The sequence below is a fragment of the Salmo trutta genome, chromosome 14 (genome assembly GCF_901001165.1).
Source record: "Salmo trutta chromosome 14, fSalTru1.1, whole genome shotgun sequence".
Lineage (NCBI taxonomy): Eukaryota > Metazoa > Chordata > Actinopteri > Salmoniformes > Salmonidae > Salmo > Salmo trutta.
In genome coordinates, this window is record NC_042970.1 from 23,806,576 (window position 1) to 24,094,933 (window position 288,358).

At 44.8% G+C, this 288,358-nt stretch overlaps 1 protein-coding gene and 1 pseudogene across 8 annotated transcripts; one reads left to right on the top strand and one right to left on the bottom strand.

Moving 5' to 3' along the window:
* The first annotated feature begins 47,056 nt into the window (after window positions 1-47,056).
* Window positions 47,057-222,552, top strand: magi1b (membrane associated guanylate kinase, WW and PDZ domain containing 1b). Of its 8 annotated transcripts, XM_029774966.1 has the most exons (24): window positions 47,057-47,877; window positions 124,166-124,282; window positions 166,064-166,183; window positions 166,822-167,028; window positions 168,460-168,670; window positions 168,947-169,029; window positions 170,896-170,931; window positions 174,087-174,144; window positions 175,012-175,115; window positions 175,978-176,097; window positions 176,649-176,834; window positions 177,131-177,763; window positions 190,415-190,446; window positions 191,531-191,768; window positions 194,186-194,277; window positions 197,478-197,670; window positions 202,448-202,762; window positions 209,130-209,333; window positions 216,363-216,456; window positions 216,556-216,649; window positions 217,053-217,196; window positions 217,944-218,082; window positions 219,471-219,556; window positions 220,661-220,898. In XM_029774966.1, the coding sequence occupies exons 1-24, from the start codon at window positions 47,580-47,582 to the stop codon at window positions 220,715-220,717; spliced, it is 3,861 nt and encodes a 1,286-aa protein (XP_029630826.1). In that variant the 5' UTR covers window positions 47,057-47,579; the 3' UTR covers window positions 220,718-220,898. The 8 variants fall into 8 exon arrangements, with proteins under 8 accessions (XP_029630826.1, XP_029630820.1, XP_029630824.1 ...); XM_029774960.1 differs by lacking the exon at window positions 219,471-219,556 and having other exon boundaries at window positions 220,661-222,552; XM_029774964.1 differs by lacking the exon at window positions 219,471-219,556 and having other exon boundaries at window positions 209,166-209,333; window positions 220,661-222,552.
* A 7,050-nt stretch (window positions 222,553-229,602) lies between these two features.
* Window positions 229,603-231,051, bottom strand: LOC115207656 (rhodopsin-like; annotated as a pseudogene).
* Window positions 231,052-288,358: the final 57,307 nt, after the last annotated feature.

Below are 288,358 nucleotides of genomic sequence, written 5' to 3' on the forward strand. Positions count from 1 at the left end.
CTCTGGGCTGCAGGCCGCCGCTGAAAACTCTGGGCTGCAGACCGCCGCTGAAGACTCTGGGCTGCAGACCACCGCTGAAGACTCTGGGCTGCAGACTGCCGCTGAAGACTCTGGGCTGCAGACTGTCGCTGAAGACTCTGGGCTGCAGGTCATCTCAGGAGGCTCCGTACTGGGGAGCGTCGCTGGAGGCTCCGGACTGGGGAGCGTCGCTGGAGGCTCCGGACTGGGGAGCGTCGCTGGAGGCTCCGGACTGGGGAGCGTCACTGGAGGCTCCGGACTGGGGAGCGTCGCTGCAGGCTCCGTGCCATGGATCATCACTACAGGTTCTGCGCCATGGATCATCACTGGAGGCTTTGTGCCATGGATCATCACTGGAGGCTCCGGGCCATGGATTATCACTGGAGGCTTCATGCTATGGATCATCTCTACAGGCTCCGGCCCATGGATCATCCCTACAGGCTTCTTGCCATGGATTATCCCTTCAGGCTTCGTGCCATGGATCATCCCTACATGCTTCGGGCCATGGATCATCACTGGAGGCTTCGTGCCATGGATTATCACTGGAGGCTCCGGACCATGGATTATCACTGGAGGCTTCGTGCCATGGATCATCACTGGAGGCTTCCTATGTGGAGCTGGCACCTGTCTCACCGGTCTGGGGAGACGCACAGGAGACTGGATGTGCAGAGGAGGCACAGGGTATACTGGGCCGTGGAGGCGCACTGGAGGTCTGGAGCTTAAGGCTGGCACAACCCGTCCTGGCTGGATGTTTAATTTAACCCGACAAGGGCGGAGTGCTGGCACAGGACGAACTGGTTTGTGCTGGTGAACGGGGGGTACCGTGCGTAGAGCTGGCGAAGGATAACCTGGGCCGAAGAGACGCACTGGAGACCAGGAACGCTGAGCCGGCACACTTCTTCCTGGCTGACGGCCAACTCTAGCACGGCAACGGTGAGGAGCTTGCACCGAGCGCACCGGGCTGTGAGTGCGCACCGTCGACACAGTGCGCATCACCGCATAACACAGTCCTTGCTCGGTCACTCGCTCCCCACGGTAAGCACGGGGAGTTGGCTCAGGTCTCAACCCCGACTTCGCCAATCTCCCGTGTGCCCCCCAAAGAATGTTTGGTGCGCTGCATCTCGGGCTTCTGTTGTTGCCGTGCTTGTTCCTCCCAGTATTGCCGTTCCGCTTTCGCTGTCTCTATCTCCTCTTGCAGACGGCGATACTCCCCAGGCCTTGTCCAGGGTCCTGCCCCATCCAGGATTTCCTCCCAGGTCCAGTCATCCTGCCCACATCCTGCCCACGTTCTTTGGTGGTGGGTAGTTTTGTTACGGCCGTCGTAGAGAGGGGACCAAAGTGCAGCGTGGTAAGTGTTCATTATCTTTATTTAACAATGAAAACACTAGAACAAAGAAAACAAACCGAACGATAGACAGCTGCCTCTGATTAGGAACTATACTCGGCCCAACACAAAGAAATACAAAATATAGAATGCCCACCCCACACCCTGACCTAACAAAATAGAGAAATAAACCGTCTCTCTCAGGTCAGGGCATGACAGATGGGCTATGTACAGGTGCAGTGATATGTGAGCTGCTCTGACAGCTGGTGCTTAAAGCTAGTGAGGGACATATGAGTCTCCAGCTTCAGTGATTTTTGCAGTTCGTTCGAGTCATTGGCAGCAGAGAACTGGAAGGAAAGGTGGCCAAAGTAGGAATTGGCTTTTCGGGTGACTAGTGAGATATACCTGCTGGAGCGCGTGCTACGGGTGGGTGCTGCTATGGTAACCAATGAGCTGAGATAAGGCAGGGCTTTACCTAGCAGAGACTTGTAGATGACCTGGAGCCAGTGGGTTTGGCGACGAGTATGAAGCGAGTGCCAGCCAACAAGAGCATACAGGTCGCAGTGGTGGGTAGTATATGGGGCTTTGGTGACAAAACGGATGGCACTGTGATAGACTGCATCCAATTTGTTGAGTAGAATGTTGGAGGCTATTTTGTAAATGACATCGCCGAAGTCGAGGATCGGTAGGATGGTCAGTTTTATGAGGGTATGTTTGGCAGCATGAGTGAAGGATGCTTTGTTGCAAAATAGGAGGTCAATTCTAGATTGAATTTTGGATTGGAGATGCTTAATGTGAGTCTGGAAGGAGAGTTTACACTAGACACCTAGGTATTTGTAGTTGTCCACATATTCCAAGTCAGAACCGTCCAGAGTAGTGGTGCTGGACGGGCGGGCAGGTGCGGGCAGCGATCGGTTGAAGAGCATGCATTTAGTTTTATTTCCATTTAAGAGCAGTTGGAGGCAACGGAAGGAGAGTTGTATGGCATTGAAGCTCGTCTGGAGGTTAGTTAACACAGTGTCCAAAGAAGGGCCAGATGTATACAGAATGGTGTCATCTGCTTAGAGGTGGATCAGAGAATCACCAGCAGCAAGAGCGACATCATTGATGTATTCAGAGAAGAGAGTCGGCCCGAGAATTGAACCCTGTGGCACCCCCATAGAGAATGCCAGAGGTCCAGACAACAGGCCCTCCGATTTGACACACTGAACTCTATCAGAGAAGTAGTTGGTGAACCAGGCGAGGTAGTCATTTGAGAAAACAAGGCTGTTTAGTCTGCCGATAAGAATGTGGTGATTGACAGAGTCGAAAGCCTTGGCCAGGTCGATGAATACGGCACAGGGCTGGCAGAAGAGACGCACTGGAGACCAGGAACGCTGAGCCGGCACACTTCTTCCTGGCTGACGGCCAACTCTAGCACGGCAACGGTGAGGAGCTTGCACCGATGGCGGTTAAGATATCGTTTAGGACCTTGAGCGTGGCTGAGGTGCACCCATGACCAGCTTTGAAACCAGACTGCATAGCGGAGAAGGTACGGTGGAATTCGAAATGGTGAGTAATCTGTTTGTTAACTTGGCTTTCGAAGACCTTAGAAAGGCAGGGTAGGATAGATATAGGTCTGTAGCAGTTTGGATCAAGAGTGTCCCTCTCTTTAAAGAGGGGGATGACCGCAGCTGCTTTCCAATCTTTGGGAACCTCAGACGACACGAAAGAGAGGTTGAACAGGCTAGTAATAGGGGTTGCAACATTTTCGGCAGATACTTTTAGAAAGAGGGTCCAGATTGTCTAGCCCGGCTGATTTGTAGGGGTCCAGATTTTGCAGCTCTTTCAGAACATCATCAATCTGGATTTGGGTGAAGGAGAAATGAGGGAGGCTTGGGCGAGTTGCTGTGGGGGGTGCCGGGCAGTTGACCGGGGTAGGGATAGCCAGGTGGAAAGCATGGCCAGCCGTAGAAAAATGCTTATTGAAATTCTCAATTATAGTGAATTTATTGGTGGTGACAGTGTTTCCTAGCCTCAGTGCAGTGGGCAGCTGAGAGGAGGTGCTCTTATTCCCCATGTACTTTACAGTGTCCCAGAACTTTTTTGAGATTGTGCTACAGGATGCAAATTTCTGTTTGAAAAAGCTAACATTAGCTTTCCTAACTCAAATCAAATTAAATGAATTTATAAAGCCCTTCTTACATCAGCTGATATATCAAAGTGCTGTACAGAAACCCAGCCTAAAACCCCAAACAGCAAGCAATGCAGGTGTAGAACCATGGCTAGGAAAAATCAGGGTGCCGTGGTGGAGATCTTTGTGGGCTATACTCGACCTTGTCTCAGGATGGTAAGTTGGTGGTTAAAGATATCCCTCTAGTGGTGTGGGGGCTGTGCTTTGGCAAAGTGGGTGGGGTTATATCCTGCCTGTTTGGCTCTGTCCGGGGCTATCGTCGGATGGGGCCACAGTGTCTCCCGACCCCTCCTGTCTTAGCCTCCAGTATTTATGCAGTAGTTTATGTGTCGGGGGGCTAGGGTCAGTCCGTTATATCTGGACTGCCGCTGAAGACTCTGGGCTGCAGACTGTCGCTGAAGACTCTGGGCTGCAGGCCGTCTCAGGAGGCTCCGGACTGCGGGCCGTCTCGGCAGGCTTCGGACTCTGGGCCGTCTTTGCAGGCTCCGGACTGTGGGCCGTCTCGGCAGGCACCGGACTGTGGGCCGTCTCTGCAGGCTCCGAGGGGCACTGTCGCCGGAAACTCTGGACGGGGCACTGTCGCCGGAAGCTCTGGACGGGGCACTGTCGCCGGAGGCTCTGGATGGGGAACTGTCGCCGGAAGCTCTGGAAGGGGACTTTCCGTAGGCCTGGCTCTGGGCGCAGGCACATGACTCACCAGGCTGGGAAGACATGCAGGAGGCCTGGCTCTGGGAGCAGGCAAAGGACTCACCAGGCTAGGGAGACTTGCAGGAGGCCTGGCTCTGGGCGCAGGCACAGGACTCACCAGGCTGGGGAGACATGCAGGAGGCCTGGCTCTGGGAGCAGGCACAGGACGCACCAGGCAGGGGAGACTTGCAGGAGGCCTGGCTCTGGGCGCAGGCGCAGGACTCACCAGGCTGGGGAGACTTGCAGGAGGCCTGGCTCTGGGAGCAGTCACAGGACGCACCAGGCTGGGGAGACTTGCAGGAGGCCTGGCTCTGGGAGCAGGCACAGGATAGACCGGGTCTTGGAGACGCACTGGAGGTCTGGAACGCACGGCCTGCATAACATGTCCTGGCTCGATGCCCACTCTAGCATGGCACTTGCGGGGGGCTGGCCTATAGCGCACCGGGCTATGAGCGCGCCCTGGAGACACAGTGCGCTTCACAGCATAACAATGGTATGACTCTGCCACACTCCCCGTGTGCCCCGTGTGCCTCTCTGGCTTCCTTGCCAGCCGTGTTCCTCATACCATTGCCGTTGGTCCTTTTCTCCTGCTGCCTCCACTCTTCTGAGTGCCTCTACCTGTTCCCATGGGAGGCGATCCCTTCCGACCAGGATCTCTTCCCAAGTGTAGGATCCCTTGCCATCCAGGATGTCCTCCCATGTCCACTCCACGCTGCTTGGTCCACTTGTGGTGGGTGGTTCTGTAACGGCTGTCTGAAGAAGTAGACCAAGGCGCAGTGTGGTTAGTGCTCATCTTTGAAATTTAATGGAAAAAGAGAAGGGGAGCGTACAATGCTAGGGGAGCGTACAATCCCAAAAGTCAACCCCCAAAAATGGAGGGCGGGGGAGAGCTTTGTATGCACCTCTGTGTGTGGAGTAAAGGTGGTCTATGATTTTTTTTACTCAAGTTGCACATGTGACATGCTGGTAAAAATTTGGTAAAACTGTGATAAGTTTGCCTGCATTAAAGTCCCCGGTCACTAGGAGCATCGCTTCTGGGTGGGTATTTTTGTCTTTGCTTATGGCCTTATAGAGTTGGTTGAGAGCGGTCTTAGTGCCAGCTTCGTTCTGTGGTGGTAAATAGATGGCTACGAATAATATAGATGAGAACTCTCTTGGTAGATTGTGTGGTCTACAGCTTATCATAAGGTACACTACGTCAGGCGAGCAATACCTCGAGACTTCTTTAATATTAGACATCGCGCACCAGCTGTTATTGACAAATAGACACACACCCCCACCCCTCGTCTTACCAGAGGTAGCGTCTCTGTTCTGCCGGAGCATGGAAAATCCCACTGGCTCTATATTGTCCGTATCGTTATTCAGCCACGTCTCAGTGATACATAAGATGTTACAGTTTTTAATGCCCCGTTGGTAGGATAATCTTAATCGTAGGTCATCAATTTTATTTTCCAACGATTGCACATTAGCAAGAAGAATGAATTGAAGTGGAAGTTCACTTGCTAGCCTACGGATTCTCAGAAGGCTGCCCAATCCTCGGCCCCTTTTCCTGGTTCTTTTCTTCACACAAAAGGCGGGGATCTGGGCCTGTTCCAGTGAAGCAGGATATCCTTCTCATCGGACTCGTTATAGGAAAAAGTTTCTTCCAGTCCGTGATGAATAATCGCTGTTCTGATGTCCAGAAGTTATTTTCGGTCATAAGAGACGGTAGCAGCAACATTATGTACACAAGATAAAAAATAAGTTACACAAAACGCAGAAAAATTCACAAAGTAGCACAATTGGTTAGAAGAATATAAAACGGTAGCCATGTTCTTTGGCGCCATCTTTGAGATTTGTACATGTAGGTAGAGGTAAAGTGACTATGCATAGATAAAAACAGTGAGTAGCAGCAGTCTAAGGGGGGGTTATCTAAACATAGGTTATCTAAACATCTGCATAGGTTATCTTAACAAAGCTCTTTACCTGTTCAATTGTCATTATAATATTGATGCACATTGATTCATTGTCCCACTAGCGGGATGCCTAGCCCTAAGAAGATTTATTAAGGGCTAGGGGTCCCGCTAGCGGGACAACTTCCGGTGAAACTGGAGGGCACGCAATTCAAATAAATAATCATAAAAAATATGGATATTAAACATTTATGTACGTATAAGTGTCTTATATCGGCTGAAAGCTTAAATTCTTGTTAATCTAACTGCACTGTCTGATTTACAGTAGCTATTACAGCAAAAACATGCAATGCGATTGTTTGAGGACAGCGCCCCACATCAAAATATTTTTCCACCGGCACAGGTTTCATACATTCACAAATAACGATTAAATATTCACTTACTTTTTGAAAATCTTCCTCTGATTTGTCATCCAAAGGGTCCCAGCTATAACATGTAGTGTCGTTTTGTTAGATAAAATCCTTCTTTATATCCCAAAAACTCAGTTTAGTTGGCGCCATCGATTTGAGTAATCCACTCATTCAACATGTAGAGAAAGGAATCGGAAAATCTACCCCTAAACTTTGTTTCAACAAGTTAAAATACCTTTCTATTTAGTCCTCAGATACCCTAAAATGTAATCAAGCTATAATATTCCTTATGGAAAGAAGTATGTTCAATAGGAAACCGATTTTAGCAGGTGTGTTCTGTCTTCATTGCGCGTGCATACACAAATTTCCAAGACTGTGTCCCTGTACTAAAACTCAAATTTCTTATTCGTTCTGGAAGATACAAGCCTGAAACCTTGAACATAGAATGCTGACACCCTGTGGAAGCCATAGGAATTGCATTCTTAGAGCTAGAATTCAGTATGCCCCTATACTGGTTGGTTTTTCTTTGGATTTTCTCCTACCATATCTATTGTGTTATATTCTCCTACATAATTTTAACATTTCTACAAACTTCAAAGTGTTTTCTTTCCAATGGCACCAGTTATATGCATATCCTGGCTTCAGGGCCTGAGCTACAGGCAGTTTACTTTGGGCACGTCATTCAGACAGGAAGTGGAGAAAAAAGGGGCCTAGCCCTAACATCATTGCTCCCAATTAAGTTTTTAATGTGAGAATTGCCAGAACAATAGGAGATACCTAAAATATTTCCAGGCCATACTGGCATGGAATCGCCCGGTTCGGGAACTTCCTTAAGTCTTCCATCTTACATGTAAAGTTAAGATGGCCAACCTGGTCTCAAAGCATTTAATATTATTCTGTATGTAAATCCAAGACATTCCATTTAGTATGATATGTTACGCTTCATATAGTATGTGGTAATTTATGGATGTCCATCACACATTTCATATGATATGTTATGAATCACAATTCGTATTATATGTTACGAATTTGCAGTGGCAGCAGTGGAGGCTGCTGAGGGGAGAACGGCTCATAATAATGTCTGGAACGGAGCCATTGGAATGGCATCAAACCATGTGTTTGATGTTTTTGATGCCATTCCACCTGTTCCGCTCCAGCTATTACCACGTGCCTGTTCTCCCCAATTAAGGTGCCACCAACCTCCTGTCGTGGAGGATCTTGGATGGTTGGGGACCTGGCGGTTGGGAGCTTGGGCCGATGGCCGATAGGTCGCTGGTTTAGGTCCCGTTTTGACTTGGTGGGAGGTCTGTTGATGTGCCCTTGGGCGAGGGGTTTGACCCTAGTTGATGCTGTGGGTTGCTCTGGATGGGAGACGATTAGATGACTGAATGTAATGTAAATGTTGAGTGGCTTCACTGCAGCTAGATTGTCTGTTTTAATATTACATTTAAAAAAAAGATAATAAAAAAGGCCAACTTTTTTTGTTCAAGTAACATTGACTGATAAATTGAGTAAACAAAGAAAGGGTAAAAAATAAAATGAATTCTATCTAGGTGGAGTTAGGGTTAAGGTTAAGTTTACGAGAAAGGGTAGGGGAAGGGTTAGGGGAAGGGTAGGGGAAGGGTTAGCTAAAAGGGTTAAGATTAGAGTTAGGGGAAAGGTTAGCTAAAAGGGTTAAGATTAGAGTTAGGGGAAAGGTTAGCTAAAAGGGTTAAGATTAGAGTTAGGGGAAAGGTTAGCTAACATTCTAAGTAGTTGCAAAGTAGCTACAAAGTAGTAAGTAGTTGAAAAGTTGCTAATTAGCTAAAATGCTAAAGTTGTACTCGCAACCTTTGGGTTGATAGACATTCACGCTTTATGCCTACCCATCCACCCCTGACCAACCACCCAGCTTTCGTTTTTGCCTTAAGTAACCATCTGTCTTATGTACTGTAACCATGCCACACGTAGCATATCATACTAACTTAGTCTCCTGGATTTACACTTACTATGTTAGGTCTAGTCTATGAGACCAGGTTGCAACGGCAGATCCAGGGAAGCATCAGTTTCTATTGAAGTTCTCATGCTCAAAACATTGCTTCAAGTGACAATTTTTGTTTTATATTGTCCAGTAAATAAAAGTGCCAGTGAGGGAGAATATTACTTGCCAATGGGATTTGTTCCCTATCTGAAATGAATGTTACGCTGCATCAGCTCCTTCTCTGCTCTATACAATTAGTTTCTATTGATCTGAGATGAGATTGTTTACCCAGCAGCACTCTGAAAAGTGAAAACATGTTTCCCACTCAATCTACAGTATCTGAATATCCCAAGGGGATCTGGTGTCCCCTGGACCCTGGTGTTCCATCTCATTTGCATGATCCCAAGACTTTCTCATGCTCTGTTGGTATATGGTTCATCTCATTTCCTTAGTTTCAGACACACACACATAGACCCAGGAGGTGGCATGTTAAGTCTGCATCACTGGGCCATTAGCCATCCCTGAGAATGGGCAGGCCCAGCTTTACATCAAACCCAGCGAGGTACAATGCAGCTGATCTTATTGAACTAACTTCATAGTGTAAATGCAATGGCATCATTCCCTTGTCACATGTTGGTCTCCTTCACTGTCTTATGTGCAATGTTGTCTTAAAAAAGGTTTTTAAAGGCCAGCCAGGCACATATTAATTCTATGACAGAAAATATAACAGCAATGTTTATCAGGAGCCATTTTTCTAATCTACGGTTATGGAGACCCAGTATATCTGTATTATAGTCAGCAGATGGCAGCATTTTGATTGTATACTGGCATAGCTTCTGTATTATTCCTATATATGAGAAAATTAATTAATGCTTGCTATTTTGCAGCAAATTGTTCTCCCTTTAAGCCCCCCAGTAAATGGATACTTTGCTGATTGTTTGATGGACATTTTAAGATGCATCTATTGTGTGTGTGTGTGTGTGTGTGTGTGTGTGTGTGTGTGTGTGTGTGTGTGTGTGTGTGTGTGTGTGTGTGTGTGTGTGTGTGTGTGTGTGTGTGTGATGGGCACACTAATACTAGTTCTGTTTCTCTCAATGATAGGGATAATTAGAGTGTCAACCGTGTAAACATTTAAGGGGCTTTATTGGCATGGGAATCATATGTTAACATTGCCAAAGCATGTGAAGTAGATACTATACAAAAGTTAAATAAACAATACAAATTAACTGTAAACATTACACTAACAGAAGTCCCAATATAATAATGATATTACAAATGTGATATTATGTATATATACTGTGTTGTAACAATGTGCAAATGGTTAAAGTACAAAAGGGAAAATAAATAAATATAAATATGGGTTGTATTTACAATGGTGTTTGTTCTTCACTGGTTGCCCTTTTCTTCTGCCAACAGGTCGCAAATCTTGCTGCAGTGATGGCACACTGTGGTATTTCATCCAGTAGATATGGAAGTTTATCAAAATCGGGTTTGATTTCGAATTCTTTGTGCATCTGTGTAATCTGAGGGAAATATGTGTCTCTTATATGGTCATACATTTGGCAGGAGGTTTGGAAGTGCAGCTCAGTTTCCACCACATTTTGTGGTCAGTGTGCACATAGCCTGTCTTCTCTTGAGAGCCAGGTCTGTCTACGGCGGCCTTTCTCAATAGCAAGGCTATGCTCACTGTGTCTGTACATAGTCAAAGCTTTCCTTAAGTTTGGGTCAGTCACAGTGGTTAGGTATTCTGTACTCTCTGTTTAGGGCCAAATAGCATTCTAGTTTACTCAGTTTTTTTTGTTAATTCTTTCCAACGTGTCAAGTAATTATCTTTTTGTTTTCTAATGATTTGTTTGGGTCTAATTGTGTTGCTGTCCTGGGGCTCTGTGGGGTCTGTTTGTGTTTGTGAACAAAGCCCCAGGACCAGCTTGCTTAGGGGACTCTTCTCCAGATTTATTTCTCTGTAGGTGATGGCTTTGTTATGGAAGGTTTGGGAATTGCTTCCTTTTAGGTGGTGGTAGAATTTAACGTCTCTTTTCTGGATTTTGATAATTTGCGGGTATCGACCTAATTCTGCTCTGCATGCATTATTTGGTGTTTTACGTTGTACACAGAGGATATTTTCGCAGAATTATGCATGTAGAGTCTCAATTTGGTGTTTGTCTCATTTTGTGAATTCTTGGTTGGTGAGTGGACCCCAGACCTCACAACCATAAAGGGCAATGGGTTCTATAACTGATTCAAGAATTTTTAGCCAGATCCTAATTGGTATGTCAAATTTTATGTTCCTTTTTATGGCATAGAATGCCCTTCTTGCCTTGTCTCTCAGATCGTTGCTAGCTTTGTGAAAGTTACCTGTGGCGCTGATGTTTATGCCAAGGTATGTATCGTTTTTTGTGTGCTCTAGGGCAACGGTGTCTAGATGGAATTTGTATTTGTGGTCCTGGCGACTGGACCTTTTTTGGAACACCATTATTTTGGTCTTACTGAGATTTACTGTCAGGGCCCAGGTCTGGCAGAATCTGTGCAGAAGATCTTGGTGCTGATGTAGGCCCTCCTTGGTTGGTGACAGAAGCACCAGATCATCAGCAAACAGTAGACATTTGACTTCAGATTCTAGTAGGGTGAGGCCGGGTGCTGCAGACCTTTCTAGTGCCCTCGCCAATTCGTTGATATATATGTTGAAGAGGCTTAAGCTGTATCCCTGTCTCACCCCACGGCCCTGTGGGAAGAAATGTGTGTGTTTTTTGCCTATTTTAACCGCACACTTGTTGTTTGTGTACATGGATTTTATAATGTCGTGTGTTTTCCCTCAACACCACTTTACATCAATTTGTATAGCAGACTTGCACATCATCATCTGCTCATCTATCACTCCAGTGGTAATCTGCTAAATTGTAATTACTTCGTTACTATTACCTATTTATTGCCTTACCTCCTCACGCCATTTGCACACACTGTATATAGACTTTCTTTTTTTCTATTGTGTTATTGACTGTACGCTTGTTTATTCCATGTGTAACTCTGTGCTGTTGTTTGTGTCGCTTTGCTTTATCTTGGCCATGTCGCAGTTGTAAATGAGAACTTGTTCTCAACTAGCCTACCTGGTTAAATAAAGGTGAAATAAAATAAAAAATAAAAAAGACCCTCATACCAAATTGAGTGGAAGGCTTTTTTGAAATCAACAAAGCATGAGAAGACATTGCCTTTGTTTTGATTTGTTTGTCAATTAGAGTGTGCAGGGTGAATACGTGGTCTGTTGTAAGACAATTTGGTAAAAAGCCAATTTGACATATGCTCAGTACATTGTTTTCACTGAGGAAATGTACGAGTCTGCTGTTAATGATAAGGCAGAGGATTTTCCCAAGGTTGCTGTTTTCGCATTTCCCACGTTAGTTATTGGGGTCACATTTGTCTCCACTTTGTGGATTGGGGTGATAAGTCCTTGTTTCCAAATATTGGGGAAGATGCCAGAGCTAAGGATGATGTTAAAGAGTTTTAGTATAGCCAATTGGAATTTGTTGTCTGTATATTTTATCATTTCATTGAGGATACCATCAACACCACAGGCCTTTTTGGGTTGGAGGGTTTTTAATTTGCCCTGCATTTCATTCAAGGTAATTGGAGAATCCAGTGGGTTCTGGTCGTTTTTAATAGTTGATTCTAAGATTTGTATTTGATCATGTGCATGTTTTGCTGTTTGTTCTTTGTTATAGAGCCAAAAAGATTGGAGAAGTGGTTTACCCATACATCTCCATTTTGGATAGATAATTATTTGTGTTGTTGTTTGTTTAGTGTTTTCCAATTTTCCCAGAAGTGGTTAGAGTCTATGGAGTCCTCAATTACATTGAGCTGATTTCTGACGTGCTGTTCCTTCTTTTTCCGTAGTGTATTTCTGTATTGTTTTAGTGATTCACCATAGTGAAGGCGTAGACAGGTTTTCTGGGTCTCATGACAGACATGTGAATAATGTAATAATGTGTCTCTGAACAAAGGGGGATCAAAATCAAAAGTAACAGTCAGTATTTGGTGTGGCCACCAACTGCATTAAGTACTACAGTGCATCTCCTCCTCATGGACTGCACCAGATTTGCCATTTCTTGCTGTGAGATGTTACCCCACTCTTTCACCAAGACACCTGCAAGTTCCCGGGCATTTCTGGGAGGAATGACCCTAGCCCTCACCCTCCAATCCAACAGGTCCCAGATGTGCTCAATGGGATTGAGATCCGGGCTCTTCACTGGGCATGGCAGAACACTGACATTCCTGTCTTGCAGGAAATCACACACAGAACGAGCAGTATGGCTGGTGGCATTGTCATGCTGGAGGGTCATGTCAGGATGAGCCTGCAGGAGGGATACCACATGAGGGAGGAGGATGTCTTCCCTGTAACGCACAGCGTTGAGATTTCCTGCAATGACAATAAGCTCAGTCCGATGTTGCTGTGACACACCGCCCCAGACCATGACGGACCCTCCACCTCCAAATCGATCCCACTCCAGAGTACAGGCCTCGGTGTAACGCTCATTCCTTTGACGATAAACGCGAATCCTACCATCACCCCTGGTGAGACAAAACCATGACTCGTCAGTGAAGAACACATTTTGCCAGTCCTGTCTGGTCCAGCGACGATGGGTTTGTGCCCATAGGTGACGTTGTTGCCGGTGATGTCTGGTGAGGACCTGCCTTACAACAGGCCTACAAGCCCTCAGTTCAGCCTCTCTCAGCCTATTGTGGACAGTCTGAGCACTGATGGAGGGATTGTGCATTCCTGGTGTAACTCGGGCAGTTGTTGTTGCCATCCTGTCCCACAGGTGTGATGTTCGGATGTACCGATCCTGTGCAGGTGTTGTTACACGTGGTCTGCTACTGCGAGGACGATCAGCTGTCCGTCCTGTCTCCCTGTAGCACTGTCTTAGGCGTCTCACAGTACGGACATTGCAATTTATTGACCTGGCCACATCTGCAGTCCTCATGCCTCCTTGCAACATGCCTAAGGCATGTTCACGCAGATGAGCAGGGACCCTGGGCATCTTTCTTTTGGTGTTTTTCAGAGTCAGTAGAAAGGCCTCTTTAGTGTCCTAAGTTTTCATAACTGTGACATTAATACCTGTTATGGCTAGGGGTTCCGCTAGCGGAACGTTTCGACAACATCCGGTGAAATTGCAGAGCGGGAAATCTCCCAAAAAATGATTAGAAATGTTTAACTTTCATACAATCACAAGTGCAATACACCACATTAAAGCGTAACTTCTTGTTAATCCAGCCACCGTGTCAGATTTTAAAAAGGCTTTACAGCAAAAGCAAACCATGCAATTATCTGAGGACAGCACCCCATCATTCAAACACATGACAATCATATTTCAATCTGCCAGGCGCAACACAAAACTCAGAAATAATGATATAATTCATGCCTTACCTTTGAAGATCTTCTTCTGTTGGCACTCCAAAATGTTCCATAAACATCACAAATGGTCCTTTTGTTCGATAAATTCTGTCGTTATATCTCCAAAATGTCCATTTATTTGGCGCGTTTGATTCAGAAAACCACCGGTTCCAACTCGCCCAGCATGACTACAAAAAATCTAATAAGTTACCTGTAAACTTTGCCCAAACATTTCAAACAACTTTCCTAATTAAACTTGAGGTATTTTAAAACGTAAATAATCGATACAATTTAAGACGGGATAAACTGTGTTCAATAGCGGATAAAATGAAAGTGGAGCGAGCTCCAGGTCACGCGCCCCAAACAAAACAGTCCACTTTGCTATATACCCAGAAAGGAAAGGGCTACTTCTTCATTTCTCAAAGGAAAAACATCAACCAATTTCTAAAGACTGTTGACATCTAGTGGAAGCCCTAGGAACTGCAACCAGATGCCTCAGAAATCCAGATTCACATAGAAAACAGGTTTCACCTGCCAAATACGTTCTGTTATACTCATAGACATAATTCTAACAGTTTTAGAAACTTTAGAGTGTTTTCTATCTAAATCTACCAATTATATGCATACCCTAGCTTCTGGGCCTGAGTAGCAGGCAGTTTATTTTCGGCACGCTTTTCATCCGGACGTGAAAATACCGCCCTCTAGCCCGAAGAGGTTTTAATTGCCTACCGTCTGTAAGCTGTTAGTGTCTTAACGACCATTAATTGTTTATGGTTCATTGAACAAGCATGGGAAAGATGCATGTTTAAACCCTTCACAATGAAGATCTATGAAGTTCTTTGGATTTTTACGAATTATCTTTGAAAGACAGAGTCCTGAAAAAGGGACGTTTCTTTTTTTACTGAGTTTAGGTCCTCTCAGCGTGGGTCCTCTATGTGTAGGTCCGGGGGGTCCCGCAGGTCTGGGAGAGTGTCTCGCTGCTGGTCTTGGCGGGGTGTCTATTGATCTGTTGCTGTGTGTTGGGGCTGCGTTTGAGAGCGATGTCCTTTAGGGTCCGGGCGAAGATGGGCACTGCTGCCTTGTATAGGTGGACCTGGTCGTAAAGGCTGTTCACGTACAGGGTGGAGTGGTGGACCGGGTAAAGATTTATTTTTGAGGCACAGTCATGGGAAATACTTGCGTTTACCCGCTGTATGGTAGCAGGGTGGATATAACCACCTGTACACTTGTGCATTGGAGAAAGTAGAAGAAGCTTTTTCAATCACTCCCTTGTGCTGTTGCCACCCTTTCCTGTTGGGCTCTCAGGTCATTTGTGCCTGTGTGTATTATTATGTGGCTAGGTGAATCTAGTCAATCAACACTTATATATTCATAATAACACTCCACAATCACCAGTAACAAAAAACATACATATGCTTTGCACTTGTCTGCTTTCTTTGCCTCTGTTCTTGGCACGTGGTAATGAGGATGCTCCTTGTTATCAGTGGGTTCTCCTTATGAGCGGCTCTGCTGCAGGTCACCTTACCCTGCAGTGGTGATCAATGACCTCACAGTGTGTGTTAACAATCCCCCTGGCCAACATGGATACCATCTAAATGCTCTCAGTCTTCCACATAAAAGGCCCTTCCATTACTCATCCAGTGGCCAAGCTAAAGGTGATATCATCAACGCTAAGACACTCCACTCCCTGTACTCATGCTCTTGTTCTTCCACTGGCGAAGGGCAAAGGAAAATGATGGTGACAGAGAAAGTGTACCCATCCAACCAGGAGGCACTTTGTGTGTGATGGAGTGAGAGAGGGAGAGGGAAAGAGGAAAAGGGAGACAGTAAAAGTGTAAAGAGGCACTCTGAGAGTGGCTAATGACAGCTGAGGAAAGAGAGGGGAGGAAAAAAAGAGAGAGGGAGGAGGAGAGAATGAAAGAAAGAGGGAGCGAAAAATGTATTATCGAACAATCATGCCGAACAGTGTTAAAGTCAGTTTATGAGAACACTTAAGTGGAATGGTTCTCAGCTGTGGCGATGTGCAAGACTGAGGACAAAGACGTCATGGCGGTGTGCTGTTTGTTTAGAAAATACTTTCTGTAAAAAGTTATGTATAATTATCTATAATTCCATACTCAAAGATTCCGTGAAAGCATTGAAGTCAGAACTTCAATCTCTGCACACAGTGTAGTCTTCCTGCATCTTTGTATGACTGCCAGACAAAATTCCTGACTAGATGGCTTCCCAGAGAGTCTCAGTGAAAGTGATGTTTGGGGGGAAGATTAGGAAGCTGTCGGCATAAAAACATAAACTTAGTGTCCCTGCAGGATGTGGAAAAACAGTATTTCATATTGCCATGGTGACAAGCCCTGACCAAGTCATCGCTCAGACGTATCCCAGTGGGCTCAGCTTCTCAACTTTACTCTCCACTTTCCAACCAATCCACACACACACACACACACACACACACACACACACACACACACACACACACACACACACACACACACACACTTCATGAATAAGCCGGAGTCAGACGGAGCAAGTGTGCCATTGGCAATACAGTGTGAGCCAGACAGCATAACACAAAAGACCCCGGCACAGCATGACACATCATAGCTCAGAGTCAGCACAGTAGGGTACTGCATAGTGACAGAGACCTACTAGAACGGAGTATGCCACTCTTCAGAAAAATACAGAGATTTCCCAACCCACAGAGGCATAGCTCATTCGGCGTTCACGCTTTACTGACTGCTCACTGAGTTAGATCATTTTGTTTCTGGAGTTATGTAAAGGTGGAATGGCAGGAGTGTGTGTGTGTGTGTGTGTGTGTGTGTGTGTGTGTGTGTGTGTGTGTGTGTGTGTGTGTGTGTGTGTGTGTGTGTGTGTGTGTGTGTGTGTGTGTGCGTGTGTGTGTGTGTGTGTGTGCGTAGACTACAGTGTGTGCATGTACGTCTTTCTGGTGAGGAAGGTTGTCGGAGCACCATAAACTTTAATGTAAAAAAAATACTCCAGCATGAAATATTTATCCACAGCTTTGCCACAGTGGATTAACACTATTTTATGCCAAGACACTATGCCAAGACATTTCTCAAGTCATACAATAGCCTCTCTGACCCCAAGTTAACTTTTTACAAGGATGATGATGTACAACAGGGGTCTTCAACTTTTTCTTGCCCAGGGACCCCCTCCCATGAAAACCGGCAACCCAGGGACCCCCTCCCAGGAAAACCGGCAACCCAGGGACCCCCTCCCAGGAAAACCGGCAACCCAGGGACCCCATCGGATGTTAACAAAAAAAGAAATGTTCCCGTCTTGTCTCATCATCAGGTGAATAATAACGGCAAGGAGAAGTAATCAACATTTTAAATGAATCGATTTGGTAGATCGTTTTTCATTATTTTTGACCACCCCACATTATAATGGGAAGAGGAGTGTAAACTCTAACATAGCCTATTAGCTAGAAAGGTACCATCAAACACATTTTGGTTAAGAGCAGCTGTTTAGTTGATTAAACAAAGGACTGCCATGTGTTAGCAAAAAGTAATGTCCAAGTAAAGAAAGCTTACCAGAAGCCAGCGGAACTTGCTGGTAGCCCATTCACAGATGCTTTTTCAAAGCCTGTGTCAGATACTGCATTGAGAGTAATTTGCTCAATATTAGGAGTTGAGAAATAAAGTTGACATAATTAGAACAAAGATATTCTTCTCTTTTCTACTGTAGGTATGTCATTTAAAATGTGTTAATTCTGTTGTTGATAGCGATATTCATAAAGACATTAAGATCAAAAAAAAATTGTATATCCAATATTAAAAAGCGGACCTCCTGCAGTACCTCCGCAGACCCCCATATGAATACCCCTGATATATAACGTTACTGTATGCAGATGTACAATCTTAATTTGAGCCAGTTTGCTGCAGTGTCACGGCTGTCGAAAGGATCGGACCAAAGTGCGGCGTGGTTGTAGTTCCACATTTTATTAAATCCGTGAAACTTTTGCAATACACAAAATAACTGAATTTACAAAAAACAACAAACCGTGACACAGAGAGAAACAGACACTACTCAAAGATAATCACCCACAAAAACAGGTGGGACAAACATCAGCTTAAATATGACCTCCAATTAGAGACAACGACAACCAGCTGCCTCTAATTGGAGATCATACCAAGCAAAACCAACATAGAAATACAAAACTATAAACTGAACATAGAAATACAAAACATAGACAAACACCCCCTGTCACACCCTGACCTACTCTACCATAGAAAATAACAACTTACTATGGTCAGGACGTGACATGCAGCAGGAACATAATCCTGCAGCAACATGAAATGTGAATTATTATGTGGATTTCTATTTACTTGATTTGATTTTTTTTCACCTTTATTTAACCAGGTAGGCTAGTTGAGAACAAGTTCTCATTTACAACTGCGACCTGGCCAAGATAAATAAAATCCGTTCGACACATACAACAACACAGAGTTACACATGGAATAAACAAACATACAGTCAATAATACAGTAATAAAAAGTTGATATAAAGTATATATAGTGTGTGCAAATTAGATAAGATAAGGGAAGTTAGGCAATAAATAGGCCATGGTGGCGAAGAAATTACAATATAGCAATTAAACACCGGAGTGATAGATCTGCAGAAGATGAACGTGTAAGTAGAGATACTGGGGTGAAAAGGAGCGAGATAAATAAATACATACAGTATGGGGATGAGGTAGTTGGATGGGCTATTTACAGATGGGCTATGTACAGGTGCAGTGATCTGTGAGCTGCTCTGACAGCTGGTACTTAAAGTTAGTGAGGGAGATATGAGTCTCCAGCTTCAGTGATTTTTGCAGTTCATTCGAGTCATTGGCAGCAGAGAAATGGAAGGAAAGGTGACCAAAGGAGGAATTGGCTTTGGTGGTGACCAGTGAAATATACCTGCTGGAGCGCATGCTACGGGTGGGTGCTGCTATGGTGACCAGTGAGCTGAGATAAGGTGGGGCTTTACCTAGCAAAAACTTGTAGATGACCTGGAGCCAGTGAGTATGAAGCGAGGGCCAGCCAACGAGAGCATACAGGTCGCAGTGGTGGGTAGTATATGGTGACAAAATGGATGGCACTGTGATGGACTGCATCCAGTTTGTTGAGTAGAGTGTTGGAGGCTATTTTGTAAATGACATTGCCGAAATCGAGGATCGGTAGGATGGTCAGTTTTACGAGGATATGTTCGGCAGCATGAGTGAATGATGCTTTGCTGCGAAATAGGAAGCCGATTCTAGATTTAATTTTGGATTGGAGATGCTTAATGTGAGTCTGGAAGGAGAGTTTACAGTCTAACCAGACACCTTGGTATTTGTAGTTGTCCACATATTCTAGGTCAGAACCGTCCAGAGTAGTGATGCTGAACGGGCGGGCAGGTGCGGGCAGCGATCGGTTGAAGAGCATGCACTTAGTTTTACTTGCATTTAAGAACAGTTGGAGGCCACGGAAGGAGAGTTGTATGGCATTGAAGCTGGAGGTTAGTTAACACAGTGTCCAAAGAAGGGCCAGAAGTATACAGAATGGTGTTGTCTGCGTAGAGGTGGATCAGAGAATCACCAGCAGCAAGAGCGACATCATTGATGTATACAGAGAAGAGAGTCGGCCCGAGAATTGAACCCTGTGGCACCCCCATAGAAAATGCCAGAGGTCCGGACAACAGGCCCTCCGAACTGACACACTGAACTCTATCAGAGAAGTAGTTGGTGAACTAGGCGAGGCAGTCATTTGAGAAACCAAGACTGTTGAGTCTGCCGATATGAATGTGGTGATTGACAGAGTCGAAAGGATTATAGTTAATGGACATTTGTCTAGGGGTTGATACATTTTCCGCAATGAAAAATCTAGTCTAAATTTCAAAGTCAGCCTTTTTAAATTTAAAAGTCAGCCTTTTTAAACCTAAAATATGCCAAAAGTTTGAAATGTCCATAGGGTGATTAAATTATTCTGTAGTAAAGTAAATGTTTTATGGTATCATGGTTAGAGGGCACAAAAATTCCTGATTTTGGAGCATCATTGATCTATTAAAAGTAGCCAACAGTGATGACTGTTGGACATATAAACTCAGCAAACAAAGAAACGTCCTCTCACTGTCAACTGCATTTATTTTCAGCAAACTTAACATGTGTAAATATTTGTATGAACATAACAAGATTCAACAACTGAGACATAAACTGAACAAGTTCAACAGACATTTGACTAACAGAAATGGAATAATGTGTCCCTGAACAAAGGGTGGATCAAAATCAAAAGTAACAGTCAGTATCTGGTGTGGCCACCAGCTGCATTAAGTACTGCATTAAGTACTGCAGTGCATCTCCTCCTCATGGACTGCACCAGATTTGCCAGTTTTTGCTGTGAGATGTTACCCCACTCTTCCACCAAGGCACCTGCAAATTCCCGGACATTTCTGCGGGGAATAGCCCCAGCCCGCACCCTCCGATCCAACAGGTCCCAGACGTGCTCAATTGGATTGAGATCCAGGCTCTTCACTGGCCATGGCAGAACAGTGACATTCCTGTCTTGCAGGAAATCACGCACAGCACGAGCAGTATGGCTTTTTTTGCTGAGTTTATGTACTGTATAACACAAGTTTCAAGAGCAACTAAATCTTGTCTAGAGGCAGAGCCTGTAGCCATTCTATCATGATGAAGGGAGATGGATATTAGGTGGGGGGGGCGTAATTTATAGTTATTAAAAATGGTTATTATTTCATTTACTGTAAATTTCACTCCCTGTAATATGAAGAAGTGGGCATGTTAGCACATTTGCTGTCAAAATGTCACCCTTAGTCACTATTCGCATCAGCATTCTGTATTTGAACATCATTAAAACAGATATGCCGGGGGAGTGTAGTCGAGAATATTTACATTATACATATACTGTAGTGCACACTGCATGAAGATGCATAGTCACCACCAGCCATGCTCCTGCACATTTTACAAATAGAATAGAATCCGTAGTGGATATACAGTATGATACGTTCTAAAAGTCAAATCATTTGAAGGCCTTTTGTTAAGATCTGTTCTGAATTATTGTTCACTTCTTGACTCACCCTCTTGCTTAGGGCCTCTGCTCACTACACTAGGTCCTATGTGAAACTCTATCCAGTAACAGTAATTTGAGTAGTGGCCGGAGGGCACTGTCACGTCCTGACCATAGAGATCTCTTATATTCTATGGTAGAGTAGGTCAGGTCGTGACTGGGGGGGTTTATCTAGTTTATTTAGTTCTATGATGTTTGGATCTAGTTTCTGTTTTTCTATGTTGGATTTTTTGGATGATCCCCAATTAGAGGCAGCTGGTCATCGTTTCTACACGCCTTGGTCCGTTTCTACACACACACACGTGACAGAATCTCCCACCCCCAAAGGACCAAGCAGCGTGCCCAGGAGTGGACATGGGAGGACATCTTGGACGGCAAAGGATCCTGGACGTGGGAGGAGATCCAGGCCGGATGGGATCGCCTCCCATGGGAACAGGTGCTAGCAGCGAGGGGGGAACGGCGACGAGATCGGGAGTCAAGGGCAACGACGGAAGCCTGAGAGGCAGCTCCCCCCCCAAAAAATTTGGGGGGGCACATGTGGAGATTGGCAGAGTCAGGGTTTAGACCTGAGCCAACTCCCCGTGGGGAGCGTGTGAACAGTCTGGCACTGTGTTATGCGGTGATGCGCACTGTATCTCCAGTGCGCATTCACAGCCCAGTTCGTCCTGTGCCAGCGCCCCGCACTTGCCGGGCTAAAGTGAGCATTCAGCCAGGACGGGTTGTGCCAGCTCTACGCTCCAGACCTCCAGTGCGCTTCCACGGTCCAGTATATCCTGTTCCGGCTCCACGCACCGGGCCTCCAGTGCGCCTCCACAGCCCAGTACGTCCTGTGCCTGCTCCTCGCACTCTCCCTCCAGTGCGCCTCCACAGACCAGTACGTGCTGTGCCTGCTCCTCGCACTCGCCCTGAAGTGCGTGTCACCAGTCTGGTGCCACCTGTCCCGGCTCCACGCGCCAGGCCTCCAGTGCGCCTTCCCAGTCCAGAGCTCCCAGCGACAGTTCCCAGTCCAGAGCTTCCGGGCGACAGTTCCCAGTCCAGAGCTCCCAGCGACAGTTCCCAGTCCAGAGCTTCCGGCGACAGTTCCCAGTCCACAGCTTCCGGCGACAGTTCCCAGTGCAGAGCTTCCGGCGACAGTTCCCAGTCCGGAACCTCCTGAGACAGCCTACAGTCCAGAACCTGCTGAGACGGCCTACAGTCCGGGACCTCCTGAGACGGCCTACAGTCCGGGACCTCCTGAGACGGCCTACAGTCCGGGACCTTCTGAGACGGCCCACAGTCCGGGACCTCCTGAGACGGCCTACAGTCCGGGACCTCCTGAGACGGCCTACAGTCCGGGACCTCCTGAGACGGCCCACAGTCCGGGACCTCCTGAGACGGCCCACAGTCAGGGACTTCCTGAGACGGCCCACAGTCAGGGACTTCCTGAGACGGCCCACAGTCCGGAACCTCCTGAGACGACCCACAGTCCGGAACCTCCTGAGACGGCCCACAGTCCGGAACCTCCTGAGACAGCCCACAGCCCGGAACCTCCTGAGATGGCCCACAGCCTCCTGAGACGGCCCACGGCCCGGAGCCTCCAGCGACGGTCCGCGGTCCGGAGTCTCCAGCGACGGTCCGCGGTCCGGAGCCTCCAGCGACGGTCGGCAGTTCAGAGCCTCCACCGATGCTGACGGGTTCGCAGGATGAGAAGATTCTTCGTCCTGCACCAGAACCGCCACCAACACTAGACACCCCCCCTAACCCTCCCTTTTGGTTTCAGGTTTTGCGGCCGGAGTCCGCACCTTTGGGGGGGGGGTACTGTCACGTCCTGACCATAGAGAGCTCTTATTTTCTATGGTAGAGTAGGTCAGGGCGTGACTTGGGGGGTTTATCTAGTTTATTTAGTTCTATGTTGTTTTTTTTGGATGATCCCCAATTAGAGGCAGCTGGTCATTGTTGTCTCTAGTTGGGGATCATATTTAAGTAGTTGTTTTTCCCACCTGTGTTTGTGGGAGATTATTTTGAGTTAGTGCATGTTGCTCCTCTGTCGTCACGGTTTGTGTTTTGTTTATAGTTTATTGTTTGTTTTGCTAAGTTCAACATAAAAAATAAAGATGTGGAACGAGACGTACGCTGCGCCTTGGTCCGTTTCTACACACACACACGTGACAGGCACACATTTAATGTATTGTGAAATTGGTTGTAAAATGTATTTTAATGTTAAATTTTTTTATTATAATGTATATTAGTGCCTTAATTTTTACTGGACCCCAGGAAGAGTAGCTGCTGCCTTGGCAGGAACTAATGGGGATCCTTAATAAATACAAATACAAACAGACAGGCCATCCCTGGGCTGTGGCCTTCACCCTTCCTGCTGAGAGACCCTCACTCTCACTCTGGCCCTCCTGGAGCACAGCCAGAGGCCTCATTCAACACTACTCCAGAAAAGGGACCTGCCTTAGAGAATCTCGAAGACCACATTAACGCGAACAATATATATTAGCATAAATTAAAGTGCCAGTGTGTGTCATTTTAACTGTGTGTGAGGGTTGATGTAGATCTAAGATGGGCCTCAGACTGAGTTGATACTAGTGGAGATTATCGAAAATGACTGGTTTGCTGTATTATGAACTTAAAATGGAAATGGAATATGCTCCATTTCTCAAAATGGAATTGAGAATTATCACTGGGCTATCTTTACTTCTACTTGGATTCCGACATTATAAAATATATATATATATTTTTTGTACCTTTATTTATCCAGGCGAGTCAATTAAGAACAAATGATTCATTACAATAATGGCCTGGCCAAATTAAGGAACCCCTTATATGATTAGTTCTACATGCTTTAGTGAAACTACAACAACAACAACAAAAATGCCACACAACAACTGCCCAGACAGAGAGCGCATGACAAGCATTCCCTTTCGATGGCAACCAGATCTTCCTCTAATCAGTCCACATTGCAGAACACAATGAAAGCCTCTGTGCAGCGTTGCAGTCTTTGAATAACTGGAATGCCAAAGTGTTTAGTCAGATTAGTTGTTTTAGAGAGAATCTGGGTTCACGCCTGTTCTCTCCTTTTTCCTTTTTCCTTTTTCCTCTCCTCTCCTCTCCTCTTCTCTCCTCTCCTCTCCTCTCAGGTAGAAGCAGGTAGCCTAGCGGTAACAGCATCGGGACCAAAAGGTTGCTGGTTTGAATACCCGAGCCAGAAAGGTGAAAATCTGTTGGTTGTTCAGATGGGAAAAGCACTTAACTCTAGTTTGCTCCAAGGGAGCCGTACTACTATGGTTGACCTTGTAAAACAACACATTTCACTGCACCTATCATTTTTTCTCTCCTCCCCTCCCCTTTTGGGTGTGCCTTTTGAGGCATGACTGCTTTCACCATTATACACATTGTATACACCTAGTATGATATTGTAATTCACAGGTCATTATCAGTCTCTACCACATCAAGCCCACTAGCCCCTTGATTGCTATAAATCTATTGGGCTTTAGAATGGAGTGCAGAACAGATGTAGCACTGTATCGGTTTCACCAGCGTTGCAGCAATGCCCTTTGTTCTCCTCCATGACTGAAGGAATCCATTCTCACCAAAGCAGAGTGGGCTCTGAGAAACAGAGAGGAGAACCACCTGCACCTGGCCGAGAGAGAAAGGACCATATGCTGCATGTCCTGGACTGAGATTTATACATTGGGAAGTCTAGCATGTGCCAGACTGGAATAATGCAAGCTCAGGTTTCCATATAACAGGGCAAATGTGTTTCATTAGTGTTCCTCTCCTCCTCCCTCCGCACAGCCCACTCACACTCACTCTCTATGATCTAAGGACTTCCACTGCCCATGCCAGAGGCCCATACTCACAATTCCCTCGCTGGCTGGTATATTAATGGAAGGGTGGTGTAGGATTATGAAAACAGAATGATTTTAGTCATGTTGTCTTTTAGATGGATCATATTAGTGTTGGGATTTCATACGGGGATCACTTTAAACCCCCATCCAAGGCCCCGCGGTCTGACTCAGAGGAAACGGCCATTAGTGCCATATAAAGAAATATTGGGACCACTCTGTTTGGTGTGTTTTGGACCACGTCCAGACTCTGCTGGTTTCCTCATGCGGTCAAGGGGGAGGTGGAGGAGCAGTATGTGTGCCCTCTGCTTGACTGAACATGGAACAGGAGAGAGAGAGAGACATTTAGAATGGAGGAACAGGCCATTTTAGTAGAAACAGTAGTATACTTTTACCTAACATTTTAAGTGTTGCAGATCAAAACAAACACTAGCAACAAACACAGAGTGAATGTACAATGAGTTATGTGGCCCAGCAATCAACAGAATAGCCAACACTTACAATAAGTTGTGTTTCCCCCACCCCCATGCCTCTCCAAAATCAAATGATCCAAACAAACAAGAAAATGCTGGCACACTGCTGTGAATTGTAGACAAATCAGAACAGGGTCGTGGTGGGGTTCTGGGGGGTGAGGTCATGCTTGGTAGGGTAAAGAATGCACCAAGGTCACCGCGTCTCTACTCATTGTGTACTTTGGCAGTCGTCATGCCACTCCAACCAGCAAGGTCAAGCAAACAAAAGAGCACCTGGACAGAGTCAAACAATGGTTTCCTTTTCAAATCCACTGTGCATCAGGTCCTACTTGGCACAGACACCAATTCAATGTCTATTCCATAATTAGTTCAATGTAATTTCATTGAAATGATGTGGAAACAACATTGATTCAACCAGTGTGCCCTTGTGGGTTATTTCAAGGGAGGGAGAGAGAGGGAGAGAGAGGGAGAGAGAGGGAGAGAGACGCTTTGTAGACAACAGGTGTGGACTAATAGTGAAATGCTTACTTACAGGCCCTTCCCAACAATGCAGAGAGAAAGAAAAATAGAGTAATAATAGAAAAGTAAAACACGTCATAACTTGCCTATCTATATACAAGGGGTACCAGTACCGAGTTGATGTGCAGGGGTACGAGGTCATTGAGGTAGATATGTACATATATCTAGGAATAAAGTGACAGATAATAAACAGTAGCAGCAGCGTATGTGATGAGTCAAAAAAGTTAGTGAAAAAAGGGTCAATGCTGATAGATGAATAGTTAACCAAATAGCTACCTGGACTAACTATACTGCTAAAAAAATAAAGGGAACACTAAAATAACACATCCTAGATCTGAATGAATGAAATAATCTTATTAAATACTTTTTTCTTTACATAGTTGAATGTGCTGACAACAAAATCAGACAAAAATAATCAATGGAAATCCAATTTATCAACCCATGGAGGTCTGGATGGAGTCACACTCAAAATGAAAGTGGAAAACCACACTACAGGCTGATCCAACTTTGATGTAATGTCCTTAAAACAAGTCAAAATGAGACTCAGTAGTATGTGTGGCTTCCACGTGCCTGTATGACCTCCCTACAATGCCTGGGCATGCTCCTGATGAGGTGGCGGATGGTCTCCTGAGGGATCTCCTCCCAGACCTGGACTAAAGCATCTGCCAACTCCTGGACAGTCTGTGGTGCAACGTAGCGTTGGTGGATGGAGCGAGACATGATGTCCCAGATGTGCTCAATTGGATTCAGGTCTGGGGAACGGGCGGGCCAGTCCATAGCATCAACGCCTTCCTCTTGCAGGAACTGCTGACACACTCCAGCCACATGAGGTCTAGCATTGTCTTGCATTAGGAGGAACCCAGGGCCAACCGCACCAGCATATGGTCTCACAAGGGGTCTGAGGATCTCATCTCGGTACCTAATGGCAGTCAGGCTACCTCTGGCGAGCACATGGAGGGCTGTACGGCCCCCCAAAGAAATGCCACCCCACACCATGACTTACCCACCGCCAAACCGGTCATGCTGGAGGATGTTGCAGGCAGCAGAACGTTCTCCACGGCGTCTCCAGACTCTGTCACGTCTGTCACATGTGCTCAGTGTGAACTTGCTTCATCTGTGAAGAGCACAGGGCGCCAGTGGCGAATTTGCCAATCTTGGTGTTCTCTGGCAAATGCCAAACGTCCTGCACGGTGTTGGGCTGTAAGCACAACCCCCACCTGTGGACGTCGGGCCCTCATACCACCCTCATGGAGTCTGTTTCTGACCGTTTGAGCAGACACATGCACATTTGTGGCCTGCTGGAGGTCATTTTGCAGGGCTCTGGCAGTGCTCCTCCTGCTCCTCCTTGCACAAAGGCGGAGGTAGCGGTCCTGCTGCTGGGTTGTTGCCCTCCTACGGCCTCCTTCACGTCTCCTGATGTACTGGCCTGTCTCCTGGTAGCGCATCCATGCTCTGGACACTACGCTGACAGACACAGCAAACCTTCTTGCCACAGCTCGCATTGATGTGCCATCCTGGATGAGCTGCACTACCTGAGCCACTTGTGTGGGTTGTAGACTCTGTCTCATGCTACCACTAGAGTGAAAGCACCGCCAGCATTCAAAAGTGACCAAAACATCAGCCAGGAAGCAGAAGAACTGAGAAGTGTGTTGTTTAAGTGTTCCCTTTATTTTTTTGAGCAGTGTATTTAGCAGTCTTATCTAGTTAAGATGGCGTCGACAGAGGACGCCTCGCTTCGAGCTCTGATAAAACATTGCAGGTTTCTACTTGTTTTTGTGTGTTTTCTCAAATTTTCTTAATCAGTTTCTTTCATGCATTACTACATACACCCAGGTAGAACTATTGGAATACGAATCGCTGGGTACTCACTGTCCACCCGACCTCCCCAAATTCCCTGAGACTGAAAAACAATTGACTAGCTTCTTTGGCGAGGTGCCAAGATGCTTGGCAGACATGGCAGGGTCTTAGTGAGATTAAGACGCCGGGTGACCCGTCCTCCATTACCTGAGCATACTACTCTCCAATGTTCAGTTATTAAAGAACAAACTTGACCAACTCAGAGTGAGGATCTCATTCCAGAGGGACATCAGATCCTGCAACATACTATGTTTTTCTGAGACTTGGCTGTTTTTTCGACATCCAAACGAATTATATACAACAAGTTTTTAGAGCGGATAGGAAGCAAAATCTCTCTGGCAAGAGCAAAAGGTGGTGGGTTCTGCTTTATGACCAACAGCACATGGTGCGACGGAGGAAACGTGCAGGAACGTGGAATACTTGGTCATCAAATGTCACACTTTTTACCTTCCAAGAGAGTTCTCAGGGATTATCGTCATGGCTGTGTACATCCCGCCCCAAGCCGACACCAAAAAGGCTCTCAAAGACCTTTATTGGACCCTGAACAAACTGGAGACCACATTGTGGCGTTCATTGTTGCGGGGGACTTTAACAAAAGTAATTTGAAAACCGTGCTCCCAAATTATTCCCAACACAACGACTGTCTAACTCGCAGAAATTCTACTGCTGACCACTGCTACACGCATTTTCAACACGGGTATAAGGCCCTCCCCTTTCCTCCTTTCAGCAAATCCGACCATGACTCCATCTTGCTTCTCCCCGCTTACAAACAAAAACTCAAGAGGGAAGTTACGATGGTCAGGTCTGTACTGCATGTCACGACTCCTGCCGAGGGTGACTCCTCTCCCTGTTTGGGTGGCACTCGGCGGTCGTCGTCACCGGCCTACTAGCTGCCACTGATCGCTTTTTCCTTTTCTGTTGGTTTTGTCTTTATTATTTGCACCTGTGTTCTATTAGTGATTAGTTGGATATTTAAGCCCGTTTCCCCACCTGTTCTGTGTGCGGGCTTATTTTTGTTCTTTCACTGTGTGTTGTGTCGTGGAACGTGTTTTGGGTCGTTGTATTTTTATTACGCCCTGTTGTATTTTGGGTGTATACTCTTTTTGATGGTGCGTTTAATAAAAGCACTATAGTAAACGCTATTGTTTCCTGCGCCTGACTCCACACCCACAACGTCAAGCGTTACAGAAGCCCGCACCCAGAATATGGAGTCAGCAGGATCAGCCGCCACCCCTCTCCCCTCGATGGAAGAACGGGTACTCCACCACACCACCGTACTCCATCGAATTGGGTCAGCGATGGACCAAATGATGGAGAGGATGGACCGATGGGAGAGGAGTGGTCTCCTCTCTTCACCTCTGACTCACCCGATGAGTTCACCTACTCTGCCCCCTCCTATGTCTGGTTCTGGCGCACTTCGTCTTGTGCTCCCGAGGGAGTACGATGGAGCAGCAGCGGGGTGCCAGGGGTTTCTGCTTCAGATTGACTTATACCTGGCTACCGTGAGGCCGACTCCCTCGGGAGAGGAGAGTGTGAGCCTCCTCGTATCCTGCCTGACGGGCCGAGCATTGGAATGGGCCAACGCTGTCTGGAATAGCCCCAACTCAGCGAGGGAGAACTACCCTGAGTTCACCCGCCGTTTCCGGGCCGTATTCGATCACCCTCCAGAAGGCCGAGCGGCGGGTGAGCGACTGTTTCATCTTAGGCAGGAGATGAGGAGCGCGCAAGACTTCGCTCTGGAGTTCCGGACCTTGGCTGCGGGGACCGGGTGGAACGACAGGGCCCTAATGGATCATTACCGGTGCAGCCTCCGGGAGGACGTCCGCAGGGAGCTAGTGTGTCGGGACACTACACTCTCCCTGGATGAACTGATTAACATGTCCATCCGACTGGACAATCTGCTGGCTGCCCGTGGGCGTTCAGAAAGGGTCCTGTCAGTTCCACCTCCTAGCCCTCACGCACCCATTCCCATGGAGCTAGGAGGGGCCGCATCTAGGGGAACCGGAGGAGGGTGCTCCTCCTGCACCAATTGTGGTCGCCAAGGACACACGGTCAACCGGTGCTTGGGGGGTCCCTCTGGGAGTCGAGAGGGCAGGCAGAACACTCCTCGTTCACCCCAGGTGAGTCAGCACCAAACTCACCCAGAACCCTCTGTTGGTCACACGTTTGTTTTATTTTTTTTCCTTTTTTTCCCCCTGTTCCCAGCATAAGGCGCTAGTCGATTCAGGCGCAGCGGGGAACTTTATGGATCGCGGACTCGCCCTCAAGCTGGGAGTTACACTGGTGCCGTTAGATTCCCCTTCCCCGTGCACTCCTTAGATAGCCGGCCATTAGGGTCAGGGCTGGTCAGGGAGACCACGGTGCCACTGGACATGGTAACGCAGGGGAATCACAAGGAGCGAATTAGTTTCTTCCTTATCGATTCGCCTGCGTTTCCAGTGGTACTGGGGGTGCCTTGGCTGGCCAGTCAAAATCCCAAGATTTTGTGGAAACAGGGGGTTCTCCAGGGGTGGTCAGAGGAGTGTTCTGGTAGGTGTCTGGGAGTTTCCATCGGTGCTACGTCGGTGGAGAGTCCAGACCAGGTTTCCACTGTGCGCATTCCCTCTGAGTATGCCGATTTGGCTCTCGCCTTCTGTAAGAAGAAGGCGACTAAATTACCACTTCATCGACAGGGGGATTGTGCGATAAACCTTCAGGTAAACGCTGCGCTTCCCAAGAGTCACGAGTACCCATTGTCCCAGGAGGAAACGTTGGCTATGGAGACATATGTCACGGAATCTCTGAGACAGGGGTTCATTCGGCCCTCCATCTCACCCGTCTCCTCGAGTTTCTTTTTCGTGAAGAAAAAGGGGGGAGGTCTGCGTCCGTGCATTGATTATAGAGGTCTCAATTCCATTACAGTGGGGTTCAGTTACCAACTACCTTTCATCGCTACGGCGGTGGAATCATTTCACGGAGCGCGTTTTTTCACGAAACTGGATCTCAGGAGCGCGTATAATCTGGTGCGTATTCGGGGAGGAGACGAGTGGAAAACCGCATTTAGTACCACATCGGGCCACTATGAGTACCTCGTCATGCCGTATGGGTTGAAGAATGCTCCAGCCGTCTTTCAATCCTTTGTGGACGAGATTCTCAGGGACCTGCATGGGCAGGGCGTGATAGTGTATATCGATGATATCCTAATTTACTCCGTCACCCGCGCCGAGCATGTGTCCCTGGTGCGCAGGGTGCTTGGGAGATTGCTGGAGCATGACCTATACGTCAAGGCTGAGAAGTGTGAGTTCTCCAAACGACCTCGGGGGTGGTGATGGAGTGTGACCGCGTTAAGGCCGTGCGTAATTGGCCGACTCCAGTCACGGTGAAGGAAGTGCAGTGGTTCTTGGGATTTGCCAATTACTACCGGAGGTTTATCCGAGGTTTTGGCCAAGTAGCGGCTCCCATTACCTCACTGCTGAAGGAGGGGCCGGTGCGTTTGCGATGGACAGAGGCGGACAGAGCTTTCACCCAGTTGAAGGCACTGTTCACTGATGCGCCTGTGTGGGCGCACCCGGACCCCTCCTTACCATTCATAGTGGAGGTGGACGCGTCCGAGGCTGGGGTGGGGGCCGTGCTATCTCAGCGCTCGGGTACGCCACCGAAACTCCGCCCCTGTGCTTTCTTTTCTAGGAAGCTCAGTCCAGCGGAGCGCAACTATGATGTGGGGGACCGGGAGCTGTTGGCTGTGGTCAGGGCTCTGACCATGTGGAGACACTGGCTTGAGGGGGCTAGACACCCTTTTCTCATCTGGACTGACCACCGGAACCTGGAGTATATCCGGGCAGCTAGGAGACTGAACCCACGTCAGGCACGGTGGGCCATGTTCTTCACCCAGTTCCAGTTCACTATTTCATATAGACTAGGTTCCATGAACACTAAGGCCGACGCGCTGTCCCGTCTTTATGACACTTAGGATCGGCCCATCGATCCTACTCCCATCCTTCCAGCCTCTAAGCTGGTCGCTCCGGTGGTATGGGAGGTGGACGCGGACATCGAGCGGGCGCTACAGGTAGAGCCTGCACCTGCTAACTGTCCAGCAGGCCGTAAGTACGTCCCGCTTGGTGTTCGTGATCAATTGATTCGATGGGCTCATACGCTACCCTCGTCGGGTCATCCTGGGGTGGCGAGGACAGTGCTAGGCCTTAGGGGGAAGTACTGGTTGCCCACCTTGGCTAAGGACGTGAGGTTTTATGTCTCTTCCTGTTCGGTATGCGCTCAGAGTAAGGCTCCTAGGCACCTTCCTAGAGGGAAGTTACAACCCCTCCCCGTTCCACAAAGGCCGTGGTCTCACCTGTCGGTGGACTTTCTTATCGATCTTCCCTCATCTCAGGGGAATACCACGGTTCTGGTGGTGGTGGATCAGTTCTCTAAGTCCTGCCGTCTCCTCCCGTTGCCCGGTCTCCCTATGGCCCTACAGACTGCGGAAGCTCTATTCACCCATGTCTTCCGGCACTACGGGGTGCCGGAGGACATCGTTCTGATCGGGGTCCCCCAGTTCACGTCCCGTGTATGGAGGGCATTTATGGAGCGCCTGGGGGTCTCGGTCAGCTTGACCTCCGGTTATCACCTCGAGAGCAATGGGCAGGTGGAGAGAGTGAAGCAGGAGGTGGGTAGGTTTCTGCGGTCGTACTGCCAGGACCAGCCAGGGGAGTGGTCCAGGTACATACCTTGGGCCGAACTGGCACAAAACTCACTCCGCCACTCATTCACTAACATTTCGCCATTTCAGTGTGTGTTAGGCTACCAGCCGGTCCTGGCACCGTGGCATCAGAGCCAGACCGAGGCTCCTGCAGGGGAGGATTGGGTGCAGCGCTCCAAGGAGACCTGGAGGGCCGTCCAGGAGGCCCTTAAACAAGCAGGGGGACGGCAGAAGAGGAGTGCTGGCCGCCACCGCAGTGAGGCCCCCGTATTCCAACCAGGGGACAGGGTCTGGCTCTCGACCCGAAACCTGCCCCTTCGCCTGCCCTGCCGGAAGCTGGGTCCGCAGCATGTAGGGCCCTTCAAAGTCCTGAGGAGAATAAACAAGGTGTGTTACAGATTAAAACTCCCTTCTTATTATCGTATTAACCCCTCGTTTCATGTGTCTCTCCTCAGGCCGGTGGCTGCTGGTCCCTTACAAGACGGTGAGGTGCCGGAGGTCCCTTCGCCCCCTCTGGACATTGAGGGGTCCCCGGCGTATACAGTACGTTCCATTCTGGACTCTAGACGTCGGGTGAGGGGCCTGCAGTACCTTGTGGACTGGGAGGGGTACGGTCCGGAGGAGAGATGCTGGGTGCCGGTGGGGGACATACTGGATCCATCACTGTTGAGGGATTTCCATCGCCTCCACCCGGATCGCCCTGCGCCTCGCCCTCCGGGTCTTACCTGAGGCCGGTGTCGGCACGCTGCGGGAGCCGCGCATCGGGGGGGGGGTACTGTCACGACTCCTGCCGAGGGTGACTCCTCTCCCTTTTCGGGTGGCGCTTGGCGGTCGTCGTCACCGGCCTACTAGCTGCCACCGATCCCTTTTTCCTTTTCTGTTGGTTTTGTCTTTATTATTTGCACCTGTGTTCTATTAGTGATTAGTTGGGTATTTAAGCCCGTTTCCCCACCTGTTCTGTGTGCGGGCTTATTTTCGTTCTTTCACTGTGTGTTGTGTCGTGGAACGTGTTTTGGGTCGTTGTATTTTTATTACGCCCTGTTGTATTTTGGGTGTATACTCTTTTTGATGGTGCGTTTAATAAAAGCACTATAGTAAACGTTATTGTTTCCTGCGCCTGACTCCACACCCACAACGTCAAGCGTTACACTGCATTAGTCCAACCAATCAGAATTCACTCTCCAAGACTGTTTTGATTACATGGACTGGAATATGTTCCGGGTCGCCTCTGGAGATAACATCAATGAATACGCCGACTCAGTCACCCTATTCATAGAAAAATGCATAGATGACGTGATACTGATAGAGTCTTTCAAAACCTTCCAGAAGAAAAAAACATGGATTGATACCAGCCTTGTAGGGAAACTGAAAGAGAGAGATGCTGCTAATAAACAGGGCAAGGTGACCAGGGATAATAGTTTGGTCAAACAGTACAAATACGACCTACGCAGATGGATCAAGATGGCAAAACACAAGTATAGGGACAAAGTGGAGGAGCAAATCAGTCGGTTGGACACAAGATGTATTTGGCAGGGGCTCCTAACGATTACGGATTACAAAAAGAAAGACAGACACAGCTTCGTCACCAACGCCACCCTACTGGAGGACCTAAATAAACACCTTTTTCTTACGATTCAGGACAGGATCCCAAACCGTGCCCTCAGACCATGTGCAGACCAGCTGGCTGTTGTGTTCTCTGACATGTTCATATCTGTTCCTAGCTCAGGACGCTATACTCACCTGCTTCAAGATGTCTACCATCATCCCCGTGCCCAAGAAAGGGAAAGTAACTGAACTGAATGACTACCGACCAGGAGCACTCACTTCCATCATGATGTGCTTCCCGAAGCTAGTCAAAGACAATATTTCCTGTATACCCACGACAGGCGTGGTGCCAGGTAAACAACCTCTCCCTCAGCGTTAGCAAAACAAAGGGCTGAATGTGGACTTTAGGAGGAACCAGGCTGATCAATTTTTCATTTGGAAGAGTCAGCTTTTTAAACCAACATGGCTCAGTTTAAATAGTTTTTACATTGTAGTAAAACAAAATCTCATTTGGATTTGAAGATGATCAATAACTTCAAATTCCTCTGCGTACAAATCTCAGAGAAGTTTAAATGGTCTAACCACACGAACACCGTAGTGAAGAAGGCACACAGCAACTCTTCAACCTCAGGATGCTGAAGACATTTGGCCTGTCCCTGAGGGCCCTCACAGTGTTATACAGGAGCACCATCAAGAGCATACTGTTGGGCTTCATCACAGCCTGGTACAGCAACTCCACCGCCGCGGACCGCAAGGCTCTTCAGAGGGTGATACGTGCAGCCGAACGCACCATTGGGTGCACACTACCTGCCCTACAGGACACCTACAACACCAGGTGTCGCAGGAAGGCCAAGAAGATCATCAGGGACCCCAGCCACCAAAGCCATGCCCTGTTCTTCTTGCTTTAATCACTCAGACGTGGGCAGTACAGGAGCATAATGGCAAAAACTGAAAAACTGGCCAATAGTTTCTACCCTCAGACCATCAGGCTGCTGAATAGCCACCCTCTGTGAAAATGGTTTTACATAGAACCCAAAAGGGTTCTACCTGGAACCAAAAGGTTTCTACCTGGACCCAAAAGGTTTCTACGTGAAACCAACAAGTATCATTCGAAGGGTTATCCTATGGAGACAGCCTCTTACGTTCCTGATAACACATTTTTTTCTAAGAGTGTAGCTACATTAAGCATGTCTCTGACATCAAAATCAAATCAAATTTGTCACATGCGCCAAATACAACAGGTGTAGACCTTACTGTGAAATGCTGTTACAAGCCCTTAACCAACAATGCAATTCAAGAAATAGAGTTAAGAAAATATTTAATAAATAACCAAAAGTAAAAAAATAAAAATAACACAATAAAATAAGTAGGCTATATACAGGGGGTACCGGTACCGAGTCAATGTGGAGGGGTACAGGTTATTCGAGGTAATTTGTACATGTAGGTGTAAGGTTCTGTATCTATTTTCTTAGTCAACCTTGTGTTCTGTTTCGTTGTGTTCTTGAACGTAGCCCTGTTTCTTTGTGTTGTTAAACGTAGCCCTGTTTCTTTGTGTTCTTGAACGTAGCCCTGTCTTTCCTTTTTGTTCATTGATTTCACCTGTGTTAGTTACTCACCTGGTCTCATCAGCTCCTTATTTAGTTCAGTTCATTCGTGCCTTTGTGAGGTATTGTTCATTTTGACTCTACTAAGCCTTTTCCTAGCTCATTTGTGAGAACCAGTTACAGCCTTCAGTCCTAGTTTTGATTCACCTGCCTGTTTTCCTATATGTGTATTTATTTATTTTTACCTTTATTTAACAGGCAAGTCAGTTAAGATCAAATTCTTATTTTCAATGACAGCTTAGGAACAGTGGATTAACTGCCTTGTTCAGAATGACAGATTTTTACCTTGTCACCATGGGGATTTGATCTTGCAACCTTTTGGTTACTAGTCCAACACTCTTACCACTAGGCTATCTGCCGGTGTATGACCATTGCCTGGCTGTGACCAGGCCATGTTGACCTTCTGCGAAGGCAAAATAAACACCTGCCGCACTCTGCGCGTGAATCTACACCTTTTTTCCCCTGAGTATTCATTACAGTAGGTAGGTGTAAAGTGACTATGCATTGATGATAAACGAGTAGCAGCAATGTAAATAGTCCGGGTGACCATTTGATTAATTCTTCAGCAGTCTTATGGCGTGGGGGAAGCTGTTAAGCAGCCTTTTGGTCCTAGAACAGTCTATGACTTGGGTGACTGGAGTCTGACAATTTTTTGGGCCTTCCGTTGACACCGCCAAGTATAGAGGTCCTGGATGGCAGAAAGCTTGGCCCCAGTGATGTACTGGGCCGTAGGGACTAGCTTCTGTTGTGCCTTACGGTCAGATGCCGAGCAGTTGCCATACCAGGAGGGGACGCAACCGGTCAGGATGCTCTCGAATGCCAGTCTCCTGAGGGGGAAAGGGTGTTGTTGTGTCCTCTTCACAACTGTCTTGGTGTGTTTGGATCATGATAGTTCGTTGGTGATGTGGACACCAAGGAACTTAACTCTCAACCCTGCTCCGCTACAGACCCGTCGCTGTTAATGGGGGCCTGCTAGGCCCGCCTTTTCCTGTAGTCCAAAACAGCGTCACTTCCATACAGTAGGCCTATACATTTGGCATTCTACAGAATGAAACAATTACCATTCTACCATAATTTAATGGAACAATACTTGAATCATTAAATGTATACATTTTGCATGTCAGGCCACTCTCTATTCTCTGCCATTCTTCTGTAAGCTGTTTGGTGCAACTGTCCCACTGTCAGAGTTGGAAACTTGCTCAGAACCGGGACAGTGGCCTGTCTTCCATGTGGTCAGGGAAAGCATCTTTACATACTCAGATCAGAAACCTGAGGGAGATTGAAAACGGTCAGGTAGCGCAAGGCAATGCTGAGCAGGCTGTGACTGAGACTGAAACAACTCATATGGCCCAGAGTCTGACACAAACAATCAGTTTTAACACAATCTGCCCACTGTCTCACTCTTTGTGTTTTGCTTTGCATTGTCTTTATGTTTTGGAGTTTTTGGGGACCCAAAGCAACAGCAAATTAGGATTTTAATAAACACAGAAATATTCCCATCGACATGAGTGCATGATTTGCACAAAGGTTAAGGATAGCCGTATAAAAAATCTCATTAAGATTCCACCATTAGATGACTTCATCCCCGATCTTCGATACAATAAGTTGGCGGCAATGTGTCATAGTGTACTAAGGCTGGCTGAGTGGGTGAGTTGAGCACTCAGGATCATGTTCTGCTCTGTAGATCTGTTGTGTGTTGCATTGAATTATTCAGCTGTGCTTTAACATGGACCACATGACTAACCAGTCAGAACCAGCAAGTCATGTTCTCTATTCCCTATTTTCCTCCCCATTCTTCTTCTCTCTCTCTCAATTTCTTAATGAGAGGAACCACTCCTAATACCATCTCAACAAAAAACGGTTATTTGTTGAAATGATCATTTATGGTGCCAAAGCATTATTTCATCAATATGCATGACATACAACAATTTGGACAAAAAAAATATTTTCTACATTGTAGAATGATAATGGCGTGGCAGGGGGTGTTTGTTTAGGGTGTTTCGGGGTTGTTTGGGTTATGTTCTATGTTAGTGTATTTCTATGTTATTTCTAGTTGGTCTATTTCTATGTGGTGTTTATTGGGTTGACCTTCAATTGGAGGCAGCTGCTTCTCGTTGCCTCTGATTGAAGGTCCTTTTTATAGTGGTGTTTGTTCTATGGGGGTTTGTGGGTAGTTATTTCCTGGTTTAGTGTTTGTTGCATCTGACAGGACTGTTTGGAGTCGTTTGTTTTTGTATACGTATTTATTTTGTTTTTCCTTCTTCAAAATACAAAGAAGATGAGTATACATTTTCCTGCTGCGTTTTGGTCCACTCCCCAACCCTGTTTAGGTTAAAAAGCTGAGGGATGGGGCTGGAGAAATGTAAACAATCTCAAATTCATAGACAGAGCTATGGATGCAAAGACTGACCATCCATTATATACAATTATAGTTTTAATAACCATGTTTTGAGGCTATATAGTGTTTGTTCACATTTACTTTGTTTACACAAACAGAGTAAATCAAGCGTATGTTTTGGGTTCTGATGGGGTACGACAGTTGAACTAAGTTCATGAGGCATTTATAAGTTATATTCTTCAAGAATCAATTGGTACATTCTGTTTCATTAATTTATAATTTTAAGTCCAAAAATGTCCCTTTTAATGTGCGTTTTTATATAAAATATCTCACTATTACATTAAGATACTGTAGAGTGTCACGTCCTGACCATAGAAAGCTGTTATTTTCTATGGTAGAGTAGGTCAGGGCGGGACAGGTTTTTTTTTCAAGTTTAGATTTTCTATGTTATGTTCTAGTTTTGTATTTCTATGTTGGGCTTTGTTTGGGATGATCTCCAATTAGAGGCAGCGGGTCATCGTTGTTTCTAATTGGAGATCATACTTAAGTAGGTGTTTTTCCCACCTGGGTTTGTGGGAGATTGATTTTGAGTAAGTGTATGTTGCAACTCTTCGTCACGGTTTGTTGTTTTTGGTCATTCAGTTTATTTGTATGTATTGCGTAGTTTCACAGTTTAATAAAGAAAATGTGGAACGATACACACGCTGCGCTTTGGTCCGCTCCTTCATCCTACGACAACTGTGACATAGTTTGACAATGCTTTTGTAGAAATGTCAAGTTCTCTGAGAGCATTTACCAGCTAAATGACCCATGTGCCAAGAGAGAGAGGCTCTGCATAATCGGTTGTTCAACCTTATCACCGAATCACATCAAGCATTCTCAGAATCTGTAATTCTAGAGAAGGAATATATTGCTTTGGAGATGAGCCAGAATTGTGATGACATGATTTGAGATGGTTCAATATCCTGTGTAAGGCGTTTATTTTTCTGCGTTTCAAATCTAGACCTCTGGCACTGTTTTAACTTTGAGAGTGCTCATCACTCTGTTGCTCTGGATATTGTTTGATACAATTCAGACCAAAACATAACCTACATACTGAACTACAGAATGGTATTGGTAAGAAAAATTATGATTTACAAGCCACCAATGACATAGCCTCTCATTGCCGGTGGTATGACAGCAATCCTAAATAGTGTCAGATAATCTGATGGCCTTTTTGCGAGAACCACTCATCTGTAATCTGACAGGGTAACACTGGGCTTTGCTGCTCTGCTTTACATAAAAATAGGGATTTCTCTCCCCCTCCCTTCCTCTCTGTCTCTCTCTTTCTGTGGATATTATGATGAGTAAGTCTTTATTGGGTCATAGAGGAAAAGATTAAAAAGACATCTAAGCATAAAATTGACCTCTTTTACAGAACCCTCTTTTACAGAGTGTTTAACACAGAAACATGTTGGTTACAGTAGGTCAGTGAATATCTGGCAGACTTGTTGGGAGTGTGTTACAATACAGGGGGTTAATGGGTATAGTGACACTATTATACAGAATAACAGACAATCCGGCCGCAGAGGGAAACATTTTCTTATGGTTTTAAAGATTGTGTTTTTCAGACCCATCTCTCTGCTGTAGTGGCATATCACACATACTGTCACCATCCCCCAACGATAAACAGCTGCCTCTGATTGGGAACCATACTAGGCCAACAAAGAAATAGAAACATAGATATGCCCACCCAAGTCACACCCTGACCTAACCAAATAGAGAATAAAAAAGGCTCTCTAAGGTCAGGGCGTGACACTGAGAGAGAGATGGAGGAACAATGCACCTCTACTGTTTACACCCAGGTAAAGCCCTACGGTATGCTGTTGATAACTCACTAAAATTGTGCTGCAATGATAGTTGTCCCCACTGGGCACTTTGAAGACGAGCTGGTGGTGATTTAATTTACTGAGTATGATGTCTTAATGATGGATGGGGCTGTTACCGTCTACAGTGAATATCTAAATCCACTTGCTATTGATTGTGGATTCTTGCCAATACAGACATCTCAAGCACTCAAAAAAGTAAGTTGTCGCAATTGAAGCATAAAGTGTTTTGGATTGACCTGACGTTTAGTTACCATGGTGACCGGTGGTCATTTGTCTACGAAGCCACTCAGCATTAACTACAGTGTATGGAAACCAGTGCACATGGTCAATCAAACAGTTAGGTTTCCACTGGCATCACTGAATCATAAATGCAAGTGGTGCCTTGGATATGATGAGATATAAAAGACCATTGATTTGATACGTGTCTCAGGATGGGGTCCTGTCATTTCTATGATTAGACCCCTCCAGAACAGAAACAACATGTATGCATTCAGTAAGTGTTTTGACCGTTTGACTTTTTCCACATTTTGTTGTGACAGCCTTATTCTAAAATGGATTAAATAGGTTTTTTTCCTCATCAAACTACACAAAAACAGAGTTTCTCCCATTCTTCTCTGCAGATCTTCTCAAGCTCTGTCAGGTTGGATAGGGAGTGTTGCTGCTTTCATTGTCTCTCTAGAGATGTTCGATCGGGTTCAAGTCCGGGCTCTGGCTAGGCACTCAAGGACATTCAGTAACTTTTCATGAAGCAACTCCTGCATTGTCTTGGCTGTGTGCTTAGTGTCATTGTCCTGTTGGAAGGTGAACCTTCACTCCAGTCTGAGGTCCTGAGTGCTCTGGAGCAGGTTTTCATCAAGCATCTCTCTGTACTTTGCTCCGTTCATCATTCCCTCGATCCTGACTAGTCTCCCAGTCTCTGCCGCAGCAAAACATCCCCACAGCATGATGCTGCCACCACCATGCTTCACCGTAGAGATGGTGTCAGGTTTCCTCCAGACGTGACACTTGGCATACAGGCCAAAGAGTTCAGTCTTGGTTTCATCAGACCAGAGAATCTTGTTTCTCATTGTCCGAGTCCATTAGATGCCTTTTGGCAAACTGTATGCGGGCTGTCATGTGCCTTTTACTGACGAGTGGCTTCCGTCTGGCCGCTCTACCATAAAGGCCTGATTGGTGGAGTGCTCTAGGAAGAGTCTTGGGTGTTCCAAACTTCTTCCATTTAAGAATGATGGAGGCCACTGTGTTCTTGGAGACCTTCAATGCTGAAGACTTTGTTGGTACCCTTCCCCAGATCTGTGCCTCGACACAATCCTGTCTTGAAACTCCATGGGCAACTCTGTCACGTCCTGACCATAGCAAGATGTGCTTTTCTATGGTAGAGTAGGTCAGGGCGTGACAGGGTGTTTCGTGTGTTTCTATGTTTAAGTTCTAGTTTTCTATTTCTATGTTGGATTTTTTGGGGTTGATCTCCAATTGGAGGCAGCTGGTCCTCGTTACCTCTGATTGGAGATCATATTCAAGCAGGGGTTGTTCTTCCTGGGTTTTGTGGGTGATTATATTTTGAATAGTGTTTGTTTCTCTCTGCGTCATGGTTTGTTTTGTCATTTTCAGTTGTTTGTGTATTGCAAAGTTTCACGGATTTAATAAAATGTGGAACTACAACCACGCTGCACTTTGGTCCGCTCCTTTAGACACCCGTGACAAACTCCTTCGACCTCATGGCTTGGTTTTTGCTCTGACATGCACTGTCAACTCTGGGACCTTATATAGACAAGTATGTGCCTTTCCAAATCATGTCCAATCAATTGAATTCACCACAGGTGGACTCCAATCAACTTCTATAAACATCTCAAGGATGATCAATGGAAACAGGATGCACCTGAGCTCAATTTTGAGTCTCATAGCAAATGGTCTGAATACTTATGTACAGTGGTCTAAAGTACTTAAGTAAAAATACTTTAAATTATTACTTAAGTTGTTTTTTGGGGTATCTGTACTTTACTATTTATATTTTTGACTGCATTCCTTAAGAAAATATTGTAATTTTTACTCCATACATTTTCTTTGACACCCAAATGTACTCGTTACATTTCGAATGCTTAGCAGGACAGGAAAATAGTCAAATTCACACACTTATCAACCAAAAATCCCTGGTCATCCCTACTACCTCTGATTTTTTCGGACTCACTAAACACATGCTTCGTTTGTAAATGATGTTGGAGTATGCCTGTGGCTTTCCGTAAATAAATAAAAAACAAATGGTGCCATCTGGTTTGAATTTAAGGAATTTGAAATGATTTATACTTTTACTTTTGATACTTAACTATATTTTAAACCAAATGCTTTTATACTTTTACTCAAGTAGAATTTTACTGGGTGACTTACTTTTACTTGAGTCATTTTCTATTAAGGTATCTTTACTTTTACTCAAGTACTGTACGATAGTTGGGTGCTTTTTCCACCACTGCTTATGTAAATAAGGTATTTCTGTTTTTTATTTTTAGAATAAGGCTGTTACATAACATGTGGAAAAGGTCAAGGGTTCTGAATGCTTCCTGAATGCACTGTATATGTGCAGCTTATGTAGATCATTGTGTCCATGTATGAACATAAACTGATACATTATTGTCAGGAAAAATAACATCTTAGACCAAATTGCAAACATATTGCTGAGAAAGAGAGTTTGAGAGGGGGAGAGAGAGAGCGAAAAAGAGAGAGAGAGAGAGCAATAGAGAAAGAGAAGAGTCAGAGACATATAGAGGAGAAAGAAAAATTAGTGGCCATGGGAGAATGGCCTGGCTGTACGCGTCTGTCTGATTTGGCTGACACAGTGTGACAGGAAGCTGGCACTGGCTCTGCTCGACCCCCAATGAAGGTTAAAGTACATCTGACTAGCACTGGCACACCATGTCACTCTTTTAAAGGGCTCCCTCTCCCTAATGACCCTGGAACTGACAAGCACTAGAGAAGTGATAACAATATCACTTACAGCATATAATGATGACTCTCACCTATCCAGCTTCACCAGATCAGGGGTCCAAGGAGAGGCAGCGAGGACGATGTGTAATGGGACACTTACACAAGCGTTACAATGTATAATGGGACACTTATTATTATTCTGCTTACCTCTATGTGATCATCACTCTGAATGTATTGGTAGGCTATACAATCTGACTAGAGGTAAATTAAGCGATGCTGCATCTGACAACATCTGGTTGACACTATGGTTAACACTATTTACATACATTCAGAGTGGGAATGTATGATTTAACTCTATAGCCCTGGGCTTGATAAACTGTTCCTGTGTCTGATTAACTGATCTGAGAAAAAGCTACACAGTTTAGGCTTAAAAGCACTCACTACGTTTCCCGTCCCATCCAGGCCAATGGCTTCCCTCCCGTGGGATAGAGAGTACTTTGAATGTTATTTTTAGGTTTGGAAAAGCTCATCTGCTTTTCCCTAGGTGAGAGGCACAGCCCATCTGATTCCATCAAACAACATTTCCTGTTCCTGCGCCTCAGCCCAGCTGTCTAATGCCTGCTCTCTTTCTCTCTCTCTCTCTCTCTCTCTCTCTCTCTCTCTCTCTCTCTCTCTCTCTCTCTCTCTCAGTCTCTCTCACTCTCACACCCTCTCTCTCTCACTGTGTCTCTCTTTTGCTGTCTATCTCATGATGATGATGGTGTGCTGATGATAAAACTGATGAAGTTGACAGTTATCACAATTATGTTTAATATAGCCTATTGTAAAATTGTATACTTGTAGGTCCTATAATGGTGAACACTATTTTAAACCTGTTTTGTGTTTGACTCACATGAAAGAATACACATACCAGAGCTCCACATTAGTAGGGCACAGAGGGGTGTGTATGTCTGTCCATTGGTTTGAGGGGAAGTTCCAGTGAGAGATGTAAGAATGTACCACAAGAAGAACCTGAATTACTGGACTCCAAAGAGAAGAACACATTTATTTCACCTGGCCAAGTGATCTGCATTCCATTCCAAACCAGTAAAAGGCTGCGTTCACACAGGCAGCCCAATTCTGATCTTTATTTCATTAATTGGTATTTTGAGCAATCAGATCAGCTCTGAAAAAGAGCTGACGTGAAAAGATCTGATGTGATTAATGGAAGGCACTAACGCCGCCATGCTCGTTGGCGAAAGCCTATGGGGAATAAAAAAAATTTTTTGGGGGGGGGTTGGATAAATGCTAAAAATAAGGTCTGTCGTAAACACCTGCTTAGAAGATCTAATACATTTTGTTCAATGATATAATCTTCCTCAGCTTATGTCAATGTTTGTGAATTTTGAACCATTTATGTAATCTAAACAAGCACACAAAAGCTTCATAATTCATAAAGGTCATGTTAACTGACTGATGTTATCTCATACAACAAAATGTATAAGATATTCTAAGCCTCTGTTAATAACCTCAGACCTTATTTTCAGCGTTTATCGGATAAAACATCCTCCATTCAGGTTGCAAGGGTGTTGATTTCCCCCTTAACTAGCCTTAATGGTTAGCCCCCCCTCCCCCAGCCCCACCCCAAAAAAATGGAAAAATATGGGTACTATCTTAATAAAACACAATTTTCCTGACGTTGCACCCGCCGTTCAGCCAGGGTAAACACCAGACTGCTGAAACCTGATCGGTAGCATTAGCCACTCTAGCATGGTGGTGGGAAAATGTGTTTTATTAAGTAGGCCTATTCTTCATTTTATTGGGGGGGCGGCTCGTCATTAAGGCTAGTTAAGGAGAATATCGACGCCCTTGCAGCCTGAATGGAGGATGTTTTATGCATGAGCCGGACACGAGTGTATAGCTGGCTGCAAAGATTCCAGTTGGACGCAAACAATGCAAAAGGAATAATAGCGCCGGCTGGTTGGGCTAGTTAGTAGGATGGGGGGGTGGGTATTGTAGTAGGCTACAGTGCATTCGGAAAGTATTCAGAACCCTTGACTTCTTGCACGTTTTGTTACGTTACAGCCTTATTCTAAAATGGATTAAATCGTTCCCCCCTCATCAATCTACACATAATACACCTTAATGACAAAGCAAAAACAGGTTTTTAGCAAATTTATTTTAAAAAAAAGCAAAAATGAAATATGACATTTACATAATTATTCAGACCCTTTACTCTGTACTTTGTTGAAGCACCTTTGGCAGCGATTACAGTCTCTAGTCTTCTTGGGTATGGCACTACAAACTTGGCACACCTGTATATGGAGAGTTTCTCCCATTCTTCTCTGCAGATCCTCTCAAGCTCTGTCAGGCTGGATGGGGAGCGTCGCTACACAGCTATTTTCAGATCTCTGCAGAGATGTTCGATCGGGTTCAAGTCCGGGCTCTGGCTAGGCCACTCAAGGACATTCAGAGACTTTTTCTGAAGCCACTCCTACATTGTCTTAGCTGGTTGCTTAGGTTCATTGTCCTGTTGGAAGGTGAACCTTCGCCCCAGTCTGAGGTCTTGAGCACTCTGGAGCAGGTTTTCATCAAGGATCTATCTGTACTTTGCTCCGTTTATCTTTCCCTCGACCCTGCCATGTTTGATCCAGAAACGTGATGCTTGGCATTCAGGCCAAAGAGTTCAATCTTGGTTTCATCAGACAATATAATCTTGTTTCTCATGCTCAGAGTCCTTTAGGTGCCTTTTGGCAAATTCCAAGCGGGCTGTCATGTGCCTTTTACTGACGAGTGGCTTCCGTCTGGCCACTCTACCATAAAGGCCTGATTGGTGGAGTGCTGCAGAGATGGTTGTCCTTCTGGAATGTTCTCCCATCTCCACAGAGGAACTCTGGAGCTCTGTCAGAGTGACCATCGGGTTCTTGGTAACCTCCCTGACCAAGGCCCTTCACCCCCGATTGCTCAGTTTGGCTGGGCGGCCAGCTCTAGGAAGAGTCTTGTTGGTTCCAAACTATTTACATTTAAGAATGATGGAGGCCACTGTGTTCTTGGGGAACTTCAATGCTGCAGAAATGTTTTGGTACCCTTCCCCAGATCTGTGCCTCGACTCAATCCTGCCTCAGAGCTCTACAGACCATTCCTTCAACCTCATGGCTTGGTTTTTGCTCTGACATGCACTGTCAACTGTGGGACCTTATATAGACAGGTGTGTGCCTTTCCGAATCATGTCCAATCAAGTTGTAGAAACATCTCAAGGATGACCAATGGAAACAGGATGCACCTAAGCTAATGTCGAGTCTCATAGAAAAGTGTCTGAATACTTATGTAAATAAGGTATTTCTGTTTTACATTTCTAAAAACCTGTTTTTTCTTTGTCATTATGGGGTATTGTGTGTAGATTGATGCAGAAAAAATGTAACGTAAAAAATGTGGAAAAAAGGGAAGGGGTCTGAATACTTTCCGAGCATACACTGAACAAAAATAGAAACCGACATGTAAAGTGTTGGTTCCATGTTTCATGAGCTGAAATTAAAGATCACAGAAATTTTCCAAATGCACAAAAAGCTTATTTCTCTCAATTTTTGTAGACAAATTTGTTTACATTCCTGTTAGTGAGCATTTCTCCTTTGCCAAGACAATCCATCCACCTAACAGGAAGCTGATTAAACAGCATGATCATTACACAGGATCATTAACTTGTGCTGGGGACAATAAAAGGCCACTCTAAAATGTGCAGTTTTTTCACACAACACAATGCCACAGATGTCTCAAGTTTTGAGTGAGCACGCAATTGGTATGCTGACTGCAAGAATGTTCCAGAGAATTGAATGTTCATTTCTCTACCATAAGCTGCCTCCAACGTCGTTTTAGAGAATTTGTCAGTACATCCAACTGGCCTCACAACCACAGACCACATGTAACCACACAGCTCAGGACCTCGACATTCGACTTCTTCACCTGCGGGATCATCTGAGTGGGTGGGGGAGGCGTGCTGAGGAGTGTTTCTGTCTGCAATGAAGCCCTTTTGTGGGGAAAAACTCATTCTGATTGGTTGGCCCTGGCTGCCAAATGGGTGGGCCTTTTCCCTCAAAGGACCACCCATGGCTGCACCCCTGCCCAGTCATGTGAAAGCCATAGATTAGGGCCTAATAAATATATTTCAATTTACTAATTTCCTTATTTGAACTGTAACTAAGTAAAATCTTTGAAATTGTTGCATGTTGCGTTTACATTTTTGTTCAGTATATAAATAATTGGCCAAATAATATATGTCTATACAAATGCACGTATTAAAAATAAATACATTTACAAATGTATGTCAAGCATCAAAAATGCATTTAAAAATGCATAAATAATACATTACTTGGCCAAATTGTTATATTTAAAATACTGTATATCCTAAAATGCATCCACAATATATGTTTTCAATGTTGTTTTTTCGTTTGGGAGCATTAGGACCTTGTAATAGGTGTAGCCATGAGGTTATCCTCTGGACTCCGGAGGGAAACAGGACGCATGCGCTCATTTTACTATCAGCACATCCAGATCGCTACAGCTCGCAGAGTGGGACGAAATGTAACCAAACACACGACAACGTTGTACCTGTTTAAAGGAGCCGTTGTGGTGCCACCAACCAACTCACCTATTATTCAAAGTAAAACCTTCATCGCTTTGATCTTGAACGGGAAATATTTAAAGTGGTTTCATAAAAAAGGAACTGAGAAAGGGTTTGACAAGTGAAGACTGTACGTTTGTGGGACTCTGGCAGCGTTTACTCGGCAAAGATGCTATAAGAGGTTAACAAGATGAGAAAAACAATACCTGCAAATTAAGACCAGCTGCTCAAGACGTCTATAGAAGTGGTCCATCAGACGAGAATGGCTTGATTTTTTTGTGTGAACAATGGCCAGCTTTTGACAGCAGCACTCATGCTTCAGGGAAAGAAAAAGAAAGTTTGCTGCGTCTGATTTGGATATTGTATTCTGAGACTCGTTTTGTTGTCTATATTGTTATTAGTCGGCAAGACCACCTGTTTGGTTTGGCATATTCACCATGGCCAAAGTGATCCAAAAGAAGAATCACTGGACCACCAAAGTTAACGAGTGCGCGGTTCTCAAAGACGCTCTGGGTGACTTGAATGTGCCATTGCTGGGTGGTGCAGAGAACGGAGAGTTCGCCTACATCGGACAAGTTAACGAGGATATCGTTATTTACAAACATGGAAAATTAACAGAGGGGGAGTTGATATTGGAAGTAGAGAACCTATCGATCTCTGGATTGCCTCTGTATGATGTACAGACGGTGATAAATAATTGCAAGGGTCCCATCAGATTGAAAACAGTCAGACAAGGTAAGAGATGACACAGAAGCAGCAGCGTCTATAGCGCTTCATTCATCCATATGAAGTGATGTATTAAAAGTGGATGAGGCACACATAGGTTATCCAATAATTATGTCCTGATTCATTTTCAACTTTTCAGAATCCCATTTAAAGTTTTAGTTCTGTCAGATGTACATCCTCAAATGTATGACCCTGTTGTCCCCACCCACGAATGGACATGTAACAGATGTGTATATATTATTGTTATTTTTCACTGTACCCTGCGATTACATCTGCATCCCTGTGCATGTGACTAATAAACTCAATTATGTATCTATCATGTATGTATGTTGAAATGTCCCTTCCCCTGATAGCAACACCCACAAGCCTTGCTTTCAGCATTTTACTTTTATATGATTGGAGAGTTCAGATGTTGTGGGTCAAATAATATTTGGTTTGTAGACTACCCGTTAGGTCTGAGGCACTTACTGATCGTTGACTACATCCCAACCTCTCTGCTCATACCTCAGCAGTAAGATGACAACAGAATTCATTTGCATCATACTTCATTTGAAAGAGCTTTAACTTGATTGCTGACATGCAACACATTTTGAGACTATATCAACAATGGTCTAATGAAATTACTACCAAAATAGTTTTTGGGTGGAATTTTATAATATCAGCAGACAAACAGCAGCTCTGGCCAGTGGGAACCGTTCATGGCCAACTTGACTCAGCCTGGCCATGTAGTTTGACACTAAGCCAGTGTGACTGGAACCCAGTGTGTCTTGCAGGCTTGTAGGGATGCTCAGAGCCACAGAGATGGACTGCTACTCTGGGATCTGACTGATTTCAAAAGTTTGTCCAAAGAGAGAAAAAAAACACAGAAAGATAAATAAATAAAAAATAGCAAAACCATACTCTTTTTCCACTTCTATTTGCTCTATACATCCTGAGCACATATGCCTACTTTGTTGGAACAGATTAAGAGCCTGATGGGAAACCTGTACATTAGCATAGCAGTTTCATACCTCAAAATCCCAGTTCAACACATGGTTCTAGTTATGGTGAGTCTCCTCTGTCTATTCGGAAGACTTACAATCCTGCCATGTTCATAAATTACTTGAGACAATTATCAGGAATCTGGCCAATCAGCTCTCACTCCAGTCCCAGTGCTCCACCTGGCCCATTTCCAGATCCTGTCTGGAGGAAAGGAGGGGATGCCATGGCGTACACTCGCATGACCATATTCCGTTTCAGGTTTTAATAATTTACGTTGTCTGGGAATGTTCCTCCCTAATCAGGCTGAATTGGGAAAATATTTTTGTCAAAAGGGCCATCTAGCCCATATTCAGTTTGTTCAAAGCGTCTGTCATTTTCACACAGTTTACGGAATGAAAAGACAAAAGACTGCTGATCAGGCTATTGTCCAACAGGTCGTGAAGGTTTTTGCATCATCACTTGAGATCAGGGGACAGACCGGGCATAGCATGTTTGAGTGCTGATTGAGGCATTTTAGTAACAACCAGCAGTTTCTGTGTGCTACTGTTGTGGGAGTGATTACAGTACACACACATGACACTGAGCTGCCGCTGTGTACAACCTGCCATTATGTGGCCATGCTGCTGTATTGACACAGTCAGTAGTTCAGAGAAAATCATTAACTTGATTATGTAATTGGTCAACGTTTCGAAATGCATTCCCACACTCTATACAGTGTATATTTTACAGGACTCCCGCTGTATATCACAAAGAGAGATGTCTTTGATTGACTTTTCCTATGTAATAATTTGTCTGAGGCAGTGAGGTATCCAGTCTGAACACTAAACTGTATTTGAGGGAAATAGGTTGCCGATTAGATTATTATTATTATTATGTCCAAGGTTATGATAAAAATGAGTTGTATGTGCAGGTGGCTCTACTCTGGTCTACATATGACACAGTTATCAACATTTCCTGTACACCCCCCGACTTCCCATGAACACATACACGCACAGGCTAGCATGGGAGTGGATTACTGTGCCAAGGCTCCCAGAGTGAATGCATGCATGTGTTATTGAGCATGTCCTTGTGTGTGTTTGCTGTATGATCAGTGTGTGGCGCTCCATGGGGCTTGGGCTGGGCAGACCAGGCAAACATGACCATGCAGCATGAAAAACGGGCTCAGGGGTCAGGAAGGGGTCAGGAAGGAGGTATCTAGTGTCTGGATCATGTCAGAGCACAGCACAGTGCAGGGTAACTCCATGTGATGCTGTTTAATCACTACGCTGGGCTGGCTGACCCAGTCTCAGACACCCAGACTTAGCTTGCAGTCAGTCAGTCAGTCAGTGGGCTATACAGCCTGTGATCAGTCAGAAGGAAAGGCAAAGCTAAACTCAGTTAATTTACATTGAAGCTTTTTAAGCTTCATCAACATGATGGGTGGCTTGCCTGATGAACGAAGCTGGCTCAGCAGATTTGAACTCGGTTGTAAATCCAGAAGGCAGAAGTTTTCCTTTTTAAAATGTGATGTGAGTATAGCTAGCTGATCCTGTGGTTTAGATTTATAGCAGTGAATTAACTGTAGGTGGTAGGTGGAGAATGTCTTTGCATGTGGAAGCGTCTAGTAGTGGAGTGAATGGTCCGTGAAATGCTATTGTCTAGGGATGGGTATCGTTAAGATTTTAACGGTATTTCTACTCTTACCGATACTGCTTATCAATCCGGTACTTTAACGGTATTCTTATCGATTATTTTTGTTATTTTTTTACGAAAGAAAATGAAACAAATTAGAACAGAATTAACATTGCTTTATTTTCTGAAATGTAAAATAAATAAATAAACAATTATTTACAGCAAAAAAACAGCAATGTTTTGAACAAATCACTATTATAGACTATAATGTTGTGGTGATGGAAATGTAAAACAAATGAAATAAACTATTTTCCTGCAAAAGAATATACAGTGGTATAGAGCAACACAAGTGGGGCATGCAGGTATTTAACAGTTCTTAGCAGTTCTTCTGGATAAAGATCAACATTTTTAGTTTACCTTTATTTAATTAGGCAAGTCAGCGAAGAACAAATTCTTATTTTCAACGACGGCCTAGGAACAAATTCTTATTTTCAATGACGGCCTAGGAACAGTGGGCTAACTGCCTTGTTCAGGGGCAAAACAACAGATTTTACCTTGTCAGTTCAGGGATTCGATCTTGCAACCTTTCGGTTACAAGTCCAATGCTCTAACCACTAGGCTACCTGCCACCCCAGCATATTTGCCTTCTCTGGCAGAAGTCGGGACCTCTCCTGGCTTATTGTGTTCCCTGCAGTCGAAAATACCCTCTCGCTAGGGGTGGAGGCTTGAGCACAGAGGTAGCTTTTTGCAATGTTTGTGAGGAGGGGCAGAGTAGCTCTCTTCTCCCACCACCACATCACAGGATCTTCAGCCATGGGGATAGGAGGCAGGCCTTTGTAGAGCTCGACCTCTAGGTCAACACGCTCGCTGATGGTGAGGGATGAGGTGTCCTGTTGGATCGTCAACCTCAACTCCTGCTCTGAGAACATTTCCTCCAAGGCACTCCTTGTTTTGTTCAATGGAGGGACTGTCTCCTCCATTTCCTCTCCTTCAGACTCCTCCTCCTGTTGCTGGTGCTCTGTGTCTGTCTGCTCCGGCTCCTCTGACAGCCCTGGTGTTGCTCCTGTCACATTGGGCTCAACAGTTGCCTTCCTCAGCCTGTCCCAGGTGGTGTCACTCACCGGCCTCCCTTTAAATCTGGGGTCCATTGCTGTGGCCTCATGCAGGAAGGCTTGAATGTCCTCATCCTGATAACGCTCGGAGAGGTCCTCCCACTCCTTCTCTTTGATGGTTGCCACAAATGTTGTATCTTCATGCTTCACAGTGAAGTGCTCTTCCAGTTTGTGGAGGATGGGTATGATCTGTCCATAGGTGGCATTCTTTTCACATGACACACACAGTGTGGATGTATAGAGGATTCTCATGAGCTGGACAAACTCCTCAGCCTTATTGAAGTTCTCGTCCTTCAGATGGTCCAGGTTGCTTTTCGCAGTCGTGGGTCCAAGGCTGCTGCTTGGATCGCTGGATACTGCTCCATGAATCTCTATCATTAGATAGAGAGAGTTCCATCTGGTCTTCACATCAAGGATGAGTGAGTGTTGCGGAAGGCCTGAAACAAACAAAAAAAACATACATTTAATTACCGCACACTTGAATATTGAATTAAATTGTTAAATATGGGGATTTCAAAATAATATTTTAATAGATTGAACTGGCTTCTTACCAAGGAGCTGCTGCTTTTCCTTTAAGACTGTTTTGGACATCGAGGATCTCTTGAACCACACGACCACTGCTCTGATTCTGGCATTTGGTAGGTTTTCTGCTCTGCCAGATTCAATGTGTGTGCGAAGCATCCTATTTTTAGGATGTGCAGTCACTTGCAACATCCATATTGCCAGCATTATCAACAGTCACAGCTACAATCTTGCTCGGCTCTATCTCAAACTCTTCCAGAATGTCTGAGATCTCCTCTGCCACTACTTTGCCAGTTTGTGATTTGTACACTGCCCTGGTGTGGAGCATATTCTGTTTTGGCTTGTTTACTGCACTGTAACAGTGAGATGGTGGTCCTGACAGAGGCAGGTCCACCCGTCTGATGGGATGGCCAGCTTTGCCACGTCCTTTAGCTCAGTGATCACATTGGCCTTTTCTACACCATACCAGGTAGGAATGAATGTGTCATTGAGGTAACTCCTAGAGGGAGGGGTATATTTGGGGTTGAGTGCTTTGCTCATCTCCCTACAGTAAAAAAAGATAATTCAACACATGAAAACTGTCATTATTGAATTATTGTATTGTGGGGTGATGGGACTAACATACAACCCTTTTATACTACTATATCTTAAACATGAATACAACTCAATATATACTGACAGACTGTTACCTAAAGCCCTTGGACTTCACAGGTGCAAAGGGGTGTAGGCCTTTCACTATGAACTTGGTCATGACTAGGTGTCACTCATTCACTCTCTCCTCAGTCATCCTCCCACTAGCTGCCAGCGTGAAGGGGCTTTGGGCTGGTCTTTGGCTTGGACCAGCGGTATTAGAGGGAGGAGTGGGTTGGTTCATTGTAGCTGCAACTTCAACAAAAATTGTGCAAAATCTTTAAATGGGTGATTGCATTTCTGAACGCACCCACAGCTAAACAATCAGCTGGCTAATGGTTCCTTTTGATCATGAACCCATGTTCTCATAATTGAGTTAACTCTGTGTGTGGGCTCCAGGCTGCTAGCATGCATACCTAACGTAGACCAGACAACGACAAATGAACTACGAGCTAGGCAGTCGAAAACGGCATTTCTCTGCCTGTACATTATGCACTTTCCATAGATGTTTGGACAGATTGCTCGTGTTTCCGCCCTTACAAGCAAAAGTCTTGTTGCACTTGTGGCAATGAGCATTTTCAGCATCGACTCTGAAGTGTAACCACACTTTTGAATGTTTAGTTCTCTCCACCATCGTCACTAATTAAGAGGTGTGTGTGTGTGTCTCTTCTGCATTGGGAATAGTGAAAATGCATCATAGACGAATGTCTTCATCTTATTGCAAGTTAGAAACGGTTGGTGAGATAAAATGTGCAAGATAACGTTTATGTAGCAATAATAAATAGGAAATGTATTTTCTTAATTTCTCCAGTACCGAAAGCAGAACCGATAACATCGGAGCTTATCGATAGTACTGTCTTTCATAATTTAGCCCCAGGGCCTGTTTAATACCGGGTTTCGGTACCCACCCCTACTGTTGTCTCTACAAATGCACCACCGACCCTCATTAATCCACTAAATGGAACACACTCTTTCTCCTGTCTCTCTCAAGTTGCTGGTTGTCCTTTTCTCCTACTGATTAGCTCAACTGGAGCCTCTTATGTTGAATGTGAATGGCTACCCTGGAGGTTGTCCTCCTTACACACCCTGGCTGTCAGACTGAGAGAAGGGCTTGTTAATTTTCCCTGCAGACTGTAGTGGATGGCAGTGGGCTCCGGCCCTGGCCCTGTGGTTCTCAGGGCGCTGAGGAGGTTCCATTTATCCAGGTACTGCTGGCCTTGGCGGAATGCAGAAATGTCAATGATCAGGGCCAAGGAGTGTATTCAGCTCAGACTTGTATTCAGCTCAGTTTCTGTATGATTCATTGTGGGTGTATGAGTGTAGGCCTATAACAAAGTGTGCCGTAGTCAACATATACTTGGGTTTCTATGGCGATTGTTCTCATTCATCAATGATCCAGGTTAGTTACCAAGGAAGTGGGAAAACAGTGAATGGGCTCTCAGCTGTTCTCCAGACTCTTTCTGCCTGCCTGGATGGAACGTATTGTGAATGGGCTCTCAACTGTGCTCCAGACTCTCTTAGCCTGAGTGATGGAATGTATTGTGAATGGGCTCTCAGCGGTGCTTCAGACTCTTTCTGCCTGCCTGGATGGAACGTATTGTGAATGGGCTCTCAGCGGTGCTCCAGACTCTTTCTGCTTGCCTGGATGGAACGTATTGTGAATGGGCTCTCAGCGGTGCTCCAGACTCTGCCTGCCTGGATGGAACATATTGTGAATGGGCTCTCAGCGGTGCTCCAGACTCTTTCTGCTTGCCTGGATGGAACGTATTGTGCCCTTGAGAACCATTTAGATCCATTCTAATTCTGAACACATGATGTTGAGAACTCCTGTCAACAGCCTCTTTGTCACCATGGTCATTCCTTATGGAGGATACAGACGATGGCATTCCTCCTATCCTCATCCCCTTTCCTCTTTATTTCCTGTCTGAAGACAAAGTCACACACTTCTTGTTGAGCGGCTGAGATTTAGATTTTGAGCTCTGAGATATTATTCCCAGTTCTTCTTAGCTTCTCTTCTCTTCACCACATCCCAGGCATAGGATCACTTGACAAATCTACTCATAAGGCCTCTGCTTATTCCCACATTGTCAATGTGGCTGTCATATCAGCATAATCCTATATCTGGGAGGTATTTCACAGTCACAGTCGTTTGCAGTTCCACATTGTATATGGTGTCTAATGGCTGAGGAGTTTGGGTGTGAGCTTACTGTGAAGCCTTTGACCTCTATGGTATATTTGATTAAATCTGTCCACTGAGCAGTGACATCAGAAGGGACTTGTATTCCATAGTCATTCTACAATCGCACACAATGTTCGTCAGACAGTTCATTTGACCATACTAAAGTTGTGTTCTTCACATCCAACGCATGCAGAAATCTGATAATGTTCATGCCTAGAGCCGAGCGGAGCAGAGGGTGACGCATGCTGACATGGTAAAGACCTCTGTCAGTTCTGCTTTTGTTTACGCTTATGAGATGCAGCAACAGCATCTCTCCAACAGGCATACTGTTACCAGGAAGTCAACTGAGGTAGATGTTAATAGTCTTGACTAGAGAACGATATCCAGCCGTTATTGGCCTTGTGTAGTCTATCGGCTATTGGGCCTTCTCTCTACATAGCAAAGCTGCTCCTATGCCAGCCGCCACTCAGCCACCACTCATAACATGATGCTAAGATATTAGATAGGAGCTAATAACCGATGTAGCTAGCTAATGTTGTTTTTTTGAACATGCACCATTTTCGGCAACAAGCCATCTGAGGCTAAATAAAGGTTGGCAATAGGTTTAGCAACCTAAGAATCTTCCTGCAAGTTTATGGACCAAGAAAGCTGTAGATCAGGGCGGGCGGGCGTGCGTGCGTGTGCGTTCTCACTTCTCAAACTATGGGCAGATTTCAGTCATTCAGACAAAATGTGCATCATCGTTTAATCTTTTTTCCTACCCTCGCTCTCCTTGTTAGATATTATGCACATTTATGGCTTGGTAGCACATGTCATCGACATTGAGCTAGTTCTCATAGTAGCAGTAAACGGCTCCAAGTGACATGAGCGATGCAGAGAGATGTGAAAGGGAGCGAGTTACAGCCTCGCTCTATTCACTCGTAGTACTAGGATCAAGTTACAACCCGCCCATTTCTTGACAGATAGCTGAACTAGCCAATTGAGTTGTTTTGAATTTCATCCTGGCAGCTGAGTTGTTCAGAGATGAGTCCTGACAGCAGAAAAAAACTATGTTTACCCGATCACAGAAAAAATACTTGTTTCATAAGCATCCTTGATCACAAATAATTTTACTTTGGACCCAATTTGCATTGAATAGATATTATTTTATGATGACCTTCCATACAGGTGTGACATGCTGGAGTGATGCTTCTATGCAAATGTTGATCAGTAAGCTAATATAAGTCCCAAATGGAAGGAAAACAGATTGTTATCTGTAGCACCATAGATTCCACTGATCAGCCAAAATAAGCTCAATCACTCAATGCACACGCTCCTATTGAATGTGCATTCAACCATATTGTGAGTAGGCCTATGCCATCTTAATTTACAGTTTATCAAGAGATTTACCAATCAAATACAAGTATTACCATTATGTTATGTAGTTGTATTGTTTTTATTATTTAGATTGATGCATTAATCCATACATGGCTGTCTCTGGGAAATTTAGTCATCCAAATTTTCAAATGTAATGATATTGAATATCGGCCTAAAATGTCAGCCATCGGCCTCCTTTCCCTCCAAAAATCAGTATCGGCATCAGCCCTGCATTCAGTTGTGCAACTGACTAGGTATCCCCTTTCCTTAAAAAATCCATATCGGTCATTCTCTAGTCCTGGCAGCATGGACGTCAGCAATGAGTACGTTTACATGCACAGTAATAATTTGATATTAAACTGATTATGGCAGTAGGCAGATTATGCAATAGTCATATAAACACCTTAATCTGTTTATCTTAATCGGCGTAAAATCAATCATGCATTGGCACAAATCGCTGCGTAAACCATGCGTTTGATCATTTCAATGCAAGGTGTGAGATTTTTCAGTATGAAAGTTTGCTTGACAGTGTGGGTAAATGTACGCACAGCCATGACCATACGTGTGCACAGTGCCAAGTGGTGGAATAAGAGAACTGTTTTTTGCGCAAAGAATAGGGAAATTCACTTAATGTACAAAACACCTTTCTTTGACAGACTGACCAGGTGAAAGCTGTGATCCCTTATTGATGGCACCTGTTAAATCAACTTCAATCAGAGTAGATGAAGGGGGAGGAGACAGCTAAAATAATCATTTTGAAGGCTTTAAGAGACAGTTGAGACATGAATTGTGTACAGTGCTTTTGGAACGTATTCAGACCAAGACTTGTTCCACATTTTGTTAGCTTACAGACTTATTCTGAAATGGATTAAATCGTTTTTTTCCCTCAGCAGTCTACACACAGTAACCCATAATGACAAAGCAAAAACAGGTATTCAGTATTCAGACCCTTGACTCAGTACTTTGTCGAAGCAGCTTTGGCAGCGATTAAAGCCTTGAGTTTTCTTGGGTATGACGCTACAAGCTTGGCACACCTGTATTTGGGAAGTTTCTCCCATTCTTCTCAAGCTCTGTCAGGTTGGATGGGGAGCGTTGCTGCAGGTCTCTCCATAGATGTTAGATCGGTTTAAGTCCGGGCTCTGGCTGGGCCACTCAAGGACATTTAGAGACTTGTCCCGAAGCCACTCCAGCGTTGTCTTTGCTGTGTGGTTAGGGTCGTTGTCCTGTTGGAAGGTGAACCTTCGCCCCAGTCTGAGGTCATGAGCACTCTCACCTTTTTGTTTTCTTTACCTTTAATTACGCTTAGACCAGCCCAACGCTCTGGCGTCTGATTACACAAATCTCATTAGATTCCACTTGTCGCCCTCCCATCTCTCTCTCACACACACACACACACACACACACACACACACACACACACACGTTTCTTGGGGATTTGAGGACTGTCCTGATTTAAGAGGATTATATAGACATGGTTGTGTTTTCCACAATAGCCAGCAGTCTGCACACCCTCTGGGGTCCTGTGTTTGTGTGTTTGGTCTGGCATGGGACACACACCAGAGGAATCACCTGGGCACTGGACGGGACGGGGGTTGACAAAAGGAAACCGATCGAATGCAAACGTGTTTTACAGAAGAAGTGGAAGGTAATTCCACAATAACGGAATTACGCTGAGACTCCGATTTTTCACTTTAAAATGTATGCCAAACAAAAAACATTGATTCCGAAGTTTAACAAACCATACAACTCTATGCACAAGGACTACTTTTAACAAGTTCCACTGATAATTTTACAAAAAAACATTTACTGGAAAAACTATACAGATATAAAGTTTGATAACAGAATTATGGTGAAATCTCCATCAGTTTATTCTCTTACCAAACGTTATATCTGCACAGTTCTTCCTGTAAGTGTGTTTTGGAGAATGTTCAGTGTAAATTGTAAAAAGTAGTGTGTGCATAGAGTTGTATGGCTTGTTAAACTTTTAAATCAATGAATTGTATGTGGTATTCATTTTAAAGTGAAAAATCTGAGTCTCTGCATAATTCATTTGACTAGGAAATGTTTTGATCATTAATATGTTTATCAAAATCAAGTATTAGCACACTCTCAGAGCATATTTAACATTTACTCGCCACCCAAATGTAATTCAATAATAATCCTCAAGTATATTGATGCACACGTGCATCAATCTCCAAAATCCATCAGTTTAAGCTAGAGATCTTTTTTTGCGTTGGCAGCGTCTCAATCCGCTGCATCCGCCTATGTCGGCCTTCCGTATCTGCGGTGGAAGGTGGCCGAGCTACAGCGTGTTTGTCAGACCATGAGACATCCCGAAAATCTTCTCTCAAACGTCTGTGGTGTACAAACTATTATGACCACTCTATGGAAAGGGGGAAACTCTCATGAACACGATGGTGTTCTCCTTTTGCTCTACAACTCCCAGTGTCACAGGACTCTGTCTAAATTTAACCCATACTAACGATGGAGGTAGTTTTAGGCCCAAGAAACAAGGGGTTAAATATGTGCAAAAAAATAAATTTTGACTACACACACTGGTGTTGTACTGGTGGACCCCTGTAGACACACACTGGTCTGCTCTTTAACATAATCACCATGGTACCCTGTAGCTCATTGGCGCAATGCTCAGTTTGAGTGGGACTATGTTTCAAGCAGACCACCATAGTCCCTGTGCCCAAGAATGCCAATGTAACCTGTCTACATGACTATCACTCTGTAGCACTCACGTCTGTAGCCATGAAATGCTTTGAAAGGCTGGTCATGGCTCACATCAACACCATCATCCCAGAAACCCTAGACCCATTCCAGTTTGCATACCACCCCAACAGATCCACAGATGATGCAATCTCTATTGCACTCCACACTGCCCTTTCCCACCTGGACAAAAGGAACACCTATGTGAGAATGCTGTTCATTGAGTACACCTCAGTGTTCAACACCATAATGCCCTCCAAGTAATCACAAAGCTAAGGACACTGGGACTGAACACCTCCTTCTGCAACTGAATCATGGATTTCCTGACTGACAGGCCCCAGGTGGTGAGGGTAGGCAACGCAGGGGACCCCTCAGGGGTGCCTGCTTAATCCCATCCTGTATTCCCTGTTCACCCACGACTGCGTGGCCGCGTACGACTCCAACACCGTCATTAAGTTTGCCGACAACACAATGGTGGTAGGCCTGATCACCGACGACGATGAGAAAACCTATAGGGTGGAGGTCAGAGACCTGGCATCCAGGACCTCTATACCAGGCGGTGTCAGGTCCCTAAAAATCCAGCCACCTAAGTAATAAATTGTTCTCTCTGCTACCACACGGCAAGCGATACCGGAGCGCCAAGTCTGGGACCGAAAGGTTACTGAACAGCTTCTACCTCCAATCCATAAGATTGCTGAACAGTTAATCAAATGGTTACCCAGACTTTGCATTGACCCCGCTTTTTGTTTTGCACTGACTTTCATACGCTGTCTCTATGCACACTCACTGGACTCACACACACATACTACACTGAGACACACACACACACACACACACACACACTGCATACGCTCACACACTCAAAACACACACATGCATATTGATGTCACAGACACTCTAACACATAGACACACACTATCACACTATCTATCCTGATTGCCTAGTCACTTTTACCGCTAACTACATGTACATATTACCTCAACTGTCTCGCACTCCTGCACATTGACTCGGTACCGGTACTCCTTGTATATAGCCTCGTTACGGTGCTTTTGTTGTTACTATTTTTGTTTTTCTTTAGCAATTTTTTTCTTACTTTTTCACTCTGCATTGTTGGGAAAAGGCTTGTAAGTAAGCATTTCACGGGAAACCTGTTGTATTCGGTGCATGTGACCAATACAATTTGATTTGTGTGTGTCTGTCTGTGTGTGCATGCTGTTCACGGTCCTCCCAACGGCAGCAATCTGGGTCTACTTTTTAGAAAGCCGTGTTCTTCTGTCCTGTCTAGCATGGCCAGATAGTTAGCAGCAGCTCAGATAGTGCTGTGATCTGATTGGCAGTGATGATGGACGTCTGCTTCCGTGACGAATCCCGATAGGAGTGGAGGAACGGTGCAGATGCCATGGGTCAGGGCTGAAGGCGTCCCCGATGTGACATGTGCTGTTCACTCTGTCCCTTTCAATCAATTGCTCTTCTCCTCCCTCAGCCAGACACGCCAGGAAAACAGCTCCCCTGCCAGTGTCCCCACACACACCAGCCACCTCCTTTCTAAGGGAATATTTGGTGCCTTTGGCTATGAATGTTTTTCTCAAGGTTCTTTTCCCACTTCCTACAAAAACATATACAATTAGGTGAAACATTGCCTTACTTGTAGTCTCTCTGCTGTGCTCTCTAAGAGAGCAATAGCCCTCTCCCTCCCTCACAGTACAGAACCTCACCCTACACATACCCCTACGGACCCCTACACACACCCCTTTTAAAAGCCCTATGGAAACAATGATGTTATGACCATGACAGGAGTTCACATTCGCATGCATTTATTTGTGTTCTTAGTTTCTCCCTGACTAACCAGCAGAGAGACTGACAAGCTGAATTTAACAAACTGTGTGAAGCTGAGGCTTGTGACCAATCGCACGCTATTCTGAACGCTTTAATGTGGGGATTTGTTTTTAGCTATGTGTTAGTTAAAATGATCATGCACAGAGTGGCGATCTGTTGGCTTGCTCTGGAATTCCATCATCACTTAAACATTTGCCACACTGCCACTCCTATCGCAGGCCTCTCTTTGAGTGTTCAAATCCACTCACACGCGCGCACACAGACCCACACACATACGCACATACACACACAGCGCTACTCATTATCTCTATCACTCTGCAGTGGAAGGCTTTATTTGTGTATGGGAGGAGGAGATCTGGAGTTGCCTGCTCAGAACATGGCTGTATTTCTCTCCCTGCAGGTTTCAGCTGTCTGTTATCCAAAGGTTTTAACAGGGACTGTAAAATGTTGTCTTTAGTTTTGGTTTTGCTTCTCATAGTGTGGATTAGTGATGACACTACTACTATACTGTGTCTGCTAACAGTGATTGTGATGGAGAAGGCATCCCAAACTGATTCTCCACATCTTTGGGTTGTCCGTCTCAATTAACTTTCAGTTTGATAAACTCCCCAGCTGAGGCTTAAAAAAAAACCAGATTTTTTTAAAAAAGATTAACAAACCATACAACTCTATGCACAAGGACTACTTAAAAAAAAAAAGGATAATTTTACAAAATCACATTTACTGGAGGAACTGTCTAGGTGCAAAGTTAGTTAACAGAATTTTTGTTACCTCAGTTTGTGTCCATGTTTTCCAAGAACTCCCGTTGAATCTTAATTCAGAGTAGATATTTAACAATGTCTGCAGAAAGAATTGGGTGTCTATGACATGACGCATTGAAATAACCAAAATCTGTTTTGGTTATTTGCATACTACAGTAAGTGAAGTGGATTTACACCTGGTAACGCAGTTGTGGTAATGGAATTTCATCATGGGTCCTTGATCTGTACTACATAGAAATGCATAATTATGAATGTCATTCCCTTAATGGTGATGTATCCTAAATAGGTACACAGAGTACTGCGCGGTACAGAACAGTAGAGTTCAGTAGAGTATGGTACAGTAAAGCAGTGGTTCCCAAACTGTGGGGCCCGCAGGGGGTCTCCCTCGCCCCACCCAAAAAAACAAACACACACACATGCTGAGCAATTGTTGGCTGCTTTTCCTTCACGCTGCAGTCCAACTCATCCCAAATCATCTCAATTTAGTTGAGGTCGGGTGATTGTCGAGGTCAAGTCATCTGATGCAGCACTCCATCACTCTCCTTCTTGGTCAAATAGCCCTTATATGCTGTCCACACCGTTGCAAAATAAATTTAAACATGTTATTCGATTATTGCACCCACACTGCTCGCGTGCACCAACGAGTCTTCGTTGCCAAGCGCTAGCTAAAATAGAAGTCAGTTTCTTTTTGTGATGCTGAACGCGGTGCAAGTCCTGCCTCTCCCATCTCCTCATTGGTTTATAGAAGCAGAGATCCACTCACTCCATGTGGGTGATTGAAAGATGAACTGAATTTGGTCGGTCGTCATGGTAACTATGCACGTTAGATGCCAATCGCCATATAAAGTCCAAAGAAGAAAAAGCCTGGAAGGAGGAGAGATGACTAGAAACGATTCGGTTGACCGTTTTATGTGTGGATGAATTGCCGGAGTAGAGGACCTTGTGCATTTCAGGTAAAATAACAACTCCACGTTTATATCCCAGGACAAATTAGCTAGCAACAGCAAGCTAGCTAAATAGGACACATTAGCTAGCAACTGCAAGCTAGTTAGCTAAATTGCCATAAATGTTTAATGCTTTTCGACCTGTCCCCAAATGAATATAATTGGTTCAGAGTTTGTTTTGATATTTGAACCTACGTGTCATGATCGCGTTTGGTGTGGGGGAACAAAATCAATTTGCGCACGAAGGGGCACGCTCAAGGCCGGTTTGGGTATGGTGTTACAAAGCCTGGAGGTGTGTTGGGTCATTGTCCTGTTGAAAACAAATGATAGTCCCACTAAGCTCAAACCAGATGGGATGGTGTATCGCTGCAGAATGCTATGGTAGCCATGCTGGTTAAGTGTGCCTTGAATTCTAAATAAATCACTGACAGTGTCACCAGCAAAGCACCCCCACACCATTACACCTCCTCCTCCTTGCTTTATGGTGGGAACCACACATGCAGAGATCATCCATTAACCTACTCTGTGTCTCACAAAGACACGGCAGTTGGAACCAAAAATCTAAAATTTGGACTCATCAGACCAAAGGACAGATTTCCACCGGTCTAATGTCCATTGCTCGTGTTTCTTGGCCCAAGCAAGTCTTCTTCTTATTGGTGTTCTTTAGTAGTGGTTTCTTTGCAGCAATTCAACCACGAAGGCCTGATTCACGCAGTCTCCTCTGAACAGTTGATGTTGAGAAGTGTCTCTTATTTGAACTTTGTGAAGCATTTATTTAGGCTGCAATTTCTGAAGCTGGTAACTCTAATGAACTTATCCTCTGCAGCGGTCCTCATGAGAGCCAGTTTCATCATAGCGCTTGATGACTTTTGCGACTGCACTCGAAGAAACTTTCAAATTTCTTGAAATTTTCCAGATTGACTGATCTTCATGTCTTAAAGTAATGATGGAATGTCATTTCTCTTTGCTTATTTGCACTTTTCTTTCCATAATATGGACTTGGTATTTTCTCTATACCAAAGCTGTCATCAACGCAAAGGGTGGCTACTTTGAAGAATCCAAAAGCTCAAATATATTTTGATTTGTTTAACACTTTTTGGGTTACTACATGATTCTATGTGTTATTTCATAGTTTTGATGTCTTCACTATTATTCTACAATGTAGAAAATAGTAAAAATAAAGACAAACCCTTGAATGAGTAGGTATGTCCATTTTTGAGTGTTACTGTATTTCTAATACCTTTTTAAGCCTTTTTCTGTTTTCTAAGACCCATATTCCATCTGTTTGACCAGAAATAAAAGACTTTGCTTTTTCCAAATTTTTAGGATGGAAAATGTTTGAAAAATGTATACATGCCCTAATATAAAAAATAGACTCTTTTAGCTTTCATTTGACACTAAATTTGTAATGCTCCTATGAACTTCACATGTTTGTGCTCTTGGGTCCTTTTACATGGACATGCATTGAGTAGCCCACATTTTTACCCCCCCCCCCCGAAAATGTTAGTTGTTTTTTTCTTGACAAAACTTTCTTCCAATAGCTTACCAGCCCCTTCCCATCCCTAAGCTCTGAGCAGATACGGTGCAAGCGCTCTACATCTGTAAGGAGCGCTCTACATCTGTAAGGAGCGCTCTACATCTGTAAGGAGCGCTCTACATCTGTAAGGAGCGCTCTACATCTGTAAGGAGCGCTCTACATCTGTAAGGAGCGCTCTACATCTGTAAGGAGCGCTCTACATCTGTAAGGAGCGCTCTGCTAGTAGTTCCCACATTTGACATTTGTTTAGACTGATACTGAAGCGTTCACTGATTGTTAAACGTCATAGAATCTAGATGTCCGGGTCTAGAATTGGATCTCTTAGCCAAGCGCATCATCTGAGCAGCGATGTCTAGGATCAGCAAGCTTTTTCATATGGACCTCTCTCTCTCTCGAATGAAGTCCCCACAATGCACCTACGCAACAGGTGACCGCTCCTATACCTGTGATATATTGCCCCAATTTGTGTAATACTACATAGAAAATAGGCTCTCTGATATGCTGAAGAGTCATTGGTAATAAGAGGGAGATTGCTAGTGAATCCAGGCGGACGGTACTCCCTGTACGGTACTCCCTGTCCTCAGGCTGCAAACTGGCTTCTAATCAATAAAGGATGAAATCTCATTTCTGCCCCGGTCTCTTAGAGCTGTAGTGGTACTGGCAGTCTCTTATTCTTTTTATTTTTTACATAGAGGTTCCATGGAAATATTTTGGGTATCTCAGATTGTTCTTGCAATTCTCACATAGAAACTTCATTGAGTGAAGGATGTTTGATATGCTTTTTACATTTATAACACAAACAATGATCTGTGAACTGTACATACAGACACCAACTTGGTGTCAGTATGCTTCTAATGGTGTGCTCTAAAATATGGAGTATCGCAACATTCACAAATACAATTTTACCTATTCATTTATTCAACATTCAAACTATTAATATCTCAAAAGTACCTTATTTGATTTTGTAAACTTTGACATATCAGCTGATGTAAGAAGGGCAATATAAATACATTTGATTTGATATGAGCACCACCAACTCAGTGAATGGGAAAATTGATTCAAAGGGTACTCCCTCATCTGGTGATTTGCTGAATGTGCAATCCTACAGGAGGGCTGTGATTGGTTGATGACCTATAATTTCAATGTCTATGTATAAAATGTATTATTTCGTCAAAAGTAGCTGACAGCCCACTCTGAAAATGTGATGTGTTTGAAGAGTATGTTGTTCCAAACAATATGTAAAAAAAAAAGGGAAATCAAAAAGGTTACTTTTGAGATATTAATAATATGTTTTATGTTGAATATATTAATGTTATTTTTTTCCTTCTAAATATAGACATACTCCATATTTTAGAGCACACTCTAATGAGTATGACACCAAGATGTTGTCGGTATCATGTACGGTTCACGGATCATAAGGTTTTACAGGAGGCATATGGGTATAGGTCATGCTTTTCTCAGAAAGGGTTTGTTATACAAATGTAAAAAGCATGTTAAACATCCTTCCTCACAACTACGTTCTTATGTGAGAATTTCCAGAACAATCTGTGATACACCCAAAAAAATCAGGCCATACTGGTGTGGAATCGCGCTACAGCATTTGATAAGGAGAGATGTGGTGCGGTTTGGTCTCGTCTAAACCCCATTTTGCCTCTGTCCTACTTGTGTGCTGACTCACTGTAGACATACTGCACTGTCACTGCCACACTGACTCTGCAGTGATGGTGAAGGAGGACATATGCTGGGCTGTTTTGATGGAGGCATGTCTTTCTCTAGCTCCATTACTCACATACCAAGCATTGAGTTTTCAGATCTCCCCTTGGGGTGTGTTTAAAGTTACGCTGTAGGTCTTCAAGCTATGGCGAAACTGAAACCCCTCCTCTCCATATAATGTGACCTGAGTAAGATAAGGAAATAGATTTTCATTCTGTCTGTCTCTCACTGCTCTTCACAGACCCTCTCTCTCTTTCTCCTTCCTCTCATTGTCTACCCCCCCACCTCTGTCACTCAGGCCCTTTCAAGGTTGAGCACCACGTCCTGTGTGTCATTTCCTGAAGCCTTTGCGGTGCTCTCCAAGCAGAGTGTTTGAAAGAACCCGTCTTGCCAGTTTGTTTTGAAGAATGCTGTTGGTTGATTTCGAAGAATGTGGATCTGGATCATATAACAGCTTGTTTTTTATTTTTTTTAAATTTTTAAATAATATAGTAATTTTGGCTATTGCAGCATTCCTTTAGTCTTATTTCATATGTTCACCGTCTCCGCCTGTAGTGTGAAGGTCTGAGTGACAGTATGGAGTCTCCTGCCTGAATGGCTGACCTGTACTGGCGCCAGCATGGGAATGCCTGACATAGCGATGCTTCAACTGTCACCTCTGTGTTGTGTTTGTGTGTGTGCTGACACAGATGCACCTGTTCCCAGGTATAGCAGAGCCAGTCAGTCAGGTTAGGGCGAAACTGCCGCATACCATCGTTGCGTCTGTCAACAGGTGAAGGGATGTGGCTCTCAGCGGAGTGCCAGCTGACAGGTGGGCAGGGTTTGGAACTCTGAGGCACAGCGGTTGATGAAGTGTTACGACTCAGCCTACGTTTTTCTGCCTTTTGTAAATGTTGCCTCCCTTTTGAATGTACATTCGCCTTTCACCACTGTGTTTGTCATCAGTTATTTCTTATCCAGGATCAGCTCTCCCATCCCCACCCCTAACTATAAGCATCACAAACTAAACAATGAATAGAAGTCCCTAACTCTAATTTATTAAAGGCATGAAGTATCTACTTTACCTCAGCATGCTGTTTACTAGAGCCTTGTTAAATAGAGTACTGAGACATTCCCTCGAGTTGTTCCCTCTTTCTCCCTCCCCTCGTCTCCTTCCCTCCCTCCCTCCATCCCCTCCTCTCCTTCCCTCTACCCCCCTCCACTCTCCTCTCCGTGTAGAGTGTAAATGACTGGGAGTACAGATACACATCTGTTGGTCACAGATACCTTCAAAAAGTTAGGGGTGTGGATCAGAAAACCAGTCAGTATTTGGTGGGACCACATCTCCTTTGCATAGAGTTGACCAGGCTGTTGATTGTAGCCTGTGAAATGTTGTCCCACTTCTCTTCAATGGCTGTGCGAAGTTGCTGGATGTTGGTGAGAACTGGAACACGCTATCAAACACGTCAATCCAGAGCATCCCGAACATGCTCAATGGGTGACTTGTCTGGTGAGTATGCAGGCCATGGAAGAACTGGGACATTTTCAGAGATGATGGCGGCAGATGAATGGCACTACAATGGGCCTCAGGATCTCATCACGGGATCTCTGTACGTATAAATTGCCATCGATTAAAATGCAGTTGTGTTCATTGTCTGTAGCTTATGCCTGCCCGTACCATTAACCCACCGCCACCATGGGGCACTCTTTTCATAACGTTGACATCAGCAAACCGCTCGCCCACACTACACCATCTGGCCGGTACAGTTCAAACCGGGATTCATCTGTGAAGAGCACACTTCTCCAGCGTGCTAATGGCCATCGTACAGAAGGTGAGAATATGCACACTGAAGTCAATTACGAAGCCAAACTGCAATCAGGTCAAGACCCTGGTGAGGATGATGAGCACGCAGATGAGCTTCACTGAAACGGTTTCTGACAGTTTGTGAAGAAATTCTTTGATTGTGCAAACCCAGATTCAATTTTTGAATCCCTTTTCTTTTATATCCAATTGGTATTTACAATCTTGTCTCAACGCTGCAACTCCCCTACGGACTCGGGAGGGGCGAAAGTCGTGAGCCATGCGTCCTCCGCCCTGCTTCTTGACACACCGGACGATTCTGGGCCAATTGTGCATTGCCCTATGGGTCTCCCGGTCATGGCCTCGAACCCGAGGCTGTAGTGGCGCCTCAGCACTGCGATGCAGTGCCTGAGACCGCTGCGCCACTCGGGAGGCCCAAACACACAGTTTCATCAGCTGTTTGGGTGGATGGTCTCAGACGATACCGCAGGTGAAGAAGCCAGATGAGGACGTCCTGGGCTGGCGTGGTTACACATGGACTGCGGGCGGTTTTGAAGCCGGTTGGACATACTGCCAAATTCTCTAAAACGATGTTGGAGGCGGGTTATGGTAGAGAAATAAACATTAAATGATGTGGCAGCAGCTCTGGGGGACATTATTGCAATCAGCATGCCAATTGCAAGCACCCTCAAACTTGAGACATCTGTGGCATTGTGTTGTGTGTGAGAACTGCACATTTTAGAGTGGCATTTTATTGTCCCCAGCACAAGGTGCACCAGTGTAATGATTATGCTGTTTAATCAACTTCTTGATATGCCTTATTTGTCTGGTGGATGGATTATCTTGGGAAAGGAGAAATGCTAACTAACAGGGATGTAAACAAATTTGTGCACAAATGTGACAGAAATAAGCTTTTTGTGCATATGGAACATTTCGGGCATCTTTTATTCAGCTAGTAAAACATGGGACCAACACTACATGTTGCGTATTATACACTGCTCAAAAAAATTAAGGGAACACTTAAACAACACAATGTAACTCAAAGTCAATCACACTTCTTTGAAATCAAACTGTCCACTTAGGAAGCAACACTGATTGACAATAAATTTCACATGCTATTGTGCAAATGGAATAGACAACAGGTGGAAATTATAGGCAATTAGCAAGACACCCCCAATAAAGGAGTGGTTCTGCAGGTGGTGACCACAGACCACTTCTCAGTTCTTATGCTTCCTGGCTGATGTTTTGGTCACTTGAATGCTGGCGGATCTTTCACTCTAGTGGTAGCATGAGACGGAGTCTACAACCCACACAAGTGGCTCACGTAGTGCAGCTAATCCAGGATGGCACATCAATGCGAGCTGTGGCAAGAAGGGTTGCTGTGTCTGTCAGCGTAGTGTCCAGAGCATGGAGGCGCTACCAGGAGACAGGCCAGTACATCAGGAGACGTGGAGGAGGCCGTAGGAGAGCAACAACCCAGCAGCAGGACCGCTACCTCCGCCTTTGTGCAAGGAGGAGCAGGAGGAGCACTGCCAGAGCCCTGCAAAATGACCTCCAGCAGGCCACAAATGTGCATGTGTCTGCTCAAACGGTCAGAAACAGACTCCATGAGGGTGGTATGAGGGCCCGACGTCCACAGGTGGGGGTTGTGCTTACAGCCCAACACCGTGCAGGACGTTTGGCATTTGCCAGAGAACACCAAGATTGGCAAATTCGCCACTGGTGCCCTGTGCTCTTCACAGATGAAGCAGGTTCACACTAAGCACATGTGACAGACGTGACAGAGTCTGGAGACGCCGTGGAGAACGTTCTGCTGCCTGCAACATCCTCCAGCATGACCGGTTTGGCGGTGGGTCAGTCATGGTGTGGGGTGGCATTTCTTTGGGTGGCCGCACAGCCCTCCATGTGCTCGCCAGAGGTAGCCTGACTGCCATTAGGTACCGAGATGAGATCCTCAGACCCCTTGTGAGACCATATGCTGGTGCGGTTGGCCCTGGGTTCCTCCTAATGCAAGACAATGCTAGACCTCATGTGGCTGGAGTGTGTCAGCAGTTCCTGCAAGAGGAAGGCATTGATGCTATGGACTGGCCCGCCCGTTCCCCAGACCTGAATCCAATTGAGCACATCTGGGACATCATGTCTCGCTCCATCCACCAACGCCACGTTGCACCACAGACTGTCCAGGAGTTGGCGGATGCTTTAGTCCAGATCTGGGAGAAGATCCCTCAGGAGACCATCTGCCACCTCATCAGGAGCATGCCCAGGCATTGTAGGGAGGTCATACAGGCACGTGGAGGCCACACACACTACTGAGCCTAATTTTGACTTGTTTTAAGGACATTACATCAAAGTTGGATCAGCCTGTAGTGTGGTTTTCCACTTTAATTTTGAGTGTGACTCCAAATCCAGACCTCCATGGGTTGATAAATTGGATTTCCATTGATTATTTTTGTGTGATTTTGTTGTCAGCACATTCAACTATGTAAAGAAAAAAGTATTGAATAAGATTATTTCATTCATTTAGATCTAGGATGTGTTATTTTAGTGTTCCCTTTATTTTTTTGAGCAGTATATATATATATATACAGTGCATTAGGAAAGTATTCAGACCCCTTTGACATTTTCCACCATATTCAATTTTTTTTATATTTTATTATCCACCAAAATCTACACACAATACCCCATAAAGGCGGAGAAAAAAAAAACTAAAATAAACGAAATACCTAATTTACGTAAGTATTCAGACCCTTTGCTATGAGACTTGAAATTGAGCTCAGGTGCATCCTGTTTCCATTGATCATCCTTGAGATGTTTCTACAACTTGAGTGGAGTCCACCTGTGGTCCCGTGTGGCTCAGTTGGTAGAGCATGGTGTTTGCAACGCCAGGGTTGTGGGTTTGATTCTCACGGGGGACCATTATGGAGAAAAAATGTATGAAATGTTTGCATTCACTACTGTAAGTCGCTCTGGATAAGAGCGTCTGCTAAATGACTAAAATTTTAATTTTAATTAAATTGATTGTACATGATTTGGAAAGGCACACACCTGTTTATGTAAGGTCCCACAGTTGACAGTGCATGTCAGAGCAAAAACCAAACTGAGGTCGAAGGAATGTCCGTAAAGCTCCAAGACAGGATTGTGTCGAGGCACAAATCTGGGGAAGGGTACCAAAACATTTCTGCAGCATTGAAGTTCCCCAAGAACACAGTGGCCACCAGCATTCTTAAATGGAAGAAGTTTGAAACCACCAAGACTCTTCCTAGAGCTGGCCGCCCGGCCAAACTGAGCAATCGGATGTGAAGGTCCTTGGTCAGGGAGGTGACCAAGAACCCAATGGCCACTCTGACTTAGCTCCAGAGTTCCTCTTTGGAGACGCAAGAACCTTCCAGAAGGACAACCATCTCTGCAGCGCTCCACCAATCAGGTGGTAGAGTGGGCAGACGTAGAAGGCACATGACAGCCCACTTGGAATTTCCCAAAAGGCACCTAAAAGACTCTCAGACCATGAGAAACAAGATTTTCTGATCTGATGAAACCAAGATTGAACTCTTTGGCCTGAATGCCAAGCGTCACGTCTGGAGGACACCTGGCACTATCCCTAACACCATCCCTGAAGCATCTCTTGATGTTGCAGCTGTAGAACATTTTGAGGATCTCAGGACCCATGCCAAATCTTTTTAGTTTCCTGAGGGGGAATAGGCTTTGTCGTGCCCTCTTCACGACTGTGTTGGTGTGTTTGGACCGTTGTAGTTTGTTGTTAATGTGGACACCAAGGAACTTGAAGCTCTCAACCTGCTCCACTACAGCCCCGTCGATGAGAATGGGGGAGTGTTCGGTCCTCCTTTTCCTGTAGTCCAAACTGAGATTAGGAACACTCCCTTTAAGAGTGTGCTCCTAATCTCAGCTCGTTACCTGTATAAAAGACACCTGGGAGACAGAAATCTTTCTGATTGAGAGGGGGTCAAATACCTATTTCCCTCATTAAAATGCAAATCATTTTATAACATTTTTGACATGTGTTTTTCTGGATTTTTTGTTGTTATTCTGTCTCTCACTGTTCAAATAAACCTACCATTAAAATAATAGAATGATCATTTCTTTGTCAGTGGGCAAATGTACAAAATCAGCAGCGTAGCCTAGTGGTTAGAGTGTTGGACTAGTAACCAAAAGGTTGCAAGATCGAATCCCCGAGCTGACAAGGTACAAATCTGTCGTTCTGCTCCTGAACACGGCAGTTAACCCACTGTTCCTAGGCCGTCATTGAAGATAAGAATTTGTTCTTAACTGACTTGCCTAGTTAAATAAATGTAAAATAAAATAAAAAGATGACTGCAAGAGCACAGTGCAGAATGCTCAATGAGGTTAAGAAGAATCCTAGAGTGTCGGCTCAAGTCTACGTTACGTAAAACACTAAACAATAATGGTGTTCATGAAGAATAGCATCATGGTTTTGGGCTGCTTTGATGCCTCAGGGCCTGGATAACTTGCTATCATCGACGGGAAAATTAATTCCCAAGTTTATCAAAACATTTTGCAGGAGAATGTAAGGCAATCGGTCTGTGAATTGAAGCTCAACAGAAGATAATACGCCTTCTGGAGTGGTTCAGTCAGAGTCCTGACCTCAACCCGATTGAGATGCTGTGGCATGACCTCGAGTGGTTCACACCAGACATCCCAAGAATATTGCTGAACTGAAACAGATTTGTAAAGGAATGGTCCAAAATTGTGTAGGTCTGATTCGCAACTACAGAAAATGTTTGATTGAGGTTATTGCTGCCAAAGGATGGTCAACCAGTTATTAAATCCAAGGGTTCATATACTTTTTGCACCCTACACTGGGAATGTTTACACGGTGTGTTCAGTAAAGACATGAAAATGTAGAACTGTTTGAGTGTTATTAGTTTAAGCAGACTGTGTTTGTCTATTGTTGTGACTTTGATGAAGATAAGATCACATTATATGACCAATTTATGCAGAAATCCAGGTAATTTCAAAGGGTTCACATACTTTTTCTTGCCACTGTATATAATTGGTAGTGTTATCTTGCGCTAGTCTGCTGTACCTGTGCCTAAATTCTGTATATTTCATCCTATAGCTTGTCCTCCATCTTTTTAAATAGCGAGCCAACATGTATTCAGCACTTTTATTTCCATAACTGATCAAAACATTTTCATGTTCACTTTTTTCTGCTCACTTATTGTAAATTGCATACAGAGTTGCGTGAAATGGGATGGATATCCATCTCTTGCAATGCAATGCAACTAAATTGCAGGAAATTTTGGAGAGGTGACACAGGGAGCAATCCAGATGCAACTTTGTTTCAAGCAACATAATTTGCGTCCAGTTTGCTTCATGTGACATTGGCTTTAGCAACATGAGTATTTATTTAGAAGTTTCTTATTTGTAAAACTTCCAGCAAGTACATGTAAACCTATTTTGATATGGATTTAGTTAAATTCCCAGGTGCATGTATGCACTCGCCTTCTACAAATCGATTCAGAGAGGCGAAATAAAGACATCTCTGTAAATGGAGAAATACCTCCATCAGGGCTGTACCACATGAAATACAGAATATGATGTGAACTATACAGTAGGATTTACAGATTGATTAGTTCCTGCCTCTGCCTACTAAGTACCTCTGTACTTAGTAGGCAGAGATAAGCAGGCCAGGTTCATCTTAAACCAGAGATGGCAGCCCACATTCACTAATCTATGAACATGGATGAGGGAGGTGCATGAGATTTGCATGTTAACCAAAGGAGTGGAAGAAATGTACTGCTTTGTTCTTCCTGTCTCATGTCCAGACCACAGGCTGCCTGCTGTGTGTGTGTGTGGGCTAACTAAGTGGGCTTTGCATGCAAATCTTGTCCTGGCTGTGTGACTGGCTGCCCAAACAAGCCTACGGGCACAAACAAGGTCATAAAAACGTTCTGCTCTGTTTTCATGCGTTTCTATTTTACAATATATTATGTATTGTCAACTGGCAAGTGTTGTGCTTCGTCTGACTTTTCTGATGATTTGTATTTTTGCTTGTTTATTTCTAAGCTCTGCTAGCTGTTCTCCATTTCCCCCACCTCTGGATGTAGCTTCAGATGGTTCAGTCACAGAGCACCTTGGATGGAGTAGTCTAAAGAGAGTGGACATGAGCATCCTCATGACCCAGAAATGATCAGTCTATAATTTTAATGGTAGGTTTATTTGAACAGTGAGAGACAGAATAACAACAAAAGAATCCAGAAAAACGCATGTCAAAAATGTTATAAAAAGATTTGCATTATAATGAGGGAAATAAGTATTTGGCCCCCTCTCAATCAGAAATATTTCTGACTCCCAGGTGTCTTTTATACAGGTAACGAGCTGAGATTAGGAGCACACTCTTAAAGGGAGTGCTCCTAATCTCACTTTGTTACCTGTATAAAAGACACCTGTCCACAGAAGCAATCAATCAATCAGATTCCAAACTCTCCACCATGGCCAAGACCAAAGAGCTATCCAAGGATGTCAGGGACAAAATTGTAGACCTTCACAAAGCTGGAATGGGCTACAAGACCATCACCAAGCAGCTTGGTGAGAAGGTGACAACAGTTGGTGCGATTATTCGCAAATGGAAGAAACACAAAATAACTGTCAATCTCCCTCGGCCTGGGGCTCCATGCAATATCTCACCTTGTGGAGTTGCAATGATCATGAGAACGGTGAGGAATCAGCCCAGATCTACACAGGAGGATCTTGTCAATGATCTCAAGGCAGCTGGGACCATAGTCACCAAGAAAACAATTGGTAACACACTACACCGTGAAGGACTGAAATTCTGCAGTGCCCGCAAGGTCCCCCTGCTCAAGAAAGCACATATACATGCCCGTCTGAAGTTTGCCAATGATCATCTGAATGATTCAGATGATCATTGGCAAACTGGGTGGAAGTGTTGTGGTCAGATGAGCTCTTTGGCATCAACTCAACTCGCCGTGTTTAGAGGAGGAGGAATGCTGCCTATGACCCCAAGAACACCATCCCCACCGTCAAACATGGAGGTGGAAACATTATGTTTTGGGGGTGTTTTTCTGCTAAGGGGACAGGACAACTTCACCGCATCAAAGGGACGATGGATGGGGCTATGTACCATCAAATCTTGGGTGAGAACCTCCTTCCCTCAGCCAGGGCATTGAAAATGGGTCGTGGATGGGTATTCCAGCATGACAATGACCCAAAACACACGGCCAAGGCAACAAAGGAGTGGCTCAAGAAGAAGCACATTAAGGTCCTGGAGTGGCCTAGCCAGTCTCCAGACCTTAATCCCATAGAAAATCTGTGAAGGGAGCTGAAGGTTCGAGTTGCCAAACGTCAGCCTCGAAACCTTAATGACTTGGAGAAGATCTGCAAAGAGGAGTGGGACAAAATCCCTCCTGAGATGTTTGCAAATCTGGTGGCCAACTACAAGAAACATCTGACCTCTGATTGCCAACAAGGGTTTTTCCACCAAGTACTAAGTCATGTTTTGCAGAGGGGTCAAATACTTATTTCCCTCATTAAAATGCAAATCCTTTTATAACATTTTTGACATGCGTTTTTCTGGATTTTTTGTTGTTAAATAAATAAACCTACCATTAAAATTATAGACTGATCCTTTCTTTATCAGTGGGAAAACTTACAAAATCAGCATGGGGATTGCACAAAGGCGGAGGTAGCGGTCCTGCTGCTGGGTGGTTGCCCTCCTACGGCCTCCTCCATGTTTCCTGATGTACTGGCCTGTCTCCTGGTAGCGCCTCCATGCTCTGGACACTACGCTGACAGACACAGCAAACCTTCTTGCCACAGCTCGCATTGATGTGCCATCCTAGATGAGCTGCACTACCTGAGCCACTTGTGTGGGTTGTAGACTCCGTCTCATGCTACCACTAGAGTGAAAGCACCGCCAGCATTCAAAAGTGACCAAAACATTAGCCAGGAAGCATAAGAACTGAGAAATGGTCTGTGATCCCCACCTGCAGAACCACTTCTTTATTGGGGGTGTCTTGCTAATTGCCTACAATTTCCACCTGTTGTCTTCCATTTGCACAACAGCTTGTGAAATGTATTGTCAATCAGTGTTGCTTCCTAAGTGGACAGTTTGATTTCACAGAAGTGTGATTGACTTGGAGTTACATTGTGTTGTTTAAGTGTTCCCTTTATTTTTTTGAGCAGTGTGTGTGTATGTATATATATATATCTATCCCACTTTAGACACTCCTCCTTCTCTCCAATCCTTATATCTTATGGTTTAACAGGAAAAGAGTAACAAGATACCAAACCCTTATTACTCCTTTCATGTGACCTGTCCTCACCTCCTGACCTCAACCCCTCCATCTAATCCACAGATGTCCATCTGTCTTTCTTGTATCAACATGTTGCTCTGCTCCCGTCCCCAACACATTCCAACACATTCCACTGCTGTCTTTCTACAGATATTCTATGCTTCTTCTCTATAATTTATTTAATATCTCAATGTTCAAAATGTCGTATCCAACAATATGTATGTCCAACATATGTGTGTCAGGGCTGGAGTCAAATCAAATTGAAGGCAGTCAAGTCAGGAAGTGATAACTTTTTTTAAGGAAAGGATAAACTTTCTAATTCTCAGTTTATTATAGATGCCCTTTTTTCTTCAATTCGAATTGACCCCAGCACTGGTGCGCATGTGTGTGTGTTCGGTCCTGCTGGCTTGCTGTGCAGTGTGATTGATGCAGTGCATCCTCGGCTGCAGCACCTCATCTGCATAATTGTTCTCTCCCACCGTTTGGCAAGGAGCAGAAAAAGCACTGACATTATCGACAGAAGGCCACAGTACTCCTCCATCTCCCTCCTCTCTGCTCCTTACTTACAAGGGCGTCCACATGCTTCCCAGCCGGAACAGTTCGTGCATATATTATAACAACATTTTGTGGCGTTTTTGTACGTTTTGGACTTCGGCAAGACTTTTTTTCGGCTGTTCAGGCACACAAAATGTGAGGCACGCCTAAGTCTGTAGCCGATGTCTATGCCCCCTGCGTCGGCTATTGGTCAACAGTAGGGATTCTACAATTAGGTGCCTGTTGTCATTTAACAAGAGACGACACATCCTTCACATGAGAAATACTGCACCAAACATCCGAGTCAGATTTAAAAATTGCACAACTAAGATCTCCTTGGCAAAATCTGCAAATTAAGGGAGCATGTGAGCACACTCATTCGTTCAACTGAAGCATGCTGACGCCTTTACATATCGCTCTCCTTTAGAACCACCATACCCAACTCTTACTTTCCTCTGCATCCTAATAACTTTCAGGCTTTTTAAGTTCATCATGTCTGATCTGTTTTCCTTGTTGTAAAACCAGCGAGCAAATATTTTTGTACATCCTTTTTGTTTGGATAGAGCAGTGAGAGCTTTTTTAAAAATTATTTAACAGCAAAAGAGAATCAATAACTTAAAACCTCTCTGGGGTATGTGGGACGCCACCTGCGGGACACACTCGCCAACAGCCAGTGAAATAGCAGGGCGCCAAATTCAAAACAACAAAAATCTCATAATTCAAATTTCTCAAACATACAACTATTATATTACATTTTAAAGATGCACTTCTCGTTAATCCAACCACAGTGTCCGATTTCAAAAAGGCTTAACGGCGAAAGCATAACATTAGATTATGTTAGGACAGCGCCTAGACAAGAAAAACCACACAGCCATTTTCCAAGCAAGGAGAGGCGTCACAAAAACCAGAAATACAGCTAAAATTAATCACTAACCTTTGATGATCTTCATCAGTTGGCACTCATAGGACTTCATGTTACACAATACATGTATGTTTTGCTCGATAAAGTAAACATTTATATCCAAAAAACCCATTTTACATTGGCGTGTAATGTTCAGAAATGTTTTGCCTCCCAAACCTTCCGGGGAATGAGCACATCAATTTACAGAAATACTCATCATAAACGTTGATAAAATATACAACTGTTATTCAAAGAATTATAGATACACTTCTCCTTAATGCAACCGCTGTGTCAGATTTCAAAAAAGTTTTATGGCGAAAGCACACTTTGCAATAATCTGAGTACAGCGCTCAGACATAAAAAAAAAAAGCCATACAGATACCCGCCATTTTGGAGTCAACAGAAGTCACAAATAACATTATAAATATTCACTTACCTTTGATGATCTTCATCAGAATGCACTCCCAGGGATCCCAGTTCCACAATAAATGTTTGTTTTGTTTCGATAAAGTCCATATTTATGTCGAAATATCTCCTTTTTGTTCGCGCGTTCAGTCCAGCATTCCAAATGCACTGTGCTCGCGCAGTAAGTTCAGACGAAAAGTCAAAAAAGTTATATTACAGTTCGTAGAAACATGTCAAACGATAAATCTTCGATAATATTCCAACCGGACAATTCCATTGTCTTCAGAAATGAAAAGGAACACACCTAACTCTCACGGGCGCGTGCCTGTCTGAGCTCATGTCATTTTCTCAGTCATCTGATTCCAGTGGCTCTTATTCTCTCCCCATTCACAGTAGAAGCATGAAACAACGTTCTAAAGACTGTTGATATCTAGTGGAAGCCTTAGGAAGTGCAAAATAACCCCACAGACATTGTATACTGGATAGGCAATCACTTGAAAAACTGCAAACCTCAGATTTCCCACTTCTTGGTTGGATTTTTCTCAGGTTTTTGCCTGCCATATGAGTTATGTTATACTCACAGACATCATTCAAACAGTTTTAGAAACTTCCGAGTGTTTTCTATCAAAATCTACTAATAATATGCATATCCTACCTTCTGGGCCTGAGAAGCAGGCAGTTTACTACGGGCACGCTTTTCATCCGGACCTCAAAATACTGCCCCCTACCCCAATGAAGTTAACTTCTCTTGTTTGATAAAATAACGTTGAAATATGTTTCTACCCGCAGGCCAATGTCTAGAGCTGAACAGCAACATCAACAACTTGATGTTAGCAGTTCAGAACACTCTCATTTTCAGAGTTAGTGTTAATGCCCAGCTCTGAGACTGTTTATTAGGCCTGCATTGCAGAGAAACAGAGTGGGAGTGAGGTTTTACAGACAATCTAGTTTTCAGTGATGTTTCCATGGACAATTAATTTCTGCTGCCAGTTCAGGTTTAGCAGAGTAGTCATGAATAGTGAAGTCTTGGTGGTGATTGTTTGTTTTGGGGCAAAGCGATAGTGCCTGTTGTTGGGCAAAGTTTTGGGTGAGTGACTTCCATTTGTGGCGCTGTCTGTTTTTGGGTATATTTTTCATAGCTTAGTTCATACAGTTTACTTTCAGCTCCCATCTCAGACCTGGATGGATTCTTTACTGTAACTGGCATAGCAGCAGCTTCCTGGATCCCCTCAGCCTCACTAGCATGTTCATGTAAAAGCATGTTAATGAAAACGCTGTGCCCTCGCTGCCTTAATCACAACATGTGCTTTACATTTACATTCTTGCCCCTGGACCTAGACCTGCTCTGACTCTGCTTTCTTTGTGAAAGGTGTTGTTTGTGTGATGCACCACTGCGGAAGACCGTGGCTTGACAACGGGACAGTATGCAGTGTGTGAGGGAGCAGAGAAGTGGCCTGAGAAGTAGAGTTTTTCCCGCTCCACCTGGACCTGAACGGACAGATGACAGTCAGACCCGGGCCCGAATGGACCGGTCATTTAAAAAATAAAATGGGCACCCGGACCCAACAACAATCTCAGCCGAACCCGAATATACCCGAGGACAAGCCAACCTTGATCCGACCCGTACCCTAACAGGCCCGGGTCTAGACACAAGACCTGTTTTGAACAGGGTGACAAAAACGTTATGTTCATCAGCCAAGTTGCTCTTCTGGTTAACAAATAGGTATTTATATGTTGGCTAGGCTGTCTATAAGATAATAAATACATCTTATTACCGTAACATAAATATGTTCTAGGCTATAGCCATGGTCAGGTCCACTTGGGTCTATCAGCTGTAATTACATAGACCCGAGACCCAATGACAATCAAACAGGAGCTGACTGAGAGCTGAGGGACGGATTAGAATTCTGGATCCGGACCTGCTCAGGGATCGCGTCTCAGTTATTCGGGTTTGGCTGGGCCCGTGAAGACCTCTACTGAGGAGTATCTAGTGTAGGATCTGACTAGAAGGTCTGTGGCTAGTAACTCTCTCTCCTCCCTCCTCTCTCTCCTCCCTCCTCTCTCTCTCCTCCCTCCTCTCTCTCTCCTTCCTCCCTCTCGCTCTCCTACCTCTCCTCTCTCTCCTTCCTTCTCTCTCCTCTCGCTTTTCTCTCTCTCTCGCTCTCCTCTCTCTCCTTCCTCCCTCCCTCTCCTCTCTCCTTCCTCCCTCCCTTCCTTCTCTCTCCTCCCTTCTCTCTCTTCGTCTCTCATCTCTCTCTTTCTTTTTCTCTCTCTCTGTCTCTCTCTGATTACTGCTGACAATGCAAGACTGACATTTCTTTCTGCCATTTTCTTCTGGCTCTGACTTGACTAAAAGCTTTGCCTTCATTACAGATAATTGATTTTAGTCCCCATTCGAAGAATGCAAACTCTTGGTATTCAGGCTCCATAGAAAACTGTTCTGTAAGCTATGCTTTGTTTACGTCATGCTGTACTATACTCTGTCAATATTGGAAACGGCATCAAACAAACCATAACTGTATTTTGTCTATGAGACATGTCCAAGCCTAAATGGGAAGCAGGCTGTGAGGTCTGAGAATGATCTTTGATCTAGCCAATGAGAGAGGGGGAGAGAGAACAAATGTGCTTGAACCTGCTCTAGAGGAATGTGGGTGGTCTGATGTCATCATCCACCAATGCAGCCAGTTTCAGCCTCGTCTGGGCAGCCACACAGCTTTGGTTTCTGTTCAGCTGGGTGTGTGTTTATGTGCCCGCTCTTTCATAGTACTTTACAAATAGCTAGTCAAAAAACTCTGCATGACTTTTAAAGGATGTACTGACAGACAGGATAGAAAGTATCCTCTGTCACTAGCAATATTTATCAATTCTGCAGCAGTACATTTCATAGAGTTATTGACAAACTTAGATCAGTGAAAATGTTGAAAGAATTGTTCTCAGTTCTGCAATGGACCACCATGAAGTGTCAGAAATGTGTTGAATCGTGCAGCCAATGGGAGCTTTTTGCACTTTGTTGTGACTCTTTTAAGGAGGTGATAATATCATGCAAGCACCTGCCCTTCCCATTGTGACAGTGTCAGGTGTATTCATGTTCTCAGGCAGAAACTGAAGGAGTCACATACAGGTTCAGTCATGCTAGATTAGGAAGCCGAGAGGACGAGGGAATCACACCTCTCAATTCCCACCAACCCATACAACACACACAAACCAAAGAGCTCCTGAAGGTAAGCCTGAAGAATGGTCTCAACTGTAATGTGTATAAGGAGCTTTACTGCTACTCATATACCCTGGTTCATTCCATAGGCTAATTACTGTGTTTGAATTGGACTGGTAAAGGTATGCTCTCTACCTTCAGTTTCTAGGGGAGTTTGGAATCAGGTGTGGCTTCACCAGTTGTTTTTGTCACAGGAATATGAAAGATTGTGATGACGACTGCAGCTGGAGAGAGAAAATGAGAGCTTATACTTATATTTCTTCAGTATTCTCCTTCCTCTTTTCATCTAGCTGTTCCCTCCTGTCGTCTCCTCTCCTCTCCACCCCCTCTCTTCTCTCTGTCTTGCGTGAACCATCGTGGTGGTCCTAATAGAGTCCTGGACGGTGCTGTGCAGTCAGTGGAACAGGAGAATGTGATGCTGTGCAGGAGTATAAGTGGACAGCCAGCCAGATCTGGAGAGGAAGTATACAACTGATAAGAAAGGCTCTGTTTCTTCTTTGTATTCATTCAGGCCAGGAAGCTTTCTGAAACGGGTGGGGTGTATTAGAATCCTGTCAGGATTGTCTTTATTAATGCACAGGACGGGGGTTGTCCACCTCCAGAGTATAGTACATGTCATACGCAAACATGAGCACCAACAACATCTGTTATATGCCTTGGTTTGTGTGCTGGATTGTGTTTGTACAGTGATATCCGTGTCGGATAACCTCAGCATGATCAGCCGTTTGTATACACTCACTGTATTATCTCATTGGGGTCAGAGCGGGGTCAGTGGTGTAATCTTGAAATGTAGTGTGTCCTGCTGCAGTAATTGCATGTGTAATTGATCCCACTTTATGGAGACATATTATCAGACAGGGAGAAAAGGGGCCATTACACAGCAGAGGAGCCCAGCAGAGTGATGGACTGGAGGATAGAAAAGCTAAGATCATTATTTTCTTTAAGTGTGTCAAGATGTCTGTTCAAAGCAGTAACATGAGGGTTAGAATTAGCATTTAGTAATGGATATATCCAGCTGCATGTACACAATGGACAGTATGAAGTGTGCGTTTGTGTGTGAAAAAGAAGCTGGTTGGATGGGCTGTTTCTCAATACATCAGGGTCTCTCTGGAGGCCAGGAGACCCACCTACTGTCACTGCCCCCAGTGCAATGGTTGCTATGATACTCTTGAGAGAGGGGCATGATTGATGTTAACATTGTTAAAGGTGTCACGCGGCTTAATTGATGGCTGAGGAAAGCCAGCCACAAGTTTGGCAATGACGCTGTCACCACAGGATGTCACAGCACAAACATGAATCAATAGGCATCTCTCCAAGCTCTCTCCATCTCTCCAAGCTCTCTCCATCTCCCCAAGCTCTCTGCATCTCCCCAAGCTCTCTGCATCTCCCCAAGCTCTCTGCATCTCCCCAAGCTCTCTGCATCTCCCCAAGCTCTCTGCATCTCCCCAAGCTCTCTGCATCTCCCCAAGCTCTCTCCATCTATTCCAAGCTCTCTCCATCTATTCCAAGCTCTCTCCATCTATTCCAAGCTCTCTCATCTATTCCAAGCTCTCTCCATCTATTCCAAGCTCTCTCCGTCTCTCCAAGCTTTCTCCGTCTCTCCAAGCTCTCTCCGTCTCTCCAAGCTCTCTCCGTCTCTCCAAGCTCTCTCCGTCTCTCCAAGCTCTCTCCGTCTCTCCAAGCTCTCTCCGTCTCTCCAAGCTCTCTCCGTCTCTCCAAGCTCTCTCCGTCTCTCCAAGCTCTCTCCGTCTCTCCAAGCTCTCTCCGTCTCTCCAAGCTCTCTCCGTCTCTCCAAGCTCTCTCCGTCTCTCCAAGCTCTCTCCGTCTCTCCAAGCTCTCTCCGTCTCTCCAAGCTCTCTCCGTCTCTCCAAGCTCTCTCCGTCTCTCCAAGCTCTCTCCGTCTCTCCAAGCTCTCTCCGTCTCTCCAAGCTCTCTCCGTCTCTCCAAGCTCTCTCCGTCTCTCCAAGCTCTCTCCGTCTCTCCAAGCTCTCTCCGTCTCTCCAAGCTCTCTCCGTCTCTCCAAGCTCTCTCCGTCTCTCCAAGCTCTCTCCGTCTCTCCAAGCTCTCTCCGTCTCTCCAAGCTCTCTCCGTCTCTCCAAGCTCTCTCCGTCTCTCCAAGCTCTCTCCGTCTCTCCAAGCTCTCTCCGTCTCTCCAAGCTCTCTCCGTCTCCCCAAGCTCTCTCCGTCTCTCCAAGCTCTCTCCGTCTCTCCAAGCTCTCTCCGTCTCTCCAAGCTCTCTCCGTCTCTCCAAGCTCTCTCCGTCTCTCCAAGCTCTCTCCGTCTCTCCAAGCTCTCTCCGTCTCTCCAAGCTCTCTCCGTCTCTCCAAGCTCTCTCCGTCTCTCCAAGCTCTCTCCGTCTCTCCAAGCTCTCTCCGTCTCTCCAAGCTCTCTCCGTCTCTCCAAGCTCTCTCCGTCTCTCCAAGCTCTCTCCGTCTCTCCAAGCTCTCTCCGTCTCTCCAAGCTCTCTCCGTCTCTCCAAGCTCTCTCCGTCTCTCCAAGCTCTCTCCGTCTCTCCAAGCTCTCTCCGTCTCTCCAAGCTCTCTCCGTCTCTCCAAGCTCTCTCCGTCTATCCAAGCTCTCTCCGTCTATCCAAGCTCTCTCCGTCTCTCCAAGCTCTCTCCAAGCTCTCTCCAAGCTCTCTCCAAGCTCTCTCCAAGCTCTCTCCAAGCTCTCTCCAAGCTCTCTCAAGCTCTCTCAAGCTCTCTCAAGCTCTCTCAAGCTCTCTCAAGCTCTCTCAAGCTCTCTCAAGCTCTCTCAAGCTCTCTCAAGCTCTCTCAAGCTCTCTCAAGCTCTCTCAAGCTCTCTCCAAGCTCTCTCCGTCTCTCCAAGCTCTCTCCGTCTCTCCAAGCTCTCTCCGTCTCTCCAAGCTCTCTCCGTCTCTCCAAGCTCTCTCCGTCTCTCCAAGCTCTCTCCGTCTATCCAAGCTCTCTCCGTCTATCCAAGCTCTCTCCGTCTATCCAAGCTCTCTCCAAGCTCTCTCCAAGCTCTCTCCAAGCTCTCTCCAAGCTCTCTCCAAGCTCTCTCCAAGCTCTCTCAAGCTCTCTCAAGCTCTCTCAAGCTCTCTCAAGCTCTCTCCAAGCTCTCTCCAAGCTCTCTCCAAGCTCTCTCCAAGCTCTCTCCAAGCTCTCTCCAAGCTCTCTCCAAGCTCTCTCCAAGCTCTCTCCAAGCTCTCTCCAAGCTCTCTCCAAGCTCTCTCCAAGCTCTCTCCGTCTATTCCAAGCTCACTCCGTCTATTCCAAGCTCACTCCGTCTATTCCAAGCTCACTCTGTCTATTCCAAGCTCACTCTGTCTATTCCAAGCTCACTCTGTCTATTCCAAGCTCACTCTGTCTATTCCAAGCTCACTCTGTCTATTCCAAGCTCACTCTGTCTATTCCAAGCTCACTCTGTCTATTCCAAGCTCACTCTGTCTATTCCAAGCTCACTCTGTCTATTCCAAGCTCACTCTGTCTATTCCAAGCTCACTCCGTCTATTCCAAGCTCTCAATCTCTTTAAGCTCTGTCCATCTCTTTAAGCTCTGTCCATCTCTTTAAGCTCTCTCCATCTATTCCAAGCTCTCTCCATCTATTCCAAGCTCTCTCCATCTATTCCAAGCTCTCTCCAGGCTCTCTCCATATCTCCAGGCTCTCTCCATCTCTCCCCCGAGGTGCACAGAGGGGTATTTACACTAGAACAACATTGGACTGCATTGGACTGCTGTTCAACTGAACACACACCCTCTCCTCTCATCTCCCTGGTTGAAAGTAGAAGCCGGTTGAGAGTGCAAATGTCATGCTTATTGATCAGAGAGTTGGAGCAATCAGCCTACAGGCCAGTCCCCCTTGTTTAATGACTCATTAAAGAGGCTCATTAGAGGCATGGACAGTTGTCTTCAGGGTAGAGACAGAGAGTGCTCAGTACAGTCATCTCCTCTGCCCTGGCCTGACCTGCATGCGTTTACAGTCCTTTACAGATTGCTAATGAACAGCAGAGTGCGTTGCTCTCTCTTCGGGCTGCGGTTAACAGTAGGTTATGTTACTGTATGTGCAGTGTTCTGGAACTTCACTCGTCTCTACTGCTGGTGTGTCTGGAAGTCCTAAGGGAAATCAACATGTGTTTGAGGAAGGGTTATGGTTGTGAACCAAACTGAAATTGTGCATTCAAACCGGAACAATTTACACTGCTATTATTTAATAGCATATCTGTTTTTACTCACTGTAGGTTTCTAACTGACCCAATATTATTGAATTATCTGTTTAAGACTTGATGAACATTCTTCTTATTCCCAGCTGCTACCAGTCTGTTTGGTAGTCCTGCCCTGTTCTCTCCTGTCCTTTCCTGCAGTGCCCTCCTCCAATAGGATATTTAGGTTTCCTTGTTTATCTCTGCTGGGAATGGTCAGGAAGCCACTTCCTCCTTCATCTTTTGGGGCCATTAGTGTAATGACGTGTTTGTTAGGCCTCATCTACTGCTCACATAGCTGTATTAGACCGATCTATCAATCTATCTATCCATGTATCTATCTATCCATGTATCTATCTATCCATGTATGCATTTAGGTAGATGTTCTGTGTGTTTTCCTTTTTTCTACGCAATGATGTGAACTTTGATATCAGAGTTGCAACTTGATCCAAATGGTGTAGTGTTCCTTTTTATTGAGCTTTGTTCATTGGGTCAGATTAAAAACACCTTCAGTCTTCTGGGACGGGAGACAGTCTTGTTTGAGGGCCAGTAATAACACTGTGTTGGGCCGGTGGATAAAGTCTTGTTTGAGAGCCAGTAATAACACTGCGTTGGGCCGGTGGATAAAGTCTTGTTTGAGAGCCAGTAATAACACTGTGTTGGGCCGGTGGATAAAGTCTTGTTTGAGAGCCAGTAATAACACTGCGTTGGGCCGGTGGATAAAGTCTTGTTTGAGAGCCAGTAATAACACTGTGTTGGGCCGGTGGATAAAGTCTTGTTTGAGAGCCAGTAATAACACTGTGTTGGGCCGGTGGATAAAGTCTTGTTTGAGAGCCAGTAATAACACTGTGTTGGGCCGGTGGATAAAGTCTTGTTTGAGGGCCAGTAATAACACTGCGTTGGGCCGGTGGATAAAGTCTTGTTTGAGGGCCAGTAATAACACTGTGTTGGGCCGGTGGATAAAGTCTTGTTTGAGAGCCAGTAATAACACTGCGTTGGGCCGGTGGATAAAGTAATACTTTGTTTTAGATTTAATGCTTTACCAGAGGTCAGGAGAGCATGGTGGAAATCACTGGCCAGCCATGTTGTTGTGAGCTTGTGCCAAGTCCCGAGGTTGGTTGAAAGGCAGGCTGGCTGTCCTCACCAATGATGGTGTGTGAATCAACATCATGTGATGTTCATGTTGGTCAGTTTTTTTTTAACAGTGCTTTTTGTCATTCAGGAGATCCCTATATGCACAGAGAAAAACTCCCAGATAAACTAGGCTATATTGTCTGTAAACATCTTGATGGGTATTGTAAAATATGAGGATCACATGATGGTATGTTGACCACAATTTGAACAGTAGTATCGCTGTAGTCAATAGGGGCATTGTGAGCTCTATAAGGGCGTCTGAGGCAGGGGAGAATCAGTTCATCAACATAAAGCAGCACAGGGACAGACCTAGAGAGGGGTAGCGGGATTACTGAGCCAGAGGGCAGGGCGGACACAAACAGTGAGAAATCAATGCTCTAAAGAAACATTGCAGAACGCTGAATCTTTTATCTCCGCTCAATCAGCTATTTAAACTTCGTGCTCTGAGTTAAGAGCTCCCCCTCTATCGATTCTGAAATGTTCTTCTTCGCGCTTAAATCTCTCTCTCTGAGGCAGTCAATGTAACTCGGGCCCTACTGTACCTGTGGGCCACAACAATATTTTTTGCAGATAGTTACATTTTTTAATTACCTTCGATATCAACCCTAACACTTTTCTTGTCTCACTGAATCTTACAATTTTTCTTCTAAGTGCTCCATCAGTGCTGTATATAGGGTGTATTAGGACAGTGGAGACTAGTGTCTGTGGCTGGTAGGTTGTTTTATGAGGGAGTCAGTGAGGAGTGGAGAGGCAGCTGGGTGTTGTTATAAATAATAGCGTTTCAATCAGTGACGTCACTCGCTCTGAAACCTGAAGTGGTTGTTCCCCTTGCGTTTCAAGGGCCGCGGCTTTTGTGGCGCGATGGGTAACGATGCTTCGTGGGGTGTCAGTTGTTGATGTGTGCGAGGGTCCCTGGTTCGAGCCCAGGTTGGGGCGAAGAGAGGGACGGAACCTACACTGTTAAACAGGCAGGGACCTGATTCATCGAGCTTCTATGGGCTGGCAGAAACAGGTTTAATGCTTGCGTCAACAAACTGCTATAGGCCTCTGCTAGCAATATGCTGAGAGATTTTATATTGGCCTAGCATAAAACCACTTTCCCTAACTCTGGGCAGTGGGGTATGATGATGAGGAGAAAGAGAGCTATTTGTTATTGTCTACTACTGCATGTTGTTTTCCTTCTGCAGTATTTACAAACAGGCTGGCTCTGAGCAGACCACTGCAGACAGATACTAAGCACAGAAGGCAGACTGCGCTATGCTAGCAGAGCGAGCCCCAGGCAGAGTGAGACTTTGAAGCTAATAGCCTGTTCCCTTCCGTCCTTGTTCATAATGAGATTGGAACACAGACATTTGGTCCCTTGATTAAAGCTACCAATCACAGTGAGGTTATCTGGTGACAGATTCCTCTGGCCTCGCTGTAATGGAGAATGTTATCGCCAACACCGTTATTACTGTCGCCTTAATTGCAAATGATGCCGTTGTTCACACCGCCAGGTTTCCTGGTCTACCCAGAGACACTTTATGATAATAGACTTTGATAGAGATAGTATTGTGTTGCCATTGAGTCAGACATACTAATTAAAAGAACCATTCTACAGTACAATAGAGAGAACATGAACTACATTTGCGACAGTGAAGTTAGCCATATCATCATTTAGGTTTTCAGATGACCTTTACCCCAGTGCTGCCCCCAGGCAACATTGTTAGCATAGATCTGTTTGTGAGTAGTGCTGATGGGCCACTGCAGGCTGTGCTGAAACTGCATGGTAATGTTCTACTGGCCTGGGACTAGGCCTTATTCTCACTGCACTACATTAAGATGGGGAGGAGGGGGGAATCATTGGTCATTGTAGTTGTATTTTTGGAAAGCAGAGAACATGCCATTATTGCATTGGCAGGCATAGCTACGCTTTGCCTTTTGAATGTAGCCTGAAATTGAGGCCATATGTCTTGATGTGATGGCATTTATACCCATGCTCTCAGTCTCTGATGAAGAAAACTTAAACTAGAACACATTTTTATGTGAAATATTTTATTTACGTTTCTGAGAGTGGCCTTTTTCAGGGGCGCCGTTATGAGGAAATGTGAACTGTGGGGAAGGAGAATGGAGGTGTAGTGTGATTACATAGTTTATTTAGCTTCTGTTCTGTATGGACCACCTTCTGCAAAACTCCTCTGTGACGTTCTAGTGAAACTAGGCTTAGTTTTTATACCCAGGATATGACGACAAATCCCTTTTTGTTTTTGTAATCTGGAACATTTCAAAACATCTCTTTTTGTATTTATATTAAACCATTAAATGTTTCCATTCAGCAGTCTAAGTGGTCCAAGGTGCCTGAGTCATGGATCAATACACACCACATTAACAATAGCTCTTGTGCCAAAGTTTCCATGAAGTTGCCTGCATCTGGTCCGGATAAAAACCTGCTCGTCTTTATTATCAAAATCCAAAAGCCTGAAACATGCAAATGACAGCATCACATATTTCTGGCTTCAGTTGGTTCTGCAGGTCGTCAGTCACTCTGCAGTACAGTTTCAGGGCCTTGAGTACACGGGTCAGGATGGCGGCAGTTGTGGCAGTTGCAGAAGAGAAACCTGACTGACTACTTCCAACAGCCCTGCCAGTATTGTGTTCCATCTTAATGTTCAAGGTGTGGCTGCAGTGATGTCATCACCAGTAGCATGTGTACCATACAGATTACTGAAACTGTACAATTACTACAGTACATGTGTAACTACTTACCTACCTCCACTCTATCAGTCCCATAGTTTAGTGTCGTTAACCAGTCCCCTGAGGCCGGTCTGAGACCCACAGTAGTAGTTGAGTATTACTGCAGTGCTGTTCTGCGGGCTTAATGGGCTCTGTCCTCTGGGTCTCTGGGTTCTGTCTCAGGACTATGGGACGACTTCTACCTGCCTGCTCCATTTGTCACAGGGGTAATGTGCTCCACGGCCTGAGAGGAGTGGAGCAAGAATCTTCCTCTGGCTCGCCTAGTGCGGTTCTGCCTATCTATCTGGCCAGCTAAACTCCCCTGTACGCCCTCCCTCTCCTCTAACTTCTGCACAATCGCTCACTTTACTGTCTCTCATAATTGGATTGGATGCTCTGATAAAAAAAATGAAAATAAGTGACTGCTGTTTTGTAGAAGTCTGGAGTTTCCTCGGAAGAAACAGGAGAGGCAATATCCTGATGGTTAGCTAACTCGGCACCATAAATCAGCCAGAATAGCCACAACATTCACCTTGTCCATTGTGACTTGTTGACTAATTTATCTACTGTATGTTATTGTGCTGCAGGCTATTAGGCAGTTATGCAGCAGCTGAGCTGCCAGTTGAATAACATAGTCAGACCATTACTGGCACTTAACAGCATTATACCTCTGTGGCCATGACACCCTCAACACACAATCGGAATCAGGCATTTTATGCAGAGTGCCATTATCACTCCATAAACGATAAATAGGTACAATTAGAGAAGTGTCTTTGTGGGTGTGAAGGGCTAACTTTGATTTGAGTGGATTCCACAGTGGGAGGGACTGGATGGAAATCAACACGATGCGTTTTACATTGTTTTTCGCAAACACACACACACACACACACACACACACACACACACACACACACACACACACACACACACACACACACACACACACAGACACACACTGTATAACAATAGAGCCCTTAGATGTGCTTCTCCCATTCAGTACGTCTGTCTGTAATGATTTGTTTTATTATCACACCAACAGACAGACAGACTGACTGGTTCTTTTAGTTGGGACTGTTATTACATTTTCCTGAGCCAAGAAAGACACCCTGATTTTTCTTAAACCGCTCTGTTTCTAGGTACTTCAGGGAACAGCTCATGGAAACTTCCGTATACTGTTTTGAATTTAACCCCTTCATGTATGCACACTCAGCATAGTTCAAACGCCCAGCAATACTGTCAATGTATAGTAGAACATAGTTAATGTGATTGTCAGTTTGGTCTCAGCTATCTTGTTTTGCTTTGACTGCCGTGGCGTTAGATCTATGTGGATGTGTTCTGTGTTGGCAGTGTGTCAGCAGGTGAGGGGTTAAGGTGGTGGGCTTGCCAGTGGCTTGTTTGGAGAGCTGTTTCTAGTTCACTGGTTGTGTGTACAGATTACCATGGGGAGAGGAGGGGTTACACTACATGTAGTTAACTGATTACTGTAATGTGTGATAAAGTTCAGATATCTCACTCTGTCTGTTTACCTCCTCTCTCGCTCAAACACTTACAAGAAGACACAAAAACACTAACACACACATCGGTCACTGCCCAGTGAACTCTCATCTCAAGTTGATCCACTCCTTGTCCCTATTTGCCTGCCTTGCTGCTACCACCCAGGAGCACTATTTTAGACAGTAGGGTTCCCTATGGCGCTCTACCATAAAGCCATGTTTTATTGTCAGAAGCTCTGGGCTTGACCTGGTCAACCTCTAAAGAAATCATTACAGGAGCTCTACATTTGTACTTGACTGTGTGATTACTGGTCAGCTGTCATAAGATGAATGTTCAGACAAATCTCTCTTCAATGATTATGATCTCGATAGAATCACAAATTCCATTCTCCATATTTCATTTATTTCCGGATGATCTGACTGCCAGCGTATATATGCAGATGCACACTGACAGGGTAAAACACATGAGGATATGATTGATGCAGCCCTATTGTTGATCCTCTCTATCGATGCTGAGAACTGTGAGTATGGGATTAAAAGTGTTCCCTGCCTTTTTAATGCGGACAAAACATTTTAATTTGGGTTGGACAGGGAACAAGATTGGGGCTAATATCTAATGTTAGATTAATATAATTTAAAAAGCAGGGCTGCCATCTCAGCACTTAGTGGAAGTAGTGCTGCCATAAAAAGTCAATGAAAGTTTTAGTGTAAAAAAGACCAAAGTGATGTAAGCTTAATGGTTTTCTTACACTGCAGTCCAGAGTTCAGGCCAGAACGGTAGAATCCACAAGGGGAAAATGAACAAGAACAATTTTTTTTATTTCCCTAGTATTTTAAGAGGCATTTGGTGCAGTCATTTGCAAAGAAGATAAAAAAATGTAAACCAATGTCAAACCCACAGGGCTACAAACATAATTTGACTGTGGAACACATGAGTGCGCAATAGGACTTTTGTTTAGCGTTGAGATGATTTTGACACGAATGTGGAGCCACAAGACGGGCTTCAATGTTGTTCATGGTGTGTAGGAGGGTTAAAAATGGGTCTTAATTGTGTTGCCCCCAGAGGCACTGTCACAGGAATAGCTGAAGCACAAATGTCTTTGGTGTGTCTGTTTGTCACAGCCTCTAGGTCCTCTTCTGTTTTGAGTTGGGTTTAACACATATAAATGGCTCAGTCATTCTCTTCTTTTACTGCTTGGTTAAACAGCTTTGTCACTGAAGTTAAAAACAACAACCCAGTACTACGAAGCTGAAGGTACTTGAATTGCCCGACCTCAAATCCTCAAGCTTTAAGAATTGGATCTCCATTTGTGTCTAGTATTTGTACAAACCAAGGACTTTAAGAAATGCTTGTAGTCCCCCTTAAGGGCAGCTCATATCACATTGATATGAATGTGACCATTCGTCTGTTGTCCTCTCGGGCCTGGAGGGCAGAGTAGATCTCATCAGATCAGACAGAGATACTCTTCAGACTGGTCTCTCTCTAGTCCTCTTATCTCCTACAGCTATCAGTCAGGAGTCGAGTCAACAAGATAAACTGACATTTCCTCCACTCTCCTCCCATCCTATCCCTTCCCACTCTCATCTACTCTGCTCCAGCACGTTCCTCTTTCCTCCTCTCCTCTCCTTAGTGTGGTGAGATTAGAGGTTGGCACGTGAGGCATACATCTGTAAAGACTTGACTGCAGGGACTGAGGGATGAGGACGAGAGTCGAGGAGGAGGGGATGAGAGTCGAGGAAGGAGGGGATGAGAGTCGAGGAAGGAGGGGATGAGAGTCGAGGAAGGAGGGGATGAGAGTCGAGGAAGGAGGGGATGAGAGTCGAGGAAGGAGGGGATGAGAGTCGAGGAGGCAGGAGGGAGTCGAGGAGGCAGGGGAGAGTCGAGGAGGCAGGGGAGAGTCGAGGAGGAGGGGATGAGAGTCTCGAGGAGGAGGGGATGAGAGTCTCGAGGAGGAGGGGATGAGAGTCGAGGACGAGGGGATGAGAGTCGAGGACGAGGGGATGAGAGTCGAGGACGAGGGGCAGAGTGAGTGAGGTGGGGATGAGAGTCGAGGAGGAGGGGATGAGAGTCGAGGAAGGAGGGGATGAGAGTCGAGGAAGGAGGGGATGAGAGTCGAGGAAGGAGGGGATGAGAGTCGAGGAAGGAGGGGATGAGAGTCGAGGAGGCAGGAGGGAGTCGAGGAGGCAGGGGAGAGTCGAGGAGGAGGGGATGAGAGTCTCGAGGAGGATGGGATGAGAGTCGAGGAGGAGGGGAGGAGAGTCGAGGAAGAGGGGATGAGAGTCGAGGAGGAGGGGTAGAGTGAGTGAGGTGGGGATGAGAGGGGAGGAGGAGGGGTAGAGTGAGTGAGGAGGGGATGAGAGTCGAGGAGGAGGGGTAGAGTGAGTGAGGAGGGGATGAGAGGGGAGGAGGGGTAGAGTGAGTGAGGTGGGGATGAGAGTCGAGGAGGAGGGGTAGAGTGAGTGAGGAGGGGATGAGAGGGGAGGAGGAGGGGATGAGTGTGTGAGGTGGGGATGAGAGGGGAAGAAGAGGGGATGAGTGTGTGAGGTGGGGATGAGAGGGGAGGAGGAGGGGTAGAGTGTGTGAGGTGGGGTTACATAAACACACTCTGCCCACCCTCCGGAGCCCTGCCAGGTCCTCTCAGCTAGCAGAGAAATCTGAGATTATGACTACCGCCCATGCACACACACACACACACACACACACACACACACACACACACACACACAGCTGTGTTTTCATGAAATGTCAGGACGTTTTGAAGTGTACATTTTTTTGCCATTAACAATTTTATTTTCCCTAACCCTAAACCTAACTCTTAACCTTAAAATAACATTCAAACAAAAAAGAAATTCAGGACCTGAAAAAAAGGTTGGAAAACAAGTGCACACACACACACACACACCCACTACATCAGCAACTTTTTAAGATGAATCTGTCTGTTGTGCAAGGGATACCCTGTGGTGTGAAAGGTGAGAGGGTGATGTTGATCTACCTGACTGAGAGGGCTACACTAGACTGCTGAGTAGTGAAATTGATACTGTTGTCTAGCCGCTAGACAGGTTAATGTGAGGTCATATACTTTCCTTCACTCTGACATGACTCTCCCTGGACTGACCTGGTGCAACACTGCATCTCAGCTCAGACACCTTCAGTCTGGGTCTAGGACTGAGTCAACCTCTATCTTTCTGTCTCTCTCAATCTCCCTCTCTCTGCTTTTCATTGGCTCCCTGTCACTCTCCTTTAGTGTTTTCCTTATGTTAAACCACGTCTTTTTCTTCCTTCTCTTTGTACAGGGCCCTTGATATGGCCCCATATATCTTCCTCCTCTCCTCACGTCCTCCTCTCCTCTGTGTTACGGGGTATCAGTCTTGCTCTGTCTGATTTGGGAGTAGTGGAGTGCTGTCAGCTGTCCAGGCCCCCTCCAGATTTATGTGACAGGTTAATTTCCCTGTCTCCACCGAGACTTGCTGTCACCACGGTGATCTCCAGGCGCTCGCTCACGTCTCTATGATCCATCACCCTCTCGGAGAGCAGAACACACACTATGCACACACACAGCGCACACAGTCGGCACGGCAGGGGATCACTTAGGCAAAACTCTAAACGAAATTTGAATAAATCAATTTTGAGGAATTTTCTGAGTCAGAATATGTTGTGCTGTCACTGTAAGTAGCAGTAGAAGAGGACTTGAGTCGTGTGTATGTGTCAAAGAGAGAGAAAGACAGAGAGAGAGTGTGTGTGTGTGTGCAGGCCAGTGCAGGCTCTATGGGGGAAAGGGGGGATAGTCAGTTGTCCAACTGAATGTATTCAACTGAAATGTGTCTTCCGCATTTAACCCAACCTCTGAATCAGAGAGGTGCGGAGGGCTGCCTTTATCGACATCCACGTCTTCCGAGCCCGGGGAACAGTGGGTTAATTGCCTTGCTCATGGGCAGAATGACAGATTTTTATCTTGGCTTGATTTTGTTCACCTATTATATCTGCAAGAAGCCATCTTTACTGTTACTTACAGTACTGAACTGGATTATTGCTAAACCTTGTTTGAGCTGGAGAAAAAGCTATCAGCAAATACATGTAATGTCCATGTGTCCAATCACACTTTATCACTTTCCAACACTGCTTTTGCTCACAAAAAAGTTAGTGCTGAAATTGCAATTTTCATGAGCTTTCATGACCTCGAAATGCGAAACGAAGTAACACATTTTTTTTTCTCTTCCTTTCATGTTCTCAATTTCCTCCCTTCATGACAATGTGACTTGTCCTCTGCTCCTCCTCTCAGGTAAGATATATTTTCCACTTAACTGACTTGCCTAGTTAAGAACAAATTCTTATTTACAATGACGGCCTACCGGGGAACAGTGGGTTAACTGCCTTGTTCAGATGCAGAACGACAGATTTTTACCTTGTCAGCTCAGGGATTCGATCTAGCAACCTTTCGGCTACTGGCCCAACAATCTAACCACTAGGCTACCTACCGATGACATGATTGTGGTGGGCCTGATCACCAACAACGATGAGGCAGTGTGGTGCCAGGACAACAACCTCTCCCTCAACATGGGCAAGACAAATTAGCTTATTGTGGACTACAGGAAACTGAGGGCAGAACACGCCCCCATTCACACTGATGGGCTGTAGTGGAGTGGGTCGAAAGCGTCAAGTTCCTCGCTCTCCACATCGCTAAGGACCTATCATGTTCCAAACACACCAATACAGTCATGAAGAGGGCACGACAATGCCTCTTCCCCCCCAGGAGGCTGACAAGATTTGGTTCCTCAAAAAGTTATTCAGCTGCACCATTGCGAGCATCTTGACTGGCTGCATCTTGGTATGGCACCTGCTAGGCATCCAACAGCAAGGCGCTACAGAGGGTAGCGTGTACGGCCCAGTACATCACTAGGGTAGAACTCATTGCCATCCAGGACCTCTATACCAGGCTGTGTCAGAAGAAGGCATTACTCCAGCCACCCAAGTCAGACTGTACTCTCTGCTACCGCACGGCAAACGGTACCGGAGTGCTAAGTCTGGGACCAAAAGGCTCCTGAACAGCTTCATCCCCCCCAAGCCATAAAACTGTCAAATAGCTACCCGGACTATCTGCATTGACCCTTTTTGCACTAACTCTTTTTGACTTTATGCATGCATGTTCAAACATGTCAAACGTTGTTTAGCATCAATCTTTAGAGCCATTTTTAACGTGAAACATCAGTAATGTTTCAACCCGACCTCTCCTGTGTCTAGAAAAACGTTTTTGAAAAATGTCTCGCGTCACATGATTGCGCAGGTGCGGCCAATAATGAAGTGACGACATCCCAGGGAGGTCAACTTCTCTTCCTTGTCATCCGGTCTCTGTTCATCATAGACGCTTCAAACAACTTTATAAAGATCGCTGACATCTAGTGGAAGCCGTAGGAGTTGCGAAATGAATCCTTTCTCACTGTGTTATCTATTAAACAATGACTCAAAAGAAATAGTACAGCCACAAAATTCTTTTTTTTTCTCAGGTTTTTGCCTGCCATATGAGTTTTGTTATACTTACAGACACCATTCAAACAGTTTTAGAAAATTCAGTGTTTTCTATCCAAATCTGGTAATAATATGCATATCCTAGCTTCTGAGTTGGTGTAGGTGGCAGTTAAAAATGGGCACATATTTTTTTCAAAATTCTCAATACTGCCCCCTAGCCCCAACAGGTTAACCTCTCTGGGCTAGGTGGGACGTGACTGTCCCACTCTATTCAACAGCCAGTGGAACAGCGTGGCGCGAAATACAAAAACCTCAAAAATGCAATAATTTCAATTTTTCAAACATACGACTATTTTACACCATTTTAAAGATGACTCTCGTTAATCTAACCACATTGTCCGATTTCAAAAAGGCTTTACAGCTAAAGCAAAACATTAGATTATGTTAGGAGAGTACATAGCCAAAAATAATCACACAGCCATTTTCCAAGCAAGCATATATGTCACAAAAACCCAAAACACAGCTAAATGAAGCACTAACCTTTGATCTTCATCAGATGACACTCCTAGGACATTATGTTATACAATACATGTATGTTTTGTTCAATCAAGTTCATATTTATATCCAAAAACAGCTTTTTACATTGGTATGTGATGTTCAGAACATGCATTCCCACCAAAAACTTCCGGTGAATTTACTAAATTACTCATCATAAATGTTGACAAAATACATATCAATTATTTTAAGAATTATAGATACAGAACTTCTTTATGCAATCGCTATGTCAGATTTTAAAATAGCTTTTCCGCGAAAGCACATTTTTCAATATTCTGAGTACATAGCTCAGCCATCACGGCTAGCTATTTTGACTAAACTCAGAGTTAGTATTAAAAATATTGTATTACATTTGCTGATCTTCGTCAGAATGCACTCCCAGGACTGCTACTTCCACAAGAAATGTTGTTTTTGTTCCAAATAATCCATAGTTATGTCCAAATACCTCCGTTTTGTTCGTGCGTTCAGGTCACTATCCAAAGGGTAATGCGCGAGGGCATTTCGAGACAAAAAAATTCAAAATGTTCCATTACCGTACTTAGAAGCATGTCAAACGCTGTTTAAAATCAATTTTTATGGTTTTTTCTCGTAAAATAGCGATAATATTCCAACCGGACAATAGTGTATTCATTCAAAGAGGAAAAGAAAAAACAGCGTGCTCGCGTGAAGGCGCATATCCAATCCCTTTGTCACCAGGCAGACCACTGAGAAACTGAGCTACTATACACTGCCCAGAGACAGAAGACGCTTCAATCCGCTTTCTGAAGGCTTTAGAGAGCCAATGGAAGCCTTAGAAAGTGCAACATAACCCCACAGATACTGTAGTTTCGATAGAGAATCAAAAGAAGAACTACAAATTCTCAGACAGGCCACTTCCTGTGGAATTTTCTCAGGTTTTTCTCTGCCATATGAGTTCTGTTATACTCACAGACACCATTCAAACAGTTTTAGAAACGTCCGAGTGTTTTCTATCCAAATCTACTAATCCTATGCATATTCTCGTTTCTGAGCAAGAGTAGTAACCAGTTTACATCGGGTACGTTTTTTATCCGGCCGTGAAAATACTGCCCCCTAGCCCAGACAGGTTAAATAAAGGTTACACATTGACAAACTTGATGATGGTGTTGGAGTCGTGTGCGGCCATGCAGTCATGGGTGACTAAGCACGCACCCCTGAGGGGCCCCCGAGATGAGGTTAAGCATTGCAGATGTATTGTTACCTTCCCTCGCCACCTGGGGGCGGCCCATCAGGTAGTCCAAGATCCAGTTGCAGAGGGAGGTGCTCAGTCCCAGGATCCTTAGCTTAGTGATGAGCTTGGAGGGCACTATGGTGTTGAACGCTGAGCTGTAGTCTATGAACAGCATTCTCACGTAGGTGTTCTTTTTGTCCAGGTGGGAAAGTGCAGTGTGGAGTGCAATAGAGATTGCGTCATCTGTGGATCTTTTTGGGTGGTATGCGAATTTGAGTGATTCCAGGGTGTCTGGGATGGTGGTGTTGATGTGAACCATAACCAGCCTTTCAAACGTGCAATGGGGCAGTAGTCATATAGACAGGTTACCTTGGCATTCTTGGGCACAGGGATTATGGTGGTCTGCTTGAAACTTAGTAATTACAGACTGGGTCAGGGAGAGGTTGAAAATGTCAGTGAAGACACTTTCCAGTTGGTCAGCGCATGCGCTGAGTTCTCGTCCTGGTAATCCATCTGCCCCGCGGCCTTGTGAATGTGAAGTCTTACTCACATTGTCTATGGAGAGTGTGATCACCCAGTCGCCTGGAACAGCTGGTGCTCTCACACATGGTTCAGTGTTGCCTCGAAGCGAGCATTGCAGGCTTTTAGCTCATCTGGTAGGCTCACAATGCTGGGCAGCTATCGGCTGCATTTTCCTTTTGTAATCCGTGATCATTTGCAAGTCCTGCCACATTCGACGGGCATCAGAGCAGGTGTAGTAGGATTCAATCTTAGTATTGTATTCACGCTTTGCCTGTTTGATGGTTCGTCGGAGGGCATAGCGGGATTTCTTATAACATCCGGCTTAGTGTCCCAGTTCTTGAAAACGGCAGCTCTAGCCTTTAGCTCAGTGCGGATGTTGCACTGTCACTGTGGGGATGACGTCGTCGATGCCCTTATTAATGAAGCCGATGCCTGATGTGGTAAACTCCTCAATGCCATCGGATGAATCCTGGAACATATTCCAGTCTGTGCTAGCAAAACAGTCCTGTAGCTTAGCATTCACTTCATCGGACCACTTCCATATTGAGCGTGGCATTAGTACTTCCGGTTGAGTTTTTGCTTGTTAGCAGGAATCGGGACAGAGTTATGGTAAGGTTTGCCAAATGGAGGGAGAGCTTTGTAACCATCTCTGTGTGTGGAGTAAAGGTGATCTAGAGTTTTTTTCGCATCTAGTTGCGTAGTTGACATGCTGGTAAAAATGAGGTAAAAATTACAAATTTCCTACATTAAAATCACAGGCCACTAGGATAAGCATTTTCTTGTTTCCTTATGGCCTTATACAGCTCGTTGAGTCTGGACTTAGTGCCAGCAAAGGTGTGGGGGTATATTGTCATTGATGAAAACTCTCAGTAAATAGTATGGTCTACATCTTATCATGAGGTATTCTAACTCAGTTGAGCAGGACCTCGAGACCTCCTTCATATTCGAGATGGCGCACCAGTCTTTGTTGATAAAAAGACCCACCTCACGGATCTTACCGGACGCTGCTGTTTTGTCCTGCTGATGCATGGAAAACCCAGCTAACGGTATGTTATCCATGTCCTTGTTCAGCCATGACTCCGAAAGCATAGTACATTACAGTTCTTTACAAAAAAATGTGTTCACCTTTATTTAACCAGAGAAACACAAACTTTTGATAAAAATGGAGAGAGAGGAGAGGTATGACACATTGGAGAAGTTGACATGACACATTGGTCTTGGATGGACACACCCAACTCCCAGATAGTACATCTTAGCACCCAACTGCCAATAGAACTTTATCTAAAATATAGCAAGACACCAAGACCAAACTCATGGTTATGACACCCAGAGTAACTCACTAAATTACCCGTTTATTTATTTATTTCACCTTTATTTAACCAGGTAGGCTAGTTGAGAACAAGTTCTCATTTACAACTGCGACCTGGCCAAGATGGAGCAAAGCAGTGCGACACAAACAACGCAGAGTTACACATGGGATAAACAAACACACAGTCAATAACACAATAGAAAGTCTATATACAGTGTGTGCAAAAAAAAGATTAGGGAGGTAAGGCAATAAATAGGCCATAGTGGCAAAATAATTACAATTTAGCAATTAAACACTGGAATCATAGATGTGCAGAAGATGAATGTGCAAGTAGAGATACTGGCGTGCAAAGGAGCAAAATAAATAACAATATGGGGATGAGGTAGTTGGTTGGGCTATTTACAGATGGGCTACGTACAGGTGCAAAGATCGGTAAGCTTCTTAATGTCTCGTTGTGATAAGAGTCTCAAACGGAGCTCATCCAATTTGTTTTCCAGCGATTGCACATTCGCCAATAGGGCAGAGAATAGGGGCGGTTTATTCACTCATCACTGAAGTCTCTATAGCGACATTTTTTCCTCTTCCAAGTGTCTGGGATTAGGGCCTGGTCCAAGGTGAGCATTTTGTCCTGTGCCGAAGTCTTTGTCCAGATCGAGCTGAGTAATTGCTGTTCTGATGACCAGAATCTTTTATCGGTAATAGGAAACAATGGAGGAAACATTATGTACAAAAGTTCAGCGCAAAAAAACCACACAAAATAGCATAATTGGTCAGGAGACCATAAAACGGCAGCTATGCATCCCAGCGCCATCTTGATGTTAGCCCTCCATGTACTTTTAAGGGCCAGACATGCTGCTTTGTTCTGGGCCAACTGTAATTTGCTTTTGTCTTTTGCGGCACTTGACCATAGAACTGGGCAGGAGTCTAGGCGTGATTAAACAAAGGCCTGTTGGACTTGTTTGGTCGATTTGTGAAGAAAGCAGAGCAGCGCTTTACCATGGACAGACTTCTCCCCATCTTAGCAACAGTTGAATCGATGTGTTTTGACCTTGTGGCGCTGCGGTCTAAAGCACTGCATCTCAGTGCTAGAGGCGTCACCACAGACCCTGGTTCGATTCCAGGCTGTATCACTATCGGCCGTGATTGGGCTTCCTATAGGGTGGCGCACAATTGACCCAGCGTCGTCTGGGTTAGGGTTTGGCCAGGGTAGCCCGTCATTGTAAATAAGAATTGGTTGTGATTGTATATAAGGTGTGAAATTATTATGTTTTAGTCAAATTTTATTTATGTTTGGGCTTCTTGTGATCAATTTGCAGTCTACAAATTATTTGTAATTATGTCCCGGCTCCCATCCACTCAAGAGAAAATCGGCCCGCGCCTGAATCTAGTTGATGATCCCTGATCTAGGGTTACACCAAGTGTTTTAAATTCGCACATTATTCATTACTAGATTTAGATAAGGTTTAGAGTTTAGAAAATGATTTGTCCCAAATACAAGGCTTTTAGTTTTGATACACTATACACTTCTGTTGAAAAGTTTTAGAACACCTACTCATTCAAGGATTTTTCTTTATTTTTACTATTTTCTACATTGTAGAATAATATTGAAGACATCAAAACTATGAAATAACACATATGTAATCATGTAGTAACTAAAAAAGTGTTACACAAATCAAAATTTAGCCACCCTTTGCCTTGATGACAGCTTTGCACACTCTTGGCATTCTCTCAACCAGCTTCATGAGGTAGTCACTTAATACATGAGGTAGTCACAGAATACATTCAATTAACAGGTGTGCCTTGTTAAAACTTAATTTGTGGAATATCTTTCCTTCTTAATGCATTTGAGCCAATCAGTTGTGCTATGACAAGGCAGGAGGGTATACAGAAGATAGCCCTGTTTGGTAAAATACCAAGTCCATATTATGGCAAGAACAGCTCAAATAAGCAAAGAGAAATTACAGTCCATCAGTACTTTGAGACATGACGGTCAGTCAATACGGAACATTTCAATAACTTTGAAAGTTTCTTCAAGTGCAGTCACAAAAACCATCAAGCGTTATGATGAAACTGGCTCTCATGAGGACCGCCACAGGAATAGAAGACCCAGAATTACCTCTGCTGCAGAGGATAAAGACATTAGATTTTACCAGCCTCAGAAATTGTAAGCCAAATAAATGCTTCACAGAGTTCAAGTAACAGACACATCTCAACATCAACTGTTCAGAAGAGACTGTGTGCAAAGAAACCACTACTAAGGGACACCAATAAGAAGAAGAGACTTGCTTGGGATAAGAAACACGAGCAATGGACATTAGACTGGTGGAAATTTGTCCTTTGGTCTGAAGAGTCCAAATTTGAGATTTTTGGTTCCAACCGCCGTTTCTTTGTGAGATGCGTGAACAGATCAACTCCGCATGTGTATTTCCCACCGTTAAGCGAGGAGGTGAAGATGTTAGGGTGTGGGGGTGCTTTGCTGGTGACACTGTGATTTATTTAGAATTCAAGGCACACTTAACAAGCATGACTACCACAGCATTCTGCAGCGATAGTCCCACCAAGCCCAAACCAGATCGGATGTGGTATCATTTGTTTTTCAACAGGAAAATGACCCAACACCTCCAGGCTGTGCAAGGGCTATTTAACCAAGAAGGAGAGTCATGGAGTGCTGGCATCTACATTGTAGAAAATAGTCAAAATAAAGAAAAACCCATGAATGAGTAGGTGTTCTAAAACTTTTGACCGGTAGTATATATACAAAGGTAGGTGGACACAACTTCAAATTAGTGGATTTGGCTATTTCAGCCAGACCCGTTGCTGACAGGTGTGTAAAATCGAGCACATAGCCATGCAATCGCCATAGACAAAAGTTGGCAGTAGAATGGCCTTACTGAAGCGTTTAGTGACTTTCAATGTGGCACTATCATAGGATGCCACCTTTCAAACGACTCAGTTCGTCTAATTTCTGCCCTGCTTGAGCTGCCCCGGTCAACTGTAAGTGTTATTATTGTGAAGTGGGACAGTCTAGGAACAAAAATGGCTCAGCCGTGAAGTGCTAGGCCACACAAGCTCACAGAACGGGACCGCCAAGTATTGAAATGGGCAGCGCGTAAAAATCATCTGTCCTCAGGAGCAACACTCACTACTGAATTCCAAACTGCCTCTGGAAGCAACATTAGCATAATAACTGTTTGTCTGAAGCTTCATAAAATGGGTTTCCATGGCTGAGCAGCCGCACACAAGCCTAAGATCACCATGCACAATGCCAAGTGCCAGCTGGAGTGGTGTAAATCTCACCGCCATTGGACTCTGGAGCAGTGGAAACTCATTCTCTGGTGTGATCAATCATGGGTTTGGTGGATGCTAGGAGAATGCCACCTGTCCGAATGCATAGTGCCAACTGTAAAGTTTGGTGGAGCAGGAATAATGGTCTGGGGTTGTTTTTCATGGTTCAGGCTAGGCCCCTTAGTTCCAGCATACAACTCCACAGCATACAATCACATTCTAGATGATTCTGTGCTTCCAACTTTTTGGCAACAGTTTGGGGAAGGCCCTTTCCTGTTTCAGCATGACAATGCTCCCGTTACAGAAATGGTTTGTCGAGATTAGTGTGGAAGAACATGACTGGCCTGCACAGAGTCCTGACCTCAACCCTATCGAGATCCTTTGGGATGAATTGGAACGCAGACTGCGAGCCAGGCCTAATCACCCCACATCAGTGCCCAACCTCCCTAATGGTCTTGTGGCTGAATGGAAGCAAGTACCCGCAGCAACGTTCCAACATCTAGTGGAAAGCCTTCCTAGAAGAGTGGCGGCTGTTATAGCAGCAAAGGGGGGACCAACTCCATATTAATGCCCATGATTTTGGTATGAGATGTTCGACAAGCAGGTGTCCACATACTTTTGATCATGTGGTATATATTTAGGACTAGTTTATTACTAGCCACCCATTCTAAAACTGACTGCAACTCTTTGTTAAGAGTGATTTGACTTGCTGTGGTAGCTGGTGTGTTTAATGTTGAGTCATAGACACAGTCTTCAAGGCTAGTGGTAGGTCATTAGTAAAAACAGAAAACAGTAATGGGCCAAGACGGCTGCCTTGAGGTATATCCCACTCTACCTGGTTTACATTAGAGAGGCTTCCATTAGATAGGTGGGTCTCAGTCCACGATATGGCAGAGGATGTAAAGCCATAACACATTTGTTTTTGCATTTCTCATCCCCACCTGTCATGGCAAGATAATAAGACATTTCCATCATACCTCAAGTGGAAAATAAATGGAAGGAAGAATGTAAATCCCTGTAGAATATTATTTTAACAGAGGAAGAGTCTACTTGTGTCTGTCTGCATACCAGACCACTGACGGGGAGGAATGAGGAGAATGGAGGGATGACCGGAGGATGAGAGGAGTAATAGGAGAAAGGAAGAGAGAGAGAGAGGCAGTAGCTCCTTGAGCCGAAAACCAGCTGTGATGACGTCGTAAAGATGATGACATCTTTTCCAGTGAAGAAGACCTCATCCGTTTAACAGCCCTATCCCCCAGAGCAGCGCTTCACATGTCACACTGATGTTTACGTGTCGGATCAAGGTGCTTTCCCTTCCCTCGACGGGATCACCTAATCCACGTCTAGCAGACAACCACACTAATGGAGGAACTTACAGAAAATGACAGAATGCTAAGTTGTGGAGAGTGGCCTCTAAAAGCAAAGAGTTGGAGAGATGCAATTTTAATGAACCCCTGCTTTTAGCCCTGGTTAATAGACTGGCTGTGGGACTGGAGCAGTGGGACTGTAGCAGTGGTAATGAACCCCTGCTTTTAGCCCTGGTTAATAGACTGGCTGTGGGACTGGAGCAGTGGGACTGTAGCAGTGGTAATGAACCCCTGCTTTTAGTCCTGGTTAATAGACTGGCTGTGGGACTGGAGCAGTGGGACTGTAGCAGTGGTAATGAACCCCTGCTTTTAGCCCTGGTTAATAGACTGGCTGTGGGACTGGAGCAGTGGGACTGTAGCAGTGGTAATGAACCCCTGCTTTTAGCCCTGGTTAATGGACTGGCTGTGGGACTGGAGCAGTGGGACTGTAGAAGTGGTAAAGAACCCCTGCTTTTAGCCCTGGTTAATAGACTGGCTGTGGGACTGTGGTCTCAGCCCCCATCTACATCTTTTCAAGAGATACATTTCCTCAATTCATGGCCAATTGTTTTATGAGCAGTATTCAGTTCTGTGAGAGACAGACAGCCTACTGTATGATGACTGAGTCAGCCAGGCCAGGGGAAACTGGGTTGTTGTGGGAATTCCTGGCCACTCAGCACATTCTCCAGTGGGGGCAAATCGGTGGTACAGTCCCAGTGAGTCCCAGCCCCAGAGATCAGACCGGGAGCCCTGCCAGACAACTCTGCCTCCCCCTGCTCCCTTCTATTCCCCTCTGCTGTCATATCCTTCCCTCCCTTCCCCTCCCCTACTACCAGAAGCAGTGAATGGCTGTGATGCTAGTTTATGTGTGTGTACAGTATGTGGTTGTGCGTGTTCATGTGCTTGTGTGGCCATGTCTCTCCACCTCACCCAGGCCATCATCATTGCTCTCTCTCTCTCCCCTATCCTCTTCCTCTCCTTCTCCCTCATTTCAGCAAGACCAGTCGAGATCGAAGTGTTTACACAGCTCTCATTTCCAGTGCGTTTATCCCTCGTCTGGAATTTGCTCTGGACCGGTTTGTGTAAACTTCACATAGCTCAGTTGCAGAGCGGAGAGCAGAGAGGGGAGGCTGGTGTCTCTGCCTGGGCGAGAGCAGCCGTGTGGAGAGACCTCAGTAACTACCTTCCTGCTATATCTGGCTAGTGTTACTGGATACATGTGGTATGCAAACAACCACCTCATTTTGCTGAAGTGCTAAGGACAAATGGGATTTTTAGAGTCATATCTTAATGCAGTGTGTTGTTTCACCTGTGAACACTTCTGTTTAATGTTAACTGAGTCTGATGCCAGTGGGTGGTGAGAGGAAATATAGCAGAATAGACCTGAGGGCATAGTCCTACTAGGTCAGTGGGCTGGATCAAAGCCAGTTTGAGCAGTGGCATGATGGCAGTGTTATCTAGATGCATGAGTCTTACTTAAATTGTTCTTGTTATGATGATAAAGCCGTTATAAAACCACCCTATTTTCTTCTGCTACATTTGACTAAATTCAGTTGCTCTCGGTCGATGCGCTTTAGCGCGCTCATCATGCTAGCAGGATAATTCCTGATGTTTCACTGTTTTTATTTAGTGCTGTGTGCTCCCTAACACTGACACACACACACAGACAAATTGGAAGCTCTCGGCCCGGCTTGTGTGTATGTGTGTGATGCTTTTTGCAATCTAAAGATCATAAGTCACGTGATGGAGAAAATAGGACACATACTTTAAAGGCCCAATGCAGCTGTTTTTATATCAATATCAAATCATTTCTGCGTAACAACCTTACAGTAACAACCTTACTGTAAAAGTTTTCCTTTAAAATTTACAAACTATTTCTCAAACAAAAATGTTGCTAGGACTGTCTGGGAGTGGTCTGAGTGGGGAGGGGAAAACCTAAAATTAGCTGTTTTTATTTTACCTTTATTTAACTAGGCAAGTGAGTTAAGAACAAATTCGTATTTACAATGACGGCCTACCCCGGCCAAACCCTAAACCGGACAACACTGGGCCAATTGTGCGCCGCCCTGTGGGACTCCCAATCTCAGCTGGTTGTGATACAGCCTGGAATCGAACCAGGGTCTGTAGTGACGCCTCTAGCACTGAGATGCAGTGCCTTAGACCACTGCGCCACTCGGGAGAACCGCTGCGCCACTCAGGAGTTATTGGCAGAGAGGTCTGGAACTCTTTGTTATTGGTCTATTAACTGATTAACCTCCTGGTGATCTTAACAGGCAAGGAGAAACTCCAGCCCGAGCAAACAGGCTGCTATTTTCAACCAGCAACTATCAGGAAATAACACTGATACATTTTTTTTCACACTTTTACAGTGTTTCTTTCATCAGCTGTTGTACAATATGATACAAGACAACATGAATTTTGACTGCACTGGGCCTTTAAATTATTAATCCCATTTTTGTTTGTCCAGATATGCATTTTCTGGTAGAGAACCATCTACTTGTTCATCACTTGAGGGTTACAGTCTTGATCTCTGGTATGGAGGAGTAGAGAGAAAGCATTTAGTCACGGTGGGATAACATGGCTGTATGATGGAGATGAGGAAAGGACTCCTGCTATGTTATAAACTGCCTTGTGGAGGCTCACAGGATTTAAGTTTTAAAACACACAATACACCTTCAATTGCTGTGATGTCTTAGACTTCCCCTGATGGTCTGACATCAGTCCTACAGCAGGCTGTGTGAGAGTGGAGCCAGTTGTTGGCCATGCCGCACGGCTGATCTCTGGCACTGACCCAGAATCAGCCTGTAACTAACTAACTCTGACTCTTCCCCTACCCACAGCCATGTCACACAGACCTGGGTCTGACAGCTCCACATTCAACTGTGTGTGTGCGTGCATGCCGAGTCAGAGCAGTAAAGCTCAGTAAAGCAGCTCTAAAACAAGGCTTCTGGCTGTAACTCCACTATTCCATTCCTAACTGTCCTCTCTGTCTTGTCACTGTCTGTAAATCTGTCCCCCAGGACCCAGTTGGCAGGAGAAAACACTGCTCTGGGAGAGAGAGGGTAACAGACCGGACACACACACGCACACACACATGCATACATTCCCAGTTAGTGTCGTCAATGTGTCAACCTTACGCTTCGGCACCATCTTGATGAGTCTGATGAATAGCGGGGCTGAGCTGCATTGTGGCCCCAGCAGTCTGTGTGGTGATGGAGGACTTCTTGATGGAGCATCTGCAGTACTGTTCTGATAAGGATCATTGTTCCGTCTCCACGGGAGCAGGCCAAATGACTGCAGTAGCTTTGGGTTGATGGGGACGATGTGTTTTACACTATAGGTGTGGTGCAGGATCTCTCCCTCTCTGTCATTCCATGTGTCTTCTCATCGTGCCACAATTCCCTTAGCCTATGATGCTTTACAGCTTGGAAAGTGTGTGTGTGTGCTGTGTGTGTTACTAAAATTAGACTGTAGAGCAGATGTGTGTGCATGCATTCTGGCCGTCTGACTCAGCAGCAGCTTCGTAGGGGCAGGAAAGTGGGTCAGTTGTGCCTGCTCCAAGGGTCAGAGAGAGAGGGCAGGGAAGGGAGGGAAATTACCACGGAAGAGAAGTATGGTTGGAGGGATGGTTGATGTGAGGGGTATGCTTGAGGAAAGGGAAAGAGGAGGGATTTGGGATTAGTAAGGTATTGCGTAAGGAGGGGAGAAGTGGAGGGTTAGAAAGGATAGCAGGGAAAGAGAGGTAGGACCAGTATAAAGCTTGGGTAAGGTTCAAATGGGAAGAGGGAAAGGATGATTGTGAAATTATTGTAGAAGGTCCTTCATATTATCAACATGAACCGATGTCCTGTTTTGCTAAACCTTGAGATCAAGCCTGTAACGTAGCGGTCTCAGGACTGGTCATTCAATCTTTGTCTTCTGTGTTGTGCATTAGATCATGTTGAAAGCTGACCTCGCTATTTGATCTATGTGTCTGATGTGACCAACATAACCTCTCTGCTGATAATCATCATTAACTAAAGTAGCAGCCAACTGATTACTGCAGGGCTTTGATGTCTTTATCAGATTTTCCAGGTGACATTGAGTGACATCTGCCCCCTGGTGGCATTGCTAAAAACTGGTACTACTAACTCAACTCCAATGACTGCACACGACTTGGGAGACTGTAATTTGATTTGTCAAATAAGTCATCTCTACTGCCCAATGAGAAGTCTGTATGATGAAGCTCAGTTCAAAAAATACTTTTTTCCACTCGCCACTGGTACTAGCTGTGTAACTTTGTCTGTCTGTGTCTGTCTGTCTGTCTGTCTGTCTGTCTGTCTGTCTGTCTGTCTGTCTGTCTGTCTGTCTGTCCATGTGTGCCTCCTTTGTATGGACCACAGAGAGCAATATTAGGCCGTTTTTGCTCCAACATGATTACATCCTCTAATTCAACCTCAGTAGTCACCCATTTACCCCATAGAGAGAGATGGAACAGAGAGCGAGTGGGAGGGAGGGAGGGATTTCAGGAGTGGAAAAGGTTGAGAGGGAGGGAGAGACGTGGCAGGAGACAATACATAGTAGGTAATTGAATCCAGGGAGATGCTAAACAGGAGAAATCAAGGTATCACACCACACCTGTCATTAATCAAAAAGCACAAACAAGGCTATACACTGGTTTGTCTGCATTCAGTAAATTGTGTGAGTAAGTTAGTGTGATACGGTATCAAAGATAACTATCTCAAAGAATCCTATAGACATTAAAGTGGGATGGTGTTTGGTTGGTTGATTGGGTGGGTGGGTCGGTTGGTGGGTCGGTGGGTGGGTCGGTGGGTGGGTGGGTGGGTCGGTTGGTGGGTCGGTGGGTGGGTGGGTGGGTTGGTGGGTGGGTGGGTGGTGGGTCGGTGGGTGGGTGGGTGGGTCGGTTGGTGTGTGCTTGATGTGCATTAGGCTATGTATTACTTAGCAGTTATGGCTTATTTTTAAAATGTTTATTTCACCTTTATTTAACCAGGTAGGCTAGTTGAGAACAAGTTATCATTCAGCTGGTGCTTAAAGCTAGTGAGGGAGGTAAGAGTCTCCAGCTTCAGAGATTTATGTAGTTCGTTCCAGTCATTGGCAGCAGAGAACTAGAAGGAAAGGCGGCCAAATGAAGTGTTGGCTTTGGGGATGACCAATGAAATATACCTGCTGGAGCCCGCGGGTGGGTGTTACTATGGTGACCAGTGAGCTGAGATAAGGCGGGGCTTTATCTAGAAAAGATTTATAGATGACCTGGAGCCAATGGGTTTGGTGACGAATATGTAGTGAGGGCCAGCCAACGAGAGCATACAGGTCGCAGTGGTGGGTGGTATATGGGGCTTTGGTATCAAAACGGATGGCACTGTGATAGACTACGTTCAGTTTGTTGAGTAGAGTGTTGGAGGCTATTTTGTAAATGACATCGCCGAAATCAAGGATCGGTAGGATAGTCAGTTTTACGAGGGTGTGTTTGGCAGCATGAGTGAAGGAGGCTTTGTTTTCCGAAATAGGAAGCCGATTCTAGATTACATTTTGGATTGGAGATGCTTAATGTGAGTCTGAAACGAGAGTTGACAGTCTAACCAGACACCTAGGTATTTGTAGTTGTCCACATATTCTAAGTCAGAACCGTCCAGAGAAGTGATGGGTGGGAGGGTGCGGGCAGCAATCGGTTGAAGAGAATGCACTTAGTTTTACTAGCATTTAAAAGCAGTTGGAGGCCACGGAAGGAGTGTTGTATGGCATTGAAGCTCGTTTGGAGGTTTGTTAGCACAGTGTCCAATGAAAAGCCAGATGTATACAGAATGGTGTCGTCTGTGTAGAGGTGGATCAGAGAATCACCAGCAGCAAGAGCGACATCATTGATATATACAGAGAAAAGAGTCGGCCCGAGAATTGAACCCTGTGGTACCCCCATAGAGACTGCCAGAGGTCCTAACAACAGGCCCTCCGATTTGACACACGATTTGACACACTAAACTCTGTCTGAGAAGTAGTTGGTGAACCAGGTGAGGCGATTTGAGAAGCCAAGGCTTATGTGGCGATACCATTCCAGCATGTTCTGAAAATATTTTGGGTATATCAGGTTTTTTCTGTCAATTCTCACAAAACTTCATTGGGAGGAAGAAAGTTTGACATGCTTTTTACATTTGTGTCCCAAACCATTTTGGAGAAAATCATGATGAAAGTGGCCATTTTAGACATATACAGGCCTCCTGTAAAGACCCTATGATCCGTGAACTGTACTGTACATGATACAGACATCTTGTCATTATGTTTGTATTTTCACATTGATTTATTCAACATTTAAAATATGAATATCTCAAAAGTGTCCATTTTGATTGAGCTTGTTTTTAGACATAGTTTGGAACAATATACTCTTCAAACATGTCTAGTTCTCAGACTGTCTCTCTGCTACTTTTGAATGTATGACCCATTTTATATATAGAATTTGACATTATAGGTCATTAACCCATTAACCCAAAACTATTAAATAACACATATGTAATCATGTAGTAACCAAAAAAGTGTTAAACAAATCAAATTCAGATTCTTCAAAGTAGCCACCCTTTGCCTTGATGACAGCTTTGCACACTCTTGGCATTCTCTCAACCAGCTTCATGGGGTATGCTAATTTTAATGTTCATATTTTGAATGTTGAATATATTCATGTAAACAAATGATTTCAGAATCTAGACATACTCTATATTTTAGAGCATATTATAAGGACTATAATTACACCAAGATGTAGTCGGTGTCCTGTATGGTTCACAGATCATAGGGTCTTACATGAGGCATGTACAGTATATGTCTAAAATGGCCATTATCATTATGATGATTTGTTGTTGTGTAAAGCATATCAAACATCCTTACTCCCAATGAAGTTTCTGTGTGAGAATTGACAGAACTATCTGAGATACCCAAAATATTTTCAGGCCATGCTGGCATGGAATGGCTGCTACAGCTCTCTAGACAACTGATGACCAGGCTGGCCACAGTGCTGGGTGCTCTAGTACTACTAATCTATGCAATGTTGTGGGGGGATGAAATAGTTTTTCATTATAAATAATTTACTAAATGATTTAGAATCATGCAGATTAATTTATCTCTCTTCCACATACCCACAGAAAGCACAGATACATGCATAGACATACAAAGCAAATGAATCTGAGAAGCACACTTCAGCAAGTGCTGCTCTCTCCAGTTATGGATCAGAGCAGGAAATTGACACATCTGTGGGAGCAGCTTTGGCGTATAGCTGAAATGAGTCCTGGGAAACATATTTCTGTGTGGAGGACTGAGATCGATAAAGCAATCTGGACACACAGCCATGCACAGGCACACACTTCTATTTTCTGAGTGCTTGTGTTCGTTTTTCGTTCAGTTGGTTCGTTCTTCAATGGCCTAGTCTGTAATGTTTAACATTCCTCATCTGCCGACCCAAGGCTTGTGTTGTGTGCCAATATCCTCAGTTAAACAATAAGTAATCTAAACTAGAAACGATGGAAACGTTCTCTCTCCACCTCCACCCCAGGTCTTGGATTTGAGGTGAAATTCTATAACTACGTTTCCCCCAACAGAGTATACAAATCCTATCAATAATACAGCTGTGTATATATAGTCATTTGTTGTGTGTTTCAGTGTATACCATGACTTCTGGCTTCTGGGAGGACTGCTATTCTGTTTGCTATATATTTTGCCTTGAATACCTCAGTGGCAGGCCATTAGGTCTCTCTGGAAAAAAGAGATGGCTTATCTCAATGGTATTAAACAATTTGCAGATAAAATATAAAGTAGTATATAAAAATACATTGTTTCTGTAGCTGAATCCATTAGATCCTTATATAATGCATGAGTATAGGGCTATTTGATTTTGAATTTTAGGACCCCTTTAGGTATTAAAACAAATGTGGCCTTTACTACAATAGCCCATAGAAACACGTTGAAAAACACAGACTACTTTTTGGGATGTCTCTTGGTCTGACAAACATCACTCTAGCTCTGCCACACAAGTGCGTCAACCGACTGTAGTGGGTTAATGACCCTTGGTGGAAGGAGGTGTGTGGTTGTGAACACACATTTAGTGGAATAGACAATGATATTACACTGAGTGTACAAAACATTAGGAACACCTGCTATTTCCATGAGACTGACCAGGTGAATCCAGGAGAAAACTATAATCCATTATTGATGTCACTTGTTAAATCCACTTCAAGCAGTGTAGATGAAGGGGAGGAGACAAGTTAAATACGGATTTGTAAGCCTTTAGGCAATTGAAACATGAATTATGTGTGTGTGCCATTCAGAGGGTGAATAGGCAAGACAAATGATTGAAGTGCGTTTGAACGGGGTATGGTAGTAGGTGCCAAGCTCACCATTTTGATTGTGTCAAGAACTGCAACGCTGCTGGGTTATTCATGCTCAACAGTTTCCTGTGTGTATCAAGAATGATCCACTACCCAAAGGACATCCAACTAACTTGGCACAACTGTGGAAGGCATTTGAGTCAACATAGGCCAGCATCCCTGTGGAGTGCTTTCGACACCTCGTAGAGTCCATGCCCTGACGAATTGAGGCTGTTCTGAAGGCAAAAGGGTTGCAACTGTGGCTCAGTTGTGGCTCAGTTGGTAGAGCATGGTGTTTGCAACGTCAGGGTTGTGGGTTCGATTCCCACGGGGGGCCAGTACAAAGAAAAAATGTATGTATGAAATGTATGCATTCACTACTGTAAGTCACTCTGGATAAGAGCGTCTGCTAAAAATGACAACAACAAAAAAAAATAGGATGTTTTGTACACTCTGTATGTTATTGTCCATTCGTGTGTTGCTTTAGGTCAGCTATACAATTATTGATTTTCAGTGGTGGTAGCAGTGCGCAACTGAGAATTGTATCATAAACTCATTAGATGAACTGTTTGTGTCAGGAATGCTGCAGCAGTCCTGATGTGGCCTGAAGTGTTTGTGTAGTTCACCACTGGTCCAGTTGGGGGCAGCAGACCCGGCTCACTGTCTGTCACCACTGCAGTATCCATGCTAATACCACTGGTGTTGCCATGGTGACTGGCCCGGCAGTAACGCAAGTGAGGCCTAATGTAGAGGAACGCAGAGGGCAGTGTTGAGCCTGGAGGGAGGGAGACAGAGACAGGCAGAGAGGAAGGGGGAGAAAGAAAATAAGCAAGTAGTACACTTATTTACAATGTGTTTATCACTGTCAATAATTCAATAAGTCTGATGCATGTTTTGCCAGTCAGAGTTGAGACCATATGTTCTTTCTGTCAGAGACAGAGTGGTGACTGACAGGCAGATATGAGGTTAGTTAGTAGCAGGAGAGTGTTTATTGACTGGGAGCCCTGATGGCCATGCCTTTAAAGTAATGAGAACTCCTCTCTCTCATTAGATAGCAGTAAATACTTTGGGGTCCCAGCAGAGACTAACGCCGACGGGGGATTTCGGCTGCTGGTAATGAAGGCTGGGCTGGACAGTATTTAACATGCTGGCCCCCTAAGCACAGATCTAGGATCAGATTATCCTACCCCTTATCCTAACCGTAACAATCAATGGCAGTAAAAGATATCCGGTAGCTCCATCCCACTGCTCCTCCTGTTTATTAATAACCCTGCTTTAATAGGCTGTCCAGAGGACACCCTTAGCAGAACACATTCTGAGATCAACATGCTGAACAGTTCATGATATAGTTAGCCATTTTTGCTTTTAACAACAGTACATGGCTGCTCAGCCAGACGAGACAGAGGAATGTTCTGTCTTGGCTTTGTCAGTAACTCAATGTGTTAATGACAGAGTTTACTGGATGTCTAGTATATTTTCTAGACCCAATTCTGACTTGTGCTCTATCTGCTTCACTGATTTCTGCTCTCGTAAAAGCCTGGGTTTTATGCACTCTAGAAGCTTATTACCTAAAATTGATCAATTGAAAGTGTGGGTTCACAATTTGATTAGCTGGTTTTAAGCATTAAACTTTCAAATAGCTCTTTGTTGACTGTTGCTGGGTATTATCGTCCATCATCAGCACCGGCCTGTACCCTACCTGCCCTAACCTCTCTCCTGGCCCATTACACTAAGTCTGAATTTTAAACTGGGACATGCTTAAACCACCTGAACAAGTCATATAGCAATGGGACTCCCTCAGTCTTTCTCAGATTATTACCAATCCCACAAGGTATGACTCCAAACACCCAGAAAAGGCTACTCTCTTTTGATGTTATCCCCACAAATAGTCCTGATATCAATTTGGTGTTTTCTGTATTGACCTTAGTGATCACTGTTTTACAGCCTGTGTTCGTAATGGCTGCTTAGTGAAACGACCTGTCCTGATTTGTCATAGACGCTTGTTAAACATTTTTAATGAGCAAGCCTTCCTTCATGACCTGGCCTCTATAAATTGGTATAGAATCAGCTTGATCCCCTCTGTCGAAGATGCTTGGACCTTCTTTTTTTACATTTCCAGTGGTATTGTTAACAAACAAGCCCCCATTTTAAGAAAATGAGAATGAAAAACAGGTTCAGCCCCTGGTTTGACCGTGATCTGGCAGAGTTAATCCACCTCAAGAATTCCATTTGGTGAACGGCTCGGCACACGCATACTCAGACTGACTGGCTCTCGTTCAGGCAAATGAGAAATAAGTGCACTCAGGCTATCCAGAAGGCCAAAGTTAGTTACTTTAAGGAGCAGTTCTCGCTCTGTGGGTCTAACCCCCAAGAAGTTCTGGAAAATGGTTAAAGACCCAGAGAATTAACCCTCCTCCTTACAGCTGCCCATGTCCCTTAATGTTGATGATGTGGTTGTTACTGACAAGGAGCACATGGCTGAGCTCTTTAATCACCACTTCATTAAGTCAGGATTCCTATTTGACTCAGCCATGTTTCCTTGCCCATCCAACATTTCCTCATCTCCCACCCCTTTTAATGCGACTAGCCCCGATGGTCCTCCCTCTTTTTCCCCTGCCTCGTTACAAAGTTTCTCCCTGCAGGCGGTCACTGAGTCAGAGGTGCTAATGGAGCTGGGTCAGATGGTTTAGACCCCTTCTTCTTTAATGTTGCAGCCACTCTCATCGCCAAGCCTATCTCTGACCTTTTTAACCTGTCTCTCTTCTCTGGGGAGGTTCCCATTGCTTGGAAGGTAGCCACAGGGTGCGTCCTTTATCTAAAGGGGGAGATCAAGCTGATCCTAACTGTTATAGGCCAATTTCTATTTTGCCCTGTTTATCAAAAGTGTTGAAAAAACTTTCTTGATGTCTATAGTATTCTCTCTGGTGTGCAATCTGGTTTCCGCTCAGGTTATGGATGTGTCACTGCAACCTTAAAGGTCCTAAATTATGTCACCATTGCCCTTGATTCTAAGCAATGTTGTACTGCTATTTTTATTGACTTGGTCAAAGCTTTTGATGCGGTAGACCATTCCATTCTTGTGGGCCGGCTATGGAGTATTGGTGTCTCTGAGGGGTCTTTGGCCTGGTTTGCTAACTACCTCTCTCAAAGAGTGCAGTGTATGAAGTAAGAACACCTACTGTCTCAGCCACTGCCTGTCACCAATGGAGTACTCCAAGGCTCAATCCTAGGCCCCACGCTCTTCTCAATTTACATCAACAACATAGCTCAGGCAGTAGGAATCTCTCTCATCCATTTATATGCAGATCATAGTCTTATACTCAGCTGGCCCCTTCCCAGATTTTGTGTTAAACGCTCAACAACAAAGCTTTCTTAGTGTCAACAAGCATTCTCTGCCCTTAATCATGTTCTGAACACCTCCAAAACAAAGGGCATGTGGTTTGGTAAGAAGGATACCCCTCTCCCCACCGGTGTGAGTACTACTTCTGAGGGTTTAGAGCTTGAGGTAGTCACCTCATAAAAGTACTTGGGAGTATGGTTAGTCGGTACACTGTCCTTCTCTCAGCACATACCAAAGCTGCAGGCTAATGTTAAATCTAGACTTGGTTTCCCCTATCGTAATTGTTCCTCTTTCACCCCAGCTGCCAAACTAACCCTGATTCAGATGACCATCCTACCCATGCTAGATTACGGAGACGTAATTTATAGATCGGCAGGTAAGGGTGCTCTCGAGCGGCTACAGTGAGGGGAAAAAAGTATTTGATCCCCTGCTGATTTTGTACATTTGCCCACTGACAAAGAAATGATCAGTCTATAATTTTAATGGTAGGTTTATTTGAACAGTGAGAGACAGAATAACAACAAAGAAATCCAGAAAAACACATTTCAAAAATGTTATAAATTGATTTGCATTTTAACGAGGGAAATAAGTATTTGACCCCCTCTCAATCAGGAAGATTTCTGGCTCCCAGGAGTCTTTTATACAGGTAATGAGCTGAGATTAGGAGCACACTCTTAAAGGGAGTGCTACTAATCTCAGTTTGTTACCTGTATAAAAGACACCTGTCCACAGAAGCAATCAATCAATCAGATTCCAAACTCTCCACCATGGCCAAGACCAAAGAGCTATCCAAGGATGTCAGGGACAAAATTCTACACCTACACAAGGCTGGAATGGGCTACAAGACCTTCGCCAAGCAGCTTGGTGAGAAGGTGACAACAGTTGGTGCGATTATTCGCAAATGGAAGAAACACAAAAGAACTGTCAATCTCCCTCGGCCTGGGGCTCCATGCAAGATCTCACCTTGTGGAGTTGAAATGGTCATGAGAATGGTGAGGAATCAGCCCAGAACTACACGGGAGGATCTTGTCAATGATCTCAAGGTAGCTGGGACCATAGTCACCAAGAAAACAATTGGTAACACACTACGCCGTGAAGGACTGAAATCCTGCAGCGCCCGCAAGGTCCCCCTGCTCAAGAAAGCACATATACATGCCCGTCTGAAGTTTGCCAATGAACATCTGAATGATTCAGAGGACAACTGGGTGGAAGTGTTGTGGTCAGATGAGACCAAAATGGAGCTTTTTGGCATCAACTAAACTCGGCGTGTTTGGAGAAGGAGGAATGCTGCCTATGACCCCAAGAACACCATCCCCACCGTCAAACATGGAGGTGGAAACATTATGCTTTGGGGGAGTTTTTCTGCTAAGGGGACAGGACAACTTCACCGCATCAAAGGGACGATGCACGGGGCCATGTACCATCAAATCTTGGGTGAGAACCTCCTTCCCTCAGCCAGGGCATTGAAAATGGGTCGTGGATGGGTATCCCAGCATGACAATGACCCAAAACACATGGCCAAGGCAACAAAGGAGTGGCTCAAGAAGAAGCACATTAAGGTCCTGGAGTGGCCTAGCCAGTCTCCAGACCTTTATCCCATAGAAAATCTGTGGAGGGAGCTGAAGGTTCGAGTTGCCAAACGTCAGCCTCGAAACCTTAATGACTTGGAGAAGATCTGCAAAGAGGAGTGGGACAAAATCCCTCCTGAGATGTGTGCAAACCTGGTGGCCAACTACAAGAAACGTCTGACCTCTGTGATAGCCAACAAGGGTTTTGCCACCAAGTACTAAGTCATGTTTTGCAGATGGGTCAAATACTTATTTCCCTCATTAAAATGCAAATTGTTTTATAAAGTTTTTGACGTGTTTTTCTGGATTTTTTGTTGTTGTTATTCTGTCTCTCACTGTTCAATAAACCTACCATTAAAATTATAGACTGATCATTTCTTTGTCAGTGGGCAAACGTACAAAATCAGCAGGGGATCAAATACTTTTCCCCTCACTGTAGATGTTCTTTACCATTTGACAATCAGATTTGCCACCAATGCTCCTTAAAGGACACATCACACATCACTGCACTCTATACTCCTCTGTAAACTGGTATTCTCTGTATACCCGTCGCAAGACCCACTGGTTGATACTTATTTATAAAACCCTCTTAGTCCTCACTCCCCCCTATCTGAGATATCTACTGCAGCCCTCATCCTCCACATACAACATCCGTTCTGCCAGTCACATTCTGTTAAAGGTGTCCTTAAGCACACACATCCCTGGGTCACTCCACTTTTCAGTTAGCTTGCAACTGGAACGAGCTGCAAAAAACATTCAAACTGGACAGTTTTATCTCCATCGCTTCATTCAAAGACTCAAACATTGAATTTCTTACTGACAGTTGTGGCTACTTCGCACAATGTATTGTTGTCTCCACCTTCTTGCTCTTTGTGCTGTTGTCTGTGCCCAATCATGTACCATGTTTTGTGCCGCTACCATGTTGTGCTGCTGCCATGTTGTTGTCATGTTGTGTTGCTACCATGTTGTTGACATGTTGTGTTGCTACCATGCTGTGTTGTCACGTGTTGCTGCCATGCTATGTTGTTGTCTTAGGTCTCTCTTGATGTAGTGTTTTGTTGTCTCTCTTGTCGTGATGTGTGTTTTGTCCAATGTATAACTTTTGTTTTTATCTCAGCCCCCGTCCCTGCAGGAGGCCTTTTGCCTTTTGGTAGGCCCGTCATTGTAAATATGAATTTGTTCTTAATTGACTTGCCTAGTTAAATAAAAAAATAAAACATATATAATCAAGCTGTTTGTTTCTGGGAAGAAGTGTAACAAATCTTCTGACTGCAGCAATTTACTAATCTGTCCGTTCTTTTATTTTTCACATTGCAGCTCAACTAGTAAAGTCAGGTGAGGAGTGAGTGTTTAGGGGTATTATTTTTGCAATGTGTTAATACAGATGAAGTCCCCTGCCAACAGAGGGCCTTGGCTGTGGCGGTGCCATGTCTTTTTGTGCCTGGCTGAAGAGCTTTACTCTGGGTGCAGTCACAGTGTGGAGAGTTGGCTGGCTGATCCTATAGGCTCTGTCTCTACTGGCCAGCCTTTATAGTGTTGTTGCCACTCACCAATGGTATTAGCTTTGTAGAAAATGACTGTTTCTGTCTCACTCCCTCCCTCTATGGATAGTGTAGTTGTGTGTCCATACTAAAAGCCTGCCTGCTGATGGGGGGGGGGGGGGGGGGCTTACTGAAATCTCTGCCAGGTGGGCTCTGTTTGGAGGAAATGTATTCACTAATTATCTGTTTGAGGAGGGATTTGAGGGAATCAGTGGTTGCCTCTCACCATTTCCCCCACCTCTACCCCCAGCTCTCTGCAGACCAGATTGAAACCATCAGAACCACAGTATGTGCTTTACGAAAAGCCTAGTCAGATATTTAAGATGGGTCATATGTGGTTTGTGATTCAGATCATGTGACTAGGGTTTTGTCATTGTCAGAATAGCAGCAGTCACAAAGAAGTAGAGGGGAACAGTGATTACATGGCTTTTACTGTCTCAGTCAGTGACTGTGTGTTTAGGTACAGTCAGACTGTAGCTCATATCCATTCAGTACCAGTTAATGGGATTATTTCTCTCCAGTGTGATTTGTTGGGCCTGGCAGCCTGGGACTTTATGGAGTTAAGGAGAGGATAGGGGTGGCCTGCTGACCTGAAGCTGTGTTTTGTAATGAATACCGTTTATTGATGATGAGTGTCTCCTAGATACAGCTCAAAGGACCATATCTGGGCCAGGGTTGTTAGGGTGTGTAGTATTAAGGTGTGGAACGTGGAAGCTAGTCTAGCTAGCCCATTAGACCAACTGGCATGCTAGCTAGATAGCTAGCTAGTAGCAAAGTGAGTGACCCTGTTGTGGAATCCTCAGTACAGTAGCAGCAGCTTGGTGTCAGACAGAGGCTAACAGCAGGTTGGCCTGGTCTTACCTAGCAGGCCATGGCAGCTGTCCAATCCCTTTGTTGTCGTGCTACTGCACAGACTGTTCTGTCCTCCTATAATGTACTGAGGCCAATGGACTGTTCCACTACAGCCCCGTCAATGTGGATGGGGCCGTGCCCGGCCCTCCATTTCCTGTAGTCCACGATCAGCTCCTTTGTCTTGCTGATGTTGAGGGATAGGTTGTTGTCCTGTCACCACACTGCCAGGTCTCTGATCTCCTCCCTGATGGCCGTCTCACTGTCGTCGGTGATCAGGCCTACCACAGTGGTGTTGTCGGCAAACTTAATGATGGTATTGGAGTTGTGCGCAGCTACGCAGTCATGAGTGGACAGGGAGTAGAGAAGGGGACAAAGCACACACCCCTGAGGGGCCCCTGTGATGATGGTCATTGTTTCGGATGTGTGGCTTGACTGGAATTCCAGGATCCAGTTGCAGAGAGAGTTGTTTAATTCCAGGGTCCTTAGCTTAGTGATGAGCTTGGAGGGCGCTATGGTGTTAAATGCTGAGCATTTTCACGTAGGTGTTCCAGGTGGGAAAGGGCAGTGTGGAGTGAAATAGAGAGAGCGTCTTCTGTGGATCTGTTGGGGCGGTATGTGAATTGGAGTGGGTCCACGGTGTCTGTTATGATGTTGTTGATGTGAGCCATGCCTTTCAAAGTATTTAATGGCTACAGATGTGAGTGCTTTGGGCGGTAGTCATTTAGACAGGTTACCTTGGCATTCTTGGGCACAGGGACTATGTTGGTCTGATTGAAACATGTAGGTATTGCAGACTGGGTCAGGGAGAGTTTGAATGTCAGTGAAGACACTTGCCAGCTGGTCAGCGCATGTACGCATCCTGCTAACCTGTTTAAAGGTTTTACTCACATTGTTTATGGAGAGCGTGATCACACAGTTGTCTGGAACACCTTGTTCTTTCATGCATGATTCAGTGTTGCTTGCCTCGCAGTGAGCATAGAAGGTATTTAGCTCATCCGGTAGGCTTAGGTCACTGGACGGCTCACGGCTGGGTTTCCCTTTGTAATCTGTGATAGTTTGCAAGCCCTGCCACATTCAACGAGCCTCCGAACCGGTGTAGTAGGATTCAATCTTAGTACTGTATTGACACTATGCCTGTTTGATGGTTCGTCGGAGGGCATAGTGGGATTTTTTTATAAGCATCCAGATTAGTGTCCTGCTCCTTGATAGCGGAAGCTCTAGCCTTTAGCTCATTGCGGATGTTGCCTTTAATCCATGTATTCTGGTTGGGATATGTACTTACATACGGTCACTGTGGGGATGATGTCGTTGATGCACTTATTGATGAAGCCGGTGACTGAGGTGGTGTACTCCTCAATGCCATCGGACGAATCCCGGAACATATTCCAGTCTGTGGTAGCAAAACAGTTCTGGAGCTTAGCATCCACTTCATCGGACCATTTCCGTATTGAGCGCATCACTGGTACTTCCTGTTTGAGTTTTTGCTTGTAGGCAGGAATCAGGAAGATGGTTATGGTCAGATTTGCCAGGGAGAGCTTTGTATGTGTGGAATAAAGGTGATCTAGATTTTCTTGGCTTTACTTGCACAGGTTGTCCTACTGGTAGAAATGAGATAAAACTGATTTCAGTTCAAGTAGTTCAAATGATTAGCTCAAGGAGATGGTGCTACCTCTCATCTCACACTGGGCTATCTGTGGTCAATGACTGATTAAGTCAGCTGACCAAGCACTTTCTAGAGGTGTGTGTGTGTGTTCCGTGTACACTGTATATTGAGTGTGTATCTGTTTATCTGTTTGCTGTTTGATATAATTTCCAGTCAGCACTTAGTGATTGTACACCACAGTGCACTGAGTGCTGCAGTAAGATGGATGGATGACCCTTCTGTGGGCTTTTGGCATGTTTTTAAGTGATTTCCTTTACTTGTACAGTAGGTAACAATTAGCAAATCAAACTTCAGTCTAAAGGGCCTGTGTCATCACAAGCATTCAGTCCTGTCTTGTTTATATATCGTGATGCTTAGTCACTTTACCTATGCCTACATGTACATACTGTATCTACCTCAACTACCACTTATCCCTGCACATTGATGTGGGATTGGTGCTCCTTGTATATAGCTTATTTCTTGTGTGTTTTATTTATCATGTGTTTTTGTTTCTTATTATTATTTAACTGTATTGTTGGGAAACTGCTTGTGAGCAAGCTGTTTACTGTAATGTCTACACCTGTTGTATTTTGCACATGTGACATAAATTTGATTGGATTTTTATTGGATTTTTTTGAAGAATGTATTTTGATTTTCTCTAAAGGATCTTTTCCATCAAATTAGACTGTCGGTCCCCTCCTACGAGAGGACAGGAGATGAAGAATTCAATGAGTTGTTATGTAATGGTTACTGGAGGCAGTGATTCACCAGACAGATCACCACTTTTATCCCTCTGTTAAGTCTTGTCATACTGCAGCACTACTGGATTACCCAATATTCTATCTTTAATCTGCCCACTGTTTCACAGTAACTCCCCTTCTGCCTTGTCCACCTTTACCCCTCGAGCCTCCGCTCCTCTCCTCCCTAGCCCCGGTATGTCTCCTGTTGGTTAGATCTTGGAGGGCTGATGGTGGTGATTTGCCTCCATGGTGGGGATCTGCTATGGAGGTCAGACTGCTGCTGGGACTGTCCAGTGTGTGCGTTACTCTCCATTGGTCTGAATAATGGCTGGCATTATGGCTGTTTAGGGATCAAGACATTAAGTTTGAACCCCAGGAAGAGTAGCTGATGCTTTAGCAGTCGCTAATGGGGATCCTAATAAAATACTAAATACTAAGACACAATGATATGCCTGGATGGGAGAGGGGAGGACCAAAGCCAGAATCTACTACTATAGAAGGCTTATGACACACACACACACACACACACACACACACACACACACACACACACACACACACACACACACACACACACAGCTGTAGGAGGTTTTCAAAGGGGGAGAATGTTATCATTCATGCAGAGACAAATCTCAAAGCAATTCCAGTGGATGGAGAGGAACAGAATGAGTTTGAGGGATGGCCATTAACTTTCCACTGTGGAGGAAGCACTGTTGACAGGTCTCTGTCTAGTCTGGCACAGTGGGAGTGGAGATGCAGTGAGGAAGGGCCTCACACGACTGAATGACTGAGAGCATTGCACCACACATAGAACTGTGTACTAGTCTGCCTGCTCTAGCAAGGCTAGCTGCCTCAATCATCTTATTAGAGGCCTCTGGCTTTATTTACCAGCAGAGTAGTCCTACACAGTGGTGCACACACACACTGTTTCCATGACAACACAATCTGGTGCTTTTCATTCGCCAGCAGACTGTTTGCCCGAGTTGGCCAAAAGCTGGCTCAGAGATTGTGGTTGGAATGTATCTGTCAATCACACAGAGGGGTGTTACATCATACAGATTACAGAAGCACAGAAATATAATAATGTATGTTCATTTTTGGTCATTGAGCTCAATGGATCATTATTTCACCACCCTGTACATTAATGCACTCTAGAAAACGTGGGTCCATTGCAGAAGGTACTGGCATGTAAATGGTGATAAAATCATAGCATATACTGTAGGTTAGTATGTATGTAATAAACTTAGTTCTGAGAGAGTAGTCTGGCTCTGTAAATGTTGTGTGAAAATTACCCTGCATGTGAGAATGTGCTGACTGGCATTGATGTACCGTGGGCTCTCCCAGTCAGTGTGATGTGTCAACAGGAAAGCGTTTGGCTCCTCTCTCTCTGCCACTAGCACTGTGTTAGCGGCTACCAGTTAGCCTTTCCCACTGTGTGTCTGAGAGACAGATGGCATAGCTGTGGGAGGGGGCTGAGCCACCAGGCAGCACTGGCACTACAGGACTGACTGTCTACAGTCTGGGAGAGAGAGAGCTAGCCAGGTACCCCTCCGAGTGACAATGGAAGGTTTGCAAGGGAGGGAGGGAGAACTGAGTCTCTGTTATATTATGCCTATTCATGTCCGACTGGTGTGTTTCTATCAATGACTGTATGTATGAATAGACAAAGCCATAGATCACATGACACCATTCATTCCTATGTAAAGACTCAATAGCGCATTGAAGCCAAATGAAGTACGTTAAGATGGTATTTCATGGAGACATAACTTGCGCAGTTTGAGCTGCTCCACAAAAATGTACCACGAAGATTGCAGTTTTTCCATTCACTATAATGAGGGATCCTGTTTTCTGCTAACAATGTCTGCAGTACCGCGGTCGGCCTTGACCCTCCGTGGCTTCAATGAGAGGGGCAGTCGTTCTCCCCTGCTTTCTATGGATGTAATGAAATGGACTGTGAGAGTGGTGTGCACACAAAATGCAAGGCAGCCATGTTTGGATTTGCTGCTGTTATATACAGTCGGGGCGTCCGTGTTGTGATGTAGTTAACACATGTCTTCCTGTTTGTCTGGCTGCCTACAGGAACCAAGCTAAATAAGGACCTGAAGCACTATCTGAGCCAGCGCTTCCTGAAGTCCTCACAGGACCACGAACTGCAGCAGACCATTCGAGACAACCTCTACCGCCATGCTGTGCCTTGTGAGTAGCACACAACCTTTTAAGTTCTGTTTTCTACTCCTCCTCATCGTCATCTTCTTCCTCCTAATCTTTGTGTTATTGGTTTAATGTCTTATGTTTACTGTGCTGGTTTGGTTTGTAGCTTTGGAAGGACTCGGCGCTGTTTAGTGAAGCTTCACGCTGGACATAAGGGGTTATGGCTACTCATTCTCATGTTCCTGTATGTCTCTGTGTCATCTGAATGGTCAAATGGGTTGTCAGGTTCTAAGGGAGCTTCTTGCCCCCCAGAGATACAGCTACTCAGAATACTATGCGAGTCGTGAGCACTGGATAACACACAGACGGGAGGAGATGGCTTCCTCCTCCCACTGATGATTGGAACCAGATGACCATGAAGCCCATGCTCTCAGTCCTCTTTAGCCATTCAATCAGACAGATATTTACTTTTCCCAGTACTATTTGATTAGAGTGAGAAGGTCCAGCGCATTCCATGGTTGATAGGCCTGGGGGCTTTCGCTCGATCAATAGACACAGTGATTAAACACACTACATCTTGATCAGAACCTCACGCCCATCTTCACTCCTATTTCTTCTCCGGATGTACAGTATATTACATGATGTCCAAGGATTTGGACCTGTTTTCTGTGGATATTCCCTTCTCTCTGTGGCCAGAGAGATAGATGGATGCCCTGTTCTCCACATTCCCATTTGGATCCTAAATCCAGCTGTGTGGACCAATCCCTGTGCAGCAGCTTCGATTATCATCCTTCTGATGTTGGAGATGGAATTCCCTGGTGTTAATGTGCTAGCCATGACAGACAGACAGACAGACAGACAGACAGACAGACAGACAGACAGACAGACAGACAGACAGACAGACAGACAGACAGACAGACAGACAGACAGACAGACGAAGAGCGATCAACTGGTGAGACCAGGAGACTGTGCAGTCATACACATAACATAGGGGAATAGAATGGGTTATTTTTAGGATATAGATGTGTAGAGGTCAGCAACTGCCATTTGGCATTTATGGATGGGATGGCATTCCTTGTTTTTTTGTTATACCAAACATACAGTATTTGATTTATTGGCTAGGTTACTTTAGTCCCCTCACCCAACCCACAATTCAATGTGTCTACTACATTATCAAGGCCTTGAGTAGTACGGCATTTCAACACTGTTAATTATATTCCTGTCCTTCAATGCCTTGTTATCCAAGCATGTTTTCTAATGCCCCAGATACATCCTTTAATGTGTGCATTGAGAGGCCTGATTGGCCTATAGCCTACTCCAGACAGGGCTTTTTCCTAATGATTCTCATCATTGGATTTTCAATTAGTTTATTCATGACCCTCTCACGCAAATTGCTGTCTGTATTCCAGGGGCTTTTTCCTCAGGACTTTATTGGAATTACCCAGTGTGCCATATGTCAGCCAGACAGGCCTGGATTGTGCTAGTCTGGTCATAATGGACGTTTTAATTACCAAAGGCCTAGCTCTTCTCTCCTGACTCCGACTCCCATTGACATCCTGATAAATGGTATTATGGTTAACCAAGGAAGGAAACATACCACCGAAGGTGTATTGTTGTACAATATGATATGCAGTAATAACAATACATGCATTAATTGGATTCATTTCTTACAAATAGACGCAGTATAGATGTGGAGTGAGAGAGGAGGTAAAAGGGCACCAGGACTGGTTATGTTTTCGGCCGTGGTTTGGTTTCTCCCCTTGCCCTTCCATAGATGTGTCTTTGGGTCAGCTAGGGCGTGTGCGAGGAGGCTGTGATTAATGGACAGAAAGCAACTGGAGGTGACAGATGGAGGAGTGTGCTGTACTCCTGACTGGAGAAATCCTCCTCAAGCCTCCCTTCTCTGGTGCTCAAACTCCCCTTCTCTTATACACACACACATCTCCGAGACTATGCTTGACTCCACTCTTTCATCATTCATATAATCAGAGTGTGTCTGTGATGTTATTGTCACCTGTCCTCAGTGCCTAGTAGACAGGAAGTGACCCGGCCAACCGGCTCTCCCTGCCTGCCCTTCTACAGATTCTATAGACTATTGTTGTGCTGGATGGGGAATATCAACTACAGTATAGACGAGCAGCGTAATGACTCTGGCTCCTTCTCCTGCCTTTCCTCACACTGTTGACTTCTCACACTAGCCTCACCACAGCCCCTCTCAATCTCCAGCTACCACAGTCCACTACTCTCTCTCTCTCCTCGCTCTCCCTTTTTCTCTCTCTTCTGTCTCCCTCTGCTACCCTCTTTTCCCTCTTCAATGTTCCGGCGTTGGTCGATTTCCCTGCGGTCACCTCACCTGCTCTGCATTCTGCTCTGCAATCCCAATCTTATTTTCGCTGCTGTAGCTGCTGCTCCCTCTTCTCCGCCGTTGTTTTCCTCTCGTCGCTGTGATGCTCTCGGCAGCAGCAGAGCTCTCCTCTCTGTGTTTGTGCCTCAGCCTGCCTGCCTGCCCTGCATAGAGAGATCAGCAGGATCCTTGCTGCAGTCTATGGGCTACCGCTCTACCTCTCTCTTCCTCTCTCCCTCGCTCTGCATCAAGGCAAGTGGGCTTTGATTTGTCTGCTGTTGCTGCTATTCTTTTTTGTGTGTGTGTGTGATGTATTGCCATGCTGGAGCATGGTGGATGGCTTGTGTATAGGCTAAAGTGATGGGGTCGGGGGTGGGGTTCGGGGTTGGAGAGGGGGTTGGACAGAAGCGAAGACGGACGATGGAGAGCGGCAGACACGCAAGCAGGCTCAGCTACATCTAGCACACAGGCACAGATGGGGGACCACTAGTAGGCTCAGCTACATCTAGCACACAGGCACAGATGGGGGACCACTAGCAGGCTCAGCTACATCTAGCACACAGGCACAGATGGGGGACCACTAGCAGGCTCAGCTACATCTAGCACACAGGCACCGATGGGGGACCACAAGCAGGCTCAGCTACATCTAGCACACAGGCACAGATGGGGGACCACTAGCAGGCTCAGCTACATCTAGCACACAGGCACAGATGGGGGACCACTAGCAGGCTCAGCTACATCTAGCACACAGGCACAGATGGGGGACCACTAGCAGGCTCAGCTGCATCTAGCACACAGGCACAGATGGGGGACCACTAGCAGGCTCAGCTACATCTAGCACACAGGCACAGATGGGAGACCACTAGCAGGCTCAGCTACATCTAGCACACAGGCACAGATGGCGGACCACTAGCAGGCTCAGCTACATCTAGCACACAGGCACAGATGGGGGACCACTAGCAGGCTCAGCTACATCTAGCACACAGGCACAGATGGGGGACCACAAGCAGGCTCAGCTACATCTAGCACACAGGCACAGATGGCGGACCCCTAGTAGCCCTTTTTCTCTGCCTAATTTTATCCTGCATGGTTTGTATGTGGCGCATAACTTTGCCTTGTGCTTTTCACAGGCAGAAGACTGTCCTCTGTCTATAATGTGTCAGCTTGCATAAGTACTCGTCTGTCTGTGCATATGTGTACAATAATTTCGCTACACTCGCAATAACATCTGCTAACCATGTGTATGTGACCAATAAAATTGGATTTGATTTGATGTTTCTGTTTGTGCCCGAAAGCTATTGGATGATGGTAGAGTAGATGTGTGGTGAGTGAGTGTATCTGCAGATTCTCCTAGCATCAGCTCAAGATGCCACCTGAGCAGATGTTATTGCGAGTATTCTCTCTGCATTGCAGATTACAGAAAGGGAGCTTCACAGTATAAACCATTAGACAGGTATATAGGCAGGGAGATGTTATCGGTGTCCTCTAGTTTCATCTTTACCCTGTTCTTTCCCTTGTATGGTTGTTTCCTTCAGGCTGGAGGATGGTGCCGTCTGTAGCATGTCGTACTGTTCACTGTGTCTAAGCATTAGCTGGGGGTTAGCAGGGAAACGCTCAGTTCTGTGTAGCCTACATCTCACTCAGAAACAGACTGACATAGTCAAGCATCAGGTGGGCTGAGGGAAAACAACCAGGTTTGTGATGTGTAGCTGCGTTGTTGAAAACCTACAGACCGTTTCTTTGTCTAGGCTATGCTGATGGTGTGTGTGTGCATGTCTACATGTACATGGTTTTGGGTAGTTGGTATTTGTATATCTGATCCACCAGTCTGACTGACACCTGTAAGGGCTGCAAGGCAGGTGTGTGGATGTTATTAACCTCTTGGGGCTAGGGGGCAGTATTTTCACGGCCGGTGACATAGGATTTACGTTGCACCTCCTAAGGCTTCCATTGGCTGTCAACAATCTTTAGGAACAGGTTTCATCCGTCACCTGTTACCGGGCAGAAAATTGTGGCTCAGTCAATCACTGGCCAGTCTGAGGACAGGTGTCTCGTGACGCGCATGCACGTGACTTCGCTGTTTGTTATTATTCTTCTGGGATGAATACCTATTGCCCGGTTGTAAAATTCTCGCAATTTTACGTTAAAAAATACCCTAAAGGATTGATTGTAAACATCGTTTGACATGTTTCAACAAACGGTTATGGAACTTTTGAACATTTCGTCTATGGATTTGCGTCCATGCCACATGGCATTGTAAAGTGTTCTGGATGGGTCAACAAAACGGACGTATTTGGACATAAATGATGGACTTTGCAGAACAAATGAACATTTCTTGTGGAAGTGGGAGCCCTTCCGAGTGCATTCCGCCGAAGATCAGCAAAGGTAAGAAAATATTTAGAACATATTTTTAGAGATTTGTCGACGCCGTGGTTGTAGGCTAACTGTATAGCTTAGCATTGAAGGCTAAGTTCTGTACTCAGAATATTGAACAATGTGCTTTTTCCGTAAAGTTATTTTGAAATCTGACAAAGTGGTTGCATAAAGGAGTAGAGTATCTTTAAAATGCCGTATAATACTTTAATTTTAATTTTGAGATTATTATTTTTTTAATTTCACGCCGTGCTATCTCACTGGTTGTTGTCCAACCAATCCCGTTATCGGGATTTTATCTCGAAGGGGTCCTCAAGTTAATAGATTTTTATGGTGGTTTGTATCTGTATGTACCTTTTTCATACTGATATCTACTCATGTTTCTGCATTTTAGCACTGTCAAAGCAGAGCTTAAACAATTCATTACAGAACATTTTTGTTATATTCAACCAGTCGTCATCATCTTACCCCATCCCATAGAAGACAAGATGAGAGCACATGTATAGTCAAAGGACACTCAAAGGTGAACACGTTTTTCTGGTTCTATGCTTAGGTATGTCCTCCTAACACACCTTAATAATGACGCTGGGGGGAACAGCAGCCGTTTTAAGGGCTCCTGACCAATTGTGCTATTTTGTGTCCACTGATCTGAATTTTTTTTGTACATAATATTTCCGCCATCATTTCCTACAGTGCCTTGCAAAAGTATTCACCCCCCCTTTATCGTTTATCCTATTTTGTTGCATTACAGCCTGTAATTTAAATATATTTTTATTTGGGTTTCATGTAGTGGACAAACACAAAATAGTCCAAATTGGTGAATTGAAATGAAAAAAATTACTTGTTTCAAAAGAAGTCAAAAAAATGAATAACGGAAAGTGGTGCATGCTTATGTATTCACTCCCTTTGCTACGAAGCCCCTAAATAACATCTGGTGCAACCAATTACCTTCAGAAGTCACATCATTCGTTAAATAAAGTCCACCTGTGTGCAATCTAAGTGTCACATGATCTCAGTATATATACACCTGTTCTGAAAGGCCCCAGAGTCTGCAACACCACTAAGCAGTGGGGCGGCACCATGAAGACCTAGGAGCTCTCCAAACAGGTCAGGGACAAAGTTGTGGAGAAGTACAGATCAGGGTTGGGTTATTGAAAAATATCAGAAACATTGAACATCTCACGGAGCACCACCTGCCAAGAGAGGGCCGCCCACCAAAACTCACGGACTAGGCAAGGAGGGCATTAATCAGAGAGGCAACAAAGAGACCAAAGATAACCCTGAAGGAGCTGCAAAGCTCCACAATGGAGATTGGAGTATCTGTCCATAAGACCACTTTAACCCGTACACTCCACAGAGCTGGGCTTTTACGGAAGAGTGTCAAGAAAAAAAGCCATTGCTTAAAGAAAAAATAAGCAAACACGTTTGGTGTTCGCCAAACAGCATGTGGGAGACTCCCAAAAAATATGGAAGAAGGTACTCTGGTCAGATGAGACTAAAATTGAGCTTTTTGGCCATCAAGGAAAACGCTATGTCTGGCGCAAACACAACACCTCTCATCACCCCGAGAACAACATCCCCACAGTGGGATGGCAAGCAACACTCATCACCCCACATCGGCAGGGACTGGGAAACTGGTCAGAATTGAAGGAATGATGGATGGCGCTAAATACAGGGAAATTCTTGAATGAAACCTGTTTCAGTCTTCAGGAGATTTGAGACTGGGATGGAGGTTCACCTTCAAGCAGGACAATAACCCTAAGCATACTGCTAAAGCAACACTTGAGTGGTTTAAGGGGAAACATGTAAATGTCCTGGAATGGCCTAGTCAAAGCCCAGAACTCAATCCAATTGAGAATCTGTGGTATGACTTAAAGACTGCTGTACACCAGCGGAACCCATCCAACTTGAAGGAGCTGGAGCAGTTTTGCCTTGAAGAATGGGCAAAAATCCCAGTGGCTAGATGTGTCAAGTTTATAGAGACATACCCCAAGAGAATTGCAGCTGCAATTGCTGCAAAAGGTGGCTCTACAAAGTATTGACTTTGGGGGGGTGAATAGTTATGCACGCTCAAGTTTTCTGTTTTCTTTTGTCTTATATTTTTTGTTTCACAATAAAAATATTTTGCATTGTCAAAGTGGTAGGCATGTTGTGTAATCAAATGATACAACCCCCCCCACCCCCCAAAAAAAAAATATTTTAATTCCAGGTTGTAAGGCAACAAAATAGGAAAAATGCCAATGGAGGTGAATACTTTCGCAAGCCACTGTATGACTGAAAAGAGCTTCTGGACTTCAGAACAGCATCACTAACTTCGATTTGGATGAGGATTGGTACTTCAATGAGTCGGAGGTTAAAGACATTCTGTTCATCCCGGACCAGGCCCAAATCCCCGACACTCGAAGAAGGAAGAGGCGCCGTTATAGAGCCCGGCAGGACTATGTCGGCGAGTGGATAAACCACCTCTACCTTCCATTCCTTTGGCAAACATGCAGTCACTGAAGACTAAACTTGATGAGCTAAGTTTGAGACTATCCTATCAACGCGAAGAACTGTGATATCCTATGTTTCTCCGAATCATGACATGGAAAATAATAAATCAAACTGTTTTTTCTATACATTGGCAGGACAGAATGGCAGCATCGGGCAAACTCTTAACAACGCTGCTGCACAAGCTCTAATATTAAGAAAGTCTCGAAGTTCTGCTCGCCTGAGTTAGAATACCTCATGATAAGCTGTAGATCATACTATTTACCAATAGAGTTGTCAGCAATATTTTTTGTAGTTGTCTACTTACCACCACAAACCAATATTGGCAGTAAGACCGCACTCAATGACCTGTATAGGACCATGAGCAAACAAGAAAATGCTCACCCAGAGGCGGCACTCCTAGTGGCCGGTGATTCTACTGCAGGAAAACTCAAATCCATCTTACCTCATTACTACCAGCATGTCAACCGTGCGACTAGAGGTGAAAGAACTAGATCACCTTTACTCCACACACACATGCATACAAAGTTCTCTCTCGCCCTCCATTTGGCAAATCTTACCATAACTCAAACCGAAAGTACTAATGCCACACTCAATATGGAAGTGGTCCAATGAAGTGGATGCTAAGCTACAGGACTGTTTTGCTAGCACAGACTGGAATATGTTCCAGGATTCATCTGATGGCATTGAGGAGTTTACCACATCAGCCACCAGCTTCATTAATAAGTGCATCGACAACGTCCTCCCCACAGTGACTGGTTGGGATATGTGATATGTATGTACATATCCCAACCAAAAGCCAGGGATTAGAAGTAACATCCGCACAGAGCTAAAGCCGAGCTGCCGCTTTCATGGTACGGGACACTAATCCGGACGCTAATAAGAATTCCTGCTATGCCCTCAGACGAACCATCAAAAGGCAATACGTTAATATAGGACTAAGACTGAATCCTACTTCACCGGCTCTGACACTCGTCAAATGTGGCAGTGCTTGCAAACTATTACGGACTACAAAGGGAAACCTAGCTGTGACATGCCCAGTGACGTGAGTCTACAAGACGGGCAAAATGCCTTTTATGCTTGCTTTCAAGCAAGCAACACTGAAGCATGCATGAGAGCACCAGCTGTTCCGGACGACTGTGTGATCACGCTCTCGGTATCCGATGTGAGCAACACCTTTGAAACAGGTCAACATTCACAAGGCCGCAGGGCCAGACGGATTACCAGGACATGTACTTAGAGCATGCGCGGACCAACTGGCAAGTATCTTCACGGACATTTTCAACCTCTCCCTCAAGTCTAATACCTACATGTTTCAAGCAGACCACCATAGTCCATGTGCTCAAGAAAGCGGAGGTAACCTGCCTAAATGACTACCGACCCGTGGCACTCACATCTGTAGCCATGAAGTGCTTTAAAAGTCTGGTCATGGTTCACATCAGCACCATCATCCCGGAAACCCTAGACCCACTCCAATGTGCATACCGCCCCAACAGATCCACAGATGACACAATCTCAATCACACTCCACATTGCTCGTTCCCACCTGGACAAAAGGAATACCTTTCTTTCTTCTGAAACTCTTCAGTCTATTCTTGTTCTGAGAATTTTTTTGTTTGTTTATGTTGAGACTGGTGTTTTGCGGGAACTATTTAATGAAGCTGCCAGTTGAGGACTTGTGAGGCGTCTGTTTCTCAAACTAGACACTCTAATGTACTTGTCCTTTTGCTCAGTTGTGCACCGGGGCCTCCCACTCCTCTTTCTATTCTGGTTCGAGCCAGTTTGTGCTGTTCTGTGAACGGAGTAGTACACAGCGGTGTACAAGATCTTCAGTTTCTTGGCAATTTCTCAAATGGAATAGCCTTCAAATCTCAGAACAAAAATAGACTGAGTTTCAGAAGAAAGTTCTTTGTTTCTGGCCATTTTGAGCCTGTAATCGAACCCACAAAGGCTGATGCTCCAGATACTCAACTAGTCTAAAGAAGGCCAGTTTAATTGCTTCTTTAATCAGCACAACAGTTTTCAGCTGTGCTAACATAATTGCAAAAGGGTTTTCTAATGATCAATTAGCCTTTTAAAATGATAAACTTGGATTAGCTAACACAATGTGCCTTTGGAACACAGGAGTGATGGTTTCTTATAATGGGCCTTTATACGCCTATGTATATATTCCATAAAAAAATCAGCCGTTTCCAGCTACAATAGTCATTTAAAACATTAACAATGTCTACACTGTATTTCTGATAAATTTGATGTTATTTTAGTGGACAATTTTTTTTTTTTTTTTTTCAAAAACAAGGACATTTCTAAGTGACCCCAAACTTTTGAATGGTAGTGTACATGTATATATTACCTCAACTACCTTGTACCCCTGCAAATTGACTTGGTACCCATACTACTTGTATGTACTGTCGTCTTTCATTGTATTGTGTTACGATTTCCTTGATTTGTTTTTTTTTTCAACTCTGCATTGTTGGGAAAGGGATCGTAAGTAAGCATTTCACAGTAAAGTCTACACCTATTGTGTTTGGCGCATTTGCGAAATACCATTTAATTTTATTTGGCACCCACTAAAACATGACAAACGTCAAAAGGCATAGTACTGGTGGGCAAAACAAGTGTTAATGTCCTCCAAGTCATATACAAAGTAGGTTTATTACCTCTTTTTAGCAGTCATCCAGGGGTCTTCAACCTTTTCTTGACCAGGGTCCCCCGCCTAGGCAAACCGGCGACCCAGGGACCCCCATCATATGTTAGCAAAAAAAGGTGAATAATAATGGCAACGAGAAGTAGCCTTATCAACATTTTAAAATATATAGATTCGTAATATAGATTCATTATTTTGACCTCTCCACCTTATAATTGGAAGAGGTAATCTCTTAACATACCTTTCTAGCTAATAGACTAAATCCAAACACATTTTCACTAAAAGCAGCTGTTAAACTGGTTAAACAAAGGCTAGCCATGTGTTGGCAAAAATGAATGTCAAGGAAGCTTACCAGCAGCCATCTCCACTTGCCGTGACTGGTACTCGCGGGTGCTTTTTCAAAGCCTATGTGAGATACAGTGAGTGTAATAAACTCCACAAATTGTATTCTGTTGTTGCTATCGATATTCATAAAAACATTGGATTTTTTCCCCCACTTTATATAAAAAAATAAAATGTATATATTTGAAAAGCACTTTATTAAAAAATATATAGAAACTGGTTTGAGGGATGGGGTGCTTTTGGATGGATGGATGGATGGATCTTGGTCGGTGGGGGGTAAACAAAGGGTTTTTAATGTCTTTTGAAATGTCATTAAGCTGACATCATCATTAGTTTAAGTCAACGAAAGGCATTGTCAAGAGGGATTCAATGAAGGGAGGAGTCTCTGGGGTACATACCCAAACCCCTCCACACTCACCTTCAGCAAACACACACTAACAGGTTGTGTGTGAGGATGTGAATTCATCTTGCTAGTGATTATTTCACTATGTAGCTTCTGTGTTGAGTGCCTGGAAGCATATTTTCAGTGTTCTCAGACCTCTTGTTCTTTTGATGATAAAAGAGATGGACTAACCTAAACTGCTGGCTGATCTAAAGTAAGACAGCTTCTCCCTGGGTAAGGTCTCATTTTGAAGCACCGATCCAGCAGGGATAACATGATTCATGTCTGTCCCCCGAAATAGCAGCTTTCTTGTCTCTCTGTGCAACCTAGGGGATATCTCACACTCCCATAGACACTTCTGCCCTATTTTCTGAGGAGTTTGCTTTGTTAGACGGGTTTGTTGTCTGAACTCCTGTAAGCCAAAAGTGATCCCTCTGCTGTGAAAGTGGCTGATGAGAAAGGTGAGACTGAGGACATCGAGATTTGAATATTGTCTTGTTATAATGTTTTTAAAATCAAAAAGATACAAATAAATGGCTATTGTAATATAGTCAAGGATGTAGCCATTTCATAAATGAAGTGGCTTTTCTGTAGCCAAACATCTCCCTCATTCCTGGTAATTCAGAGTTTTTTTGTGGATCAAAATGGGGCTTAGGTGGTGGGTGTTGCGGGGGCGTGGCCATTGGCATGGCCAGGGGTATGAAAATTGTTGAGGCCCTCATGTCGGCTGCAGTGACAAAATGTATTTGTTTAAAGCTAATTTCCTGCAATTCTACACATTTTGCCATTTGGTGCAAATAAAATGTTTCATTTTTAAAGCAAATTTCATGCAATTCTGCACATTTTGTCATGAGGCAGAGAGAAACATTTGCAGTTTAAAGCTAATTTCCTGCAATTATTCATATTTTTCCATGGTTTATGCCATCTAAGTGACTCAAACATTATAACAAAATCAATGGGGGCCCCATACCATGACAAAAATACTCCTGAATGAATCATTTTTAGAATTTTAGATACTCTGACTGTTGAGCCTTTTATTTTGGTGGTTGTAAGTTCTCAAACATAATCTAATTTAAAGAATATACATGTCCATTATCTGTTCTACATACTTTATATCTGGTTTTAGTCATTGAAATTTATGTAAACTTTTTTCCATCCAGAAAATATATTTGGACAGAAATTATCATTCATTAGGAGATGCTGTATTGATGGTTACAGTGAGGGGAAAAAAGTATTTGATCCCCTGCTGATTTTGTATGTTTGCCCACTGACAAAGAAATGATCAGTCTATAATTTTAATGGTAGGTTTATTTGAACAGTGAGAGACAGAATAACAACAAAAACAATCCAGAAAAACGCATGTCAAAAATTTTATAAATTGATTTGCATTTTAATGAGGGAGATAAGTATTTGACCCCCTCTCAATCAGAAAGATTTCTGGCTCCCAGGTGTCTTTTATACAGGTAACGAGCTGAGCCGGAAGGCCAAAGTTAGTTACTTTAAGGAGCAGTTCTCGCTCTGTGGGTCTAACCCCCAAGAAGTTCTGGAAAATGGTTAAATACCCAGAGAATAAACCCTCCTCCTTACAGCTGCCCATGTCCCTTAATGTTGATGATGTGGTTGTTACTGACAAGGAGCACATGGCTGAGCTCTTTAATCACCACTTCATTAAGTCAGGATTCCTATTTGACTCAGCCATGTTTCCTTGCCCATCCAACATTTCCTCATCTCCCACCCCTTTTAATGCAACTAGCCCCGATGGTCCTCCCTCTTTTTCCCCTGCCCCGTTACAAAGTTTCTCCCTGCAGGCGATCACTGAGTCAGAGGTGCTAATGGAGCTGGGTCAGATGGTTTAGACCCCTTCTTTAATGTTGCAGCCACTCTCATTGCCAAGCCTATCTCTGACCTTTTTAACCTGTCTCTCTTCTCTGGGGAGGTTCCCATTGCTTAGAATGTAGCCACGGGGTGCGTCCTTTATCTAAAGGGGGAGATCAAGCTGATCCTAACTGTTATAGGCCAATTTCTATTTTGCCTTGTTTATCAAAAGTGTTGAAAAAACTTTCTTGATGTCTATAGTATTCTCTCTGGTGTGCAATCTGGTTTCCGCTCAGGTTATGGATGTGTCACTGCAACCTTAAAGGTCCTAAATTATGTCACCATTGCCCTTGAATCTAAGCAATGTTGTGCTGCTATTTTTATTGACTTGGTCAAAGCTTTTGATGCGGTAGACCATTCCATTCTTGTGGGCCGGCTATGGAGTATTGGTGTCTCTGAGGGGTCTTTGGCCTGGTTTGCTAACTACCTCTCTCAAAGAGTGCAGTGTATAAAGTCAGAACACCTGCTCTCTCAGCCACAGCCTGTCACCAATGGAGTACCCCAAGGCTCAACCCTAGGCCCCATGCTCTTCTCAATTTACATCAACAACATAGCTCAGGCAATAGGAATCTCTCTCATCCATTTATATGCAGATCATAGTCTTATACTCAGCTGGCCCCTTCCCAGATTTTGTGTTAAACGCTCAACAACAAAGCTTTCTTTGTGTCCAACAAGCTTTATCTGCCCTTAATCTTGTTCTGAACACCTCCAAAACAAAGGGCATGTGGTTTGGTAAGAAGGATACCCCTCTCCCCACCGGTGTGAGTACTACTTCTGAGGGTTTAGAGCTTGAGGTAGTCACCTCATAAAAGTACTTGGGAGTATGGTTAGTACACTGTCCTTCTCTCAGCGCATACCAAAGCTGCAGGCTAATGTTAAATCTAGACTTGGTTTCCCCTATCGTAATTGTTCCTCTTTCACCCCAGCTGCCAAACTAACCCTGATTCAGATGACCATCCTACCCATGCTAGATTACGGAGATGTAATTTATAGATCGGCAGGTAAGGGTGCTCTCGAGCGGCTACAGTGAGGGGGAAAAAGTATTTGATCCCCTGCTGATTTTGTACGTTTGCCCACTGACAAAGAAATGATCAGTATATAATTTTAATGGTAGGTTTATTTGAACAGTGAGAGACAGAATAACAACAAAAAAATCCAGAAAAACGCATTTAAAAAAAATGTTATAAATTGATTTGCATTTTAATGAGGGAAATAAGTATTTGACCCCCTCTCAATCAGAAAGATTTCTGTCTCCCAGGAGTCTTTTATACACTCTTAAAGGGAGTGCTCCTAATCTCAGTTTGTTACCTGTATAAAAGACACCTGTCCACAGAAGCAATCAATCAATCAGATTCCAAACTCTCCACCATGGCCAAGACCAAAGAGTTCTGCAAGGATGTCAGGGACAAGATTGTAGACCTACTCAAGGCTGGAATGGGCTACAAGACCATCGCCAAGCAGCTTGGTGAGAAGGTGACAACAGTTGGTGCGATTATTCGCAAATGGAAGAAACACAAAAGAACTGTCAATCTCCCTCGGCCTGGGGCTCCATGCAAGATCTCACCTTGTGGAGTTGCAATGATCATGAGAACGGTGAGGAATCAGCCCAGAACTACACGGGAGGATCTTGTCAATGATCTCAAGGCAGCTGGGACCATAGTCACCAAGAAAACAATTGGTAACACACTACGCCGTGAAGGACTGAAATTCTGCAGTGCCCGCAAGGTCCCCCTGCTCAAGAAAGCACATATACATGCCCGTCTGAAGTTTGCCAATGAACATGTGAATGATTCAGAGGACAACTGGGTGAAAGTGTTGTGGTCAGATGAGCTCTTTGGCATCAACTCAACTCGCCGTGTTTGGAGGAGGAGGAATGCTGACTATGACCCCAAGAACACCATCCCCACCGTCAAACATGGAGGTGTAAACATTATGCTTTGGGGGTGTTTTTCTGCTAAGGGGACAGGACAACTTCACCGCATCAAAGGGACGATGGACGGGGCCATGTACCGTCAAATATTGGGTGAGAACCTCCTTCCCTCAGCCAGGGCATTGGAGATGGGTTTTCCAGCATGACAATAACCCAAAACACATGGCCAAGGCAACAAAGGAGTAGCTCAAGAAGAAGCACATTAAGGTCCTGGAGTGGCCTAACAAGTCTCCAGACCTTAATCACATAGAAAATCTGTGGAGGGAGCTGAAGGTTCGAGTTGCCCAACGTCAGCCTCGAAACCTTAATGACTTGGAGAAGATCTGCAAAGAGGAGTGGGACAAAATCTCTCCTGAGATGTGTGCAAACCTGGTGGCCAACTACAAGAAACGTCTGACCTCTGTGATTGCCAACAAGGGTTTGCCACCAAGTACTAAGTCATGTTTTGCAGAGGGGTCAAATACTTATTTCCCTCATTAAAATGCAAATCCTTTTATAACATTTTTGACATGCGTTTTTCTGGATTTTTTGTTTTTATTCTGTCTTTCACTGTTCAAATAAACCTCCATTAAAATTATAGACTTGTATGCCTCAGACCAGCCTCGAGGGGTTAATTAAGGAACAGGAACTCAAGGCTGCTCCTCTTGCTGCTTCTATACCCCACGTCCTTTCTCCCACCACCCCTCCTGAAGTCATCAGCATGCTTCAGTTCAGCTGGTGCCTAGCCTAGCTCTACTAGCCGAACCGAACAAGTGTGCTCGCACACTCCCTTAAAAGACCTTCGCTTGCAAAGCTAGAAAAAAGCGTCAATAGTACTGTTTGTCCATTTTGAGACACCGTAGCCAGTATACGCTTCGTCAAAATAGTCAGAATTAAAATAAATGAAGTCTGTCATTCAATTTGACATTTTTGACCAAGACCTTAGTCGCACAGTTTTGCATCTGACTAGGATGTTTGGTGCAGAATTTCTGACGTGAATTTTTTTTGCATAAGGACAAGTCATCTCACACACGAGTTGTCTCTCCCTACTGTTGACCAGTCGCAGACAAGGGGGCGTAGACTTCAGCTAATGACTTCGGCTTGCCTCGAGAGAAAAAAATGTGTTTGCCGAACAGCCGAAAAAAACAGCCGAAGTCCAAAACAAACAGAAACGTCACAATGTCATCATAATATATGCACAAACTGTTCCGAACTGTTTCGGCTGGGAAGCAGGTGGATGCCTTAACTCCCCACATGCGACTACATGTGCCCACTGAAATTGAAGCAAAACAGTGTCAACATACAGTCAGTATACCAAACATTAGGAACACCTACCTTATATTAAGTTGTACCCCCCCACCCTTTTGCCTTCAGAACAGCCTCAATTCGTCGGGGCATGGACTCTACAAGGTGTCGAAAGCGTTCCACAGGGATGCTGGCCCATGTTGATTCCAATGCTTCCCACAGTTGTCAAGTTAGCTGGGTGGTGGACCATTCTTGATGCACAGGGGAAACTGTTGAGTGTGAAAAATCCAGCAGTGTTGCAGTTCTTGACACACTCAACCTGATGCATCTGGCACCTATTACCATACCCCGTTCAAAGGCACTTAAATCTTTTGTCTTGCCCATTCACCCTCTGAATGGTACACACACACACAATCCAAAGCTTAAAAATCCTTCTTTAACCTGTCTCCTCCCCTTCATCTACACTGATTGAAGTGGATTTAATAAGGGGGATCATAGCTTTCACCTGGATTCTCCTGGTCGGTCTATGATATGGAAGGAACTGGGTTTTGTATACTCAGTGTATATTCATGCACCCACACTCTATATGCCACATCTCATTCAGTCACTAATCTAAGCCCTATTCCACCCCATCCCCAGCCTTTTGTTCAGACCTAGCCCCATCCTTCTAGCCTGAGCAGCCCAGCCCCAGTAGACCAGCTCTGTCCATCTCTGCACCGGGCTTGCCTTTGGTAGTGTTGATTGCGGGGGTCACATGATGCGTGGGGATGGGCTACCTTGCTGGGACTGCCTTGTTTGTCAGAACAGAGGAAGCATGTGTGACAACGTCTGTGTGTGATAGAGAGATATATAGGCTACTGAGGGGAGGGGAGGAGAGAGAAAAAAGGGAGGGGGAGCGAGGGCAAGCGAGACCGAGTGAGAGACTGAGAGGAGGTGGGTGGGTGCATGTGGGAGACTGGAGACGTTGGTTTGGTTCAGTCAGACAGGAGCAGAGCAGAGCGGAGGAGCACAGCACTGTAAGTGTTTGTGTGAGTGAGTGTATATCTCACATCGGCTGAGCCTGGACTCTCAGCCTGGCAGGAACAGGATAACCCATCGGACAGAGAGACAGACCGACAGATATCGACAGCGAATCACAGACAGACAAGGGGAGGAAGTAGCTCGGATGCGAGCGTTGGACGCGCTCCCTGTGGATAAAGAGCTATCTGTTTTGTGTTTTTTTTCATCCTTACCTGACTGGATTCTCTGCTGTGTGTCGTGTAGCCCTGGACTAGCTGAGGAAATCACAGCTCAGAGGTATTTGCTCACTATTTGGCTTTGGCTTCAAGGATTTAATGGTTGGGGTGGGAAAGAAGGAATGTAGAGATAAAGAGAGTGTAAGGGGATTGCTGTTCATCAGGCGGAACATATCAGTATATGAGACAGAGGCAGATCGCTGGCAGAAATGTCAGCTGATGTGTTTTGGTCAAACGGAAGCTGTCTGTGTCTTGTGCGTATGTGTCTGGCGGAGACGGCAGTGCTCTGTGATGGGGGCTCTATTATTAAGCTGTGATCTGTTGACATGCCTGCTTCACCAGAGCTGGCTAGCAGCAGGGTTTCCAGGATACTAGTTTACCCCCTCTCCTCTCCTCCTGTCCCCCTCGCTGTCTCCCTCTCTCTTTCCCTTTCTCTCTCCCTCGATCCATCTCTCCGTCTGCTCCTCCCCTCCACCCCCTGGCTCTCTCTCTCCATCCCTCTGTAAATTGATTGTTTTAAAGCCTTTCTCTCTCTTACCCTCTGCCGTCATGCTAGCCTTCAGTGAAGGAGCTTTTACTAGCTGAAAAAAATACCCATCTCAGTTGGGGTATTTTAGGCAGGTTTCTGGGTAATTTAGCCTCAGTGGCCCTCAGGTTTTTCTTATTTTAATCCCCCCTCCCTGATGCTTCCCCCTCTGTTCAAATAATTTAGTGCTGAAAACAGAGGCTTTGCAGAGGAAAATGGAGCATGTCACAGGTTGAGGAAAAGGCCTGTTTTGATCTCATTCTGTGTGTGTCTGTGTGTTCCTGTCTCTCACTCCTCACCATGAGCCTCTTTCAGCCAGCATTGTGACAACAGCCTCTCCATCATAAAACCTCTCTAATCAATGTTGCCAATCAATGAAAAGCCATAACAAAGCCTCTCGACCTCTTCCTCCTAAAAGGGGGTGGGGGGAGTCTGTTCAGTCCAGGGGTGCCTGGGCTCAGAATGCGACCCCTGACCTGCAATATGTGGTGTGGAAAATGCTGGAAAGGACAGCCTGTGTGCTATGGATTAACCTATTGGCGGGGCAGATGGTTGTGTTCCTCATGGAATTGGGAGCACGGGCACTGAACCCAGTCTTCACCCGTCCCGGTGACCCCTTCCCCTGCATGCACACACCAACACGCCAGCTAGATCAGGCCAAGATGGAGGCCATGATGGAGGTGTATGCTTATGCTACTGTACTGAGAATATGCTAGCCGCCTCTTTGTTTGCTGTCTGGAAAACCTGCATGAAATCATGCCTCAGTCAGTAATGCGAAACAGACTAGTGTGGTATCAGAAATGCTACTCGAATAGCCAAGTGTACAATTGTCAGTGGGTGATATCTTTGTTTTGTTTGCTGAAGATTAGATTGTATTACATTATGTATCTGTGTGTGGAGGGGAGAAGAGGACTTCTGTTCCTCTCCTTCGGCATTGACGGGTTAAAGCGGCAGATGTTTGGGTGAGGTCGCTGGTTTGAGACAATATGTCAGAACCTTCGACTGTAGACAGGCAGACAGACAGACAGATGGACATATAGACAGAGGGAAACCCAAAAGGAATTCAGACGGGGCACGTCTTCTTTCATGGAAGTCAACATCGGCAAGGCAGCTTTGTACCAAATAAAGTGGCGTTGCTGCTATTGCGCTGAAATACAAACTGAGAATTGTGGCATGACGGGAATATGGTGAATCTTAAATTAATTTTGTGTCTCCCGTCATGTTCTTCTTGCCATGGACAGAAGCATCACTATGCAGTTGACTTAACAGGTCCTCTGTAGGTAAGTACTGTCTGTTCGCTCTCATTTTGGACCATTCATCTCTGGAAGAGAGATGTTAGTGTGCACAGCACATAGACACAGTCTCTCACCGATTCACCTCTCTCTCCCCTCTCACGTGAGACGTGCACTGACTACAGACTGAGAATAGAGACACTCACTCTAACCCACACTATGCTGTTTAAGGCAGAATACCCCGACCAACATCCATACAAGTTTATACTGTTTAGTGGATCCATTGTGCTGCAGTGCAGGACTACTGTAAATAGTATAGGATTATGGCTTATCAGGAAAATACCTGTTGTACACATACAGTTGAAGTCGGAAGTTAACATACACTTAGGTTGGAGTCATTAAAACTCGTTTTTCAACCACGCCACACATTTTTTGTTAACAAACCATAGTTTTGGCAAGTCTGTTAGGACATCTACTTTGTGCATGGCACAAGTAATTTTTCCAACAATTGTTTACAGACAGATTATTTCACTTATAATTCACTGTATCACAATTCCAGTGGGTCAGATACACTAAGTTGGCTGTGCCTTTAAACAGCTTGGAAAATTCCAGAAAATGATTTCATGGCTTTAGAAGCTTCTGATAGGCTAATTGACATCATATGAGTCAATTGGAGGAGTACCTGTGGATGTATTTCAAGGCCTACCTTCAAACTCAGTGCCTCTTTGCTTGACATCATGGGAAAATCAAAAGAAATCAGCCAGGACCTCAGAAAGGAAATTGTAGACCTCCACAAGTCTGGTTCATCCTCGGGAGCAATTTCCAAACACCTGAAGGTACCACATTCATCTGTACAAACAATGGTACACAAGTATAAACACCATGGGACCACGCAGCCGTCATACCGCTCAGGAAGGAGACGCGTTCTGTCTCCTGGAGATGAACGTACTTTGTTGCGAAAAGTGCAAATCAATCCCAGAACAACAGCAAAGGACCTTGTGAAGATGCTGGAGGAAACAGGTACAAAAGTATCTATGTCCACAGCAAAACGAGTCCTATATCGACATAACCTGAAAGGCTGCTCAGCAAGGAAGAAGCCACTGCTCTAAAACCGCCATAAAAAAAGCCAGACTACGTTTTGCAACTGCACATGGGGACAAAGATTGTACTTTTTGGAGAAATGTCCTCTGGTCTGATGAAACAAAAATAAAACTGTTTGGCCATAATGACCATCTTTATGTTTGGAGGAAAAGGGGGAGGCTTGCGAGCCGAAGAACACCATCCCAACCGTGAAGCACGGGGGTGGCAGCATCATGTTGTGGGGGTGCTTTGCTGCAGGAGGGACTGGTGCACTTCACAAAATCGATGGCATCATGAGGATAGAAAATGATGTAGATAGTCAGGAAGTTAAAGCTTGGTCGCAAATGGGTCTTCCAAATGGACAATGACCCCAAGCATACTTCCAAAGTTGTGGCCAATTGGCTTAAGGACAACAAAGCCCTGATCTCAATCCTATAGACAATTTGCGGGCAGAACTGAAAAAGTGTGTGCTAGCAAGGAGGCCCTCAAAACTGACTCAGTTACACCAGCTCTGTCAGGAGGAATGGCCCAAAATTCACCCAACTTATTGTGGGAAGCTTGTGGAAGGCTACCCAAAACGTTTGACCTAAGTTAAACAATTTAAAGGCAATACTACCAAATACTAATTGAGTGTATGTAAACTTCCGAACCACTGGGAATGTGATGAAAGAAAAATAAGCTGAAATAAATCATTCTCTTTACTATTATTCTGACATTTCACATTCTTAAAATAAAGTGGGGATCCTAACTGACCTAAGACAGGGAATTTTTACTAGGATTAAATGTCAGGAATTGTGAAACAGAGTTTAAATATATTTTGCTAAGGTGTATGTAAACTTCCGACCTCAACTGTATGTATGCATACACAGTCTTAGTCATCTCTTTATGATCATTGAGAATGACCACACAACAAACAAACCATGTCCTACAGAGTTGCTTAGTAATCAGTGGTTGAATAGAAGCAACTGACTCATTCCCTGAATCCCAGCTATAGGACACTAATTATAGGCTAGCCTTGGCTCCAATACTATTTTGTCATTTTAATTGTTCCACATCAGTGATTTGCATCATTGTTTCTTCAGAAGTGCTCTCTTAATTAATTATATAATGTTTTGGGGTAGTCTTGGGGCTTTGACATTTTAGAGACACATGGATGCAGTTTGGGGTTTTGGCAGGAGAGGGATATGTGTTGACCAAAATGTAAAAACAGCAATAGACTCAGGCAGCCACATTGCCCGCTGTCCAATTTGAGGTAACATTAGCATAAAGTGTGTGGCAGGAGAATGGACTACACTGCAGTCGACTCAGGGTCCTGCTTTATTATATCAATGTCCACTATTAGAGTAGATGGGGACAATAGAGGGATGAGAGGGGAAAAATGGCAGAAATGCGGAGAGAGACGTGAAGAAGGAACGATTAGAAAAACATCAAGAGGAGGGATGTTGAGATTAGAGAAATAGATAGATGATGGACATGGAATGAAAGTAGAGAGAGATGGCGACAGAAGGAAAGGAGAGAGAAGCTGAGAGAGAAAAAGATGCAGAGAAGAAGAGGGGAAGATGGAAGGAGAGGGAGAGAGAACCACAAGCCTCCAGTGATATCCACTGGGTCACGCTCATGAAAAATGTAATCAAGCTTTGCAGATAACAGCTTCCTTCTAACTCGGCACAAACACCTATATCTGCACGAATGAGTTTTCTCAAACGCAATGATCTATTCTAGGGCTTTTACATTGTAACAAACAAAATACTCCCTTTTTCAAATCTGAGTGCTGTATATAATTATAAACTACAATTCTAGCGAGTCTCGCCATTCACAAGTCTTTGTTTCCTCTTTAGCCAAGAACTAGTTTAATACACTCTTTCAAATAACGTCTGTCCTGAAAGACTGGAATGCCAGCAGAATAAGAATAGCGTTCCCTATTATTAGAATAATTATAATAATGAATCATTGCCAAACAGATTTACGATGGCCTACTTTTCACCATGGCACATATTGGATCACTATCATGGATATCACGTTGTCTTTTTCTCCAATGTCTGGTTTATAATAAGTCATACACGATGACCATTTTCTATCTTCATCTCGACCGGCAATAATGAGCTCTGTTTGTATCTTAACACCAGACCGTAGTACTGTCTTGGACCGAATGTGGATTTGAAGTTGTTTGCAGGCTATTTACCTGCCCTTATATACATATTGATAATCCTAGCTGTGTTCTGTGTCCACTAACATGGTCCTGGCTCCATGGCCTGGGCTGTCTGCTAGTTAGCGTTGTCCATTTGAATGCTGCAGGCTATAGTTTCAGAAGCAGAATGACCAAACAACTGCGAAATAACCCTAGCCTGTGTCTAAATAGGAATGATCAAATCCAATCACATTTTATTGGTCACATACACATGGTTGGCAGATGTTAATGCTTGTGCTTCTTGTTAGCGAAATGCTTGTGCTTCTAGTTCCGACAGTGCAGTAATATCTAACAAGTAATCTAACAATTCCCCAACAACTACCTAATACACACAAATCTAAAGGAGTGAATGAGAATATGTACATATAAGTATATGGATGAGCGATGGCCGAGCGGCATAGGCAAGGTGCAATAGATGGTATAAAATACAGTATATACATGTGATATGAGTAATGTAAGTTATGTAAACATTATTAAAGTGGCATTGTTTAAAGTGACTAGTGATTAATTTATTAAAGTGGCCAGGGATCGGGTCTCAATGTCGGCAGCGGCCTCTCTATGTTAGTGATGGGTGTTTAACAGTCTGATGGCCTTGAGATAGAAGCTGTTTTTCAATCTCTCAGTCCCAGATTTGATGCACCTGTACTGACCTCGCCTTCTGGATGGTAACGGTGTGAACAGGCAGTGGCTCAGGTGGTGGTTGTCCTTGATGATCTTTTTGGCCTTCCTGTGACATTGGGTGCTGTAGGTGTCATGGAGGGCAGGTAGTTTGCCCCCGGTGATGCGTTGTGCAGACCGCATCACCCTCTGGAGAGCCTTGCGGTTGAGGGCGGTGCAGTTGCCGTACCATGCGGTGATACAGCCCGACAGGATGCTCTTGATTGTGCATCTGTAAAAGTTTGTCAGGCTTTTGAGTGACGAGCCATATTTCTTCAGCCTCCTTCACCACACTGTCTGTGTGGGTGGACCATTTCAGTTTGTCTGTGATGTGTACGCCGAGGAGCTTAAAATGTTCCACCTGCTCCACTGCTGTCCCGTTGATGTGGGTAGGGGGGTGCTCCCTCTGCTGTTTCCTGAAGTCCAAGATCATCTCCTTTGTTTTGTTGAGGGAGAGGTTGTTTTCCTCACACCAGTTGGCGGTGTTCATGGCCATGCAGTTGTGGGTGAACAGGGAGTACAAGAGGGGGCTGAGCATGCACCCTTGTGTGGCCCCAGTATTGAGGGTCAGCGAAGTGGAATGTTGTTTCCTACCTTCACCACCTGGGGGCGACCCGTCAGAAAGTTCAGGACCCAATTGCACAGGGCGGCATTGAGACCCAGGGCCTCCAGCTTGATGATGAGCTTGGAGGGTGCTATGGTGTTGAATGCTGAGCTGTAGTCAATGAACAGCATTCTTACATAGGTATTCCTTTTGTCCAGATGGGATAGGGTAGTGTGCAGTGTGAAGGTGATTGTGTCATCTGTGGACCTGTTGGGGCGTTATGCAAACTGAAATGGCTCTAGGGTGGCCGGTAAGGTGGAGGTGATTTTATTCTTGACTAGTCTCTCAAAGCACTTCATGATGACAGAAGTGAGTGCTACAGGGCGGTAGTCATTTAGTTCAGTTATCTTTACCTTCTTGGGTACAGGAACAATGGGCGCCATCTTGAAGCATGTGGGGACAACAGACTGGGATAGGGAGCGATTGAAAATGTCCGTAAACACACCAAGCAGGTGGTCTGCACGTGCTCTGAGGACGTGGCTAGGGATGCTGTCTGGGCCAGCAGCCTTGCGAGGGTTAACACATTTAAATGTTTTACTCACATCAGCCATGGAGAGGGGGTGGGCACAGACCTTGTTAGCGGGCCGCGACAGTGGCACTGTATTATCCTCAAAGGCGGGCAAGGAAGGTGTTTAGTTTGTCTGGAAGCGTGACGTCCGTGATGTGGTTGTTTTTTTTTTAGTAGTCCGTTATTTCCTGTCGACCCTGCCACATACGTCTCATGTCTGAGCCGTTGAATTGCGATTCCATCTTGTCCCTGTACCGGCATTTTGCTTGTTTGATTGCCTTGCGGAGGGAATAACTACACTGTTTATATTCAGCCATTTTCCCAGACCGTTTTCCATGCTTAAATGTGGTGGTTCGTGCTTTCAGTTTTGCACGAATGCCGCCATCTGTCCACGGTTTCTGGTTAGGGTAGGTTTTAGTAGTCACAGTGGGTACAACATCTCCTATGCACATCTTTTTAAACTCACTCACCGAATCAGCGTGTAGGTTGATGTTATTCTCTGAGGCTGAACAGAACATTTTCCAGTCCACGTGATCAAATCAATCTTGAAGCGTGGCTTCCGATTGGTCAGACAAGCGTTGAATTGTTCTCGTCACTGGTACATCCTGTTTGAGTTACTGCCTATAAGACGGTAGGAGCAAGCTGGCGTCATGGTCGGATTTGCCAAAGGGAGGGCGGGGAGGGCTTTGTATGAATCGCGGAAGTTAGATTAGCAGTGATTGAGTGTATTACCCCTGTGCATAGTGCAATCAATATGCTGATAGAATTTAGGTAGCCTTGTTCTCAAATTTGCTTTGTTAAAATCCCCAGCTACAATAAATGCAGCCTCAGGATATATGGTTTCCAGTTTACATGTCCAGTGAAGTTCCTTGAGGGCCATCTTGGTGTCTTCTTGAGGGGGAATGTACACAGCTTTGACTATAACTGACGAGAATTATCTTGGTAGGTAAAATGGCCGCATTTGATTGTAAGGAATTCTAGGTCGGGTGAGCAGAAGGACTTGAGTTCCTGTATGTTGTTATGATTACACCATGAGTCATTGATCATGAAGCATACACTCCCACCTTTCCTCTTCCCAGAGAGGTGTTTATCGGCGTGATGCATGGAGAAGCCCGGTCGCTGAAATGATTCTGACAGCATATCCCGAGAGAGCCATGTTTCCGTGAAACAGAGAATGTTACAATCTCTGATGTCTCTCTGGAAGGCAACCCTTGTCTCGAATTTCATCTACCTTGTTGTCAAGAGACTGGACATTGGCGAGTAGTATACTCGAGAGTGGTGGGCGATGTGCACGTCTACGGAGCCTGAACAGGAGGCTGCTCCGTCTGCCCCTTCTGTGCCGTTGTTTTGGGACTGCTTCTGGGATTATATCCATTGTCCTGGGTAAGGGTCCAAACAGAGGATCCGCTTCGGGAAAGTCGTATTCCTGGTCGTAATGTTGGTAAGTTGACGTCGCTCTTATATCTAATAGTTCCTCCCGGCTGTATGTAATAAGACTTAAGATTTCCTGGGGTAATAATGTAAGAAATAATACAGAAAAAAACCAAAATAATGCATAGTTTCCTAAGAACTTGAAGCGAGGCGACCATCTCTGTCGGCGCCATCTTGCAATGAGTACTGGAAAGTGGGCATGAATGATCTTTGTTGTGTTTCAACAATATAATTGAAATACATTTAGTCCAATTATGAGAAATTGGGAGGGAGATGAGGGGCAGGTGATGTCTAATAACATCTTCCATCAACAAGTGCAATGTGGATTAGCAGCACTGCCTGCACTGTTTCTATAGGCCTTCAACAGGAGAACTGATCTGGTTGAATACATACAAGTAATGTGCTATATTTGGGCAGTGTGTTTGAATAAAGGGAGAAAACGAACCTGTCTGTTCAGGTCAGGAGTGTTACTATCACATGCTGGATAAACAAGGGACTTGAACTTGGCAAGGGTAGTATAGTCTGTATTGATACCTGTAGCATAGTGGCTGGATTACACATGACGAGATGTGTATATGTCTTGTTGACGTGAAACACCTGCTCAGGCCTTGGCTGCTGTGCCTGGATTTTGACTGTTATGAGTACTAAAGCTTTACTGTATGTAGTTACAGCTATCTAGCAGTTAGTAGGGAGTTGTCACCTGGAAGTAAGTAATCTCTTTAGCTACTCTATGTTATGTCTGGAACAAGATTACACCTAGTTTAACCATAATCCACAGAGAGGGAGACAAAAGCAAATAACATATTTAAACTTAGTAAAACAGTCAGTGGTGATAAATTGATTTCTTATGTCAAATATTTCACCTGCTTGGTTTTAGTTTGTCCCAATGGTCCCAAAAGTGCAAAACTCTTAAGATAAATCATGTACCCCAAATACAAACAGGTCTGCTGGGAAGGACAGAAGAGTAGTTGGATAAGTCCTTACAACATATTTATTTGTGTAGAGTTAATGGATATTGTTTTGCAGGTAGTAGAGGAGGTACCACAAACACCATGGAGCAGACAGGTAACACCTATGTTTGATGTCCGCACACTCTCACACTCTCATACTCTCTCTCTCACTCACACACACACACTCTCACTGTCCTTCCCATAGCATTCCCACTCTAGTGATTAATGACAACTAGCCCGGTGTCTTCAGTGTGTACACACTGCTGCCTTCCACCTATTTTATTTTAGCATGTAACTCCCCTCCCCTCTGGGCCTTGAAAAAGCTCTACAATCAAATAGTCACGTCTCCTCCCTGTCAGGGAGTAGCGGGGAGATCTTGCCGCGATTTTCCCCCAGAGGGCTACACAGCCCTGGGATGAGAGGGAGGTCGTCCTCCTAGTTTGTCCTGTGAACACTGTAAGTCAGCAAATCTGGCTGTGACCTGGGCTCTGGGAGCACAGCACACAGAGAGAGCCGTGGGCAATTCCACAGTAACGGAAATTGTTGTGGGCAATTCCACGGTACTTTAAATGTATGCCAAACAAAAACCATTGATTTCAAAGTTTAACAAATCAAACTAGTTTTAACAATTTACACTTAACATTTTACAAAATGACAGTTGCTGGAAGAACTGTGCAGATGCAACGTTTGGTAACAACATTTCAGTAAAATCTCCCTCAGTTTGTGTCCACGTTTTCCAAAAACTCTTAAATATCTGCTCCAAATGAAGATTCAACGATGTCTGCAAAAAGAAAGCGGTGTCAGCTATGACATGGCACATTGAAATCTATTTTGGTTATTGAACCGTAAGTGAAGTAGATTTACTCCCGGTAACGGAATTGTGGTAACGGAATTTCATCACGGGTCCCTGATCTATACTACACAGAAATACATAATTATGGGTATGTACAGTATGTCATTATCTTCATGGTGATGTATCTAAAATAAGTACTTAAAGGTATAAATATGCAATATCCTCCTTTGCATATTTGGATATTATTCTACACACTGGCTATTATTTTAAAGAGCTCTGCCCCCAAACAAGACCAAATTTGGTTGGTCCGGATCAGACCAAATCTGAACCAACCAGTCTAAGTTTCACAAGTTACAGCACGGTAGAGCTCAGTAGAGTATACTGCAGTACAGTATAGTTTAATACAGTAGAGTACAGTAGAGTATAGTACAGTACATTATTGTGTACTCAACTCTAGTGTGCTCTACTGTATACTGCACTGAACTCTACTCTACAGTACTGTCATTTAGCAGAAGCTCTTATCCAAAGCGACTTCATCTTAAGATAGCTGGGTGGGACAATCACATATCACAGGCATAGAAAGTACATTTTCCCTAAATAACATCGCTATCAGTAGAGTCAGAGATAGGGAAGGGGGGGTCAAGTGCAAGTGCTGCTTTTTTTGGGGTGGAGGTGAGGAGGAGGATTATTTAAGAAACTGTTTGAAGAGGTAGGGTTTCAGGGACACTGCTGTCCTAGCTTCCTGTAGGGGTGGGTGTGCCAACAGACCTGAGGTGGCCGAACGGAGTGCTCATGTTGTGATGTAAGGGTTTCAGCATTGCCTGAAGGTAGGGAGGGGCAGTTCATCTTGCTGTTCTGTAGGTAAGCACTATGGTCTTGTACTGGAAGCCAGTGGAGTGTGCGGAGGAACGGGGTGCAATAAGAGAACTTAGGAAGTTTGAAAACCAGGTGGGCTGTAGCGTTCTGGATAAGTTGCAGGGGTTTGATGGCGCAAGCGGCAAGTCCAGCCAACAGTGAGTTGCAGTAGTCCAGACAGGAGAGGACAAGTGCCTGGATTAGGACCTGCGACGTTTGTACGATACTCTACTTTTCTTTAATGTACTGTGCTGTACTGTCCAAACTTGTGATGATTTCCCATTGTAGCCAATTGTAGCCAATTCAATTGCAGAAATTTCATTTAGCGATTTCTTTTCTGGAAATTCCGTTACCAATTTTAATAATTCAAAAACAAAATTTATAGCAGTAAAAATACTATAACTAATTGATAGGTCTACCTTTACTTGTTACTCCTGTGAACTTTCATTATCCTCCCTCCTCATGAGGGAGAGAAATTAGAATATATCTTATAAAGATATGTGGGATTTTGGTTATGGAATTTCAAGGCACAAGGCAATATTTCTTAAACTTAAAAACTAAACATGATATTAGTTGGCAGGGGTCTTCAACAGTATTGTGTGTTGATGTCTGGGACTTTTTCTGATAGATGTTTTCTAAGACCCCTTTTCCATCTGAAATCAAAGCCTTTGCTTTTTCGGGTTGGAAAATGGTTGAAAAATTTAAATATACCTTCATTTTATTTGCATTTACATTTTTTACATTTTAGTCATTTAGCAGACGCTCTTATCCAGAGAGATTTACAGTAGTGAATGCATACATTTCATTTCATTTCGTGCATTTTTTAAATTTTTAAATTTTAAATTTTTTGTACTGGCCCCCGTGGGAATCGAACCCACAACCCTGGCGTTGCACACAGGGAAGACTATATTTGAAACCCAATTTGACATGCTCCTATGTAGCCTCACCACAGTAGCCTCACGACAGCTGGTCTGCTAGGTAGGATTCAGCCCAGACAAAACAAAATCATTTTGGCCGCTCAAATGTAGGCTACAGTATGCAGCTAATTCTGCATTGTTTTTACATTGAATGTTTAAGGACATAAACATTGTGCTGTTAGCAATAGATGCAACAAAGTCATGTCCACCCTTTGAAATATCTCTGGATCTCATTATCAAGGAGGAAGACATGCAGTCAGTAATGTGATGGCGGAGTGTGGCTCACTGTCTCCGTTCTGTCGCAGTGAAGTCGGCCAAGAAGTCCAACTCTGTGTTGCCCTTGTGGGAAGGGCTGAATATAGGTCGTAGCTGAAATCCAAGCACAGGCTCTGGGGGGCTCTGCTGCTCTGGGGAACGGAGCTGTAGAGAGGAAATAAACCGATTTTCACACACAGCTATTTTGAGCAGCAGCGTGCCTCCACAACCTCCTTTTGCCTTTCTGATCTATTTTGGAACTGTGATGTTCAAAACGTGATTGATTTTAGAGCAGTGTGTGTTTGCCTCAGTGGTGCTATTTTCTACCCTGGTCCTATGATTTCTGTCCTCTCTGTCCTGAACCAAAAGCGGGTGATCTGAATGTAATCTTCTCCTTGCCAGTCCTTCATCGGCCAAGGGAATGTATAGTGCTATGTAATTGAGTCAGAATCATTTCTGTCTTTTTGTCCTGCAATTTTGCTCTCAAATCAAATATTACTGTCAGGATCTAGCCTCACAAATGTCAGTGTTGAAAATATCTGAGTCAATTGTGCCAGCCAAAGAGAGAGCAGAGGCTCCCTAAAATAGTCTGTCATCAATTAAATATGCATTAGGCCCTTGGATTAGTCTGCCAGTGCAGCAGTTCGGTGACGACCAAAAGGCAGAGGTTAGTTGACTCGAATCCCCATCACTGAGGGCATTGAAGAGATCCATGTAGTTGGACAAAGCACAAGATAAACTGTTTATTTTAAATACAGTATGGGAGGAGATTGTTCCACTCTATACAGCACAGATTCCCACCTTTTGATTTGTTGGCTGGAAGCATTCATGGTGTAGTGCTTTAAAGGTAGAGAGGACTGTTTACAGGAGGCTGCTGGGGTGTTTCCTGCAGCACTGAGGGACACAGCCAGAGGGACAAAGAAATAAAGGGCTTCCTGTGAACACACTCTCGGGCCAGGGTGGATTGGTAATGGGATTGTAAGGCAGGAGGGGAGACCAGTCAGGCCTGTCCTAACTGAATCAACAGCTCTGTCCTTCCCTCCCACTGTATCATACCACACCACACCCCTGCCCACACGTTAATCTATTGGGAAGGAGGCCCTGAGGAGAAGTGTCAATCTGAGACAGGGAACAGGTAGGAGTGTAACTATGGTCAATGATGGCGAGAAGAATAGACACAGGGTTGTGTTTGATGGTTAGCACTTCATTGGAGATGACAGGGATAAGACTGTAGACAGTAGGTAATTGATTGTCCCCGAGGTAGCTAGCTTAGGTTACAGTGACTTTAAAGGTAATTATGACTGGTGAACGGTGGTGGTTATGTATAGATTGTGGTTAAGTTAGCACGTTGATGTCACCCCCCCTTATAGCATCCAGCTCACAACAACAGGAGTGATGGTTGCATGCCAGGCCAGGGGATTATGTATTGTTTGTGATTGTAGAGGAAACATTACCAATGTATAGGGGGTGATAACAGGTTAATGATGATAGCTGTGACATGGTCAGGGATGATTGTGGACTAGCTGTAATGTTGATAACTTCAACTGCAGTCACATGGGGATGTGGTTTAGGTACCTGGCTATGGGGTTGATTAGGTCAGACCAGGACACTCATGCTGAACAGAAGAGAGATGCAGGAGAACACCTCATTCACAGCGACAGAGGACACATCCAGGTGTGTGTGTCTGTGTGTTGCTGGGGAGAGGTTGCTTTATAAAGCCCCATTAGGGGATTGTTATTCCTTGTTTGGCCCGGGACAATGCCATTTGGTGGCCACAGCCCCTCCCCCTTAGTAGTAGCCAAGCTACAGGTTTATGTGTGTGTGTGTGTGTGTGTGTGTGTGTGTGTGTGTGTGTGTGTGTGTGTGTGTGTGTGTAGCTGCTGATTGTGATAAGTGTTTCCTCTGCTAACCTTTGAAGCATTACAGGCCGGTCTGTGCACCATGTCGTGCTCCTGTGTCAACCGGTGGCCCAGTCACCCGAGAGCAGCAGGGTATGTGCTGGGACAGAAGGATTACGGGAGGGAGGGAGGGAGGGCGGTTCGCATGGGGTTACAGAGAGGCCATGCACTGTCAAATATAACCGAAAAAAAAGGGCTTTATTGGCATGGGAAACATATTTTTACATTGCCAAAGTAAGTGAAATAGATCATTTAAAAAAAAAAAAGTTCAATTAAAAATGAACATTAAACATTACACTCACAAAAGTTTCAAAGAAATAGTAACATTTCAAATGTCATATGGATATGTATAGTGTTGTAACAATGTGAAAATAGTTAAAGTACAAAAGGAAACATAAATATGGGTTGTATTTGCAAAGGTGTTTGTTCTTCACTGGTTGCCCTTGTGGCAACAAGTCACACATCTTGCTGCTGTGATTGCACAATATGGTATTTCTCCTAATAGATATGAGAGTTAATCAAAATCTGATCTGTTTTCGAATTCTTTGTGGGTCTGTGTAGTCTTGGGGAAATATGTGTCTTTATGGTCATACATTTGGGAAGGAGGTTAGGAAGTGCAGCTCAGTTTCCACCTCATTTTGTGGGCAGTGTGCACATAGCCATCTTCTCTTGAGAGCCAGGTCTGCCTACGTTGGCCTCTCAATAGCAAGGCTATGCTCACTGAGTCTGTTAGTAGTCAAAGCTTTTCTGAAGTTTGTACAAAGTCACAGTGATCAGGTATTCTGCCACTGTGTACTCTCAGTTTAGGGCCAAATGGCATTCTAGTTTTCTGTTTTTTTTTGTTTTTTTTCCCAATGTGTCAAGTTATTTGGTTTTGTCTAATTGTCTAACTCGCTCTCAAGATATGAAGGCTGATATCTATGGTGCATCCCTAGTCATGTCCCTCAGTTGTGGATAAAACTGATGGGTTCTGTCTGTCTGTCTGTCTGTCTGTCTGTCTGTCTGTCTGTCTGTCTGTCTGTCTGTCTGTCTGTCTGTCTGTCTGTCTGTCTGTCTGTCTGTCTGTCTGTCTGTCTGTCTGTCTGTCTGTGTTTTATAGAAAACAGCAGACTCTTTTCCAGTTCTGTGAGGATATCAAGTGCAGTGTACAGTGAGGGGAAAAAAGTATGCTGATTTTGTACGTTTGCCCACTGAGAAAGAAAGAAATGATCAGTCTATAATTTTAATGACCCAATGACCCAAAACACACGGCCAAAGCAACAAAGGAGTGGCTCAAGAAGAAGCACATTAAGGTCCTGGAGTGGCCTTGCCACTCTCCAGACCTTAATCCCATAGAAAATCTGTGGAGGGAGCTGAAGGTTCGAGTTGCCAAACGTCAGCCTCGAAACCTTAATGACTTGGAGAAGATCTGCAAAGAGGAGTGGGACAAAATCCCTCCTGAGATGTGTGCAAACCTGGTGGCCAACTACAAGAAACGTCTGACCTCTGTGATTGCCAACAAGGGTTTTGCCACCAAGTACTAAGTCATGTTTTGCAGAGGGGTCAAATACTTATTTCCCTAATTAAAATGCAAATCAATTTATAACATTTTTGACATGCGTTTTTCAGGATTTTTTTGTTGTTATTCTGTCTCTCACTGTTCAAATAAACCTACCATTAAAATTATAGACTGATCATTTCTTTGTCAGTGGGCAAACGTACAAAATCAGCAGGGGATCAAATACTTTTTTCCCTCACGGTATATGGAGTCTGTGAGGAGACTGAAGCAGACCATAGTAGACTAGACCCGCTATACTCTCCCTGAAGCCCTTCTCTCTCTGAGTCACACAACATACTGTACCACATCTCCTCCTGTTTTCCTGTTCACTTCATCAGGGTTCTCTCTCCTCCTCACACAACAATCACCAGGTCAGACACCCCTCTTCCTCCTGGTCTCCATATTCACATTATTACATAAGGACTGCTGTATGTATGTGGTGGTGGTGTGCCTGCTTGGGTCTCCTCAGTGTTCTCACATTAATCGTTTCGAATGCTGTTAATTGACTACAGCTCAGCCTTCAACACCATACTACCGTCCAAGATCATCATTAAGCTCGGGGCCCTGCGTCTGAACCCCGCCCTGTGCAACTGGGTCCTGGACTTCCTGACGGGCTGCCCCCGGGTGGTGAAGGTAGGCAACAATGCCTCTACGACACTGATCCTCAACACAGGGGCCCCAGAAGTGTGCTTGCTCAGCCCCCTCCTGTACACCCTGTTCACCCATGACTGCGTGGCGACACACGTCTCCAACTCAATCATCAAGTTTGCAGATGACACAACAGTGGTAGGCCTGATTACCAACGCTGATGAGAGAAGAGGTGTGGGCCCTGGCAAGGTGGTGCCAGGAAAATAACCTCAACGTCAACAAAACAAAGGAGCTGATCGTGGACTTCAAGAGACAGCAGAGGGAGCACATCCACATTGACGGTCCGCAGAGAAGGTGAAAAGCTTCACTTCACTGACAAACTGAAATGGTCCACCCACACAGACAGTGTGGTGAAGAAGGTGCAACAGCTTCTCTTCAAACTCAGGAGGCTGAAGAAATTTGGCTTGTCACCTAAGACCTTCACAAACTTTTACAGATGCACCATTGAGAGCATCCTGGCGGGCTTTATCACATCCTGGTATGGCAACTGCACATTCCGCACCCACAGGGCTCTCCAGAGGGTGGTGCGGTCTGCGCAACACATCACCAGGGGCACACTGCCTGCCCACCAGGACATCTACAGCACCTGGTGTCACAGGAAGGCCAAAAAGATCATCAAGGACATCAACCACCTGAGCCATGACCTGTTCACCCCTCTACCATCCAGAAGGTGAGGTCAGTACAGGTGCGTCAAAGCTGGGACTGAGAGACTGAAATACAGCTTCTATCTCAAGGCCATCAGACATAGGCACCACTACTTGGCCTCTGCCCAGTAACCTACCCTAATCTTTAGTCACTGTCACTAGCCGGCTACCACCTGGTTACTTAACCCAGGCTGCTCCCTGTATACATAGACATGGAACACTGGTCACTTTTTAATAATGTTTACATACTGTTTTACCCACTTCATAGGCCTATCCTATTTAAATATACTTATAATTCACTGTATCACAATTCCAGTGGGTCAGAAGTTTACATACACTAAGTTGACTGTGCTTTTAAACAGCTTGGAAAATTCCATAAAATGATGTCATGGCTTTAGAAGCTTCTGATAGGCTAATTGACATCATTTGAGTCAATTGGAGGTGTACCTGTGGCTGTATTTCAAGGCCTACCTTCAAACTTAGAGCCTCTTTGCTTGACATCATGGGAAAATGAAAAGAAATCAGCCAAGACCTAAAAAAAATGTATTGTAGACCTCCACAAGTCTGGTTCATCCTTGGGAGCAATTTCCAAACGCCTGAAGGTACCACGTTCATCTGTACAAACAATAGTACCCAGTATTAACACCATGGGACCACGCAGCCGTCAAACCGCTCAGGAAGGAGACGCGTTCCTAGAAGGCCAGCATCCTGGAGTGGCCTCTTCACTGTTGATATGGAGACTGGTGTTTTGCGGGTACTAATTAATGAGGCTGCCATACATACTCTGGAGTCCGACATTGCTCGTCCTAATATTTCTATGTTTCTTAATTCCATTATTTTACTTTTTAGATTTGTGTATTGTTAGATGCTACTGCACTGTTGTAGCTAGGAACACAAGCATTTTTGCTACACCCGTAGTAACATCTGCTAAATATGTGTAAACGACCAATAACGATTTGATTTAGGGTTTCTTATATGGGCCTGCTCTGTCGTGCCTCTGTAGCCTTCCATTTGTCTGTGCCTTTAAATTAAAATGGTATCAACTACATTATAAGGAAATCAAGCCCTCAATGTCAGAGGAGACTGAGACTGGCTTCTGAGTGATTCTGTTATTCCAGGGTTGTCCTTAGCAACAGAACAGAATGTCTCACTACACGCAATGCAATTACATTTTTATGTACAGATGGCCTAGGTCTGTAATTTTCACTACCTTACTCCATACACAAAAGGTTCATCAATGTACATTGTTTGTGAGGACATGTATGTCACTGCAGTGGTTAACACAACATTCTAATGTTGTAGCATACAAATAACTGTGCTACCATGCTAAATAGTACATTATGAGTGGACAGCTACTCAGTATTTAAAGCCTTATCATCAATCAAGCTTTTACTGTTTTACTGATGATCTTATTGCACCGATATATCTCAACAGTACCGCTAGCCATGAGTTAACGTTGGGCTGACGCTTGCATCTAGTCTCAAAGGCTTTATTGTGTGTTGATGCGTGGATTATGCTAACTGTGTAACGGTTATTTCTGGGCTCTCTCTTGTGTTCCTCTGGGTTTGTGAGGTCAGGCTGGAACGAATGAGCCCTGTGCTGTGGCGCTACTCGTTAAAGTGATACTCTGAGGAGCTTTGAGAAGGACTCTCTCTTCCATAGCAGACATCAATTGAGCTTTTGTATGGGACAGGGAATTCATTAACTCAATAGGAATGACAGTGTCCTAATCTGGCCGAGGCTGAGGGCTGAGAGGCTGTCTTTTCTGACCTGGAAATACTGATAACAACCCACACTTCCTGTTTGTGTCCGAGGGGAGCCGTGTGATTGGTGGTATGAGTCAACAGCACTCTACTGAGTCTGCTTTTTTAGTAGAACACTCCTCCTGGGGGAAGCCTCCACCAAGGTCAACACTCTACTGAGTCTGCTTTTATAGTACAACACTCCTCCTGGGGGAAGCCTCCACCAAGGTCAACACTCTGTCTGCAATGGAGATGCTTCAAAGTTTCTCTGATAAAGTTCATGCTTTGTTTGAGGGTTTGTCTTGCGCATCAATATTTCCCCGCACTGAGCGTGGAGGAGTTGTGAACAACAATGACCAGCCTGAGATTTTAAATTGCTGGTCGCAGTGATGTCATACACAAGCTATATTGTAAACAGAACACAATGCCATTAGGTCACTTCTCCTATGTAGCGGTGGCTACAGGGGAGATGCTGGGGTGTGTGAGTTATCGTCACGTGTTTGATTTGACAGCTGTCATTAAAATGGCCACTGCGGTGAGGAGCATTTCCCAGCATCTTCTCCCAGCTCCCCGTGCTATTTTTACCAGCAGCCATATTCTCATCAGCTCACTGGAGTGATGGGGCGATAGAGGAGTGGAGGCTGTTGCTCTCATACTGAAGAGAAAGAGAACAAACAGGAGAGATTTGGTTACCAATCCATTGCTTAGGGGAAGCAGCTGCTGCCTCGTGGACAGACATCTTTGTAAATACACCACAGTGTACTAAGCAACATGTACAGTAGACCGATGGTATGTAGGTTATAAGCGTATGTATTTTAATTAATCCACCATGACAAAGCATTACCTCAATCATTATTGGGTTGAGCAGAATATCTTAGTAGTAGTATTTTAACTACATTGTTTAGGTAATGGAGAGTAGAAGGCAGAAACAGAGAGAGATGGAGCGATATAAGAGCGAGATAGTGGGCGAGAGATGAGTTTGACTGGCTCTGCCATCCTGTCGTCAATTAACATAGCAGTGTTACATAATCTTGTCACCAACGCACCATAGAGCTGTTTAATACTGACTACACCAACTGGCCCCTGTCAGCATCCAATAACATGTACAGTAGCACGCACAGGAGAGCCGTTCACAGCCTTGATTGCCAAACAGTCCCCCTCGCATACATCTCTATGTTAAATCTCATCATTTCTTGTTATTTTTGAAACCTTTGGTTTATGTATGCAAAATTGTTGTCCTCCAATTGAAGTGGTCATTGTCACTGTTAAATTAATTATTTTGACACTATGTGTCATGCTTGAATCATGACACTACCCAGGTTTCCATCAGTGGAGGCTGCTGAGGGGATGACAGCTCATAATAATGGCTGGAAAGGAGCAAATGGAATGACATCAAACACATGGAAACCATGTTTGATGTATTTGATACTATTCCACTGACTCTGCTCCAGTCATTACCACAAGCCCGTTTTCCCCAATTAAGGTGACTCAAAACTCCTGTGGTTTCCATCCAACCTTTTTATGTGAGTAAAGTACATGTCGAATAAAAAATCACAAGAGGCCTGATGGAAACAGCACATTTGTCAGTAAACTTTAGGTGGGATCTTTTTGTGTCTGTAAAATTAATTATAGGAGAAATGGCAGTGGAACCGCTTTTCTTCGCAAATATTGATATAATATCAACGTAAACTTGGAGTCAGGTGATGATATGTTGTGTGGTCCTTCCACTACGACTCGGGAAACCATGCAGGTTATTGGGCTACAGAGGAAATAAGTTATGATGAACTTCAGTGTGGTGAAAGTAGGGGCGCAACTTTCATTGGGGACCGGGGGGACATGTCCCACCCACATTCTGAAATTGCATTTTTGGCCCCCCCAGTTTTATCATTGGAATTTGATAGTCTGTTTGGAGTGTTTATCCGACTGGATAAAAAATATATATACGGTGGGGGAAAAAAGTATTTGATTTCCTGCTGATTTTGTACGTTTGCCCACTGACAAAGAAATGATCAGTATATAATTTTAATGGTAGGTTTATTTGAACAGTGAGAGACAGAATAACAACAAAAAAATTCAGAAAAACGCATGTCAAAAATGTTATAAAAGGATTTGCATTTTAATGAGGGAAATAAGTATTAGACCCCTCTGCATACATGACTTAGTACTTGGTGGCAAAACCCTTGTTGGCAATCACAGAGGTCAGACGTTTCTTGTAGTTGGCCACCAGGTTTGCACACATCTCAGGAGGGATTTTGTCCCACTCCTCTTTGCAGATCTTCTCCAAGTCATTAAGGTTTCGAGGCTGACGTTTGGCAACTCGAACCTTCAGCTCCCTCCACAGATTTTCTATGGGATTAAGGTCTGGAGACTGGCTAGGCCACTCCAGGACCTTAATGTGCTTCTTCTTGAGCCACTCCTTTGTTGCCTTAGCCGTGTGTTTGGGTCATTGTCATGCTGGAATGCCCATCCACGACCCATTTTTAATGCCCTGGCTGAGGGAAGGAGGTTCTCACCCAAGATTTGACAGTACATGGCCCCGTCAAATGATGCGGTGAAGTTGTCCTGTCCCCTTAGCAGAAAAACACCCACAATGCATTATGTTTCCACCTCCATGTTTGACAGTGGAGATGGTGTTGTTGGGGTCATAGGCAGCATTCCTCCTACTCCAAACACGGCGAGTTGAGTTGATGCCAAATAGCTCCATTTTGGTCTCATCTGACCACAACACTTTCACCAGTTGTCCTCTGAATCATTCAGATGTTCATTGGCAAACTTCAGACGGGCATGTATATGTGCTTTCTTGAGCAGGGGGACCTTGCGGGCGCTGCAGGATTTAAGTCCTTCACGGCGTAGTGTGTTACCAATTGTTTTCTTGGTGACTATGGTCCCAGCTGCCTTGAGATCATTGACAAGATCCTCCCGTGTAGTTCTGGGCTGATTCCTCACCGTTCTCATGATCATTGCAACTCCACGAGGTGAGATCTTGCATGGAGCCCCAGGCCAAGGGATATTGACAGTTTTTTTTGTGTTTCTTCCATTTGTGAATAATCGCACGAAATGTTGTCACCTTCTCACCAAGCTGCTTGGTGATGGTCTTGTAGCCCATTCCAGCCTTGTGTAGGTCTACAATCTAGTCCCTGATATCCTTGGAGAGCTCTTTGGTCTTGGCCATGGTGGAGAGTTTGGAATCTGATTGATTGATTGCTTCTGTGGACAGGTGTCTTTTTTACAGGTAACAAGTTGCGGTTAGGAGCACTCCCTTTAAGAGTGTGCTCCTAATCTCAGCTCGTTACCTGTATAAAAGACACCTGGGAGCCAGAAATCTTTCTTATTGAGAGGGGGGTCAAATACTTATTTCCCTCATTAAAATGCAAATCAATTTATAACATTTTTGACATGCATTTTTCTGGATATTTTTGTTGTTATTCTGTCTCTCACTGTTCAAATAAACCTACCATTAAAATTATAGACTGATCATTTCTTTGTCAGTGGGCAAACGTACAAAATCAGCAGGGGATCAAATACTTTTTTCCCCCACTGTATCTAATTATGTCCCCCCCACTTCTAACACCAAAGTTGCGTCCCTGGGTGAAAGTGCATGGTGATGAGCTTGATGCTCCTTTCAATAAGTATTTAGGCTCTTATTCTGGTGACATGATGATCAATGCTTGGCTGCCGTTTGCAAAAATGTAAATAATCTTGCACCTTTGTCCACAATAATCTCATCATGTAGGCTATAACCGCACTGTATCTGCAAGCTGTTGGCTGGAGCACAGGTACCAGTACCAGCGTAGGCACATTAGCTAAATACACTTTTTTTGTGACAAAACCATCGGTAGAGTTGAAAATGCAATGGAAACCAATTTAACTTGTATTTTTTATTCGGTCCATGGGAATTTAGCCGCAAAAGTTATTTTTATGTGCACTACGTCATTATGCACAGACTTTTTTCCGCAACAAGTAAAAAATGTATATATTTTTTTCCCCTTTATTTAACCAGGTAGGATTATCGGTAGGGTAGTCCGTTTTACGAGGGTATGTTTGGCAGCGTGATTGAGGGATGCTTTGTTGCGAAATAGGAAGCTTATTCTAGATTACATTTTGGATTGGAGATGCTTAATGTGAGTCTGGAAGGAGAGTTTACAGTCTAACCAGACACCTAGGTATTTGTAGTTGTCCTCAAATTCAGAACCGGCCAGAGTAGTGATGCTAGATGGGCGGGAGGTGCAGGCAGCGATCGGTTGAAGAGCATGCATTTAGTTTCACTTGCATTTAAGAGCAGTTGAAGGCCATGAAAGGAGAATTGTATGGCATTGAAGCTCGTCTGGAGGTTAGTTAACACAGTGTCCAAAGAAGGGCCAGATGTATACAGAATGGTGTCGTCTGCGTAGAGGTGGATCAGAGAATCACCAGCAGCAAGAGCGACATCATTGATATATACAGAGAAAAGAGTCGGCCTGAGAATTGAACCCTGTGGCTGTCAGAGGTCCGGACAACAGGATGTCCCATTTGACACACTGAACTCTGTCTGAGAAGTAGTTGGTGAACCAGGCGAGGCAGTCATTTGAGAAGCCAAGGTTGTTGAGTCTGCCGATAAGAATGCGGTGATTGACAGAGTCGAAAGCCTTGGCCAGGTCGATGAATACGGCTGCACAGTATTGTCTTTTATCAATGGAGGTTATGATATCTTTTAGGACCTTGAGCATGGCTGAGGTGCACCCATGACCATCTCGGAAACCAGATTGCATAGCGGATAAGGTATGGTGGGATTCAAAATGGTCGGTGATCTGTTTATTAACTTGGCTTTCGAAGACCTTGGAAAGGCAGGATAGGATAGATATAGGTCTGTAACAGTTTGTGTCTAGAGTGTCTCCCCCTTGAAGAGGGGGATAACCGCGGCAGCTTTCCAATCTTTGGGGATCTCAGATGATACGAGAGGTTGAACAGGCTAGTAATAGGGGTTGCAACAATTGTGGCGGATAATTTTAGAAAGAGAGGGTCCAGATTGTCTAGCCCGGCTGATTTGTAGGGGTCCAGATTTTGCAGGTCTTTCAGAACATCAGCCATCTGGATTTGGGTGAAGGAGAAATGGGGGAGGCTTGGGCAAGTTGCTGTGGGGGGTGCAGAGCTGTTGACTGGGGTAGGGGTAGCCAGGCGGAAAGCATGGCCAGCCGTAGAGAGATGCTTATTGAAATTCTCGATTATCGTAGATTTATCGGTGGTGACAGAGTTTCCTAGCCTCAGTGCAGTGGGCAGCTGGGAGGAGGTGCTCTTATTCTTTATGTACTTTACAGTGTCCCAGAACTTTTTGGAGTTTGTGCTACAGGATGCAAATTTCTGTTTGAAAAAGCTAGTCTTTGCTTTCCTATTTGCCTGTGTATATTGGTTCCTAACTTCCCTGAAAAGTTGCATATCGCGGGGGCTATTCGATGCTAAACGCCACAGGATGTTTTTGTGCTGGTCAAGGGCAGTCAGGTTTGGAGTGAACCAAGGGCTATATCTGTTCTTAGTTCTACATTTTTTGAATGGGGCATGCTTATTTAAGATGGTGAGGAAAGCACTTTTAAAGAATAACCAGGCATCCTCTACTGACAGACTGAAGTCAATATCATTCCAGGATACCCGGGCCAGGCCGATTAGAAAGGCCTTCTCGCTGATGTGTTATAGGGAGCGTTTGACAGTGATGAGGGGTGGTCGTATGACGCGGACCCATTACGGACGCAGGCAATGAGGCAGTGATCACTGAGATCCTGGTTGAAGACAGCAGAGGAGTATTTAGAGGGCAGGTTGGTCAGGATGATATCTATGAGGGTGCCCGTGTTTACGGATTTGGGGTTGTACCTGGTAGGTTCCATGATAATTTGTGAGATTGAGGGCATCGAGCTTAGATTGTCGGCCGGCCTGGGTGTTAAGCATATCCCAGTTTGGGTTGCCTAACAGTACAAACTCTGAAGATAAATGGGGGACGATTAATTCACATATGGTGTCCAGGGCACAGCTGGGGGCTGAGGGGGGTCTATAACAAGCAGCAACAGTGAGAGACTTATTTCTAGAAAGGTTGATTTTTAAAGTAGAAGCTCTTGCTGTTTGGGCACAGACCTGGATAGCATGACAGAACTCTGCAGGCTGTCTCTGCAGTAGATTGCAACTCCACCCCATTTGGCAGTTCTATCTTGGTGGAAAATGTTGTAGTTGGGGATGGAAATTTCAGAATTTTTGGTGGCCTTCCTAAGCCAGGATTCAGAGATATGATGGAAACATTTCTCTGATGGAAAAATGGACATATCTTTTTTATTTCGGATTTTTGAATATTCGTATGAAAATCTATTGTCAATTGGAGGAAAATCTAACTACTAACTATTTAAACATGCTTTATATTGGAGCATATATCTGAGTTAATCTCACTCCAATTTTAGCCACATTTCCTGTGTGGAAGGCTACATCAATATTGGCCATACCATCACCTAACATTGTCTTATCTTCTTGGTTGACTGGTTCCACTCTCTTATTGGCTCCTCAGGTACAACCCGCCCCCCACGTGACGGCGAGGTCCCTGGAATAGATTACAACTTCCTGCCTGTGGAGGACTTTCTGGCTTTGGAGCAGAGCGGGACCCTTCTGGAAATAGGAGCATATGAAGGTAACTATCTGCAGCAGATCATCAGTTGAATCCTGGACCAAAGTGTTTACTTTGGTATTTGCTGTATGTGGGTATAGTGTGCTGTATATCTCTGGAGGTGAGTGTACTAGGAGTTTTTTAATTAAACAGGCTTCTGCATTTAGTACAGTCAAGACTACAAGGGATTCACACCCTGTGTGTATAATCCCATTCCCAAAGGATAAAGTCATCTTTACCCTGGCATTATGTTCGGTGTGAGAGAAGGGGAAGGTGTCTGCAATTGTTCGCAAGCAACTTTCAGTGTTGTGTATATTTTAATAGCGAATAATCGCAATCAACACCTGTGGAGCATTACACATGTCATGCATAAATACCATTCATTCACATGCACATTTAATGAAGTGGCTGTTCTGTCACTGTAGCTTGGTCAGTGGGCCTAGACAATGCGCCACTCTCCCAGAGGAAACAAACAGCCTCCTCACTTCCTCCAATAGAATGAACTAGACTACAAATCCCAAAAGAAACTCTGTGGTCATGCCTTCTTAGTCCCCTCATCTACATACAAAGACTGTGATTATACCCCCCCTCTTCTCTCCCGCCTTCCCCTTTATCCCCTCCCTTCTTTTTTCTAAACATGCTAATGTTCTCCTGTTGCCTAGGTAACTATTATGGAACACCCAAGCCGCCAAGGCAGCCCCCTAGTGGGAAAGTGATTACCAGTGATGCTTTGCAAGACAGCCTCCCGGGCTCCCAGCACTCCACTCCCCGACGCACCAAGTCCTACAATGAGATGCAAAATGCTGGAATAGTGCCTGTAGACCTGGAGGAGGACGAGGAACTCCCGGAGATGAACAGTAGTTTAACAGGTAAGAGAGAGAGGCGGGAGAGGGAAAGACATAGAGAGTGGGTGAGGAAAAAGGAGAGTGGGAGGAAGACAGGGGGTGGGGGAGGGAGGGAGAGACTGCTGGGCTATGAGAAAGAGTGCAGGATACAAGTGGTCCTTTGTGTGGTGAGTGGTTAGTTGGTTGTTCAGTCTACATCCGCCACTCTATCTGAGAGTAGAAAATTTTGTGCCACCTGGCTGCGATAGCAGGAAGCAGAATGTGTACCTTTCATGTTTGTAACCAGTATGGTGACTTTCTGTCTGTTTCTGTCTGAATTAAGTTGTTAATGGTCACTAATACAACATGATTTGACATGTGCTGTTTGAGAGAATGAATATGTATCCGCTCAATGTACTTGTGAACAGGAGCATGATCATTTTCTTACTTGTAGAACTGCGTTGTAGAAGTCTTTTTGTTCTTTGTGTGTGTGTGTGTGTGTGTGTGTTCTTGATATCAGTTTTCATCTAACATCTCACTGTTTTCTCTTGTTTTTGTATTTGCAATAGATAATAAATATTTTTCTAGAAATACTAGGCTCGGTTGGTCTACATGTATGAGCCACGTATTGCTGTTTTTTATATGTTGTGATTGCTGTTTTTTACAAGTTGTGATTGCTGTTTGGTGACTGTTGTGTTTGGTAATGTTCCATATGTTTCATATGAGAGTATTATGCGAGTACTTCCCTACGTTGTTAGTTTTGTTATTTTTTTCTCTTATGTATTGGAATATCAGTGCTTTAAAAAAATCTATTCCCCTCCACTCTCCTGGTGTAACCTACTGGCATTTTATTTGTAATTGGGTCATATTAACTGACCCTTACTCTTCAGCAATGTAGCATGACTCAGGTCTGAGAATATTTGTGGTGATGTGGGTTTGATTTCAGATTGGACCAAGAGTAGTTAATTTGTTACCAGTATTTGTAAAGGCAGCCTAGCCAGATGCCAGGGGTGTGAATAAGATTTGAGGACCTCAGAGAGAACAGGAAGGGTGGGGGGGCACTAATCTAATCATCACTCTCCCCAAGAGGTCGGATCAGGGGCCTCGCTCAGTCAGCCACAACAGTAGTCAAGTGTGTGTGTTTGACAGTATTTTAAATGTTTTATTATATATATTTTATTTTACCTTTATTTAACTAGGCAAGTCAGTTAAGAACAAATTCTTATTTTCAATGACGGCCTAGGAACAGTTGGTTAATTGCCTTGTTCAGGGGCAGAACGACAGATTTTTACCTTGTCAGCTCGAGGATTCGATCTTGAAACCTTTCGGTTACAAGTCCAACGCTCTAACCACTAGGCTACCTGCCACCCCAGGTATCAGGCTGAGTTTGGACAGATATGAGGCCAGAATGTGTGTGTGTGCGTTGTGCATTTTGTTTACACATGTTTTCCTCTCCCCGCCACCCTCCCCCCACAGGAGACTCGAGTGAACCTGACGAACACCCCTACGCCCCGCGTGAGAACGCCCCGTCCTACGGTGTGAACAACACATTGTCATCCACCACGGAGGACTCTCAGCAGACACACATACACCTCAGCCATCCTCCCACAGAAGAGGACCCCCTGGGACCTCTAACTGACAACTGGGAGATGGCCTACACTGAGAACGGAGAGCTCTACTTTATAGAGTACGTACACATTACGCCCCATAACACACTATATAACAGGCTACATGGCTCTGTACCCAACATCCATAATAGTATTTCAATTACAATCTTCTCAAGAAAATATTGTGCCACTTTCTACATTTGACACTTGCCTTTAACATTGAGTCTGATTACTTCACAGTGTGTATCATATTTAGCCATGGAAGTGAGGATGTTTTTCAGACAGTGAGTGTTTGATGTCTTCCCAGTCAGAACAATGTGTCTGTCTGTGACTCTGTCATGTGTGTCTATCTATAGCCACAACACAAAAACCACTTCCTGGATCGACCCACGCTGCCTGGACAAGCCTCCCAAACCTCTGGAAGAATGTGAAGATGATGGTACGTCCACCACAGGCTCTGTGTGTGTGTGAAATCAGATGCTTGTCTGTCAGATCTGTGATTCCATGAGTGGCCTGCAGATGGCACACTTGAGCCACCATAGTATGAGATGAGACAGTAATATTCTGGTCTCTCGTGTACTGCCTGCCTGCGCTAACGTCTGAGCAAGACGCCCCGGCAGCCTGAAGGACTGACTGGGTTATTTGAATCATCTAGCATCAATAAAATATGTACCTTGAACTGTAGAGGAGCAAACACAAGCCCTCCCACCCACTCAAAACACTAGCACTTCATCTGCATCTCTCTCCTTCCTCCTCTCATTCCTCCACTCCCTCCTCTCCTTCCTCTCTCTCCTTCCTCCACTCCCTCCTCTCCTTCCTCCACTCCCTCCTCTCCTTCCTCCACTCCCTCCTCTCCTTCCTCCACTCCCTCCTCTCTCTCCCCTCCTCTCCTTCCTCTCTCTCCTTCCTCCACTCCACTCCCTCCTCTCCTTCCTCCACTCCCTCCTCTCCTTCCTCCACTCCCTCCTCTCCTTCCTCCACTCCCTCCTCTCCTTCCTCCACTCCCTCCTCTCTCTCCCCTCCTCTCCTTCCTCCACTCCCTCCTCTCCTTCCTCCACTCCCTCCTCTCCTTCCTCCACTCCCTCCTCTCCTTCCTCCACTCCCTCCTCTCCTTCCTCCACTCCCTCCTCTCTCTCCCCTCCTCTCCTTCCTCCACTCCCTCCTCTCCTTCCTCCACTCCCTCCTCTCCTTCCTCCACTCCCTCCTCTCCTTCTTCCACTCCCTCCTCTCTCTCCCCTCCTCCTTCCTCTCTCTCCCCTCCCCTCCTCTCCTCTCCCCACCTCTATATCTCCACCGCTATCTCCCCATCTCTATCTCCCCTCCTCTCTGTTCCCTCCTCTCTCTCCCTCCTGTCTTTCTCTCCCCTCCTCTCCCCCACCATGTGTCCTCTACATGTGTTCTGAGGTACTTGTGTTGATGAGATAGCTCCTATTAGTTCTGTCCTTTCAAGCCGCTGCATGAGGACACAGGATAGATGGAGAGATTATTCATATCTTCAAGCATATGGTGCATGAACTATGATTCATATTTAGTGGCAGCTGTTTTCACCCGCCCCAACCTAAAATGTTCAGTATTATAATTTCTGTCTCTCTGGTATGACACATTTATTTCACTTTAATGCACCTATTGATTTCTGGAGCTGGTTTTTCGAGGGCTTTAGTAAGTATGAAACAGTGTCACCCAATGGCAAAGTAGGAAGTGTGTTTAACGTTATGTTACAGACCGTGGCTAATATAAAGATATGACAGATATTGGCAAGATGCATGAAGTGATTTTAGTATAGATTTAGCTTGGGTTCACACCTTTTTATTTCTTTGATTTTTATTTCTCCTTTTATTTAACTAGGCAAGTCAGTTAAGAACAAATTCTTATTTACAATGATGGCCTACCCCGGCCAAACCCTAACCCGGACGACGCTGGGCCAATTGTGCGCCGCCCGATGGGACTCCCAATCACGGCCGGTTGTGATACAGCCTGGAATCTAACCAGTGTCTGTAGTGACACCTCTAGCACTGAGATGCAGTTCCTTAGACTGCTGCGCAACTCGGGAGAAAACCATTCCAGACACCTTACAAACCATTCCAGACACCTTACAAACCATTCCATACACATTATGTTTTTACAATGTATGGAGACAAATTTTGCTGCTCTCTTAGCTTGCTTGAGGCTTGGAATCAAAATCAATCTCTAACCCTCTGGTGCTCTTTCTCTTCCCTGCTCTCTCTCCTTTTTCCCCCTGTCTCTTCACCCCCCACACTTGGTCCTCCACTCTCTCTCCTGGTCTGCTGGCTTTCTCCTGGAGAAGAAGGGGTACACACAGAAGAGCTGGACAGTGAGCTAGGTAGGCCTCTTTCTTTTCTCCCCTCCCCCCTGCTGTGTCCTCTGGGAAACCTGGCTACTGTATAACATGCTTCCTGTACTGCTTCAATGACAACAATGTCACAATGTCACTTCTTACAGCTTATAACATCTCTCCCTTTCTGCCTAGAGGGTGTAAACATTATAATCAAATGGTTAATAATATATTGTAATATATTGTCTGTGTGTGCTTGCGTGTGTGTGTGCGAGCTTGTAGGCTTGTGTCTGCTGAGTGGGCAGTTCTTGCAGGGTTAACCCACACGCCCGGCGAGCCAGCATGCCCTCTTAAAGAGAGAACCATTGACGAGAGGCACATTGACCTGATGATCATTTCCTAATGGGCCTCTCGTCAAATGGACCTCTCACTCTCAAGCCCATCATTCATCCACTGGAGCTCATATTATAACTGGGCTAGCAAACTGGGGTAGCAAAGAGCACTTTACCCACCACTGTCTGCTGGTGCATCAGTCTCTGGAGCCAGATGGGGGCTTTTAACAGCCATGGCTCTGAGATGGGCTCAGAAAACTACTACCCACTATTCTATTAGGGGAATACTTGGGTGAATAGTCACAATCCTCCAATGTCATCGGTATTTGAGAATGTTTGTTATTTTCTATTAATCAGAGATTGATTTAGACCTGAGAAACCAGGAGTGTGCAATACCAGGTCAATCAGTGATATCAATTAATTGCTAGGGAGACATGAAAACACCCCTGGTTTAAGGTTAGGTCTGAGGTAAGTGAGGGTGAACTGATCCTAGACCAGTGTTTAGCCTCCTCCATGTTGTGAACAGCAGCCAAGGTAGGAGCAGCCATTGTTAATACCATAGCTCAGATTGGATGAACACAGTCAATACGTATTGATTATGAAAGGCAATTACTCCAGTTGTTTATAGGACTGCAGACGTATGGCCCCTGTAGTGCAGCTCCTCGCTCAGGAGAAATCAAATAGTCAGGAAGACAGAATGAGATGCAAAATGTTTAATCGACAATTTGTCACCTTAGTCACCCTTGAGCTGGAGTGTGCGTGGGGGTCGTCGGGGGAGCGTGGAGAGGGGGAGCTCTTTTTGAAGTGTCAGATTCCTCCCACTATACCCACTCAGTATCAGCAAGGCCAGCAGTGACGTGATGGCTCTGGCACCCAGCAATAATAACACACAGGCAGGATCTCCTTTAGAAATACAGCCACTGGTGGGTGGGTGGATGGGTGAGAGCGGGAGGGAGGGATGTGTCTTGGGAGGAATGGATGGGTTGGGTTGGGGGGATGGGAGGGATGGGTGGGTTGGGTTGGGGGGATGGGAGGAAGGGATGGGTTGGGGGGGATGGGAGGAATGGATGGGTTGGGTTGGGGGGATGGGAGGAATGGATGGGTTGGGTTGGGGGGATGGGAGGAATGGATGGGTTGGGTTGGGGGGATGGGAGGAATGGATGGGTTGGGGGGATGGGAGGAATGGATGGGTTGGGGGGGATGGGAGGAATGGATGGGTTGGGTTGGGGGGATGGGAGGAATGGATGGGTTGGGTTGGGGGGATGGGAGGAATGGATGGGTTGGGGGGATGGGAGGAATGGATGGGTTGGGGGGATGGGAGGAAGGGATGGGTTGGGTTGGGGGGATGGGAGGAATGGATGGGTTGGGGGGATGGGAGGAATGGATGGGTTGGGGGGATGGGAGGAAGGGATGGGTTGGGTTGGGGGGATGGGAGGAATGGATGGGTTGGGTTGGGGGATGGGAGGAAGGGATGGGTTGGGTTGGGGGGATGGGAGGAAGGGATGGGTTGGGTTGGGGGGATGGGAGGAAGGGATGGGTTGGGTTGGGGGATGGGAGGAAGGGATGGGAGGAAGGGTTGGGTTGGGGGGATGGCTGTATGGGTGGGTGGGTGAATGAGGGGTTGGGTTTGTTCTCTGTTTTTCTTTTTGTTCTCAAATCTGAAAATCTATAAATAAAGTACATTAAAAAAGAAATACAGAGTGATTCTAATTTACAGTGAGTGATGTGCTGCTGGCTCAAAGTATAATGTTTCCCTTCAGAACATCTGACAATATTAAAGCCTTGTCCTTGTATTGTGGATGTTCCAACCATAACACAACCCCCTAATTCCTTGCCGTCACTCTCCCAGCTTAACACCTTGACTCCAAATCCTCTAAAGCTGGCGGAGGGAATGTGTACACCACTCGTCAGAAAATAGGCTGAGGTAATAGGCTGAGGCTAATGAGATGCAGGACTGATACTGTACAGCGGAGGACTCAGTTATACACATCTGTTTGTAACCAATTACAGCACTCTGACATTTCCCTATAGCCATTGGTACAGTAGCTAGCTAACTCCATCTCTGCTGTTTTAATCACACTACTCTGTATGGAGAGATAATGAGTTGCTCTGCCGTACTGAGACATACTGAGACTGTATCAATGTAGCAGCCTTTACAGCAGCTTCACAGATGACTAATGCATGTCTCTATCTAATCAGTCCTCATTTATTTGGTCTCATTTTATGGCATTGTGGTCAGGCCATTTATGGCGTTCATTGTCAGCATCGATGTCATGGAAGATATACATGTGAGTGTCCCTGGTTACACACAAAAATAAAAACATCCTCTTACACAACTCATCATTAATGAATTCGACCGCGGTGAATAAATACATGATCGAGTTCGTGAAGTTCTACAATGCCATGTGACAGACTGTGATAAAACAATCAAGGACAACATTGAATACCATTATATACACACCACATCTACATCAACAACGTCGGTCAACATTGTACATCAGATTCCCTTACTGCCATGAACAATAAGAAAATATATCTTCACGTGACGTATTTAAACCACACATTTTTAAACCAAAATTGACATTTAGACCACCACACACACATACCGCCAGCTCCTCTTCTCCATCTGAGCGTCTGGTGTTGATCATGATCGGTCAAATCCCCCCGTAGTGTCTATCTGATGTGTTAAATGTCAGCCGTGTCCTGCCAGGAGCCAAGAGCCAGGTCCAGACAGCCTCTGGAGTGCTGTTCACTCCCCGGTGACTGACAGGCTGTGTGTGGTAGGAAAAGGTATTCAGTGACCTTCTGTCTTAACAATGAGCACTATCTCTAACAACGTGTCGTTTCCTCCTCTCTCTACCTCTCTTCCAGAGCTGCCAACAGGCTGGGAGAAAATAGATGACCCAGTCTATGGTGTTTACTATGTGGAGTAAGTGGTGACACACACACACACATCTGTCGCATTTAAAATGGCCTCACTGTACTGTACATTTACAATGCATTTAACACTGAGCAGTGCCCCAGAACATTGCAAAACAACATCAAATGCAGGATGTTTTGGGGATTATAGGACATTTTGTTGTCGTCATGATGATTTAGACACGGGGTTTCTCATCTAGTGCGAGACCCTTGGAGCTGTGCATTAATAGCAATACATGCATATGTTTTGATGTTGTTCAAAGCAATACCTTAGAGGCAGATGCCCAGTTTTGTTGTCTGAGATTTTTCAATATACATTATTCCTATTGTTTCCTGTTTAATGCATAATTGCATAATGTTTCCATACTGTTTGAAGTGTAATTTCCTTACGGTGTACTGCTCCTTTAATTCCTTGTCGGGTTGTGGTATGAGGTGGTGGTGGTGTTAACCTCCTGAAGCAGTGCTCCTCAGTGATTGTGTGATGCTGTTGATATTCAGGCCTTGTCGTCTCTGTCTCCTCTGATCCACCAGAGCATTGTCTGTACCAGACTTGACTTCTGTGACTTAAGCCCTTGGCTCCTGGAGCATAGGCCACCAGAGACTTTGTCTATCTGTGTGTTGTGTTCACTCTTTCATCACTGCCTCTCTGTAACTCAATCTTCCTCTTTCTTTATCCCTTCTCCATCCCTTGCCTGATCCCCTTGGCTTTCTTCTGTTCTTTTTTCTTTTTCTTTTTGGTCTCATTTCTTTCCTGTTCTTATCCCCCTTGTTCTTACTTACTCTCTACTTTTCACTGACTCAATTATCTTTCTCTATCTCTTTCTTCCTTTCTGTCTCATTCTCTGCTTTTCCCTCCCTCTCTTCATCCCTCTCTCAGTCACATTAACAGGAAGACCCAGTATGAGAACCCTATACTGGAGGCTAAGCGGCTGAAGCAGCTCGAGCAACAGCAGCCACCAGAAGGTGAGCGCTACATCCAAGGTTCGTTTCCAGCCCTGCCGGGCGTCATTCTTTTCTTTCTTCATGTCTGTGATTGTGCCTATCTGTCTCTTTGTCCTGCTGCTCTGCTCTGCTCTGCTCTACTCTGCTTCTGGCGCTTTATGATTTGCTGTCGAGAAACCATAAAGGCATACCTATGATTTATTTTAATGGCCTTGAAGAGAGGTCTTTTTGGTTTAATTTGGCAATGTTTTAAGTGTCACTGATTCTCTCTCCGAAGGATTTGTGCTTATGTGAATAATTTTGGAAGTGTGCAGTTCTAGGTAAGTTTGGGTTTGACAATTAAACATTGAAGAGTGTTTTACAGCAATGTAAATGTATCCCTATATTTGAATTCTTTCTGGGTCTTGCTCTCCCAGTGAAAGGTTTTTCAGGACAAGTGGTTTAAGTCCGAATGTGCCCTGGGTTTACCTCTCTCTATATTAGATGTACAATGTCACTCAGATTTTCCCTAGACATGCAGGTCACACCACTAGGGACCAGGCTATTGATCCCCTCTTCTGCAGGCTCAGCTAAATACGCTTCTGACTTGATTACTTGCTGCCTTTTCCTCCTTTAAGCTCAATATCTCTTTACGCTCAATATCTGTGAAGACTTTTACTCTTTCATTGATTGAATCTTGATACTGAGAATATTAATGAAGACTTAAGCCTCTGAAACATTACACAGTGAGGCTGTCATTTAGATCTGTCAGAGATTGGATTACGTGGTATTACTTTCATTGGCAGCCATTGTGGCTCATTGCAGTACAGTAGTTTCCTAGCCACCCATTGTGGGGAACCATAAGGAATCGGTGTAACTGTACAGGCACCAGAGACAGGAAGTATGCCTTTTGCTGTTCCAGAATGGATAGAGGACGCCACCCTGGCTGGTGCCCCGCTGGCCAGCTATACCGCCAACCACCAGGAAACCTACAGGGATCCCCAGGCTGGACCCCCACTGCCACCCCTCATCGGGCCCAAACGTAAGTCCTGGCCAGGTTAATATCCTAGGGTATTGGTCCATTGGTCCATTTCTCTCTGCAACATTGTGGATGTGTTTCCTGTTCCTCATCAATTTACTCCCTCAACCCCTATCTCCTCTCTCTCTGTCTATCTTTCACTCTCTCTGCCTCTCACACTCTCTCTACCCCGTCCTCTCTCTCTGCCCCTCCCTCTCTCCCCCTCTCCCTCTCTACCCAAAAGTGTAGCTCTCCATAGCGGATAGCAGCCTCATAGACTGAGGCTGGGGCACAGTCTGGGGGATTTACCATAGGATTACCCCCATTCTCAGGCATAGACAGGCTGGTACCCCCTAGCTCTTTGAATCCCTCTTAGCCTAATTAATCTATCAATCATAATCAGTCTCTTTACGATTCATGGAGCTTGTCACACCAACATATCTCTCACAGAGCCCTCACTGATCCCGAGCCAAGACTGTGTAGGATAGCCCCTCCTTCTTTGGCTAGCACAGCACATGAGATCAATGTGTTCTTATGAAAGGTGTGTAAGGCTTGTGTGTGTGTGTGTTCCTCAGGAGGGAAGCCCTTCTTCACGCGGAACCCAGCAGAGCTAAAGGGAACCTTCATCAACACCAAACTGAGGAAGAGCCACCGGGGGTTCGGCTTCACCGTAGTCGGAGGTGATGAGCCTGATGAGTTCCTTCAGATCAAGAGTCTGGTTTTGGACGGGCCTGCTGCCCTCGACGGCAAGATGGAGACAGGTGGGCCGCCGCTCTATCGTTCCCTGTCATTATTAAGAGGTGTTCTCCAACTCCTTAAGAGCTACAGAGTGTGCAGGCTTTTGTTCCAATCCGCACTAAAACAATTGACTAATCAAGGTTGATTGATTGGTTTATTAGCTGAATCTGGTGCTCTCCAGGATCCGGATTGGTGACACTTGACTGGTGTAGGTTTTATAGTGTACTGTAGGCGTTCTACAGTTTGTGTTACATCCAAGATTTTAGTTTTTGACATGGAGCTAATTATTCGACATTCATTTCTTCTTCTCTTCCCCCAGGTGACGTGATCGTGAGTGTCAATGACACGTGCGTGCTAGGCTACACCCATGCCCAGGTGGTGAAGGTCTTCCAGTCCATCCATATTGGCTCCATGGTCAACCTGGAGCTGTGCCGCGGCTACCCCCTTCCTTTTGACCCCGACGACCCCAACACCAGCATGGTGACCTCCGTGGCCATCGTGGACAAGGAGCCCATCATCGTCAATGGCCAGGATAGCTACGACTCCCCGTCCAGCCACGGCAGCCATACTGGAGGCCCCGTTAATGGCATGAGGGAGTCGAGACCACACAGTCCCTCCTCCGCCGAGGTGGCGTCCAACAGCTCGCACGGTTACCTCAGCGACTCTGTGACGCTGGCGTCATCCATAGCGACGCAGCCGGAGCTGATCACAGTGCACATGGAGAAGGGAGACAAAGGCTTTGGATTCACCATTGCAGACAGCCCTGCAGGGGGAGGACAGAGGGTCAAACAGATAGTGGACTACCCCCGCTGCAGGGGCCTGAAGGAGGGGGACATTATCGTGGAGGTGAACAAGAGGAATGTCCAGAGCATGAGCCACAACCAAGTGGTGGACCTGCTCAGCAAGTGCCCCAAAGGAAGTGAGGTCAGCATGCTGGTGCAGAGAGGCAAGGGTAAGACAGCCTCACAACATGCTGAGATTTGATAGGTGGAGGTAAGACAAACCCACAACATGCTGAGATCTGATAGGTGGAGGTAAGACATAGACCCACAACATGCTGAGATCTGATAGGTGGAGGTAAGACATAGACCCACAACATGCTGAGATCTGATAGGTGGAGGTAAGACATAGACCCACGACATGCTGAGATCTGATAGGTGGAGGTAAGACATAGACCCACGACATGCTGAGATCTGATAGGTGGAGGTAAGACATAGACCCACAACATGCTGAGATCTGATAGGTGGAGGTAAGACATAGACCCACGACATGCTGAGATCTGATAGGTGGAGGTAAGACATAGACCCACGACATGCTGAGATCTGATAGGTGGAGGTAAGACATAGACCCACGACATGCTGAGATCTGATAGGTGGAGGTAAGACATAGACCCACGACATGCTGAGATCTGATAGGTGGAGGTAAGACATAGACCCACGACATGCTGAGATCTGATAGGTGGAGGTAAGACATAGACCCACAACATGCTGAGATCTGATAGGTGGAGGTAAGACATAGACCCACGACATGCTGAGATCTGAGTTCTAATTGGCAAGCCTGCCTCTTACTCTTCTCTCCATCACCATTGTCATGAATCCGGAAGTTGCTAAAACATGCAAAAAATTCACACACAAAAAATGGGTAGGGTTAAGGTTAGCCCTAAAACAAGGCCTGTGTTATTTTTATTATATATATTTTTTACATTTAACAGTTGTTTAACTAGGCATGGAAAGTTGAGGGGGAGATGGTAATCTAGTTTATGTGGAAAACATAGAGATACTAAAGAGCTAGATAGAAGGAACACAGGGAAGTTAGGGAGTGAATGGAGATAATATGAATACCGAAAGAATGTGAGAGATGGTTGCAGAGATTGTTAGTGGAAGAGACATTTGGAGAGTGAGAGAAAATCCAGAGCAGTAAAGAGAGAAAGCGTAGATCTTGTTCCAGGTCAGAAAGTCTCATGAATATGTAGCTGGGTTCCTCAGTTCCTCCTGTGGGTCTTTCTGTGTTACTGTCTCATTTCTGTCACACTGTCTCTCTCTTTCCCTCTCACTCTCTCGCTCTCTGTGCCTTTTTAATATCTCTGTCTCTCTCTCTGTCTCTCTCTCTGTCTCTCTCTCTGTCTCTCTCTCTGTCTCTCTCTCTGTCTTTCTCTCTGTCTTTCTCTCTTTATTTTTCTCTCTCTCTCTCTCTGACATACACTGTTTACACTATAGTCTGTGTCTGTTACTTTATAGGTATCACACAAAGTTGCATTGAGATCAAATTGTGGTGTCAAAATTTCTTCCATCCTAGCTGTGATGTACGTGTGTGTGCGTGCGTGCGTTCATTTTATTTTATTTTTATTTCACATTTATTTAACCAGGTAAGCTAGTTGAAAACAAGTTCTCATTTACAACTGCGACCTGGCCAAGATAAAGCAAAACAGTGCGACAAAAACAACAACACAGAGTTAGTCAATAACACAATAGAAAAATCTATGTACAGTGTGTGCAAATGTAGAAGATTAGGGAGGTAAGGCAATAAATAGGCCATAGTGGCAAAATAATTACAATTTAGCAATTAAACACTGGAGTGAGGTGCAAAGGAGCAAAAAAATTATAATAACGATATGGTAGTTCGGTGTGCTTTGGGGATTACCAGTGAAATATACCTGCTGGAACGCGTGCTACATGTGAGTGTTGCTATGGTGATCAGTGAGCTGAGATAAGACAGGGCTTTACCTAGCAAAGACTTATAGATGACCTGGAGCCAGTGGGTTTGGCGACGACTATGTAGCGAGGGCCAGCCAACGAGAGCATACAGGTTGCAGTGGTGGGTAGTATATGGGGCTTTGGTGACAGAACGGATGGCACTGTGATAGACTACATCCAGTTTGTTGAGTAGAGTGTTGGAGGCTATTTTGTAAATGACATCGCCAAAGTCAAAGATCGGTAGGATAGTCAGTTTTACGAGGGTATGTTTGGCATACCCTCGTATGGAAGCTGATTCTAGATAACATTTTAGAATGGAGATGCTTTTTTTTACCCTCTTTTTCTCCCCAATTTTGTGGTATCCAATTGTTAGTAGTTACTGTCTTGTCTCATCGCTACAACTCCCGCATGGACTCGGGAGAGGCGAAGGTCGAGAGCCAAGCGTCCTCCGAAACAAAACCCGACCAAGCCGCACTGCTTCTTAACACAGCGCGCATCCAACCCGGAAGCCAGCCGCACCAATGTTTCAGAGGAAACACTGTACACCTAGCGACCTGGTCAGGGTGCACTGCGCCTGGCCCGCCACAGGAGTCGCTAGTGCGCGATGAGACAAGGATATCCCTGCCGGCCAAACCCTCCCTAACCCGGACGACGCTAGGCCAATTTTTCGTCTCCCGGTCGCGGCCGGCTGCGACAGAGCCTCGGCTCGAACCCATAGTCTCTGGTGGCACAGCTAGCACTGCGATGCAGTGCCTTAGACCACTGCGCCACCCGGGAGGTCCAGGTTGAAGATGCTTAATGTGAGTCTGGAAGGAGAGTTTACAGTCTAACCAGACACCTAGGTATTTGTAGTTGTCCACATATTCTAAGTCAGAACCGTCCAGTGTAGTGATGCTAGTCGGGTGGGCCGGTGTGGGCAGCAATATGTTGAAGAGCATGCATTTAGTTTTACTAGCACTTAAAAGCAGTTGGAGGCCACGGAGGGAGTGTTGTATGGCATTGAAGCTCGTTTGGAGGTTTGTTAACACATGGTGTCCAAAGAAGGGCCAGATGAAGTCGGAAGTTTACATACACTTAGGTTGGAGTCATTGAAACTCGTTTTTCAACCACTCCACAAATTTCTTGTTAACAAGCTATAGTTTTGGCAAGTCAGTTAGGACATCTACTTTGTACATGACACAAGTAATTTTTCCAACAATTGTTTACAGACAGATTATTTCACTTGTAATTCACTGCATCAAAATTCCAGTGGGTCAGAAGTTTACATACACTAAGTTGACTGTGCCTTTAAAAAGCTCGGAAAATTCCAGAAAATTATGTCTTGGCTTTAGAAGCTTCAGATAGGCTAATTGACATAATTTGAGTCAATTGGAGATGTACCTGTGGATGTATTTCAAGGCCTACCTTCAAACTCAGTGCCTCTTTGCTTGACATCATGAGAAAATCAAAAGAAATCAGCCAAGACCTCATAAAGAAATTGTAGACCTCCACAAGTCTGGTTCATCCTTGGGAGTAATTTCCAAATGCCTGAAGGTACCACGTTCATCTGTACAAACAATAGTACACAAGTATAAACACTATGGGACCACGCAGCCGTCATACCGCTCAGGAATGTGTTCTGTCTCCTAGAGATTAACATACTTTGGTGCGAAAAGTGCAAATCAATCCCAGAACAACAGAAAAGGACCTTGTGAAGATGGTTTACGGTTACGATTATGGTTTGCAATTGCACATGGGGACAAAGATTGACTTTTTGGAGAAATGTCCTCTGGTCTGATGAAACACAAATAGAACTCTTTGGCCATAATGACCATCGTTATGTTTGGAGGAAAAAGGGGGAGGCTTGCAAGCCAAAGAACACCATCCCAACCGTGAAGCATGGGGGTGGCAGCATCATGTTGTGGGGGTGCTTTGCTGCAGGAGGGACTGGTGCACTTCACAAAATAGATGGCATCATGAGGTAGGAAAATTATGTGGATATATTGAAGCAACATCTCAAGACATCAGTCAGGAAGTTAAAGCTTGGTCGCAAATGGGCCTTCCAAATGGACAATGACCCCAAGCATACTTCCAAAACTGAAAAAGCGTGTGCGAGCAAGGCGGCCTACAAACCTGACTCAGTTACTCCAGCTCTGTCAGGACAAATGGGCCAAAATTTACCCAATTTATTGTGGGAAGCTTGTGGAAGGCTACCTGAAACGTTTGAGCCAAGTTAAACAATTTAAAGGCAATGCTGCCAAATACTAATTGAGTGTATGTAAACTTCTGACCCACTGGGAATGTGATGAAAGAAATAAAAGCTCAAATAAATCATTCTCTCTACTATTATTCTGACATTTCACATTCTTAAAATAAAGTGGTGATCCTAACTGACCTAAGACAGGGAATTTTAACAAAGATTAAATGTCAGGAGTTTTGAAAAACTGAGTTTAAATGAATTTGGCTCAGGTGTATGTAAACTTCCGACTTCAACTGTGTACAGAATGTTGTAGTCTGCGTAGAGGTGGATCAGAGAATCACCAGCGGCGAGAGCGACATCATTGATATATACAGAGAAAAGAGTCATCCCGAGAATTGAACCCTGTGGCACCCACATAGTTCATGCATGCATGCGTGGATGAGACTGTCTGTGTGTCAGTTAAACGTTCTAATGAGAACTTAGGGCCGGGCTTTTGACACAGATTGTATGATTAGAAAATCTGTCTCACAAAGATCTGAATAGAAGATGCAGTGCATGAGGGGGATGATTGAACTTTGGTCTCTCACTCCAATCTCCAGGCAGTACCCACTACCAAGAACCCACCTTCACAAAGAGCCCTGACTCACACTGAGAGAGACATGTAATTGGAGTATTTCCACAGACATACAGAGTGGTCTTAACTGGCATTGGAGCTGAATTTGTGGAACTGAAAGACCTGAACATCAGCCGTGTAAAGCTAAGTGTTCAGAAACAGAACAGGACATTGGCTGAGCATTCTGCTCTCACAAACTGCTCCCCTCTTCCTACGTTGCTTTAATAATGACCACCATTATACAGCGCTACAGCCATAATGCTCTGCTTTTTATGGATGGTTAATAAAACAAAATGTTTGTTGGTTTAACCGGGGCTCCCTGAACCAGAGAGCGGAGAGCAGCGCGGGTGGGGCGGTTAGAGAGGATCATTCCTCACTGTGTGATGGATGGAAGACTGATATTATTAAGGCACATTTTACTGCTGTTGTCAGTTTCTTTAACAAAGAGCAGTGTGCCACTACTCTGGAAAGGAGAGGACTGCTCAGCAGAGGATTGCTTCGAAACATGTGGTGAACCTATATGAGTGTCATGTATGTGTAGTACAAATATGACATTTTCATTATCTATGGCTATATGACATGTCATAGAGCACTGCTCTCTCAGTGATCCTGGCTCTCCAGGCAGACCCCTCATTCTGAGATCTGCTCCGGGGTTGTGTTTGTGTGTGTGGATCAGACAGCTTAGACATCGGCTGCCCCTTCCGCAGAAAGCAGGATCGAGCAGGTCTGTCTTAATTACTTTGCTCTGTGCTCCTCTGCTCACTATGTCTGTCTGTCTGTCTGTGTGCGTGAGACTGTCACCAGTCCAGGCCAAACATCCAATTGCAACCTTTTGCCAGAGGGAACCTCTAATTGGCAGAAATCTGGCCCCTTCTCATTTCCCACCGCACCCCCTGCCAATGTGTACATATCCCTGCCCACATGTACAGTATACAGTCCAATCCCGGGGATCTCAGGACATTAAGACCTGTGCAAGCAACACTGCTCACCTCCTCTCCCATCTCTGGGAGAGTCCCTCAACACTGCAGGTTAGCTCACTGGCTCCGCAACACAACACTAGATTCTCACTGGATTCTTCTTTTGTCTTCTTGAGGCCAGGCAATGTGATTTCTAGCTTTCATCAAAGTAGCCATTATGATGTCAATCCCTCCATTTGTCTAATGTGCTCATTTCTCTCACCTATCTTTTGAGACATTCTGATTTGCTGACATAATTCATTCTAGCCCCAAAAGACTAACGCTTCCCGGTAATTTACTTGAAGCTAGTCTGTGAATGGGTGTACCAGTCAGTAGTCTGCAGGGATGGGAGAGGTGGTGCAGACAGCATCTGTTGTATTAATTTGCAGGCCATGCAGAGCCACTGTGGGGAGAATAGCTGAGAGCTAGGCTAGCTCTAGCCCTCTATAGCCTCACTCATTATTCGCCCAGATAATTTAACCTATTTATGTCGACTTGTCAGAGTCCCATTCCGGTGCTTTAAAGGCATTCATTCACCTGTTTGTTAGGCTGGGAATATTGGACAATACACCACCACAGGCAATCTGCTGCTGTTGTTATGGCTTAGCATCTCAACCACCACAGAGGAGGAGAAAACAGATGAGAGGAAAGAGAGGGGAGAAAGGATGTAGGGATGTCAGAGGATCAGAGGAGGAGAAAACAGATGAGAGGAGAGAAAGGATGTAGGGACATCTAGGAGGAGAAAACAGATGAGAGGAAAGAGAGGGGATAAAGGATATAGGGATGTCAGAGGATCAGAGGAGAAAACAGATGAGAGGAAAGAGAGGGGATAAAGGATGTAGGGATGTCAGAGGAGGAGAAAACAGATGAGAGGAAAGAGAGGGGATAAAGGATATAGGGATGTCAGAGGATCAGAGGAGAAAACAGATGAGAGGAAAGAGAGGGGATAAAGGATGTAGGGATGTCAGAGGATCAGAGGAGGAGAAAACAGATGGGGAGAAAGGATGTAGGGATGTCAGAGGATCAGAGGAGGAGGACGGACTGGGTCAGAGACTGACATGACCAGCAGGGATTAAGACTACGTACAGCAGATGTTTGCCAGTCTGATAATATCCAGGTTTTTTTCTGCATAAAAAGTCTTGGGTGGGCTGCCTAAGTGTTTATTTTGTCAAAATGAATATGAAATAGTTTCAGTATAAACTTAAACAACTAAAACCAGATATAAAGTGCACAACATATACAAAAGTATGTGGTTATGTGGACACCCCTTCAAATCAGTGGATTCAGCTATTTCAGCCCCACCCGTTGCTGTAAGGTGTATAACATTGAGCACACAGCCATGCAATATTCATAGATAAACATTGGCAGTAGAATGGCCTTACTGAAGAGATCAGTGACTTTCAACGTGGCACCGTTATAGGATGGTACCTTTCCAACAAGTCAGTTTGTCAAATTTCTGCCCTGCTAGAGCTGCCCCAGTCAACTGTCAGTGCTGTTATTGTGAAGTGGAAAGGTCTAGGAGCAACAACGGCTCAGCCGCAAAGTGGTAGGCCACACAAGCTCACAGAACGGGTCCGCCGGGTGCTGAAGTGCGCAGCGTGTAAAAATAATCTGTCCTCGGCTGCAACACTCACTACCAAGTTCCAAACTGCCTCTGGAAGCAACGTAAGCACAGGAACTGTTCATCGGGAGCTTCATGAAATGGGTTTCCATGGCAGAGTGGCCGCACACAAGCCTAAGCTTACCATGCGCAAGCGTCGGCTGGAGTGGTGTAAAGCTCGCCACCATTTTACTCTGGAACAGTGGAAATGCGTTCTCTGGTGTGATGAAAAACGCTTCACCATTCCGATGCCAAGAGAACGCTACCTCCCCCAATGCTTAGTGCCAACTGTAAAGTTTAGTGGAGGAGAAATAATGGTCTGAGGCTGTTTTTCATGGTTTGGGCTAGGCCCCTTAGTTCCAGTGAAGGGAAATCTTAATGCTTCAGCATACAATGGCATTCTAGACCATTCTGTGCTTCCAACTTTGTGGCAACAGTAGGGGGAGGGCCCTTTCCTGTTTTAGCATGACAATGTCTCCGTGCGCAAAGCAAGGTCCATACAGAAATGTTTGTCGAGATCGGTATGGAAGAACTTGACTGGCCTGCACAGAGCCCTGACCTCAACCCCATCAAACACCCTTGGGGTGAATTAGAAAGCTGACTGCGAGACAGGCCTAATCGCCCAACATCAGTGCCCGACCTCACTAGTGCTCTTTGGCTGAATGGAATCAAGTTCCCACGGCAATGTTCCAACAACTAGTGAAGGTTGTTATAGCAGCAAACGGAGGACCAACTTCTCATTAATGCCCATGATCTTCTTGTTTTTAGCTGAAAGGTGTGGAAACTGGTGTGGTTGTCAGCCGAAATAGGCCATCCATGACAAGGATCGAGGAGTTGTGCGTTCCAAGATTCCTTTCTGCACATCACTGTTGTACTGCGCCGTTATCTGTCTGTTTGTGTTCTGCCTGTTAGCTTGCATGATTCTTGTCATTCTCATTCCACCTCTTGTCAACGAGCTGTTTTCGCCCACAGGACTGCCGCTGACTGGACGTTTTTGTTTATCGCACCATTCTTGGTAAAACCTAGATACTGTCGTGTGTGAAAAGCCAAGGATGGCGGCTGTTTCTGAGATACTGGATCCGGTGCACCTGGCACCGACGATCACCAACTTTAAAGTCGCTTAGGTCACTTGTTTTGCCCATTGTAACGCACAATCAAACAGTAACTGAATGTCATGATGCCTGTCTGCCTGCTTTATATAGCAAGCCACGGCCATGTGACTCGCTGTCTGTAGGAGCCATCCATTTTGGTGAATGTGGTGGTGTACCTAATACACTTGGCCGGTGAGTGTATATTTTGAAATATGATCATCTTTGAGAACTAACAATCACCAAAATAAAAACTAGACAGTCAGGGAGAATCTAAAATTCCGAAGGGGATGCGTATTTTTGTCATGGTGTGGACCCCATTGATTTTGTTATAATGTTTGAGTCACTCAGATGGCCTTAGGACATGGCAAAATGTGTAGAATTACAGGATATTTTTTGTCTACCTCATGGCAAAATTGCAGGAAATTAGCTTTAAATCAGCAACATTTTGTCTCTGCGTCCCAGAGTAAAATCATCAGTTGGTGACTGAGCCATTGGCCACACCCACTGCCACGCCCACCTAAGCAGCATTGTGATCCAGAAAAAAACCCTGATTTACCATGTTGCAGCAGTGTGTAGGAGAGAAATGCCTAGATGTGAGAAGTATGCAGGAAGGCATGAGATGAAGGAATGTGTGGTATCGGTGGAACAAGTTATGTGTGTTAGATGTGGGGGTTCCCATGGGCCTGGAGATCGGAGGTGTCCGGTGAGAGAAAGGCAGATTGAGGTCGCCAGGGTTAGAGTTGTACAGAAAGTGTAGCAGTGAAGAGAATGGTAAAGGATGATGGGTACAGGGTGAGGGATCCTGAGAGGATTCCTGTGAGTAGGCGGAGATCAAGAGAGAGTGATGGGAAGAATATGTGCTTCAGTAAGGTGGGCTTTTCAGCATTTATAGCCATGGTTGTCAGTTGTACTGCAGAAATGGTTTGAAAATTGTGGTGGCAGGGGCAGAGACGTACTTGGGATTGAGAGGATTTACTGCAGAACAGCTGGCAGGGGGTGTTGAAGTGGTAGTGTTCTGTCCTCTCAGACCGAGTAGGACTAGATAGGGTTGAATAGTGGAATGGTGTGGTGGGTTTTGTAGAGAGGGCTAATAGTTGGCAGGGCAATTTTCCTTTTCCCCAATTTTGTATTACCGTATCAAAGAATTGAATGTACTGTAGGTAGGACGTTAATGGCCTCACACACCAGTACAGTAGGTGGCGGTGTATGCACCGAAAAGTTTTGGCGATCCGGTTGGCGATTCGCCAACCAAATCCCAGAGAAGAAGAAGAACCCTGATTACCCAAATATCCACTACTACGCTGTTGCTTCATGCTAGTGGGCTGAAGCAAAATGACCTATGTAGTCCACACCTGCAGATCTGCAGATGCTGTTTTCACTTTGTCTCTGTTTGTGGGATGTTTTGTGTCTCATTAAGAGGGTTCGAAGGTCTATAAGCCAATGTCTGACAAGGCTAATATTCTAGCCAATACTCTTTCCTCTGTGTCTTCTCCCTGCGCTGTGGAGAGTGACGGACTGTTCCTCTCCGACAGAGCAGAGTGTAAGATGGTTGTTTCTTCTCAGCATTGGGCCGTTGTAGAAGAGCAGCCAGAGTGCTGCTAGGAAGGAGACATCTCTTATCTCCACCCTGCTGTAGATGTTCTGCTGCTTAGAGTGGAACGCAGGCTTTGTAAACGCTGCTCCTGTCACAGTAACACAGATCAGTGTCTTCTGACAAGACACAAACACACCCAACCTGAGACGAATGGCAACGATGGGGTCACACAGACAAAAGGAATTGATTTAATGTAAAGGCTGGATGCAGCACCTTTTTGCACGCTTTGCATAAAAATTTGCTGACTTCACGTTTGGCGCTGATAACGTACAGCATTGCAGAGAAATTCTACAGAAATGCAATGATCAAGGAATAGCATGCCAGCAGCTTGGCAACGCATTGCGCTTTTGGGCGCCTGGCTTTGTTTGTGGGCGAGTCAGAGATACTGGCATAACAAGGACAAGGTGAGTCCCCCCTCCTTCTCCCCCTCCTCCCTGTCTCTTCACACCCTCATGCCTGAAGGGGGAGTCGTAAATCTCAGCCATCTTGCCTTCCTTTGTTTCCATGACAATACTGTGCAGCACTCTGCAGTGGGGCTCCTCTACCGGTGGGTGGTGTGTGTGTGGATGGGTAGGGAGTGGGTCACCCCTCATCCTATTCTCTCTAAATGCCAGGAGGGACATGACTGACAAAAGGACAAAATTGTCATTTCTGCTCAGCATCGTAAGCTACTGCATAAGCCTCTGACAGACAAAACATGGAAACATTGTATTACTGCAGCACAGGATGCTTTTTCTTTGCTCTGGGTGTGTGATTAAACACCACGTTGCTGACATCTGCACCTTTTCCTGGTCACCTTTGCCATGTCACAAGACTGGGGTTGCACCTATGTCACTTTCAATCCCATCTCCTATACATTGGTGCTGCTGAGTAAATAAATCCCTGCATTGGTCATTGCAGTCACGTCTATGACAGCCTATTTGTACATGAATGACATGTGGCTCAGTCTCCACTGTACATAATGGAACAGCCTGGGCTGGCCTTCCGAGGCAACCGTTGCCAAGAGACCGTCTGTCAGTCCCCTGTGCGCCTGTTGCTGTCGACGTGCTGACTGATGGGCTGGGCTGTCGGAATTCATCCCTCTGAGCTCAGATGGAGGAGGGGGGCATGGACGTGGGTCCAGTGTACCCCACCACCCTCTGGACATAATTATCTCCTCAGTGATGGTCTCTGTTTAGCAGCTGCTGTGGCCAGCGTCCTCTGACTGAACTGAGCAGCCTCTATCTGTGGGGGTATAAACATAGTGACCACTACAACCTTCATGAGGTCTGAGGGCTTCAACTGAAGTGGCATTAGGCTGTTTTCAGATGATCATTAACCTAAATCCTTATGATAAACAGTGTTTCCTCTCTCCTGCTCAGTCCATCAGTGTGAGAACCAGCCATGCGTGTCCCCCTGTGTGTATTTAACAGGATGGATGGGGATTATGCTGTACGCTGCATCGATAAGACTCCCTTAACCTGTCTCTGTCTGACTCCTGGGTTCAGGGATTGGAGTCGGGGGTGGCTGCGATACGCTGGCAGAAGAGGGGTATAGGGGAGGGGAGCAGGTAAGGGATAAGAGAAGAGCGGGATTTGTTTATATGATTAGTGATGGGAGAGGAGATATCGGGGAACATGCTGTAGAGGTGGCTGGACTGTGGACCACATTTCTGTGGCTGTTGAATGCAGATGTTGTGGGGATAAGAGCCATAAGGAACTGCCTACTCCACCCGAATCTCCCAGATATCCTTAAAGGATTGACACACAATACTGTCAGGATCAGAGTTACAGGCTCCCTCCAATCCATTCCTGGCTCTTACTCACTGAAAACATGTTATTTTACTCACTGTCATCTTTATTCTGCTAAATACTATTATGTACATGTGCACACACACACACACCCCCTGTTGCTGTGACATTGTGCAGCTATTTTTCACCCTGTGCAGAATGGGGATTCGAGGATCTAGGCTTGTTTCCATTTTAGTCTCCCATTACTCTCTGTTTGTGTTCATGTTGATATTGGTATTCCTGATTGTATTCCTGCCAGTGTGGGTGTCTATTAATATATGAGCATATCATTTATGCTGGCCCTGCCTGTCAGAGCCTGACCCGGATTGATGAGAGAGGAATGGAAAGAGCGGAGTTTGTGCGCATGCGTGAGTTTGTGTGTGTGCACGCATGTTTACTAGCGTGTGGGTGGAGGGGAGAGAAGGGGAGGCATGGTGAGGGGGGGGGGGAATCAAGATCGCGGGAAGTAGTGATGCACAGCAGAGAGAGAGAGGGAGAGAGCTGTGTGACTGTAACTAGATGCTGGAGCCTTCATCAGCAGAGCAGCGTACTGAACGGACTCAGGAAGATGGTCTCAGTAAGAGGGGAACTGACGGTTGCCTATAATTTAATGTTCAGTATCTTGGACTCCTTCTCCATGGGTATGACAGTGGAGAAGCTCAGAGCTGCCTCTCTCACTCTCTTTCTACTCCTTTGTCTGTCTCTCTCTCTCTCACACGCACACATAAACACACACTCTTTCGTTCTCTCTGACAGTGGGTTAGGCAGGTTCTAGTAAGCGGAGCGCTTGGTTAGCCCTTGGGGTTGTCCCCTCTTCCGCTGCAGCAGTCAGCTGCTTGCTAATGCAGATAGATCGCGCTGCCCCTTTTAACACAGCGCGTGGATGTGAGGGAGCGAGGCAGAGAAAGAGAGGGAGAAGATAACTTGTGCGTAGACGAGCGGGCTTGCGCTGCTGCACCAATGGAGTCCCTGTTTGGAGTTCCCCATCTTATCAACTCTGTTTTTTTCTTATTTTTAACCTGTGGGGAAGGTGAAATATTTTTGTGTCGTTAATAATTTTTCTCTTTCACTTTTCTCTCTCCATCTCCAACTGGATATTACTTCCCAGGGGTGGCACCTGCAAAGAAGAGTCCAAGGCTGGTGAGTACCGACATTATCTATACCTCCTCCATCCACCCATCCCTTCCATTCTCCTCCATCCGTCCCTCTCTCCACTCTCCTGTGTGGAGTGCTAATGTTGGCTGGTGTGGAGCGGTGGAGGGATTTTCTCTGTCAGGACTCTCACTGTGTTTTGGTCCTGATGGGAGCTTTGATGCTTCGTAATGTTGATCCATTGGTAGGCAGAGCAAGGCTGCTCCTGGATTTGTTTTCATTCTCTACACCATGTTCTCGTGTTCTCTTGGCTTAATGCATTCTAGGGAAATAGACTAGTGCATTAGGCCAGCCTTGGAGCAGGGCGATTCTTGTAGACATTTTAGACCTGCCTAATTGACACAAATTAAATATAAATATTGTTTAATCTTTGGCCTACCATGATTGGAGAAATGTTCCAAGCTTGTGAAGGGTTGATGTTTGAGAACGGCCCAGCTCTTCTTAGTATTTGTGTGCCCCATGTAGAGTATGGAGAAATCATGTGATGACTAGAGACCACTGTCAGTCTTTGTTACTCTCTCTCTGTATCTCTTGGGAGGAAGCTTCCTGTGTGCTCGCTCTGTGTTGTATGGTAGAGCAATGGGTGCTGCATGATGTATTCTTCCTTCATTGAAACACCCTCCTCACTGCTATGTGCTCTGAATGTCTCCTCATGCATCGGGCAATAGGGCTTGCCATTAAAATATTCAGCTCTGTGTTGAACAAAAGGAATAAACTATGTACTTTGTCAGCCAAGCTCTGTTTTTTTTCTGTTAGGAGTGTGACTTTATTTCTCTATGTGAAACTACAGTGAATTTTTCGCTTTCTCAGAAATACATCTCATGAACAAATCTGCTTGATTATGCTTTCGGTATTGTTAGAGAATGTGTTGGCCTTGATTAAAGATGTGGTATTTTGTCTCACTTCGTAATATGTTGTTAATGATTTCCCTTCTCTTCACCACTCTTTCCTACTCCTTCTATCCCTCTCCTTTTTACTCAATATCTCTCTTTCTGACCATCCTCCTTTTCCCTCTCTACCTTTCTGTCCGAATCACCCTCCTTCTCCCCCTCTCTCACTCTCCTTCATACAGCAGTTAGCGAGGAAGGACAGTCAGAACAGTTCTGTGTCCAGCCACCGGAGTACCCACACTGACTCCCCTGTGCACACGTCCCTGGCCCCCCCTCTCAGCAAGAGTAACGCCCCCCCACCCCCTTCCCAGCCCCTGCCCGGCTTGCCTACCCAGGACCCCCAGGCAGACGGGACCGTTCACAGGAAACCGGACCCCTTCAAGATCTGGGCCCAGTCCAGGAGCATGTATGAAAGTAGGCGTAAGTATTTATTTTTGGTGCGAGGGTGCATGGGTGATAGCTTGGGGGCTCCCCCTGTCCTGTTGGGTTGGTACTGCAATCTAGGGCTGGTGTCGGGAGATAACCTGCATGCACAGAAGTCATTTAGCCTTTGAGAAGCATCAGTCCCCTAAACTCAACATACTCATTGTCCAAAACATATTGTCTGAAAGTTTCCTGTTGTCTTTCGGTGTTTTAATCTAAAGTGGGTGTTAACTTGGTGGGTTAGGGATGTGGACTGTTTGCAGAGCATTGTGGCAGTTGGGTAGAAACATGGTAGTGAGAGCAATAACAACAGTCTAAGGAGAGTTGGTGCTACCCACTCTCCTGATCTACTAAACCTTGACTATAGAGTGTGTTTCTCTCCCTGGAACACTGAAGAGAGTAGTCTTCCTACACACTGACACAGTCTCTCTGTCCATGCTGCCTGCTTGGCACCTCGGCTCAATTACACTCCCTATAGCCACTACATTATCACGCTTCCATGCTACAGTGCTCTTTAGAACACAGCTCCAGACAAATGTGCATAGAATTGGCGTTGGTGGTAGAGGACAGTGGCTCTCATATTTCCTGGTAATCTGGTGAGGCTAACGGGTGCCAGCCTCCTCAATTAACAGGAATATTACTCAGCCCCTGTCAGTCGCCCTCCGAGGAGTGGAGGCTTCCAGGGTCCAGAGGTTTCCACGCCTAATCATTTCTCTGGTGCTCCTACTTTCATCAAGGCCTTTCATTATTTAGAGGCCTTAAAGGGAGAGGAGCTGGGTATCGGTACTGCCAGAGATGGCTCCATCCTCAGGTGAGAGAGGATGGGTGTAGAATTCTAAAGGAACAAGGAACAATCGATCAGCTTTATTAAGCGCAGGGGGAGATTTGTAGGCAGTATAGAGAGACAGAGTTGTATTACCAGGTGTAAATACACTGCTCTGGATAGAGTATTTGCTCAGTCAGTAGACCTCCCCCCGCCATCTCCTCTTCCTGATCTGAAGTTAATCTGCTTGTTCACCATGGTCAGTCTGAGCTAGGGTAGAATGACTAGCCTTTGACCTGCCCATCTCAGCCCTACTCAGAGTCCCAGTGGGTAGGAAGAGAGCTAGCTAGCTTAAGACTGTGAGCTCGTCTGTTGACTCAGGAACAGATTGTAGCCAAGCTGGTCTCTTTCCCTCCTCCCTCCCCCTGCTGGCTCTTAGTGGCTTTAGCTGTTGAGGTCTATACCGTAACATGGGGTATCCCTTGGGGGGCTGAACGCATGGACACACACACACACACACACACACACACACACACACACACACACACACACACACACACACACACACACACACACACACACACACACACAGCTCCAGGCTGTCGCTTGAACCCTGTTCCCCGGGTGGTCTGCCCACCTCGAGTGCTACATGAACAATAAGCTGTCAGTCGCTGCAGTGCACCACTACATAGCAGCATGGTGCCTCTGACAGCTCCAGTACCAGGCACCCCCTTTCCTCCTGCTCAGATCTCCTCCAGCCAGCCAGGGGTTCCTGTATGAGCCTGAGGAGCAGCACTGCTATGGAGAGACTGGTGAGGGTTGCTCCCAGTCCAGTTCCCTGTCACCTAGCTACCTACCTAGGTTGACGAGACAAAGTAAAGAAGGATTTTGTCTTCAAAGACATCTGAAAAGATAGTATTCAAAGAAATATGAATTATGAAACTTTGATAAAAGTAGGTACCTCGGGGATTCTCTTGGCCCTCTCCACTCTTGGACCTCGGGGATTCTCTTGGACCTCGGGGATTCTCTTGGCCCTCTCCACTCTTGGACCTCGGGGATTCTCTTGGCCTCGGGGATTCTCTTGGCCCTCTCCACTCTTGGCCTCGGGGATTCTCTTGGCCCTCTCCACTCTTGGACCTCGGGGATTCTCTTGGCCTCGGGGATTCTCTTGGCCCTCTCCACTCTTGGCCTCGGGGATTCTCTTGGACCTCGGGGATTCTCTTGGCCTCGGGGATTCTCTTGGCCCTCTCCACTCTTGCTTTGAATGGTGTTTAAAATTATTTTGGGAGTATCTTGGAAGATATCTATTTTCTTTTGATAGAAAGTTTTTAGATATTTACACATTCAGCAGGGTAATGTTTTTACTCAGTATTAGCTGGCTATAGAGGAAGAGGCAGAATGAGGCAGTGGTGTAGAGGCTACAGTAAGAGGCTGAGAGAGGCATGGACCACTGACCTGATTCACAAGGAGCCGTAGGTGTGCAGTGTGCTCATTAAAGACATGATATCTTCAGCTCCCACCTCAATCTCCTCCAACCCTCTGCCTCCACTCTCCTCTGAGAGGAACAGGGAGAGGGATTACACTGTGTGGGTTCTGGTCTAATGATCCAGGATGTAGTGATCGATGCTGATGGATGGTTCTCTGGTTGCAGTGCCTGACTTCCAGGAGCAGGACATCTTCCTGTGGAGAAAGGACACGGGCTACGGGTTCAGGATCCTGGGAGGGAACGAGCCAGGAGAACCGGTGAGATGGAGGATACAACCATACACCAACATCACTGCTCAGTATACATCTACAGTTGAAGTCGGAAGTTTACATACACTTAGGTTGGAGTCATTAAAACTTGTTTTTCAACCACTTCACAAATTTCTTGTTAACAAACTATAGTTTTGGTAAGTCGGTTAGGACATCTACTTTGTGTGTGACACAAGTAATTTTTCAAACAATTGTTTGCAGACAGATTATTTCACTTCTAATTCACTGTATCACAATTCCAGTGGGTCAGAAGTTTACATACACTAAGTTCACTGTGCCTTTAAACAGCTTGGAAAATTTCAGAAAATGATGTCATGGCTTTAGAAGCTTCTGATAGGCTAATTGACATCATTTGAGTCAATTGGAGGTGTACCTGTCGATGTATTTCAAGGCCTACCTTCAAACTCAGTGCCTCTTTGCTTAACATCATGGGAAAATCAAAATAAATCAGCCAAGACGTCAGAAAAAAATTGTAGACCTCCACAAGTCTGGTTCATCCTTGGAGCAATTTCCAAACACCTGAAGGTACCACGTTCATCTGTACAAACAATAGTATGCAAGTATAAACACCATGGGACCACGCAGCCGTCATGCTGCTCAGGAAGGAGACACATTCTGTCTCCTAGAGATGAAGGTACTTTGGTGCAAAAAATGTAAATCGATCCCAGAACAACAGCAAAGTCCTTGTGAAGATGCTGGAGGAAACAGGTACAAAAGTATCTATGTCCACAGTAAAACGAGTCCTATATCGACATAACCTGAAAGGCCGCTCAGCAAGGAAGGAGCCACTGCTACAAAACCGTCATAAAAAAGCCAGACTACGATTTGCAACTGCACATGGGGACAAAGATCGTACTTTTTGGAGAAATGTCCTCTGGTCTGATGAAACAAAAATAATACTGTTTGGCCATAATGACCATCGTTATGTTTGAAGGAAAAAGGGGGAGGCTTGCAAACCGAAGAACACCATCCCAACCGTGAAGCACGGGGGTGACAGCATCAAGTTGTGGGGGTGCTTTGCTGCAGTAGGGACTGGTGCACTTCACAAAATAGATGGCATCATGAGGAGGAAAATGATGTGGATATATTGAAGCAACATTTCAAGACATCAGTCAGGAAGTTAAAGCTTGGTCGCAAATGGGTCTTCCAAATGGACAATGACCCCAAGCATACTTCCAAAGTTGTGGCAAAATGGCTTAAAGACAACAAAGTCAAGGTATTGGAGTGGCCATCACAAAGCCCTGACCTCAATCCTATAGAAAATGTGTGGGCAGAACTGAAAAAGAATGTGCAAACAAGGAGGCCTACAAACCTGACTCAGTTACACCAGCCCTGTCAGGAGGAATGGGCCAAAATTCACCCAACTTATTCTAGGAAGCTTGTGGAAGGCTACCCGAAATGTTTGATCCAAGTTAAACAATTTAAAGGCAATGCTACCAAATACTAATTGAGTGTATGTAAACTTCTGACCCACTGGGAATGTAATGAAAGAAATAAAAGCTGAAACAAATCATTCTCTCTACTATTATTCTGACATTTCACATTCTTAAAATAAAGTGGTGATCCTAACTGACCTAAGACAGGATATTTTTACAAGTATTAAATGTCAGGAATTGTGAAAAACTGAGTTTAAAGGTATTTTGCTTCGGTGTATGTAAACTTCTGACTTCAACTGTGTCTATACACAGTGTCTATAGGTTTTATTTTAAGTGTAAGTTATTAAGCTTGGATTGAACACTTATTATGCGAGTTCTATGTTTATTAGCACATATATTTAGCATATGTTTTTATATATTTACCATCTTTAAATGCCATATTTTACATTCCAATTTGATGGTTATAAACGCCTCTGTTGGAGCCAGCTGAATCAACTTCAGCAGCAGTGTTGGTCTGTGTGTGGCGGTGGTCTTAGCTCCTCTGTTGGAGCCAGCTGAATCAACTTCAGCAGCAGTGTTGGACTGAGTGTGACGGTGGTCTTAGCTCCTCTGTTGGAGCCAGCTGAATCAACTTCAGCAGCAGTGTTGGACTGAGTGTGGTAGTGATGGTGGTCTTAGCTCCTCTGTTTTTCATCTCCTTGCTGCAGCCTCAATCAGAGAGAAAAATATATCTCAGACCAATTTTCTTTTCTTTTAAAGAGGCCAAATTGTTGGTTCTCGTAAGCTGGTCTTTACCTCTTTTGGAGAAGGAAAATAATGACACGAGATTTAGACCGGTTGTGCAGCTGTTGGTTCCACTTTTCTGGGCTCCGTTATTTACTTGACAAATACGGAACACTCAAAATGTGCACTTATGAATCATAACAATTTTAATCAAAATACAGCTGTAGACAGAAGTCAAAGATCAAACATCACACATACAACCGAAGTCTCTCCTGAGTTCTGCAAAATAGGGAAAGTCCAAGGTGCTTTTAATATGCTTGCAGTCAACCCCTAGTGATGTAACTGCCTATGTCACTACCTTCTAGTCATGAGACCAAGCCCATGCATACACAGTTTTACAAACTTGCAAGAGAGATACAATAGTTCCAGTGTTTTCTAAGGGCTCAGCAGTAATTTTCCACTCCCCAAGTTGCTTTATAGTGGTATGTCTGACTAGTCTCTTATCTCTTTCACTCCCCTGCAGGGTTTTGTGTCTATGAATCTCTTTTAGCCTTGAGGCGCTTTCTCACAGACCCCTGTTTTGACTGCAATAACACACATCTCTCAGACCGTTTCTTTATAAGAGGCAAAGACTTGAAAGGAATAGTGGAACAATATTAAACCTTATAATGAATATATATACATATATACTGTTAATCTGTAGTCTGGGACTCTATAGATGTAGTGGGGGAGGGGTCTTATAGCCCTTCCCCTTCTATTAATACAACATAAGCATAATCAATTATTATAATATATCAAACATTTGGTGCAGCCCCTATCATGACTCCAAGTTGACCCCATCACAGCCAAGCGGAGAAAGAGGAGGAAGACTTACTAGCTAGCTTTCTAGCTGGGCCAGGAGTAGTCTGAGTTATGTTAGTGCTGCTGGAAAAAAATTATCTTACCTGTCAATATCTCACCTTGTTGTTCTTTTACCGTCTACTGTTGATTGACCAACAACCTCTCCGATCATCCCCCTCATCTGTCCTTGCCTTTTCTCTTATTTTCTCTCATTTTCTCCCCCACCCTCCCATCTTCTTCTCTCCCCAGATCTACATAGGGCACATAGTGAAATATGGGGCGGCGGATGAGGATGGACGCCTGCGTTCAGGGGATGAGCTCATCTGTGTGGACGGCACGGCAGTGATGGGCAAGTCTCACCAGCTGGTGGTACAGCTGATGCAGCAGGCCGCCAAGCAGGGTCACGTCAACCTCACCGTGCGACGCAAGACCGGCTACGGAGGTAAACACAGCTAGTTAGACATGGACACTATGTTTTCCAGAGTGATTTGCAATGAACACCTTAAAGAACAGCTAAATGATATGAGTATCAGGAGTGGATTGTGTGAACTTCTGTGGTAAGTGTTGGCTCAGCGTAATTTGATACTTTTTCTGGCAGTAATTTTACTAGTAATTCTGTGTTCTGCGCACAATGTTTAATAATAATAATTGTATCCTACGTAGAACATAATACGATAATCTTTCTCAGAATGATCCCATTTCAAGTATAGCACAAACAGAAGATAAGCAGCAGTCTGTCCAGTAGTTCCATCAACAGCAATCTGTCCACTGGTACCATCAGCAGCAGTCTGTGCAGTAGAACCATCAGCAGCAGTCTGTCCAGTAGTTCCATCAGCAGCAGTCTGTCCAGTAGTTCCATCAGCAGCAGTCTGTCCAGTAGTTCCATCAGCAGCAGTCTGTCCAGTAGTTCCATCAGCAGCAGTCTGTCCAGTAGTTCCATCAGCAGCAGTCTGTCCAGTAGTTCCATCAGCAGCAGTCTGTCCAGTAGTTCCATCAGCAGCAGTCTGTCCAGTAGTTCCATCAGCAGCAGTCTGTCCACTAGTTCCATCAGCAGCAGTCTGTCCAGTAGTTCCATCAGCAGCAGTCTGTCCAGTAGTTCCATCAGCAGCAGTCTGTCCAGTAGTTCCATCAACAGCAATCTGTCCAGTAGTTCCATCAACAGCAATCTGTCCAGTAGTTCCATCAACAGCAGTCTGTCCAGTAGTTCCATCAGCAGCAGTCTGTCCAGTAGTTCCATCAGCAGCAGTCTGTCCAGTAGTTCCATCAGCAGCAGTCTGTCCAGTAGTTCCATCAGCAGCAGCCTGTCCAGTAGTTCCATCAGCAGCAGCCTGTCCAGTAGTACCATCAGCAGCATTCTGTCCTGTAGTACCATCAGCAGCATTCTGTCCTGTAGTACCATCAGCTGTAGTCTGTCTAGTAGTAGGACCAGCAGCAGTCTGTCCAGTAGTACCATCAACAGCAGCCTGTGCAGTAGTACAGTGCCTTGCAAAAGTTTTCATCCCCCTTGGCATTTTTCCTATTTTGTTGCATTACAACCTGTACTTTAAACAGATTTTATATGGATTTCATTACGTCTTCCCTGTGGCTCAGTTGGTAGAGCATGGTGTTGGCAACGCCAGCATGGTGTGTGCAACGCCAGGGTTGTGGGTTCGATTCCCACGGGGGGCCAGTACAAAAAAAATACAAAAATAAAAAATACATGAAATGAAAATGAAATGTATGTATTCACCACTGTAAGTCGCTCTGGATAAGAGCGTCTGCTAAATGACTAAAATGTAAAAAAATGTCAAATGTAATGGACATACACAAAATAGTCCAAATTGATGAAGTGAAAAAAAAAAAACTTATTTAAAGAAATTAAAAATGGAAAAGACCCTTTGCTATGAAGCCCCTAAATAAGATCTGGTGCAACTAATTACCTTCAGAAGTCACATAATTAGTTAGATTGCACACAGGTGGACTTTATTTAATAACCTGTTGAGGCCAAATATCCAATGGTAGAGCGTGGCGCGAAATACAAAAACCTTAAAAATGCTATAACTTCAATTTCTCAAACATATGACTATTTCACACCATTTGAAAGATAAGACTCTCGTTAATCCAACCACATTGTCCGATTTCAAAAAGGCTTTACAGCGAAAGCAAAACATTAGATTATGTCAGGAGAGTACATAGCCAAAAACAATCACACAGCCATTTTCAAAGCAAGCATATATGTCACAAAAACCCAAACCACAGCTAAATGCAGCACTAACCTTTGATCTTCATCAGATGACACTCCTAGGACATCATGTTATACAATACATGCATGTTTTGTTCAATCAAGTTCATATTTATATCAAAGAACAGCTTTTTACATTAGCATGTGTTGTTCAGAACTAGCATACCCACCGAAAACTTCCGGTGAATTTACTAAATTACTCATCATAAACGTTGACAAAATACATAACAATTATTTTAAGAATTATAGATACAGAACTCCTTTATGCAATCGCTATGTCAGATTTTAAAATAGCTTTTCGGCGAAAGCACATTTTGCAATATTCTGAGTACATAGCTCAGCCATCACAGGCTAGCTTTTCAGACACCCGCCAACTTCGGGGCTCACTAAACTCAGAATTACTATTAGAAAAATTGGATTACCTTTGCTGTTCTTCATCAGAATGCACTCCCAGGACTTCTACTTCAACAACAAGTGTTGTTTTGGTTCCAAATAATCCATAGTTATATCCAAATACCTCCGTTTTGTTCGTGCGTTCAGGTCACTATCCAAAGGGTAACGCGCGAGCGCATTTCGTGACAAAAAAATTCAAAATGTTCCATTACCGTACTTAGAAGCATGTCAAACGCTGTTTAAAATCAATTTGTATGCTATTTTTCTCGTAAAATAGCGATAATACTCCAACCGGACAACGTTGTATTCATTCAAAGAGGGAAAGAAAAAAATGGCGAGGTCTCGTGAAGGCGCATCCCCAGTCTCTCTGTCCCCAGGCAGACCACTCACAAACTGTGCTGCTGTTATCTGCCCAGAGACAGGAGACGCGTCAATCCGCTTTCTGAAGGCTTTAGAGAGCCAATGGAAGCCTTAGAAAATGTCACATTACAGCAGAGATGCTGTAATTTCGATAGAGATGCAACAGAAGGACTACAAATTGTCAGACAGGCCACTTCCTGCTTGGAATCTTCTCAGGTTTTTGCCTGCCATATGAGTTCTGTTATACTCACAGACACCATTCAAACAGTTTTAGAAACTTCAGAGTATTTTCTATCCAAATCTAATTATATGCATATTCTAGTTTCTGGGCAAGAGTAGTAACCAGATTAAATCAGGTACGTTTTTTATCCGGCCGTGAAAATACTGCCCCCTATCCACAACAGGTGTCACATGATCTGTCACATGATCTCAGTATACATGCACCCATTCTGAAAGGCCCCAGAGTCTGCAACACCCCTAAGCAGTGGGGCACCACCAAACAAGCGGCACCATGAAGACCAAGGAGCTCTCCAAACAGGTCAGGGACAAAGTTGTGGAAAAGTACAGATCAGGGTTGGGTTATAAAAAAATATCAGAAACTTTGAACATCCCACGGAGCACCATTAAATCCATTATTAAAAAATTGAAAGAATATGGCACCACAACAAACCTGCCAAGAGACGGCCGCCCACCCAAAACTCACGGCCCAGCAAGGAGGTCATTAATCAGAGGCAACAAAGAGACCAAAGATAACCCTGAAGGAGCTGCAAAGCTCCACAGTGGAGATTGGAGTATCTGTCCATTGAACCACTTTAAGCCGAACACTCCACAGAGCTGGGCTTTACGGAATAGTGGACAGAAAAAAGACATTGCTTATAGAAAAAAAGAAGCAAACACGCTTGGAGTTCGTCAAAAAGTATGTGGGAGAAGGTACTCTGGTCAGATGAGACTAAAATGTAGCTTTTTGGCCATCAAGGAAAACGCTATGTCTGGCGCAAACCCAACACCTCTCATCACCCCGAGAACAACATCCCCACAGTGATGCATGGTGGTGGCAGCATTGTCAGAATTGAAGGAATGATGGATGGTGCTAAATACAGGGACATTCTTGAGGGAAACCTGTTTGTCTTCCAGAGATTTGAGACTGGGATGGAGGTTCACCTTCCAGCAGGACAATGACCCTAAGCTTACTGCTAAAGCAACACTCGAGTGGTTTAAGGGGAAACATTTAAATGTCTTGGAATGGCTAAGTCAAAGCCCAGACCTCAATCCAATTGAGAATCTGTGGTATGACTTAAAGACTGCTGTACACCAGCTGGAGCAGTTTTGCCTTGAACAATGGGCAAAACCCCAGTGTCTAGATGTGCCAAGCTTATAGAGACATACCCCAAGAGACTTGCATCTGTAATTTCTGCAAAAGGTGGCTCTACAGAGTATTGACTTTTGGGGGTGGGGGGGGAATAGTTATGCACGTTCAAGTTTTCTTATTTCTTGTTTGTTTCACAGTAAAAAATATTTTGCATCTTCTAAGTGGTAGGCATGTTGTGTACATCAAATGATCAGCAGCAGTCTGTGCAGTAGTACCAATAACAGCAGTCTGTGTCGTAACATTGAGGCCATTCACTGCTCCTGGCTCCATTTGTCTTCATCAGAGCAGGGAAGGGCCCGAGGACAGGGCTGATATTTGGAGGTTCATCCCCGCTGCTCTTCAACAGTCCATGGGTGTGTGGGAAAATGTTTGTCAGAGGCGCACATCGCTCCCAGCCTGCCCTTCAGCAGGATGAATAAAGGTCCATAAACGTGATGAAGAGGGTTCCAACCTTTCCCCGCGCCCTCCACACACTAGCCTGTCTACAAGCCATTGATGAGAGTGCCCAGACAGAGGGCACGATGGTCTGTCAGAGGGGCGATGCCCAATATGAAGCACTGCTTCAATGCCAGGAAATAAGATGGGAACCTTCTGTTGTGATGCAATCCGGAAGCCATATCTATAGATGTTTTGGGGAGGAATAGATCAAAGCGTGACCGTTAGAGCAGCATGCTCCCTGTTGACCTTCTTCCTTCTATCGGTGTGATCATTAGTGGGTAGAGAGGAGCAGCGTTGTCCATGTTGATTAGGAAAACCTTTCATTTTGTGTTTCATTTGGTGTTATGAGCTGTGTGCTGTTGCTGTGGAGTGTTGGTAATAGTTTGCTTCTTGTCAGTCTGACAGCGTTAATATCTTTTCTCTCCTCTTCTTACACAGTGTCTAAAGGGGAGGGCGAGGTGCCCCCATCCCCAGCCTCATCACACCACAGCAGCACCCAGGCCCCCTCCTTGACTGAGGGGAAGCGGACCCCCCAGGGCAGTCAGAACTCCCTCAACACGGTCAGCTCTGGCAGCGGCTCCGGCAGCGGCTCCACCAGCGGCATCGGCAGCGGGGGCGGCGGAGGCTCAGGGAGTGCTGTGGTCAACACCGCCCTGCAGCCCTATGACGTGGAGATCCACCGCGGGGAGAACGAGGGCTTTGGATTCGTCATCGTCTCCTCCGTGTCCCGACCCGAGTCTGGCACCACCTTTGGTAAGACCCCCATGTCATCTCTACCTTACTATACTTAAATATAGGTAACACGCAGGCGTGCACTATACACACACACACACACACACACACACTCAACCTTTCTCTCAGTATACAGTAGAACATATTTTTCTTAGTAACTAATCGCTGTTTGACTATTGGGTACTGTCACTTCTATGCAAATGAGTTTCTGAATAGTGCATATTTCTGGCACTTACTTGGTGAATAGCTTTCATCCTCATTATTCTATTTTCTAGTGAGTGGTGATCCTCTTCTATTTTCTTTCATTCTGTCAAGCAGAGACACTGTAACCCAGCCCAAAGAGCTGTAATATTTATACTGTCTTTCATAATTGATCACAAGTGAAAGCATGTTGTATAATTCAGATGTGGTCTGAAATAACAATGTTTAGAATAATATCAATACTATGGCTTGACAGGTTATAATAAGTAGGCAGGGAGAGGGGGAGTTCTTTCTAGAGCGCCCGCTTAAATTGTGCATAAGATCTTTTTTTAATTCTCTGTAAATGGTTAAACTATCGAGAAGTATATGTGTAAAATGTAAGCCCAAATGTAAATGTTGATTTATGTTTACATATTCGATTATTTTACATTGCGCTAATTTCCTGTACGTGGACAGTATGTGTTACTACATTACCTCACGTTTTGACCACCTCGAATGGAGGGGAATTGCACGTCTTTTTTACCTCAGATTAGTGATGTTAGTATAAACGTTAATAATAATCGCAATGACAAAAAAAGATGGCTTTAAACAGATCAATATCATTCCTTTTGTACCACTGATTTTGTCATATGCGCTGGCAGTTTTCTACTATCATTTTCAAACTCAAATGGCAGGGAAAATTCAGCTCTCTGTACAAAAGTTGCTGGCCTCACAACTATCACTCAAATAACAGCCAACCCTTGTCACTGTTGATATATGGTGGGTCGTGATTCGTTGAAGTTAAATAGCAAAGCATCTGATTTGTTTCCTTCCCCATTTTGACAGCCTGACAAAACTTCCATCCGACATTCTAGAATTTAGATGACTGTCTTCAGCAAATTCTCTTCTAACCAGTGATATAAAAAGTATTCTCAGATTCAGTGTGGCCTTTGAATATCAAATCAAATCAAATCAAATTTATTTATATAGCCCTTCGTACATCAGCTGAAATCTCAAAGTGCTGTACAGAAACCCAGCCTAAAACCCCAAACAGCAAGCAATGCATGTGAAAGAAGCACGGTGGCTGGGAAAAACTCCCTAGGAAAAACTCCTGAGAAAGGCCAAAAACCTAGGAAGAAACCTAGAGAGGAACCAGGCTATGAGGGGTGGCCAGTCCTCTTCTGGCTGTGCCGGGTGGATATTATAACAGAACATGGTCAAGATGTTAAAATGTTCGTAAATGACCAGCATGGTCAAATAATAATAATCATAGTAGTTGTCGAGGGTGCAACAAGCACGTCCGGTGAACAGGTCAGGGTTCCGTAGCCGCAGGCAGAACAGTTGAAACTGGAGCAGCAGCATGGCCAGGTGGACTGGGGACAGTGTTAGTTTAAATAGTGTATACACCCCGCACGTTTGCCCCCGCTCTATTGATTTCAAATTTATATCGATGAGTGATTTAACAAAATAGTTTTGCGTTTATCTTTCCGTGTTGGTGACCTACTTGAAACAAAATGCAACAATACAAAATGTAGCTGGCTGTCTTCTACAAATTGTCCTCTAACCAGTGATATACATATTATTCTCAGATTCTGTGTTTTTTTTGACAGGATGTGTAACTCAACTCCCCTCTCTCATTCTATTGGTTTCAGCGTGATATCAATATGACTGACTGACAAATAAGTGTTGCGTTTCTCTTTCCGTTTTGGCGACCCCCATATGAAACATGCCAGAATAGTGTTTTCTTTTAAACGAGCACCATATAAACTGCATTTGCACTAAAAGCCATGTTCTTGTGACAAGTTGCAATTGATTTGTTGTAACTCCAAAAACACAGAAACTGGAAATATTGTTTACATCACTGGTTAGACTACCATCTAGGTGGTTGTAATCAGCAGGTTATCCTCTATCGAGTGATGTTAACAATATTTCCTGTTTTATTTTCATAATCTACCAGAAATCATGAAAACGGGGTTGACTTGGATTAGTTATTAAGGGGGAGATTATTGTAATATTTGCAGATGGATAGACCCTCTCCCACTGTCCTACAGCTCTTTTTGTCCCTCTGCATGCCCTGTTGTCTGCCCTGTTGTCTGCCTACAATTGCTACCTAGAGATATTGCTGCCACTCTCCCTGTCTGACCACAGCTCTGGGAGTCTCTCTGGGCACAGGGGTGCTGATCATGCTTACACTGCTTAACCACTATGGTGGTTAACGATCTAGTAAAGCAAAGCTTCATGTACTATACACAAATGGAAAGAGTTGGCAAGTTTGTGCGAATTTGTTAATCATATCAAAGTGAAAAACATTGGTTGTGGATCAATAGTGTAGAGAAATTACCTTTGATCTGCATGGATCCCAGTTACTCTGACACAGAGACCCATCCATCCCCTCTCTCTGTGTATTAGTCAAACGCATCCTTCTGCTGTGAAACCATCAAAGCTTCTAGTTAGTACAGAACTCAATGAGCTCAACAGATCTCTTCTAGACTGGAGTGACTGACCGCAGAAGAAAGAGACAGACTGATCACCAGGGCCAAGCTCCCTGCCATCCAGGACCTTAATACCAGGTGGTGTCAGAGGAAGGCCCAGAACATTGTCAAAGACTCCAGTCACCCTAGTCATAGACTGTTCTCTCTGCTACCGCACCGCACGGCAAGCGCTACCGGAGCGCAAAGTCTAGGTCCAAAAGGCTCCTTAACAATCAAATTTCAATCAAATGTATTTATAAAGCCCTTCTTACATCAGCTGATGTTACAACGTGCTGTACGGAAACCCAGCCTAAAACCCCAAACAGCAAGCAATGCAGGTGTAGAAGCACAGTGGCTAGGAAAAACTCCCTAGAAAGGCCAGAACCTAGGAAGAAACCTAGAGGAACCAGGCTGTGAAGGGTGGCCAGTCCTCTTCTGGCTGTGCCGGGTGGAGATTATAACAGAACATGGCCAAGATGTTCAAATGTTCATAGATGACCAGCAGGGTCAAATAATAATAATCACAGTGGTTGTCGAGGGTGCAACAGGTCAGCACCTCAGGAGTAAATGTCAGTTGGCTTTTCATAGCCAATCATTCAGACTATCTCTACCACTCCTGCTGTCTCTAGAGAGTTGAAAACAGCAGGTCTGGGACAGGTAGCACGTTCGGTGAACATGTCAGGGTTCCATAGCCGCAGGCAGAACATTTGAAACTGGAGCAGCAGCACGGCCAGGTGGACTGGAGACAGCAAGGAGTCATCAGGCCAGGTAGTCCTGAGGCATGGTCCTAGGGCTGAAGTCCTCCAAGAGAGAGAAAGAGAGAATTAGAGAGCATACTTAAATTCACCCAGGACACCGGATAAGACAGGAGAAATACTCCAGATATAACAGACTGACCCTAGCCCCCCAACACAAACTACTGCAGCATAAATACTGGAGGCTGAGACAGGAGGGGTCGGGAGACACTGTGGCCCGATCCGACGATACCTCTGGACAGGGCCAAACAGGCAGGATATAACCCCACCCACTTTGCCAGAGCACAGCCCCCCCACCACTAGAGGGATACCTTCATCCACCAACTTACCATCCTGAGACGAGGACGAGTATAGCCCACAAAGATCTCCGCCACGGCACAACCCAAGGGGGGGCGCCAACCCAGACAGGAAGATCACGTCAGTGACTCAACCCACTCAAGTGACGCACCCCTCCTAGGGACGGCATGGAAGAACACCAGTAAGCCAGTGACTCAGCCCCTGTAATAGGGTTAGAGGCAGAGAATCCCAGTGGAGAAAGGGATTATACCCCCAAGCCATTAAACTGCTGAACAATTAATCAAATGGCCACCTGGACTATTTACATTGACATTGACATTGACTCGGTACCGGTACCCTCTGTATATAGCCTCGTTATTGTTATGTACTTTTATTGTGTTACTTTTTGATAACATTTTTTTTACTTAAGAAAATATTTACAAAATAAACTAAACTATACAGCAATTCACTGTAAGGTCTACTACACCTGTTGTATTCAGCGCATGTGACAAATACAATTCGATTTGATTATTGTTTGTAGTTAAATCAAGAAGAGGAATAGAGACAGAGGGAATGATATGTGCAATAGTTCACTGTAATAATTGAGATTAGGGCTGACCCCAATTAGTCGACTGGTCGATTGTTAGGCTGTTTGTCGACCAACCTTTTTTTTGTCCAGCAGTAGCAAATATATATAAAAAAATGTATGGCACACGAGACACCTGCCCATCTCAGTGAACTAATTCATTGCGGAGGCTGCGTGGATGTCACAGTCCAAGAAGAGGTGTGGCAAAAATTCACAATGCAAGTCTCTCTCCAATGCACGCTCTCCCGCAAATTTGTGCACATTCATTGTTTCAAAACATAATTGTGTGGATTGTTTGCCTTGATTGTTAGTCTATCAATTCCCCATTACATACGGCATATCACCAGTAGTAGCCTACTTTTACCGTTAATACCTATCCTTTCTAATCTACAACGTTTGTTTGGTTATGGTAATTTATGTTAATTCATACAATATATTTTTATTCCAGTCTTTTACCGTTCTCATCGTAGGAGTGGACACGTTGTTTGCAGAGCACACAACCTATGCTACACTTGTGAGAAACAAGTTTGGGTTTATTCCATTTTATATATATATATATTTTTTTTTTGAGCGCTACTGTCAATGTTGACAAAGGACACGCAACTGATTACGCATAGAAGTAGGACTGTCGGCTACCTAGCCTATAAATGTGCCCATTTGGGGATCTGATAGTATTTCTGATTGGCGTAATGCACCACCACTAAAGAGCTGTGGAGCTTCTCAAAGTAATGTTTTCTTCACCTCAAACAACAAGCAAACAAAGTCTGTTTTTACATCCATTGAGAATGACAATAGTTCCTCAATGTATTTGAAAAAGAATTCCAGCACTCTCCCTTTCTACAACCACTCATCGTGAAGCTAAATGTCATGCTCTGATCCAGTGGAAACGTGTATCTGATGAGCTCTTATCCCTTACCCAAAATAGCATCCAGCTGTAACTGTCCCAAGCTCACTGGCATGGGAAACTCTTGAGGGCACAGAATATTTTATTCAATGTTGCAAGTTTGCTAGCATGAGTTTGGGGCTGGACCCAAGTCAGTTGATACAATGTTTCAAGTTTTTTGCAGACAGGCCAATGTGATTCATAGGATATTTATTTTAATCAGGATATTTTCTACCTCCAGGCTGATGTTTTTATTTGTTAGCTTTATGTAGGCTATTTTTACATAGTTGGCAATAGAAGTTATTTTTTAGGTTTGTATCGTTTTCATGTAGATTTGGATAGAATTTTTATTAACCACAAGACAATGATTTTGAGATTTGAAGACGTTAATATACACTGAACAGAAATACAAACGCAACATGTGAAGCGCGGGAGGAGGATGGTCAGGTTAAGGTCCCTCCCTCTCTTCTGGGTATCTTGATCTCTGGCTCTCTCTTAAGTCATTTGTGTCTTATTTCATCAAACAGACTCAGACTAGCATATAGTTGATTTTATTTATGGAAGAATACAAGTTTAAAATTTAGTCCAATCGATTGTTTGAAAGAACAGACGACTTTTGGTTGACCAAGATTTTTATTAGTCGGGGACAGCACTTATTGAGGGGCAGTCTCTAGTAGGGTAGAAGCTTTTGTGGTCTGAGGATTGTCTGTAGGAGAGGACCTGCCGGCACTAGCAGAGAATTTGGCTGTGATGTCTGTACATTTGTAATCTAGGCTGCATGTGTCTGTCTTATCAGTGCTGAACGTTGACATAGTTTCCTCATTATTAGGTTTCAGCAGTACAAGGATGTTAGGAGAGATTCACAAATGCAAATATAAGAAGTTAGTGCAGGATGTTGCCACAGAGAGATGGTCAGTGACACATTGAGTATTTAGTGTGGAGTCCTAATTCATTTGAATGCACTACATCTAGAGTATGTAAAGTCATTTTTCTTTTAACATTCTCTCTCACTTGGCCAACGCTTTCCATTTCTCATAGCAGATTTCCGGGCACACTCTGTTGGCACTTGGCTTGGTGGGTTTGGTGAATAAACCCTTAACCTTCTGCCTTCCTTCCTTTCTCTCTCTTCTCTTCCTCTTCTTCCTCTTCACCTTTTCACCTCTCTCTCTCTTTAAACAACACCCCTTACCACAAAATGTCACATCACTCACTTTCTGAATCACACAAACGCAAAAAGCTGGAAATGCATGTGTGGCCATGCCCCACAAAATAGGGCGTATTATCGAGGGGAGCCCTGCAGACCGCTGTGGGAAGCTGAAGGTGGGAGACCGTATCCTGGCTGTCAATGGCTGCTCCATCACCAACAAGTCCCATTCGGACATCGTCAACCTGATCAAGGAGGCCGGGAACACTGTCACGCTAAGGATCATTCCCGGAGACGGTGAGAGGACCTCTTCTGTCTCCCATCTCTAATGTTCCACTCATATTTACCATCTAGACCAGGGCTGCATGACCCTTTTCCTGGAGAGCTTCTCTCCTTAGGTTTTTGCTCCAACCCTAATCTAGCAAACCTGATTGTAATAATTAGCTGGTTGATAATATTAATCAGGTTAGTTAGAACTGGGGTTGGAGTGAAAACCTACAGGAGGGTATCTCTCCAGGAACAGGGTTGACCTGATCTAGACCGAAGACTGTCTCAGCCGCTAGGATCAACCTGTGTCAGGAATATTTGTGCATTACATCAGATATGCAAACATGTATTGTATTGGAATATACAGTACCAGTCAAAGGTTTGGACACACCTACTCATTCAAGGGTTTTTCTTTATTTTTACTATTTTCTACATTGAATAATAGTGAAGACATCAAAACTATGAAATAACACATAGGGAAAGGGGGATACCTAGTCAGTTGTACAACTGAATTGTGTCTTCCGCATTTAACCCAACCAGAATCAGAGAGGTGCGGGGGGCTGCCATAATCAACATCCACGGCTTTGGCGCCCGGGGAACTGTGGGTTAACTGCCTTGCTCAGGGGCAGAACGACAGATTTTTAATTGTCAGCTCGGGGATTTGATCCAGCAACCTTTTGGTTACTGGCCCAATGCTCTAACCACTAGGCTACCTAATGTAGTAACCAAAAAAGTGTTAAACAAATCAAAATATATTTTATATTTGAGATTTTTCAAAGTAGCCACCCTTTGTCTTGATGACAGCTTTAAACACTCTTGGCATTCTCTCAACCAGTGTCATGAGGTGGTCACCTGGAATGAATTTCAGTTAACAGGCGTACCTTGATAGAAAGTAATTTGTGGAATTTCTTTCCTTTTTAATGTGTTTGAGCCAATCAGTTGTGTTGTGACAAAGTAGGGGTGGTACACAGAAGATAGCCCTATTTGGTAAAATACCAAGTCCATATTACAGCAAGAACACCTCAAATAAGCAAAGAGAAACGACAGTCCATCATTACTTTCTGACATGAAGGTCAGTCAATCCGGAAGTTTCTTCAAGTGCAGAGGCAAAAACCATCAAGCGTTATGATGAAACTGGCTCTCGTGAGGACCTCCACAGGAAAGGAAGACCCAGAGTTACCTCTGCTGCAGAGGATAAGTTCAGTAGAGTTAACTGCACCTCAGATTGCAGCCCAAATAAATGCTTCACAGAGGTCAAGTAACACACACATCTCAACATCAACTGTTCAGAGGAGACTGCCTGAATCAGGCCTTCGTGGTCGAATTGCTGCAAAGAAACCACTACTAAAGGACACCAAAAAGAAGAAGAGACGTGCTTGGGCTAAGAAACATGATCAATGGACATTAGACTGGTGGAAATCTGTCCTATGGCCAAATTTGAGTTGGTGAATGGATGATCTCCACATGTGTGGTTCCCAGCGTGAAGCATGGAGGAGGAGGTGTGATGTTGTGGGGGTGCTTTGCTCGTGACACTGTCTGTGATTTATTTACAATTCAAGGCATACTTAACCAGCATGGCTACCACATCATTCTGCAGCATTACGCCATCCTATCTGGTTTACACTTAGTAGGACTATCATTTGTTTTTCAACAGGACAATGACCCAACACACCTCCAGGCTGTACAAGGGCTATTTGACCAAGAAGGAGAGTGATGGAGTGCTGCATCCGATGACCTGGCCTCCACAATCACCCAACCTCAACCCAATTGAGATGGTTTGGGATGAGTTGGACCGCATAGTGAAGGAAAAGCAGCCAACAAGTGCTCAGCATATATGGGAACTCCTTGAAGACTGTTGGAAAAGCATTCCAGGTGATGCTGGTTGTGAGAATGCCAAGAGTGTGCAAAGCTGTCATCAAGGCAAAGGGTGGCTACTTTGAAGAATCTAAAATCTAAAATCTATTTTGATTTTAACACTTTTTTGTTTACTACATGGTTCCGTATGTGTTATTTCATAGTTTTGATGTCTTCAGTATTATTCTATGTCACTCTGTCATGGAAAGAGCAGGTGTTCCTAATGTTTTCTACCCTCAGGCTTTCCTTTAGCAAAAGGTATATATACACTATCTCAGTACATCACCATCACACTGTTTTTACATTTCAAGTGCTCTAGTCAGTCTGAACACCCCCACAATGTTGACAGAGCTGCTTCTCTGGGATGTGAGGGAACTTTCTAGTGCAGTCGTGCCTTTCACATACTTCTGAAACATGCAAGAGTAATTCAACTGTCAGAGGCTGTCACAATGTGTGTATGTTTGTCTGTGTGTTAGGGCTAAAAGCTCTCGCTACACTGCACTAACACATCACCCTGGAATGCTGTTTCATTAAGTGAGGGAGAATCAGGGAGAACGTCAGTGTAACCACTAGTCTGTGTCAACCTGCACGTTGGAGAATTTCAAACTATTTGTCCATGTTTTTTAGGCTGTTTTTATGGATGAAAGCCTTTTTCTGTAGAGCCATAGATGATTACACTTAGGCAAAATTGTTCTGCCAAGAAAACAGATAGAGGGTGGATGTTTTATAAAAGCATAGTTTTGGTTTGTGAGATAGAGGGAGAGTTTGTATGTCTGTATTTTGGGCTGAGAGGTTGTGTGTGTGTGTGAGAGATTGAGAATCCCTGTGTATTAGTGAGATATGTAGATTTATCAAGGGCAGGGTTGTCTCCTGCTGTTAAACACAGGGCTGTTATGGAAGGAGATTTAATAAGGAAGCTGATTCCAAAATCACTGCAGGGAGACTCAGCGCCCTCTCTCTCTTCTTTCGCTTTCCCTCTTGCTCTCTCTCTCCCTCCCCCCTTCCCCTCTCTCTCTTGCACTCTCTGCACTCTCTCCTTCCTCTCGCTCGCTCTCTCTCCTTCCTCTCGCTCCCCCCCTTTCTCTCACTCCCCCCTTCTCTCGCTCTCCCCCCCGTTCTCTCGCTCTCCCCCCCTTTCTCTCGCTCCCCCCCTTTCTCTCGCTCCCCCCCTTTCTCTCACTCCCCCCCTTCTCTCGCTCTCCCCCCCGTTCTCTCGCTCCCCCCTTTCTCTCGCTCCCCCTTTCTCTCACTCCCCCCTCTCGCTCTCCCCCTTCCTCTCTCTCTCCCCCCTTCCTCTCTCTCTCTCCCCTTTCTCCCTCTTCCCCCTTCCTCTCCTTCCTTTTCACTCTCTCTTTTCCTTTCTCTCTCTGCCTTGCTCTCCCCCCTTTCTCTCACTCTCTCTCCCCATTTCTCTCGCTCTCTTACCCCTTTCTTTTTCTCTCTCCCTCCCTCCCTCTTTCTCTCGCTCTCTTGCTCTCTCCCTCCCTCCCTCTCTCGCTCTCTCTCCTTACTCTCGCTCTCTTTACCTCTCTCCCCTTCCTTTCTCTCTTTCTCCCCCTTCTCTTTCTCTCTCTTCCTCACTCTCCCCCCTTCCTCTCTCGCTTTCCTCCCTCTATCTCCCCCTCCTCTCTCCCCCCTCCCTCTCTCTGCCCCCTTTCTCTCTCTGTCCCACCCCTTCCTTCCTCTCTTGCTTTCTCTCGCTCGCTGTCCATTCTCTCTCTCTCTCCCTCCCCTTCCTTCCTCTCTCTCTCGCTCTCTTTCTCCTCCCTCTCTCGTCTACCTTTCTCTCTCTCTTCCCCCTTCTCTCTCCCCTTTCTCTCTCTCGCTCTCTCTCTTTTTCTCTCTCTCCCCCTTCTTCTCTCTCTCCCCCTTCCTCTCTCTGTTTCTCTGCCTCTCTCTCCCCCTTCCTCTCTTGACCCCCTTCCTCGCTCTCTCTGCCTTTTTCTCTCTCTGCCTCTCTCTCCCCTTTCTCTCACTCCTGGCCTATCTCTCCCTCTGTCTGTCTCTCTCTCTTCCCCTTCCTCTCACTCTCTCTCCCTCCCCTTCCTCTCTCTTGCCCCCTTTCTCTCTCTCTCCTTTCGCTTTCACTCTTGCTCTCTCTCCCCCTTCCCCTCTCTCTCTCTCTCTTGCACTCTCTCTCGCTCTCTCTCCTTCCTCTCCCTCTCTCTCCTCCCTCTCTCTCCCCCCTCCCTCTCTCTGCCCCCTTCCTCTCTCTGTCCCACCCCTTCCTTCCTCTCTTGCTTTCTCTCGCTCGCTGTTCATTCTCTCTCCCTCCCCTTCCTTCCTCTCTCTCTCGCTCTCTTTCTCCTCCCTCTCTCGTCTACCATTCTCTCTCTTTTCCCGCTTCTCTCTCGCGCTCTCTTTTTCTCTGCCTTGCTCTCCCCCTTTCTCTCACTCTCTCTCCCCATTTCTCTAGCTCTCTTACCCCTTTCTTTTGCTCTCTCCCTCCCTCCCTCCCTCTTTCTCTCGCTCTCTTGCTCTCTCCCTCCCTCTCTCGCTCGCTGTTCATTCTCTCTCTCCCTCCCCTTCCTTCCTCTCTCTCTCGTTCTCTTTCTCCTCCCTCTCTCGTCTACCTTTCTCTCTCTCTTCCCGCTACTCTCTCCCCTTTCTTTCTCTCTCTCTCTCTCTCTCTCTCTCGCTCTCTCTCTCTCCCCCTTCTTCTCTCTCTCCCCTTCCTCTCTCTGTTTCTCTGCCTCTCTCTCCCCCTTCCTCTCTCTCTCTGCCTCTGTCTCTCCCCTTTCTTTCTCTCACTCCTGGCCTCTCTCTCTGTCTCTCTCTCTCTTCCCCTTCCTTTCACTCTCTCTCCCTCCCCTTCCTCTCTCTTGCCCCCTTTCTCTCTCTCTCCTTTCGCTTTCACTCTTGCTCTCTCTCCCCTTTCCCCTCTCTCTCTCTCTCTTGCACTCTCTCTCGCTCTCTCTCCTTCCTCTCCCTCTCTCTCCTTCCTCTCTCTCTCTCTTCCCCTTCCTCTCTCTCTCTCCCTCCCCTTCCTTCCTCTCTCTCTCGCTCTCTTGTCCACCTTTCTCTCTCTCTCTCTCTCTCTTTTTCTCTGCCTCTCTCTCCCCCTGCCTCTCACTCTCTCTCCCTCCCCTTCCTCTCTCTCACCCTCTTTCTCTCTCTCTGCCTTTCTCTCTCACCTAATATAGTCTGCATTGTGTTGTATTGTAAAAGCAACAAGGGAGAGATGGTGTGACCCTTACTCAGCCCCCTGGGTAGGCAGGCAGGGCTGAATTCTTCCTCCCATGAATTCTTCGTTAAGATTGTCCTTTTCCCCTTCCATTCTCACAGTGGGAGAGACTGATCAGTGATACAGTTCAGTGCATTCTGCATCCTGTGTCCTGAATGTTTCAAGAGGGGCAAAAAAAGAAAAGGTTGCAAACTGCATTAAAGTGGAAAGACTGGGAGGGAAGAAGGGATAGAGTATTGGAAAGAGGACAGTGGGAGAGAAGAAGGATGGGATGAGCGAAGCAGAAATTGACGGAGGAAAAGAGAAGGATGGAGCCTGGGCTGCAGGCATTTGACACCGGTGTGGAGAGAGGTCTATTTTAAGACATTGGGATTCATGTGCAGAGAGACGACTCATCAAACCCGGGTCTCCCCAGCAATGACTACCCAGCAGGGTGGAATTAAACCCACTCGGCCCGTCCTCGGCTCGGCCTCCAACTTGATTGGCCGGCCCAGCGTCTCATGGGCTGTGGTCTGAATGGAGAGTTAAGCCAATGGAATCCAAGGGGACTAGTGGGGGAGTGATGGATAGATGAGAGTGGAATTGAGCACAGTTTGTGGGGTTGTGAGTGGAATAGAGAGCAGGGGCTAAGATCAGGCTAGGGGTGGTAGTTGGGCTGAGAGCAGGGGCTAGGATCAGGCTAGGGGTGGTAGTTGGGCTGAGAGCAGGGGCTAGGATCAGGCTAGGGGTGGTAGTTGGGCTGAGAGCAGGGGCTAGGATCAGGGTAGGGGTGGTAGTTGGGCTGAGAGCAGGGGCTAGGATCAGGCTAGGGGTGGTAGTTGGGCTGAGAGCAGGGGCTAGGATCAGGCTAGGGGTGGTAGTTGGGCTGAGAGCAGGGGCTAGGATCAGGCTAGGGGTGGTAGTTGGGCTGAGAGCAGGGGCTAGGATCAGGCTAGGGGTGGTACTTGGGCTGAGAGCAGGGGCTAGGATCAGGCTAGGGGTGGTAGTTGGGCTGAGAGCAGGGGCTAGGATCAGGCTAGGGGTGGTAGTTGGGCTGAGAGCAGGGGCTAGGATCAGGCTAGGGGTGGTAGTTGGGCTGAGAGCAGGGGCTAGGATCAGGCTAGGGGTGGTAGTTGGGCTGAGAGCAGGGGCTAGGATCAGGCTATGGGTGGTAGTTGGGCTGAGAGCAGGGGCTAGGATCAGGGTAGGGGTGGTAGTTGGGCTGAGAGCAGGGGCTAGGATCAGGCTAGGAGTGGTAGTTGGGCTGAGAGCAGGGGCTAGGATCAGGGTAGGGGTGGTAGTTGGGCTGAGAGCAGGGGCTAGGATCAGGCTAGGGGTGGTAGTTGGGCTGAGAGCAGGGGCTAGGATCAGGCTAGGGGTGGTAGTTGGGCTGAGAGCAGGGGCTAGGATCAGGCTATGGGTGGTAGTTGGGCTGAGAGCAGGGGCTAGGATCAGGGTAGGGGTGGTAGTTGGGCTGAGAGCAGGGGCTAGGATCAGGCTAGGGGTGGTAGTTGGGCTGAGAGCAGGGGCTAGGATCAGGGTAGGGGTGGTAGTTGGGCTGAGAGCAGGGGCTAGAATCAGGCTAGGGGTGGTAGTTGGGCTGAGAGCAGGGGCTAGGATCAGGCTAGGTGTGGTAGTTGGGGTGAGAGCAGGGGCTAGGAGTAGGCTATGGGTGGTAGTTGGGCTGAGAGCAGGGGCAAGGAGTAGGCCACGGAGGGTTGTTGGAGAGAAATGAGGGGGTGGTTTGGAGTGGGGAGATGGTAGTTGTTACATGTTTATTTAAGGGTTACATTCAACCATAGGTAATTGATCACAGAAATGATGTCATTGAGATAGAGTGCTGTGATGAGATGAGTCAGGCGTGTACCACTCCATTCGGTCCAGGCTTCCATATGTCCCTGTTTGAGTAAATTATATCTTACCAGTGTAATAATGGCTTACGAAAGGTTTTGTGAAACTGCTCTTGTTTTTCTCCCTTTGTCTTCTGCATGCTTCAGTCTCCAGTCCCCTGACTCCCCCGCTCTCTCTTTCTCTCCTATCAGACTCCTCTAATGCATCACTACTGACCAATGCTGAGAAGATCGCCACTATAACAACCACTCACACGCCCCAGCAACAAGCTGCACCTGAACCCAGGTCAGAGGGATTCTGAGATTTATAGTACCTAATTGACTAAGAACATGTATCTATGAGCAGTGATTTTTAACCTATATTTTGACATCTCTCTCATTCCAGAAACAACACCAAACCAAAACAGGAGTCCTCTTTTGAGTTCAAATCCCCCCAGGCCCCTCCTCCCCCCGCCCCAACAACACAACCTCCAGCCCAGGTAAGGACAAGACCTGCCCCGTCCAGCCCACTACACACCCTACAGCAATGTGTTTCCTTTAAGTGGTTGTCACGCTAGGGAGATGCTTTATTCTGATACCATGTTGATAAGATCCTGAACAGAGCAGGGAGGGAGGGTGTTAGTCGGTGTCTGTGGCTCTGCGTGCCCTCTCGGCCCACCTCAAACCGCCCCCAGAGTCCAAACCATCTATGATTCATCTCACTCACCACCACTCTGGAGCTCCGATCTAATAGGTGTGACTGTCCTCAAGGTGGCATTCATCCCCACACTGAAATACGAGCCGTCCTCAGACACAAACATTATCAAGTCCAGCCACCGGTGAATCACCAGTCTGACCTTGTCATGTCGGTGTTTGCGCGCGTGTGTGTGTTTTTTTTCTCAGGATGCTGCGTTCTACTCAGTGGACTTGGAGAGAGAGAACAAAGGTTTTGGGTTCAGCCTGCGAGGAGGTCACGAGTACAACATGGACCTGTACGTGCTGAGGCTAGCCGAGGACGGAGCGGCCGTACGCAACGGCAACATGAGCGTATGTATGAGCCCCATATAGGAGCATCATCTACTCATTGATGTGGTTACGTTATGCTTAATGCCTAATACAAAATGTGCAGTGCTGTTATGTATGCAATGCCCCATAAGAGTTGTTATTCTTTAAAGTCTGTATTATGTAAATATGATGTCCTATGTGCTCTCTTGTAGCTGTCAAGCTGTCATTTAACCTTTAATTTGATGAATTGTCTAAAAGCCTAAGAACATCTCATTCCCCTGGGTCCTGTAGACAGAATGAAAGGGTTAATTGATTATCCTTTATTATTTGTGAATATGTGAAGTGGAATTCCCTCGACAGAGAGAACACTGACAGATAACTTAAGGCGCAGAGGAAAACCTCTTCCCCTCTTGTAACATTGTGGATTTATAGAAATGTTTCCTTTACAGCAGTCAGAGCAGTTTTAACTATATTCTAACCTTCCCTCTCTGGCACCTCTTTATGTTCCCTTCTGTCCCCTTTGTCCTGCTTTTCCCCCTCCCCTCTGCATCCCCTCTGCCCTCTCTTCTCCTCCTTGTCCCTTTCCTACCTATCCTCACCCAATCTCTTTCTCTCTCTCTGCCTCACCCTCTTTCCTTTATCCTCCCCTCTCCCTCTTCGTCCCTGACACACTCCCCCCTTCTGTTACCCAATATCTTCCACTGACACCCCCTCTCCCTACAATGTCTCCACCTCCCCCTCATCCAATGTCTCCCCCTCTCCTCTCTCCCTCACTCCTCTCTCCCTCAGGTGGGAGATGAGATCCTGGAGATCAACGGCGAGAGCACCAAGGGCATGAAGCATGCCCGCGCCATTGAACTGATAAAAGATGGTGGCCGCCACGCCCACCTGGTCCTCAAGAGGGGTGACGGCTCGGTGCCTGAATATGGTGGGTCAATCTACGAAAACATTCCCTTTTCCCCTGTCTTCACCCCCTGAGCACAATGGGGAGAGGGACAGGGTGGGGTGTGAGAGGAACCCTGTCTCCTGTCCTGCTCTGTCCTGTCCTGCGCTCCGGGCTCGGGACCTTCCACTGACTGCCACTGTCCACTGGGTGCGTCTGGTTCTACTCTGGGTGCTCTCTTCGGGTCTGGGTCAACTGCTGTCACCTGCTGTCACCTTTTAACCTTGTGCTGTGTGTCACTGAGTGGGGCGTGGCTTGGGGAGTAGGGCATTCTGGGATTCCCCAAGAATGAAAGGGGTCTATGGACCCATTGACAAAATAAAAATAATGAAAGATCTGTGAGGAGAGGGATAAAAATCTTATCTTAAAGATTTAGTGTTTCTAAATGTGGATATGTTTATTGATTCTCAGAGTCCTCGCTGAATGATATTTTTAGGGTTGAAAAAAAAATAAAAACTGGGAAATGCTCTCTGGTTGTATTGCATCTCCATGCTTTGATATGGCATTATCAACATATTTATAATATTTATTGATGGTGAATGTAAGCTTCTGAGTTTAGGACTTCAGTTGAGAAATTAGAGCGTTCTAATACTTTCTACCATTTCAATGGGAAATTCACAATACTTTGTTTGACATATTCAAAAATCCTCCACAGATTTATTCTCATCTACTGTAACTGTGATTCTGGAGACTGCACTCATTCCTGACCATTCAATTCCATTCAGCTCCACTTCTACAGAAATGTTTGTAAATGTACAGAGCCATGATCATGATCAACCCACATATTCATCTAGAAAGTATATGGCTGCATGAAGTTGTCAGTGTAAATCCAAATGTTTTTTTCTTAATTTTTTGTTGATTTTCCATAATATTTATGGAATATTTCATTTTAATTGTATTAATCTGTTGATTGATAGTCACAATTCATCTTAATGCATTCTTGATTTCTATTCATGTGATTTTTTGAGCTGAGAATATCTTATGTCTTTCCTGCACCAATATGACATCTCTGTGAGGTTGTATATTTTTTACTATTTTTCGTACTTTTAGTTTCCACCATTTGACATTTCATTTCTGTTAGCAATGTAAACTGCTTCATACGGTGTTGTGTGTGCGTGTTGCTGTCTCTATGGGGTTGGGGTCTCTGAGTGTGTGCTGGGTTCCAGGACTTTCTCTGTAACTGATTATTTTCTCCTCAAGGGTTGTGTTATTTTCTGGACTGTCTCTTTCTCCGAATGATCAAATAAACACCTTTTCCATTGGACAATAATTATTCTTCTGCTTATTGTTGTAGGATCTAAACCCTATGCCTTTCTCTTCTCTCTGTTTTATCTACCTTTCCTTTTGTTTCACTGGGCTCTTTCTTCCTTCAGCGATGGTTGCTCCCCATCTCACCGCTTGTATGAGATCATCTAATGACAAGCTGGGAGATCCTAGTTCCTACCAAAATCCGACCATGGTTTGTAGCTGTCCTCTCTCTCTCTCTCTCCGGTCTCTCTCTCTTGCCGTGTCTCTGCTCCATGCATAAGAATCCATTCACCCAGAATGCATTGCCAATACCGCCGCCTCTGTTGTCATGTTGACTAGTTGGAATGGATTCATACATACCACATCTTGCATTTAACCTCTAGGAATGGCGTGTCCACTGCTGACATGCAGACGCTTTCGTTCGATTCATGTCACTTTAGTTTGGTGATAGTGATTGTGGGACAATGGTAAAAGTTTTTCTCTCCTAGACATTTTCTCAGCCAATCAATCAAGTAGAGTTACTATGACTTTTAGAAGCTGCCTTGTGACACTTTGATTACCATCCATGTGGTTTATTCACTGATCTGGTGAGATGGTTAGAGTCAGGTAAGAACCAATAGAACTGCAGTCATTTTAATTAGGATCAGTAGTCTCCTTGATTAGTCCCTAAAACAATTCCGTGCTCCCTCTGTCCATGGTGTTGAGCCCACTCCCAGCAGTCTTTATAGAGTGCAATCTGTGAAAATAATGAGCAACCACATTCTTCCTGAAACCAAACATGCTCATTCATTATTTACATCATTACTCAATTCAGAAACTCATCTTGGTTTTATTAGTTGCATTAAATATTGATATCACATCAAAGGCAGAGCATGAATGAGAGCATGAGTGAGCATGAATTAGTCATGTCAAACAATCGAAATCAGCATCAACACCACGCAGCACGCAGCATCGTAATCAAACCATTGGTCCAACCATCAGCTGAGCCCCATTCAGCTCCATAAAGCCAGACGCCACCCTAGGCTCCTTGCCTGGGGACAGGTTTGTTGTGGAGAACGTTTCCGGGCTTTGGCTGTTCCACCAGTCCTCGCACAGTACATTGCTGCTTTTGGCTCATACATAGCAATACTAATATCTAACCATCGGATGTGGCTGTGCATCCAAATGAAGAATTTAGCCGTGTTTGTTTGCTGACATTAACATTACAATTGGCAGAATTACTAATAATGTTAGATGCCTGGTTATTGGTCAGGGATTCTGTGAGAGCATTGTGTTTCATCCAGCACCCTGTGTTGTATGTCGTGTTCTATTCCAGACCCCAGCATCGACGGTGCCGGCCCAGCCGCAGGGGTACAAAACGCTTCGGAAGTGAGCACCCTGCCCCACAACAACACACCATCGGACACCAACACACCAGACCCTCACAAACCATCACGGAGCAAGGACAAGAAGGGCCACCACCATTCCAAACACAGACACCGCTCCCCGGACAAGAAGAGCAAGAGCAAGGGAGGGTTGTCTGGGGAGACAGGGGCCTCCTCCAATCAGTCCAAGAGAAAGGGCGACAAGAGCAAGAGGTCTGGTGGGGATAACCATGGCACTCACCAACACCACAACAACAGTAGCGGCCACCGCCACCGGAGACACCGCTCACCTGATAAGGGTCGTAGCCGGGCCCGCAGCGCAGAGAAAACCCTGGACAGTAGACAAAGCCAAGGGCACAGAGAGAGGGAAGGCCGCTCCCCTGACCGGCACCACACCCACCGCCAGCGCTCTCCCTACAGGTCCCCTCGGCGCAATCGGTCACCCTATGGCCACCGCTCCCCCTATGGTCACCGGTCACCCTACCGCTCACGCCACCACTCCCCCACCCGCTACCACCGCACCCAGTCATCAGACCCCTACCGGCAGCCCTCCCCATACAGACTGAGGGGCCAGGAGCCAGAGAGGCCCAACGTGGGGGTAGCACCAGTGCTGAGGGAGCCTCCAGCCCTGGACCGGCTCAACAGGGAGGCCACGCTGCTGAGGGAGCCTCCAGCCCTGGACCGGCTCAACAGGGAGGCCACGCTGCTGAGGGAGTCCAGGGAGGAGCGCCTGTTTGAGGAGGATAGCCTTCTGCTGAGGGCCTCCACCCTGGAGCGTGACTACAGAGGAGATGGCCTGTTATCTGCTGCTGCCCGTGGCCAGAGAGGAGAGACCATGCCCAGGGTCCGTACCCCCGAGTCCGACAGCGCCTACAAGAGGTACAGCTCACTGCTGAGGGGCCGCTCGCCTGAGAGGGTGGAGAGAGAGGCACGCTACGCCCCCAGAGAGGAGTCCCCAGACCCCCGCTACAGAGTCCGGAGTCTGGGCCGAGACATCTCACCTGTCAGGAGCTTCATAGAGCTGGAGGAGGAGGAGGGAGCAACAGCACCTAGGCTGAAGGAGTCTTACAGCACACTCAAGTCTGACATCAGCCGTGCTTCCAAAGCGCCCCCGGAGCCCAAGCGGAAGGCTTACAAAGACAGCCCCAAAGATCTGAGCATCTGATGGGACGTCTGCTGTAACACAACCAGCCCCCCCTCTCACCGCCCCACGGCACCATGGTTCCCTCTCACCACTCAGCTCTACTCTTCACACAACAGAACACACCTGGACCCTGGATGAACCTAAATTATTGATTATATTACATTCCTGCGTTCCTACTAGACAGTGATTCCAAAACCTACAAACTTTTAATGGCAGAAGTACGATATCTTATTTTTTTCCTTTTAGTTTTTTTGGGGTCGTTTTTTGTCATTTGGTTAAGCATCGAGATGTGTCTCAGAATTTTACAGAAAATGTAAAACCACAAAAAACAATGATGTGCCTAACAGTTCCATTAATGAGCGTATTTTTGTTTTGTTTTTGTTTGATATGAGACGGCCGTTTTCTCAGCCATCTGTCTGATGGCTGGTATGTATTTTTCCACTGAGCCCAAGGAGGCAGGCAGCACACAGTTCCAGTGACTGGTGCCGCCTACACAGATGCTGTGCATGTCTTTTTTCTTTCTCTCCCCCAGTGCCACTGTTTTTTAGACATTTGACCAGACTATAGCACAAGCCTGCATTTGTTTGTATATTTTTGACTGCAGTATGTGTACATTGATGGGATCAAAACAAATTAAGGGAAAATAAAGTTCAACTACGATGATGATAATGTTAAAATAAAAATAATATATTAAACATATCTTCAGTGTCCCTATTTTGGTATGTTTGTATTGTAATTGATCAGTGTGGGAATGTGAACATTTTTTGATGTGAGTCTGTCTTACTACCTCATGAGATTCATAAGATATAATATTAAAGATGGGGCAGAATGGTAGATTAATAATATTTCAAACAAAGTAAAGTATGGTTTACTTGGATCTGTCTGTTTATAAACCCGTGTGGTCCTTTTCACTTTATTCTTCAAATGAGAGAGGAAGAAAATGCTCACCCAGAAGCGGCACTCCTAGTGGCCAGGAACTTTAATACAGGCAAACTTAAATCAGTTTGACCAAATTTTTACCAGCATGTCACATGTGCAACCAGAGATAAAAAACTCCTAGACCACCCTTACTCCACGCACAGAGATGCATACAAAGCTCTCCCCTGCCCTCCATTTGGCAAACCTGACCATAATTCTATCCTCCTGATTCCTGCTTACAAGCAAAAACTAAAGCAGGAAGTACCAGTGACTCGCTCGGTATGGAAGTGGTCAGATGAAGTGGATGCTACACTACAAGACTGTTTTGCTAGCACAGACTGGAATATGTTCCGAGATTCATCCAATGGCATTGAGGAGTACACCACCTCAGTCATCGGCTTCATAAATAAGTGCATCGACGATGTTGTCCCAACAGTGACTGTACGTACATATCCCAACCAAAAGATATGGATTACATGCCACAACTGCATCAAGCTAAAGGCTAGAGCTGCTGCTTTCAAGGAGCAAGAGACTAATCAGGACACTTATAAGAAATCTTTGAAAGGCTGGTCATGTCTCACATCAACAGCATCCTCCTGTAGACACACTCCAATTCGCATACCGCCCAAACAGATGACGCAATCGCACTCCAAAAAGAACACCTATGTGCGAATGCTGGTCATTGACTACAGCTCAGCGTTCAACACCATAGTGCCCACAAAGCTCATCACTAAGCTAAGGACTCTGGGACTAAACACCTCCCTCTGCAACTGGATCCTGGACTTCCTGGTGGGCTGCCCCCAGGTGGTAAGCGTAGGTAACAACACATCTGCCACACTGATCCCTGACACTGGGGACTCTCAGGGGTGTGTATTTTATTAACCTTTATTTAACTAGGCAAGTCAGTTAAGAACAAATTCTTATTTTCAATGACGGCCTAGAAACAGTGGGTTCCTAGGCCGTAGAAAACAGCAAAAATCTCAATTTCATTTTCTCAAACAATCAGCTATTTTACACCATTTTAAAATAAACTTCTCGTTAATCTAACCACATTGTCCGATTTCAAAAAGGCTTTACGGCGAAAGCATAAAATTAGATTATGTTAGGACATAAACTTCACAAGAAAAACCACACAGCCATTTTCCAAGCAAGGACATGCATCACAAAAACCAAAAATACAGCTAAAATATTCACTAACCTTTGATCTTCATCAGATGGCACTCATAGGACTTCATGTTACATAATACATGTATGTTTTGCTCGATAAAGTTCATATTTATATAAAAAAAAAACATTTTTCTTTGGCGCGTGATGTTCAGAAAATGTATTCCCACCAAAACTTTCGGTGAATGTGCACATCAATTTACAAAAATACTCATCATAAACGTTGATAACATTTACAACAGTTATTGAAAGAATTATAGATATACTTCTCCTTAATGCAACCACTGTGTCAGATTTTTAAATAGCTTTACGGAGAAGGCACATTTTTCAATATTCTGAGTACATCACTCAACCATCAAAGCAAGCTATACAGATTCCTGCCAAGTTCTGGGGTCAACTAAACTCAGAATTAGTAGTATAAATATACTCTTACCTTTGCTGATCTTCGTCAGAATGCACTGCCAGGACTCCTACTTCCACAAGAAATGTTATTTTTGTTTTTTTCGTGCGTTCAGATCACTATCCAAAGGCATAACGCGCGAGCGCAGTACCAGAGACGAAAAGTCAAATAGTTCCATTACCGTTCGTAGAAACATGTCAAACGTTGTTTACAATCAATCCTTAGGGTCTTTTTAACATAAAACTTCGATAATATTCCAACCGGACAATAGTGTATTCATTCAAGAAGAAAAAGAAAGAGGGGCACGCTGGCGGGCTCGCGCATCACCAAGTCCTTTGTCCTCAGGCAGTCCACTCATTGACTGAGCTCCTATTTTCTACCAGGAGAAGGATGAAACACGTTTCTAAAGGCTGTTGACAGCCAATGGAAGCCTTAGGAAGTGCAACGTGACCCCACAGACACTATAGTTTCGATAGGGATTCAAAAGAAGAACTACAAATCTCAGATTTCCCACTTCCTGGTTGGATTTTTCTCAGGTTTTTGCCTGCCATAAGAGTTCTGATATACTCACAGACATCATTCAAACAGTTGTAGAAACTTCAGATTGTTTTCTATCCAAATCTACTAATACTATGCAAATATTTGACTCTGGGCCCGAGTATTAGGCAGTTTACTCTGGGCATGCTTTTCATCCGAAAATGAAAATACTGCCCCCTATACCTTAAAACGTTAACTGCCTTCCTTGTTCAAGGGCAGAATGACAGATTTGTACCTTGTCAGCTCGGGGATTCAATCTTGCAACCTTTTGATTACAAGTCCAATGCTCTAACCACTAGGCTATCTGGCGCCCCATTTAGTCGCCTCCTGTATGCCCTGTTCAGCCACGACTGCATGGCCAAACACGACTCCAACACCATCATTAAGTTTGCCGACGACACAACAGTGGTAGGCCTGATCACCGACAACGATCAGATGGCCTACAGGGAGGAGGTCAGAGAACTGACAGTGTGATGCCAGGACAACAACCTCTCCCTTAATGTGAGCAAGTCAAAGGAGCTGATCGTGGATTACAGGAAAAGGTGGGCCAAAAAGGCCCCCATTAACATTGACAGGGCTGTAGTGGAGCAGGTCGAGAGTTTCAAGTTCCTTGGTGTCCACATCACCAACAAACTGTCATGGTCCAACCACACCAAGACAGTCGTGAAGAGGGCACGACAAAGCCTATTCCCCCTCAGGAGACTGAAAAGATTTGGCATTGGTCCTCAGATTCTCAAAAGGTTTTACAGCTGCATCATCGAGAGCATCCTGACTGATTGCATCACTGCCTAGTACGGCAACTGCTCTGCCTCCAACCACAACGCACTGCAGATGATAGTGCGTACGGCCCAGTACATCACTGGGGCCAAGCTTCCTGCCATCCAGGACCTCTATACTAGGTGGTGTCAGAGAAAGGCCCTAAAAATTGTTAAAGACTCCAGCCACCTTAGTCATAGTCTGTTCTCTCTGCGTAACCGGAGCGCCAAGTCTAGGTCCAAAAGGCTTCTCAACAGCTTCTACCCCAAAGCCATAAGACTCCTGAACAGCTAATCAAATGGCTACCCAGACTATTTGCATTGTCCCCTCCACCCCCTCTTTTATGCTGCTGCTACTCTCTGTTATTATCTATGCACAGTCACTTTAACTCTACCTACATGGACATATTACCTCAATTACCCCAACTAACCAACTCTGTTATTTTACTGCTGCTCTTTAATTATTTGTATTTTTATGAAAATAATTACTTAACACTTATTTTTCTTAAAACTGCATTGTTGGTTAAAACATCTTAAGGCTAGGGGGCAGTATTCAGAAGTTTGGATGACTGGGGTGCCCAAAGTAAACTGCCTGTTACTCAGGCCCAGAAGCTAGGATATGCATATGCATGGTAGTAATGGATAGAAAACACTCTAAAGTTTCGAAAACTGTTAAAATAATGTCTGTGAGTATAACAGAACTGATTTGGCAGACGTAACCCCGAGGACAATTCATCCAGGGAATTTTATTTTTGAGGTCATTGGATTTTTCAATGCTTTTCTATGGGAAACCTGATTTATTAGGACCCAGAATGCAGTTCCTATGGCTTCCACTAGATGTCACCAGTCTGTAGAAATTGTTGGATGTTTTATTTTTTGAAAAATTAAGAAGTATTCTTATTCTTTGTAAGTGGCAGCCAGAGCCTTGACTTGAACCCGATCGAACATCTCGGGATAGACCTGAAAATAGCTGTGCAGCAACTCTCCCCATTCAACCTGACAGAGTTTGATTGGATCTCGAGAGAAGAATGGGAGAAACTCCCCAAACACAGGTGTGCCAAGCTTGTAGCGTCATACCAAAGAGGACTCAAGGCTGTAATCGCTGCCAAAGGTGCTTCAACAAAGTACTGAGTAAAGGATCTGAATACTTATGTAAATGTGATTTTTCCATAAAGGCCTGATTGGTAGAGTAGGTTGATCAGGACATTTTTTTTAATCAATTTTAGAGTAAGACTGTGACGTAACAAAATGTGGAAAAAGTCAAGTGGTCTGAATACTTTCCGAAGGCACGGTACCATACGAAACATAACATATCATACTAAATGGAGTTTCTTGGATTTACATACAGAGTAATACAAAATGCTCTAAGACCAGGTTGAAATAATGAATCCAATCAAGTCTCCAGAAGCAATACACTCCCCTCTCCTCTCCTCATCTCCCCTCCCTCTATCTCTCCCTGAGCCTTCATCAAATATTGAACCAGTGTCTTGTATTGCTGCTGCTTCCCAGTATGGAGAACCAATGACTGTTGACAATTCATCATGGCTGTGTGTGTGCGCTGAGGAAGACATGGTAATGAAATCTGTAATAATGTTATCACAGCAGCAGCCCAAAGTCTGGGCTCCAGTTGAGGGGCTCTGTGACCTTGGAGCCTCTCCCGTCACCATGGAAACACACGGTTCCGTCCTGTTGAGTCAAACCTGACTGGAGCTAAGATGACAGACATGTTCTGTATGTGGCAGACATGCATGCAAGAAAGACGGCACGTAATATACGTTTTGACAAAATGATGCACTAGATTTTTGGACAATTGTAGGCCTGTGTGTGGGTTTATGTTTAGTTTTGATTAGATTTGACAGAATCTGTGCGTGCGTGTGTGTATTTTCATGCCAATTGTAATTTGTAACATGTTGCACAGGTAAGTCTGCAGGCAAGGGGAAATGTAAAAGGGATAATGTTGCCTTATCAGGTTAATATCTTGCTTACCTTAACGATTACATTACTTTCATGTCTTCATGTGTAAATTCTTCTTCAGATCTGATACCTTTGCACTTGATAGCCTACAAGGCGACCTCAGATGAAAGTCTTGACTCAACTACCGAAATCTCCATCAATCTCTGTAAATCCCTCATCCTTTACCTGTGGTAATCTCACCACCAGTCTGTCCAGAGAAAAACATACCAGACGGGACTGAATGCAGAATGCTTTATATTAATATTAATATTACTATTATTGTTACCACTCTCTCCAGACAAAATACATACAGTGCCAGATGGGACTTAATGCAGAATACTTTTATTCTATAAGATATAGATACATTGCCTTCAAAAAGTATTCAGACCCCTTAACTTTTTCCACATTTTGTTACATTACAGCCTTATTCTAAAATGGATTAAATAAATAAAAAATCCTCAGCAATATACACACAATACCCCATAATGACAAAGCAAAAACAGGTTTTTATACATTTTTGCAAATGTATAAAAACAAGACTCTTCCTAGAGCTGGACGCACAGCCAAATTTAGCAATCGGGGGAGAAGCGTCTTGGTCAGGGAGGTGACCAAGAACCCAATGGTTACTCTGACAGAGCTCTAGAGTTCCCCTGTGGAGATGGGAGAACCTTCCAGAAGGACAACCATCTCTGCAGCACTCCACCAATCAGACGTTTACGAAGCCTCTCCTCAGTAAAAGGCACATGACAGCCCACTTGGAGTTTGCCAAAAGGCACCTAAAGACTCTCAGATCATGAAAAACAAGATTCTCTGGTCTGATGAAACCAAGATTGAACTCTTTGGCCTGAATGCCAAGTGTCATGTCTGGAGGAAACCTGGCACAATCCCTACGGTGAAGCATGGTGGTGGTAGCATCATACTGTGGGGATGTTTTTCAGCGGCAGGGACTGAGAGACTAGTCAGGATCGAAGCAAAGATGAAAACCTGCTCCGGAGCTCGCAGGACCTCAGACTGGGGCGAAGGTTCGCCTTCCAACAGGAGAACGACCGTAAGCACACAGCCAAGACAAAGCAGGAGTGGCTAAAGGACCAGTCTCTGAATGTCATTGAGTGGCCCATTCAGAGCCCAGGCTTCAACATCTCTGGAGAGACCTGAAAATAGCTGTGTAGCAACATTCCCCATCCAACCTGACAGAGCTTGAGAGGATCTGCAGAGAAGAATGGGAGAATCTCCCCAAATACTGGTGTGCCAAGCTTGTAGCGTCATACCCAAGAAGACTCGAGGCTGTAATCGATGCCAAAGGTACTTCAACAAAGTACTGAGTAAAGGGTCTGAATACTTATGAAAATGTGATATTTCAGTTTTTTCTTTTTAATATATTAGCAAGAAAAATCTAAAAACCTGAAAAAGTCAAGGGGTCTGTATACTTTCCAAAGGTACTGTACATACTTCCACCAAAAACAGGTAGAAACAATGTAGATGTTAACATGTTCTGTTCTGTTATTTCAGTAGGTGCGTGTTTCAGTAAAATATAGGCCATTTTTATAAATGTTTTAATGAACAGTTCTACTCTTTCAACTTGTAAGATCCCTTCAGTACACTGTAAATTGTTGTTTCAACTTGAAAAGATAACTTACACCACTGACTTGCAATTGTTAGCTACATCAACTCTTACATTATAAGATACAAGTGATTGGGGTCACCAATCTTTTTAAATTGAAGCACTGAAGAGTTCTTATAGTGTAAAGACTTAATAAAAAATCCTAAGTATTTTAACTTAAAAAGATGAGTTACTCCTCTGTCTTAAAAGTTAAGTTGTATCAACTGGCTTCTTGTACTGTAACTAATATTTGGTTTTCTAAGATAAAAAATGTTTACGGCAGTGAAGTAAACACAGAAATTACAGTATACTGAGATGTGCATCTACAGACATACGTTGAAATGAACTAGAATGTATAAAGTGTCTTATGCAGGTCAAACTTTTCCATAACCTGAGGAGACAGAAGGGCCACAGCAGCCATCTTATGCAGAAAGCACTGAGCTGGAGGACACAGAGGAGGCTTCTGTCTTGGAGGAGGCGGTGGACGCTCCCTCCTCCTCATCAAAGAGGTTTCTGCAGAACAGGGTAGTGATCATGCAGTGGCAGAACTGCTTGTTCATCAAAATATAGATATGGGGGTTGGACAGGGCTGAGTTTTTGGCAAAAAAAGCCGGAACTGTCATGAACAAGGGTCCGAAGGTGAGTCCCTGATGGGTGAAGGCGTACACGGCAATACTGGAGTAGGGTACCCAGCACAACAGGAAGGAGTTGACCATCATGATGACCATGTTGGTGACCTCCCTCTCAGCCCTCTGGGTGGTTTCAACAGCCTCTTCGATGGAGCAGAACAGGTTGCCATAGCAGAAGGAGATGACCAGGGGAATGGTGAAGTGGCAGAAGAACATGTTGATGACATAGGAATTTTTATTGATCCCTGAGGTCTGAGTGTAATAGTCAAAACTGCATGAGCATTGCATGCCCTCTGGAATGTAACGTGACCAGCCGAACAGAGGGTGCACGGAACAAGCAGCAGCGATCACCCAGGTGATCACCCATTATGGCATGGCTCTCCCTGACGCACAAGTTTATAATAGGCTTTGCAGACAACCAACCTCCTTTCGATACACAACACCACCAGGAACCAGAGGGCGGTCTGACCGCCGTGGGTAGCGCAGAAGCCCTCAATGATGTAGCTGGTGAGGCCGAAGACGAAGTAGCCGTTCATGGAGGTGTAGAGTGTGGTGGTGAAGCCGCTGAACGCCGTGACGAGATCAGCCACATTCAGGTTGAGCAGGATTTAGTGGAGGGCCGTCCGCTGCTTCTTGTGCTCGATGGTGACTTAGAATGTGAGGAAGTTGATGGTAAGGCAGGTGATGATGAGGAAGAACATGTATGCGGACATAAATGCGTAGGCTCAGAGATCAGCCAGCTAGTACTGAGGGTACTCTGAGCCATATATTGAGAGTTTGGCCAGGTTTTAGAACGAATGCCATGTTAGTGCCTTTTTACTCTAAATGTAGGTGATGTAACAATACAATTCCATACGAAATGATCCACTCTAAATAAGCAAAACTGAGCCGTGAATTTAAGACATTTTTATTGATTAGAACTAGGATCATTTGTATCCAAGTCAGTACTGTGTTGTGGTCATAGACATCCTATTAAGTTAAATGAGTATTCTAATTCCTAATTCTATGGTTGTGTTCTGAAAACTGTCAGAAATAAACAGCACAAAGCAGAAGCGTCAATTATCACTTAGCAATGGCTATGGAGGAGAAAGTGGTGCTCTTGGAATGTTCAGAAAGAAACCGCATTGGCCCAACTCTCTATATACAGGCATATGACTCTGAGGGTACTCATAAGGCCTCCGCACCACTCCTGTAAGCGTTGGACATGGGGATGTAGAATTTGGGTCCCTCTGTGCCTTCCATGGCTGCTGTGTGTGTACAGTCTGTGTATGTATGTGAGTAACCCTTATAAAGGAGCTCACCTGATTGCCAGGACTGATGTGACAGCAGAAATGTATAAATTGATCAATAATCCAATGCTGCTATTCAGAGACAAGCAACTCATCAGGATATTAGGGTAATAATGTCCATCATCATTAATCCAAATGTGCTCTGAACTAGCTACTCATCGGGTTATTCACATTATTATGGCCATTAGGGATATTATTATGGCTAGGAGTTGCTACCTATCAATCATCCTTAGTATCATCAGTCCAAATTGACAAGTCGTAATCTGGAGCTGGGTGGTGGATCTCAATCTCTACTGTGTGGTTTGGAATATTCACTGAGAGTTAATCAAACAAATACACAGTAGAAGCCTGCATGTTGCTTTATCCCACTCACTTTTTTCACAACTGTGCTTTTTTTTATTGTCAATGTTTATTGTCAACAGTTGAACAGCATTTGCTTGTAATGGAATAGGATACTGGCTAAAATCTTTATTTTTTTATGGTATATTTTGAGAAATTAAATAGCACCTGTTGTCCACACATTCTGGGTTAGCGACATCAATTAAGAATCCCCATAGGGAGTTTGAATATTAGGTTTAATTACAGTACAATGCACCTAATTTCTCATGGTAGGGAATAAAGCTCAGCCAGTCTTTGTAGCATGACAATTACAGCAAGGTCACCCGTGATACAAGTCAGGATTAGACGTCCATCCATGTCTGAGGACGTCGGGAGATGAAGTCGAAAACGGCAACTAGGGGCAACAGTGAGCGATGTTACCTTCAAGTAGGTTTCGTTTTTGCTAGGGTATTGTGGACTAGGGTGTTGTGGACTAGGGTGTTGTGGACTAGGGTGTTGTGGACTAGGGTGTTGTGGACAGGGATGGCGGATGACTGTAAAAATCTGCCTCTGGTGCAGAAGATTGCATGTTTAAATCCAGTGGATGAAAGTTGTTTTTGAGATTTTGGTTTTAAGCCTATCCCAAACCTTAAGCCTTACCTTAAGAATTTGGAATTAATGCCTAAGCTTAAGATTTCAAAGTTAATGCCTAAACTTAAACTTCAACACTTTGAAATTTGACGTTTGAGAAACATGGATGAATGTCTAATTCTGACATGAGACTGTGTGAGCTTGTTGGACGATTAACAGGAAATCAATTGACCTAATTGTGTCAAATAAAAATACCATTCCTTTATATTCAAGATAATTAAGATTGAACTGGCATGCTTGAAAAGACTACATTTGTCATGGTCTTTTCCCACTCAGAATAAGCCCACTTAATAACAATTAGATATTAAAGTGTTTCAATGGCAAGACAAAAATGTTCAGGTTGCTTTGGTACCCTAAATGATACAGAATGAAAACCAAGAAACCTGTGTTTCTTGGTTATGTTCAAGTGGGTGTTAGAGAGTGCCATCTTATGGTCAACATGTGAAATCACATCCACCCTGCACATGACGTCACCATTCCAGTATTTTGCCTGGACTTGCGCTGTGCTGATTGAATTACTGTAATATGTCTCTCCACTGAACAATATGTCACATGAGACGAGGACACTAAATGTTTTCCCTGTACTTCCTTAGAATGTGGGAGAGTGTTTGGCTGAACTTTGGCCATTGGTAGGGAATGACCCATCTGTCTCTGTCAGGAGGAGTGGTGTCCATAGATACACAGATCAATATAATCTGGAGTAGTTATTTTACTGCCTGGGAGAAGACAAGGCTGATGTTGTGGTCTGCAGAGCTACACAAGCCTTATTTACCCAGAATGATTTCCCAGCCCTGGGACACGGCTCCGAGATGGAGATGATGCGCCCTCTGCTGTTGATATAAATTCATGGGCAGACCTTTCGGTGAGCGATATGGTGCCACAGGTATTCGGCCTTTAATATACATATCTTGAATATACATGCATAATATACAACGTCTAACATTTCCAATGTTAAAAAAATGGCTTTACACCTCAGATGTTCCTGCCACTCCATGCTGAGGGCTTCCAAAGGATATGAGAGTTGTGAGTGTTCACTGAGGCTACACATTACTTCACTTGATACCTGTTTACACTCTACAGTCTAGATACACTCTTTGAAAACAGAAAAGCAAAGACATATTTCTCTCAATGTTACCCAGTGATTGTTATCAGAGAGAAGGTCTTAAACTACACTCAACTTCCTCTTTGAAGTGAACCCCACACATTCTCTCACATGACAGAAGATGTAAGTTGTTGGTGTTTGGGGAGGCCTGGGTGACGGATAAATGACTGGTGAACAATATCAAAGGAACAGTAAAAACCCTTTTCCCGCTCTGTCTGTCTGAATGAACAAATCAAGGCTCTCTCACTCTGGCACTGTCTCCTGTGTCAGGGAGTTACAGACCCAGCGCATAAATCACTAGATGAAATGCCCTATTTATCAGTAGTGTGTTAGAGATGAAGATGAGCTGTACAGGACGTGTCTGATGAATCTTGGGCTACAATTTGATTTTCAGAGAAACTTAACTAAGTCTGTCATTTTCTCATGGCAGTTTATCTTTGCTCTTTATCTAATGTCAGAATATTCTAGATATTACACAGGCTTCAGTAAAGTTAGCCACATAGAAATATGTGTAGTCTAATGATGATCTGTAGCCTCTCCCAATGAGAAGGTAGCTTCATCGCCTCTGGACATTGTGTATGTACAGTACCTTCTCATATTGTCGCAATTTGGTCGTTTTTCCTGTTCTAAATTGTCCAGTTAAACCGAGGTCTTATCCAGTGAGGGGGTTTTCGACCAAAAGAGGGGCTTACACAGGAGATACACTGTAAGTAAAGGAACCTGCAGTTTGCAAAGAACAACACACACATGATGGTTGACCTGACTGAGTAGACAAAATAGAAATTATAAATACTTTATTTGTAATAAACATTGACAATGGCTTTTTGTGCGACCTGATATTGTCAGCATACTGGCCGTGCTGTAATGGACTCCAGGGCTTTGTTTTCTTCAGGGTCCTCAGCCATCACCAACTACCAAACAATACTGAGACTTTCCCCCTCTCTCCTGTTTTAGGGATTATTTTTGTTATTGCAGAACAAAGCCCCTTTGCTCTCTGGAACAAAGACAAACACGCATCAGGCTTCAGGCTGACCATAGCAGCCATAAACATCCTGCTCTCTGGGGCTTGGAGCCTGCAGGGGACCCTTCACTGTGGAGCGGGCTTTGAGAATGGTCAATAATTGTCCAGACTCCATATTGACCGGTGGCCTCTCTGTTAAAAAAAGGGGATTCCATGGAGGTTAATTGGGTGGTTGTGTGTGGATACAGACAATAACGTTTGTCGCTACCCATCTGGACAGGTGAAAGCTAAATAGTGAACAGTATCTGCCATCCCATTGGTATGTTGGTTCAACCAGTGTGTGCCCAGTGCGATATTGCTTTCCCCTATCCTGTTTTTTCAGCATTCTCTACGACCTCCGCTCAGTCGAGGACTATAATCACTGACTTTTGAAAATGTTTGACAACATTTGACAATGTTTTTGAAGCAACTCTACCATGAAGTCTTACGATAATGAAAAACAACTGAAAAACATTATCTTTAGACATCTATGGCAGAGGAGAGGGGAAAATTGAGAAATGTGATTGTAATCATCACTAAATAAAACTGTCATCAGGAATCCTGCCATAGTGAATCAAGGACAAATGAAAACCTCTCAGTATGTCTGCCATTGATGTCATTATGTGTGTGGACGTTATTATTGCCCTTCTTTATTTCCCTGGAGTACAGCATTCAGTCTGTATGCTTATATAGAGTGGTAAATCTATTGGCACAGCTATACAGCACCCAGGAAGAGAGGATACCGGAAATGGGGGATTAATGGTGCCTGGCCAAGTGGAGTTAGGGTAAATCATGTGTACCCTGGGTGAAGAATGTGTGAGAAAAGAAGGTGGTGGAAGTGGCAGGGATTGGTACTGTGGAATCAATATGATATGATCATGCTCTGAGATGAAAACCACCCTGCTGGACTTTCTGCACGGTAATAGACCATATAGTGTGAAGGGGTGTGGCTGATGATGGGAGGGGCTGCTGAAGGGAGCAGGTTGGGGGGGGGTTGATTGATGGATGCAGGGAGGGGATATAACTGGAAACTCCTGCAGGAAGGTGACAGGAAAGAGGATGTGGAAAGAAAGGTTTTGTTAAAGATAAGAAAGAACAAGCGAGGAACTGAGCAAGCTTCCACCTTCCTTCCATTCTGTAGTTCCATGAGCTGGAATGGTTGACTAAGATGTTACCATATAACTTATTGTTTGGCACACAATTCGGCACACTGTTTGGTACACCGTGTAGTGAGTATAACCCCTTTGAGACAAGAGTTTTGCCTCTTGGCTGGAGAGAAGGACTGGTCCCTTCCTTTAATTATTTGTGGCACACCACCTCTCATCCAGCGAGGAAGTACATGTGCATGGCCCATGACCAGATCTCAGATCTTACGGTAAGTAGGTGAATGAGAGGGTGTGTGTCGCCTCTGTAACACAACTACTCTGGGAGGTGTTACATCCTCTGAGAATTCAGGGCTGTACCGCTGAGGGGGAATTCACAATGGGGCAGGGGCTGAGACTGAACCACAGAGACATATGACATACCTCACACCGGGATGAGTTGTGAAACCCCTTAGGGTCTGGATGTGGCCTTCCTCATGGAGGGACGGGACAGACTTTCTGGGTGGAACCACGCCCCACCTTGACCTGGTGTTCTGATTGGGCTTGAGGGAGGGATGGTAGACGGGAAGTGACAGGGAAGTGACCATTCTCTATCTGGTCTGACGCAGCAGCTGGTAGTAAGAGTGTGTCACAGTCACACAGTGTCTCTGATGAGACTCTAGTTCAGTGGGAAAACAGCACTGAGCATGCTCCATGATTCCTCTGGGCAGTCTGAGCACAGGCCAGTGACATCTTCTAGGGCACTGGTATTCAAACCTTTTCAGCGGGGACCCCATTTCTTTCTGCCAGAATTTCTAGGGAACCCCATTTTTTCCCCATGAATTTCTTGCGACCCCACCCCACCTCAAATCTAATGACACAACCTTAAAATCTGTATATTTTCTTCAATTCCTTGCATTTTTATCTCTTATCAAAGTGAAAAGAAACCAATAAGAACATTTACTCAATAAAATGTTATCTTTCAACTGATCTTTCTCAAAAACGTTTGTATATTGTCCCATACAATTTTTGTATTATTATTTTCATTTTGCCGATCCCACTGCAGTTTAACCCCGACTTTGAATACCACTGCTCTAGGGAATGACCTCATAGGACAATGAAGTCGCCTGATGTGGAGAGAAAATAGAATCTCTCACACACAGACAGATCTCTCCCCCCTCCCTATCTCTCAACCTCTCTCTCTCTCTCTCTCTCTCTCTCTCTCTCTCTCTGTCTCTGAGATTTGCTCACACAAAAATAATTTTGTTTTGTGTACTGGAAAGTTCAAGCTGACCTTTCTGTCAGCACACACACACACAGACACACACAGACACACACAGACACACACAGACACACACAGACACACACACACACACACACACGACAATGGATAAACAGGGTAGTAAAGCTGTAGTGACACTACACAGACTCAGGGGGCTTTGCTCAGTGAATCCTCTAGTTTTACTGCAGCATGCTTGCATACCCATCTCCGGCATGGTTTTCCCGCTCGTCTGAGGCTGGACTGACGTAGCAGGGCAGTGAGGACTCTGCGTACATACTGTAAATACTGTGACGTCTGCATACCCTGGGAGATTTCAAGGCTGTTCAAGTGGGCTATGGAGAGCTGCCTGTGTCACCCCACTCAGAGAGGATAGATGCACAGCACAATAACCGCATCACTGTGATGTCACTATCCTTGTTATTGTTATTGCCTGTGCTAATATTGTTATTAGTCAATGTTCCACTGTTCAGCTACTTTGTTCAGCTGTCTCACTGTGTATTTATAGACTCTGTTACTTGAGGGTTTCCCAAAACATTGTGTAATAAATACTGAGAAAAATTGGAAATAGATAACCTTTGATACTTGAAATAATTCAAGAAATTCAAGATTTTTTTATGTATTATGTGCAAACATAACAAAACATCAGATCAGTAGAGGACATTACAAACAAATACACACAATAAACAACACCCACACACACACACAATAAACACACACTTATCTGTAATTGGGTGGCTGTGATGACCTCATCGTGATCCCTGATCCCCTCCCTAACCTCTCTCTCTTACCCACAGATCAGTGCTGAAGACTGGGGTTGTACTGCTGTTAGCCCTGCTGTTAGCCCTGCTGTTAGCCCTGCTGTTAGCCCTGCTGTTAGCCCTGCTGTTAGCCCTGCTGTTAGCCCTGTATGCTGTGAGTTACTGTCTGGGTATGTAGGCCATCCACTTCTGACCTTTTCGTTGACCCTTTCTACCAGAGGCTGTCTGAAGGAGGTCAACTAGGGTTATCACATCCTACTATCAGTTCATGTGGGGACTGAGTGCCTGGCTGCAATTCAGCATCAGGATAGCAGTTTAAACTACCAGACTACTATTCTAACCCCCTCCAATGCTATCACTTTGACCTCTGACCTCTGTGCCACACTCTGTGGACCTTCTAGAGAAGGCATTCTAGACATGATTAAGGATGTGTGCAAAGAGCCCTCAGATGTAGAGTCCATTAGCATCTCCCATGATAAACCCACATATGCTGTGAGGATGTGGTAGAATGAGGTAGGAGCTTAACCCAACCAGGGCCTGGGGTGGAATTGGCTCTCCAGGGCTCTATGCTGTAGTAATGCTTTAATGCAGAGGGCTGTGCTACAGCCAGCCATCATCTGGAGAGACCAGGACCAGATGGGTATGTTCTCAGTAGAGTGGTTAGAGAGAATAGAGGTCATTGCCTGTAGGTTGTAGAGGGTATGTTGTGTAAAGTCAGCTAGCTCTGCTGTTCATAAGCCCACTCCATCACGCTCTCTGGCCCCTTCACCCTTCTCTCTATCCCTCTGCTCCTCTATGTCCCTCCCTCTACCCCTGCAACCCACTCTATCTTCCCACTGACCCTCCATCCCTCTCTACACCCTTGTAGACGGACGCACACCCATCCTGCTCCCTCCATCCCTCTCTACACCCCTGTAGACGGACGCACACCCATCCTGCTCTCTGTTTAGGCCCATTAAGTTGGCTGAAAACATGTAATTCACCCCGGAGGAGAGGAAGAAAGAGAGGAGAGAAAGCTTGCATAACCCATCTCGTCCCATCCCTTTCTTATATCTGGTTGCCATGCCATTAATTAGAGGGGAGAGTGTTTTTATTAAGGCACCTTCCCAGGATGCTCCAGCTATCAGCTCTTTACAAAGGAGTGGAGAGCACAAACCACGGGGGCGAGTGGGATGGTGTGTGTGTTCACCCAGGACGACGTGGCCACGCACAACTCCAACACTATCATCAAGGTTGCTGACGACACGACGGTGGTAGGCTTGATCACCGACGGTGATGAGAGAGCCTACAGGGAGGAGGTCAGAGACTTAGCAGTGTGGTGCCAGGAAAAAAAACTCCCTCAATGTCAGTAAGACCAAGGAGCTGATCGTGGACTATAGGAGAAAGAGGGGAGAGCACGCCCCCATCAATATTGACGGGACTGTAGTTGAGCTGATAGAGAGCTTCTAGTTCCTTGGCGTCCACATCACCAAGGACTTAACCAGTGGTTAATTTGTAAATTGGGAGGTGCCGGAACAAAAAGTGAGCACGAGAGGAGGGTGACCTGAGGAGCTCTGAGGTACCAGAACACATTCAAAATCACCTTTATAATAAAACATTGCATGCATATATTTGTGTAATATTTGTGTAGTGGCATAGAGCAGTAGAGTAGGTAGAGGCACTTGCAGAACTTTCACACATGGGATTGTTTTTTGTACTTACAGTGAGGGAAAAAAGTATTTGATCCCCTGCTGATTTTGTACTTTTGCCCACTGACAAAGAAATGTTCAGTCTATAATTTCAATGGTAGGTTTATTTGGACAGTGAGAGACAGAATAACAACAAAAAAATCCAGAAAAACGCATTTCAAAAATGTTATAAATTGATTTGCATTTTAATGAGGGAAATAAGTATTTGACCCCTCTGCAAAACATGACTTAGTACTTGGTGGCAAAACCCTTGTTGGCAATCACAGAGGTCAGACGTTTCTTGTAGTTGGCCACCAGGTTTGCACACATCTCAGGAGGGATTTTGTCCCACACCTCTTTGCATATCTTCTCCAAGTCATTAAGGTTTCGAGGCTGATGTTTGGCAACTCGAACCTTCAGCTCCCTCCACAGATTTTCTATGGGATTAAGTTCTGGAGACTGGCTAGGCCACTCCAGGACCTTAATATGCTTCTTCTTGAGTCACTCCTTTATTGCCTTGGCCATGTGTTTTGGGTCACTGTCATGCTGGAATACCCATCCACGACCCATTTTCAATGCCCTGGCTGAGGGAAGGAGGTTCTCACCCAAGATTTGACGGTACATGGCCCCGTCCATCTTCCCTTTGATGCGGTGAAGTTGTCCTGTCCCCTTAGCAGAAAAACACCCCCAAAGCAGAATGTTTCCACCTCCATGTTTGACGGTGGGGATGGTGTCCTTGGGGTCATAGGCAGCATTCCTCCTCCTCCAAACACAGTGAGTTGAGTTGATGCCGAAGAGCTCCATTTTGGTCTCATCTGACCACAACACTTTCACCCAGTTGTCCTCTGAATCATTCAGATGTTCATTGGCAAACTTCAGACGGGCATGTATATGTGCTTTCTTGAGCAGGGGGACCTTGCGGGCGCTGCAGGATTTCAGTCCTTCATGGCGTAGTGTGTTACCAATTGTTTTCTTGGTGACAATGGTCCCAGCTGCCTTGAGATCATTGACAAGATCCTCCCGTGTAGTTCTGGGCTGATTCCTCACCGTTCTCATGATCATTGCAACTCCACGAGGTGAGATCTTGCATGGAGCCCCAGGCCGAGGGAGATTGACAGTTCTTTAGTGTTTCTTCCATTTGCGAATAATCGCACCAACTGTTGTCACCTTCTCACCAAGCTGCTTGGCGATGGTCTTGTAGCCCATTCCAGCCTTGTGTAGGTCTACAATCTTGTCCCTGACATCCTTGGAGAGCTCTTTGGTCTTGGTCATGGTGGAGAGTTTGGAATCTGATTGATTGATTGCTTCTGTGGATAGGTGTCTTTTATACAGGTAACAAATTGAGATTAGGAGCACTCCCTTTAAGAGTGTGCTCCTAATCTCAGCTCGTTACCTGTATAAAAGACACCTGGGAGCCAGAAATCTTTCTGATTGAGAGGGGTCAAATACTTATTTCCCTCATTAAAATGCAAATCAATTTATAACAGTTTTGACATGCGTTTTTCAGGATTTTTTGTTGTTATTCTGTCTCTCACTGTTCAAATAAACCTACCATTAAAATTATAGACTGATAATTTCTTTATCAGTGGGCAAACGTACAAAATCAGCAGGGGATCAAATACTTTTTTCACCTCACTGTAGGTCCGGGAAGAATTTGGCCTTTTATAAACACATTTCATGCAATTCTACGTCATTTTATATGACTGGAGACTTTAGCAAAATCTTTTTTAATATCGCACAAATTATCGAAATGACAGGCTACTTTGCTACACTGAGAACTGAGAATCTGAGATAAATAAAAATGACCTTGAAGCCATTAATAACCTAGACCTACTGTAGGTGTGTGGAGGAGACACGTATTGTACAATATGAAGAGGAAAGTATAGTCCTAAAAAGCTTTCCAGTTTCACTGACTCACCCAATGATGTGCAACTCACTCGGCAGAGAAGGCCGATACTCTCGTACCAAAAGCCTATCTCTCTTGTTTTACTTTGTAAAACAATGTTCGCTCAATAGGCCTATTTGGAAGCGAATAAAATATTTTTTTGCCTACAGTCAGATTAGAGTCTTATCTTTTAAGCAGGATATATTTGCTTTCCAACTTGTGTTTTCCTCCAATTGTATTTGAAATATTGCGAAAAGCTTGTTCTGGCTGCATGCTGTTCAGCTCTTCCAGCACCCTGCCTGCGGCTATGATTCTATAAGGAAATACATGATGAAGTGTAATGCTGGAGAGATGAGAGTTACAGGCTCATGTCAAGCAGAGAGAGGGAGCGAGATCATAGAAAGTTCATCTAATTCTAGTTCTGAGAGGTACAGGCACACTTCTCTCTCTCCCTCTCTCTCTCTCACTAACACTTCTCTATCACGACAGCAACAGCCATGCGTTGGTCTTAAACAATATAACGTTGCGCAAACCATAAGCCTGGACCGGCCCAACACAAATTCATTTTTAGAATATTCTTAAAATATCAGGAGCGGACAATGTCTCAATTGTCTCAAGGTTTAAAAATCCTTCTTTAACCTGTCTCTTCCCCTTCATCTACACTGATTTGAAGTGGATTTAACAAGAGACATCAATAAGGGATCATAGCTTTCCCCTGGATTTACCTGGTCAGTCTATGTTTTGGAAAGAGCAGGTGTTCATAATGTTTTGTGCACTCAGTGTACACAACTATATATACACACACTCACACACACTACACTGACACTCACACAAAACCCACATACACTACACACACACACACAGCAGTAAGAGTCAGGGTGAGATGGAGTTTGAGGTGTCTTGAGAGATTTGGGTGCATCAGCAACAGTGATGAAGATGTCTGTCTCCTGTCTCTGCCTCTCTATGTTTCACAGTCTATACACACATCCCTACTTTACATCAGCAGGGTCTGGCCACTGCTCCAAAGGTGAACAAGGTAGTTTACACAAGCAATGACTCTCTCTCTCCTCTCTCTCTCTCTCTCTCTCTCTCTCTCTCTCTCCTCTCTCTCTCTCTCTCTCTCTCTCTCTCTCTCTCTCTCTCTCTCTCTCTCTCTCTCTCTCTCTCTCTCTCTCTCTCTCTCTCTCTCTCTCTCTCTCTCTCTCTCTCTCTCTCTCTCTCTCTCTCTCTCTCTCTCTCTCTCTCTCTCTCTCTCTCTCTCTCTCTCTCTCTCTCTCTCTCTCTCTCTCTCTCTCTCTCTCTCCTCTCTCTCTCTCTCTCTCTCTCTCTCCTCTCTCTCTCTCTCTCTCTCTCTCTCTCTCTCTCTCTCTCTCTCTCTCTCTCTCTCTCTCTCTCTCTCTCTCTCTCTCTCTCTCTCTCTCTCTCTCTCTCTCTCTCTCTCTCTCTCTCTCTCTCTCTCTCTCTCTCTCTCTCTCTCTCTATATATATATATATATATATATATATATATATATATATATATATATATATATATATATATAGTTGGCCTGTATCCCCAGTCACATCAAGCAGGCCTGGCTGTGGACCGTTGCATGTAGTGTTTAGCTATAAACGGTGATCCTGTAAAACAGATCAGCACGGCGTCTGGAGGCTTTATCAGCCACATAGCTGTGTCCATTAGCAGCTCTTTCATCTGTTCCTCAGCCATACCACCAGGTTCTCCCTTTCTTCCCCCTTCTAATGAAGCTGTTTGGGGAATTATCTTTCAGAGGGGCTCGGGGGACTAGAGGCTGGCGACCTGAGAACCATCAGGACGAGTGCTGCTGAGACTATATTTTAGAGTCAGAGACTTGTTCCCAGGAGGTGTGTATTTGGAAGCAGTGTGTTTGTACCAGCAGTAGCAAATCCAAGCAAATTAACAAAATGTTATTTATCTCATGCTTTGTAAACAACTGGTGTGAAATGCTTGCTTACAAGTCATTAACCAACAATGTAGAGTTAAAGATAAAAAATATAATATAGAAATAGTGACACAAGGAATGAATACACAGTGAATAACAAATAACAAAAAGAGTAATAATAACATGTCTATATACAGGGAGCACCAGTACAGAGTCGTGTGTAGGGGCACAAGGTCAATGATGTAGATACAGCGCATTCAGAAAGTATTCAGACACAAGACTTTTTCCACATATTGTTACATTACAGCCTTATTCTAAAATGGATTCAATAAATGTTTTTCCTCATCATTCTACACACAATGCCGCATAATGACAAAGTGAAAACACGTTTTTAGACATTTTGAACATTTATTGAAAAAAAAAAAAATGATAACATTTTTAAATAAGTATTCAGACCCTTTGCTATGTGACTCAAAGATTTAGCTCAGGTGCATCCGGTTTCCATTGATCATCCTTGAGATGTTTCTATATCTTTACCTGTGGTAAATTCAATTGATTGGACATGATTTGGAAAGGCACACACCTGTCTATATAAGGTCCCACAGTTGACCGTGCATGTCAGAGCAAAAACCAAGCCATGAGGTCGAAGGAATTGTCCGTAGAGCTCTGAGACAGGATTGTGTCAAAGCACAGATCTGGGGAAGGGTACCAAAGCATTTCTGCAGCATTGAAGGTCCCCAAGAACATAGTGGCCTCCATCATTCTTAAATGGAAGAAGTTTGGAACCACCAAGACTCTTCCTAGAGCTGGCCGCCCAGCCAAACTGATCAATCGGGAGAGAAGGGCCTTGGTCAGGGAGATGACCAAGAACCAGAAAGAGCTCCAGAGTTACTCTGTGGTGATGGGAGAACCTTCCAGAAGGACAACCATCTCTGCAGCACTCCACCAATCAGGCCTTTATGGTAGAGTGACCAGACGGATGCCACTCCTCAGTAAAAGGCACATGACAGCCCGCTTGGAGTTTGCCAAAAGGCACCTAAAGGACTCTCAGACCATGACAAACAAGATTCTCTGGTCTGATGAAACCAAGATTGAACTCTTTGGTCTGAATTCCAAGTGTCACTTCTGAAAGAAACCTGGCACCATCTCTACCGTGAAACATGGTGATGGGAGCATCATACTGTGGGGATGTTTTTCAGCGGCAGGGACTGGGAGACTAGTCAGGATTGAGGGAAAGATGAACGGTGCAAAGTACAGAGAGATCCTTGATGAAAACTTGCTCCAGAGTGCTCAGGACCTCAGACTGGGGTGAAGGTTCACCTTCCAACAGGACAACGACACTAAGCACACAGCCAAGACAAAGCAGGAGTGGCTTCGGGACAAGTCTCTGAATATCATTGAAAGGGGAAGGAGGATACCTAGTCAGTTGTACAACTGAATGCATTCAACTGAAATGTGCCTTCCGCATTAAACCAACCCCTCTGAATCAGAGAGGTGCTGAGAGCTGCCTTAATCGGCATCCACGTCTTCGGTGCCCGTGGGTAAACTGCCTTGCTCAGAGGCAGAAAAACAGATTTTTACCTTGTCAGCTCGGGATTCAATCCAGCAACCTTTCAGTTACTTGCCCAATGCTCCTACCCTCCAGACTACCTGCCACCCCTTGAGTGGCCCAGCCAGAGACCGGACTTGAACCCGATCTAGAATCTCTGGAGAGACCTGGAAATAGCTGTGCAGTGACACTCCCCATCCAATCTGACAGAGCTTGAGGGGATCTGCAGAGAAGAATGGGAGAAACTCCCCAAGTTAAGCCAGGCTTGTAGCATCATATCCAAGGAGACTCAAGGCTGTAATCACTGCCAAAGGTGATTCAACAAAATACTGAGTAAAGGGTCTGAATATTTAAGTAAATGTGACATTTCCGTTTTTTATAAATTAGCAAACATTTTGAAAAACCTGTTTTTGCTTTGTCATTATGGGGTATTGTGTGTAGATTGATGAGGGGAAAAAACAATTCAATGCATTTCTGAATAAGGCTATAATGTAACAAAATGTGGAAAAAGTGAAGGGTTCTGAATACTTTCCGAATGCATTGCATGTACAGTACATATACAGTACCAGTCAAAAAGTTTGGACACACCTACTCATTCAAGCGTTTTACTTTATTTTTGCTGTTTTCTACAATTGGGTTGAGGTCGGGTGATTGTGGAGGCCAGGTCATCTGGTATTTCTGCAGAATACTTTGATAGCCATGCTGGTTAAGTGTGACTTGAATTCTAAATAAATCAATGACAGTGTCACCAGCTAAGCACCCCCACACCATCACACCTCCTCCTCCATGCTTCACGGTGGGAACCACACATGCAGAGATCATGCGTGCACCTACTCTGCATCTCACAAAGACACGGCGGTTGGAAGCAAAAATCTCAGATTTGGACTCATCAGACCAAAGGACAGATTTCCACCAGTCTAATGTCCATTGATCGTGTTTCTTGGCCCAAGCAAGTCTCTTCTTCTTATTGGTGTCCTTTAGTAGTGCTTTCTTTGCAGCAATACGACCATGAAGGCCTGATTCACGCAGTCTCCTCTGAACAGTTGATGTTGAGATGTGGCTGTCCTCATGAGAGCCAGTTTCATCATCGTGCTTGATGGTTTTTGCGACTGCGCTTAAAGAAACTTTCAAAGTTCTTGACATTTTCCTGGTTGACTTACCTTCATGTCTTAAAGTAATGATGGACTGTAGTTTTTCTTTCACTATTTCAGCTGTTCTTGACATAATATGGACTTAGCCTTATTTGGTGAAAGACCATCTTCTGTATACTACCCCTACCTTGTCACAACACAACTGATTGGCTAAAACGCATTAAGAAGGCAAGAAATTCCACAAATGAACTTTTAACATTCCAGGTGGTTACCTCATGAAGCTGGTTGAGAGAATGCCAAGAGTGTGTAAAGCTGTCATCAAGGTAAAGGGTGGCTACTTTGAAGAATCTCAAATACAAAATATATTTTGATTTGTTTAAGACTTCTTTGGTTACTACATGACTCCATATGTGTTATTTCATAGTTTTGATGTCTTCACTATTATTCTACAATGTAGAAAATAGTAAAAATAAAGAAAAACCCTTGAATGAGTAGGTGTGTCCAAGCTTTTGACTGGTACTGTAGGTAAGGGTAAAGTGACTAGGCAACAAGGTAGATAGTATGAGTGTGTGTGGCGTCGATATGCATGTGTACACATGTTATGTGTGTGTCGGCGTATGAGTGTGTGTATGTATGTGTTGGGGTGTCAGTGTAAGTATGTGTGAGTGTGTGGGTAAAGTCCAGTGTCTGTGCATAGAGTCAGAGCAAGAGAGTTAGTTAACAAAATGGTCATTGCAGGGTCCTGGTAGCCATTTGATTAGCTATTTAATAGTCTTGTTTAGCAGTCTTATGGCTTGGGGGTAGAAGCTGTTAAGGGTCCTTTCGGTTACCGACTTTGTCCACTGGTACTGCTTGCCGTGTGGTAGCAGAGAGAACAGTCTATGGCTTGGGTGGCTGGAGTCTTTGACCATTGTTGGTGCCTTCCTCTGACATCACCTGGTATAGAGATCCTGGATGGCAGGGAGCTCGGCCCTAGTTATGTACTGGGCCGTGCTCACCACGTTCTGTAGCGTCCTGCAGTGATGCAGCCAGTCAAGATGCTCTCAATGATGCAGCTGTATACCTTTTTGAGGATCTGAGGGCCCATGCCAAATATATTCAGCCTCCTGAGGTGGAAGAGGCATTGTTGTGCCCTCTTCACAAGTGTGTGAGTGTGTGTTGTCCATGCTAATTCCTTAGTGATGTCGACACCCAGGAACTTGAAGCTCTCGACCCGCTCCACTACAGCCCCAACGATGTGGTTAAGGACGTGCTCACCCCTCTGTTTCCTGTACTCCACAATCAGCTCCTTTGTCTTGCTAATGTTGAGCAGCTCTGGGAGTTGAGGTTAGCATGGTCTAAGCACTGCTCTGCTACCACTGCAGCCTGGGCCGCATTGGGATGTGTTGAGGGTCCTGGGTCAGCCAGCCCTATGGGGAAGCCTGGCCTGGGACCCCAGTATACGCACCACCTGAGGGGGAGCGGCTTGGGTTGCGGGCTGGGGCCTGGTTGGCTCTGTCAACCCCAGCTCATTTCACCACTCCCAGGGATACCCCCCATAAATACATACCTCAGTAGTACGGAACAATACAAATCCCCAATGGGAAATCATAATAATACACAGTGGGAACATGAGGAGAATGATCATTAGAAATGAATGCTTTTCTTTTTATTTCCTGCTCATTTTGAAAGTATGCTGTGATTAGCCTTTAGGTCTTAAGGAAAATATGGTCCCGTTATGAGAGAGCTTGGATTTATTAGCCAAACTCGTATCCTTTTCACCTGTGTGTTAGTGTGTGTGTGTTTAAGTTCCAGACTGCTCCTGTTCTCACCTCAGTCAGGGGAAAGGTAGTAGAGATGTAGACAAGGCTAGCACTGAGTCCAACCACTAACTAGCACTACTTCAGGCTGTCCCTGTCACCACTCTCCCCTGATACCATAATCACTACTGTCAACTATTACCTTAACGTCCACTTCACACTGCTACTGAAAACACAAACTGTGTTATTACCTGAGTATTACTTTACATGCCAGCCCCTGTCATCACTACTCTCTCACAGCTTGAGAAAAGCTGGAAAATGACTGTTTGCTTGGATGTGTACCACTTTCTTACACTAACAATCTCATGCTGAGGGACTTTGTCACCTCACCTCCTAACCAAGGCTGCTCTTTGCACAGACTCAGCACAGAATCTTCCTGTTTGTTTGCGTATCTGTACCTTGGCCGTAGCTTCTGTTCTGTTTATGTGTGTGTGGTCTTGTCCCAATAGCCGTACTTGTGTTCTAAATGGTAGGCATTTTGGTTATCCGAAAAAATAAAGTTTTATAGTATGTGACATTTCTAAAATGTAGTATGCTTTAAATACCAGGATGTCATACTCATTTCAGCTTTCCATCTAGTAGAATTCGCTGCACACTATTGATGAAGAGAATCGTCTTTCAGGACCCATGTGTGTGTGACAAAAGCTGATAAGTTGAGGGGACACGCTGTACCAAAATAAACAAATGGCGGGAATCAACTCAATTGTGCATTAGATGACACATTCTCAGTAGCATGAGCCTAGTATGCTGATATTTGTTGCTTGCTGCATTCATTTTTACTAAACAGTACATGCTAAATGGTATGTAGACTATGGGGTTTAAGTAAGTCAGATTTCGTACGCGGCCTGTGTATGTGCGTGTGTGTGTCTCTGAGTCTTTAGCCATGCTTGTGGTTTACCTCCCTGCTGAGTTTACAGGACTTTGATGCTGAGTCTGGGGAACAGGGATGATCTCTGGTTTGACTCTGTCTTTTTTCTCCCTCTAATCTTTGCCTGGAGATGCAGCTGTGCTCTGAGCTCATTCTTCTGTGAAGGTTGTAAATAAAGGTACACTGCACTACCCTCTTGCCCCTCACACTCTGTTTCCCTTCCTCCGTATCCCCCTCTCTCTTATCAATCCACCTCTTCCTCTAGGAACACATATTTCTCATAGGCAACTTGTAAACAATAGGATAGTGGTATCTCTTTACACCACATGAGGTTGGTAGAACCATAATTGGGGAGGACGGGCTCGTGGTAATGACCGGAGCAGAATAGTGGAATGGTTTCCATGTGTTTGATGCAATTCCATTTGCTCCGTTCCAGCCATTATTGTGAGCCATCCTCCCCTCAGCAGCCTCCACTGATTAACACACTAACTATGCTTCTTCCATTCAGATAGAGTATGTATTTGTTTCCTGCCTTCAAATATTGTGTGTATTGACTGCACATTTCCCTGCATGGTTACAGTATAGAGTGTGTGTGTGTGGAGTTTCAGTGTAACTGTCCCACTGTCGCTCAGTGCTGAGCCAAAGCGGTACAGGGCTGAAGCGAGAGGTTGCAGGGAGTGTGTAATTGTGATAATGCTTCATATGTCAGGGTCACTGAGGTCACACCCCTTATGTAAGGCACCCAACAACAGCACTCTTTGATTAACATGCACCTTCCAAACAACCGCAGTACTGATGCAATGAAATGTTAGCCGCTGAGGTGGCCTGGAAGCTTGCAGTTAATGTGATTTAGAAGGCTTAACGTATCTACTTAAGGGTGCAGGGCAAAAGTGCATGTGGTAGAGAGGGAGAGGGATCGAGAGGCAGAGAGAAGGTAGGGATAAAGTGTTGGAGAGCGAGCAAAATTGTTTACAGTAATAAAATAAGGAGTCATCTGAGGGGGATCAACTGTTGTTAGACTCTTAGAAAAGAATGGTGCTATCTAGATCCTAAAGGGTTCTTCGCCTGTCCCCATAGGAGAACCCTTTGAAGAACCAAACATGGGTTATCCTATTGGGACAGCCAAAGAGCTGTTTTGGAACCCTTTTTTCTAAGAGTGTAGAGTACCAAGTCTCAATGACCCTAGCTAAAAACAATGTCAAAACACCAAGTAAAGTGCTCAGCAACAACCAAGGCCTATCCGCCTAATTTTTGAGTGTTGCTATGGGCACAACCAAACAATGGAAGGGACTTCCGCTTTACTTCAAGATTAAATTATTTGAAAGAGTAAATGAATATAGTATAAAAGTAAAGTAAATAATTGTATGTGTATAAGTGTCCTTTTATATTTATTTTATTCAAGTTTGCTAACGTTAGCTAGACCTAGTAGTCGGCTAGTTCTGTTGTGATAATAATTACGTGTTAGAGTTAAGGCCAATAACTATTATGTTAACTATAATGATAAACTATAAAGTTACATAACTATAAAACGTTGGTGAGCATCCACACTAGAGGAAAGTGTATCATTCTACAGTCTGTAACGGTCTTCGTCATCCTCAGATGAAGGGGAAGAGAAATCAGACCAAAATGCAGCGTGGTAAGTGTTCATCATTTTTATATAAGGAAGGAATGTAATGCATCAGAAGTAGCAAACACCAACGCAGGGCAGGTTTATGCATATAGACATCTGTTTATTCAATTAAAGCTTTTTTTCAATTAAAGATTTCATCATTGCCAGTGTCAGAATGTCTATGCTTTTCTCCCCTCCCTCATCCAGAGTGAGGAATGTTTATTCACATGGCCCACCAACACAGTAATGGGAGTGGTGGGCCTGAAAACATTTGGAAATCCAACGATATTCTCTGTGTCTATGAAAACTAACAGACGCACAAACGGTCCGGTTTGGATGTTGTTCTGCCATTGAGGATGTTCTTGTTGAGTGTGGCAGACATATAAAAACACAGAGATGGTCTGTGGCTGACATGCTGGGACTGTCTTGGCATTCCTGGAGTCCTGTTTCTCCTCGCTCTCACAGAGGGGCACAGCTGTGGTTACGCTGCCTAACATAAAAGGATGATCATAATTAAACATCTTAATTACAAAACAACATTCCCTCATACCAAGATGGCGGAGCAGTAAGACGTGTTTGTTTTCGTCCCATGTAAATATTGTCTTTTTCATTTTTTTGTATACATTTCATTATATTTCAATCTCTTTTTTCCATTTTCGAATTAAATATACCTTCCGGCAACCCGCCTCACCCAATGAGGTACGGATCTACTATTTTTAACTGGAACCTCCATCAGCGCTCGGCAGCTAATTAGCTACTAGCTTTTTTGTCACTGTTAGCCACTGCTAGCGGTCTTTACCTTTAGCTTGGACTCCAGCCGTTTAAGTCCAGATAGCCCGGATAATACCTGCCAGTCTGCACAGCACGATATTAGCCCTGAGCATATCGGACTGTTTTCTTTCCCACTACATTATTGGATTCCTGCCACAAGCTCTGGACCATTACACCGGATCTTCACAGCTAGCTAGTTGCTACCGAGTGGCTATTGTGGCTAACGCCCTTGTCCAGAAGCATGCACCAGCTAGCCTCGAGCTAGGCCCATTTCCCGGCTAGCAAACGAAGTACACCAACTACAATACCTCCCTGGACCCTTTGTCGACATGGAGCCCCGCCGATCCATCACGACTGGTCTGCTGACGTAATTCGGCCGATGTGCTCTCAACCGGCCTCTGCGTCGTGGCTGTTGGTGTTGATCCATCTGCTAGCCCTGGCCTGCTAGCTTCCTGAATGCCGTGTCTCCCGCTCGCCTTGCGTAGTAATCGACTACCGAACGGCTCCCTGTTTCATCTTTGCTGCTCATTGGACCCTGTGATCACTCGGCTACACAGCTGATTTCTGCTGGACTGTTCATTAACACGGTACTTAATTTTGTTCATCTGTCTACCCCAGCCTCAAACTCAGGCCCTGTGTTTAGCTAACTGACCCTCTCTGCCCATTCATCGCCATTTACCCATTGTTGTTGTCCTAAGCTGCTTACCCATTGTTGTCTCACTCGTTGTTGTCTTACCCGTTGTTGTCTTAGCTCTCCCAATCAACACCTGTGATTGCTTTATGTCTTTCTCTAATGTCAATATGCCTTGTATACCGTTGTTTAGGGCAGCTCTCATTGTTTTATTTTACTGCTTAGCCCCTAGTCCTGCTCAACATGCCTCAGATAGCCCCCTTGTCCCACCCCCCACACATGCAATTTTACACTCCAATTTTACAAAAATCTCTGAAACTGGAAACACTTATCTCCCTCACTAGCTTTAAGCACCAGCTGTCAGAGCAGCTCACAGATCACTGCACCTGTACATAGCCCATCTATAATTTAGGCCAAACAACTACCTCTTCCCCTACTGTATTTATTTATTTTATTTATTTTGCTCCTTTGCACCCCATTATTTCTATTTCTACTTTGCACTTTCTTCTACTACAAATCTACCATTCCAGTGTTTTACTTGCTATATTCTATTTACTTTGCCACCATGGCCTTTTTTTGCCTTTACCTCCCTTATCTCACCTCATTTGCTCACATTGTATATAGATGTATTTTTCTACTGTATTATTGACTATGTTTGTTTTACTCCATGTGTAACTCTGTGTTGTTGTATGTTGTCGAACTGCTTTGCTTTATCTTGGCCAGGTCACAATTGTAAATGAGAACTTGTTCTCAACTTGCCTACCTGGTTAAATAAAGGTGAAATAAATAAAATCAATAAAAATGCGGAGACCGCACCTAGCTTAACTGGTGCCTCCAGAGATAAACCTCTCTCATCGTCACTAAATGCCTAGGTTTACCCCCACTGTACTCGAACCCTACCATACACTTGTCTGTACACTATGCTCTGAATTTATTCTACCACGCCCAGAAATCTGCTCCTTTTATTCTATGTTCCCAAAGCACTAGACAACCAGTTCTTATAGCCTTTAGCTGTATCCTCATCCTACTCCTCCTCTGATCCTCTGGTGATGTAGAGATTAACCCAGGCCCTGTGTCCCCCCCAGGCGCTCTCATTTGTTGACTTCCGCAACCATAAAAGCCTTGGGTTCATGCATGTTAACATCAGAAGCCTCCTCTCTAAGTTTGCTTTATTCACTGCTTTAGCACACTCCGCCAACACTGATGTCCTAGCCGTGTCTGAATCTTGGTTTAAGAAGGCCACCAAAAATTCGGAAATTTCCATCCCCAATTACAACATTTTCCATCAAGACCGAACTGCTTTAGGGGGCGGAATTGCAATCTACTGTAGAGAAAGCCTGCAGAGCTCTGTCATACTATCCAGGTCTATGCCCAAACAGTTCGAGCTTCTACTTTTAAAGATCCATCTATCCAGAAAGAAGTCCCTCACTGTTGCACCTTGTTATAGACCCCCTCAGCTCCCAGCTGTGCCCTGGACACCATATGTGAATTGATTGCCCCCCCCCCCATCTATCGTCAGAGTTCGTCCTGGGATATGTTTAACACCCCAGCCATCCTACAATCTAAGCTAGATGTCCTCAATCTCACACAAATTATCAAGGAATCTACCAGGTACAACCCCAAATCCGTAAACATGGGCACCCTCATAGATATCATCCTGACCAACTTGCCCTCTAAATACACCTCTGCTGTTTTCAACCACGATCACTGCCTGCGTCCGTTATGGGTCCGTGGTCAAGCGACCACCCCTCATCACTGTCAATGGCGCCGGAAGAAATGGCAGCAGTTTTACAGGCGCCCAACCAATTGTGCTATTATGTGGGTTTTCTCGCATTATTGTAACCTATTTTGTACATAATGTTTCTGCAACCGTATCTTACAGCAAAAAAAGAGCTTCTGGATATCAGGACAGTGATCACTCACCTCGGATTAGACAAAGATTTTTTCTACAACAAGGAGGGCGCAGAGGACATTCTCCAAACACCCCACAGGGTCGAGGCATCCCCGTTATTTGCAAGAGGAAGCGACGCAGGTACAGAGGACAAAGAGCCGAATGCCTTGTCAGGACCCGTAAAAGGCGAGTGGGAAAGCTGCCGTTACAGTCAATTCTACTCGCCAACGTGCAAACATTGGACAATAAATTATACGACGTACGAATACGAATATCCTACCAATGGGACATCAAAAACTGTAGTATCCTCTGTTTCACAGAATCGTGGCTGAATAACGACATGGATATTCAGCTAGCGGGATATACGCTGCACCGGCAAGACAGAACAGCACACTCTGGTAAGACGAGGGGGGGTGGTCTGTGCATATTTGTAAACAACAACTGGTGCATGAAATCTAAGGAAGTCTCTAGATTTTGCTCGCCTGAAGTAGAGTATATTATCATAAATTGCAGGCCACTACTTGCCTAGAGAGTTTTCAGCTATACTTTTCGTGGCTGTTTATTTACCACCACAGACAGATGCTGGCACTAAGACCGCACTCAGTCAGCTGAATAAGGAAATAAGCAAACAGGAAACCACTCACCCAGAGGTGGCACTCCTAGTGGCCAGAGACTATAATGCAGGGAAACTGAAATCAGTTCTACAAAATTTCAATCAACATGTTAAATGTGCAACCAGAGGGAAAGAAATTCTAGATCACCTGTACACCACACACAGAGACGGATACAAAGCTCTCCCTCGCCCTCCATTTGGTAAATCCGACCACAACTCTATCCTCCTGATTCCTGCTTACAAGCAAAAATGAAAGCAAGCAGCACCAGTGACTCGGTCTATAAACAAGTGGTCAGATGAAGCAGATGCTAAACAACAGGACTGTTTCGCTATCACAGACTGGAACATGTTCCGGGAATCTTCCGATGGCATTGAGGTGTACACCACATCAGTCACAGGCTTTATCAATATGTGCATCGAGGACGTTGTCCCCACAGTGACTGTACGTACATATCCCAACCAGAAGCCATGAATCACAGGCAACATCCGCACTGAGCTAAAGGGTAGAGCTGCCGCTTTCAAGGTGCGGGACTAACTCGGAAGCTTATAAGAAATCCTGCTATGACATGCGACGAACCATCAAACAGGCAATGCGTCAATACAGGGCTAAGATTGAATCATGCTACACCGGCTCCGACGCTCGTCTTATGTGGCAGGGCTTGCAAACTATTACAGACTACAAAGGGAAGCACATCCGCAAGCTGCCCAGTGACACGAGCCTACCAGATGAGCTAAATCACTTCTATGCTCGCTTCGAGGCAAGCAACACTGAGGCATGCATGAGAGCATCAGCTGTTCCGGACAACTGTGTGATCACGCTCTCCGTAGCCGATGTGAGTAAGACCTTTAAACAGGTCAACATACCAAGGCTGCGAGGCCAGACGGATTACCAGGACGTGTGCTCTGGGAATGTGCTGACCAACTGGCAGGTGTCTTCACTGACATTTTCAACATGTCCCTGATTGAGTCTGTAATACCACATTGTTTCAAGCAGACCACCATAGTCCCTGTGCCCAAGAACACAAAGGCAACCTGCCTAAATGACTACCGACCCGTAGCACTCACGTCCGTAGCCATGAAGTGCTTTGAAAGGTTGGTAATGGCTCACATCAACACCATTATCCCAGAAACATTAGACCCACTCCAATTTGCATACCGCCCAAACAGATCCACAGATGATGCAATCTCTATTGCACTCCACACTGCCCTTTCCCACCTGGACAAAAGGAACCCTTATGTGAGAATGTTATTCATTGACTACAGCTCAGCGTTCAACACCATAGTGCCCTCAAAGCTAATCACTAAGCGAAGGATCCTGGGACTAAACACTTCCCTCTGCAACTGGATCCTGGACTTCCTGACGAGCCACCCCCAGGTTGTGAGGGTAGGTAGCAACACATCTGCACACTGATCCTCAACACTGGAGCTCCCCAGGGGTGCGTGCTCAGCTCTCTCCTGTACTCCCTGTTCACCCACGACTGCATGACCAGGCACGACTCCAACACCATTAAGTTTGCAGACGACAACAGAGGTAGGCCTGATCACCGACAATGACGAGACAGCCTATAGGAAGGAGGTCAGAGACCTGGCCAGGTGGTACCAGAATAACAACCTATCCCTCAACGTAACCAAGACTAAGGAGATGATTGTGGACTATAGGAAAAGGAGGACCGGGCATGCCCCCATTCTCATCGACGGGGCTGTAGTGGAGCAGGTTGAGAGCATCAAGTTCCTTGGTGTCCACATCAACAACAAACTACAATGGTCCAAACACACCAAGACAGTCGTGAAGAGGGCACGACAAAGCCTATTCCCCCTCAGGAGACTGAAAAGATTTGGCATGGGTCCTGAGATCCTCTGTACCTGCGTCGCTTCCTCTTGCAAATAACGGGGATGCCTCGACCCTGTGGGGTGTTTGGAGAATGTCCTCTGCGCCCTCCTTGTTGTAGAAACAATCTTTGTCTAATCCGAGGTGAGTGATCACTGTCCTGATATCCAGAAGCTCTTTTTTTGCTGTAAGATACGGTTGCAGAAACATTATGTACAAAATAGGTTACAATAATGCGAGAAAACCCACATAATAGCACAATTGGTTGGGCGCCTGTAAAACTGCTGCCATTTCTTCCGGCGCCATTGACAGTGATGAGGGGTGGTCGCTTGACCACGGACCCATAACGGACGCAGGCAGTGATCGTGGTTGAAAACAGCAGAGGTGTATTTAGAGGGCAAGTTGGTCAGGATGATATCTATGAGGGTGCCCATGTTTACGGATTTGGGGTTGTACCTGGTAGATTCCTTGATAATTTGTGTGAGATTGAGGACATCTAGCTTAGATTGTAGGATGGCTGGGGTGTTAAACATATCCCAGGACGAACTCTGACGATAGATGGGGGGGGGGCAATCAATGAGCCGAATGCCTTGTCAGGACCCGTAAAAGGCGAGTGGGAAAGCTGCCGTTACAGTCAATTCTACTCGCCAACGTGCAAACATTGGACAATAAATTATACGACGTACGAATACGAATATCCTACCAATGGGACATCAAAAACTGTAGTATCCTCTGTTTCACAGAATCGGTCAGAGGCCGAGCAATTGCCGTACCAGGCAGTGATGCAACCAGTCAGGATGCTCTCGATGTTGCAGCTGTTGAACCTATCGCATGGCAAGGGGTACCGGAGTGCCAAGTCTAGGACAAAAAGGCTTCTCAACAGTTTTTACACCCAAGCCATAAGACTCCTGAACAGGTAATCAAATGGCTACCCGGACTATTTGCATTGTGTGCCCCCCAACCCCTCTTTTTACGCTGCTGATACTCTCTGTTTATCATATATGCATAGTCACTTTAACTATACATTCATGTACATACTACCTCAATTGGGCCGACCAACCAGTGCTCCCGCACATTGGCTACCTGGACTATCTGCATTGTGTCCTGCCACCCACTACCCGCCAACCCCTCTTTTACGCTACTGCTACTCTCTGTTCATCATATATGCATAGTCACTTTAACCATATCTACATGTACATACTACCTCAATCAGCCTGACTAACCGGTGTCTGTATGTAGCCTCGCTACTTTTATAGCCTCGCTACTGTATATAGCCTGTCTTTTTACTGTGGTTTTATTTCTTTACTTACCTATTGTTCACCTGATACCTTTTATGCACTATTGGTTAGAGCCTGTAAGTAAGCATTTCACTAAGGTCTACACCTGTTGTATTCAGCTCATGTGACAAATAAACTTTGATTTGATGCGCTCCCTAAAACACTTCTGCGAGCAGGCCTTTCTAATCAACCTGGCCTGGGTATTGATATTGACCTCATCCCGTCAGTAGAGGATGCCTGGTTGTTCTTTAAAAGTGCTTTCCTCACCATCTTAAATAAGCATGCCCCTTTCAAAAAATGTAGAACAAAGAACAGATATAGCCCTTGGTTCAATCCAGACTTGACTGCCTTGACCAGCACAAAAACATCCAGTGGCGTACTGCACTAGCTTCGAATAGTCCCTGCGATATGCAACTTTTCGGGGAAGTCAGGAACCAATACACACAGTCAGTTAGGAAAGCAAAGGCTAGCTTTTTCAAACATAAATTTGCACCCTGCAGCATTAATTCCAAATCCATGGAGAATAAGAGTACCTCCTCCCAGCTGCCCACTGCACTGAGAATAGGAAACACTGTCACCACTGATAAATCTATGATAATCGCGAATTTCAATAAGCATTTCTCTATTGGCCTATTTATTGCCTTACCTCCTTACTTCATTTGCACCCACTGTATACAGATTTTTCTATTGTGTTATTGACTGTACGTTTGTTTATCCCATGTGTAACTCTGTTTTTTTTTCACACTTCTTTTGTTTATCTTGTCCAGGTCGTAGTTGTAAATGACAACTTGTTCTCAACTGGCCTACCTGGTTAAATATAGGTGAAATAATTATATATATTTTTTAAATGCATTCGTCCCAAAGTGGTGAAACATGGCTGGCTTCTTTGCTGAGATTTTCCCTGACTTCCAACTGTTCCCGTGACAACCATTGTTGGCAGCAACGACCAATCCAGGAAGTATATTGTTAGATAACTTGTTTTCCGTTGACATTTTGGTTTGATTTAACGGCTCTGCTTCCTCTTAAATGTCATTTCAGTCTGATGATGAATTGGTTACCCGTACCCATACCGTTTAGTTTGCCTTTGAACACATCTCCTCACCAAGCGAATATTGGAGAAAATTCTTCTTTGCATTGACATTTTTTGAGAAACCATCCCAAATGTCTATAGATATATTTGTGTGGTGGCATCCTTCATTAATTAACATCTGAGCGTTGGCATGTAGAGAAGGCTTTGATGGCAGTGGAATGGATCCCCACAGTAATTGTGGCTTGTAAACACATGAAACCCTGAGGAATTTCATGGTTATCAGATAAACAATAACATGTTCGGTTTGCTGTTAAACGAATAAGATCCTCAAGTCACCCAGAGGGGTTCAGAGGTTTCAGTCAAGACGTTCAGCATCTCATGATGTGTTTGTTAATTCTCAAATACACAATGATGTGCATCATCCCAAATAGCTACAGTACACTACAACGTAACTGAATCCGCCATTTCTCTAACGTCCTGTTTTGCATTCTACTAAGACTTTGTGTTTTAGTCCAGCCATTTTTCTCCTTTCTCCTCTCAGAGTACATAATGACAGTGACTGAGCTGTTTTTTATAGTAACTGTTAGTGTTAGCCCTGCTGTGTCTCTGTAGTATGTCCTCGCACCCCAATCTGTTACTCACAGCTCTGCCCTCTCTCATTCCTCCACTACCCACTTTTCTCTCTCTCTCTCTCTCTCTCTCTCTCTCTCTCTCTCTCTCTCTCTCTCTCTCTCTCTCCCACATCCATTGTTTTACTATTCTCCCCTCTCTCTTGAACTCTCTTTATGGATAAGAAATAGAGGGGGATACAGAGAGGTAGAGCCTGAAGGGACCGATTCGAAACGGAGAGACCCATAGAGAGATGGAGAGAAGCACCTGGGCAGAAGAGGCCATTGACCTTAAGGGACACAGACATATCACAGACAGGGGAAAGAGGAGAGAGAAACACTGTATATCAAACACAATTGGTCTATTTAGTCTATTCAATAACCTCCCAAGGTCATATCAGCTACCACAAGAAGAAAACAAGGAAGACAAATGAGACTCATATGGAGGAGACAGGGGGATCTGAATGTTTGCTACAGTTATCCTCACTAAAAAAAGAGCCACAGAAATGCATACACATCTGAAATTGTCCCTTTGTTTATGTCACTGTACATGATCATTATCCCTCTATAAACCACCACTCCAGTCTGGCACCCCCTACCTCTAGGCTAGACCACCCCAGCTGTGGTGTGTGTGTGTGTACTGTAGACCGAGTCAGCCCTGCCAATACTGTACATGCACCTCAATACATCTTGTTCTGTCCGTCCATCCTGCATAAATATGATCACTTTTGTAAGGTGGGAATTGGGAAAACATTCCCCAAACAGGGTGATATGGAGGACATGTCAATGGACTATGTTCAGGACTCTTGATATTCATATGCTTGATAAAGAATGTTAAGCTCACTGGTTTGAGACAACAAAATCAACCAAATACGCAAACCAGCGCTGCTAATAACTCCATATTGAAAATACTGTGATTGAAGATAATATATGTTCGGGGCTCCCGAGTGGCGCAGCGGTCCCGAGTGGCGCAGCGGTCTAAGGGTTCGATCCCGGGCTGTATCACAACCAGCCGTGATCAGGAGTCCCATAGGGTGGCGCACAATTGGCCCAGCATCGTCCGGGTTAGGGAAGGGTTTGGCTGGTGGGGCTTTACTTGGCTCATCGCATTCTAGCGACTCCTTGTGGCAGGCTGGACGCCTATAGGCTGACCTCGGTCGTCAGTGGAACAGTGTTTCCTCAGACACGTTGGTATAGCTGGCTTCCGGGTTAAGAAGGCTGGTGTTAAGAAGTGAGGTTTGGCGGGTCATGTTTTGGAGGACGCATGACTCGACTTTCGCATCCCAAGCCCATTGGAGAGTTGCAGCGATGAGACAAGATAGAAATTGTGGAGAAAAGGGGGTAAAAAATATATATACACATATATAGGCTCATTATAGTTTCTACACACTTTATAATTTCTGCCTGGTTTTAGTTATTTAAGTTGACTGGAGTATATTTCATTTAAAAAAAAAAAATATATATATATATTTGGTTTTATTTACTCAGGCACTTGTGACCCATTCAAAACCACTGGTTAATCACCACACAGTGGGAGCGTGATGATAATTGCCTATTAAGCAGGAGGCCTTTAATAAGGGTGCAGGTGAGGGTGTGGTTGGAGGCATGTCTAACCCACAGGTGCCATCTTGGTAAGATGGCTGGTAAGATGGCGCCGGAGCAGAAGGCAGACATTTTATGTGCCCCCAACCGATTGTGTTTTTTTGTTCGTTTATCTGCGTTGTTTGTAACTTATTTTTGTACTTATTTTGTACATAATGTTGCCTCTACCGTCTCTTATGACCGAAAATGCCTTCTAGACATCAGGACTGCGATTACTCACCACGGACTAACAGAATCCTTTTTCTTCTTTCAAGACTCTGACGAGCCTTGAAACGGCTCCCTCAGGAACAGGTCCCTACCCCCGTGATCTGCGTGAAGAGGCAGAGAAAGAGGGGCCGGAGAGCGGGCTGCCTTCTGAGAATTCAAAAGCGATCAAATAAACCCCCACTTCCCTCAATTCTGCTAGCAAGCGTGCAATATTTGGACAACAAAATCGCAGAGTTACGGGGAAGATTAAACTACCAACGTGACATTAAAAACTGTAACATGGCTGAACGACGTAAATATCAACATACTGGCTGGTTATACGATGTACCCGCAGGATAGAACAGTGGCATCTGATAAGACAAGGGGCGGCTGACTATATATTTTTGTAAATAACAGCTGGTGCTATTGCTCGTCATGATAAGCTGTAGACCCCACTACCTACCGAGAGAGTTCTCATTTGTATTCTTCATAGCTGTTTATATACCACCTCAGTCAGAGGTTGGCACTTATTGAATGAGCTGTATTCCGCCATAAGCAAACAAGAAACAAGAAAAAGCTCACCCAGAGGCGTAGCTGGGGACTTTAATGCAGGGAAACTTAAATCAGTTTTACCAAATTTCTATCCACATGTTAAATGTGCAACCAGAGGGAAAAGAATGCTGGACTACCTGTACTCCACACACAGAGACGCATACAAAGCTCTCCCTTGCCCTCCATTTGGAAAATCTGACCATTATTACATCCTCATGATTCCTGCTCACAAGCAAAAATTAAAGCAGGAAGCACCAGTGACTAGATCAATAAAAAAGTGGTCAGAGGAAGCAGATGCTAAGCTACAGGACTGTTTTTCTAGCACAGCGTGGAATATGGTCCGGGATTCCTCCAATGGCACATACCCCAACCAGAAGCCATGGATTACAGGCAGCATCCGCACTGAGCTAAAGGCTAGAGCTGCCGCCGCTTTCAAGGAGTGTGACTCTAACACGGAAGCATATGAGAAATCCCACTATGCCCTCCGACGAACCATCAAACAGGCAAAACGTCAATACAGGACTAAGATTGGATCGTACTACACCGGCTCTGATGTGCAGGGCTGGCAAACCATTACAGACTACAAAGGGAAGCACAGCCGAGAGCTGCCCAGTAACACGAGCCTATCAGACGAGCTAAATTACTTCTATGCTCGCTTCGATGCAAATAAAACTGAAACATGCATGAGAGCACCAGCTGTACCGGAAGATTGTGTGATCACGCTCTCCGCAGCCAATGTGAGTAAGACCTTTAGACAGGTCAACATTCACAAGGCCGCAGGGCCAGACGGATTACCAGGACATGTACTGCGAGCATGCGCTGACCAACAAGCAAGTGTCTTCACTGATATTTTCAACCTCTCCCTGACCGAGTTTGTAATACCAACATGTCTTAATAAGCAGTCCACCATAGTGTCTGTGCCCAAGAACACCAAGGTAACCTGCCTAAATGACTACCAACCCGTAGCACTCACGTCTGTAGCTATGAAGTGCTTTGAAAGGCTGGTCCTGGCTCACATTAACACCATCATCCCAGAAACTTTAGACCCACTCCAATTTGCATACCACCCAAACAGATCCACAGATGATGCAATCTCTATTGCACTCCACACTGCCCTTTCCCACCTGGACAAAAGGAACACCTATGTGAGAATGCTATTCATTGACTACAGCTCAGCGTTAAACACCATAGTGCCCTCAAAGCTAATCAATAAGCTAAGGACCCTGGGACTAAACACCTCCCTCTGCAACTGGATCCTGGACTTCCTGATGGGTCGCCCCCAATACAGGGTCCTTAGCTGATCCGCAACACAGGGTCCCCTCAGGGGTGCGTGCTCAGCCCCCTCCTGTACTCCCTTTTCACTCATGACTGCACGGCCAGGCACGACTCCAACACCATCATTAAATTTGCCGATGACACAACAGTGGAAGGCCTGATCACCGACAACAACGAGACAGCCTATAGGGAGGAGGTCAGAGACCTGGCCGTGTGGTGCCAGGACAACAACCTCTCCCTCAACATGATCAAGACAAAGGATATGGTTGTGGACTACAGGACAACATCCTGGCTGGTTGCATCACTGCCTGGTATGGCAACTGCTCGGCCTCCGACTGCAAGGCACTACAGAAGGTAGTGGGAACGGCCCAGTACATCACTGGGGCCAAGCTTCCTGCCATCCAGGATGCTTGCCCCCCCCTTCACCACACTGCCACTCTCTGTTGTCATCTATGCAGAGTCACTTTAATAACTCTACATTCACATACTTCCTCAACTAACCGGTGCCCCCGCACATTGAGTCTGTACTGGCACCCCCCTGTATATATTGTTATTTTTTTCTGCTGCTCTTTAATTACTTGTCATTTTTGTCTCTCATTCTTACCAGTATTTTTTTTAAACTGCACTGTTGGTTACGGGGATCGCAAGTAAGCATTTCAGTCTAAGGTCTACACCTGTTGTATTCGGCGCATGTGTCTATTTAATTTGAATTAGATTGCAGGCCCATAATTTAAGAGCATTGTTTGCTGCAAAGAGGGATTGTTGGCCTCTTTTCTCTACATTCCACAAAAATAGACATTAAATAGTTCAGAGCCATCACCTTCCTTAACATTTCAGGATTTGTTTTTTTCTTGTCCTGGTTTAGGGGTTTTCCTTTTAGGATTTATCTGGGCTTGAACTTGGACTCAACCAGAGGTGTTGGTATGACTAAAGTTTTTTTTAGTTAAGATACTATGTGAATTTGCTCATTGGACTCTTGGCTCTGACAGGACTATTAATTTGGTGTTGATGTTTTAATAATGATTCTGTTGTTTGTGGTGAACAGTGGTGGAAAAAGTACTAAATTCTCATACTTAAGTAAAAGTAAATACACCTCAATAGAAAATGACTCAAGTAAAAGTGAAAGTCACCCAGTAAAATACTACTTGAGTAAAAGTCTAAAAGTATTTGGTTTTAAATACACTTAAGTATCAAAAGTAAATGTTGTTGCTAAAATATATGTAAGTATCAAAAGTAAAAGTACAAATAATTTAATATTCCTTATATTAAGCAAACCAGACGACACAATTTTCTTGTTTTTTATTTATTTATGGATAGCCAGGGGCACACTGCAACACTCAGACATAATTTAAAAGCAACGCTTTTGTGTTTAGTGAGTTCGCCAGATCAGAGGCAGTAGGGATGACATGGGATGTTCTCTTGATAAGTGTGCGAATTGGACCATTTTCTGTCCTGCTAAGCATTCAAAATGTAACGAGTACTTTTGAGTGTCAGAGAAAATATATGGAGTAAAAAGTACAGAATTGTCTTTAGGAATATAGTAAAGTAAAAGTAAAAGTTGTCAAAAATATAAATAGTAAAGTAAAGTACAGATATCCAAAAAAACGACTTAAAGTATTTTTACTTAAGTAAAAATACTTTAAAGTACTACTTAAGTACTTTACACCACTGGTGATGAACCCCTTTGATTTTCCTATCAATACACTATTATTACTGCGCTGACCAACTTCCAGAATCTCTTATTCCTGGCTATTTTATGCACGTTTGTTCCAGCATGTGTGTGCTCCGTCGTGCACTAGCGCACACATTAGCTCACATTGAACATATTAGCCTCTCAATTAAGATAAATGAAATGTCAGAAGTGTCAATTTGATCTGGTGACACTATGAACATGTGATTCCTTTTGTTAAATATATATTTTTTCCCCTTTTTCTCCCCCAATTTTGTGGTATTCAATTGGTAGTTACAATCTTGTCTCATCGCTGCAACTCCCGTACGGACTTGGGAGAGGCAAAGGTCGAGAGCCAGGCGTCCTCCGAAACACAACCCAACCAAGCCGCACTGTTTCTTGACACAATGCCCACTTAACCCGGAAGCCATGTGTCAGAGGAAACATCGTACACCTGGCGACTCGAACCAGGATCTCTAGTGGCACAGCTAGCACTGCGCAGTGCCTTAGACCACTGTGCCAACTGGGAGGCCACATGGTCATGTGATTCCATGTAAGAACCGTTGAGTCCATTTCCAAGAAGCACATAGCCTCTTTGACTGTAGTCAGGTATCTCTGGACATTTTTAAATAGGACCTGAACAAGGTCTAGGGTGTTTGTTAATGCTTGAACAGCTGGTCTGAATGACAGATTGTTGAAACTGTTGTAACCTGGGTCTGCAGGGCTCAGTATTAATTGGGTAAAGGTAGGATTTACACAATGAAAGAACGGTGTTATCATAAGAGGACACTGTGCATGGCTCTTGCTGCCATAAACCTGCCAAAGGGTTAGTCCGGAATGTAATTTTTGGTTTTGCCTTTTCTCAGAATCTAATGAAAACCTGTTGTCTTTCTGCACCACCTGTAACAGGGTGAGTCAACAATGTTGTGTTTTTTAGATAGCAAATTCACGAGAAGGTGAATTCATAAACACAATGAGTGAACTGTGTGTGTTGGGTGGAGCAAGACCCAAATTCTGGGGTCTTGTCAAGGCTGCAGGGCTCTGTTGTCATAACGGCAGTGACTTTCGGCGGTGACTTCATCCCAGTCCATTTACACACACAGAGACAGCTCAGCTCTGAGAAACTTCAGCCAGCCCAGGATATAAACTCTACTCAGCAAGTTCTGCCACTCCCTCTATCTCTGCTGAGCTGATAACAGGGGAAACATTTTTTTTAAAACAGAGATTACTAAAACAGTGAGTGAAGACATTCCAGACAAACTGCTCCATTCTCTCAGAGAAATATGTGTAAGGGCAGACTTGTTTTTTTGTCAGTGAAAAGATTTGCAACATTTATACTGCTCTATAGAGCCCTTTCTCACAATGGTAAGATTAATCTTGTTGATTGTGTTGTATTTATTTTGCCATTGAAAATGTGACAATGGTCATAACAGATTTACCTGACCACACCAGTGAAATGTATGTTGTTTATTTTTCATTGTTTGCTGGTGCATCACTTGGAGGTCATTGATCTGAAGTCTGTGTAGCACGTTTGCTTTCCTCAGAGAGCCAGTGTCTGAGCTGCCCAAGCAAATCATAATAATCATCAACAAAAGAGGCACTGCTTCCTTGTGGTTGTGTGGCACACATCTGGACTTCCCTCAGATTACACATCCCGTATGTGACCTGAGCTGGAAACGATTTGTTCACCGGCAGCGCCGTCACTAGAATTAAGAGGGGGTTGAGAATGGACTACTCCAGTGAAAGGATTCTAGGTGTGGAGTTCATTTGGCATAAGGTCTTAGTTGCAGTAGAATGATATTTGGCAGCGTTTGAAGATGTAATCTCCCATTGGATTTTCATTCACTGGGCAGGATGGGAGGGTGCCAGTCCCCTTCTCCCTGGGGTAAGACATCCCACCCATATCAGGGTCAAGCTGGCTCTTTATAAACACAAATTAAATGTCCTGAAAATGGCTCTCTGGTTTTACACATAAAAAAGACAGGAGTACAGTGTTGTGAAAGAACAAAGGAGAAAGAAAAAACAGATAGCACAGGACATCATCTTAACAGCGGAATTATTGGTTTTTAGGAAATGTTATTAATTCATATTTGTTTTATCATCAGACCACATCCCAATTGAAGAGAAAATATTAAGAGAAATCAACAGTACAACTGTGTCTGGTCTGGTCATTCAAACAGCAGTCCTGTTTTACAATTGTTAGCAGCGGTCTATAACAAACTGCTCACACCATCTTGGCTCCCACACTCTACAAAACTGTGTTTAAGATTATTTTGTTTTGGACCAAATCTATCACAAAAATCTTAAAGGTATTTGCTCTCTACTTCTGTCTTTTTCATTCCTTCTTTTCATCATGGTATTTTAAGCAGCTGTATGCTCTGAATAAAACCTCTATTAAATAATATCTATGATGATATCTTACAATGGTAACACAAGCTATAGGTATACTTCACTGAGAGTTAAATGTGCTTGATAATGTGTCTGAAAACAGATGCCTCAGGTTCTCTCACAAGAGTACGGGAGGAGGGAAGGGACCCATATTTGAGTGTGTGCTATTGATTTAATTTCACCCAATTCATTCTAACCAGAGAGGAGCTGACGTCAGTATCAGCAGCCCTACAAGGAGCCTCACTAGAAAATAATTCCCCTGCCTCTGAGATCCTGTTACACTACACAATAACATGAACATTAGGAGTCTTTTTTATTTACAAGTTTGGGATAATTCCAGCTGAATTACACAATTCAGAATTTGTGTGGAATTTGTGTTATTACATACTGCCGGGAGTAACTTTTGGATATCAGAGCGATGGTAACTCACCAGCATTACGACCAGGAATACGACTTTCCCAAATCAGATCCTTTGTTTGTACCCCCCAGGGCAATTTAACAGATTCCAGAGGCTGATCCAAAACACAGCCAACGGAAAAGAGGTACTCGGAGTGGACTTCTAGTCCGACTCAGGAGGCGAGCACACCACCCACCACTTCTGAGTATATTACTCGCTATTGTTCAGTCTCTGGGTAATAAAGTTGATGAGCTCAGGGCGAGGATTTCCTTCTAGAGAGACATCTGTTGGGATCTCAGTTCATCACACAGACAGGAATAAATATCTCTCCGGGAAGAAGAAGGGCGGGGGTGTATGTTTCATGATTAACTACTCATGGTGTGATTGTGATAACATACAGGAACTCAAGTCCTTTTGTTCAACCGACCTAGAATACCTCACAATCAAATGCCGACCGTATTACCTCCCAAGAGAATTATCTTCGATTATAGTCATAGCCGTGTATATTCCCCCTCAAGCCAATACCACGACGGCCCTCAAAGCACTTCACTGGACTTTGTGCAAACTGGAAACCACATATCCTGAGGCTTCATTTATTGTAGCAAGGGATTTTAACAAAGCAAATTTGAGTAAAACGTTACCGAAGTTCTATCAATACATTGACTGTAGTACTCGCTCTGCTAAAACACTTGACCACTGCTACTCCAAATTCCAGGATGCCTACAAGGCTCTTCCCCGCCCTCCCTTTGGCAAATCTGATCACGACTCCATTTTGCTCCTCCCTTCCTATAGGCAGAAACTCAAACAGGAAGTACCCGTGCTAAGGACTATTCAACTCTGGTCTGACAAATCGGAATCCGCGTTTCAAGATTGTTTTGTTCACGCGGACTGGGACATGTTCTGGGTAGCCTCCAAGAACAACATAGACGAATACACTGATACGGAAACTGAGCTTATCAGGAAGTGTATAGGAGATGTGGTACCACTGTGACTATTAAAACCTACCCTAACCAGAAACCGTGGATAGATGGCACTATTCGCGTAAAACTGAAAGCAATTGCATTTAAAAATGGCAAGGTGACTGGGAATATGGCCGAATACAAACAGTGTAGTTATTCCCTCGATAAGGCAATCAAACAGCCAAAACGTCAGTATATAGAGACAAAGTGGAGTCGCAATTAAACGGCTCAGACACAAGATATATGTGGCAGGGTCTACAGACAATCACAGACTACAAAGGGAAAACCAGCCACGTCACGGACACCGACGTCTTGCTTTCCCGGACAAGCTAAACACCTTCTTCGCCCACTTTGAGGATAACACAGTGCCCCCGACACGGCCTGCTACCAAAGACTGTGGGTCCTCCTCCTCCATGGCCGACGTGAGTAAGACATTTGTGTGTTAACCCTCGCAAGGCTGCCGGCCCAGATGGCATCCCTAGCCGCGTCCTCAGAGCATGCGCAGAACAGCTGGCTGGAGTGTTTACGGACATATTCAATCTCTCCCTATCCCAGTCTGCTGTCCCCACATGCTTCATGATGTCCACCATTGTTCCTGTACCGAAGAAGGCAAAGATAACTGAACAAAATGACTACCACTCCATAGCACTCACTTATGTCATCATGAAGTGCTCTGAGAGACTAGTCAAGGATCATATCACCTCCACCTTACCTGACATCCTAGACCCACTTCAATTTGCTTACCGCCTCAATAGATCCACAGATGATGCAATCACCATCACACTGCACACTGCCCTATCCCATCTGGACAAAAGGTATACCTATGTAAGAATGCTGTTCATTGACGATAGCTCAGCATTCAACACCATAGTACCCTCCAAGCTCATCATTAAGCTTGACGCCCTGGGTCTGAACCCCGCTCTATGCAGCTGGGTCCTGGACTTCCTGACGGGCCGCCCCCAGGTGGTGAAGGTAGGAAACACCTCCACTTCGCTGATCCTCAACACTGGGGCCCCACAAGAATGCGTGCTCAGCCCCCTCCTGTACTCCCTGTTCACCCATGACTGCATGGCTACGCATGCCTCCAACTCAATCATCAAGCTTGCAGACTACCAACAATGAAGAGACAGCCTACAGGGAGGAGGTGAGGACCCTGGGAGTGTGGTGCCAGGAAAATAACCGCTCACCCAATGTCAACAAAACAAAGGAACTGATCGTGGATTTCAGGAAACAGCAGAGGGAGCACCCCCATATCCACATCGAAGGGACCGCAGTGGAGAAGGTGGAAAGCTTCAAGTTCCTTGGTGTACACATCAATGACAAACTGAAATGGTCCACCCACACAGACAGTGTGGTGAAGAAGGCGCAACAGCGCCTCTTCAACCTCAGGAGGCTGAAGAAATTTGGCTTAGCATCTAAAACCCTCACAAGATTTTACAGATGCACTGTTGAGAGGATCCTGTCGGACTGTATCACCGCCTGGTACGTCAACTGCACCGCCCTCAACCGCAGGGCTCTCCAGAGGTTGGTGCGGTCTGCCCAACACATCACCGGGGGCAAACTACCTGCCCTCCAGGACACCTACAGCACCTGATGTCACAGGAAGGCCAAAAAGATCATCAAGGATAACAACCACCTGAGCCACTGCCTGTTCACCCCGCTATCATATAGAAGGCGAGCTCAGTACAGGTGCATCAAAGCTGGGACAGAGAGACTGAAAAACAGCTTCTATCTCAAAGCCATCAGATTGTTAAATAGCCATCACTAGCACAGAGACAGCTGCTTGAAATCACTGGCCACTTTAATAATGGAACACTAGTCACGTTAATAATGTTTACATATTCTGCATTAGTCATCTCATATGTGTATATACTGTATTCTATTCTATTCTTCTGTATCTTAGTCTATGCCGCTCTGACATTCCTCGTCCAAATATGTATATATTCTTCATTCCATTCCTTTACTTTCGATTTGTGTGTATTGTTGTGAAATTGTTAGATATTACTTGTTAGATATTACTGCACTGTTGGAGCTAGAAACACAAGCATTTCGCTACAATAACATCTGCTAAACACGTCTATGTGACAAATACAATTTTATTTGATTAAATAATGGAAGGTGCACAATCCATGGCTGTATCCAAGCTAGTTTTAGCCTAGGTTGAGAGATAGCTACTCCAAGCTAGCTTGACTTGCTAGAAAGTAATTAACTAAAAGAAACATGTTTTATTATCACCTGAAACAGCATGTTCCTGTCTTAAATGTAAATGTCATTTTACAATCGTCCAGGCTGTACCCTCACATGTTTACACATGATCCATCATGCAGCATTTTTATAATATTATTAAGTATGATACTGTATCTCTATAATAGCATGCTTCTTCCACAGTGGTGACTGAAAACATATGGTTTGACCATAAGTTAATTGGAAAACTGTCTTTCCCAGAGTTGCATGCAGTGCTAGTTTGGGGAAACAAATGTATTGAAAGAGAGTGTGAAAACAGTAACTAGACCATTATCTGTGGTAGAGCATCCTCATGTAACGCACAGCGCTGTCCCGCGGTCTCCATCCAAACTCAACCAGATAGTCTGGATGAATTAAAGCTTGGGTACTCAACCAGATAGTCTGGATGAATTAAAGCTTGGGTACTCAACCAGATAGTCTGGATGAATTAAAGCTTGGGTACTCAACCAGATAGTCTGGATGAATTAAACTTGGGTACTCAACCAGATAGTCTGGATGAATTAAAGCATGGGTAGACTAGTTTCTTTTGCAACAGGAAGCCTCAAAAAGCACACATCAAAATGCAGCCATGCTTCCCATCAAGAGTCAAAAGACAACATAGAATGCTGGAAATCCAAGCTCAGCGTTATTTTGGGAGAAACTTGAACACAGTAATGTAGCACATTTTATATGGTAACCTAGTGTTTGAACACAGCTAGACAAACCTCAGATAGATAATACTCTTAAAGGGTAGTGGGCCAAAAAAACTCACTTAACAGTGTATCTCAGTGGATCTTCTCAGAGATAAGTAGAATGGACTGACGAAATCATCAGATTTAAAAACTACAGCCTAATGAAATGGAAATGATCGAATTATGTTTAAGGATATTCATCTGTTGTTCATTTGTAATCCAATTCTGGTGTAAAATTATTTTGTTCTGGTAGAGCTTTTAGTATAATATGAAGGACTACGAGCATATAACCAATACAGTGGGTGCAATACATTGGACAGTTTTATCAGAACAATTTCTAGAGCTGGACTGAGCATATGGACATTCTGTAGCAGAAACATATCTTCCAGTCTCTTCTAAAACCACACCAGAGCTCCTCTGGAAGATTAGGCGGCCAGTGTAACAGAAATTTATTTTTTTGTGACTATTTCTAGCATACCTCGAGAAACATAGTCAACATGTTTATGCTTCTGTCATTTTAATTCAATATAATCATATGCTGGTTTATTGAAATGTCCTCCCTCTTAATTTGAACACCAACAGAAGTATTTGGGGAGAGCCATAGCATTAAAATGCAGTTAGACGGTTGGTATGTACTTTTTATAAACTAGAATTGTTTTCCTGCGGTTTTCAAATAATTCTCAATTTGAACCCTAAGAATAACAAAATGACAGGGTGTGTAATTTTGGAACAGAAACCAGATCCCAGTCCTGTTTTGATGGGCAAACAGTGGTTTCCAGGTCAAAGGGCAGCTGCAATAATCATGATTGTTTCCTTAAATACATAAACAGTGGAGAGTCGTTACGCCTCAAAAAGCAGAAAAATATGATTTCGACGCCCACCATCTCAGATTGTAATGTATTCCCTGTGAATCTGGTGATGTTTTTTTCCCTCTGTTCAGAGAAATGTGTAATTGAAGTCTCTTGCATTATTTACCATAAAGTAGTGTGAAAGTACCAGGTTTTCACCACTAGGTGTCGCTGTCCCTGCTATACCGCCACACTATTTCCATTTGATGGTCTCTTGTATTTATTAAATAGATCACAGCATTTTCCTTTGCAACTTTGGGTAGAAAACCAATAGGTTGGTCTCATTATGAAAATAAATTGTGTGGTCATCCTCACAATTTAAGCCAAGCCTCCATGAAAGCAATTCAGTTTGTCCAAATAGCAATCTAACACTTCAACCCAACTCTAGTTGTATAGTCCAAAAAGTGGCCACTCTTTGAGAGGGCTATCCCTATAGTGCAACTCTCATATGAAGACTTTCCCTACAAGCCCAAAACTTTGATGGAGAAAAAGACAAAAATGTCGTGACAACCCCAATAAAATAATGAATTACATGGCAGTCTTCTCTTTTTTAATAAAATTGTCAAGAAACATCTCTATATGTATTGTGATTAGTGACATTAACCATTAAACGCAACCCAATACCATTACAATTGCAAAACACTATACAGTGTGTGTTTGGGACTTTTACCATTGAAGCCCATTAGAGACCATAACATTGAAACTATTATAACTGCTGTAGCCTAATGGTTTCCTTGATCACCAGGAATACTCTAACAGTAACTAATCCAGATCTTTTTTGAAGAGAATAAACCATACAAAGGGGCCATTTCCTGGACACAGATCAGGCATAAAAAGATGAAGAATAAATTGATTTGCTTTCATGGAGGACTAGCTTAAATTGCGAGGATAACACACAGGTGGTAATGCAAGCAACTTCAATTACAAATATCTCTGAACAGGGGAAAAACATCATCAAATTCACAAGGAATAAATTACATAATATGGAGAAGCAATACTCCAAGCCACAGCTTCATACTCCTTGTCAAACAGATACTGGATACTGGTTTACATTTTAGTTATTTAGCAGACGCTCTAATCCAGAGCACTTTAGAGAAGTAATTAAGGTTAAGTGCCTTGCTCAATGGCACATTGGCAGATTTTTCACCTAGTTGGCTCAGGGATTTCAAACCAGTAACCTTTCGGTTACTGGCCCAATGCTTTTAACCGCTGGGCTACCTGCCGGTCTGGTTGTTACGGTTGGGATTGCCATGGGGTGTGGCTGGTCAGTGGGTGGCTTTTGACAATTTTTAGGATCCTCAAGTCTTACTCATTGGCAGGAAAAAGTTTGATCCAAATCGGATGTAGGGTGCTATATTTATTTAATCTTATCTGTAACCTATGTGTGCTTCTACAGCCATATATCCATGTGGTCTGGGAAGGAAAGTATTACTTTATTAGTAATCTAGTAATTGGGGAATGTCAGAGTTGGAAATGTATCTTGTCAATGGCAAATGCTTTCTCATACTCATAAAGAGTCGCTCAGATGGTAATAATACATCTTCTTGTGCTGAAACACTTGGAAGTCATGCATGCTTGTAGTAGTACTAATACTACTACTGATTTTATAATACATTCATAATCATGAGAAATTAGTCTGAGAATGTACAGATTGCAGTTGATATTGGTTTTGAATAGAGCCGCTACCAATTGCTACTGCATTAAGACACTTCGGGAAAAAAATAGTATGGCAGCCACAAGTCCTGGAAAAAAGCAGAGGTTCTCTCTGTTCATCCCCATCCTTTCTCCCTCGCCCTCCCTCTACCCCGCCCTTCCTCCCCCACGCCCTCCTTACCTCTCTCCTACAACCCCCCCCACCCTCTCTGCCCCCTCCCTCTCCCCCGCACTCCCTTCCTTTCCTTCCTCTCCCTGCCCTCCCTCCACATCCCCACCCACCCTCCATCTCTTCCTTCCTCACTCCCTATCTGCCGCTCTCCCCACCCTCGCTCTCCGCCCCTGCCCTCCCTCTCCCCCACCCTCCCTCCCTCTCCTCGCCCTCCCTTTCCTTCCTCTCCCTGCCCTCCCTCCACATCCCCCACCCTCCATCTCTTCCTCCCTCACTCCCTCCCTATCTGCTGCCCTCCCTCTCCCCACCGTTGCTCTCCACCCCGCCCTCCCTTTCCCCCACCCTCCCTCCCTCTACCCACCCTCCCTCTCCCCCGCCCTACCTCTCCTCCGCCCTCCGCCCTCCCTCTCCCCCGCCCGCCGTCTCCCTCCCTCTTTTCTGTCCACTCTCCTGTTCCGGCTGCTCTGTGGGCCAACCTCCCTGCCAGTGGTTAGTATTCCAGATGGAGATTAGGAACACCCTGGTTGGCCATTGTCCTTTGCCATGGAGTCCCAATAGGACCCACTGAACACGATAGCGGTGCGTAATAAGAGAGAACATTTTTTTCACTCCTTTATCAGCTGCAGTAGCTTCCGTTGAGGTCACTGCCTCATGTCATTTAGCTGCGGCCTCCCCCTACCCTCGTCATCTAGACAATCCGGTCATGGAGTTTAGAGGATGGGGGAATGGTGAAGGAAAAGAGAAGCTTTGAAAATCCTTTGAAACTTGTTAAGTATGAATTGTTGAAATACCTATTTTCATTTACCCAGGGTCTCTTAACTCAGACACACCGCTGGGACAGACCAATGATTTAGGTTAAAGAAAATACTTCAGGTTTAAAATATTAAGAGATGTTAAGTTTGATGTGCTGAAAAATAACACTTTTGTTGAAATAATACTCTCCAGAATGACAAAATATATTGAATGTGTTGAAGAATATATGAATCCATTCTTTCCTGTCTTTTTTCCAGAGCATGTTGAAAATGGAACAGTTGCAGATGGAGAATTTCAGGAAACCGCAGGGCCAAAAGGGATCCCTCTCAGTCTGCGCACAGCCGTGTCTTTGGTTCACTAACTACAAAGGCAGTCCGTGGTCAGTGCTCCCTCGTGAAAGGAGCTAAAATAAAGTGTGAGCACTACAGGACGTCCAATAGACTCCAAACAAGAAGTGGGAAATGTCTGCAACAAACATGGAGAAAGTCTTGATTTTGTTTCTATAATAACTGTATTGTTTCTACAATAGGTAACACAGACAGAAGTGTATACAGCAAATAAACATGGATTTAAAGGAACTATATGTTGCAGCAATGTATCCACTCTGCCTTGGGGCAGACTGGATTGCTCATTTTCCACCAACAATGGCCTGGTTGAGTTGTTCCATTCTCAGAGCTAGGCATGGTGGAAGCCCAACTGTGGAACACAGACTTGTCATTCCTCCCTGATTACAAGCCAATCAATATTTGACCAACATCAGTTGATTGTGGTATTTCTCCCTGGTCTAATATTTGATAATTACCCATCTGAATCACATTTATGTGAAGTATTTAGGTATTATGTAAACATTCTCATTAAAAAGAATGCCCAGGCAATAACTGTCAGTGCCGTTTTTCACCACCCCTAATTCACCCTCACCTGCCCTTTAAAGAGACCAGTACTTCTGTATACTTTTTAGCCAATAGTTCTGAAAGTAGCCCTCACGAACCAAAAGTGGTCCCCAAAATTTGCGCACTGTCACACGTGCAGATATGTGACCCACCACCTGGATTCGGTCCTATGTAGCAACATTTTAAATAGTGTTTTGTACATTGGATAAAATTGGAGACTGAGCTAGAAAATGGTATTTCATACACTGCAGTTGAGGAACATTGGGAAAGTATTTCTGCTTTGAAAGTTGATAAACTTGTAACCCCACTTTTGAGAAAATGGCCCTAGGATGTGTTGGTACACCTACTGGAGAGCTCTTTGTCTACATCCATGTAGCATCGTTCACACCCTATTGAGCCTTAACCCCACCTATGTCTTTAAGGATTCACATGTGCTAAACAGAGTGAGTTGTGTAGTAAACAACCAAACATTAAGACTAATTGGTAAAAGTAGTAGCCTACAATAAGGAAAAACTCAAGGTAAAAATACACTTTATCTAGTCCTTGGCCTTTATCCTAATCTGACTTTGATGCAGGTCATGTTGTTCTTCACATTACCGTCTAAGTTTATTTGTCACATGCACAGGATACAGAAGGTGTAAACGGTACAGTGAAATGGTTACTTACATATTTGCATAACACAAATATCAAAAACAGAAAAAGTGTCCAGATAATATTCTATAATTATTAGATGACGCTTACCCAGACACACTTATCTAAATTGATGGATCATGTGAAATAAATGCTATAACCACCCCACCAGCCACTTCTAGCTAAGTAGATGGGTCACGAAATACAATAGATGGCCGTAATCACCCCCAGATACACCTGGCTAACTTGATGGGTCATGTAATCATCTGGCAAAGTTGAGTATTGTTTAGACATGTAGCTAGCTAGACAATGAACCAAGATAATTGGTATAAAAAAATATATATAAAAATGTATGAAATGTATGCATTCACTACTGTAAGTCGCTATGGATAAGAGCGTCTGCTAAATGACTAAAATGTAAATGTAATAATCCCAATTCATACTACTACCACCAATACAAACTGATTTTCATAGCTGTAGTATGAATTTGCAGGTAGCTAAAGCTAACCAACTAGGTTCAATGTTAGCTAGCTAACATTAGGCTATAACTAGCAATGCAAATGGTTCTGATTTGAATAATATTACTACACCGATACACGTAATGTTAGCGAGCCAGTAAGCTAATGTTTGCTAGCTAGCTAATAGTACGCTTTAACTTGCCATGAAAATGAGTTTGACAAAAGTAGAAACTTATATCTGATTGGAACCATTTAACTCCATTTTGTTTGTAGCTAAATATTGTTTGGCCAGCGTTGTCAAGTCACTCCAGTTCACACTGACTGTGGCGTGTGCAGAAAGTATGTAACGCGTGTCGTGTGTGGAAGACAAAGACGCAACACGGAAGTGTATACTCATCTTTTTTTTAATATTGAAGAAGGAGAAACAAATGAAACACGTATACAATTAACGGAAACGACACTAACAGTTCTGTCAGGTGATAAGCACAAAACAGAATACAACTACCCACAATACAAACAAACCCCTAATTATAGGACCTTCAATCAGAAGCAACGAGGAGCCGCTGCTTCCAATTGAAGGTCAAGAACAAAACTGCACATAGAAACAGAGTGACTAGAATAAACATAGAAAATGCCCTAACATAGAACATATACCAAACCTCTAGACCACTCTAATCAAACACCCCTTGTCTATACATAGACTAACAATCCCAGAAACATATAAAAAAATACCCCCCTGCCACGTCCTGACCATACTAAACACTAACAAATAACAGCTTTACAAATCAGAACGTGACAGTACACATCCCCCCCCCCCCGATGCACCTAACAAAAAGAAAATACAAAAATAAACCCCCAAAACAAAAAATTCCCAGCTTATATGGGAGGGAAGGGAGGGCGGCCACCGATGCCTCTGCAACGCTCCCCCCTTCCCGCATACTCGTCCCTACGGAGGTGGCTCTGGAGCGGGACGTATCCCTCGCTCCGCCACTTGCTCACCCCTCTTCTTGGCAGACTCTGGTTGCCCTGGACTGTCGTGTGACTCTGGCCGTGGACTGTGGGCCACTTCTCTCTCAGGCATAGGTGCCGGACACTCGGGCTGAGGCACTGTCGTCAGGCACTCTGACTGAGATGCTGTTGTCTGCCACTCTGGGTTAGGCGCTGTCGCTGGGCACTCTGGGCGAGACGCTGTCGCTGTGCCATCTGGGTGAGGCGCGTGCACTGAAGGCACGGTACGTGGGCCTGGCGTAGGGGACGCCGGACTAGGCCCACGTACCTCAGGGCTAGTGCTAGGGGCAAGAGTAGGACGAGTTGGGCCGGGCTGCCGCACTGGGAGCCTGGTGCTGGCTTCGGGGGAGTCAGACTAGAGACACACCTGTAGGCTTGTGCGGGGAGCAGGGATAGGTCGAGCTGGACTAGGCTGCCGCTCGGGAAGCCTGGTGCGCGGTGCTGGCTTCGGAGGAGCCAAACTGGATACACGCACCTGAGGGCTTCTACAAGGAGCAGGAGTAGGATACACCGGGCCTTGGGTGAGTACTGGAAGTCTCGAGCTCACCTCCTGCACAACCCGTCCTGGCTGAATGGCAGTAGTAGCCTTGTACGTTCAGGGTGCTGGTACAGGGCGGACTGGGCTATGCAGGGGCCTAATGGTCGCCGTGCGTAGAGGAGGTGTCCTGTAGCCTGGATTTCGGAGGCGTACCGGTGGCCAGACGTATTGGGCTGGCATCCTCCTTCCAGGCTGGATGCCCACTCTAGCATGGCCTTTGCTTGGGGCTGAGATCATACGCACCGGACTGTGCGTGCGCATGGGCGAGATCTTGCGTTCCTCTTCGTACTTCGGCGCTCTCCACTCCATGTGCTCCCCATAATAAGCACGAGGTGTTGGCTTCAGGGGCATCCTTTGCCCAGCCACCCACCCCATGTGCCCACCCCCCAAAAAAATATTGTGGCTGCCTCTCAGGCTTCCTTGCTAGCCGTGTCCCAACGTACTTCTCCCGGTCCTCACCGTTCCTTCGCCACGGACCTTCTCCCACCAGGATTTCCTCCCATGACCACGATTCCCTGTAATCATCCTGCTTCCTTGGCTGCTCCCTCTTCTGTTGCTTGGTCCGGTGGGTAGTTCTGTAACGGCTGTCTGAAGAAGTAGACCAAGGCGCAGCGTGTTGAGTGCTCATATTTAATGGTAATCGAGACACTTTGAACAAAACAAGAAAATGACATCCAAACAGTTCTGTCAGGTATAACTAAACAGAAATGAACTACCCACAATCCACAATTCAAACAAACCCCTAATTATAGGACCTTCAATCAGAAGCAACGAGGAGCCGCTGCTTCCAATTGAAGGTCAAGAACAAAACTGCACATAGAAACAGAGTGACTAGAATAAACATAGGGCATTTTCTAACATAGAACATATACCAAACCTCTAGACCACTCTAATCAAACACCCCTTGTCTATACACATAGACTAACAATCCCCGAAACATATAACAAAATACCCCCCTGCCACGTCCTGACCATACTAAACACTAACAAATAACACCTTTACAGGTCAGAACGTGACAAAGTAGCCCATCACAACTTTTTCCAACTGATCTGTCGATAGCGCCTGTTAAATTGTGGGCAAAACCTTTCAAAACCTTTCTAGTTCTCAATGGCTGATTATCAACACATATGGAGCAGCTCACATTATAAACAGAAGCATGCTAAATGGCAGACCAATCCAAACTCCTCTCCCAGCATGTCCAGGCCATCCATTATCTCAGCCAATCATGGCTAGTGGGAAGGTTCCAGCTTTTTCCATGGCTAAACCAACTAGGCTCGTAATTTTACAATTTTATTCGTATTTACAGATGGAATAGAAGTTTGTTATTAAGGCTCATGAAAGTTCACATGCTCCAGAACAAATGTCTGCCCAAAAACACAAAAAAAAATATATACACTAAAGACGTTCAAATGCCTCTACTGTAAAGTAGTGACTTGCAACATACGCCTAGCTTCCTGAAACGGGTGACATGTGCACCACGTCATTGCGCGCTCTCTCACTCTGTTGTGGGTCAATGATGTGCCTCTTGCTAGCTGTCACCAACCGACTCAAAATCGGCCTTATGTAGCAAAATTTGAAATTGTGTTTTTTACATTGGATAAAAGTAGAGACTCAGAGCAACAAAATGGTATATCATACACTGCATTTGAGGAACAATGGTTTGAAAGTCGATGAACTTGTAAACTCACTTTTGAGAAAATGGCCTTTGAATATTTTGGTACCTACTGTAGAGCTCTCCTTTGTCTACACCCATTCAGCATTGTTCACGTCCTCTTAAGCCAACCCCACCCATCTCTTTAAGGATTCACATGTGAGGTCATGTGATAAACAGTGAGTAATGTAGTAAAGATTAAGACTAAAAGTGGTAAAAGTAGTAGCCTACAATAAGAACAAATTCCACATAAACAGAAAGTGTCCAGATAAAAATATTAGATGACGCTTACCCAGACAAATTGGTGGGCCACGTGAAAGAAATGCTATAACCCCAGCCACATCCAGTGTTGGCAAAAGTACTACATTATGCTACTTGAGTAAAAGATACCTTAATAGAAAATGACTCAAGTAAACATCACCCAGTAAATACTTCTTGAGTAAAAGTATTTGGTTAAAAAAAAATACTTAAGTATCAAAAGTAAATGTAATTGCTAAAATGTGCTTAACTATTAGAAGTAAATGTATAAATCATTTCAAATTCCTTATATTAAGCAAACCAGACGGCACAAATTGTTGCTTTTTTAAAATGTATTTTTTATTGACGGATTGTCAGGAGCTCACTCCAACACTCACACATAAGTTACAAACTAAGCAGTTGTGTTTAGTGAGTCTGCCAGATGCAGTAGGGATGACCAGCGATGTTCTCTTGATAAGTGTGTGAATTGTTCTTTTGATAAGTGTGTGAATTGGACAATTTGTGTGTCAAAATGTAACGAGTACTTTTGGGTGTCAGGGGAAAATGAATGGAGTAAAACTTTTTTTAATTTTTATTCTGAATGTGGTGAAGTAAAAGTTGCCAATAATATAAATAGTCAAGTAAAGTACAGATATCTCCCAAAAATAGTTGAGTACTTTTACACCACTGGCCACATCTTGCTAATTGGATGGGTCTCTACAGAAGGTGTAAACGGTACAGCCAAATGGTTACTACAGCCAAAAGTACTAGCAATACCAGAAATAGATAATGTCAATATAAATAAAATATACAGTATGTACAAGAGCAATAACGATATCAGTGATAGATGAGGTAGTTATATGCATACAATCAGGGGTAAAGTGGCTGAGCAGCAAGATAAAAAAATAAATACTAGCAGCAATGTATGGCGTGTGTGTTAGGATAGAGTCATTTGAATAGAGCACTGCAGATAGTGCTAATGACTGGTCTGTCTGAAGCTGTAAAATAGGAAATAACAACAAAAAAATGTGAAGACATTACAACATCAATTCACCTCCCAAGTTTAGATAAGAATAATCTCATACAATGCAATGAAAATGATATTCACCTGAAGTGCTGGTAATGCTTGATCTGTGGCAGCGGCCTGAAGTACGGAGTCAGGTGTTGTTGCCAGCCATAGCCTTCCACCAGCACCGTACCATCCTCCAGTCCAACCAGCTGTGGGATGTTGACCCCTGTCAAAGTGCTGTTCTTCACATGACTACACTACTGCCTTTGCTGTATGACATGCCTTCATCAATCAAGTAGTCGACTTGTGGTATTCCTTCACAGCAGACACCAAACAAGCCACACTTGCGAGGAGTTAAAAGTAGATGGCACCTGGCTTCATAGGGTCAGAAGGATAGTGCACCTGCAAACAACAAAAGAACATTACGAATTACAATTAATTGTCTCAGTCAGTCTGTCTTTACACAGCTCAGTGAAAGGTATTTGCCTGCCTCCCATATATATATATATATATATACTGCTCAAAAAAATAAAGGGAACACTAAAATAACACATCCTAGATCTGAATGAATGAAATAATCTTATTAAATAGTTTTATCTTTACATAGTTGAATGTGCTGACAATAAAATCACACAAAAATAATCAATGGAAATCCAATTTATCAACCCATGGAGGTCTGGATTTGGAGTCACACTCAAAATTAAAGTGGAAAACCACACTACAGGCTGATCCAACTTTGATGTAATGTCCTTAAAACAAGTCAAAATGAGGCTCAGTAGTGTGTGTGGCCTCCACTTGCCTGTATGACCTCCCTACAACGCCTGGGCATGCTCCTGATGAGGTGGCGGATGGTCTCCTGAGGGATCTCCTCCCAGACCTGGACTAAAGCATCCGCCAACTCCTGGACAGTCTGTGGTGCAACGTGGCGTTGGTAGATGGAGCGAGACATGATGTCCCAGATGTGCTCAATTGGATTCAGGTCTGGGGAACGGGCGGGCCAGTCCATAGCATCAATGCCTTCCTCTTGCAGGAACTGCTGACACACTCCAGCCACATGAGGTCTAGCATTGTCTTGCATTAGGAGGAACCCAGGGCCAACCGCACCAGCATATGGTCTCACAAGGGGTCTGAGGATCTCATCTCGGTACCTAATGGCAGTCAGGCTACCTCTGGCGAGCACATGGAGGGCTGTGCGGCCCCCCAAAGAAATGCCACCCCACACCATGAGTGACCCACCGCCAAACCGGTCATGCTGGAGGATGTTGCAGGCAGCAGAACGTTCTCCACGGCGTCTCCAGACTCTGTCACGTCTGTCACATGTGCTCAGTGTGAACCTGCTTTCATCTGTGAAGAGCACAGGGCGCCAGTGGCGAATTTGCCAATCTTGGTGTTCTCTGGCAAATGCCAAACGTCCTGCACGGTGTTGGGCTGTAAGCACAACCCCCACCTGTGGACGTCGGGCCCTCATACCACCCTCATGGAGTCTGTTTCTGACCGTTTGAGCAGACACATGCACATTTGTGGCCTGCTGGAGGTCATTTTGTAGGGCTCTGGCAGTGCTCCTCCTTGCACAAAGGCGGAGGTAGCGGTCCTGCTGCTGGGTTGTTGCCCTCCTACGGCCTCCTCCACGTCTCCTGATGTACTGGCCTGTCTCCTGGTAGCGCCTCCATGCTCTGGACACTACGCTGACAGACACAGCAAACCTTCTTGCCACAGCTCGCATTGATGTGCCATCCTGGATGAGCTGCACTACCTAAGCCACTTGTGTGGGTTGTAGACTCCGTCTCATGCTACCACTAGAGTGAAAGCACCGCCAGCATTCAAGTGACCAAAACATCAGCCAGGAAGCATAGGAACTGAGAAGTGGTCTGTGGTTACCACCTGCAGAACCACTCCTTTATTGGGGGTGTCTTGCTAATTGCCTATAATTTCCACCTGTTGTCTATTCCATTTGCACAACAGCATGTGAAATTTATTGTCAATCAGTGTTGCTTCCTAAGTGGACAGTTTGATTTCACAGAAGTGTGATTGACTTGGAGTTACATTGTGTTGTTTAAGTGTTCCCTTTATTTTTTTGAGCAGTATATATATGGGTGTGTCTATCTATCCATCTATGTCCTTAAATCAGTATAAAGGAGGAAATGTTGCTTACTTGTTGAGCAAACCCAGAGACAACTGCAAGTCTTGACAGGTGGTCTTGCAGTCAGCAACCATCTTCTGGTAGACAGATCACTCACTGAACAAGTAGGAGATGCTGCTCTTGCTTCTTCAGCTCGACTGATTTAACAGCTTCTGGCAGATTATCAGGTCTTCAGATCTGCCAGTTGTTCCCCTGGCACTGCCAGCACAGGTCTGTCCTGGGCTTAGTGCTTGAGCTGTGGCGCTGCAGTTTTCTCCATAGATTCCTGAAGGAAGACAGCCCGACTACACGTACATCTGGAAAATACAGAAATAATGTGAGATTAATAAAAGTAGTGCCAATCATGTTGGAGGTCAATTAAATAATCAAAACGTGTTTATGCTTTACATTACAAGGAATCAATGACAACACTTGGTGAGACGCCACACTGCTGCTTTTGCCACATGGGATGGCAGTAGCTTGCCTCCAAAGTGTTTGTGTCCTTGGTGTCATTCTGGTAATACTATGACATTGTCCTCTGCGTAGTTGTTGATAAAGTTAACCACTCGCTGCAAGTCCCCATGCTTCAGGTGTAACCTGTGCTTGCTTGGGCCAGCTCTCTTTTTGATGGGAGGCATTAGACCATTCTCATTGTGTGACTGGTGGAGGAGAGTCAGGTGTGTTCTACTGTTGCTGAAAGACTAATTCCAGGTACAAATATTTTAGCATTATACAATAGATGCGAAATGGCATTCTGAGATATCACTACATACAGTTCATACACGTAATGTTAACTAGCACGCCAGCCATCTAATGTCAGCTAGCTAGCTAACAGCAAGCTTTAACTTGGGGTATTTTGTTTAGACATGTTGCTACCTAGCCAGCTAAACAATGAACCATAATCCCAATCCATAGAGTACTAGCATAGAAACCGATTGGCATAGCTAGCTAAAGTTAACCAAATAGGTTCAATGTTGCTAGTTAGCTAGCTAACATTAGGCTATAACTAGCCATGCGAAATGGCATTCTGAGAAAACAGCCCTAACGTTACACAGTTCATAAACGTAAGATAATGTTAGCTAGCAAGTAAGTCAGTTAGCTAAACAAGGAACTATAATCCCAATCCATAGAGTACTAGCAATACAAACACATTGTGAAAGCTAGCTAAAGTTAACCAAATAGGTTCAATGTTAGCTAGCAAGCCAGCGGTCGAACTTCAGCTAGCTAGCTAACAGCAAGCTTAAACTTGCAATGAAAACATTCTGACAAAATTAGAAATGTATAATATCTGAATCTGTAGCTAGACTCTTACCCGTATACATGGATGAAAGCGTCACAGCAGACTGCAACCCCTTCCATTAAATAAGACATCCTGTGTTGTTTTAATTTAGTTTGCACAGACATTCCACTGATTTCAAAACTCGGTCAACTTCTTCCATGACAACACTGTTGATTTCCGTTTCTTCCCCATCACTGGCATCAGAAGACAGTGTCTTCAATTAAAATGTTTTTCATCAGAGATCGTCCTCCAGAAAGTAGTCCAACTTTTTCCCACTGACCTTTGTCGATAGTGCCTGATAAATTCAGGGCAGCAATGTTATTGGAAGCGGTAGCAACATATTTGTAGTTTTCCATAGCCAACGTTATATCCTTTGAAAAAAACTGCAGTAGAAAGGATTATCTACGCATAACGAGCAGCTCATTTTATAGACACAAGATGCTACACCACAGACCAATCTGAAACGCATCTCTCGCCATGTCCAGCACACTTAGCCAATCATGGCTAGCGGGAAGGTTCCTCCCTTTTTCTTTGGCTAAACCAACTAGGCTCGTAATTTAACAATTTTATTCGTATTTACAGATGGCATAAAAGTTTGTTATTAAGGCACATGAAAGTTCACATGGTCAAAAAGGCATTTCTGCCCCCCTACACCCCAAAAAAAAAGCATTTAGATAAAAAACATTTTACATTCAAACGGCTCTCCTGTGAAGTCGTGACTTACGCCTAGTTTCCTGAAACGGGTCAGAGTATATGGCGAGCGACTGAAGCTCATTGGTTGAACTCAAATTGCTAGGGGGCTGTCCCACTTGTGGGGGAAATGACACAGCACAGCTTCCAGAGAAACAGTTGCTTAAAAACTAGGGATTTTGTGGCAAAACAGTAATTCTGCTCATAGATTATGCATGTATGAACTACACATTGACACATACATCCCAAAGCGTGAGATAAAACATTTTTTTTTTTAAATGCCAAGGTTGGCATTCCTGTCGTATTAAAACATTCTTGTTGAACAGGACCTGTTCTCCAGCAGAAGGCTGAACGGATATGATCAACAACGAGGTGCCACCAGAGACAATCATGATGAATGTGGTTTCTGTTGTTTGGCACACTAAGTATGAGAGATTGATCACTCTCCCACATGTCAGAATGCCAGGTATTATGTTGTACTTTCCTGGGGGTTCTGACCATGCCATGCCATAACAACATGCCACTGACCTGGCATGGACTTTTCCTAGAAACAGTGCTCATTAAAGAACTAACCTGCCTGTATTCAATGTTTGGATCAACACACAGAGTAGATGCCCTTGCAAAGGGTATTTTGATTGAAATGCATTGTAGATCTGTTATGTTGTGATACTGATATATTATGTGTGAATATGAATGAGTCTATTGCACAATTGCTGTATTTGATTAAATCCAACCTACAGTAGGTTCTGCCTTCTAACTGAGCTGAAACTACAACAGGGATTTCCAAACCATACCCTGGCCAATGTTAAATCATCCAAATGTGGAAAAAAAGTGAAAGGGATGCCTAGCCATCTGACATCGGAGGTGCAGGAAATATCCTAAGCCATCCATTCCTAAACAGAAATGTATACAGAAGAGGAGCTGTGGTCAGCATGTCAATGCCTCTGGGAGCGCGGGGGAACGAGAGCACAGCACCAATGCAGACATTGTTCCTCCTCACAGCTGTGTTTTCAACTTAAATCCACAAGTCAATACCTCAGCAAGGCAGTGGCTGAAACTGGACTGCTGCCTCCAATTCCTACAGTACATATTGCATGACTGGCCTTTTTCTCTATAGTAAAGTTTTATTGTTTAAGATATTACAATGCTTTAGGATGGAGTTCTGATGTTTTGCTGTATGATGCTCAAGTTCGTTTCTCACTGAGTATAAATTGAATGCAGGTCTATGAAGGCAGCCAGGTACAGTACAGAGGCAGAGGTAGGATCCTGTACTATATTTCAGATGTGTTGGCTTTGTTTGAGTTCAGCCTGAAGTGGTTATAGAGGTGACTGCACTGCACCATGCACAGAGACAATATGAAAGCATAAACACAGAGAGTGCATTGTCAGGAAATAACTCACCTCAGCAGTGTGAGACGGCCCTCTGCAAACCCTCCTCGGTTAGCCCTCCACGGTGACAATGTTATTGGGGATGCAGGAATGTTAGATTCGTCTTTTAACAGAGCTATGAACCCCTCATATGAAGCCAGCTCCTCTCTCCCAGATGGCCGTAGTCCACTCCAACGCCCGCCCAGTCAGCAGAGAAATAACCGTGGCAACCTTGGACCTCTCAGTGGTGGGGACTCTCATCTAAATAGAGGGAGCACTGGAGTAGGAAGCCACGGCATTTAGATGGGGTTCCTTCATATTTATCCGGGAGGGACAAACGGGCATCACTGACCTGCTGAATGGACTGATGTGCTGGCTCGCTGGGTCGACTGGTGGAAGAGTATCCTCCGCTAGTGGAACAACGGGCATGTTCGAGACATTGAAGACTGCGAAGAACCTCTTCCATAGCCGACCCCAGTTGCGCCATGCAGCTGGTCATGGTACTTACGAAGTAAGTATCCTGTTAGTCGACCATCTGGGAGATGTTCGGATTTCCTGCTGCTTCCATTTGGTGAGGCAATATTCTGTAACGTGGACGCTGGGAAGCAAGTGGTGAGTTTAATAATAAACGGCTCATGGACCTGAACCACGAGTAGCGTACAGACATGAAACACATAGTCAATACTGCCTGGAGAATGGCACTAAGGGAGTGACAGATATAGGGGAGGTAATCCGTGAAGTGATGGAGTGTGCCTAATGATGACGTGCAGGTGCGTGTAATGACAAATGCCAGGACCGGTGGTTAGTAAGCCGGTGACTTCGAACGCTGGAGGGGAGGAGCGGGAGTAGATGTGACAGCAGTTAGGTGATGTGGCCTTTAAATCAAATCAAACCAAACTTTGTGTTATTAGCACCACTGTGTTTGAATGGTTAAAAACCCTGCAGGGGAATTTTCAGGGGGGATTTTCCTAGATACCAAAATGAGAAAGTAGCTAGAAGGGCAATTCTTAACATTTAAAATAAGATAATATTTTTTGACCAAAAGTAAAATCTAAAAGGGCACCTTTCTCATAGGAGGGCAAGAGGGCAGGTGCTCAGGTACCCCTAGATCTGTATCTGTGCATGTGCCTGGGACAGGCCAAAATGCTATGCTTTTTGTATATGCCAAGCTCTACTGTTTATAGTTTAAGAGTTACATATCTGTGGTTCATCACCTCCATGGAATGAAAAACTGTTTAACATTCAAATACTGCATGGTTTTGACCAATAGCATCCTTGTTCTCGTATCAATTTTTCCAGACAATGAAACAATGACCCCCCACTTTGCATCACTGCATTGCCATCGGACACAATTTCAAAGTGATTGTGCCAAACTTCAGTTTGACTTAATTCTAGTCTGTTTAACTGTAAAGAAATTGCATTAAAGTTACAGCATTAACAGTGGGCCAGGTTCCTGGCAGCCCATGCGGTTGGATGTGATAGTAACACGTTTGGGAGCTTTCACGCTGTCAGTCACAGCCATCACTTGGTGCCGCTCACCCTGCGGGTTTAATACCATAATCACATTATCAGGCCACATTGAATTCAAAAAGTCTGATTTGGGAAAGAGACGTTCCTTTGTGAGCAGTAATTCAGCAGATCCAGTGGGCGCTCTGAAAGATTAGGCTAAGACATGGTATCCCTGCCCACTTCAACAGGCTGTCTATGCGGCTACTCTTCCCATCAATGGCTCCCATCCAGTTGACACTATTGAACTCAATGTTGTTTTTTAAGACTCTTACGACTGTTACAATTACAAGTCTTGCACAAGGTCAAAAGTGTTCAAGCCATCAACAGTGAAAATGGTTTATGTGCAGCTATACTACAAACCGGAAACTTTTTTTCTACTTTCTTCCTACTTTTAAGTGAACACTAAGTGTGACATGAGCGTTGGTTGGACTTGGAAAGGTCATCCTTTCTATTGTGTTTTGTTCCCTCCCATCCAGCGGGGGCCCCGTGCACACTGCTGTGCAACTGTCATCTGCAGTAAGCCTGTCGGTCCCTGGTGGTCCCTGTCGGCCCCTGGCGGTCCCTTTTGGGCTCTGACACAGTGGGGCTGCCAGCGGGACCCAGGCCAGCTTATTCTCCAGGCCTTGACAGCTACAGAATAGAGCCCCTGACCCAGAACACTAAACTATATCTAATATGACAAAGGAGCAGGGCCCAGACAGCTGGAGCAGCGGGGGAAAAAATTAAGCAGGATTTGTGGGTTTAAAGAGAACCCTTTGCCCCTCCAACCGCTCCTGTACTGTACACACCCTGTTTACTGTGATGCTCAGTTTAGGTCTGTGCTGTCTTCATCTTGTTAAGTTCATTCAAGAGACCATGGAATTAAAATGATGTGTTAGAGACTGCACTGTCTCCATCTAGTAAAGGTCATGCAAGAGACCATGGAATTAAAATGTCTTAGACACTACAATGCATTTTTAAAGTTTAGAAGCATCACTTCTGTATTATGAAGTTAAATTATTGAGGATAAGAATGATGTGGTCCTATAAACTACCCTACTTTTACGAATTTTTATTGAACCTTTATTTAACTAGTCAAGTCAGTCCAAACCCTCCCCTAACCCAGACGGCGCTGAGCCAATTGTGCACCGCCCTATGGGACTCCCGATCACGGTTGGTTGTGAGACATCCCGGGATCAAACCAGGGTCTGTAGTGACGCCTCTAGCACTGAGATGTAGTGCCTTAGACGGCTGCGTCACTCGGGAGCAGACCTGGCATGAGAAACAGAACACACAGTGCTCACAACGATAATTCA

Excerpts from the sequence above, each read along its gene's own strand:
- magi1b (XM_029774960.1), top strand. The coding sequence starts at position 47,580 with ATGGCCAAAGTGATCCAAAAGAAGAATCACTGGACCACCAAAGTTAAC. Across the intron at positions 216,457-216,555 it reads CAAGCTGCACCTGAACCCAG|AAACAACACCAAACCAAAAC; the intron begins GTCAGAGGGATT and ends CTCTCATTCCAG. Across the intron at positions 216,650-217,052 it reads CAACACAACCTCCAGCCCAG|GATGCTGCGTTCTACTCAGT; the intron begins GTAAGGACAAGA and ends TTTTTTTCTCAG.